The sequence below is a fragment of the Sminthopsis crassicaudata genome, chromosome 2, assembly GCF_048593235.1.
Source record: "Sminthopsis crassicaudata isolate SCR6 chromosome 2, ASM4859323v1, whole genome shotgun sequence".
Taxonomy (NCBI): domain Eukaryota; kingdom Metazoa; phylum Chordata; class Mammalia; order Dasyuromorphia; family Dasyuridae; genus Sminthopsis; species Sminthopsis crassicaudata.
In genome coordinates, this window is record NC_133618.1 from 210650368 (window position 1) to 210938725 (window position 288358).

Below are 288358 nucleotides of genomic sequence, written 5' to 3' on the forward strand. Positions count from 1 at the left end.
CTAAGCTTTCCTTCATTATCATTGATAAGATTTTATGTTTATGTTTAAATGGACTGAGCAAGTGAGACAGAAAATATGTGATATCAAACACTTTTAAAGGAAAAAGCTAATACATTTTCATACCTATGATATAAAGTAATCTCATCCTTTTTGTCATTAATATAGATTAATATATATATATATAACAATTAACATATAATATATATAACAATAGAAAATAGTAAACAATAAATGCAAAAGTTAAATAGATAACAGGAAAGGATGGAAGAAAACCGAAAATTCATTTGCTCTTTTCAATCAAATAAACCAGATTTATGGATTATTTTATTGAATAACTTGGTTCTGTAAGATGTCTTTCCAATTCAATCAATGAAAACAATATACATATGGCATGCATATTAACATGTGATTTAATATGCTGTATCATATGTGAACAGCAGCATGGAATAAGGCATATAAAAGGAACATTGAAGTCAGAAAGACATGAGGGCAAGCCTTGACACTGACACACATTACCTTTTAGTATTCCAAAGACATCTCTGAGACTTTTATGCTGCCAAAGAGTTGCAATCAGTGAAGGGAATTTCCATTCCAGGAATTTCCCTGACTGTATGAAATCCCAAATCCATAACACCTTTCACCTTCATGGAATCACTAACAATTCTTAATAAGAATCATTGTTTTTAGAAATGCACCATGGTGGGATGGGAAAAATGTTGGAGATAGGGTCAGCAGAGACTTGGACTTGAATTTGCTCTAATATTTTCCTAGATATTTGATAATGGAGTAATCATAATCTCTCTGAGTCTCAATTTCCTCATCTACAAATTGGGGACAATAGTATTTGTAATACCCAAAAGAATGTGATGAGGATCACATAAAGTCCTCTTTATTTGTACTTATTTTTTTCAAACTATAGAATTGTGTCCATTTTTTTGAGTATCAATGCTACTATATAGTTCAATTTTGTTCTTTCCCTTGACCTTCACTAAACACTTTAATCAATCAATCACAAAACCTTTCTTAATGGCTTACTGCAGGGGCTCAGAATCAAAAGACAAAAATGAGATTGTCTTTGTCCCCAGGTATTTTATATAACATAAGGTTCTTAAACTCATTTTCATGCATGTTTTAATTTCAGAATTGTTTTTGGATTATATTCAGTCTCCTTAGTTCTTTTTCTGGATGCTGATGATAATTTGATAATTGTTATTGCCATATGAATGATTTCATTTGTAATCACATGTATTTTACTTAATACATTTGAAAACTTCATTCTGAAAAGGGGTATTAATATCTGGCAAGGGGGGCCCATAAGAAAAGACCTCTTAAAGGAATTCCACATAAACATGCACAGGAATATGGATATATGTTATATTTAGTTTTTGGCAAATTAATCATTGGGAGCAGGTTACATCTGTCTTCAGTGGAATGTTAACTCAGGTACTAAGTTTACTGAATAAATTACTAATTAGTACTCCAGGGGCAGGTAGGTGGCACAGTGAATAGTATTATCTTGGAATCAGGAAGACTCAACTCCCTCAGTTCAAATCTGCTCTCATACACTTCCCAGCTGTGTCAGCCCGGGTATGTCATTTAACCTTGTTTGTCTCAATTTCCTCATCTATAAAATGACCTGTGGAAAGAAATGGCAAACCACTGCAGTATCTTTGACCAGAAAATTCCAAACGAGTCAGACTGAACAGCAAAAACCTCAGTGATCTCAAAGAAGTGAGTTAATGTACCTCCGTTTCTATTGAAGCAATTCCCCCCACCCCAGGCTGGGGTTAAGTGACTTGCCCAGGGTCACACAGCTAGGAAGTGTTAAGTGTCTGAGACCAGATTTGAACTCGGATCCTCCTGAATTCAAGGCTGGTGCTCTATCCACTGCACCACCTAGCTGCCCCTTTGAAGCAATATTTAATTTGGCTTCTTGAGTGAATGTATAAAACAGGGATTCATTATCACTATTTCTGCCTTTATATATCCAGCTAATCAATCAATACTTAAGAGCTTTTCTATGTATCAAGAAAAAACAAGAAGATCCTCTAAGATGAAAGACAACAGAGATCCAGTTCTTGTCCTGGGAAAGCCTGAAACTATACATAGGAGCACATACATAAAATATATACACGCCACGTTATTATTATAGTTATCACTGCTAATTGTTATTCAGGAGAAGATGGGAGATATACAAAACATTCCTTTCTTGTTGCACTAATTGTGGGTTAGTCTCATGCATAATGCTCTTGGGTATGTAGCAGAGCTGCTGGTAATTTGGCTCTGGCTACATTCAAGGACAATAAAAAGTGTCAGGTACTTGAACAGTGCAGTGTGCAAGGGAGCTTGCAGACCTCCTGCTTTCTTTGGCCCTACAACTCAGTAGGGCCTAGTGATGTCAGAGCAGACTAGGGGTCATGCTACAAGTCTATCTTTCTGGGCTCACTGCACATTACTCCCTTTCCCACACTTTAATTGCAGCCAAATCACTCTGCTTGCTGGTCCTTGTGGTTGACATTCTACTTTCCGTAGCTCTTACCTCCTGGAATCCTTAGCTTCCTTCAAAGCACAGATTGAGAGCTTAGATGATGCTGTCCTTATCTCCTCGCTTCTCCATTTCCATGAAGAGGGCTGTTCCTCCCCCATATCTCTGGACTTACTTTAAAATTTTATTTCATATTTACTTATTGATGTACATATTCTTTTCTTCAGCAGAATGCAATCTTTTTGAAAGCAGGAAATGTTTTTGTTTTTACCTTTATGTTCCCAGTGTCTAATGTACTATAGGTGCTAAATAAGTAGTTGTTGAATGAAAGAATGAAATATACATGTTGTAATTTTATAGATTGTGGAGCCAACTGTCACAAGCAATGCAAAGACCTTCTTGTGCTGGCATGCAGGAAATTTGCAAGGGGAACCTCCGTGGGAAGTGGTCATGGCTCTCTTCCAGGCAGCCCATCATTGCCACCAGGTAGTATTCTTCTATTTCTATTGGTCTCTAAATCTAAGCCTATTCAATCACTCAGGTCCCAGTAGTATGAAAAAAAATACCATACTGGTCCATATATAGGCTATACTTATCTTTTCCCCAAATTAGCTCATACAGAGAATAATTTAGTGATAATTTTTTCAGTATATACCAATACATGACTTTATATTGTGTGTGTGTGTGTGTGTGTGTGTGTGTGTGTATCCTTTCAAAGAGACATACTTTTAGAAGAAGCTTGTATTCAGACCAATGTTCTACAACAGGAGCTCTTAAGCTTTTTGTGTGTGTTTTGGACACTTTTGGCAATCTGGTAAGATTTCAAGCACCTTCTAAGAATAATATTTAATGTTTAAAATAAAATACATAGAATTACAAAAATAGAGTTTTCAAAATATTTTTTAAAAAACATGTGTCCAATGTTATGAATTCCTATAGTCTAGAATAACAATAGTATACTGTAACCTTTTAGTAACTGACAGCCTGATACTGGTTTGTGGTCCACTGCTGTGGAGAGAGAGGGACTTTGAAGTATGACTTTTAATGCCTTCACTGCTGGGATGCGAGATATAAACTAGAAAGCATCTAAAGGAAGGCTGCAGGATTGTAAAGGGTTTTGAGTCAGCATGTATTATGAGGAGCAATCAAAGGAATTGCAGATTTCTAGCTCAAGAAAGAGGCGAGAAAGGGGCAGATATCTGTGGAATTAGAAGTAGAGATCAGATGGGCTTTGTTTATCTTTAGAGGGTGAAAGTAGGAGCAATGTGTAAAAGTTGCAAGGAGGCAAAGTGAGGCTTGATGTGAAGAAACAGACTAACTCAATTCAGAAAATAGAAGAGGCAAATTTCATAGATGATAGGTTCCTTCTCATTGGAGGACTACCAGAAAAGGCTGGAGAACCATTTGCCAAAGAGGATGTAGTAGGGATTCTTTATTCTGGTATGGGTTGGCCTAGATGGCCTCCGTGGTCCCTTCCAACTTTATAATTCTATAATTCTGTGATTCTGTTTTTAAATAACATCAGACCCCTTTCCCCTTACAGTTCAGGATGAGGTGTTTGAGTTCCCTGGGGTTGCTGCTGGACATCAGGATCTGGATAGCCGAGCCATCACCTTGGTGACAGGCTCTTCTCGAAAGATCTCCGTGCGCCTTCAGAGAGCCACCACCAGTCAGGCCACTCAAACGGAGCCCATGTGGCCTGAGTCTGGATGGAGCGACTCAGGATCTCACACATTTCCCAAAATGAAATCCAAGTTCCATGGTAAAGCTGGAAAGGACAAAGGCTTTGCCCAATGGGAGAATGAGAAGCCTGGGGGGCAGGTCACCAAGAACATGGTGAGCCAAAGCACAGAGTATGAACTGGACCAGAATGGAGCAGACACCAATGAAGCCAACCAAGAATGTGAGGTTGGTGCTGATGAGGTATAAAAGTGGTATTAAAATTGTAGGATTATAAATCTTAAAGCCAGAGGAGACCTCAGTGGCCATCTACTGCAACTCCCTTATTTTATTTTGTCCTTAAAAATGAAAAATAATTAAGATTGGCTCTTTTTATGTCATCCAGACTGGAAGTACAGGGAAAGCTTAGGGGCTGGTCCCACTATTGCTTGGATTGGAGCCTTAATTGGCCTTCTTCATTTCCAACCTGGGCCAAGTATTCCTTCTTAGGTACCCTGATGGCCCATTCCCTCTCACCTCTTACTAATTGGGACTCATCTTAATGCACTGCAGCTAAGCACTCCTAGACTCAACAGATCTACAAGCTTCAGGCTTGTAGCAGGGATTATAATCAGGCACCCCCATGTCCAACCAAGCCCTTTAGAGTCGGGATGAGGAAATGAAGACCCAGAGAGATTAAGTGACTTGCTAAAGTTAATAAACAAATGCAAATGCAGAATGTAAACCAAGTTGCTCTGATACTAAGTCAGGTGCTAGTTAAATTTTTCATATCAGGTGGCAGCTTGGAGTAATGAGATTATAAGGATACTCTTTGCCCACTTATTGTCTATCCTTGAATAAGTTATTCTTTGAGCCTCAGTTTCTTTCCCTGAATTCTGAAAGTATTGGACTAGAAGATTTTTAATCAAGCAGATTTCTAGGAAGAGCCTTGTTGGTTTTATGTAGTAACCTTATTCTCAACTGATAATGTTGAATTTCAAATGAGGAGGACTCAAGTTTGAATCTTGCCTCAGACTTTTACAAGCTGTGTGTAACCATAGCAAGTTAACTTCTCTCAGGTTTGCAAAGTGGGAAAGATAAAACTATCTAACTCCTGGAGTCATTCTGAAGATTTGATAATATGACATACTCAAAGCCCCTTGCAAACTTTATGGTCCTGTGTAAATAATGCTTACTAAATGCATTTTAATATTTTCTCCAAACCAGTATCTGTAAACATATTGTTAATCAGGTGAGAAGCAGGTCAACAATATCTGGAGGTGGCAATGGTCCAGGACAAAGGGCTCATAAAGGGCACTTATTGAGGGCAGCGACACTCATTTTTATCTTTGTCTCTTTAGTTTCTAATATATAGTAAATGTTTATGTAGACAGATGGGTGGTGGTGGGCAGAAACAGGGGCAGTTGGGAAATTTACCCTCCTGAAGAGGATTTTTGCTGACACAGCAGGGTTTAACATCCTGTAGAAATAGGAGATAGCTTTCGGAGAATCTAACAGGAAGGAAAGACTTTGAAATGTCTAGGTCAGCTCACTGCAATGTGGGATTGCTCCTAAATCATCCACAAAAGATGAAGCATATAAAAATCATTCTTCCACGAGGAAATTTAAATTGAACAATAAATACAAGAAGAACATAGAGAAGGTAGTCAATAAAAAAATCACAAAGGATAAAGAAAAAAGAGGGAAATTAATGTTATTATTCCTAAAGTATGATGTTTGTTGCATAAAGAATAGTAAGGCAGGACCATTAGCTTTACCATCCAACAAAATCCATCTATCAAAATATGGTCCTAGAGGGACCACAGATTTAAAATTGAAAGGAAGTTGTGAGGCCATTTAGTTTAATTCCATTGCATGGATGAATAAACTGAGAACCAGAGCTTAAGTCACATGGTTATGAGAGGTTAAGAGAGATTGTATGGCAAGGTCACACAAGTAGTAAGTGGCAAAGCTAGGGAGAAAAGAGATATTATTTGCAAAACTTAAAACACTAGATAAGAACTTGCTATTATTTTTAACCCAATCTCCTACTTAAGTAAGGATGCTCTCAAAAACCCATGCCTGGCTAAAGATAAGGTAATGTTTCCTTGAACAATATTTATGATAAAATGCTTCTTTTCTTTTTCGTAAAGAAAGAAATTAAATGAATTCATGAAATGGTTTCAATTGTTATCAAGTACTTTCTTATTTTATGACAAAATTTGCTTTTCTATAACTTCTGTCATCAATGAGTTTTAATTTTCCTTTCTGGAAAAAATAAGAGAACAAAACAACTTTTCATATGATAATCCTTGAAATATTTGAAGAAAGGTGTCCCCTCTGATTGTCTTCTCTTTAGGCTAAACACTGCCAGTCTCTTCAACCTGTTCTCATGTGATATGAGCAGCTTTTATGAAAAAAAATGTATAAGTTTCCAAAAATGAATGTAATCTTAAGTTTCCTTCTTTGTTGCTCAGTTGTTTCAGACTCTCTATGACCTCCTTTGTAGTTTCCTTGGCAAAAATACTGGAATGGTTTGCCATTTCCTTTAGCAGCTCATTTTACAAATGAGGAAACTGAGATAAATAGCATTAAGTGACTTGCCCAGGTTATACAACTATTAAATGCCTGGGGTCAAATTTGAATTCAGGTCTTTCTGACTCCAGGCCCAATACTTTATCCTTTGTACCACTCAGCTGCTCTCATAACCATTGCAGTTAATTTAAAAAAATAATGTTGAGGGCTCCTTTTCAATAAAATTTAGATAGCTAATCCTTAAATACATTGTAGAAGGAATTCTTATTCACTTATGTACTGGATTAGGTGACTCCTGGAATCCTCTCAAATTTTGAGATATTCTAAAAAACAATAAAAAAAATTTTTTGGAGATATTGTTATTTTCTGATTTCTAGATCCTTTCTCATCCTTATTCCTCTCTTTAGGACACAGTCCAATTAATCAAATGTCCTTAAACTATGGCTACCAGAATTAAACCAAGTATTCTGGAGATGGCCTAGTCAATAGACCATGCTAAGAATATTGCCTTCCTTAATTTGTATATGAAATTTCTATTACTTCAGCTTGTTTACCTAAAGCTTTTAAGCAATCATGCTGCAATCAACTCTTTTTCACATTAGCTGCAGTTAAGCCATGTCTTCCTCCATCTTGTACTTAACATTTTAGATTTTTTTTTTTAAATGTAAATACAGGTCATTAAACCTGGTGTACCTGTTAACTTTTATCTTATTCATTTCTGATTATCAATAAAGCTTGTTAAGGTCTTTAAAAATCTTGTTTCTGGATTCAAATGGCTAGTTGTCTCTTTCAGCTTCATGTCAAGTTTGATACAGATTTCCTTTGGCTTCATTTGAGACCCTGATAAAAATGAGGATCAGATCTATATGGCCCAGCATGAGACCTCCTTCCAAATTTCACTGAATAATAGTTATGAGCATTTCTAGAGTGCTTTAATATTTGTTAAGTACTTTTGTTTTTTTTATACATCATCTTGTTGGAATTTCACATAGAAGCTTTGTAAGGTAGCCATTAGGGGTATTATGAGTCCCATTTTATAGATGAGAAAACTGAGACTCAGAAAAACCAAACACTCATAAATGGGATTATTTTCTTCTTCATACTTCTATCTCCAGCACTTTATGCAGTGCTTGACACATACTAAATATCTGTTGATTATTCTAGCTAATATCAGAGACAGATATTCTGATATCTGTGGAATAGGTAATCTAAGACTTCCTGACTCTAAGCCCATAACTCTAACCATTATTCAATATTGCCTCTCATTATTCAATATTCTTTGAGGATAACTTTAGAACTTCCATACCACCCATGGACTTACCATTAAGTGAGAACATATCATTGTTAGAAGCCAGAATGGTAAAGTATTAAGTCAACAAACTGGGTTCTGAGACTTGTATTCTAATTCCAACTCTTGAACATCTTTGATCATTAGTTTCCCTGTCTGAAAATTAAGGAGTTCTCTTACACTATGATATTTTTAGTTGGGAAAAGTTACTTTCAACTAGAGAAGGGACTATTTCATTTTTGTCTTTTGTCTTTGTCTCCTCAGAGCTAACATAGTGCCTGGCACCCAAGCTCAGTATTTGTTAAATAGGCTTGACCATCCTATGATGTGAAATAATCAATGTGTAAAATACTTGACGTCCCCAAAACGTCATCAGTCTTCACCAGCAGGAACAAACAAGCTAGTCTTGGATGTGAAGTCTCCTTTGTCTGATCATACAAACAGCTCTGTTGTCTGCTCTTTCCTTTGTCCCCACCCTTCTCTTTGCTGGCTTTCTTTGTGTTTGCCTCCCTGATCTAAGTTGAGCTTTAGCCTGTTTATTTTAAAATGTCTGAGAATCTGTCTTGCTTTTTCTCTCAGCCAGACAGATGTCCTTTTATTTATCAGGCTGGTGTGAGATTTATTGATTTTGCCTTCAACACAGTTTGGGAAGAGATCTTTGGTTTGTTTTTGTTCTTCTCAAAATATTTAAAATAAAAAGAAACATATTATTCAGTGACTTTGCCCTGCTAGTCAATGAGCTCAACATCCTCTAATGTAGCTTTGTTGAAAAGGGTACTTTCTACTAAAGCCTTGGGGTGTACAAATCAGAAGTGGGTCTTTCAATGGTGAGGAGTAATCTGGTTTGCAAATACTTGTTCCATTGTGGGGATCTGGACATCTCACCTCGTGGTAGACTGTTGCTTGCTTTCTGGGAGGCTGTGAATCTTTCAGCTGGCCATCAAGTATTTGGAGGTCATTCAGTCACCTGATAGTTTCCCAGATGTATTAGATTGGAGTAGAGGGTAGTAATGATGTGGAAAGTGTGAAAGTTTTACTTTTTTCTCTTAAAAATGTTTATAACTATGCATTATTACTGTATATAATTACAATTATTTGTTGTATGTTAAATAATGATCTTCCACTAATTATTTCCATGCATATACTTCTCACTCAACAAGCCCTCCCTTGTAATTAAAAAAAAAAATTAGTTAAATAAAATCAGCTTTCCTAGTGATCCATTCTGACAAAGTATGTGGCATTCTGTTCCCTAAGCCTATTACTTCTATATTGAGAGTAAGGGAGGTACATTTAAGTACATAGCATTTTCAAAGCAAGAAACTATAATTGTTTCCTAGGAATTTGTCTAATTATAAGATCGGACTGTTTGGTGGCTAGAAAATTTGCTTCAAAAAGTCAGGAATGCTGGGGTGAAAGTCCTGCCTCTGACACATACTGGCTGTGTGATCCTGGGCAAGTCACTTAGACTCTTCTTACATTCTAGGTAGTTCTCTTAAGACTATAAAGTAGGTGCAGGTGGCACATTGGATAGAGTGCTGGGCCTGACATTAGGAAGATGCATCTTCATTAGTTCAATTCAGTCTCAGCCACTTACTAGCTAGGCAAATCACTTAACTCTGCTTCATTTTCCTCATCTGCAAAAGGAAATGGCAAACAACTCTAGTATCTTTGCCAAGAAAACTCCAGATGGGGTTGTGTAGAGTCAGACAAGCCTGAAAAAATTGAACAACAGGTAGCTGGGGGGGAGTTTTCTCAATTATATCAATGAGATCATTGATTTTTTCCCTAATCCCTAATTATCAAGGAAGTAACTGAAAAAAACTGATCAAAATCAAGCATCTATGTTTGAGACCAGTATTGTCCTGGGCACTCGAGTATATCTTTCTTCAAAACTCATTATTTTTACAAATTTTCAGGAAAAAAAATCTATTCCATTAAATTTCACTGATATAATCAGTATTTCATTTGATTTGCAGGATGGCTGACCCCTGGATGGGGAAAATGAATGTCTAATGAACTTGGCAGTTGTAAAAAGCAAGATGAAGAATCATAAAGACCATGTTCTAGTCTGGGAAAATGATCAAAAATATTCCTGCCTTGTGAACTTCTCAGGTCATCCTGTCCCAAGAGTGTGATGGAAGGTCCCTATCTGTGCAGCATAAAAATCAATGTACTATTTATTTCTCCCCCTTCCCCCAGTGACTGATGTTAGGCATTTCAGAAACAATGAAGACTGCTATATACCAACTCCTAACACTCTTGTTTTTTCTTTGTCTGTGGGTGAAAAGAATGCTTTTTGTGCATGTTTTACCCATTCTCTAAACTGAATGTATTTGTTTTTTTCTTTTCTGTGAAAATATCTTATCATTTTTATAAACAATGTGGGTAGAGATCAAACAAGTGTCAAATCTCTGAGTTGAAGAAGACGTCTAACTGGTATCTGATGCCTGGGGTAAGTGACAAATCAAATTCTGGTGGGCTTGAGGGGGGTGAGGAAGAGACCTTGAATAGCAAGGCCTCCAGTAGTAGAAGAGATTACTATTGGAAAGGCCACCGTCAAAAGAGGGAGAGGGACAGGAAAGCATCAAGGAAGAGTTCATGAGAGGGACAGCTGTCTGGATTAGGAAGTCAACCCATGATCTGGTAGCCTCCTATTCCCCCAATTTGTTTTGCTAAATAAGTGTTAAATTTAATTATTGCTGCCTGCAGAAGGAACACAAGTGTCAAGACACTCTAAGTTTTGGTTCTGTACATAACACCCTTCCACTCCACTCTTGTTGTAACTCTGGGTGGAATACTTCACCTCATAATATTCATTTTGTCAAGCACCAGAACTTTCTTCTTCTTCTTTAGATAATCCCAGAACAGACCCAGCAAAAGATAGAATTCACCATTTCCTCTATGTACTCATTGTCACAGGTAACAAGTTTATTTTGTCCTTTTTTATATTTATATCACTTTAAGTTGTAACATCTGAAGCCTCTGGGAAAATCAAAGATATGGTCTGGAAGAACTTAAACATACTTAGTCCCTTATAAAAATAACGATTATTTTGGTAGAAAATTAACTGTTTGATCCATTAGACTTGGTTTAGAAATGTTCCTTCTTATTTTGAAACTACTGAAATGTTCCAGTCTTAGACAATGAATTTTGAGGAAAAAAAAATTCTAGCTACAGACAAAACAACAACAATGAAAGCAAACTTTTTTCTTCTTCCAGGAATCTTGTTGCTAAAAAAAGAGAACTCTTGGTCACAAAGACGATTCTCAGTGTTCTTTTTTTGTAACTGATTATGTAACACCTATAAATAAAAACTAGTCTTGGGAGAGTTGATCCTCATTAATCATCACCATCATGAATCTTTGAGTAATTATGGGCATTGAGACATGTGAAACACTGTATATCAATTACTATAATTGTCAATGATTTAAAAGAACTAAAGGTTAATTTATTTTTGAGACTGAATTTGGGGAAAGTGGGTTCCAGGTGCTCAGGAGGAGAACCACATGATTGGCTCTGAAAATTAGAGAATACACTGTTTACCAAGAAGACAGTGAGGAAACAATCACATGATCGTACATCTAGAAGAGAACTGAGATATGCTGAGTAATTTGCTTAAGGTTGCATATAGTAGCAGATTTGAAAACAGATTCAAACCAATGTCTTCTGATACCAAATACATTGTTTTATTGAATCATCTTGGCAAAGATGTAATCTTAGAGATAACCTGCTTAATGACTTTTCTTTATCTCAAGAAAAACAAACTAGGGAGAAATGACTTTGAGCTAATAGTATTTGCTACTATTATGGAAAATATCCATCTGGAAGAGTAGTTTTATATAACTGTTGAGTCCTTCCAATGCTGTTTTTGGACAACATTGTACTAATTGCATCAAGTTTTAGAACATTGCAAAGTCTACTAAATGGAACTATAATCAAAATTTGGTCTATCCAATGGATAGAATCAAATGGATGAAAAGTAATTATTGTCCAGACAATGATCTCATTCAGGCTACTCTGGGAGTTTAGGTTCATGATTGGATGAAGAGACATATGTGGAACATTTAGCAGTTAAAGTTTTTTCTACTCATAGAAGGAGAAGGATATTTAACAACGATATTCAATGAGAATGTCATATTAATTCACTTGAGCATTTCTCCTCAGGGTTATTCATGCTGTTGATCCATGATCAAAGACAAAAAGAGATAGAGCTCCTTGTGGCCTACTGTTCTCAGATTTTCAGGAAGACATCAATATGGCAGGTCTTAGCCCCTGAGCCAGTCAAGTCTCAAGGACAGTTTCAATGCCTTTTAAGAAAAAGAACTACAGCTGATTAATTTAATATACATGCTGGAGAAACTACACCTGTGATTTCAATGGTCTGTACTCAGTGCAACTCAGTGAGGAAACTTCTTCAATCCATATAAATTACCATCTGCTATACAACTTAAAAAGTACAGAGTGACTTACCCAGTCACACTGTATGTTTCAGAGGTAAATCTTGAAGCCAAGTTTTCCTGACTCACAAGCTGTTTCTCTATTTACTATGCCATATTTCTTCTCACACACTAAGCAACATTAATGTTTAATGCCTACAATGTAAAAAAAAAAACAAACTCCATTTCTGTTTATTACTTTAGCAAGGCAATATTTTGCTGTTGTATTCTTGCCAATAACAATATGGATTTAATAGTTTCAATCATTTATAAATTTTTTTTTACAATGTATATAATAGATTTAATTAAAAACATTTGAAGATAGATAATTGAAGAAAATTGTTTCTTTGGATAAAAATAAAAACAAATATATGTATATATATGTATATATTTGGCAGAGGCAATTGGGGTTAAGTGACTTGCTCAGGGTCACACAGCTAGGAAGTGTTAAGCATCTGAAGCCAGATTTGAACTCAGGTCCTCCTGACTTCAGGGCTGGTACTCTATTCACTGTGCCACCTACCTGGTCCCCAAAACAAGTTTTCTTATGGGTCTATAAGCACCTAAATTTACAAACACTTAAGGAAAGCAGCAGTTTGCATGTTTTAGTACAGGGATTCTTAAACTTTTTCTACTTATAATCCCCTTTTTCACATGAGAAATTTGTACATGATTCCAAATATAGAGGTATATAGAATAGGTATACAAATCAAACATTTACTAATAAATTAATTTCACAACTCCCATATTCAGTTATGAAACCCCATAAAAAATTGTGACCCTATGTTTAAGAAGTTTAGCTTCTTGGAAACTTTTATTTTTTTTACTTTGTTTCTTAACTAGAATGAAATTCATATTAATGAGTAGGAATAAACATGTGAAAAGGGTTCATTAAAAAAATTACAGAAAACTAAAAAAGCTAATAAAAAGAAATGTCATTTAAATAGAAAATTTATATTTTCCTTCTAATAAAAAGAAAAGCTAAATATAACGTTATTATGAGTTGTTTTGCCCAAAGTATAACTATTTATTGGGATAAACAAGTTATTGCAATGAAACATGACAATAGCCATGGCCCTTTGTCTGTTAGGATTAAATATTACTTTCTTCCATCCATTGTCAATGTCATACTCAAGAATTGTGAATTTAGTCTATTGATTTGTACCTATAGGACACAGTCATATGTTGCAGCTTTCTACATTAAGGTTCCTCATTTCCTCAACTTCACTGGGATCATTCTCTTTCTGGTCTCTGCACATCATTTGAACCCAACTATTGTCGTTGCTAGTTGTTTTTTTAAATCTCTCATGAGATGTGCCCTAGTATTATGCCTTCTGCATGCCTTGCTGAATGAAAGCCTGATCTGTTCACCAGCGAAATCTGTGTTAAACTAAGACTAGTTATAATTATGTAAAAGATAACTTCTTATATAACTGGATTTGCATTACTCAATTATGGACATTTCATCAGGAATATCTGGTAGTCTACTTCATTTAAAATACTTTCACAATTCTCTTCCCCACTCTCCTACCCCTATCATACTTGTTTTTGGCTTCAGATAAATTTACTTGAAAGCCTGCTATCATTTCTTTTGAAATATGGGCCTATCTTTTAAGAGCTCACTTTCTGTAGAGGACATATATAACAGCTAAACAAGTCTTGTGCTTTTCTGCCTCCAGCTCCTTAGTATTTGAATTTATGACTATTTTCAATATTTTTTCTTTTTAACTTGAAGCTTTGGATTTGTGTTGTGATGTTCTTGGGAGTTTTCACCTTGGAGTTTCTGTAAGGGGATAACCATTGGAATCTATTTTCACTTAGGTACATGGTTCTAATAGCCATTGGCAGTTTTTATTTATGACTTCTTGAAATAAGAGTACTTGGGGAAAAAAAGAGTACTTGAGGTTTTTTTTGGTAATGATTTTTAAGTAGTCTGATGATTCTTTGATTATCCTTAATCTGTTTTCTAAGTCAACTTTTTTTTTTTAATAATACATAATTTACATTTAAAACTTTATAATCTTTTGATGTTTTAATATTTGTTTTCTAGTGGAGTCCTCGTTTTCTGTTTGATCCATTCCAATTTTTAGGGGGTTCAGTTCTTGGCTATCACCATCTTTTCAAAAGTGTTAATTCATGTCATTTCCCCTTCCTTGCTATTTCATTTTATATCTCATTTCACATCTTCTAGGCATTCTTATTTTCTTGTTGCCAGGTTATTATTTTCCAGGAGCTCTTACATTTGCTGTGGAGTTACCTCTTTTTCTAGGTTTTACCCTTTGGGCCCTTCTAAGTCTAAGGCTTTTATTGTGTGTATTTGGTTTTTTCTTGTTTATTCATATTTTCAGTATCAATTTCTGAATTAAGGGCTTGTGCTTGGGCTAAATGTTGCTGCAATAGACTTAAATGCCTTGGGTAGGCCCTGCTTGATCCCAGGTTGGATGGTTAAACATAAGTTCTACCTTCTGCAGAAGCTGTTTATCTTTGTGTTAAAGGCTCAGCACACATAGATTAGTCCTATTTCTTGCTGCATAAGGGAGAGATCCCCTTGATTGTTCAGGGCTAGAAACTGATTTGGCTTTTTCTCCTGCCACAGAAGGGGACCAATGATTTTACTATAAATGCTGCTGGTCTAACTCTATTACCTGCTGTAACTAAGCTACTTTGTATATTGCCTTCCATCTCTTGGATTATCTCTAAAACTGTACTTTTGTAGGTTTCCAAAAAATCTGTTTAGTCTTGGAGTAGATGAAACTCATAGCTAATTCTTCTTGTTTTTTCATTACTCCTTTTGGTGTATCCTTCCTATTTCTTTCTTTTCTTTTCTTTTCTTTTCTTTTTTTTAGAGGCAATTGGGGGTAAGTAACTTGCTTAGGCTCCCACAGCTAGTAAGTGTTAAGGGTCTGAGGTTGGATTTGAACTGATGTCCTCCTGACTCCAGGGTCGGTGCTCTATGCAGTGTGTTATCTAGCTGCCCCGATTTTTATTTGAAAGCTTGACTGGGATGTTTGCAAAGGAATTGGGCTTCTACAGGTTACTAAAATTCAAATTTTCCAATATTTTTAGCAATATATTTTGCCATTTACTGATACTCATAGAATGGTTACTGAAAATATGATCCTATACTGAGTACCATAAAGAAGTAAAAATTATTAAAAATTTGAAGCTATAGTAATTTTTAAATGATTACTGATAGAGGGAGAATGGAACCAAAGAATCTTACAGTTGATAAAAACATTAAAGATAACCATTACTCTCTTTTTCTCAGAAAATAACACTAATTTATACAAATTTTTATAAGCTCTCTCAAAAGTCTGAGATTTTATTTTGAACTGCTCCTTTGTTTTTATCATTTTCACACACTTTCCCAAACTGATGGCTTTTATTAAGATACTTTTTTTTTCTTCTAACATATCTAATCCAACCAACATGCAAGATTAAAGCTAACAAGTAGGGCATTCAGGAAATATTCCCCCATTGAAGATAGTACATAAGCTCCTCCTTTAACAACAAACTTAATAGATTAAACTGAGGAGGTAATAGATGTTAGACATGGGAGATAGCCAATCTATTTTTTAACAATGAATTTCCAAACATATGCTAATTATATTCAAAGAAGAAAAACAGAAGCTCTGTTATGCAGAATTCTTGTGCCAACAACTTGTAAAACTGCATGCCCATGTGAAATGTGTTCTTTTCTGTGACATTTGAAAACAATTCATTCAAATGCTATAGAAAGTTCTGCCTGTGAATGTTACATCTAAGAGATTTATGGTGCATGACAAAATACTTCAAAAGTCTTTCACTTTATTGTCTATTTTACTTGTATTGAGAGATACAGTTTAATTACTTGTAATATCTGCCGAAAACCAAATTAATTGTCTGATTAAAAAGCAATGATGCTAAAATCAAAAGCACAAAATGACAAGAAAAACTGGTTTTACAATCTAAATATAATAAAGTTGAAAATAAAACACAATCTCAGATGCTTTACTTGTACACTTCAGGGTATAAAAATCCCCAAATTTTACTTTTTTGAAAAACTTTGTTTTTAAATACAGATTAGACAATATAAGGTTCCAACTCTGATTCTATAGTAGTTTTTCTCCTTCTCCAAGAGTGGGGACTTGCTATCAAAATATGTTAACAGATGATATAATAAATCATCAGAAACATTCACATTTCTCAGAGATATGTTAGATGCTCTAAACATTTAGATTCATATTTGTTTAGGAAAGGGTAACTTATGAATACTCTATCCCAATGTGTGAACACATTAATTATCAAAATGTTTAAGTGAATTTTTCCACATGTGGATGAAATTATGCTTAAAGATACTTCCTGAAATTGCCTGAACTTTATTATCTTAGAATTAACTTACATTAATCACTCAATAAATTTTTACTGAGTGTTTATTACTATATGCATGGCATTATGCTGAAGTGCTGTCAACATTTCAGACTGGTTATAAGAAATGAGAAAGCAAGCAGACTTAACTCTTAAATAATTTACATATAAAATGTTAGCATCCTGTTTTAATCATTGGTATTAGTAGGAAAAAAAGAACCAACAAAAAGGTTCAGCTTGTCCTGGTTTTATGTTTGTTCAAGAGAAAAAAATTTAAGGCTTCACATTTCAAAGACTTCCTACTAGGAAATACGTACTTTTTGTTTCCTCATGAGTAATTTTTAATGGAAATGTTATTCACCACAATGTAAATCTCTTCAGATTTACCTAATACTAATATGTGTACTCTACAACATTAAAATAATTTGACAAAAAAATAGGTCCTTGAGATGGTTGAATAGACTATTTTTAGAGAACTAGAACTATATTAAAAAAAAACAGAAAATAATAGGAACATAATTCATTTTCTGTTGAGAAGGTGCTATAGACATGAATATTTTCAACCTGTTAAAATAAAAATCGACCTTTTTTCTCCTTAAATGTCATCCACATTTGTAATACATAGTTTGTCATGTTAGTTTCTCATTCATAAAATTAGATAAGATAAATCATCCTTTAAAAATGTTAATGGTTAGAAAAATTCTGTTTAGTGGGAAGATTGTGCTATCTGAAAGGAGAAAACTGTAAACTCAGTTGGGTGTTGCATTTAATATAAGTGCACCTGAAAGAAATAAAGTTGAGTTTTATATCTAATGCAAAACCTTTAACTATAAATACAATATTAAGTATTTAGTGAAAAAAAATTTTTGGGAGGTTCAATGTAGGGCTTAATGTTATGCTATCTTCTCACAAGTCATACAACTTCATATTTTTCAATTTGTAACCACTCAAGAAAAATGTAGTGTATTGTATTTTAAGTCTTGAGAGAAAACACAACTACTTAAAATAATCATAATTACAGTTGCTTGACATATGTACCAACAGCTACACCCAGTGGCCACAAAGCAGTTATTAGATTATCCTATTTTGAAAATCTTATCAATCAAAATAGATATTGGATCAAAAAATGAATCACTTATATCATGTACATGGACCAAGTAAACTACACAGGTAACAGGTCATCACTAAAAGACTGGAAATGAAGTGACACATGCTTTTGATTATATCTCGTGAAGACTAAATGCACTAAAAGTAAAAAGGGGTTAGAATTCTTACTGGTGTTTTTAAACAATGGTGGCAAACATGGTTCAGTCAATCAAATGGAACTATATTAATATTAAAAGCTAAACTCAATATTTTAAGTACTTTCATTTGAATCTTCAGATAATTATCTTTAAGTGCACCACTTTATAATCATTTATAATGAAGATCATTAAGATGAAGAGTTTGGAAAAAAGGTTTGAGTGAGAGAGGTAGAGAGTGGAATGCAAATCCCCCTCTCTGCCACCTGCTAGCTAGTGAGCTTGGGAAAGCTACTTAACTTCTGAACTGAGACTTGGTTTTCTCCTCGATCTTCTGGGATTGTGGGGAGATTCAAATAATCTATGTAAACTGCTTTGCAAACTTCTGGGAGCTATATAAATTTCAACTAAAGGAAATACATAAGATAGTTTAATATACTTATGCAAAGTCTTAAGATCTCTAATTTTTTTTTTTTAGCAACTGTTTTAAAATACTTCATTAATTATAACTAATCATTCAAATAAAGCTCACACAAAACAGAGAACACACGGATACTTTATTGCTCACCTTTCATACAAAGCACACCTTCAGCCATTTTCTTTCACAGCTTGACAATGTTTATGTACACAAAAACCCAGCAAGAAGCATCATGTGGATTTCAGTAAAGAATAATGTAAAACATCAACTCAGCCAGGCTTTTGTTTCTGCAGCAATAATAAAGGGCCTCCTCCACTAGGCAACATCCATCATCTTCCTACTTGGTAGTGCATTTCTTCAATTACAAAAAAACAAAACAAAACAAAAACAAAACAAAAAGGCACCTGCCCAAAACAAACTATCTTGTATTTGCTGAGCCAGTGGTATTAACTCGTGCATAAGACAAATTTCAGTTTGCTGATCCTTCTAGTCAACTTCAAGTAAAAATAAGGTTGTAGGAGGAAATTGTTTTGGATGGATGCAAGTCAGTTTGAATTGCTATATTTAACTATATGCCTACATACTAGAAGTTCACAACTTAGCTTGATTTAATGATCTTTGCAGATTTTGGCCATGTTCAAGGTCTTTAGAGTTGAGCAAATGATAGTTTTTAATTAACAGAAGTTAAGGCTACTGAATGTGCTATATGCAGAAGAGCTCATATAATAGAAACATACTTGTTACTTTCATAGGGAAGTAAATGTGTATAATCTCATTGAATATAAAAGGCCAATTATAAAGAGCAGAACTGTACTTAGAAAATATGTACCAGAAGCAAAATAAAGAAAAAGAAATTATTAATATAAAGAAATTGGGTTTCCTAATGAAAAATCTATAAAGAATCTAGAAGAATGCTTATTCTAAGAACTGCATACTAAAGCCATTGCTGGTATTTTCCAATTAATTTCTTCAAAACATTATGCATGTTCTGATTGTGATATTAGTCTAATCATTAAACATACTTGGCTATTTATGTGTTGTTGTTTTGTTTTGTTTTTTATAAATTTTGGTGAAAAGTATGCATTTCTCAAATAAAGAGCATTAGCTAAATAAATCCATTGTTTAAAAACCAGAATTGCATATCAATCTATAATTTCATGTTTAAAGCAGGAGTTTCTGGCCATATATGGTCTCATATTAGTTCAACTAGATATTTACCAGGCCTTTAAAATGAAGTTTCTATTACTTGAGCTCTGCTGAAATGTAATCTTTAGTAGCCTCAACTAGAATACTGTCTTCCTTGTCCAAATCCAGAATGATTATATTGATAACCTCCATGCTGGAAATGTTGCTCAAATTGACCCCCTTGATTATAATTCTGGCCCCCTCTTGCTCCCCAGCCTCCACCTTGACCTCCACGACCTCTACCTCCTCGACCACCCCTCCCTCCTCGACCACCACCACCTCGTTCATGATGCCCACCACCGTCTTGGTATCTATTGTCCTGTTGGTAGCCACCACCCTGATATCCACTTCCTGTATATGAAGATGATTGAAAGCCACCATAACCACCTCCTTGGTAGCCACCACTGCCACCATGGTAGCCACCTGTTTGGAAACCTGAATCTCGATAACCACCATCTTGATAGCCACCTCCTCCTCCACTCCCTCCATCTGTCCAGCCTCCTTGATGTTTATTTCCTCTTCCACCCCCTCGACCTCCATGGTCATAACTACCACGTCCACCTCTTCCTCCTCCTTGTTCGTGACCTCCTCGTCCTCCATATGACTGTTCGTGACCTCCTCGTCCTCCATATGACTGTTCATGACCTCCTCGTCCTCCATATGACTGTTCGTGACCCCCTCGTCCTCCGTATGAATGTTCATGACCCCCTCGTCCTCCACCATATGATTGATCATAACCCCCTCGTCCTCCTCCTCTGCCTGTTTGCTGTTGAGGTCCATCCTGTCTTTTCTGCCATGGTGGCATCTCTGGGGGAGGAGGTTCGATTTCATTGGGTCTGCCACCTCTGTCAGGTACCCTGCCCATTAACACCTAAAAAATAAAACATTATTGTAAAACTATTCTCACAAGTTATTTCACAAACAGAAGGCAGCTATAAGAAAAATGATTAATATACTAACCATACTATCTCTTAAAATCTTGATACTGAAATTCAACACAATAATATCTTACACATAGTGCTTTAAAGCTAGCAAAGTGTTTAAATATATATTTTCTTTGATCCTTGCAATAACACTATCCAATAAGTGGTATTATGATCACAATTTTATAGATAAGAAAACCTAAATTGAGAAAGGGTAGGTAATATGTGTTGAGGTGAGTTTTCAACTCAAAACTCAAGGTTTTCCTTAACACCTAGCTCAATGTTTTCCCATTCATCACCATGATGGACCTCTTATCTCATGAGCAGAATGAATAACTGAATTCTCAAGTGATAGTATCAGAACTCATGTGAAATAAGGTACAGGGTATTAGGGAAGGAGTTTGATTAAGTTTATCATCATGATGGGAAACTAGTTTGTTAACTGGTATGGGATGAAGTAGAGTGGTCCACAGCCTCTTGGTAAGTATTTCCAAGGAAAAAAAATTCTTTTACACAAGGCTAAACCAGTATTTTTCTGAAAATATAAATGCTAATAATTTTTTTTTCTGATAAGATTTTTATAAACTTTCCTATATGCAAAGAAAATGATTGGTTCAGCAATCCATATAGGAGAAACTATACGGAAAAAGTTTTTTGTTTTTAAGGAGAACCAGACTTTAATTACTGTTTCTGATATATATGATGCTGAACATATCACTTTAACCAATCTGTGCCTCAGTTTCGCTATTTGTAAAATGGGGATAATACAAGGTTACAGAAAATCTCAGAGAGTTGTTTTTGAAGAGTTCTTTGTAAACCTCAAAACTACCAAGAAAATGTCAACTTTTAAATTGCCCAGACTAAGATACATAGCATTGGATAGGCCAATTATTGAGTTAGTGTGTAAGTATATATATCTTGGGCAAATGTGGTCCAGAATTAAATAGAAAGAATAGAATAAAGTAGATTGCAAATAAGAAACTGTGCATCACTTCCAATGAATCTAAGATGTTCCCTGAAAGAAAAAGCTCTCTTTTAAAAAGCAATGTTCCCCCAGTTATATTGTTAAAAATCATGGATCATCATAATTTCTAGAGAATTTATATTCTAAGTGACTCAGAGAGAAAGATGAAAAGATGTATGTTAGGAAAAATTAGAAGACAGATTTACAAATTTGGAGTTAGAAGATACCTTGGAGGCCATTCTAGTATCCTTATCCCCATTTTATATATAAGGAAACTGAAGTTTAAGAATCAAACAATTTGCTTAAAGCCATATATGATATTAAGTGGTGGAATTGTGATTATAACCCACAATAGCTTATTTTAAATCCAATGCTTCTTCTCATCTACTATTTCAGACTACATGCAGTGCAATCACCAATGATCAATTATATGTAAGTCATAGCAAATACAGATATCACCCAAAAAATATATAATTGGACAAGGAGGAGGGCCAATCCTATAGTCAGTGTTAGGGATATAGATGTTTGAGGTGTCCACTGGTATCTACATCATGTTAAAACAATAGAGGAAAGCCTCCATTACACTCATAAATTCTTCTTTAAGGATTTAGGAAGGACATTTATAAGATTCATATAGGATGAGAATATGAGAAAGAGTTGTGATACATATCATTGGTCCTCATATAGATGAAATCATAGATATAAAGAAGTATAAGACAATTTTTAAAAGGAAATTACTTGTAATGGAAATGCTAAAATGACTTATGATAACATCTTCTTTTTGACAGGGATTCTAGACATCAATCGATCCTTCATGATAAAATTTTCACAACAGCAAGGCCATAAAAAGCAATAAAATTGTAAAGTTTTTTCAAAATAAAAAAAATTATTGATTTTCACATTTTATAAACTGTCAATTAAAAACAGGAATCACTTAATTTTTAAAATCCTTATAACACATTTTAGGGAAAAGACTAATGACCAAAAAAGATGATTTACATTAATAATTTATTTTAAGGCAAAAATCAAATCTAAAACAAATACCTTACCTTATTGATGGCACAGGCAGTTTTTTCTCTAATAGATCCACTGCTTGTTCTTAAAATCTTTGAAAGATCCTGCCGAGCAGCCAAGAGATGAGCAACAGAAATAGTACTTTTAGCAGATAAGAGCGTACGTTTTGGTTGGTAGACCTTTGCCAATTTTTCTGTTTGACTCTGTTGAAAGAAAAGAAAGACAAACATTTTCAAAATAAAAGACATAAAAGAACCCCATTATTAAAAAAAAAAAAAAAGTTACACATGTCCAAAAAAGCATAAGAATTAAACTATGAAACTTTTTCAGGGTAAGGTTGGTAGCAATTGAAGGAATAGCACAGAATCACAGAATGATTTTCAGATCTCATCTAGCTAGTCTAAATCTCTCATTTAATGATTGAGAAAAGCAGGTATAAACAGGTTTAAGGAAAGCATAAAGGTAAAGCGACTTTCCCAAAATTATATTGGGAAAATAGGGAAGGGAATGCCTTTCTTGGGATTGAGTGGCTGCAGTCTGAGTTAGGAGAACAAATATAAACCGAAATCTAGGCAGGGTGTCAGAAGACCAAAATATATGAGCTAAGATAAGAAGACAAGTTCTACATTGATGATACAAGTATGGTGAAGCCTAACAATAAATGATAATGTTTTAATGTTTGCAAAGAACTTCATATATTTTTTTCATTAATGCTTAAAAAACAAAACAAAACCATGAGGTAAATACAACAATTATTATAATCCTTACTTTGCAGAAGAGGATACAAAATCACAAAGGGCTAAGTGATATGCTCTTGGTCATACAGACAATAAATTAATCCTAAGGCAGGATTTCTAACTAGGTCTAGTTTCATGTCCAATATTCTACTACACCACCAGTTCCTCTCATATGATATTAGGAAGCCAAAATGCAAGGAGTAGCAAGGCATTAAATGCCTGATTCAACCTGATTCCCTTAAATTTTGGCCTATTTCCACTCCTTACATTTCTGAATGCTTATGATAATGTCCAACTCACCTAATCCTTATTCATTCACATCTCCTGGGTTACCCTTAGTAGCATTTCTGTCCCCATAATGGTTCCCTAGATGTCAAAGATTAGTGGAATGGTATTGGTGGAAAGCCTCTGTCAATTCCAGGTCACTGCCTGCTTTTAGCTCCCATGACTTTTTTTGGGGAAGCAGGAGGGGAAGGAGGGATTTTTAGATCTGCCTTTCTGCTAGGTACTAGAGGGTAACGCTATTCACTCTGTGACTTATACATAATCAAATAGCATATTATTTCTGCTTATCCATTCGGAGAAGGGTAGTGGTAGACAACTTAAAGAGTTCAAAACTGATATGAACCCATATAACAAAAAATAGAGGAATTCCAAATAAAGAGAAAAAAAATTCTCTTCAGTTGGGAGGCCATAAACAAATTACTTCCGCATTAGGGAAATGACATTCTGCCTTTTTTTTCAGTTTCCTAACAAGGCTGATGATAATACAGAATTTGTTATGAGAGTCTGGTTCCTTAGGACTATAAAAGCAATGTAACTAGACTCATGTGTAATGAGGTTTTCGCTGCTTATATAATGTGCTGCCATTCAGTTTAGGTGGTCTAAACTCTTCTAGATAGTAAGTCTGAAGGCACTACAACATATATAAATGAAGAGAAACCATGGTATGGAGAACTCTATATCTTTCTAAGGCAGCTTCTTCACTTTGATGTTAGGTAGTAGGTCAAAACATCAGAAATAACATTGTACATTTGATTTGGATAGTGTCTATCTAGGAGTAATATCCTGCAGAAATATGAATAGTTACTTGAAAGGCAGTGAATGGAGTAGTTCAGAAATGAAATAATTTGGAGGTGTCATCTTTAGAGACTATGAGAAAGGTTATGGAACTAGAAAATTTCCCTTTAAAAAGAGGAGAGCAGTCAGCTGCTGGGAGGGACATCAACATGAAGCTAGCATCACTGCCTCAGGAATAGGGAAGATGTAACAAAATCTAATAATTCTACCTGTAGGTCAGAAGAGAATTGAGAGAAATTGTGATTTTTGTCTGAGTACAACCTAATACAAGTGGCCATACTGACAGACATGAAATTGTAATCAAAGCTACAAAAAAGATAAACAACTATGTATAATGTTTTGTTTTTGAACAGGACCCTGTGGTTACAGACAAAATCTGTAGTGCAAAAGATGGAATATTACCCATCAAGACTTTTTTTTTTTTAATGTTGGCCATTTAAAAACAAATTATTTTCCAGTTACATGTAAAACAATTATTATACTTGCTTTTAAAACTCTGAGTTCCAGATTCTCTCCCTTCCTCCTCACCCCCAACTCCCATGAAGAAGGCACATGACTTCATGCAAAACACTTCCATAAAAGTCATGTTGTAAAAGAAAACAACCCTCATGCTTTCCCAAAAAACTCTCAAGAAAAATAAAGTTTAAAAAATATATACTTCAGTCTGTTTTCAGACACAAGCAGAATTTCTGATATCTCTAGGTATGGACAGCGATTTTTATCCTAAGTTCTTCAGAGTAGTCCTGGGTAACTGTATTGCTGAAAAAAGCAAAATCATTTACAACTGTACACAGCACATCTCACTTTGCTTGAGTCCATGAAAAACTTTCTAGGTTTTTCTGATATCATCCTGCTCATTATTTTTTATAGAACATCATAATCACATACGATTTATTTAGTCATTCCTCAATTGATGGGCTTCTCCATAATTTCCAATTCTTTTTCCAGAAAAGAGAGCTGTTATAAATATTTTAGCATATATAGGTCTTTTTCCTTTTTGTTTTGTTTTTTTTTATTTCTTGGGATTCATGCCTAGTGATGTTGTTGTTAGTCAAAGTATATGCATGATTTTATATTTGTTTGGGCATAGCTCATATCTTTTGATCATTAATCAATTGGGGAATGGCTTTTTAAAAAATTTTAATAGTTTTTATTTACCAGATATATGCATGGGTAATTTTACAACATTGACAATTGCCAAACGTTTTGTTCTAATTTTTACGCTTCTCCCCCCACCCCCCATGGCAGGTTGACCAATACATGTTAAATATTTTAAAGTATAAATTGAATACAATATATGTATACATGTCCAAACAGTTGTTTTGCTGTACAAAAAGAATCAAACTTTGAAATAGTGTACAATTATGGCTTTTTAAAAAAAATAAATAAAATTTGACTCAGTTCCCTTTTAGTCCTTCATTAGAGAAACTTGCTTCAAAATTATTTTCCCAATTACAATTGCTGACTGTATTTTCCCCCTATTTATTCTATTCCTTCTAATTTTACCCTGATTCTCCTCAAAAGTGTTTTGTGACTAATCACCCTCCCTCATCCAATATGCTCTCTCTTCTATCACCCTACTCTTTTCTCATATCCTCTTCCTCTTCTACTTTCCTGAAGATAAGATAGATTTTTATACCTATATTGAGTGTTTTATGTTATTTCCTCTTTGAACCACTTCTGATGAGTTAAGGTTCACTCACTTCCGTTCTCCCTCTTCCGCTCCAGTGTAAAAGCTTTCTTTTGCCCCTTTTATGGCAGATAACTTACATCATTCCACTCTCTTTCCCATTCTAGTACATTCCTCTTACCCCTTACTTTTATCTTTTTTAGATATTACCCCTTCAAATTCAATTCACATGTGTGTCCTCTTCTTTTATACATACTCCATCTAAATGCCATAAAAATGAGACAGTTATTATGAGTTACAAGTATCATCCTCCCAAGTAGGAATATAAACAGATAAACCTTAATTCCCTGATGATATCCCTTTCCTGATTTATCTCCTTATGCTTCTCCCAAATCCGATATTTGAAAATCAAGTTTTCTATTTAGCTCTAGACTTTTCATCACAAATACTTGAAAATCCTTCATTTCATTGAACGTCTATCTTTTCCCCTGAAGGATAATACTCAATTTTGCTGGGTAGATGATTCTTAATTGTAATCCTAGCTCCATTGCTTTCTAGAATATCATGTTACTAGTCCTCCAGATCACTTAATATAGAAACTGCTAAATCTTGTTTTATCCTGACTATAGCTCCACAATACTTAAATTGTTTTTTTTTTTCTAGATGCTTGCAATATTTTCTCCTTGACCTGAAATTCCAGAATTAGGTTATAATATTCCTGGAAGTTTTCATTTTTGGATTTTGTTTAAGAATTGATCAGTGGATTTTTTCAATTTCTATTGGTTCTACAATATCAGGACAGTTTTACTTGATAATTTCTTGAAAGATGGTGTCGGCTCTTTTTTTGATTATGGTTTTCAAGTTGATCAATAATTTTTATATTATTTCTCCTGGATCTATTCTTATGTCAGTTGTTTTTCCAATGAAACATTTCACATTACCATTTTAAAAAAAAATTTTTTAAATTCTTTTGGTTTTGTTTTATTGTATCTTGACTTCTTATAAAATCATTAGTTTCATTTGCTCAATTTTAATTTTCAAGGAATTATTTTCCTCAGTGTGCTTTTGTACTTCTTTTTCCATTTGGCAATTTTATTAAAGCATTCTTTTCATTAATTTTTCCCTTTTGCATCATTCTCAATTCTTACTCATTTTTCCTTTATCTCTCTTACTTAATTTTCAAAACCCCTAGAGCTCTTCCATAGTCTGAGACCAAGTTTTAATTCTTTTTTGATAGAGAAGCTTTGAATTTGCTATCTTCTTCTGAATGTCTGTTTTGATCTTCCTTTTCACTGTCATAACTTTTTATGGTCAAAACCTTTTTCTGTTGTTTGCTCATTTTTCCAGCTCACTATTCAACTTTTAAAATCTTTTTTGTGCAGTTGTTTTCAGTGATCCTTCCAGGACCTGACTACAAGCACTTTTTTCTGTCCTGGAACTTGAAAACTGTCTCCTGCCCCTCTCTAAGATATAGTGTTTTAAAGCAACAGAGTCCTTTCTTATTAATAGTATAGTCAAAGGCCTCTGGAAGCTTGAAGCTGTTGCTGCCATCCACATCTACCTCGTTTTGGAAGTTTCTGAAGGCTGTCTCATCCTATTGACCAATCTGTTTTGCTGACCTTCCAAGTCATCTTTGGTGTCTGGACTGAGAGGTCTAGAAACCACAAGTACTGCCAGTGATTCAGAGGTCCCTTGGCCTGTGGGAGCTGGAGCCAGGGCCAGGGCTGTGCTTGCACAGATTGTGCACTAGATTCTCACATTGGTGCCACAGACCTTTCCTGCTGACCTTCTAAGTTGTCTTCTGCTGGAAAATTTTCCATTCCAACTTTGTGTATTCTTACACTCTAAAATTTGTTTAGAGTCATGACTTAAAAGGAATTTGGAAGGGTTTGGGGGAGAGACCGGAAAATCCCTGCCTTTACTCTGCCATCTTGGTTCTACTTTTATCTATCAAATCTTGCCTGGAAGGGGCATAAGAAAGTAGTCTGTCTAGGACAAAATCTATTTGGTATATGTGTTAGGAACTAACTGGAAGATGCTTGGGCCTGATAATATGAATCCATCAGCAGGGTTGGGGGTGAGGGAAGATGGAAGGAGGGACAGGGGAAGGGAAGAATTCTAATAGCCTGATTAAGAATTAGTGACCTCAAAATTTATAGCCTATAGATCACTTGTCAAGGTGACTAATCTATCAGATGTCCCAATTTTAGTTTTCACTCCAGTATATCTTCCCACAGACTGTACTATATGGGAACATAGATGATAACAAAATTGAACTGAATATTTAGTGGATCTGACATTTATTAAGTTGCTTGATGGTTCCAAGGTTTGGTGGTGCAATGGATGGATGGAGTACCAGGCCTAAAGATAAGAAGATCGAATTCAAACTTTACCTCAGACACACAGATGGCTGTGTGACCTGGACAAATCATTTAACCATTGTTTGCTTTATCTTGAGAATTTCGATGAAAATAACAGTAACTACCTTCCAGGTTTATGAGAATCAAATGAGACCATAATTGTAAGGTGCTTATTAACATGCCTTGGTACATAATTCTTATTGCTGATGTTACTATATAAATATTAGATATTATTATTATGGTCTCTATGGACAATAGAAACACTGTGTCTCTTTGTCATAACCTTCCATAGCTAAAATACCTAAAGTTTATTATACATAGCTCCTTCCATAAACTACATAATTCTTTAACCCACTCATGGGACTCTACTGTGGGATTTAGTGACCTTGATTGGTCAGTGAATGAATGAAAAATCACCTTATGTACTATATATATATATGGCTAGCTCTGAACCATGCTTCATATCCCATCCATCTAACTACTGGACACAAGGAACTACCCACAGTGGAATCTTTGCACTTCTGTCTTGCCATCATATACACACATCCCAATTGCCTTACTCCCATTTTCCACCTCTTACTTTGATAACAGTAATTAAAATGTTTTATCATTTCCACCAAAAAGGGCATGAAAATATGAAAATATACTATTCTACGGTTCTATTCATAATTCATATGACTACTTAGATCAAAACTTTCTTCTCTAGCCACCATATCTTTATATGAGTTATATCTTTCTATCAGACTACAAACTTCTTAGGAGCAATGACTTTTATTTTTCTTTTTTGTATATTTAAGGCCTAATATAATTTAATAAATTAATGTTCACTTGTTAACGAGCTGGGCAACAGAAATGAGTGTTCAGTTCTGAGTCATATAGAACAATATGGCAATAGACCCAATATCCACATTGAGCTATTATTATTGGATATCTGGATAGTTAAAGATTAGGACCAAGGTGAACCAATTTTTCAAAACGCTAAATGTGTCTGCCAAATCTAGTGTTCAAAGAAAAGCTTTGGGGGGCATTTCAGGCAATAAGTGAAAGGAATTAATTATCAAGAGAAAACCTTGTAAAACAAAGAAAAACCTGGAGGTCTTTTGGAGGTCTTGTGTGTGTTGGCAGGGGTGTAGGAGTGATGGGGTAATGGTTATGATCTATTCTGTGTTGCAAAATTTTACCTGCTCCTCAATTAGAATTTCTCCAATTTGCCAAAAAATTGGCCCTAATGTAGGTAACAGAATATGACTTGGACTAATCTAACATGGAATGCAGAAGTTCCAGAAGCAGAAAAGGATAATATAGAGACAAATCACCAACTAATTCACCTAGTAATTCTTGAAATACTGAATCCGTTAACCTTTGAAAAACTTCCAGATGCTCAAATCACAATATCTAATATTCATACAGATGTCATTGGATCTAGAAAGCAAACTTCCACTGAGCATTTAGTTTTAAGTAGTTGGACTGAAAGAAAATGGAAAGGATTGCTATCCCATCCCATCACTAAAATTAAATAAATACACATTGAAAAGTAACTGCAGTCTGGTGGCCATATATACTTGGGCTAATTAATTGCAGACAGTCACAGACAAGATCTTCAAAACCTGACCCTTTAATACAGGGCAAATTCTGACATAGTGTACAGAAAGGGATCATATGATTTTTGATATGAGGATCCATAATCTCTCTGAGAAAGAAAGAAAATCCATTGGTTATTTGCAAAAAAAAAAAAAAAAAAAAAAAAAAGGAAGATTCAAATGCCTCTCTAAGCTCTTATAGGAACCCCTTTTCCCAAGTTGTCGTAAGGCCAGCCTGACCTGTTTGACAGGAAGCCATAAAATAAAATCTTAATCAACTCTGTGGGAAATCTCTGCTAAACACAGAGATCCATGAATTAACTGTAATGGAAAAGAATTCTGCAAAGTTCTTAGTTCGCCTGACACAGCAATATGAGAAATTCTAGGTGCTATCCAGGGCTAAGGCCACTTCTAAGACTTGCTTAAAGTAAGAGTTTGTAGTACCTAGAGTCTCACAAATATCTTGCCAAGTTGCTAGTATTTTAGAGATATGTGACAACAAATAACATAACTCTAATCTCTGAAGCTCACTACTGGAACTTGAAGTTTGGAAAGCAGATTTGCCACTGCAATTGTAAACAGCATGTCCTGGAGTCAGATAATTCTTAATGTTAGCTAATGTTTGAAATCCCTAATATGAGATAGCAATAAGACATCTCCTTGGCAGAAGTAAATGCAATCTTCACTTAGGGTTGAGAAGGCAGGTACAACTTGGGAGGGAAGCAATTGAAAAACAAAAAAGTAAGGCCAGATTGTAAACATGCATTCGTGGAGATGCAAAGGCTGAAATGAGATGGCAGACCAGCAATTAGGCTGGGTGTCCATATCATATTAACAAGCCAAAGTTTAAGGAGTCAAATAGAAGTGAGTTTTTGTATGATTTATCCTGTTTTCCCAGTGCTTTGGTCATTTTATTGCAACTGCTTGTATTTTCTGCCCCCTGCTGGCATTAATATACTGGCATGGTCATGAGCAGGGCTTGCTAAGCCTCTTTTCTAGAATAGCTGTTCCTATTAAGCCTTGATAATGTACACATACATATATAACGTCTTATATTCTCTCACCTTAAAATAATAAGGATAACAATGAAGAGTCCATTTTACCAATATTTTTGGTCCAATTTTAAAATGTAAGCAATATTTCCTTTCCAAATTAATACATTAAACTTAAACTATCAGGTAGCACTTCAATGATTGCTTATCTTCAAGTCCTAGATCTAACCATTTTCTCTTTTGATTTAACAACAAATCACACTATAATCCAATTATGCAATTACATTCATCTGTATAAAATAACAAATTAGAAATGTTAAACTTTAGTATAAGGGAGAATAGTTCCAAATGGGTAAGTAGTCTTCAAATTTTCAGATCATAGAAAGAATAACCAAAGTAAAAAATAATCTAAAATTCTATCACAAATAATTAGGGTTCTCACTACTCCACCAACATTTTGATGACCATCAACAAACATTTACTAATTGCCAGGCACTATGCTAAATACTAGGAATTAAAAAAAGTATGTGTGTGTGTGTGGGGCAATCTTTGCTCAATCCTTGCCAATGGGAGAGACAAAGAATAAATACTGAAAAACCAACTATATGCAGGATTAATAGGAAATAATTAAAAGAAGTAAAGCACAAGAAATAAACGGGATTAGGAAATATTTACTATAGAAAGTGGGATTCTAGTCAAATTTATCCCAGAGAAAGAGTTCAAATGGTAAGGTAAAACCTTTCCCCATCCCAAGGCTAAATTTTACAATTTCTTATTTCACAATTTGTTCAACATGATACATTCATATGAAACCTGAAAGATTTTTTGTACATTGTTTTTTTTAAATTCCTTCTCTGACAGATTTTTCAGAAGATATTTCAAAGCACCAAAACATCATGAACACAGAATATATAAAAGTGCAAATATATTTGAAACTACTCATTCATTTTGTCATGAATTCTTAAGCAAATGGCTTGTTAAGAAATTAACTAATCATGTTCTGATATAACACACAAATAGACTCTTTAGAGTTATTTTCCTTCTTCCATGTTAAGTTTTTTCCATTCCAAAGCCCTACCCTGACTCATTGTGCTAAGAAGAAGGACCTGGATTCTTGAAGCATATACCAGATGCACAAGCTTTAGAATATGTAAATCTCCTTTAAAAGCTTCATTTTATATAACCCATATGTGTCTTTGGATGAAAGTTTAGACAAGCTCAACACCAAAACTTGCACAAACATAATTTTTTCACCTATAGAAACTCATAAAGATTACCTCTTAAGGCATAAAAGGACTGAAAGAAGTATACATATCAGTGACATCACATTTACTGGAAGGGCAAGTTTTGATTTCTACTGCTTCAGGATGTATACACATTAATGACATCATATTTATTGAAAGGGAAACTTTTTATACAATGATAGCACATAGTGGAAGAATTAAACAGAAAGAATTATTTATCACCAGCTATGAGCTTAGTTTTATGCAGAGTATTTTAGAATATGAGAGAAATTTAAAGTTTGACCCATGAGAAGGCTATATTTAATTACATACGATAATTCCCAACATAAAACTTCACTTATCTATCATTATTGTAGAAAGAATTCATACCTGTTAATTTTCCAGATAACAAAGATCTAATCCTTCCAGTAGTAAAATTAGTATATTTAATTTTTTTGCAGAGTTTTTCCCCCAAAATATTTATTGTGTTTTTCATTTTTAAAAAAAGATTTAGTATAATTTAATCTTTTATTAATGATTCAGGGTTATCACAATGAATATTCACTATTTTACTGCAAGACAATATCATGTTTTTGTCTGTCTTTATGTTTTCAGTTTCCTCTCATTACTGTCATTTGGGCCTTCTACAAAGGCATATATATAAAACACTTCTAATGTGCTTCTTTTAATCATCTATGGGCTAGGATACCAAATAACTAATCATGATAAAAAATTCATGTCTGATAATGATAATAGTAACTAATATTTGAATAATGCTTTAAGGTTGGCAAAGCACTCAGAGGCACAAAATACTGAGTAAAAGAAAGGAATAATAGGAATAAAGATTTTCATTACGAATGAGAAGCTAAGGGGTGTTATAATTGTGATCTTAAATGTGATATTACTCTAGTTAATGAAGAGCATATATCTTTATGAAAGTGTTTTAAGATTTTAATATGCCTACTACCATATTTCTCAATAGATGGAACTGGCCTCTTAGGCTATGATCTTATGTTTTCTTGAAACTTCCTTTAGCATAGCCTAATGATAGTTCAGATTAAGTATTTTTGTTCAGTTGTGTATGACACTTAGTGACCCCATTCAGTATTTTCTTTGCAAAGATACTGGTACAGTCTGCTATTTCCTTCTTTAGTCCTTTTTTTTTTTTTTTTTTTTTGGGGGGGGGGAACTTACAGGCAAACAGAGTTAAATGATTTGCCCAGGGTCAAATAGCTCAGAAATGTCTGTCTGGGCTAGATTTGAACTTAGCTGCCCTTTCAGATTAAGTACTCAATAAATATCTGTTAAATGCAACAGAAGAAACTTCCATCCTAGAAAAGACTTTTGATAATTAAAAAAGGTAAAACAAAACGAAACAAAAACAAACACCTAAAAGGATGAAATATAAAACCCTTAATTAACTCCTTAATGTTGGGCAAGTCATTGAACTTTGCTGGATTTTGATTTCTTTTTTGGTAAGACATGAGAACTAGACTAGAGGATCTCCAAATTCTCTTCAAGTTCTAAAATATTATGATCCTACAAATATTCAGTAACAGTTGAACAATTAACCAGATTCAGTTATGTGAAGGCATTACACGTTTAAATAAAAAATAATGTAATAAATAATAATGTAACTATAAGCCTGCTTCTTACTGGGTTGGTACTGTTTCAGAGGGGAAAACTGATTAATATATTAGCAACAGTTAAGAAAGTATAAATTTGGAAAAATTTATGTATGAGTAAATAATGTACTCCTAATTCAAAATTTGGAGGATGAAAACCCTTAATTCCACCAGATTATCTTTTCTGCAAATAAAAGCATACTATTAACATTTTAAATACCAATTACTAAATCAACATTAATATAACAAATAGTTTCAAAGAAACTTCAACTGTTTCATTTTTTTTTTTTCCCTCTCTGAATAGTTCCACTACTGACCTGGAAATTTTTTTTTTGAATAGAAACAATAATAATGTAAAGAAATTGGCTATCATTCTTAGAGATCGTGTCTTCAATACTCTGTTCCTTTATAATGTCATCTGTACCTTAGCTCTGTCTGACCAGCCAAATGACTGTACGGTGACATCCAGACGTTTCACTAAAAGCTTCCTTCGAACTTCATATTCATTGGTTATGGCTTGGTTAACTGCTTCTATTTTCTCCTGGAAGAAAAAAAAAAAAGTCAGTTTCAATTGAAATGCTCAATTTAAATGTTAATTTTTTTTTTTTTTTATAAATTATCTTCTTGAAATAAAATAGATCAACTGAAATTTAATTTAAATACTAATAAATTGCATTATGATTAGACTTCTATTTAATTTGAAGTATAAGGTAATAATAGCTTACATTTTTATGGCAATTTATGAGGAGAGCTAGTTTCCCCAAAACTTGTGAACTTGTAGTTAGCATTGTTAAGTAAGTAACTTATTTCACACATGTTTCTTTTTCTCCTAATGCCTTAGTGCCTCTGACTGTGAGGACAGATTTCACTGAAGAATGAAAACATTAAATTTCAAAACAATAGAAATAAAATTTGATTTTTATGTTTTATATTAATTTATAAGCACTCTGGCTTAAGAAAGAACAGATAATTTATGTCCTCCTATTTTGATTTAAAATATCCTATGTTGAATTGATCCTGATGAAATACTTCCAAATTATGACCTCAAATTTAAAATCCTAATATTAGGAGGCCTAGGCAAATTAAAGTTCACATAAATTTTTAATACACATAAATGAAAAGCTTAGTGGAAAATCCTTATTTTTACAAAAGTACCTTTTAGACAGATTTGGATACAGTACTCATTAAAACAGATATTTTAAGAAAAAAAAAGTTCAAAAAACATGATTTCTAATGTCAAGAACATGAAATGTATCATGGTTTACCAATATACCTCCATATTAACATCTACATACCCAGTGAGCTGGTCCCATTGTTTTCTTCAACAAAGGCTTCCCTACATGATTAGGAGGAACTTTTGCTAATGTTTCCTTTAACTGAAATAAATGAATACAATGAGTTAAAAGATTTTTCCCATTTTTAAAATGCTTCTTCACAAATCTTTACATCAGAAGATACACAGGTAGCCATGATTAAACTAAAGATCAGTGAAGGCTCTAAGGGCAGGAGAAATGGAAAGCTAGTTACTCTGGTTTTTGTCTCCGTGTCTATTTTCCTGTACAATTATCAGAGTATATGCATAACCTGTGATGTAGAAAAATTAGGATTCATTTTTGTACTGTGAACTACTTCTGCATTATTTTGCAGACTACAAGTAGTGCTTTAAGAATAGTGATAATAATCTTTATTTTCTTCTGCTTCATAAATTAATAGTTTGTTTATATATACCAGGCTGCTATTATGAAAAACCTTACTTATAAAGTGCATTAGACACAACAATAATTGAATTGAAAAATTTAAATGTAACATCCAAATTATTTTTAACTGAGAGCAGGATGTAAAGGAAACAAAAGTTTTTTTGTGTTTTTTTCTTTAATGAATTTTTAAATGATAGCATGTAGGGGATTTTCAAAGCCTAATTCTTATTATTTGTAATAATGAAGAGGATCATCAAACCAAAAGACTGCAAATAGGATATTGGTGAATTTTTGGTTTGAAAAAGAAATAATATTGAACTCCAATGTTCACAGTATAAGAGCCACAACAAAAATAACAACTTATTTTTAATATATGAATCTAAAATTCACTAAAAATTTTTAAAAAGACTCAATTTCATTGGAAAAATTCATTGACTCATTTTAGACAAATGAACAACTAGTTTTCCTTTAACACATGGAATTTTGGTACAAAAAGTCTTACTTTTTTTTCTATGCCACTGAAGAACTGGAACATGGTTATATTGGCTGGAGGTTTGGACATTCCTAGAGCAATACATATGCCCTTCAACTCTTGAAAAACCTCACTACCACCTCCTTCTTGTGCTTTTTTGGGGGGAGAATTCACACACAGCATTCTGGCAGCTTCTAGTTCTGAAATGAGGTATGCTGAAAGAAACAAAATCAAACTTCACAATGAGATAGTTATGTCAAATATGATTAAACTTGAGTCAAAACTCTATATAACCTCCCATCTGTATAAGAACCATAACCCCCTACCACTTCTTAATTGTCAATCCCTACCAAATATATAGATGCAAAGGTGGCAAAATTTGCTTTCATGCCTTTCTGCTCCCCTTTGTATGTTAATTCCTATATCCACAAGAATTATAATCTAAAATTATCTTAAGAGTCCCAACGAATCCAAACTTTGTCTTTAGTATGCTGAACTCGACTACATAGTAGAAGAAAGTTTTTAAAATATAAATATATAGTCATGATTAATATAGCCCTCCTTCAATTCCTTTTAAAAGTCCCATTTATTTATCTATTTTTAATACACACTGCTTTATGAATCATGCTGAAAGAGAAAATAAGAAAACAGAAAAGAAGTGAACATAGCATCTGCTGATTTATTTTCAATCCCCATAGTTCTTTTTTGGAATGCAGATGATTTTTGGATCACTGAACCACTAAAAAGAACCAAGTCTTTCATAGTTGATCATCCTACATTCTTGCTGTTATTTTATACAATGTATTCCTGGTTCTGCTTGTTTCACTCACCATCAGTTTAAGTAACTCTCTCCAGGCTTTTCCAGTATCAGCTTGTTCACATTTTTTATATGGAAATCTTATATGAAATTAACCTATTTCCAAACTCACAGAATAGTCAAAAAGAGCAAAACAATATAAGACCAGCAAGGGAGTAAACAGAAAAATCACAAAAAGCTTTTTTCCCGTTTACTCAAGTCACAAACTATGCTAGGCATTGTTGTCAACAGATAATAAAATACCAAGAGTAAAAATAACAAAACAGTAATTGGAAGGTGAGGAATAAAACCCAGGAAATATCAGGAATGCCATTTTGAAGAAGGCCTTCTTTACTTAAATGTGTTATATCACAGTTCTCAGTTTCCATAATTATCCTGATGGAGTCCTGACTTAGTTTCTCTGATTCTCAGGCCTGCAAAACTTCCCCTCCCTCTTTATCAGAAAATTAAAGCTACTGCAACAAGTCCAGGCAAACACTAATTAGGCCTGAACTAAAGTAGTTAAGGTATATCAGTAAAAAAGGGGAGGAGAAGACAATCAGACTTGGCAACTTTGGCAAAATAATTGGAAAAGTATTGAATGCGATATTGATCTAAAAATTGTCTATATGAGGATGACAATTGAATCCATGACAGCTGTTGAATCCACCAAAAAGGGGAAAAAAAGTAAAGGGGGGAGAGGAGAGGAAGAGTAAAAAGAAAAGAGGGAGAGTGGGAGAGAAAGGAGAACCTAGGACAGAGTTCTAAGATAATCTATGTACATAAACCAAGATATAGATTATCATTTTGCAAAAGAGACTGAAAAGGATTGGTCAATCATGTAATAAGAGAATGAAGAAGTAACAAAAATTTTAGTGAAAGGAGAAATTAAAATAGAAACTACATCAAACCCAAGGATATGTAGAATATTTTGCACTGAAAGTGATGCAATGTAAGGGTACTAAGGAATAAATTCTCAAACTCTCACAAAGAGTGAATGCTGTATCTCCACCCTATCCCACCCCCATCAAAAGAAGCTATTATTTACTACTAACCCATATGCCTACTTTCTCATCTGTATAAAATCTTTATAATAATTTACATTCATATCAAGAGCATCCTTGATGAAGGTATCAAATAGGAATAAAATATGGGCTTTATAACAATTAAAGTATCTTTAAGCTATCATATTTTTAACAATCACATAATTGATTAAGAGGGAATAAAAGATATCACTTTGCTTAAAGTTTGGTGAATTAAAAAAAAACAAAAACAAAAAATCCCCTGGGATTTGGTAGACCAATATGCTACCTTAAAGATTTTCCTCATGAATATGTTAACACTACAAAGACCACTACTAATAGCAGTAAGCATTTATTATATAGCACTTCTATGTGCCAGATACTGGTCTAAGCACTTTACAAATATTTCTTTTCATTCTCATAAAAACTATGGGAGATAGATGCTATCAATTATTATTCCCATTTTATAGTAAAAAGCCTGAGACATACAGAAGCTAATACTTGCCCAAAGCCTCAAAGTTAATAAGTCTCCAAGGCTGGGTTTGAATTTAGAAGTCAGGAAGACTCCAAGCACAGCACTCTATTTCCTATATCACTAGGTGCTACAAAAATTATACATGTACAGCTGAAGAACAGGAAGGGACTTTGAGGTAATCTAGCCTAATTCTCATTTTACAAATGAGTATTCAAAAAAAAAAAAAAAAAAAAAAAGTGGCTTGCCCAAAATCACACACTGGTAATTAAACAGTGCAAGTGGGATTCAAACCTATGTTGTCAGACTACAAATCCAAAGGTATTTCTATAGTACTTGTTACAGCTTTAAAAGCAGTTAAGAAATATAACTGTGGGGAAGCTAAATGGCACAGTGGATAATAGTAAGAGCCCTAGAGTTAGGAGGATCCAAATTCAAATAGGGCTTAGATGCTTATACAAATCCAAAGGTATTTCTATAGTACTTGTTACAGCTTTAAAAGCAATTAAGAAATATAACTGTGGGGAAGCTAAATGGCACAGTGGATAATAGTAAGAGCCCTAGAGTTAGGAGGACCCAAATTCAAATAGGGCTTAGATGCTTATTAACTGTATGACCTTGGGAAAGTCACTTAATCCCAAATGCCTTAAAAAGAAAAAAAGAAGGCATAATTGTTCAATAATTCTCTAACTATTAATATCAAACATAAGAAAGAGAAAGGTATGCTTGCCAAAAGTCACTGCAAGTTTTATGGAGGATATCCAGTACAAAATCCAACCAGAAGACATAACTTATAGATCAGGTGTTCTTATTCTATGGTCCATGGAATTAAATTTTCATTTTTGCTAATCTCTAATTAAAATATAGTTTTTCCTTCAATTATTATAAAAAAGCGGAGTCCATGATACATAAAAAACTAGAATCCTTTTTTACAGATGATAAAGATGGTACAGATGGTATCACTGATATTCCTGTTAGTGGATGACAATATATTGATGATATCAGAGTCTAGAAAATTGCATAGCCTTCTGTGGAGATTAAAACTGTCCCACCTAAAATAAAATAGACTGAAGTAGAACTCTGAGCCAATGGAACTTTATCAAAGGGTCCATGGCTTCTCCAATGAAGTCCTCAAGATGTAAGATATTCTCTTATCCCAGAGCCCTATTTTTATAGGTTTAGATATCTAAGCATTCAAGAAAAACTATGCCAAATACAGAATAATCCCATCAATTGACATATGATACACACACTAAAGTAAGGAGATACAAGCTATCTCACAGGTTAGGTGAAGCATGGGGCAACTAAGTGATTATAAGATGGTCACTTACTCCTGCTGGACAAGAGAATGATTTGAAGGAGATTTTTTCATGTAGTTGAGTCATCTCAACCACACTGGGTTTGTCCACTATGACAAAAAAGGCAAGGATAAAGGGGCTCTAGTTAACTTCCTATAATTAGTGAACTTAGAATCTGTAGTTCATAGTTTTGGGACCTAATATATCATTATATCAAACTGATTAATATTGACTGAAATAGCATAGGGGTCCAACTAAATTATTTCTCACATTCTTTCCTTTCAATCCATAGAAAGATGCCAGTCTTTCTTTGGATTGTTACAACCTAAATCATGGAAGGCAATTCTTCATGGAGGAGGAAAACCAAAGAAAGTAGTCCCCTTACTAAGGCAAAAAAGTGACATTAGAGAAGAGGGAAAATGGGCACAATTCATAACATACTCATTATGTTCCATTTGATTAAACAATAACTCATAGTAAATATACAATGAATTTCCGAGTGACTCTCTCATTCATCAAGAATTATGAAGGACAGGTACCTCTTAGTAAAACATGCCTTACAAGATATATAAATTAGAGGACCTCGGGGCATTTGATCAAGCACAGCAATGCAAGCATTGTCTATCTTACATATGGTTTCTGGAAATCTTTCAAGTCCAAGAAAACAATTCAAGCCAATTATGAAAAACAGCCAATCCATTGGGATATGAGGCCTCTGCTGCAGTTCTGTGGAAATCTCTTTGGAGGAATGAGTAGTGCTTCAGAGCAGCTTTTATTGGATTTGCTTTTCCAGTTCAGGCCACTTACAGAGATTTCATTCTCTGTTAGGAATATCTGACAAAATAAATCTAAACACAATTCTAGTTTGCTATTACAATAACTAGTCAGGTAGTGAAAGCCAGGTCAAATCCTAATAGAACTAACATGAACATCCCTAAACTAGAGAATTTATATTTTAGGTTGACAAATTCAAATAACAAATGAAAAAATAAAATTCCAAATTCACATTTTATATTTGGCATATATAACTACCTAATCTTGTTATAACTATTTACTAAAACCAACTAAAAAATTATCATTCTAGCCATTTTCATTTTTACCTGCTCACTCCTACCTTAGGAAATGAGATTTTGCTAGAGAATCCCTAACAGAGCACAAAAAAAAAAAAAAATAAATAAAATTATATATACATATATATATATATATATATATATATATATATATATATATATATATATATATATATATATATATATATATATATATATATATATATATATATATGTATGTATGTATATATGATGGCGACTACTGACACATAACTGAATTTATTTAAAAGTTGTCAAAATAACCTCAATTGTTAGAAAAAAAATTCTGGGATGGGATGTATAATATATATATATTGAGAAGTCAATTTCAAGATAGTATAGGATGATTGTTTTGTATGTTTGCCAAGACATGTTCAACATCTAGATGACAATAAATCAAATAAAAATGTCAGATATTCTATCATTCTTCTTTTTTAAAACAAAACTAAGGCTGTTTCTGGTAAATGAGTAATAAATAGAACAGCAATTTGGTCTCATAAACTGTTCCACTAATATCCAGTTATCCTTATCTTAATTTTAGAAAGAACTAGAATTTTAGGTTAAATAGCTCAAATCTTATATATGTATCTTAGTGCTTCTGTATTATTATGAAACAAACATTTAATATTATATTCATACTGATAACTTGCCATGATTTGACATTTTGCCGTAACAAGAAAATAAGGACATAATATAGTAAGGGGAAAATGCTCCCCTCATTTCATGTCAACTCTAGGATAGATAGCCAATTATATTGAGCCAGGCTTAAAAGGTTACTTTCCATTTAAGAGTAAATGTCACAATGGGCAAATTGAATCATGAGAAGTCTATGTCAGTAGTTTTCCCAGCCTTTCCCATGAGAAATACACCTGTATTCATGGATGTCCACTCCATATGATTACTGGCATCATTGATCATTGGTCTAATAGGATTTTTTGATAATCATATGTGTAATTACATTCAGAATAATATCAATTACAGCCCAATGAGATTTAACAAGCAAATCCAAATAATCATAGCTTCCTAGCTTTAGGTGAATTCAGTTATTAAGAATCACATATCCTTGATGGAGATAAAAAATGTTCAAGGTATGCAGTTTTACACTTCTAAAACAGGGTATATTCTCAGGTTAGTTCTGAAGGGAATTCTTTCTTCTAGATATACTTATTGATACAAACTCAAGATAAAATAAATCTAAAGGAAGAATTAGTATGTTAAAAATATATAATTTATCTGAAATGTCAGACAATTTTAATTGTTGCATCATGAGGGCCTGAAGTAAAAAATGAATCTTTCTTTTAATCTAATTCTTAATCCAATTAAAAAAAACTCATTTTTCACTTTGACATCTCTGGCTAATCATATTATCATAATGAAAAGGTGATCTCATAAATTAAATAACCAACCAATTATAAGGTTTCATGCTCTCTATTATCTGAGATTCAAATGGCAATTCAAAATGATCCTCCTACCATACTATCATATATCATATAATCAAAAAATCCTAATAGGGCTTATCTTCTTTTTCTGCTTTTTAAAAAATACTTGTCCTTATCGATGGAATTTGCTATGTGATGAGAAAGGCAGAGACATAGTAGCATTAATTCTATTATTTTCAGGTAGGAATCATAGATGTATGACAGGTTGTCATGGCCAGTTTCAGAATTAGCCAGTTGGGAAATTTTCTTATTTATCAAGATGAAGATAGGTCAAGGGAATCCCACCTTTACCTTCCCAAGGTTGTTTTCTCAACTTTCTCAGAGACAGACATCCACCTGTGGCAGTCTTCAGACTATAAGGGCATATGGCATTTCCTTTGAATGAATGACCATGCAGGGTCAAAACACTTTTATACCTAGATTCAAGACTTAGAATAGCAGCAAATTTCAGCTTTAAATCAATCCCACATCATTGAAAAGGTTCCTTTTAAAGAATAATTGATGTCATTAAACTATACAGAATTTGTTAATATCCCATGAGCTCATCAAAATACTTTACATATAAAGATATCCAGACAAGAATTTAGAAATGAAAGAAATTTGAATATTTATTTTTCTCCAAATTTGGTTTCCAACCTTTTTTTTTTTGATATGTTAGTTTTCAATTAATTTTTTATTTGTCTTCTATGTTAGTAATTTCCAACATAGCCAGTACTATAAACAGAGAAAAAAGATCTGTTCTCCTTTAAGCCTTTTTTGAAAGTTTTAATATTTTTTATAGGCTGCTTCTTTGGTTGATGACACCAAAAGAAAAGGTAAAGTAAAACATACCTTGAGTTAGCACAAGGCATAGACAAAACAGAAACATATTTCTCATTCTCTTAATGATTTTTTCTGATTGTATAAGATCCTTTTTTTATTTGAAGCAAAGACTCCACTATCATAAACTTGGTTTCATCATTTACTAAAATAGACATACATAGAACATATAACAAGATACAACATTATTAGGTCTGAACTTCTCCTAAGTATTTTCCTAGGAAACTTTCAAGTTAAGATATAGAAACTTATGACCATCTTGTAGCTGGGGTCCAACTGTCAGCCTAGGAAAATTCCTTCCATTTCCTAATTATGTTAACATTTTAAAAATCTTATAAAAAATGCATTTAATGACAAAACAAAATTGCTTTAATCTAATTTGCCAATTGGGTTCAACTACTTAAAGTGCACATGGATATGGATAAACACACAACACACACACACACACAAACACACACACACACACACACACACACACACACACACACACACACACACACACACACCCCATCCCTGTCCTAACTGGGATTCTTTGTAGGATTCATTTTCTCCTCTTATGTGTGAATCCATCTCTCCTCTAAGAGTTCTCCACCAGGAATGGTACTTAGAAGAACTTCCCCTGAAAGAATTAGCTTCCTGCGATATCTGCCTTTTTGCTTTTCTCCATCTGAGAAGTTTTCTAAATGAAGGCAACAGAGATTACTTCTGTTGAGTATAAATCAAGGCGGGAACAGTCTTCTGAGTGAATATGGGTTTATTTCCTAAAGCTAATGCGAATATTCAGTAACTTGTTTTTAGCAAATTCTACAATTTTTCTAATTAACTTTTGGGCTTAACCTCTAGAGTTCTAAGACTGGTCAACTAAGGCCTAAAGGTCCTTTATATAGGAACAGCCAGAAAATGTTATATTTATTTTCCTTTAAAACGTCCTAAAAATTAACTCTGATTACCAACAACGGACTTAATCCCAAGCAAATGTAAGTGAAAACAAACTTTTCCTTTTTTCATCTTTATAAAATTAAAATATGCCAAAATAAGAAAGAATTCCCACTTCCAGAAGCCAAGATAGAGGAGTAAACAGTTAATCACTGAAATCCTCCATGTTCACCATAGTGCCCCAAGATAGGTTTTAGAATGGTGAAACTAACAAGGCAATAAATAAGCTGAAACAATCTTTTAGCCCAGGAAACTTGCGGGATTGGCAGAAAGGGTCCCTCTAACTCCAGTAAGGGACAAGAGGAGTCATTCTAAGACAGGAAGTTCCCAGTGAGCGGGGCCACAAGCCTCACCACAACAAATCAGGAGAAGATCCTAAGTACCCTGAAGCAGACAGAGAGACATAGAGAGGGACAGAGACAGAAAGACAGAAAGACAGAGGGACAGAGAGAGAGACAGAGCCAAAGGTAAAAATGAATCTGGCCATAGAAAATTATGGTTACAGGGAAGATCAAGATACAAACTCAGAAGAGGCTAACAATGTTAAAGCACTTGGGCAAACCCCCAAGATAAACTGGAAGTGGCCTCAAGACCCAAAAGAATCCATTCTAGAAAAGTACAAAGAAGAGTTTAAAAACAGAAAAAAAATTGGGAAAAGAAATGAGAGTGATGTAAGAGAACTATGGGAGAAAAAAGAATCAAAAGCTTGGAAAAAGAAAAGAGCTACTTAAAAATTTGAATTGGCCTAACGGAAAAGAAGATACAAAAAAAAAAAAAAAATCTACTGAAGAAAACAATTTCTTAAAAAGTACAACTGGCCAAATGGAAGAGGAAATACAAAAGTTAACTGAGGAAAACAATGCCTTAAAAACTAGAATTGGGCAAGTAGATACTAATGACTCTGAGACATCAAGATTCAGTCAAACAAATTCAAAAAATGAAAGAAAATGTAAAATAGAAAATAGATCCAAGAGAAACAATATCAGATTAACTGGACTACCTGAAAGCCATAATCAAAAGGAGGATCTGGACAATATCTTCCAAGAAATTATCAAAGAAAACTGCCTGGATGTCGTGGAACCAGAGGGCAAAATAGGCATTGAAAGACTCCACTGTTTCACCTTAGGAAAAAGATCCAAAAAGAAAGATTCCGAGGAACATAAAAGCCAAATTTCAGAACCATCAGATAAAGTAAAAATTCAAGTGCCCAGAGAGAAACAATTCAAATATTGGCAAGTCACAATTAAGATTTACACAGAACCTGGCAGCTGTAATACTAAAGAACTAGAAGACATGGAATATGATATTCTGGCAGGCAAAGGACCTACAACTACAACCAAGGATCACCTACCTGGCTAAATTAAGTGAGGAAAAAAAAGAATTTTATGAAATAGAAAGAGTTCAAACTTTCATAAGGAGAAGAGTAGAGCTAAGTAAAAAATGTGACCTCCAATATCAAGACCCACAAGAAATATAAACAGGTAAAAAGGAAAATAAAAACATGAGATATTCAGCTAAACTGTTTATTTTCCTCCATGGAAAAAATGATACTTATAATCTTTAATAACTGAATTACTAATAGTACAAGTAGAAGGAATATACATTGACAGAGGGGAAAATAAGGTCAATTTGAGGTTATAACATCAAAATTAAGTGATAAGAAAGAGAAGTACATTAGATGCAGAATGGAAAGGTAAAATGGTGTAAATTTTTTTTAACATGGAGGCACAAAAAATCTATTACAATGGAGAGGAAGATGGGAGGATGATCTATTATCACTATTTAAATCTTATTCTCATCTGCATTGATTTAAAGAGGGAATATACTACACACAGTTATATTGTTTGCATCTCTTAAAGATAAAGTTAAATGAATTACAGGGAAAATAGGCTGCACACACATATTCCTCTCAGAATGCTATAAATCCAACCAAAAAATAAATAAGAAAGAAGCTAAGGAGATAAATAGAACATTTAAAAACATTAGATATAACAGACCTTTGGAGGAAACTGAATGGGAACAGAAAAGAATATAACTTTTTCATAGCAGCACCTAGAACTTAAATAAAAAGAAACCCTGCAATAGGGCACAAAAACCTTCAAAATCAAATGTAAAAAGGCAGAAGTATCAAATGTATTTTTTCCAGATCATTATGCAATAAAAATTACATTCAATGAGGGCAGTGGATGGATTAAAAATTAATTGGAAATTAAATAATCTAATCCTAGAGAATAAATGGGTCAAAGAATAAATCACAGAAATAATCAATAATTTCATTAAAGAGAATGACAACAAGGAGATGAGACAATATACCAAAATTTATGGGATACAGCCAAAGCAGTACTTATAAAACTTATTTCTCTAAATTCTTACAGCAACAAAATAGAAAAAAAGAACAGATAAATGAATTAGGCAGGCAACTAAAAAATATTTGAAGAACAAATTAAAAATCCCCAATTGGACACCAAATAGGAAATCCTGAAAGTGAAAGGTAAAATCAGTAAGATTGAAAGTAAAAAAATAAAACAAAAACTGTCAAGCTTATAAATCAAGGAGCTGGTTTTATTAAAAAACAAACAAACAAACAAAAAACTCAATAAAACAGAATTTGACTGGTTAATTTGATTAGGAAAAAAAAGAAAATCAAATATCCAATATCAAAAAATGAAAAGGGTAAAATCACCACCAATGAAGAAATATTTTGCCCAATTATATACCAGTAAATTTGACCATTTGAGCAAAATCAATTGAGTATTTATGAAAATACAAATTACCCAGATTAACAGAGCAGGAAATAGAAAGTCTTAGTAATCCCATTCTAGAAAGAGAAATTGAACAAGCCATTAATAAACACAGTAGGAAAAAATCCCCAGGAACAGATTGCTTCATGAGTGAATTCTACCAAACCATTAATTCTAATACTATATAAACTATCTGGAAAAACAGGCAAAGAAGAAATCCTACCAAATTCCCTTTATGACATAAATATGGAATTGATACCTAAACCAGGAAGAGGTAAAACAGGGAAAAACATTATAGACAGATTTCTCTAATAAATAACAGATGCAAAAAATTTGAACAAAATATTAGCAAGGTGATTATGGCAATATATCACAAGGATTTACATCAAGAAAGAAGAGCTGGTTCAATAACTAGAGAACCCTAAAGCATCAACTAAAAAATTATGTGACATAATTAAAAGCTTTAGCACAGTTGCAGAATGTAATATAAACCCACATAGATCATCAGCATTTCTTTTTATAACTGACAGAGCCCAGCAGCAAGAGATATAAAGAGAAATTCCATTCAGAATAATTGTAAACAATATAAAATACTTAGGAGTCTACCTGCCAAGACAAAACCCAGATACTATATGTGAACACAACTACAAAACACTTTTCATACAAATAACAAATTGAGATATTATAATACACCTTCTCAGACTGGTCAATATGACAAAAAAAGGAAACTGATAAAATACATGTTTGGTGGAGTTGTGAACTGATCTAATCATTCTGGAGAGCAACATGGAACTACCAACCAAAATATGGCCCAGCAATATCACTACTAGATCTGTATCTCAAAGAGAACATTAAAAAAGGGAAAAGGACCTACCAGGTACAAAAACAATCGTAGCAGTCTTTTTTGTGATGGCAAAATAAGGGAGATTGAGGGGATTCCCTATCAATTGGGAAATGATATATAAATATTACTACATAATAATATGAAATGATGAATAGGCAGATTTCAGAAAAAACTGGAAAGATTCATATGAACTGTTACAAAATGAAATGAGCAGAAGCAGAGAAGCAATGTACACAGTATCACCAACATTGTGTGATGATCAACTATTTCTGATTCAACTCTTCTCGGCAACACAGTGATTCAATAAAAGTACAAAGGGCTCAGAAAGGAAACTGCTATCTAAGTCAGATAAAGAACTGATGGACTCTGCATGCAGATGGAAGCATATTTTTTTTTCACAAACTGTATTCTTTCTCATTTTATTCTTCTTAGGTCAGAAGAGGATAGGCTTGTTTCTAGGTTGGTTACATGCTTGACAGCTTACTGTTGAAGTGGGCAAATCTCTCCTGCTAAGACCACTGAATCTAACTCAAATTATTGCTTTCTCAAAGTGATATCAGAGTACTAGAGTAGGGAATCATTCCACAAAACTCTACCCATCAAAGGACTGATCATGACTAGTTTTATCACCCCATTATGGGTCACTGAAAGGTCCTACTCAACCAATTTAAGATATTTCTCTACTGATAAAAAGAGTAATTTAATTACCCCATAATTACTACTTTCTAGAAGATTTAAAGACAAAAAAAAAATCTATTTTAACCTTGCCAATAGCAAGTTTTAAAATTAGCTAGGTGACTAGTTGGCTAAAAATGAGGAGCTAGCAATTCCACTGCTGAATCTCCCTGGTCTTAACACGATGAAAATAAGAAAAATTGTGAGAGAAACACAGTAGTCTGTGTTTAAGAAGTTAAAATTATGGCTATATAATTTTTGTAAAAATCGAATTTGATTGCTCTCATGAATAAATTAGTCACAAATTTAAACATTTAAATAATTGGGGACTCTTCTTAAAGAAAATAAATTTAGGGAAATAAAGGCAGATTCAATCTTGAAGATTCAGACACAGAGAATTTGGGTACAGACAGTGAGGGAAGTCCACCTGCCCAGTACCAGTGTCCACAGGAGAGGCACTGGCAAAAATTTGACCTAGTATACACTTCCTTTCTGTGTCCCTTGCAAAAGCTGGCCAAAAGAGACTGGGACCCACACACAGCTATCCTGGCAGATTTGCTATTAATGGGAGATTAAAACTGTCCCACCTACAATCAGAGCTCTAAGACAATATTACATAAAAGGGTCTATAGTTCCCTCTAATGAAGTAGACCTCAGGTCTTTCTCAAATGTTCCCTTCTCCCAGGGCCTTAACTTTTTAGAGGACTACACATTCAGACATTTAAGAAAAGTCATACCAAATACAGAATAATTCCATCAATTGCACATACTAAAATAAACAAAACCATCAGCAGGGTCATGAATTGGAAGAAACAAGGAATATTTCCATTAACTAAGTGGTCATAAGATAAATGGGTTTCTTCTTAGGCTACACAAGAGGAGATCATATAAGCTATCAAGATTAGGTGACATGGGACATCCAAGTAGTCATAAGATGCTCACCTATTCCTGCTGGACAAGAGAGAACAGTCCGGAGATACAAAAGTATATTAGGGGACCTTCTATGCAGTTGAGTCACCTCAACCACACTGAGCTTAGTCTCCATCACAAGGACAAACAAGGATGGAGGAACTTTAATTAACTTTCTATAATTAAGCAAGTAAATTTAGAATCTGCAGCTCCATTCTGGGGCCTAATATCTGGAATTTTGAGATGATTCTATCAAACTGATTAATACTGACAAGAATAGTGTAAGATTCCAAATGAATTATTTCTCAACTATTAAGAATGAATCAACATCTCTGAAAAACTTGGTTTAACCATCTAAACCACTATAACAAAGTGGACTAAGAATGCCTATTACCCAGGACATGACAAGCAATTGGATGAACAGCCCACAATAGTGCTGGTCCATCAAAAAATCTATCTAGTACTATTTGTATATAGCAAATGACTGATGACCTGGGTTCAGAAAATGAGGAGGCTAGATTGCCTTCGGAAAAGTACTTAGTGCTATAAATAAGCCAAATTCCTGCTTGAGAAGAAGGAAAGAATACTTTTTAAAAAAGAAGAGTGTGACAAGCATTTTTTAAGAAACAACTAACTGCCAGGCATTGTGCTAATTGTTTTTACAAATATCTCATTTTAACATCAATTTCTGGTAGTGCCAGATAGGTGCAAATTTTGGAAGACCAGAATCTCTGAAGAATCACAAGTGCAAATCACCTTAAGGACAATGGAAAAACACATGAGCACAAATGCACTGAATGCATTGCAAAGGAAGAATTATGTTCAAGAAGCAATGTAAAAGAACACTGAAATGAGGTACAAATATAAAGATGTGCCTACATATAAGGAGAAAATTCTGTTTTGCAGGGATTCAAAAGAAGGTCATACTATATTAAAAGCAGCAGCAGTCTGTTTTAAGAATCACATAGAGGTTGAAATAATTTGTGAGTCATCAGTGTTACACTCAAATGGACCTTCAACTTCATTAATTCAGGTGTTCTCTCCAATAGTGCAGAATTATCAATGCCAGTCCTATGCTTCCTTTATCCATTCATGTTTTTCTTAAAGTTTGCTATAGAGTAAAGTATCATGTTTTCCTTATTTTAACCCAATATGAGGAGGGTATCAAAGAAACACCCTAGATGTTCACCTGTTTTCTATTCTTCTGCCATCATCTTGATCTTCTACCAGAACTTTGGACTCTACCGCAGGTACCTCAGCACTTGAGAGGTACCCTATCTGTTGAGGCCCTATTATTTTTAATACTTCCTCAGCTATTTCCTATTACCAAAATAAAACCCCAAATCCAAACCCATATACTTCCCTATTCTCCCTTTCTAGCACCCCTTCATTATGATGAACAACACAGAAACAATTTCTCCCTCCATGACAGGCACACTATATTCATATTTCATTTCAGTGTTATTTCATATTATAATGTAAGCTCTTGAGGGCAGGGACTATTGATGGCTTGTATGAGTAGCATTTAGCATGATAAATGAAACATAGTTAATATTATACTCTAGCTATATATCTACCTGTGCATCCATCTATCCACCCATTCTTGCCATGTGACTAGACCATCTTTTCTTCCTATCTGGAAGTTGTCCTTTATTCCTGTTCCTTTTTGGCCATGTTACACAACCATTCACACTTCCACCAGTATGATCTGGTAAGCAAAAAAGCTAACACAATCTTGGGTTGCATTAAGAGGCATACAGAATTTTTATAATAATACAAAGTTAATTCAAGTTAATATCAAGTTGTAAATTTACTCACTATTTCCTTTAGCTAAGAAAACAAAAATGATATACTCAAAAATTATGAAAGAAAACAGCCTTTCAGAAAACAGAAAATCATCCTTGACTATTTTGGAAAGCATAAGAAAAATTCAAATATCAGTTGCAAAAGTAAATCTTTATACTGTATGTGTCATAATATAAAAACAAAACTCATCAACAAAATAGCATATTTGACAGTATACACTGATTTACCATGTAGTTTTTAAAACCATCTACTTTACTGAGAAAATAAAAGCCATCTATGTGAGTTCCCTCAATTCCCCTTTTTACTCAAAACTTGTTTGTTTCTATTTTGTGCAGAATACTGGGCTAAGTGCTAGATAAGACAATACCATCTAAGGAAACATACTTTAGAGGGGATAAAACAAGTATTTCAAGAAACTAAAGTATTAAATCCATAAGTACATGACAAATGTAAGTAAAGTGCTATAAGAGATTCAAGGAAGTAAAGCCAATTATTGAACTGAGGTGATGGGAGGGTACAACCAAGGAAAGCTTCCTAGGGGTAAGATTTGAGTTGGCCTTTATAAGAAGAATAGGATTTCAATAGGCAGAGAAGAGAGCACTTTACACAAAGACATATAGGAAAGTATAAAAAAATGTATAAAAACTCATCAAAGGTGGTGAGCTTTCCAAACTGACAAGTACAAACTATGTAAAGGGAAATAGAATGAGAGGCTGTAAGCAAAAGAGGTACTAGAGGGATTCATAGCATTTGTAAGATAATTAAATCGGTGTAAGCAAAGTAAATTTGGCAACTGCATGAGTTCATCCATTATTTTTCTTTGCTCCTATTGTTTTACGTAGAGGTGGTTCTTCTGACTAATTCTTCGATACTGTGATTCTTAATCACATCAATGCACTCCCATTTTTCTTTTACAAAAATCTTCAAAATTTATCTCTTCAGTGGCTCTATATACTTAGGCCTTTGCATTTTTTTTTTTTTTTTCTGAAGCAATTGGGGTAAGTGACTTGCCCAGGTCAAACTGCTAGGAAGTATTAAGTGTTTGAGGCCAAATTTGAACTCAGGTCCTCTTGACTTCAGGGCTGGTGCTTTATCCACTGTGCCAACTAGCTGCCCCTAGGTCTTTGCATTCTTAAGAAAAAAAATATCCTCCAGAACCACTATACAAATCTTTATTGCCATTTTCATTAAATCTTATAGTAGATATCTTTAAATAAGTGGTTTTAGGCTGTACTTTCTTTTTCTTCCACTCCTCCAAACTTTTTAACATGGCTTCTCTTCCTATCAAATCACTGAAATTGGGATTCTCAAGTCATCAATAATTCCCTAAATTTCAAATCTATCAGCCTTTTCTTCTCTTTCATTCTCTTTGACTTCTTGATATCTTTGAAACATTATTTATATTCTCTTCTCTCTTGGTGTCTATCCTAGCTCTTGACATTATTCACGTCTCAAAAGTGGCTTTACCTGTTCTCTCTAAATCTAATCCATCTTACATAGAAATAAGAAAGTAGTAATAATTCTAATGCTCAGTTCTAAACACAAAATTCACTTCAGACCTGGAAGGGATCTTGATGGCTATTTATTCCAATTCATCCCAAGAATTCCCACCTGAGGAATGGTCATATTGATTTTGCTTGAAGATCTTCAATGAAAGGAACCCATTACTTTCCAAGATATCTCACTCTACTTTTGGATAGTGTTGTTAGGCAATTTTCACTTCTTAACAATTTTTGAGGTTAAACTCAATGAAGATATTGTTTCATTCTTGTCTTTGTATAACATGGTTTGCTGATTAATTTCATTAAATCAAATATAACTTTTTTCCTCTTTATAATTTTGCTTTATTCCAATTTCTGCTCTTTAAAGACCCACACAACTAATTTAGTTTCTCCTTCACATAATAGCCTCTTAAATATTTGGAAGAAAGTTGTTATTCTCCCTCACCTCCCCTTGCTGCCACCTACTCTCCAACTAATGTCCCTATTTTCTAAGTTTTTCCTAAGGTAAACATCACCAGTTCATAGGGCAAGGATTTGAGATTCTCCATCATTCTCATTTCCTTCTTCTGGCTATTTTCCAGATTAACAATACTATTTCCAAACTGGAGTACATAGAATTTTACATAATATTTCAGGTATGCAGTTTAACCAGAGCAACACACAAAGAGACTATCACCCTATTCCTGAAAAGTATACCTCTTTTAATGCATTAACCTTAATACATTAGCTTTTTTTTGGCAACTATAGAACACTATTGACTCGTACTAAGTTCAATAAACTCAGAGAATTTTTTTCAGAATAAACAATAATCTAACCATAATGTCTTCATGCTATAGCTGTGAAGTCAAATTTACATTAATTCCTGTTAAATTTCCTCTTATTAGACTTGGTGTAAGCTTCTAGCCTGTCAAGATCTTTTTGGATCCTGCCTTCGTCATCTAATGCATTAGTTATCCTTTCCACTTTTGTATCTTCCTTTGTGAGCGCATCATAATACAATAGAAAAGGCAATGGCTTTGGAGTCAAAGAACTTCTGATAAAATATGGCCTGTCACTTAATACTTATGTGATCTTATGCAAGAAATTTTACCTCTCAGGATCTGTTTCCTAATCTAAAAAAGGAATATAAACTAAGATTCCTTTCAGATTTAAATATATGATATTATGACCTAAAATTGCTATAAATATTATATCTGTGTTATCTCCTGTATGCAAAGCAGTGTCATATAACTGATTTTTCCCCTCGCAATTTCTATTAAATAGATTGCATTTATTTCTGCATATGCATTTTCATCCCCAACAGGCTGGAGGTTAATAATTTTTTCTTTGCAATTCTTTCAAATATCCTTAGTAGATATCTAACAGTACAATACACAGAGCAGATGCAGAGTAAATGTTGAATGAAAGAATGAATACTACTCTCATTAACAATAATTATATTGAATGGAGCTTAACAGTTTAAAAAAATTTGTCATATTTTAAGTTGAGAAAAATTATCAGTTACGCAAGAAACTATTATCTATGCACTGATATTAAAATTCTTTCTTAAATTAAGAATTTTTTTCCATGTATAGTAACAGTCAAAGGAAATGTAAAATGCTACAAAAGGTAGCCCTGAACTTACTGAGCAACAGGAGGCAATTCTTCTGGTTGAGAAGGCGCTTTGTCACATCACCAGATGTCAGTGAAATATATGGACAGTTCATTTCCCCAAGTAGCCCACTCACCTCAAGCTGGAATTCATCAGCTTCATTTGGGCCTTTACAAAACAACAAAACAATATTAATTATATTTCTAAGATAAAGATCATATAAATTTATTCCAACTGGGCTCCCTAACTCTAGCTTCCCACTCCTACACCACAAACTCACAAACCCCAATGCATTCTTAAACACCACTTTTATCATATTACTTTCCCTTCAAAAATGTTTACTGGATCCCTATTTTATATCATGTTAGATTTTCTTCTTGGCATTTTTATAATGCATCTCCGATATGCCTATCCAGCTTTATTTTTTTCCAATATGAAACATTTATCCTTTGCTCTAAACCCACCAGTTTTCTCATATCGTCCTTCCTTCACAGAAATCACATTTTTTTTCTCATTTCTGCCTATTCAAATACTTTAAGATCTAGCTCAGTTAAGCATTCCTTGTTTACTCCAACCCTAATTGTGCTAACTTTTGAATATTGATAGCAATTATAATGCATACTACACAATTTAGCATTCAATTACACTTCTTTTTTTTACTTTAGCAAAGAGCCATTTCCTTCAGTGACTTGCATAAGCGCCATATATAACAAATATCTGAATTGAATTATCACTTTATACTACCTTCTGATTTGATTTCCCCAAATACACTTAAATTTTGAAATCAGGCTCATGTTTTAAGCTTCTTCTATGAGGTACATCACAAATGCCAAATGAACTAAATTAAAATGTTGTTTTTCCTTCTACTTCAATAATTCCCTATGAAGTATGTATAGTAGAGAGGAATCTCTGTTAGATATAGCATATCTTTTACAGGTGAACATCCATTTCCTTATGTATAAAATAAGGGGGCAACCAGATCAGGGCTCAATAAACACTAAATGTCAACATACTGGAGAACTGAGAAATTTATGTTTTAATAATATTTAATATACTGTAGCATGAACTTTTAGGTATAAATTTTGATACTGAATTCTATGTATAAGGAAATCTAAGAGAACAGATGATTGTGTTTCTTGCCAAGAATGGAACCAAATATCTGGCAAAAGGAATGGATAGTGTTGCTTAGTTCTCACTTATATTTCTACTTCCTCCTACCCAATGATAGCAGCTAAAACAGCCAAGTTTAAGACAAGAAAAAGGTCTTTGGAGCTGGAGTAAATGAGTATAATGATAGCATTTTGAGTTGGAAAGAACTTTAGAGGTAATCTAATCTTAGGCTCAATATATGTGCTTTAAATCTAAAAGCTGACCCAAGTATTTAGGAACTAAATTAATTTATTAAATAAGTCATATTAAAAGTACTTTCAAATGGTTAAATATATTTTCATGCATACAGTTGAGGTGGGAACAGTGGGAGTCTTCAAGGCTGAACTGCAATCTGACCCAAACTAAGCACAAAATAATGGAATTTTTCTTTTATGGGGAAAGGAATCTTTTTTTCCCCAAAAAAAGCATGAAGGAGACTACGAAGAGTATGCTACAAGAAGGGTTTTACAATTTTCCAATATAATCACATGGTAGTATGAAAAGCAAAATGAAAAAGAGGGCAAAGGGACAGAAATTAAGCTTCTCTATTATGACTTAATTATATTCATGCTCAATCTGTTTCTCATACCTCAACATGTACAGAATCTTCTCTCCCTAAAAAAAAAAAAAAAAATCCTCAACACACCACACAGATCCATAGCATCAGCTACTATTAGCCTAACCTCTAAATTCTCATTTTTCCAATGGCTTTGACCTTCCAATGTTGCTTAATGATTAGATGAAGAGAACCTATTAGAGAACTGTCTGCCTGAATATGAAAAATTTGGAATTCCCTTATAGTCTCTATCCCTTCTTGTATCACAGTCCTCCTAGGCTACTCTTTCAGGTTTGGTTAAGAAAATAGGATTGTCTAAGGGGGAAAATTCAATTATTTTGATATTTGGCTATAGATCGGGTTGCATTTCAGGTCTGAAGCCTCTCATCTCTGATCCTGAACTAATGTATGAATCAAAATAAATTTAACCATCTCAAAATACTTCAAAATCAAAATACTTCGAAATTTAGTAAATTAATGTTTCCTAAGTATTTGGGTTAGCATCTAGATTCAAAGCAAATCTAGTGAATCTAAGAACTAAATTATTTCTGAGGTATCTTCCAATTGAGAATGATATGTTTTCCTTATACCAATGAGAACTAATAAAGAACACAGTTATCCAATTGTTCCCGAGAAATCATTAAGTATTCCAAACGTGGAATAGACTGGAAATCCTTTAAGTATGTTACTCTGTACAATTCATACAGGTAAAAGGTGGGGTACTTTGCCTTAGATTCTGAAGGCTCCTATCTTTGAGGGAAAAAACTGATTGGAAAAGTGTCAGGTTTCAAGGCTTTTGTCTCATTTGCTGAGAAGAAAACATGCTAAAACTACACTAACACCCCCTATGACACTTCTCAAATCTATGGACTTGGTTATAGTGTAGCTCAAATGACATTCAGTTTATATGTATTAATATACAATACTGTAATGAAAGCATTTAAAGAAGATGTTCTCTCCCTAAAACAAAATGAAATTTTATTGGGCTTACTTTAGCTTCTACATAGGTTTTTAGATTCTGTTAGCTGGGCTTTCAAAGGAAGTTTAATTCTATGCACTAAATCATGCTTTTACAAGGCTATAATACAACAAAGAATGATTATTGGATAATGAACTCATGTAATTTTTTAAATGACATAAATCCCCACAAATTCTGTCTTTAAAAGTACATCTTTTATTTTTTTTTAATTATAGCTTTTTATTTACAAAACATAAGCATGAGTAATTTTTCAACACTGAATTTTTCAACATTGACCCTTGGGAAACCTTGTGTTCCAACTTTTCCCCTCCTTCCCCCCACCTATATGGCAGGTAGTCCAATACATGTTAAATATGTTAAATCCAATATACACATTTTACATATTTATACAGTTATCTTTCTGCACAAGAAAAAATCAGATCTAGAAAGAAAGAAAAAACCTGAGAAGGAAAACAAAAATGCAAGCAAACAATAATAGAAAGAGTGGAAATGCTATGTTGTGGTTCACAAAAAGAACATCTTTTAGACTCTAACTTCTGAATTGTTTTTTCTGTAAATACATGTATTTTTAAAATTTATGGCTTTCAAATACAAGGATAGTTTCCTTGTATATGAAAAACCAAAAAAATAACAAACTGACTATTTACAAATGTTTGTTTTTACTAATTGGCTCTACCTCCCAGTTTTAACTTTTACAAAGAAAAAAAGTGGTTTCATAACTCAAAATGTCTGAATTTCATTTCATATTAAGCATTTAAAAATAAATGTTAACTTTTTAAAAAGACACTGGTTACTTACTGTTAGTTGCTTGCACATTTTCTTCTAGTTTACAGAATAATCTTAATTCAGATACCAGCCAAGCACAGAGTTTGGTGAATTCAGGGGAACTGGCTCCACCAGTGACTGCCTGAGACAAAGCTCCATCTTCTAACAAAGGACCTTTGTAACTGGTGAGTAAAAGAAATTATACTTCTTAAAATAAATAACTTTTAAAAAATTACAGAGAGTAAGTTTACTTACAAGTATAATATATTTACCTGGAAAATTTTAACTTTAATATAAGATATAAATATATGTGTGTATGTATATATAACTATGTTGACATTTTAGGAAATTATTCTACCTGAACATTCTTGACTAATGAGGGAATAGTAGAGGCAAAGGAGTCATGGAGCTGGGTGGGTTGGAGGAAAGGATAAGGAAGATGTGGATTACTACAGCAATCTAGTCCTCCAATTAACTTCACTCTGTACCCTCTTCTCTTCAATAGTACCTCAAAAGTCTACATGCATTCATTACCAGTGAGGTAGTTATCAAATTGGGAAGAGGAACGATAGGAACCTAACACCTAGTTAATCAAAAAGATTAACTTTACTCATTCTTCATATAATAGGTTTTTTTGGTGGTTGAAAGCTATTCAATCTAATAAACAATTCATTAAAACATATTCTACATCATTCTATATACAAGCTTTATACTTGGTTCAAGAAGTAAAGAGATAAAAAGCAATATAGGAAAGATTCTAAAGGAGCTCAAGATCTACTGGGGTTATGAGAGGAAAGAGGTGGCAAAGGGGGGAAAAGAAAGAGTTGTACATGCAAATAACTGTTAGGAAACTGATTAATGAGAAGTTAGACAGTGATCTTATAGTTGAGAGCGAAAGGCAGAAATAAGGGAATATTTCATGTAAATTACTTCAGAGCTTGGCACTGAAGGAATGACAGGGGTTGAACAGAGCATCTGACTTCAAATGCTCGCTCTGTTGCTTATTACCTACATGGCCCTGAAAAAGTCACATCGACTCTCTGAGCTTAGTTTCTTTAATTAGAAAATAAGTTTGGCATAAAATAGAGAAAGAAAAGAAAATAAGTTTGGACTAGATGGCCTTTGAGGTCCCTTGTAGCTAAACATCTATGATTCCATGGCAAAATTTGATGATTTTATTTAAAAGTTTAAGGGAAATACACATAACATCTCCCAAAATTTGTGTGATTTTTCATTTTTATAATTTACAAGGCCACCATTATATAATGTTGTTAAATTTTTTATCTCATTTATTGAAACCTGAAGAGGGAGTTAATAAAAATCTAGTTATTTTAGAAGTAAAATCAAGATTGTTTTTCTATTAACTATGGAAACTAAAAAAGCTGGAAGTATAGTTTTTATCAAAAGAGAGTTGTTTTGGATTATGAACATGCAGTTAAACAAAATGCAATCAGGAAAATAAATCCATTAGGCAAGTCATTACTAATTTGAATACATAATGTTAAAAATTCAATCATAGAGGTGATTCTATCTCTAAGACTAACTTATTTCAAAGTCTTCCACTTATAAAAAGAACAGTTTAGTTTCCTCCATTACTCTTGATTCAAAATGTAGTTACCAATATCATGTTTTGTTAAAACAAAACAAAACAACAACAAAAAACAGCTGAGCTTCAATCTTTCACTAGTGGTAATAATGAGGCCTAATTTCCCTCACAGAAAAATGACTTCTGCCCAACTCTTATTCTAGTTTCATTAATAAAATATTTATTATATTCTTAGTCTTGGTTCAGCATTTGTGAGGCCAATTCTTTGCCTACCGAAGACCAACCATTTTTAATTTCTAAAGGCAAGTTTTTCATGATTTTCCTTTTGTTTCTCATGTTAATAAACAAGATAGAGCTTTTATGGGATCCTTTGATGTAAAGAAGGAACTTGGCTTAACTAAATGAAGAAGTCAAATGGTGTGGTATGAAGACATTTTAACTGGCTTTAAAAAGGATATATAATAGAAGAAATTATGACTCTTAAGATAACAGTAAGGATGCATTCCTAATTACATAACTGTTACCCTGACTACTGAATTTTCAGCGATTTGCTATTAACTAGAAACATGTTTGTTATTTAAGATACACTGTTTTTTCTAATGGCATTTGAAAAAACTGCAACAAAATACAACAAACAAGTGTATGAACAAATACAGTTGTAGGACAAAAACTGTTTTTTCATCATTTCAACTGGTAGCCTCAAGACGTAGAAAATTAGTCTTTGCTATTTTACTCAGTCATTTCCAATCCTGTCCCCCAAAGAAAACACTCCTTGACACCAGGTTTTTAATTTCTGGAGGGCTCATAATTCTTCATCTAAGATCTCATTCAATAAATAAAATACTACATAATCATGTTTTTTTTCTAAACCTTTTTTTTCCTTATTACTTTGATTTCCTTTCTTCACAGAAAGAGAATTTTTCTAATTGAAGGAGCTTTCTGGTTCTGGAATCAGAGGATCTTGATTCATATCTTATCTCTGACACTACTAAGGAAATCTTGAATAAGTGACAAACTCCTTAGGTCTCATTTTCTTTACAAAAAATGAAGGATTTGAAGTACATAGCCTCTGAAGATCTTTCAACTGTAGATCTCTGATTCTGTGCAATAAAGATTTGTATGTGTGTGTGTGTGCACGCGCCAGGCATATGCATGTGATTTCACTGCTGTAAGAAAATCAAAAGTATTAACTCCTTTATCAAAGGAATTTCTGCAAATAGTTTGGCACCAGAGTTGCCCGAGGACTCTGAAGTTAACTGATTACTTGTCCAGGGTCATACTGCCAGGGCATGATAAAGGTCTACTTGAAACAAGACATTCCTGGGTGAGGCCAGGATACACTTTTACTGACAAATAATATTTTAGGTTTGTCTAAAAAAAAGGCATCAATGACTTCCATTTGCTTTTACACTTTTAATGAATGGACAGCACAAATAATACAACAGGGTGGTAGAGCTCGTAACAGGCTTATCTTGGTAGACTACTGTGATGTGTAGCATTTTGGATTAGGATTCAAACAAGTTTAGAACCGGTAGTTTTAACAAATGATTATTTTATAGTATTTGATGAAAAAAACTGGAAAGCAACAAGGAGAGTATTTTTTTTTAAAGATCACTAAGTTTAAATAATTACACTGGCATAATACTCAGAAGTCTATAAGTTTTCTAGCGGCTTGAAAATGTCACTATTTGCTTCTTTTAAAAGGGATGCTATTGAAACAATAAAGACTATAGTATAGAATCACTGATGTTTGGCTACAAGATACCTCAAAGGTCATCTAGTTCAAACATTTCCTAATTCAAGAAACTAAATCTCAGAGACAGTGACATGATTTTCTCAAGGTCATGTAATAACCAAAAGAGCAAGTATTTGAAATCAGAACCTCTGTTTAACCCTTGTCATTTCCTCAGGCCTAGAGATGAGATTTCCAAATGTGATGAACAAAGGGAAGTTTCTTTTCTTTCTTTCTTTTCTTTTTTTTTTTATTTTAATAGTTTTTATTTACCAGATATATATGCATGGGTAATTTTACAACATTGATAATTGCCAAACCTTTTGTTCTAATTTTTCCCCTCTTTACTCCCCCCCAGACAACAGGCTGACCAATATAAGTTAAATATGTTATAGTATAAATTAAATACAATATATGTATACATGTCCAAACAGTTGTTTTGCTGTACAAAAAGAATCGGACACAAAGGGAAGTTTCTAATAGTTGTCTTATATTTTGTTTGCTTCTTGTGTGGCATGACATTTAGGACAAAGTATAGATATGGTCTGTGTTTAATATACTTAGAAACCCCCCCCCTCCAATCAATCTTTCTATAGCATATACCACCAAAGTTGTATATTAATGTTGGAACATCATACCCTCCAAAGTTAATAATGAAGGTAGTAAGGAAACAGGATAAAGTCAGAAAAATGTATTTCAAAACACAAGTGCATTAACTCACATCCTGATGAATTGCAATGATTTTCAATATTATAATAAGTAGTCTTATTTATATAGGTGGGCCGATTTTGTAAATAAAAAAAATTATTGAGCAATTCCTCTGCAGATTTGTAGGAGTATTTATATAGAATGAGTCTATTTAGAGAAGGGTAAAATAAGAGAGAGCTAATTGGTCTGATGTGATTTAGTTTGTAATTTCATTAAGAAATGGCTATTTCTCGGGAGTGCTTTTATCTCTATCTTAAAGGAATTGGAGAAAATTCAGAAAGAACACTAAAGGAAAAAAAGTTGATAATACCATATTCCACGCAAAACAAAATAACAAGTAATACTACATGCCCAAAACTCCCAATAGTTAAGCAAGCCACTCCAAAATGGTAAAATCTAACCAAGTAACTGTTTTTTCCCTGAGGGAAATAAGCTCCCTACACCATGTGGTGGTAAAAAATCTGTATAATTTGTTACTTTGTAAATCCAGCTAAGGGATATTTATACACTTATCTAAGAACACGTTACGTTTAAACATAGTTTCTTGAACCATATTTAGTTTGGACAGGTTTTCCATTTTCAAGTTTTAAGGCTGGACGTCCATCTGCATGATCTCATGAGATAATCAGCGCTTATTTATTGTTGAATAAGGGGGCTGAAAAGCTAACAGCAATTGCCAGCATAGGTGGATGTAAAATAAACATGGAGGAAATGTAGGTAAGTGGATAAGGACCGATTTGTGTCAGTGGTCCCGATTAGTGATAGAAAGGAAGTGCAGAAGAAACTTTGCCAGCGGTTTCCACAGCGATGCGGATTATCTGGAACTGGGGCGGGCTAACCACAAAGGGTGACAGAGAGGCGCACCTGCCGAGGCTGGAGAGAGGGAGGGAGGGAGGTGGTCTGGGAAGGAAGTTGTGGCTGCTAAGAGATAGGAAAGAGGCAGGGAGGTTAGGGAGTAGGAGGAGATGGATAAGATGAACACGTTAGAGACTGGGCCAAACCCGGACTCAGTGAATGAGGCAGGCGTTCCCCGGGCGAGGGGGACTGGGGCTCGGGACTGAACAGCACTGAATGGGTGGGAGCAGGAGAGTGCGATCAGGGGTGGTGGTTGGGGAGGAACAGCAGGCCCACGCGGAGACAACGACGAGGATGACTGACAAATCCCAGGTCCGGGTGTGAAGCCCGAGCGACGTGCCGGGACCCCGGAGACATGAGAAGGCTGTTACTGACGGGGAGACCTGGGGCGGGCGCGTCCTCCCCGGACAGCGAGCAGAGGAGCCGCAGGGGCTGGGGCAGGGGGAGCTGGCGGGTAGGGGGGGAGGGAGGAGGAGGCAGCACCGAGGAGCCACGGGGCGCGGCACCGGCAGGGAAGAGGGGCCGAGCCGAGGTAAAGGGCCGGGATAACAGAGACTGCGAGGCTCAGGGGCTAAGCGACTGGGATTCTTACCCCAGATCCTCCAACGACTCCAAGATGTCAGTCTCCATGAGGTCACACTCCATGCTACTGTGGTATTCAAATTTCCTAGTCGTCAGGCTCCCCTCTTCCCCGGCACGGTGCAGATTTGCGCATGCGTCACCTCCCCGAACTTCCAAATCGACAGATTTTTGCCTCCGGTCTGGCACTGCGCATATCCGAGCGTGCGCGTTAGTCCCAGTCCTTTCCTTAACCACTCCCCCACCCAGCGTGGAACCTCCTCGTCTAGCAGATTTGCACATGCGTATTACCAGAAAGCGAAGCCTGCAGCCAGGAGAGGGGCAAATGAGGCATGGTTGCGTGGCGGCTGGGCTGGGAGACTAGACTCGGCACGCCGGGTGGCCCCTGCGCACATGCTCCCCGCCCCCACCCGTCCTCTCCAGCTGTGCATGCGCAGGCTGTTGGGGGCGGGGTAAGGAGCTGCAGCCTCTGTCTGCGAAGGAGTGAAAGGCTGCCCGGAGATCCCTGGTGCTGAAACATCTGGGGTTTGGGTTGGCTGAAACAGGACTCCCGGAGGAGGCCGGAGTCGGAGATGCCAGTGAGATAAGCTGCGCAAGATGCTCCAAATACTCGCAGAACGGCCGGGCCTCTAACACTTGAATGTAGTCCGGGTCCACAGGTAGCCACAACGCTAGATTAGCCACAGGAAGATGCTACATAACCGCAGAATCCCAACCAGAAAGTAACTCCTATGCACACGCAGGGAAGCCGGGCGGGAGTTAGGAGCAGTCACTTTACCGGTCACCGGACTTTATAGTTCCATTTCTGTTATTTTGTATCAAAGCAAAGGCACTTGCAGGAACTAAGAGCCGCACAGTGCCTTCTAGTCCACTTTTATCTGGGCATCTCCACTATCTATTATCTGGGCAGTACTCTAACTCCCACTACCTCCCTTATCTTCCCGCAGATTAGCCTTCAGCGCTTTTCTAATCCACATTCTGCTACCTTCTAGTCCTTACCCTACTAGGCCCTTCCGCCCTCCCAAGCCCAGGGCTAGGAGGCTGCATCAGGAAGGGACCTTAAAGTTATTGAGTTGTCCAGTTCACATTACAAATGATGTGACTTGAGTAAGTGGTCATATTCCACCTTAAATCCTCTTAACTTCCAAGTCCTCCTGATTTTCCAAATATGGAGACTCATGAATCGCTCATTTTTTCTTCTTTTTCTCAGCTTTTCCCTTGGGTTCACTAATTCCCTTTAATCAGTTATTAAGTGACTATGGTATGCTAGACACTATACTAAGCCCAGGGATACAAAGAAAGGCAAAAAACTTTCCCTGCCCGCAAGGAGTATACATTGGAAGGCTCTAGAATTAAGGGTGATCAGGAAAGGATTCCAGTAGTCTGGACTCCAACAATATTTCAGCTGAAACTGCTCTCCCAAATTCACGGTAATTTCGTAATTGACACATTGGATAGCTTTCTCTAACTCCTCAATCTAATTAACCTCTTGGTAGCATGTGACAAAATTGACTACACTTTTCTACTGTATATTTCTTCTCTTGGTTCTCTCCTCCTACCTGACTGACTGCTCCTGCTCAGCCTAATTTGCTCCATCACAGCAAAGTGTATCGCAAAAGTTTTGTTCTGGTCTGTTCTCTTTCTATACTTTATCTGGTTACCTCATTGACACTCATGAGTTTGTCATTTCTATGCAGATGACTCCTAGATCTCTATGGCAAGCTCTAGCCTTATATCACAAGGACCTTTTGGACATCTTGAACTATTGGTTCTAGGTCTACAATATTTCCTATATTCATCCACTCCTCTCTTGCAGTCACGACCTTAGTGCAGGCCTTCATTACCACTTGCATAGATTATTACAATATTTTCTTTATTGATTTGCCCAATTCAAGTCTCTTTTACTCTTCCATCTATACTACACAGAGTGCCAGATTGATTTTTGTAAAGTAGGGATCCTATAATGTTAATCTCTTGCTCAATAAACTCTAGTGGGACTCCATCACCTCTTGGATCAATATAAACTCTGTTTCACACTTAAAGCCTTTCACAATCTGGCTTCAATCTTCCTTTTCAGATTTAATAGGATGATCCAACTATCTGACACTGATCTCCCAATCTAAAAGCACTCCCTCATTTCTGCCATTTAGAATTCCTAATTTCTTTCAAAATTAATCCCATCACCTTCTATATGAAACCTTTACAAAGGCATCTAGCTTCTAAAGTCTCCTCGGGGGAAAAAACAAACAAAACAAAACATTACACACACACACACACACTCACACACACTCACTCACACACACACTCACACACACACACACACACTCACACACACACTCACACATATTACTGTACATTTTGTCTTCCCTAAAAGAATGAAAACTTGAGTTTCATTTTTGTTTTTGTCTCTCCAGCTGCTATCATACAAGTATTTAATACATATTTGATTAATTGATTAAAAAGGCCATCAGAATTATCAATTGGAAAATGATGACTACATTGTATAGTGAAGGGAAGAGAAAGCAAGTCCTTAGAAAGCCAGAAGTCTGGCTGTGAAAGAAAGAAGAAATGAGGAAATGGTAAAGTGAAGTGAGGATTTTTTAATTTGTTTTAAAAGATGGAAGATATCTATTATATTTTAGGCAGTAAAAATAAGCTAATCAAGGAGAGGGGCAGCAAAGTGACACAATGGATAGAGCACTGAGCTTGGATTCAGATTCATTTTTGTGAGTTCAAATCAAACCTTAAATGCTTACTAATGGGCAAGTCAAAACCCAATTTGCCTCAGTTTTCTCACCTACAGAATGAGCAAGAGAAGGAAATGGTGAACTGCTTTAGATCTTTGCTAAGAAAACCCCAAATATGGTCATGAAAAGTTGGACAAGATTGAAAATGACTGAACAACAACAAAAATAGGTATGATTATGTGGCAGTTTGTTAGATGAGGTGAAGTCAATACACAAACAGAAATGTTGGAAAATATTCACTGTAGCACTTTTGTGGTATAAAAGAATGGATGCCCACAGAGGTATGTCTAAACAAACTCAGGTATGTTAACATATTTGGATGTTATTAGTGTGATGTAAGAAACAGTGAAGAATTTCAAGAGGTCTTATGAAGAATACTTATATGAACTTATATAGGATAAAGCAAGCAAAATCCATAAACAGTGAGCATAAATACAACAATGTAAATAGAACAACAAAGAGAAATTGAACATTATGTAATTATAATTGCCTGTTACATAAATACAAGAGACAATATCATCCAATCTATCTCTATGAGAATGTCTCTGAGTGCCTTTCCTTAGGGAGGTAAGAAAAATGTTGGTTTGAAGACAAGTTTTTTTAGGTTTATGGAATAAATTCACTTTATTGTGTAAAAATTAGAACAGTTGAATTGTAAACTTTAGTTGTCTTAGAAACTTTAGCTGTGAAAACTCTCACAAGTTTGTGAAAGTATTTCTATATTCTACATTATGTATAACATTATTAAATGACTTAGATCTCAATTAGTCAGGGGAAGTTACTTCAACAGTTTAAAGCAAAAGTTCTTACCCTGTGTTTGTAAAGTAAAAAAAAATATTTTTTGACAACTGTATTTCAATATGATTGGTTTCCTTTGATTTATATATAATACGTGTGTATACACACAATGTGTATACACACACACACAGAACTAGGGATTATTATTGATTAAAATCAGTGAAATGAAAGCTTGAATGCATTTCATGAAATCAAAATACCTTTTGTTCAACCACTTGTTGAAAAACTAAATTTGAAATACCTAGAAAGTGTATACAAACATTTGTGACTAAAACCCTTCCATCAGTAGAACAGTTATGGACAGTTTTCAAAAGCTTGCAGACTCAGGGACATATAAATCATTAATAATAAGAGAATTCAAAGTTTCACCTCTTAAACATCAAATTGACAAAGATCATACCCTCAGAAACAGTAATTGTCGTTTTTAGGAAGAAAAAATATATATCATATATATTATATGTAATATATTACATATATATCATATAATATTTTATATATATAAAACACACATAGATATAGATTATATATAATGTTCCCTTGGTAGAGCTGTGAAATGCTTTAATTAATTTGGAAAAGTAACTAAACTGTTCATACTATGCTCAACTGGCTGTTCCGCAGACATCATAATAGCATCTTTAAAACAGAATTCATTATATCCTACCTTCCCATGCTGCTTCCAAATATTTCTGTTGAGGCTTATACCATCCTTTGAGGTTCTCAGATTTCCAAACTTAATTATCCTTGCTCTCCCTCACTATCAAATCAATTGCAGAATTTTAAATTTCTCCTATGTCTCTCATTTCTGTCCTCTCTTTATTTCTTACACAGTTGGATATTCATCACCTCTTACCTGTGATGTGGTGGGATAGCAATACCTAGTTCAAAATAAACATTTTACAATTTCACAATGGCCATTCTCTTTGACAAAAGGTATATTTATTTTGGAGAAGAGATTACAGACAAAATGAAGGGATACAATAGACACTAGGAATGATAAGTATGAAATAGAGTTGGGAGAGCATATAGTTAGATTAAGGAAAAAGACAAGTTCCCTCAGGAGAACTCACAATTGACCAGGATAAAGGAAATACTCCATGAAGTGTGAGAAAGCCATTGTCTGGCAATGTTAGACTGATCAAAGTTAGCTAGAGTAAGGAGAAGGGTATCATTATCATTAGAAGGAAAGGACTAGAAGGAGAGAAAGAATTACCTCAGAGTGAGCTTGGTCCTGTAGAGAACTTAGCAGAAGATTTTCATCGTAAGCAAATCTTTTATTGGGGAAATTTACTTTTAGAGGTTTCTAATGGAGACCAGAGAAATAAAGGCAATTCAGAGGAAGGGGGTCAGGAGCTAGATGGAATGTACCTGGATAGAGGTAATGCTATTCAATATCTGAAAAGGTTTTTTGAAGATGCCTAGGTTAGGAGACAGACAATGGGGGTTGCTAAAGAGTTCTTAACTAAATGGTTTAGGAATTTTCTGATAATAGAATTATTTGATAATGTAATGAACAAAAGATTGGCCTCCCCTCCCAGCCTCCACAGTCTTAGGTTAAAGGGCCTCAGGCTCACAGAGAAATGTCTGCTCAGTTAGACTAAGGGAAGTGTTTTGCTCTACAAAGTGCTTGCTCAACAGTGCTCTGAGGAGTATTTATTCCATAAGGATGCTTGCCTACCAATGTTTGATACCTCTGATCTATTCTAACAATCTATGTCAAAGATCTGCCATTGTGTATTCTCCTTACATCCTATAAGCCCCCTATTTTTCCCCCTGTAAGCAGAAAGTTGAGTCACTTTTTTTTTTCAAGGCTGAACAAGAATGCTTATAAACCTGTTTCTACTTCTGTTTGGAAGGGAACTCTACTGAGAAGACCATCCTGGCCAGTAAATAAACGCTCTCTAAATTACAAACACCTTGGCTGTCCTGAATTTTATTGCTATCTCACTTGGAGGTCCCACGGAGTTAAGCCTTTGGCTCAGTCTGATGGCCAGTCCCTCTCCCTGGAGGGAGAAAGAGGTTATGGATCCTAGGGAGTGGCCACTGAAAAACGTTCCTCAGCCCCTGTTTCTAGTAATCTCTGTGGACCAGGTGAGTGAGACCCACATTTTTGAATTCGGTTCAAAATTGGCATAATTATCCTGCAGCCTCCTATCTGGTCTGGTAAGCACTCTTGCGTCTGTAACAAGTGGTTAAGCTGGATGCAGTGCTAAATGCCCTTGCTGGCCTTCACGGAATGCTGTGTGACAGTCCTGGTCTAATCTGGTTCCCTCATAATATGTGTTCTGTCTGTGTGATTAGTCTGTCTGTTCTGTAGTTGTGATTTGTGTTCTGGGTGTTCTGTGTGATTTGTCTGTTCTGTTGGTTGTGGTCCTTGCTCTGTGTGTCCTGTGTGATTGTTTGTCTGATGGTTGAAGAGCTCTGTTAAAATTTTTAAGAACAATATTGCAACTGTGCTTAGTATAAAATTGTTTGGGATTTCTAACTTTTAATCTGTTGCACTAATTCGCAAGCAAAAGCAACAGGACTTTAAAAAAAAAAAAACTGGCTGAAAAGTTTTTTTTTTTTTTTTCCTGAGAAATCAGGGATTTTAGAGAGTTTTCAAAGCCTGCTAAAGTAAAGAGCAATAAAATTCAAGCTATACGTGGACAGATAAGAGAGATGATAATTGCTGTCAGATAACACTTAGGCAGAAAAGAAAAAAAAAAAAAACTTTTGTTAAAAAAACCCTGTATTTAGTTTGGTTCAGTTTGTTTCCTTCTGAAACATATTGAGTTATTTATTAACATAAGTTATACTTTAAATCCAGCTCTGCTGGACATGTGTGGAGTTTGTGGAGTTTTGGGCTATTCACTACATAGTGTGAATCTTACAGGTTTTGAAGGAAAAAGGAAAGAGGAATGTAGATGATTGAGGAAGGATTGATTTGTAGGAGCAATTAAAGGTTTGCATGGTTTTAGGAAGTAAAAGAAAGTATTTTTGGGGGGGGCAGTAGGAAAGAAGAGGTGGGGGAGAGAGAAACGGGAAGAGGATCCTTTGTCTTCAAAGGTAAAGATTCAACTCACTTACCTCCTCCCTCCCCCATTGCTTTCTCCTACTTTAGCAGTGGAGCTTCTAGTTAGGAAAGTTGTTAGAGATTATTTAAGTATATAACATAAGAGAAAGAGAAAGTTGGGAAACTGGTGGACTTGGGAAGAAACTTGATATTGGGAGAAACTAAATAAGCTGATGGGCTAAATCTCAAGAAGGATTAACGGGTAAGAACTTGAGTGGGGAACCTGAGGGAATTTTTGTTCAGGGGTGCAGGAGTGGGGGAAGGGTGACCACATGGAATCCTCTTCTCCATTTACCCCTGTAAGTGTGTTCCAGCCTTTTTTTTTTTTAAATCAAGTTACTGCTAGTGCAGCAAACTGATTTAAAGGGACAGGCTTACTTTTAGGTTAATTGACTGAATATTTGTTTCTTGATACATAATGGTTTTCTTGTTTGAGGAATATGGTCATAAATGTGATCCATACTTTGGTAGGATTATTTCTAAAAGTTTAAAGAATCAGATTCTCTTATGTCATATTTGGATATTTTGTATAAGTTTTAAATTTATTATATTGGGTCATTCTGAGGTTATTTAAAGGGCCTCTGAAAATAAGTTTTTTTTTCTTTGTCCTTTTGAAAATATTTCTGTTATGGACAATATGCAATTTGGGATGTATTGGGTATTTTAAAAGCAAACTAATTTGTATGTATAATGTTCACTTATAAAACATCTACTTGGATATGATAACTGTTTAAGTTGTGAACTTGTTGGAACAAATTAATTACTGTTATCACTGTAAAGTTGTGGCAGATATCTGTTTAGGATTTATCAGAAATTTGATTAATAGAATCTGTTATTGGAGGTAAAATTTCTTGGATTTATAGTTAATTAGTTAATGCTATTTGGGAGTTTTAAAGCTCCACTCTCTGACAGTTAGTGGGACAATTGATTGGAATAAAACTGGGTTAAAGCTATTTTATTCTGCAGGTGCTGAAGGTTGAATTTTGACTGCTTATGTCCTTGCAATTTTTTTTTCTCCTGTAACTGATCTCTATGGTCAGAGCAATGGTCAATAGAATTGTTAAGGCAATTCATTATGTCATACCTTGGTACTTTCAGTCTCATTATATGTAATCATTGAATCCTAAATGCTTAGGCAAATATGCATTTAGCTTGGTCATCTATCTGTTACTAGTATTTGTGTTTTGTTTTTTAAGGTTTCTAAATGATGAGAGAACAATTAACAGTGGTCTGTGAGACCTAATTGCTGTTAAGACTTGAGAGTACAGCTGTTTGCCTGTCCTCTGAAGCAAACTCATATCTTCACATAGGAAGCTGCTGGCTCTTCACATTTTGCAGCAGTCTGGTGGACCAGTCTTTCTATCTCAGGCTGTTCTAACCTTTATTTGTTAAATTTATGGTTTTTTGTTCTAGATTTTGGTCAAATTACAGATACTGACTTCCTTCTGGGACATAGATCAGCTTTGATTGTCAGCACGGCACACCCACCCTCTGCATGGAATGAGAGCCTCTCACCATTTCTCACAGGGCAGCAGTTTTTAAACGAGACCATGGACCCTGCTTCTAGTGTACTTTGAACTGATATGGAGGACTTTGGGAATGTTGATGAATAACTGTTAAACCTTGCCTGTGTGTTTAAGATTTGGGATAGGAGTTAAAACTATGTAACTGTTGCTGTTCTATTTGAGAGATTTTTAGGAAATGTACTAGTCTGTTATGTATAGGGATTTTGATTCACTCTTGGGATTTATATATGGAATGGTCATTTGATAAAAGAGAGGAAGAAATAGAACATTGGGGAAACTGGTATATTTTTCTTAAAATGCCTGAAAGAATAGGAACCCCTAGTTCCTATTCACTTTGCCTTAGGTACTTCTGCCCCACCCCTATCTTATAGTTCAGATTGAATTTGGAAGTCTTTTAAACAGTGTTTTTTTTTTTTTTTTTTTTCCATTTTTATTATGCTTTAGCTTTGGAACCCCTTATTCTGTTGGAATTGCCCTGGCAGACTCAGTTTTGGGGATTTTTTTTTTTTAGAAACAACCAAAAATCAGACATCTGTCTTGGGACTGGCAGTCTCTCTGATCTGTTTTTCCAGTCCTGTAATCCCAGTTCATTAATTAGTATTTCAGCAATCTCAAAGGACCTTGTAGTTGGATATCAGGCATCTAAAAGTTTGGGATTTGCCTGCCTTGATGATCTAACTGTGCATAATCTGCTCTGCAATCTGATCCTTTCTGCAGTCCTGTCTGCTCCTTTGGGCAGGGACAGGTGAAGCTACTCCAAGCCTCATTCTTCTCCCCTAGAGAGAGTTGCCCCTCTGAATGGGCCTTGAGCCCTGCTGCTCTATAAGCAGAGGCTGAGTTAAGTGCATAAATGACTGCAGACCACTCAACTCACAGGGAACTTTCCATCTCAAACTGGATTCTCTGGCTGAAATGGTGCCCCAACTGCAGAGGCCCTGACATGCTTGTGACAAGGGAGCCTTTGTACAGCTGTTAACTCTGGGGTTATCAGGGAGAGTATTGTCCTTGAAGTTTTTTTTCTAGTACTATTTTGGTTTATTCAGAAGAGAGAGAGTGTGGAATGTTGTGCCACAGTCCTCTTTAATTGCCCTGACTCAGTTTCCCTAATGGGTTCTGCCTCAATTTCCCTAAATTGTTCTGACTCAGTTTCTTTAACTGTTCTGCCTCAATCCCTTAGTTGCAACCCCCCCCCCCTGGTTCATTAAAGACTGAGGGCCACTTGCTCTAAGGTTATAAATTGTTAATGTGAGACTCAAGATAAGGGGGAGTCCAGACTTCCTGGCTCCTATCAGAACATGTTATTGAGAACTCACCTTCACCACTGGAAACTTTGAGAATAAAGTCTTGTCGAGTCAATCAAACTCTTCAATTAATAGAATGTTGGGAGCTCTCTGACTATCTTGCCTCAGTTTCTCCAGCCCTACATTTGCCTTCTTAGCTCTCAGGTTGATGCAGACATTAGGACCCTAGAGAGTCTCATCACCCATTTAGAAAAATCAGTGGACTCCCTAGCAGAGGTTGTATTACAGAACTGCTGTGGATTAGATTTGCTGTTCATGAAACAGTGTATGGCGCTGGGAGAATCTTGTTGCTTCTACACAAATCAGTCGGGGGTCATTAGGGAATCACTCGCCTCCTTGCATAAGCAGTTGGATGACCAGGAGGTCAGTCGTAAGGCTTCAATGTCCTGCTATCAGTCAGTCTATAACTGGTCCCCCTGGCTGACTTCCCTCCTTTCAGGACTTGGAGGTCCAGTCCTCTTGTTTCTCTTCTTCCTCCTCCTAGCTTCCTGCATAATTAAGCGCCACATCTCAGGACCTTCAGGACCATATACAGACCCTGAAACTTTTCACCCTCAAGATGACTTATTCCCCGTTGGCCTCAGATGAGTCACAACTATGAACACAAAAAGGGGGCAGTGAAATGGACAAAAGACTGGCCTCCCCTCCCAGCCTTAGGTCAAAGGGCCTCAGGCTCACAGAGAAATATTTGCTCAGCTAGACTAAGGGAAGTGTTTTGCTCTACAAAGTGCTTGCTCAACAGTGCTCCTAGGAGTATTTATTCCATAAGGATGCTTGCCTACCAATGTTCGATACCTCTGATCTATTCTAACAATCTATGTCAAACATCTGCCATTGTGTATTCTCCTTACATCCTATAAGCCCCCTATTTTTCCCCCTGTAAGCGGAAAGTCGAGTCACTTTTTAACGTCAAATGTAACAGGAAGGCTGAACAAGAATGCTTATAAGACTGTCTCTACTTCTGTTTGGGAGGGAACTCTGAGAAGTCCATCCTGGCTGGTAAATAAACGCTCTCTAAATTACAAACACCTTGGCTGTCCTGAGTTTTATTGCCTGGGCTATCTTAATAATAGCTTCTTCCTGACAGGGGAATAAAGTAAGTCATATCACCTGGATATTATAACAGCCTCTTACTTGGTGTTCTGCCTCCTCTCCTAATTCCACCTGGTGCTAAAGTGCCTTAATTCAGGTTTATCATTCTATACTCCATCCTTAGGCTCCTTAAGGCTTCCAAGATAACAAGTCAAGTCAACAAGGGCTTATGCTTACTGTATCAGAAACTATGCTAAGTGCTAGGAATGCAAATACAAAACAAAAAATGTTGGCTTTGTTTTAAAACCTTTCACAACCAATCCTAATCTACTTTTCCAGACTCATTATGCATCATTTCCTTCCTGTACTCTACAATCTAGTCAAAATGGCTTTCTTCCCATTCTTCATAGATAATATTCCATCTCCTGTATCTAGAATCTTTTTATTGGTCATTTCTTATCCCTATAGTATTTTTTTTTCTCTTCTACCTGGTAGACTCTTTTACTTCAAAACTAAGATCTAGCTCTCCATGCAAAGCCTTTACTGAATCCTGAATCTTGTCTTTCAAAACTACATTTTAATTATTTTTTATATAATCTATATGTCTACATACATGTGGTTTCCCCCAATAGAATGTAAATACTTTGAAGGTAGTAACTATTTCATTTGTCTATGATTAGAGTCTAGCACCATATCTAGCACATAAAACCGTAATAACATACTTGTTGATTTTTTTGACCCAGTGATCTTACTATTGAACATATATCCCAAGGTGGTCAAAGATGGATATAGCTAATATGCAACCAAAAAATCCATAGGAACATGTTGTGGTACCAAAGAATCAAACAAAAGGTAGTAAGCAATACTTTGGGGGAGGCCCTGTGAAAGGTACTGAGTATACCAAGACAAAAAGGCCCTCAAACAATTTATATTTATGAAATGGGGAAACAAAAAGGATGTTCATTAAATGGTGTTTGTTCGTTATGGAGTAGCTATACAAGCCATAGCATATGAATGTAAAGTGATATTGTTCAGTGAAAGAAGAGGACTATGGGGAGTTCAAAGAAACATGGGGAAAATTTTATGAATTGATGCAGAATAATGTAAGCAAAATGAGATGAAAAACATGAAATGACTTCAATGAGGTAAATGAAAGGAAAAAAGAAAGAAATAGAACTTTGAGTAATGGTATAGACTGATTTTAGCATTGGTTATCAAATAATGATAGGTATCTTCCCTTCTCAGGCAAAGTTGGAGATATTTCTGACAGAATTTTATATATATTATCAGAAATCAATGTGGTTTTTTCCCCTTGACTATCTGATAGGTTCAATTAGGGGATAGGGTGATTATCCAGAAGAATTATCAAAAGGAAAATAATAGAAAAATAATATACTACAGAGTTAATTCTCTGAAATCAAAAATTTATACAAAAAGATTTCAGTTTGCATACTGAAATATCAACTATTTTGTAACAAGTGTTGGAATGCAGAATTGATTCTAGAAGTATTTCAATACTTCTATTGCATATACCTATGGAGTGTGTAATATTACTGATTAAGTCATTTAACCTTTCAGCCTATTTCTCTATCATAAATGGGGATAATAATAGGCCATTTGTGGAAATCATATGAGTTATGACATATTGAAAGTGCTTTGTAAAGGTTAGATTGTTATATTATGATTATTTTCATGATTATATAGTATTTCTTATCATTTTCCTATCAAGACAGAAAAATTTTGTCTGTCACTTCACCTTTGTAAGGCTGAGATTCCTTAACTTTAAAAAAGGAGAAAACACAACATTATATAGTGACTATGAGGATATAGTGAGGTGAAGTATGTGTAATCACTTTACAAATATTAAATTTATTATCATTTGCTTATTATTATTATCTTTTTGTACTCTCGTGTCATAAAACAATGCCTTCCAAACAAGTCACTTCATCTTTCTGTGCTTTTTGTTTCCTCATCTCTAAAACACAAGTAACAAAAGCACCTGCTATACAAGCTGTTACATGGATCAAATGATAGAAGGCATGTCAAAGTGCTTTGCAAGTCACAAAGCACTTGTTATCTTGTCATTATTATATAGAATTGCTAATTTTCTATTACCATAGAATAATACTTTACAAATCAGTTATATCCCTGCCTGCCACCCCACTTCAGGGCCTGTTTCTTCCTCTTCAAAATGAGGGCATTGAACTAAATGCTCTTAGTTTCTCTCTAAGTTCCAAGTTTTACTCTAGATTTAATTATGAGGAAGAGTCTCAAAGAGAATAAAAGAATGTGCTCTAAATGAGTGCTTTTCCAAGTGGAACATTCTGGAAAGTTGTCTGGAGAGTTCTCCTGTCAGATGGGATGAGTGTGATTGGCTTTCTCATCCACTTTTGGGGTGGGAGGCACAAAGGCAGAGCCTCTCCTTAAACCCTCAGACCTTACCTGCCCTTTTGGGCCCTGCCTCCTCAGGACAGGCTGCCGGGGTTAAGGCTTGCTCCATCTGTCCATTCTGAGGTGATCCCCAGCTGTCAAGCTAGAGAGTTCTGTCAGTCACGTGTGTTCTAACGTGGCTGCTGGAGCCAGAATGGTAAAGTCTCCCAAGAGAGCCAGCCAATGGAAGAACCTGATTCTGGCTGTGCTCTTATATGGAACATTTCCCCACTTCCCACCCTCCTCTAAAAGAGGGGGCCGAGAGCTGTAGATGTTCTCTACAGGAGAGTTAGGAGCACATACCTACTTCAGAAAACTATAATGCATACCTGGCCCCCAATGCTGGTCAGTTATGTGACCTTAAAAAGTTTACTCATCTGTAAAGCATGAATAGTAATACTTGTCATTTTTTGCCATACTCTGTCTCTGCTTCCTGTCTACTCTGCACTATTGCTTCTTTGCATAGAAACATTCTTAAGGTTTTTGCATTCCCAAAACAACAAAACTCTTTCTTATTAAGCTAACTTTTAAACATTGGTGAAATTTCAGAGAATTCTGACACTGTGTCCCCTTGCTACTTTCCCCAGGTTGACTATGACTTGCTTGGCTAATTGGTTTTGCAAATCATAGTTCAAGATACCTTCTGGTAACACAATATTACTAGACCATGTAATAGTCGTCAATCTAAAAGCAAAATCACTTAATGAAGATGCAAAGGTAAATGTAAATAAGAGCAAATCAAATTATAGAATCATTACCTCCATCTACAAATGGATACAATCTCCTAGAATTCCTGAAACATTCAATGGAAATAATCTGGGCAAAGTCTAGAAAGAGAAGAGAAATCCATTGGTCCCCATTTTCTCTTAGTAAGGTTTCAGCTCATTGTTAGCTATTTGTGATCTAGTCTTGTATAAAGGACCACAAGAGGGACCTTCATTTGTGGAGGGGACTGGAATGTGGACAGCAATGTGTACTAAAGCCCCCTGGAACCTATGCACAAGAGTTGATGGTTTAATTTTCAGTGTGAGCATTTATATCTTGGAAATCAACAAATGTCACAAGTCAGAGCTGGATTTGTTGTTTTTGTGGATTGTCTAGACTTAAGAAAGTAATGATAAAAATGTTAATGATGCAAATTGAGTGTCATGTAAATGTATATTTGGATGTATATGTGTTTGTGTGTGTATATATGTGTGTGTGTGTGTGTGTGTGCCACAGCTACACACACACACACACACACACACACACGAACATTTTTTAAAGCATTTCCAAATTACTAATTGTAGTTCACATCATCTAGATCTGTTCAATTTTGCTCTAGCGTGCAGAACTAGCAGCAAGGGATCACCATTTAAAATAAGCAACTTAGGGTGGCTGTAAGGGAAAACTTACCAAAGCAGAATGAGATTTCTAAGAGGGTTTAAGCAAAGATGGAATGATAAGATGATTACCTCTAAGGCAGTGTGGAAAAAATGGGATGAAGAATGTATTAATAGACTCATAGAGGAATCAAGAGTAATTGGTTCAAGGAGGGCTGTATTTCAAACTGCCTGTTGTGTATCTCCACTGAATTGTCTTGCATCACTCAAAGCTAGATTCATCAACTCTCCATTTTATCTATGCTCATATTTGTCTTCTTAAATGCCTAATTTAATAGTATCAGCTTTTACCAGATGTTCCCTGTCACTTCACTCTTACAAGCCCAACAATTGCTAGGTTCTTTCATTTTTCATCACATCTCTTATATCCACCTATATCTTTTCAATTCCCACCTCTACTACTGCTAGGTCAGACCCTTTTAATGTCTGTTGTTCTATTGTAATAACCTCCTAATTGATCTTCCTATCTCTAGCCTTTTCTCTCTCAGACTTACCCTTCATAGTGCTTCTAGAGTAATTTTTTGAAATTACAAATCTCACTGCTTCTCCCTGTCTTAACAAATTTAGGAATATTCCAAAAAATAAAATCTTACCCAAAGAAACATGGAGCTCACAGGACAGTTAAGCAACACAGCTCTATTGATGGGGGAGTAATCACAAAACATGGGAGCAGTACAGGAGAATGGTCATGTCTCTTCCCCTAGTGATTGGGCACTGAGAGGAATGTAGCACCCACTAGTAAAGTCTTGAAGCTTTTTTTTTTTTTTTTTTTTTAGTTCTTCTTTGAATATAGGAGGATTAGGTATTGGGGGAGGGATTGAAGACCCTGGATCTGGGACTGTTAGGATTCAAGTTTTTGAGTGTGGGGGAGGGAAAACTACTGGGATATTGGATTTTAGTTGATATTCAAATGTCCTTTCCGGAAAGGGGCATTGAGGATGTATTGCTGCTTACTCTGACAAGGTGATTTTTTTGAGCTTCTCTGAGACTTATTCTATGAATAGTTGAGGTGGCTATTGTATTCCTTATATACTTCCCTCCTCAAAATTCTCAAGTTGCTTCCCATTCCTTATTGAAAATACTCTTTGGTCTGACATTCAAGGCCTGTCACAATCTGCTTAGTTTATATTTGTTTTCAACCTTATCATATATGATACCTTGAATATACTTTAGGTTAGTCATACTCATTGTTCCCCTTCTTGCACAATTGTTTCCCACCTCATTTCCCTTGCACTTGCAAAAGAGTTGAGATAATTTCCCCTGCTCCTATACCTATTGATATCTTTCCCTCAATTGAAAACTCAGCTCAATCTCCCCCCTCCTTGAAACTTTCCCAGATCTCCCAAGTTATGGGTCTTTTGAATCACTTTTAGTACTGTTTTGATCTCTCCTATATGGTTCTCATATTTGTTGTTAACTTTTTGTGATCCCATTTGGGGTTTTCTTGGCAAAGATAATGGAATATTTTGCCATTTTCTTCTCCAGCTCATTTTACAAATGAGGAAACTATGGCAAACGGGGTTAAGTGATTTGCCCAGAATCACTTAGGAAGATGAATCTTGCTGTCCTCCTTAGCATATTGTATTATACTTAATTATATTTGTCATTTTCATCTCCCCTCCTCCAATTATATTGTAAATTTCTTGAGCATAGGGGACTATATCTTATTTTATCTTTCTATTGCCAGTGCCCAGGGGCACAGTACTGTATGTGTGTTTTGGCTCTGAAACTGCTATTTTATTCATACAAGACAACAGGTGAGAAAAGTATTGATGCAGTTTGCACCTGCTTTTCAATGTATATAGTCCAGGTGTTGCTTGGTATTGAAGAAGTTAAGTCATTAGTAATAAACTAATATGCTTCAGGACTTGAAGCCAACTTATCCAGACTCAGAATCCATAATTGACCAGCTTTGTACAAAATAGTGCTTTACTTAATTTTTGTGGAGTTAGAGTAAAATTAAAGAAAATACTAAGACTTTGCTAGGTTGGCTTATTCAATTAGCCTGGCAGATCACTTCCCACCAATGTATACTCTCATTAATCTCATGCCCCAATTCTCTTCTCAAGAGGCAAACCATACTTAATTACTTCAGACTGATATATTTTGGAGAAATACCTCTTTTTAGTAAGTACTTTAAACACAGTTTTGAAATCCTTTTGTTATACTCTTAAGTAGTTTTGGTTAATTCATCCCTTCTCTTTATAATTTATCATTGTCTCAATATCTCAATATGGAATTGATATAATTATTGTGTAGTTACAATTACAATATCCCTTTCACATTCTTACATATTTATATTAGTATTGTGGTATTTTAACCCAGTAATCCTGTCTTGACTACTGAAGACTTAAAGTGAAGTTTCACCATTAACCGACTGAAGTTAATTGTGTAACAAATGCTTCCAGATACAAAATGAAAATTGCTATTGGGTTATTCCTACTGCATATTTGGGGAAAGGGGAAGGGAGAATAGGAAGAAAATGATCTCTGTCTTTCAAAGCTTAGGTAAACAAAGTTCATTTATTTATTTAGTTCTTTCATATGCTATATGAAAGAAAGTTGAAAAAGCCCAAAGTGGGACAATTATAGACAACTTAAACTTTTAGTGAACCCTCTTTTTTGAGTTACTATTCTCTTTATTCCTTTTGCATATCCAGTAATAACGTTTTTTTGCCTGTCCACAGGTGGTGGATCAAGGACGATCATTCTGTCCTACAATATATAAACTTAGACAGATGTATACATATGACCAATTTCACAGAGTGAATTTTATTTTTATTTATTATTTAAAATTTTTTTTGACATATCCAAATGTTCTCCTCTGTTAAGGAATATGGATTACGGGACCAGATTGTAGCTCTTTTTTCCCTTCTTCCATAATTCTTTCTCAAGGCCTTGACTAGAAACTTATACCAAGTACTAAACAGCTAGGCACTCTAATCTTTGATTGCAAACTAGCTTCCTGGTTTCTCAACCCGTCTGAACAGATGCCAAAGAAGAAATTTGCCCAGCAAAACTAAGTATAATCCTCTAAAGAGGGTGAGAGTGGGAATGGAGATATGGAATGGACCCTTAATGAAATAAATTTCCAGGAAGACCTGAGTTCAAAAGTGACCTCAGACACTAACTAGGAATGGCCAGAACTGAGCAGATATTTTGCAATGGAAATATAAGAAGTCAAAAGAAAAATAGGAAGATAAACACATTTATTTTATTAGAAGAGAATATATGGGGATGAGTTATTTACATGCTAAAGGGGAATATGAAACAAATGTTTTCTCAGAACCCCAATATTTTTATGGATGGTAGAGAAAGGTAAAGATGACAGAGGACTATGGTTATTTTTCATGTTTTGATGGTCACAGAAGAAAACAGAAATAAGAGGGAGAGAGTACATACTGTGAAACAAATAAGGACTAAAACAAGAGAAATCACTGCCATAGAAGTGAAAAGGATAAAGAATATTTAAATATAAAGGAAGGGGTTGAGGTGAACATATCTTATGAAAAATAATTTTTGTCTGAATTAGATAAAGGAAGATTGAGCATAATAGGACACCTAAATATTCCTCTCCCCCTCTCTCCCAACAGAAAGATCTTAACACAGAAGTATATTAAACTCAAAAGAGAAATATGAGGGCACAGGAACAAAAGAGAGTAAGAGAAGTCTTAAAGGAGAAGGGCAGAAAAGTAAGGGAAAAGTCATAATAAAAATAAATTATTATTAGAAAGAGGAATATCAAGGGGTAAATTAGTGAGAGAACTCGAGGCAGAGGGGATAAACAGTATTCTCAGCTTGATTTTAGAGGTCAGAGAGATCTTTGGAGTTTGGCCCAAGAGACAGTTGAAATTCAGAGACTCTGCCTTTCAGAAAAGGGGTTTTGGGTCATTAGTGCTGGTTTTATTTCTAGTCTGGCTTCTTTGTGTTTGCAAGCGGTCAAAGAGATACCATCAGACCCATTTTATTTGTTGTGCTATTTTCCTAAGCTGTCCTCTTCCTGTCTACAAAGAATGAGAAAGAGGGAAGAAAGGGAGGTGAAGGCTGAGGGAAAGTGAGAGGCTGGGGAAGACAGAGACACACAGAGAGAAACAGATGGAGGGAGAGTGGGAAAAGAAAAAGTGAGAGAGGGAGAAAGGAAAAGAGTGGGATAGAGAGGAGATTGTTGCTTACAGCTCTAGGCCTGCAGGGGATCAAAGAGACACACATTCTATCAAGTGCCATTCTTCTAGTGCCTCCTCCTCATATCACCTAGAAGCCTGCCATTTTATCTACCATTATGTCAACCCATGTCACATGAAGAAGGGGGCCTTCTCACACTAATATCAGAACAAATGACCCCATTATGTCCTGTCTTCTCAAGCTGATTGTCCTCTCTATTATCCCACTCTCACTTATGTTCAATCTCTGGCTGATGATCCACTGTTTATAAACATGACCATGTTTCCTTCCCACAATCTTCAAAATATTCCAATTAGATATCTCGTATCTCTTACTTTTTTTGTTGTTTTTGGCTAACCTCATTGAGAAACTTATCTACAACTGATGTTTCCTTTTCAATTAGTCTAGCTGCTCTCTCCATACTCACTAATGATTTCTTAATCGCCAAATCTAACTTTTTCTCAAGTATCTCTCTGTAGCCTTCCACACTTTCATTTGCCTTCTTAATACTGATACTCTCTTCTCTCCAGATTTTCTGGACACCAATCTCTCCTGGTTCTTTGCCTATCTGTCAGACAACTCCTCAGTCTCTTTTGCTAGATTCTCATCCAGATCTATAGAGCTCTCTCCTGCGACTTATTCTCCTCTTCATTTATACTATTTCACTTGTTGATCTTACCAGCTCCCACAGCTTCAGTTATCACTTTATGATGATGACTCTCAAGTTTCTTGATCCAATCTTCACCTCTCCATTGACTTCTAGTCCTGTTTCTTCAAATGCTTCTCTGACATCTCACCTGCATGTTCCGTGTCTGTATCTATATCTATATATCTTAAACTCAACATGCCCAAAACTAAACTCATCCTCCCCTCCCCATCACCATTTTCCTCATCATCAGGCTTGTAACCTAGTAGTCTTCCTCAACACCTCACTTTCTCTGTAAGTTGTTACTATGTTTAGTGATTTTCCTTTGTAATTATCTCCCATATATCCGCTTTTCTTCTCTGACACTGGCACTAGTCTGGTATAGGCCTTCCTCATTTCATACCTGAACTATTAGTTTGGTAATTGTTCTCTCTACCTCAAGTATTTCTTCATTCCAGTTTATCTTCTTTTTAGTTATCAAAATGATCTCCCTGTCTTCCTAAAGCACAGATTTGACCTTGTCACTCCCCTCCATAAATTAAGTTCCAGTGTCATCTTATAACCTCCAAGATCAAATATAAAATTCCCTGTTTAGAGCCCTTTTATAATCTGTCTCCCAACTTGACTCCCCACCTTTTCAATTTTCTTATTCTTTACACCTCCCCCTTGTAATTAACTTTCTTTTATTTTCTCACATAATATTTAGTCTCTCAACTTCAAGTATTTTCACTGCTTGGAATTCTCTCTGTCTTCATTTCTGCTTTCTGGCTTCCTACAAACCCCAGCTAAAATTCTTCCTTTTTCAAGAAGCCTTTCCCAATCCCTCTTTTTAATATTTTATTTTCCACCAATTACATGTTAAAACAATTTTAAAAACATTTTTAAAATTTTGAGTTTTAGATTCTATCCTTCCTTTTCTACCTCTTCTCTCCCCCCACCCCGATACATGGGCATAGTTTATGCATATTCAATCATGTAACAGTTCTGCATTAGTCATTTTGTAAAAGAAGACTTGAAGAAATAAAGAAACAGAAAACTGGCACAGCTCAGTCTGTATTTAGACAGTATCAGTTTTTTTTTTCCTGGAGGCAGATAGCATGCTTTATTACGAGTCCTTTGAGATTGTCTTGAATCATATCGCTGAGTCATTCACAGTAATTCATTGTACAATACTGCTGTTGTGGTGTATTCCTGGTCCTGATGTGCTTTCCCTCTTTTGATTATCTCTTGACTTATCCCGTATTGTTTGCATGTTGTCTTCCCCATTAAACTATGAGCTTACTGAGAGTGATGTCTTTTGCCATTTTTTGTATCCCTCAGCCTTACTAAAGTTTCTAGCACATAGTAAGCACTTAATACATGTTATTTGACTAACAGGGTTACTAAACTTCTTCAGTACTGTTGTTTTCTTTCTAATCTTCCCCTGGTACTTCTTCATTTAGCAGATTGGAGAGGCTACTGTATTACTTATAATCATTTATCTCATTAATGCATCTGCACCCTTGGTTGGTTTAGATTTATTTGAAACACTTTAGCCTATCAAGTAATTTAAAGTTTTGCCGAACAGATTCAATTGCTGCACCAATAAGCAGTGAATTTGCTGCTTTGAAAAAGTATATTGCTGTGATGTTAAAGAAGACTTTCTTCATACTGAGGAATATTCCCATGAGATCTATTCCAAAGAGGGTAAGTAATTCAGTAGATTGGTGATTACACAACATATCATTTTGTTACAAGGTATGGTGAGCAGCTGTTCTTATCATCGCTGGAAACAGAACAAGGGGATAGCATCTTAAGTTACAGGAGTAGAGATTTAGGTTAAGTGAATCTAGGTCCAAAAATCTCTGGCTTGCTAGCAAATATTTTAAACTGGATTTTTGGATGGAAAAAGAAAATGCCTTGACAAAGCTGCAATGCTATGTAACATAGCTAAGCCATGTATCATAAAGAAGCAAGATAGTGGATGGGTATCCTACTTAATAATTCCCAAGTGAAAATGTTTAGGAAGCTGAGTGAGAAGAAGCCTGATCAATCTACAAACACATAAGTGCCTAATATAAAGGTAACATGGCATAACAACTGCTAACAATTTATATAGTGCTCTATGGTTTATAAAGCATTTGCATATGTGTTTTCCTCAACACATACTCTACATACACAAACAAATAAACCATCAAACAAACTTTACTAAGTTTGTTTATCAAGTTTTTAAAAAATAACTCTTTGATCTAGGGATTAGGTGTTGGAGAGCTTTGTGAAAAACTCACAAAGGCATTGCTGTAGCTAAAAGGAGGGTTTCATTTTGTGAAAGGCACATGGACTAACCAAAAGGGAATCTAGTGGGGGCTGAGAGTGAAGAGGCATTATTTAAAAGTAAGAGAGGGAGGGAGAGAGGAAATAAGGGCTTACTCTAGAGGGTTAGGGAGGAGTTGGGAGGGGGGAATCCTAGGGGAGAAGGAACTCACATGCACATTAACTCCAGCTACATCAGCAAAAGCATAATAAGAATCTAGGATTGAGGATTTGCTAAATCATATTAATGGGGCTTCTTTCTTCACAAAGGTTATTTGACAAAGGCATGTTCTAGTGCACCTGCTCAGGAGAAGGGTATGTCCCTCAAATGCAGGGTTCTTGAAACTTAAGAAGTGCTCCTTATTTGGATCCAGCCAGGTGCATCTACTATGTGGTGCAGGCCTTGGGAATGATGTAGTAGAAATCCCAATAATAGTAGAGACCCTCATACTTTTCAAGAAATCCCAAGCCACCTAATCTTTTTTAAAATTTAATTTAATTTTTATTTTTGCAAAAAAAATATGCATAGGTAATTTTCCAGCATTGACAATTGCAAAACCTTTTATTCCCCTCCCCCCTTCCCCCAGATGGCAGGTTGACCAATACATGTTAAATATGTTATAGTATAAGTTAAATACAATATATGTATACAAGTCCAAACAGTTATTTTGCTGTACAAAAAGAATCAGACTTTGAAGTAATATACAATTATTCTGTGAAGGAAATAAAAAATGTAGGCAGACAAAAATATAGGGATTGGGAATTCTATGTAGTGGTTCGTAGTTAACAGCTGGTTCAGTTCATTACTGCTCTTTTGGAACTGATTTGGCTCATCTCATTGTTGGAGAGGGGATTGTCCATCATATAGTATTGTTGTTGAAGTATATAATGATCTCCTGGTCCTTCCAAGCCACCCAGCCTTGAGAATGATGTGGCATCCTAGAATATTGCTATTGGGAGTGATGTGGCATGATTTTGGAGAATATGAGGGAAAGAAAGGAAGTTGGGGCTGATATCTTTATTCACTAAGCTATCCTTCAAGAATGTTTGGTTTGTAATTCGAAAGTCTGGGCTGTTATCTTGCTGTCTTATCTCATACTTGGGTTCAAAAATTCAGCTTCACAAGTAAAAGGTGTGATGGTATAGTTTAGATAGCAATTTTAAAAATATCTGACAGTTTTAGGGAATTAAAAATTCATGTTAACCTATGATTGTCTAAAAATGCTGAAGATAAACTATCTTAAGTTAGGACTACTTTCCTATGAGAAATAAGGTGATAATCCTCCAAGTTGGTCAGACTATCGCTACAGTATTGTTCTGGGCAGCACAGTTTGTGAAAGACTTTTATAATCAACAGAGAGTTCAGAAGAAGGCATTCAGGATGGTAGAAGATCTAGAGTCCATATTATATTAGTATTAGTTGAAAGAATTGGGAATATTTAGCTTGGGGGAAAGAAGTGGGGAATATAATAGTTATCTTCAAGTATTTGATGGATTATCATATGTAGGAGAAATTAGATTTGTTTTATTTGGCCCCAAAGGACAGAACCAAGAGGCACAGAATTAGAAGTTACAAAAAGGCAAATAAATTCAGGCTTACTGTCATGAAAATCTTCTTCAAAATCACAGCTTTTCACAGGTGGAATGGACTTCCTCAAGAAATGGTCAGCAGAACTCAGACTCGAACACAGGAGGGATAAGACTAATTTGGATTCGAGTAGTGGGAACTAGTACCCAGAGAAGGGAATTTCTGCCAAAGTAGTCTACAATATTTAAGACAAGAGATTCTTTGTGATGTTAGGGCAGTAATTATAGCACTTTTCCCAGTAGCAGCACAAATGTTAATCTGATTACCATTGTCCCAAAAAGAGCTATTTGTTGGGAAGATACTCTTCATTGCTTAGGCAATGATAGTCATGACATCAAGATGCCTATTGATAGTGGCCCAATATAAAATATTGACCATAACATCCTGACTAATTTTTAAAAAGAGGAACGGTAAAACATTATATTCATTCAGCCACTCGACAAAGTTTGTTTGATGGTTTATGTGTTTGTGTATATAGAGGACTATGCTAATTTTAGGGAGAAATATGGAGATAAAGCATTGTCCTTGCTTTTTGGAGTCTATGGTCAAGATTTACAAACAGATTACTATAATAAGCAATATGATCCACCTCCAAAGGAAGAACTAATGTAGTCAGCAGATAAAAAGCATGCTTACATTTTTTCTTGGCTTTTAAAAAATCTATTTTCTTTCACAATAAGATTAATATGGAAATATGTTTTGCATGATTGCACATATATAACCTATATCAAATTGCTTGAAAGGAGGTTGGAAGAAAGGGAAGGAGAGAGAAAATTTGGAACTCAATTTTTAAAATGAATGCTAAATTAAAAAAAGTACTTAGAAAAATATTTTAAAAACCATATTTTTCATATCCTTTGGCCATGTATGCATTGGAAAGGAGCAAAGTGCTTAAATACTTAAGTGGATCTGTTATCTTATTGATTGAGAAATTCCTTCCATAGATGTAAATTGGAACCCCTCCATTCTTTCCTATCTTTTGTGACTCTTTTCCATAAGTTCATCAGAAGAAATTAATTTAATACACTGTAAGCCTCTTTGCTCCCCTCTAACATTATAAGGACACAAGTAGACATTTTGGCTATGTATCTTTTATTCTTTGCCCTTGCCACATGACAAGCCCAACTTTTAGCTTTATATCTCTGAAACTCCTTATTAGTTTTATATACAGCCTATTCACATCCATTGTGCAACTCTTCTATCCCCTCTATTTCATATTCATTTTTTGATTCTTTGAAATGTATTGTATTCAAAGAATCTTTCATATAGCACAATCATTAGAATGTTAATAATAAAAAGATGTTTGTGTTTCCATGTGAACTTCATAATCAGTAAAGGGGCTTTTCAACTTTCCAATGAATTCATCCCACATTCCCTGCTTCCTGCTCAATTTCAGGCCTGGCTGTGCTGTCTTTCCCAGATATACAGATAAATAGATAACTTTTTAAAGTTATCCATTCAACGGCACATTTAATTTAAAAAAATCTTAGCAATAAATAGTCTTCACTGATTTTCCTGGTCAAATCAAACTTTTTTGAATGGTTTTATGTTTCTTTGGGGAGCTCTGCATTGTTTTCAGTTTTTAGTTAATAGGCATAATACTATTTGTAAACAGAGTTTTTAGGCAGCTTCGCCATTTACAGAGAATCCTTCTTTCACCTGGACTTTGTACAGGATCTTCTCCAAGCTAACAAATTTCTGAGTATGCATCTCTCCTATTTTATCCTTTATATTTATGGTCAAAAGGTCATTAAGCAGTTATTTGTTACCTCTTTCAAGGAATATTAACAGATTTTGATGCAAGGAGAGGATACACATTGGTGTAAAAGCCCTTAAAGTGGCATCTGGCTTTATTTAACAAGCTGCCTTTTCATCATCAACATTTTATTGGATAGTAATAAGGTCTATTATTATTTCTTACCTTTGGTATCTTTTTTTTTCCTTCAGAAACCTTGCATATGGATTGTCCACCTGTATTCTTACTATCGTTCAATATAGAGCCCCTTTGATATTTGGTCTGATTCAGGTGACTTTTTTTTTTTTTTTTTTCATTTTTGTCCTCTTTAAACCATTTTGCTATAATTCACTTAAAGGCACATCTGGAAATATGATGTTAGGGTCCTCTGTAATGGTTCCAATATTTCTAAGAATGAAAACAATTTGATAGAGTAATGTTTTTAAACTTTTACCATTTTCCCTGTTTTTTTCCTTTTTTCCCATTCTTAAATTCTCTTGGAATGATTTTACAAACTTGACCCTTTGTCAAACTTTCTTTAAACTGATTTTACTTTCTACTGCTTCTTTCTACTTTATGGAATGATACTTTTCATAATAATACACTTTCCTTTTTGGTAAGATTTTATAAAATAAACTTTCTAAACTTTGACTTTAGCCACCAGTTTTCTTGACTGTATAAATAAGCCAAAGGTATGCCAAATACCAAAATACAGACCTATATAGATTCTTCTGTAGCCATGGATCTGCATTGTTCAAACTCCTATATATAATCATGATTGTTAATATCATTTTGCTTGTCTATTTCCCATTTTTATCAAAAATTACTTAAAGTTTGAGTTGTGTTTTTAATCTTTTTCTCATCATTATTCTTCTTGATTTTTAATAAATTTTCTTGGACATGTCAGTAGCTTTTTTAGAAACAATTCTTACATCAGTACATATATTTTTCCTTATGAATTATTTGGTGCTTTTCAATATTTAGTAACTACCACTTGTTTTTCATAAATAAAATAGTTATGATATAAAAATATGAAGTTTCTTTATCTCTTTCATTCTTCTTTCCTAAATCATGGTTTCCTATGTATTTCTTGTTATTCTCAGCTTTTCATGCCTTTCTGTTGAAGTATCATAGTCTATGTTTATTTTATTTGGAGGCTCTATTTCTTTGTAAAATTGCTGGATCTCTTTTTATTCCTTTCACAACAGCTAATGTTTGTATATAAACTGCAATTATTTGGGGGATGTCTTTTTGGCAAATACCTCTCATCGTCACTATAATATGATATGACTCAAAGACTCATGAAGTAACATTTCCTATTCCCTTTGATTATTCAATGAAACTAAGTCTGTCCATTCTCTTTATCTTTCCAAGGAATCCCTATGACCACCCTATGGATACCAAAATTGGATGAACAGTCGTGAAAATGGCTCCATTGTTTGCCATTTCCTTCTTCATTTTAGAGATGAGAAAATAGGTTAAGTGATTTTCTTAGGATCATACAGCTAATAGTTGAGACTGAATTTGAACTCTAGTCCTCCTAACTCCAAGCCCAGCACTCTATCCAGTGAGCCATCTTGCTGCCCCTGAAATAAATTGGGTCATATGGATATTCAAGGACAATTAGCACCTCTGGTGTAAAAGCTTGCTCAACCCTCTTCATAACGGTTCATTCAATTTTGGTGTGCACCTGACACTCAAATCTCATTTGTGACGATAAGAAGCTGTCAACATGTGCAGCAGCCATACTCCAGTAACTGTTCTCAGCAAAGACGCTAAACCAGGTTGAGGGTAACAAACCCACTAGTAAGTATCTACCTCCAAGCATGTAAAGACTTCTCTTCCATGAAATAGACAGATCATGCAGAGGGAGTTAAATTGATTGTTGGCAAACTTGGCTTGAGTTTTCTCATGCTATAATAATTATAAATCTTCTAGTTTTGATGTTTACAGACTGTCATATATATTTTTTTTTCTTGACAACCACCAACAAACAAGAGCATTTCTATATAAAAAGACAAAAAAGATTATGTCTAAAACTATAAATCTCCGTAATTATTATTATGTAAAATATTTCTTATTATGTAAGAAGCTCAGAACACTAGTTCTAAAGCTGTAATATTTAACTCTGTCTTTCTCTGAACTTATTTTAGTTATTTTCTGTTCCTTTAAAAAGGATGCATTGAGCAAAGTAATAAACTGGGAAAACATTTTTACAGTCAAAGGTTCATATAAAGGCCTCATTTCCAAAATATAGAGAGAATTGACTCTAATTTATAAGAAATTAAGCCATTCTCCAATTGATAAATGGTCAAAGGACAATTCTTAGACAAAGAAACTGAAACTATTTCTAGCCATATGAAAAGATGCTCCAAGTCATTATTAATCAGAGAAATGCAAATTAAGACAACTCTGAGATTCCACTACATATCTGTCAGATTGGCTAGAATGACAGGGAAAGATAATGCGGAATGTTGGAGGGGCTGTGGGAAAACTGGGACACTGATACATTGTTGGTGGAGTTGTGAAAGAATCCAGCCATTCTGGAGAGCAATTTGGAACTATGCTCAAAAAGTTATCAAACTGTGCATACCCTTTGATCCAGCAATATTACTACTGGGCTTATATTCCAAAGAGATCTTAAAGAAGGGAAACGGGACCTGTATGTACAAGAATGTTTGTGGCAGCCCTCTTTATAGTGGCCAGAAACTGGAAACTATGTGGATGCCCATCAACTGGAGAATGGCTGAATAAATTGTGGTATATGAATGTTACGGAATATTATTGTTCTGTAAAAAATGACCAACAGGAGGAATACAGAGAGGCTTGGAGAGACTTACATCAACTGATGCTGAGTGAAATGAGCAGGACCAAGAGATCATTATATACTTAAACAATAATATATGATGATCAATTCTGATATTTGTGGTTCTGTTCAATAATGAGATGAACCAAATCAGTTCCAATAGAGCAGTGATGAATAGAACCAGCTACACCCAGCGAAAGAACTCTGGGAAAAGAGTGTGAACCACTACATAGAATTCCCAGTCCCTCTATTTTTGACCTCCTGCATTTTGATTTCCTTCACAGGTTAATTGTACATTATTTCAAAGTCCAATTCTTCCTGTGCAGCAAAACAACTGTATGGACATGTATACATATATTGTATTTAACATATACTTTAACATATTTAACATGTATTGGTCTACCTGCCATCTGGGGAGGAGCTGGGAGGAAGGAGGGGGAAAAATTGGAAGACAAGGTTTTGCAATTAATGCTGAAAAATTACCTGTGCATATATCTTGTAAATAAAAAGCTATAATAAAAAATGATTCATTGATGCTTTTTTCCTTCCCTTCTACCCATTTCTTACCCCTTCTCTTCCTTCCTTCCTTCCTTCCTTCCTCCCTCCTTCCTTCCCTTCCTCCCTTTCTCTCTCCCTCTTTCCCTCCCTCCCTCCCTCCTTTCATTCCTTCCTCCCTCCCTCCTTCCTCCCTCCTTCTCTTCTTTCCTCCCTCCCTCCTTCCTTCCTTTTTTCCTTCCTCCTTCCCTCCCTCTCCTTCTCCCTTCCTTCTTCCCTTCCTCCCTCCCTTCCTTTTTTTCTTCATTCCATTGCTATCACCAGCTTCCATTTCTTTAACTTTCCCTCTTTCCTACCAAAAAGAAACTCTCTGATCAAGCAAAATAAATGGAAACATCTATCATATCTGAAAATTTGTTTCATTCTATACTTCTGTCAGAAGTGAGAAGCATTCTTCATTATCATAAACCTTATTCAAAACTCCATTAGGTCTGCAATTTCACTGATACTCTCCCTTCCTCTCCACCTCCCACGTCCCAATACAAGTTGCCTTCTAGTCATGGCTGTTCATCCTGTGTTACTCTTTATCATATCCTGTAGTAATTTTATTTGGCATCCATCAAAAGTGTTGGGGTCTAACTGATATTTTCTTAACATAAAAATACCAATGAAGTCCGCTTTTGCATTAGCTTTCCCTTACTCTATTGTAATTAACCAGTAGTCTTTGTAGTCACGGATTTCTTTGGTGATAACCTTCATTACCATTTTTCCTTCATGAGTTCTTATTTGTCATATGTTATAGTCTGCTCTTGCCCACCATGCACTTTTTTGTTGCTTTTTGGGTGACTCTAAACTTCTAGTATTCAAAGATTATAATTTTTTATGTCTTGTGAAAGAATGCTGATATTTTAAAAGTGGACTTGTATTTCAGAGAAAAACTTGTAATCCTTTTAAATTTTTCAAGATGTTCATTCTGAAGTATAAAAAACAATGTAATTTATTTTTTTAATTAAAAGTTTATTAATTTTTTAAGCACAATGTTATCATTAATATTTACTTGAAAATTTAAAGCTTTTTGGACTGAGGATGTGGAACAGAATTGTCCAACACTCCTGTCACAAATAACATTCACGAGAATTTCTGAACCAGATTAAGATTGGGAAATATTTATGAAAAGAAATAAAAATATAATAAAACCTAGATAATGTTAATATATTATTTTTCAAGTCAGTATGCACTTGTAGCGATTCTTATGTATGGTTTAGTGGGCTCCATTTGAGTTTGAGTTTGATACCACTGGTATAGACTGTTAAGTTGCTAAAAAGAAGTATGAATTGACTCATAACTTTTTTCTCATTCAACCCATTTTAACTAAACCAACAAACCATTTTTACAATGAGCAGGTCACAAAAGCCCAGAAATTGCTTCAAAGAAACATTTTCCAATTGGAAATGTAGTAGCCAAAGGCTACAAAATAATACCCAGCAGGATATCAATAATGGAAGATTACATACAATGCTATCTCACAAATCAACAAAAAGCTCTCTCTCTCTCTCTCTCTCTCTCTCTCTCTCTCTCTCTCTCTCTCTCTCTCTCTTTCTCTCTGTCTCTGTCTCTGTCTCTCTCTCTCTCTCTTTCTCTGTCTCTCTCTGTCTCTCTGTCTGTCTCTCTCTGTCTCTGTCTCTGTCTCTCTGTCTCTGTCTCTCTGTCTGTCTGTCTGTCTGTCTGTCTCTGTCTCTCTGTCTGTCTCTCTGTCTCTCTCTCTCTCTCTGTCTCTCTCTCTCTGTCTCTCTCTTTCTCTGTCTCTGTCTCTCTCTCTCTCTGTCTCTCTCTCTCTCTCTCTCTCTCTCTCTCTGTCTCTCTCTGTCTCTCTCTCTCTCTGTCTCTCTCTCTCTCTCTCTCTCTCTGTCTCTCTCTCTCTGTCTCTCTCTCTCTCTCTCTCTCTCTCTCTCTCTCTCTCTCTCTCTCTCTGTGTGTGTGTGTATCGAGGGAGGACAGGACATTGGTGGTGGGGAAATGAGTTTATGGAAAATTTAGTGTAAGAACCAACTAAACCAGATCATCTCAAGAGCTTAAATCAAGTAATTAGAATGTGAGTTCCCAGAGAAAGGTATAGATTGTTTTTTCTTTGCTTTGCCTGAAAGTAGTCACTACTTAAGTGCTTATTGATTAATTGAGCTTTTTTATGTTAAATTATTATACTTTTATTCTACAGTTTTATTGTACAATTATTTGTAGATGGTTATCAGTTTTATCCCCCAACATACTCAGTAAGCCTTCCTTTAAAGAAAGTGATATAAAGACCATGGCTAACAAGCTACATGATATTCTGTCCTTACAAGGTCTCTCTGAAAGGAGGGATTTAAAAAAAAATTGGGGGCTCAAGATTGGTCATTGAAATTGCATAGCTTTCATGAGCCTTGTAATGTTATGCTTAATGTATTTTCATGTATGCTGGTTTCCTTCCTCATGTGACTATATACATATATATATATATATATAATATATATATCCACACATACATATATATACATATATGTATATATATGCGTGTGTGTGTTTGTGTGTGTGTGTAAAATGAGTTCATTTTTAACATAAAATGTAGAAATTCTGGTGAAGTGAAAATTGAGTGAAAACCTTGATAAGAGTAGAAAACATCTGTAAGTGTATTGATATTCATGAACACTATTGTCTGTAGGAACAGACTGTATTAATCTCTCTCCCTCCAGCTTTCGTTCTGCAATGACCTTGGGACAGTGAGTTTGTCCTATGTCCCTAAAAGGTCATCTTGCCTGTGGCAGATGGTATTTTATTTTAAATTGGTGTGCAACTTAGTAGACAAGGACCAGTCTTCCCCTTTTTGTCTCCCCCCATGATGATGATTTCAAGAAGCCACTGTCCTCTGTAGAATGTTTATGAAGGCAGATTTGATTTCCCTGACTCTCCTAATTGGAGAGCCTGGGAATAATGACTATAAGCTACCAGCAGATACTCTCCATGTGGGAAATATCCACACAGACCTGTGGCTAATGGTGGCAAGGTCTTCAGCTTCTTCCACAACCAATGATTGTGCCTTCTGTTGATAGAAATGCTTTGAAGACCTATTTTTCCTCTGCTAATAGGAGGCCCTTAAACCTTGTATAACTGCTATTTTATATTCATTGTTCCTTGGTGACTTTCCGCAGCCAAGAACAGCATCTGTTCCTATAATTTGTAGGGCCTTAAAGAGCTCTGGAAACACTGACATTTACTTCTTATCTGACTGAATGTTAAGTGGGTATTGTCTTTTTCATTCATGATTCTATTCCCTGGCATTACACAGTGGCTGCTTTTGCTGTTTATCCTCAGAAATTCATAAGAAAAGTAATTCACCATTAGGAAATAATATCAAAATCTGACTCCCTCCTCAGGTAGTTTTGTTTCTGTCTGCAGGGGAAGGTATACTGCCAGACTACAAAGATTCAAACTGTTTCTTGTATATGTTTGAACGTTTAAGGACAATCCTGCAGCCACTCTATGGTATTTATGTACAAGAAAGAAAAAATATCTACACATTGCAGGAAAGACCACAGTCATTCTAAATAGATACTCTTTGAACCCATAACTTTGTGTATCAAACAGTAATTTATATCACTGATCATATTATAGGAAGTTTATTTTTCTAAATGAGATAGCTCCTGATAGGCTTTCCATGGGCAGGATCGGGCTCCAGGGGTCAAGTGCACAAACCCCTGGGAGATTTTGGATCTTGACAAAATGATCTCATAGGAAGAAGTTTTCCAAGAGGGTGGAGATAAGATGCTACAGAGAAATGGAACAGATATAGGTCATGTGGGTTAGTTTTTAATGCTTGGCTGGGGAGTGGTTTTGGAGAGTCAGAGGCAGGCTAGGAATAGTTTTAGCAGTAATACCAAAGATAACAGAAGCTGAGATGTGCTTTCTCTTCTCAGGTCGAAAAGAAGGAAAAACAAAGGGGGCTTCTAGAAAGGAACAGACTGATTGTTTGGTTTGCCAGTGGCTAAACTCCAGGTCTATTTTGCTCTAACTCTCCTTAATAGTATAATGGGGTCTGGCCCAGGTGCAGGCCTCATAAAATTTTTTCTAAGATGGTAATATGTATGTGAGGGTTAGAAAATCCTATCCAAAAATGACTACTCAGAGATCACTCATAGAAAAGCAGAATTATTTATTAGAATCTCGAGAAGCGGACCCCATCCTGGTCTGTGAGCCAGATTCACAGCAGGAGAGAGACACTCCCTTGAAGATGTTCACAACTTTTATACATTTCAGACAAAGAACCTTCAAAATCCCACCCTTCATAGGTTGTGATTGGTCATATTTGGTCAGTGGAACGCAGTTGGCAATGTGATTTATAGCTTCTTTGGCCACATATAGGTTAATCCCTATTTGGGCAAAGGAATGCAGCCTAAGCCTTCATATGAGTGGGGCCTATAGGCCTGATTTTACATTAGCTAGCAGTCTCTGATCAATATGTGCTTAATCTGTAAGTTCTTCACCAAACCTTACTCCACACATGTATGTTATGGAGAACATTAGGTAGAGCAAGAGTTGAGATTTTGTGTTGTATAAATGCAGGCAGATTGCGACGGATTTTGAGAGAGACTGTAAAATTCCACAAACTGGGTAGTAAGTTATAACCTCTGCACAGCTTTGTTTGGCCACAAAGACTCTGGGAGTTGTAATTTTTTTTGAGCTTAGAAAGAGAGAAGGTCCCTCTCTAATATCTTTCTCATGGACGATATCTTCTTAGCAAACTGATGGGGTCTTCAACACTCTAAACTTCTATTCCATTTGTCTCTCATTAATTTGTTTATAGATTGTATTTTTTTGCTAAGCTATTTCTTTTACTAGGTTTGCTTTCTACATTTATTAACAACACACACACACACACACAAAAAAAAAAAAACCCCAAAAAATATTTGTTCAACCCAGATTCATATTTATTTATGTCCAATGGTTGATATGCAGTGAGGCAGCTAGGGAGTCTAGCTAGCAAACTTGATTTTTTTTCATCCCCAGGTTGGGATTCTAACCCCTAATCTTCTAATAAAGAATCTCTTTCTAATTGGGTGCATAATTTATAAGCCATTTATTTTGTATTATTTATATTTTTGTATTATGTATTATGAGTTAAACCTTTTCCAACAGAAAGACGAAGAAAATCCCAGTTGGTTAGAGACAGAGTTAGAGCTCTCCTCTTTTTCTCTGTTTCTGTCTCTCAGAAAAATGTTAATATAGTACTAATAATATGCTCTGGGATTTAAATTTAACTCTCAGAAAAAATTATTAATTTATTATTATTCCATATATATAAGCCTCAAGCCATTTCTAGCTTGGGAAGAAAGAAGTCTAATTCTGCCCCATAACTATTTCAAATAACAGTAGGAGGAATCTTTGACAAAGAAAATGTTATGATATAATAAAATATTACAACATTCCAGAACAGTCATAATTCTACTTCTTTCAGTGATTAATATATTAATAAATTAAAAAAGGTCCCTTGCCCTTAGGTGAGTTATAGCACCAATAATTTCGGTGAGTTTGAAAGTGATGATCTTATTTAGATAAGAAGAGTTGTTTTGGCCATCACTGTACTCTATACAGATGAAGACCTTAGTTTTTGTTCTTCTGACTTCTCTAAAGGGAATTGAAAAGATTTTAGATTAGAGAAAAAGTAGTTCTTAATACTATTTAGTGAAACTAAGAAAGTTGCTTTTTGTTGTTTTTAAATATACTTCTATCTCTTTGGTCTCTCTACTTGCTTTTTTTTTTTTTTTTTTTTTTTTTTTTTTTTTTTTTTTTTTTTGATTGGATAGAAGAGGTAAGCTAGCATTCCATAATAACATCGAGTATTACAAATGTCATAAATATGTATTTAATTTTAAGGCTAAAGATAAAATGACTTGTATAAGATTATATAGATAGTAAGAAACAGAGCTATACTTCAAATCCTCATTCTTTGTTCTAGATTGGAGAAATTATTTTTAATGCCCCTTGCCCTCTATTGCCTCCTGATTCCTGTTTAGGATAGTATTGTTCCCTTATACTATCGAGTGGTATTTCTTTAGAAATAGATACTTCATAAGGAAACCAATTTTTAGAGGAATTATGATATTTTCCAGTTGTCTGTCCAGTTATTTGAAATAATTATAAAATGTGAAAATAAGCCAGGAATAGATCATCACATATGTAAGGATCATTTTTGAGTCATAGAATAATTTAGAGAGCTCTTCATTTAAATCCTCCCTAGACAAAATGGTGAAATAAGTGACATTTGTCTTTGGAAGCTCCTACTTTGACCTCTAAATATACATTGTGGCAATGTAAAATGAAAGAACAAAAATGACAATAAATAGGAGCATTGGATGGATGTAATGTTCTTTCTAAAAGGTAATGTTCTCTATTGAGGTTTTCTTGGGGTCTCTGGAGGCAACCTTCGTTCAGTTAAGTAATCACCACAAGTACAGCCAGATGTTAAAGCCCAAATCCTTTATTATCTCTTTCAAAGTCTTGTCTCTTTTCCTGGGGCCCGGTTAGTTTTCTTAGAGGCCTATCTCTCTCCTTGGTTCTGAGAGCTCCTGCAGCCAGTCCTTTGCCTCTGCCAGCTTCTGCCTCTAGCTCCCTCTGAATGTCTCTGAATCCAAGGGTTTGTGATTCAGCCTCCAGTCACCACAAAGGTGGAAGATGGAATGAATCTGTCTCAGCCTCTGAGAGCTTCTAGTATGCTTGTCTTCTCTGGCCCTGAGAGCTTCTCTGCATGTGCCCCACACTGAGTACACACCAATCATTATATCACTAGGAAACCATTATTTGTTATAGGATTAAATTAATGCTAAACTAGCTTTAACCACTGTCTCCTCAATTCCATTTAGTACCTTGTTTCAAGTTCTGGCCCAGAACATCTCCTTGTCAGATTAAATCAATCATACTGTACCATGATAAATTAGATAATTATTGTCTCTAGTCAATTCCACTGACCTAGTACCTTGTAAGAATCCTTTGTTTCAAGTTCAGAGTTCTGGCTCATAACAGATAAATGTTGCAAAAGAGATGAATTTATGTTTGATATGATGAGAATAGGAGATTTTTACAAAAGAGAAATGGAGTAGCATTGGAGGCAATGGGTTCCTCAACATTGTAGATTTTCAAGACTTTTTGCCAGGACTACTAATGAGCAATTCTTAGCTTCTAAGGTCCCTTCCAACACTAAGATTCTATGCTTCCCTCACCATAGATTTGAATATATATCCCTCAGAGAATATGTATTTTCAAGACAAGTTTCAAGAACTGGCAATTTTTATTTTTATTTTTGTTTTTGTTTTTTTTGGTAGATTCTTTATAAAAGTTTATTTATTTGACTAATAAAACAAACCTATATCAAAGTGATATGATACTTTCCAAAAGAAATAGCTTTATATCATCTTCTATGAAGCTAGAATAACAGAAATCAGGGAAAAGAAATATTAACTGTCTCTTTCCTATTAATGATGGAACCTGGAGATATCTTCAAATCCTCACATTCAAACAAAAGTCCAATTAGTCTAGTTACCAATAATAATAACTGCTAGCAAGTCACAAACAAAAGGAGTTGCAAAAAGCCACATTGCTGGAAACTATAAAGGACCACATCTAGCTTAGACATGTGGTTTACAATAGAATAACATTCAGGTTACTGTCTTTTGCAGGCTTTTGAGCACAGGAAAGTCTATCAACTTTTTTCTGATGCTCACATATTTACAGGATTTTACATAAAAGGCTCTGTTTTGCCCCCTTCACTCTGATCCCCCAGACTCTAGGAAACAAGGGGGTGCTTTGTACTATAACAGAATGCTGACTGAAGTCAGAGGACCTGATTTCAAACCCATCTCTTTTACTACTTTTATGACCATTCCTGTATCTCAGTTTCTTCAACTATAAAATGAAGGGATTAAATTAGATATACTTTTATTTCCTTTTCATCCCTAGTTCTCTGTTTCAGTGATATATTTCCCTTGCCACCAGTATTGAAGACATTGATTTTTAGGTGGCCATTATCGGATCCTTCCCAGATATTAGTGGAAAAAATAAAGTAGGTCTGTTTGGGTAGGACATGAGGACATGTGTCTAATAGGTTCAATACCATGGCTCCCCTGAAGTTTCTCAGCTGTAATGGCTGGAATTGGACTCTGGTGGATTATTTGTCTCTGCCTTCCTCTTGAGTTTCCCTTTCCCCTATCTCTCTAGGGTATCTCTACTAGTGCTGGGAGAAATTGCAACAACAATAAACCCTGAGGAACAGATTTAAGATCTAAGAGATTTACTAGTTAAAATGTATACTCTAAAGGAGTATTTTGAATTTTGACTAAACTGATATCACTATTTCAGTATTCTTGTCTTTGGCTATTCAGTTAGATTAGAGGTTCTTTTTTCATTTTTAAAGCTTTTTATTTTCAAAACATATGCACGGATAATTTGACATTGACCCTCGCATAACCTTGTGTTTCAGGTTTTCTCTTTCTTCCCTGCACCCTCTCCCCTAGATGACAAGCAATCCAATATATATTAAACATGTTAAAATATATGTTAAATCCAATATATATACACACAATTCTCTTGCTGCACAAGAGAAATCAGATAAAAAAGAAAGTAAATGAATAAGAAAACAAAATGCCAGCAAAACAAAAAGAAAAAGAGGGAGAATGCTATGTTGTCATCCACACTTAGTTCCCACAGTTCTCTCTCTGGATGTAAATGGCTCTCTTCATCACAAGATCATTCAAACTGGCATTAGTTATCTCATTGTTGGAAAGAGTCATGTTCATCAGAATTGATTTCATATATTATTATTGTTGATGTGTACAATGATCTCCTGGTTCTGCTCATTTCATTTAGCATCAGTTCATGTAAGTCTCTCCAGTTCTCTCTAAAATCATTCTCCTGAAAATTTCTTATAAAACAATAATATTCCATAACATTCATATACCAAAACTTATTCAGCCATTCTCCAACTGATGGGCATCTACTCAGTTTCTAGTTTCTTGCCACTATGCAAAGGGCTGCCACAAACATTTTTGCACATGTGGGTCCCTTTCCTTCCTTTAAGACCTTTTTGGAATATAGGCCCAATAGAAATACTGTTGTATCAAAGGGTATGCACAGTTTTGATAATTTTTTGAACATAGTTTCAAATAGCTCTGCAGAATGGCTGGATCCATTCACAATTCCACCAACAAGCATTAGTGTCCTGAACTGGCAATTTTTGAACTGAATTTTATTCTAAATCAAAACAGTATTCCAAGTAACAGAATTAGGGGTTAAAATGGTGGAGGAGGAGGTCAGGTTTTGAAAGATAATTTTATAATTCTCATATCCAAATTCAACAGAATACAATTGTCAGTTATTCTGCATAAGTGTTCCTGTCCTGCAAGAAATTAAAGTTGTCCCTAAAAAAGATAGTTAAGTGCCAAACAATCATGGTTCTATGACTTGTCTATATAGAAAAGAAACACATTTGAGAAGCCAAACTAGAAAAGAAGAGAAACACTAGAAAAACTTCCCTGTAGATCTATAATGGGGAAGCAGAGGGTACCAATGAGATTCATGTGTTCTGTAGTTTCAAGGACAATTTTATGGTTATTTGGAAGGCGAAGTTGTCTCCTGTCTTGGAGAGGAACTCAGAAAGCATGGTCTCTGCCTCTGTCTCTTTATCTTGGAGAGAATTCCAGAAAGTTCTGCCTCTCCAATCTCCTCTGCTATTTGTCTCTTTCTATTTCTCTTTGTGTCTCTGACTTTTCCTAGCCTTCTCTTTTGTTTGAGGTTTGAGAAGCTCAGAGATTCTCTTACTTTTTCTGCCCAAAAAAACCACTTCAATCTACCCTAGCAAAAACGGACAAATGGGACTTTCTTCTTTCCTAACTCCTTTTTTTGACTCTCCAAACTTTGCTACCATGCTTTATCTGTCTTTCTACCTTTAAAGTTCCCTCCATCTTGGCACTCCACTTCTTCCACTGGCGAGTTCCTCCTAAAACCTTCATTTTGAGGAGGGGCCCAAGTCAGCCATCCTTCATTCTTCTATTTTAGAGTTAAAACTTTTTCCTCACCATCTCAATTCCTTTACAATTCCTCATTAGAATGTATGCTCTTTAAGAAGAAAGATTATTGTATTTTTTGCTTATATTTATACCTTTAGCACTTAGTATAATGCCTATCCCATAGTAAGTATTTAATGTTTTTAATTTGATCTCAATATCTCTGCTCCCCCTTCTTAAGGTTCCTGGAACTTTCTGCCTCCACTTCTGCCCCTAAATTTTATCCTTGTGTGTAAAAGGACCTCTTAAAAACCATATCCCTCTTTATTTCCCTTCTGTGTAAATCTCTTCTCTTTCTTGACATGTAATGTAATTTACTGTTAATTGTTATTACAACTCAGTTCTTGATGCAAAGTGTTTATCTGATTGAGCTTATTCCCTTGTTACTGAACAATGATGCACATCATTTTATGAGTTAAAATTAGATTACTGCATTTTAATTTTTAGGCTTAATAAACGGATACTTATTTCCTCTTAAAAATTTAATTACTTTTAAAAAATTAATTAAATGTGTTGTTTCTTCTTCCACTGGAAAAAAAATAGAAAACAAAATCATTGTAAAATATGCATAGTCAAAGAAAAATAATTTCTGGCATTGGATGTGTCCAAAAATATGTATCTCATTCTGTATCTTGAGTCCATAATCTCTATCAGGAAGTGGGTAGCAGGCTTCATCCTTGGTCCTCTGGGACAAAGGACTTTGAGAGACCTGAAAATTCTGAGCAGCACTCCTGTTTTCAAAGAAAGGCTATGAGTTTGAGTTATTGGATGCAATATGATATGGCATACTATTGCCAAAACTAAAATATACTAAGTTCACTGGAATATTAGAATATATGTAAAAAAACATATGTCTATAAGTGGAATCTTGTTGGCTTGAGGTCTTTTCCAGCTCTAATGGATGGGGAAAAACATTTAATAAATACATGCTATATGCCAGAAACTTAGCTAAATGTTTTATAGATATTATCTCATTTGGTCCTCACACCTTGGGAAATAAGTGTTAATATTATCCTCATTGTACAGATAAGGAAATGGAAGCAGATGTCAAGTGTCCAGGTCATGCAATTAAGTATATTGGTTACCTAACTTCCTTTCTAATATTCTATTATTCCATTTTTGAGTTGACACAGACAATGTGTTTGTTTTGCTCCCATTTTATTCTGTGTATTTTTTCCCATTTCACAAATTCTGTTTTTAAGTTTTCTTTTTCCATTTTGCAAATTCTGTTTTTAAGGAAGTTGTTTTCTTTTTCCATTTCACAAATTCTGTTTTTAAGGAAGTTGTTTTCTTTTTCCATTTCACAAATTCTGTTTTTAAGGAAGTTGTTTTCTTTTTCAATTTCACAAATTCTGTTTTTAAGGAAGTTATTTTCTTTTTCCATTTTGTCAAATCTATTTTGTAAAGAGTTATATATGCTTTTTCCATTTCACTCAATCTATTTTGTAAGGAGTTTTCTTTAGAAGATTTCTGGTTTCCTTTTCCAAACCTTCTTGCAAAGTTCTCATTTCCTTTCCCCATTTTTCTTCTAGTGCTCTTTTAAGATCCTTTTTGAATTCTTTCAAATAGTTAGAGCATTACTAACAATTAGAGGAATCAGCAAGGACCGTGTACGGGAGGTGTACTTGAACTGAGACATGAATGGAGATAAGAACTGGAAGAAGTGAAGGATACTATAGGCATGGGGAATTGTCTGCAAAAAATGGTAGGAAGATGAATGCCATGGTTAGCAGGGCAAAGAGAAGGAGCAGAATATCACCTTAGTAGGAATGTAGCATGCATAAAAATAGGCTACTGTAAAGACAAGAATAAAAATATCATTAATCTAAGATTGAAATAAATCAATGAGTATTTTTCTTTCTACTCTACATGTAAAGTTGAGACTGTGGTTGAAAAACTAAAATAAAGAATCTCAGAGCTAGAAAATACTTTTTAGAACTCACCTAATGAAAATAGTTCATTATTATTATTATTATTATTTAAAGCAGATGAAAAATTGTCAGAAGATTGTCAGAAATCTTTCCACCAAGATGATGAATTTTTAGCCACAACAACTGGAAAAATTTGTCTAGTAAGCCAAAGATGAACTATGATCTAGCTATACAAATGGAGAAAAAACCTTTAAAGAATCCTATGCTCTGGAAGTGTTGCAATAATTGCTCAAATGAAGAAACCAAGATAGAAAGAAGTCATATGAATTAAGAGAGAGGTAGGTGGTGGAGTAAATAGACCACCAAATCTCGAGTGAGAAAAACCTGTATTCAAAACCTACCTTAGATACTAGTTGCTTGATTCTAGGTAAGTCATTTAACTTGTCTGCCTCAGTTTCCTCAACTATAAAGTGAGAATAACAATAGTACCTATTTCCTAGTATGGTTGTGAGAATCACATGGGATAATATTTGTAAATCAATTTGCAAACCATAAAATGCTACATAAGTATTAGTTATAGTTTAGCTATATTTGATATAGGTCACATAGCTAGTTAATGCCAAATCTAAAGTTGATATTATTTCTAGGCTCTCAGCAAAAGAAACAAAATTCACAATTGGCAAATAGATTTTTGACTTAGGAAGAAAAAACAATAGGAAATTCTAGTGAAGAATAATTCACAATTTTAAATGTATATTGTTTTGGTGGTGAGCTACAAAACAATAAAACCAAGTCCATCTTGTCTGAGTCAAGAAATTGTGATCATTTGCTTATTTCTCCTTCACTGAACATGCAGAAAACTTCCACTTGTAAAGCTGTGATTTTATCAAATTGTAAGAATGATAAAAATCCATGATATACCATGCATATTTCTAGCTTAAAGATATATCTTTAACAATAATAAATTAAAGATATATCTTTAACAATGATAAACTAAAATTTTCAGTAATATTTTATGGATTAGTACTTTTCTTGAGTAGTACTTTTCATCCTTCTGTTTTGTAGCAGTCAAACTTATGGCAATTTTAGGCATTTGACATGATGCATAAGTTTAAAAGGAAAAAAAGTATATTTTTCAAAGGTGCACTAATTTCTAAGCTTAGAATATGGGGACCTCCTGGTGATCCCACAACTCATGACATGATTCACCTGCAATCCTGTGTTCTCCTGGTTACATGGATACTTGTAGAACCAAGGCTGGCTATCCTAAGAAATAGCAATTTTTAAAAATGACAAGGAATAAATGGATTGCACTAGAATCAAAATTTACCTTTAATGATTTTTGCTCATTCATACTTATCAGGCTGTTTTTCTTAACTGACTCTAGAAGTCTTGCACAGAAAAACAAACTTTATCATAGTTTTCTTTCCCTACCCACACTCATTCTATTTACCATCCCTCTGTGAGATCTGGCTTCACCCCTGGTGACACTGCATCCCTGGCCATCCTCTGCAGTTCTGGCAATAATAGTCTTCCCTCCTCTTCCATTTTTTGACACATTGATCCTGTAAAGTATGTCAGAATATTGCCACTAACTTTATCACCACTACTTAGCAACTTACTTTCTTTGAAGTTCACGCAATTAAATATTTCTATCCAGATTATGATGGTTAATGTGTGCCAGTCATTGTTGCTACTTTCTCAAAGAGTTTAGCATTTGGCTTACCATTCTCCTCTGAAGCTTAGCTCCTCCTCTTATATTAGGAAACTTCAACATGTCAACAAAGTATAGACAAAGGAAGATGTGAGAAGCAGAATAGAACTCAGGAGTTTTCAGAATAGGGCTGTCTTAAATTCAGGGCAACATGCTTTAACTTTTTATGGGATTCCACAGAATGGCTGCCTGTATGTTGTCTATATATCTTGGGGATGGACAGTCACAGGAGCAGGAATATTGATACTTAGTTGTGGCAGATCATGAGGGGAATAAGTTTAGTTAGTTAATAAACATTTATTAAAGCACAAAGCCTTCTTTGTGCTAGTCACATAGGGATACAACATGAAAAAGAAAGTTAGTCAATCAATCCCTTCCCTCAAAGAGTTTATAATCTAATGGGGGAAAATTACACACAAAAAGAAACTGAAAGGGAAAGGGGAGAGAGAGAAGTATGAAGGGCATGTGTGGTGGAGAAGTTGAAAGGAGTGGAATAATGCTGGATAAGAGATGAAGAGATAGCTGGCCTGGGTATCCTCTTTAAATAGAGGGTACCTCTCTGTTCTGCCTTGTAATCAGAGATGGGAAAAATAGTTATTAGAATGGAACAGTCAGAAGGCAGGGGGTTGAGGGTTATGGAAGTAGACAATAATGTCACGAGAGTTATTTCTAGTGCCATGTTCCCATTAGTTTTTAGTTTATCTAAAAATAGTTACTGCCTTTGATGTAATTGAACTGTCATCAAGGTGAACTGTCTAATCTCCAAACTCTGTTTCAAGAAATCTTGGATGAGAGTGGAGTCCAAATGACATAGATCAGATTTTTACTTTTTCCTCATCAGAGCTAATTTTATGTTCTCTCTCCATCTTTTTTAAGAAAATAGTATTAATAGTCAATAAATGGTAGAACTATAATTTATCTAAATTTTAATAAAACATTTGGAAAATATGTTTCTTATTCTTTTGGAAAAGATTTGGAACAAGCTAGATAATGGTATAGTTAAATAGGTTAGATTAAAGTATTTAGGAGGAGGAGATGGTTAACAATGTTATTAAACCTTGTAGTATGAAGAATGAGAAATGGACAGGGCTCTGGAGAAATCCCAGTTGCACCATTTCTAAAGAGGCAGAGCTAGACTAGAAAAGACTTACTAGTTTTATAATTACCATCTTCCCTTGCAGAAACCATACATATATAGCTTATGTGAACATGCTAGAGCAGAATAAATCATGAACTGATTAATATAGATGACCCTAATATTCCCACATCAAAATGATATAAGGAAAGGAGAACAATGGTTCCACAGTGCACCTACAAGCTCTTCTCTGAAGGAACTCCACTGACTTAAATCATATATTCTGTAGTATTTTATCTATATCAAATTATGTCTATGTCTATCAAAAGTGGTCTTAACGGTCTGCTAAGGCAGCCACAGTATATAGTGGCCCCTCTAAGTGATTTCACCAGTTTCAAAATCATTATATAGACATATATATATATACATATATACACACATATACATATATATATATAGTCTCTCTCTCTCTCTCTCTCTCTCTCTCTCTCTCTCTCTCTCTCTCTCTCTCTCTCTCTCTCTCATTTTGTGCAGTTGATGCAGACATGTAGATTAGTCAGCCAGTAAGAGAAGCAGAAACATAGTGAAATAGGTTATTCTTGATGATAGTTCTTGTGAAGCAGTGGGTACTATACACTTCAGGAGTTGCTCAATGAATCAACCAGTATCCCTTGCAGTAAATAGTATTCATGATCTGTAGCTCTTTTCAGAGATGCTTCTCTATCTTTGGTGTCCATCTTTACGGAAATCTCAATGGCTCCAAGAAGTTGTAGCACTCACAGGGCCACATACTGATAAAATCAAGTCAGCAGATGGGTTAAACCAAGGTGAGGTTAATTATCCATTGATGAGTTAGAGGAATGTCTATTCCAATCATATGAAGAATGAATGGATGGATGAGAACAATTTGTTTCAGTGGCTATGAAAGTAGCTAAAGCAGATGCTGTGGAGTGCTAAGGTCACCCATTGCATCAGGGCTATCACCAGCTCTCTTGACTTTTGTCTTGTCACGGAACTTCAATGACTTTGAAAGAAAGAGTAAGGCTGGTACTTTGGGCACCTTTGCCTTAAATCCATATCATGTGCAAGTCAATTGTGATGTCATTGATCCCTCTTTAAAAAGAAGGATGAACAACAACTTACAATTGAAATAGTGGTGAATCAGCAAGATTAAATATCAGAGGCTTGATGTGTTTTGAGGTTCTCCTAGAAAAGCCAGTTGTTTGGAATCAAATTGGTCTGGAAATTGAAGTAGAACACTATGAGATGAAATAGGATTGCATAGTCACAGATTTTTTAGAACCTAGAAGATCAAACCCCTCATTTGACTAATAAGAACACTGGAACCCATAAAGGTTAAGGAAGTTGCCCCAAATCACAGTGGTGGAGGCAGGTCATGAACTTGAATCTCCTGATGCTCATTTCAGCATTCTTATTAGATTATATATTTGAAGATAATTATCCTGTTTCCCCTTTCTTTTCTCTGTGATAAATATACTCAGGTCCTTTGGTTTATTCTATATAAGAATAAACATAGCATAGCTTCTCATCATCCTGATCAGTCTCTTTTAATTGTTAATGACTCCCTTAAAATGTGGACCCAGAAATTGACAGTTCTCTAGACATCAGCTAATCAAGGCAGAAAGCATAGTGGTCTATTTTTCTCCCTCTTGTGGACATTTGTCTTTTTTTTTTTTTTTTTTAAACACAATTCAATATTGAATTAGCTTTTTTTTGCCTGCCAGATAATACTGTTGATTTATCTTGATTTGATGACCACTAAAATCTATTTATCTTTTTCACAAGAAGTGTCATTTAATAATGTCTCTACTATATATCCCTGTGAAGTTCTTTTTGAGACCAAGTAGATACAAATTAATATTTAATCTCTATTAAATTACATTTCACTAGAGGAATCATTCTACAAAATATAGCTGGGTGACACTGTCTGGGCCTAAAGTCAGGAAGACCTGAGTTCAAATATGGCTTCAGACAGGTTTTTTTTCCTCAGATACTAGATCAATTTCTGTTTGCCTTAGCTTAGTAATATGTAAAATGGGGAAAATAATATCATCTACCTCTCAAGATTGTTGAGAGGATCAAATAAGATGATATATATTTACATATATGTATATATAAAAAACACACCATATTTTGCACATAGGAAATATTTATATATGTTATTATTATTCTAGCATGTTAAGATCTTGTTGAATCTTTAGTCAAATACCTGTTATGTTAGTTTTTACTTTTCTATTATATGCAAATTTGATTAGCATGCTATTCATGCTTCTATCCTTGTCATCAATAGAAATGTTGAATTGTACAGAGCTTAGGAGAGATCTCTGGGGAATACTATCCAACAATGTTCAATCACATCAATATCAGTTTAGGCCAGAGATGTCAAATTCACAATTTGTAAAACTCTAGAATGTGTCTAAGATTAAAATGTTATTGGGTAATTTTTAATACAACAAATAAAAATATACCATAAATAGTGCTAATTTATATTTTTATGTCAGTGTTCAGTGCAGAGATCTGTTTCTATTTGTTTGATTTATACCATTCTTTCTTTTTTTCCTCTTTTGAATCACTTGCATTTTCCCCTTGAGTTTCTTTGTTTCTGTATTATACGTTACTTGTCCTTTTCCTGCTTCTTTCAAAATCTATTCTCCCAAAATCTTTGGTGTATTAGTCTGTCCTTATTCCCTTTCCCATCCTCCCCATCCCAAATGACATGACTATTTCTTGGGTCGAACCATTAAAAAAAGATTTGAATTTATCTAATGGGGCTGTGGCTTCCTATCTTGTCTATCAAAATAAATGATAAGAATTTAAATTCTCTTAAATCATCAGAAACTCCTTGGAAACTGTTGGGACAAAAAATGTGAACAAGTTTAGAGCCTTAATGATTTTATCAGAAATTTTAGTAAAAGCCAACTCTCTTTTCTATAGCATTCCTTTGAGCTAACAAACTATCAATAAAAAAAGGAAATGGATTTAGTTTGGTTTGAATTGTTCTTGATGAAGGCCATATTGGCTCTTGATCATCACTATCATCTTTTCTTTAAAAGTGGCTCATTAGTTACATCTGCTACTTTTTAAAATACTATTTGGTTCAATCCTACTGGCTCAAATGCATTGAGGGAACCTAGGGTTTTTTTTTTTACATCTATTTCTTTTAGATTCTTATTAACTCCCCCCTGCTACCTACCCAGTTCAAAGATGATTCTTCTTGTTAGAAAAAGCATAAATTGAGTTATTTTTCTTGACTATTATCATATATTATCATGATCCTCTCCATTCCCCAAGCAGCAGTTCTAGTTCTTCTTTGATCTTTTTGCCTCTTATAAAACATTTTTGTTGTCCTTATCATTTATTAGCATCTCTGCTAATTTTTTTTACAGGATTATAATTCTCTTTTGTGTCTGTTGTGTATTTCCTGTCCTTGTTTCCATCTTCTAAAAATACTTTAAAAAAATCTAAGCTACTTGATGAGCTCCCGGGGCAATCATATGTTCTTCATAGGATCATAGACTTAGAATTGGAAGGGACCCTAGAGGTCATTGATTTCAGCATCTTCATTTTGCAGATAAGAAAACATCCCCAAGGTCACAGAGATAGTAAAATATCTGAAGTAATGTTTGAAACCATTTTTTTTCTGACTGCGAGTTCAGTTCATTTACTATATCTTACTCCTTTCTTCCTCATTTGTATTTGTGTTATCAATTAACTGGTAAGTAACTGCTATGTTCAAGGAACTATTCTAAGCACTGGGGATAAAGCAAAACAAAGGAAAACCCCAACCCACTACCTGCTCTCAGGGAGACTGATCTAATGCAGACTTAATAAGAAAAGATCTAACAAGAAAACAACAATATATACACAAGATACATGCAAGATAAATTGGGAAAACTCTCAGAGAGAAGACAAATTTAAACTATTGGGGAAGGCTTCTTACAGGAGATACTTTGTCTTAGACTTATAGGAAGTCACAAGTGGAGATGAGGAGAGAGAGAATACCAGGCATGGGAAACAGACAGAAAAATGCCTGGAGTCAAGACATGTATGTGAAACATCAAGGAGGCCAGCGTCACTAGACTGAAGGGTACTTGAAAGGGAACAGGTGTGGAAAGACTGGAAAAGTAGGAAGAACTTAGATTATGAAGAATTTTAAAAGCATTTAAGTCTAATGACTACTTGACATCCCTTTTCAGTGAAATTGCATTATTTTAGGTCATGAGGTCTTTCTCTGAATGTTTTGAAATATTCTCTCTTTAAATCCAGGGTATGTCTTTCTTCTTTTCCTTTATCTCTTGTCAGGTAGTTACTTCTTTTAAGGTATACCATAATTTCTACTTCAGCACCAATTCTTCATTTGTGGCTACAATACTTAATTTCATAGGCTTGCTCCCACTACCAATAAGCATGGGAGTTTTATTCTATTGTGTTTTCCACATGGGCTATTTCATCCCTCTTTAGGTAATATAGTGGCCATTCATTCTAAGAGGCTCACTATAGTAATGCCAAATGGAGCAAATGTGGGATTTGGAATAATCCATTGCAGCTCAGATCTCCCTAGATCCAGAGATCCAACTGCTTTAGTTTTTGTGGTAACTGGGATTACAGGAGAGACCTTTATTATTGGACAAGATTAAGAATAGGTATTAGGACTCTCTGACTCCTTGATATGTTTTTAAATCCTCAAATACTCTAACTGCAGTGAGGGAGAGAATTCTAAAACAATGATAAGGTAAAGTTTTAAAGTGCTATGCTGGAAGGTAACCACAATGGTGTGGAACTTCTGTATGTTTTTCTCTTGTGTTTTTATTGTGTGACCATCTGGCTACTGACCCTCTGAGGGAGATATTTGCGTTTCTTATGGATATGTAGGGAACACAACATTAGTTGTTTGTAGTATTTCTGTGTCTATAAACAATGAAAACAGACAAGAGAAACAAACAATGCCTCTTCCCTACTTTCTTCCCCTTTCTTTCCTCACTCCTACTTCCTGCTTTTCTTCTTCCTTCCCTCCCTTTCTCCCTCCTCCATCCCTTTCTACCCCCTTTTCTTTTTTCTTTTCCCTCCCTACCTTATTCCTATCTTCCTTCCTCCTCTCTTTTTCTTTTGGAACTGAATGTTCATGTCTAACCTTCTACTTCTTTTCATCTAAGTTTTTCATGCTTTTTAAAGTATTATTTGCACTATATTTTTGTTGATGTAATCAGGATTTTATGGCAGTGGAAAGAGAGAAGAATTTGGGCCTAGAGGATCTAGATTAGAACCCCAGCATTGCTGCTTAATATCTTTGTGTTTTGCATTGTGCTAAGAGTAAGGTTAACAACAGCAACAACAAAAATGAAGTCTCTAACTTTCTGGAATTTGTAATCTTTGTCTTTTGCAAGTGTATTTTTCATTCATTCATTTTAATTTGTCTATCCATTCATTCACTTAATAAGCACTTGTTAAAAACTAATCACATTGCAAGCATTATGTTAGGCATTAGAGAACAAGGGCAAAACATGAATAGTTTCTACACTCAAGGAATTTACATTCTATTGGGAAGGTAAATAGTATATAGTAGATACATAAATACTAAATACTAGAGAAGGGAGAGGACATTAACATTTAGGGGTTTGGGAAAGGCCTCATGTATATAGTGGTGTTTGAAATGAATCTTGAAGGGAGCCAGGGATTCTAAAGGCTTGAGATAAGAAGTTAATTTTAGGTATGGAGGATTCCCAATTTAAGACATAGAGACAGGGTATCATTATAAGGAGCAATAAGAAGACCATATTTGACTGAACTACAAGTATATGGAAGTAATATATAACATGTAGGAAGATAGATTGGGTTCCAGTTGTGACGAGCACAAAACACTGAATAAAGAAATTTACATAGTACTGCCTTGAAGTACTGGGGAACCATTGAAGCTTATTGATTAGGAACTAATACAGTTAGACCTCCATTTTAGGAATCATTTTAGTAGCTGTGATGGAAAAAAGCAGAGAGAGTTGAGGTAGAGAAACCAATCAAGAAGCAATTGTCCTGTTCTGATGGGTTTATGGAAAGACATAGGCTTGAATTGCCCAGATTGATGATCCACGAAGAGATTTCAATCTGTACTAGAGAGTTTAACCTTAGTGGGCTCATAAATACAGTAAAATACCAAAATAACCTATTCGGAGTCCTTGTGAGAAAGAACTTCTTTGACTTTTCAGACAATTCCTTCTTATGTCTTTTTACCATTAGCATCAGAAAATTCTACCTCATGTTTATTTTAAATCTCATATTCACTATTGTAGTATCAAAAAACTTTAGAAACAAATTAGAAACCCAGAGATTGAGGAGTAGCTGAATAAATTATGATATTTGAATGTAACAGAATATCATAATGACTATACATGATTCAAAGAAGCATAGGAAAGCTTATATTAAGCAATGTAGAGCAAGCAATCATCCAGATAGCATTGCTTGAGCACCTACTATGTGGTAAACACTGTTGTTGTTCGTCCTTTGTTTTCAAAGAGGAACAATGACTTCATGGCGTAATGCCTCTGTTTAATTGAGGCATAATTACACTAAATCATTAGTTGGAAAATCATCAAGCTTATTCTCTATTGCAGAGTAATCAAGAATAATAAAATAAGCAAAACAAAGAATCAATATTTAGTGTGTCCTAAAAGTTTTTGTCCAATTTTAAAATGCTAATAAAATTTGAAACCAAACTAAGACTTTTGGGATACCTTGTGGAAAAACATTAAAGGGAACGCGAATATTATAAAATAATAATGACCACATGATCCTAAAGAAGAGTTAAGAATCTGCATTGCAGACCTAGGACACTATGGATGTGGAATATTGCTCATACTATCAGATACATTTTATATGCTGGTTGTTTTTATTCAGTTATTCCCATTTCTTGTTAATTTGTATTATAACTGATGACTCACTGGGCAGAAAGTGGGAATATATTCATAAGTGGAATGAATGTGATAATAAAAAAACCCCCTATCAATAGTAAAGAAAAAAGTTAAAAATATATCTTCTATGTGGAAATGGTATTCCAATCCTTATTTGTTTTCTTAATAGAAGTGAACAAAAAGTAGCAATCTTTTTTTGTATGTTTTAAGACTTTAAAAATTACTTGTCAGGTGTCAACCCTATCTCCTCAGGTGGAACTATTCTTTTTTTAAAAAAAGTGTAGGATTATGTTATATGAGAAGAGGTCCCTTGAATCCTTTGCAACCATATGTAGAGGGAAAGGGAAGTATTTGTAGAGGTATTTTCAGCTAGGCATGTAATAATACTTTTAGTTTTTTAATTTCCATGTGATAATGATGAAGGTCCACTAGATGGTGATATTCCACAACTCAACATAATTGAGAATGAATTTTGCAATTTTTTTTTTTTTATGAAATAACTGGGAAAATATGTTGTTTTCAGGTAGAAATCTGCCATCCTGGATTAATAATATTGTGTTGAGAGTGAAAAAGTAAATTGTCACTATTAAGATTTATAGCAGGTCACTTGCAAAAATAAATGAGTAAGGTAAACATCTTGCAGTTTGCCTTCTTGTTTGCATATAAGTGGGAGACAGTGCTGGTAGAATGAGAGTGAGTGTGTAGTGTCTCTGTGTGTGTGTGTGTGTGTGTGTGTGTGTGTAAACTGGTGAGGGCATCAGTTGATAGCTAAGTTTCTTTTCCTTTTTATCTGGCAAGTATAATTTGAATCTTTAAAAATAAAAAAAAAATAAAAATTACTTTTTGTTACCCAAATATCTGAGAATTGTTTTTCTGTTGTTTTTGTTCTATTGTTTGTTCTTCCTTTGTAATCATTTCCAGCAAAATGTCATGTTAAGATAGATAGGTCAGACCAGGCAATATTAAGATCACATATAGGTCATACTAAGATCAAAAATATTAAAAAAAAAACTAGTAAAACAGAGACATACTTCATCTAATATAGCAAGTTACACTGAGACTGTATCATAATATGGTCTATGGACTTGGCCATTTCAGTAATTAAGTATCCTGAGGAGTCTGAAGTTGAACCTGTCTTCTACAGAATTCTTCTCTATAGTTAATAGCATTTCAGTGGTTTCCAGAACAAGATGCTTCAAGTTTTCTACTCACGTACTTAATGAATGAAATATGGAGAGTCCAAGAGCTAAATCTAAAGGCAAACTTTGCAGTTCTCTTAAATCCAGCAATACTTTATATCAGTATTAAACACAGCAGTTGGTTCAAGCTTAAAGTGGTGTGACTCTCATAGACCTGCAGATCTTTGCTGGTTGGAATTAGGGAAAACGGACTAAAAAATTTATGTATCATCAATTGGAATATAGTCCTTTCCTTTAAACCATGAAATCCCTCTAACTCATATTTGGTGAGATAATGGTTTGGCCAAGATGTGGATAATTCCTTTACCTGTCAAAGCAAGTGCTACATCCTTGGACAGAAACTTCATATTAGTATGAATGGCATTTTATTCAGAAAAGATACATGGCATAGACTAAATCATATTCATATAATTCTGTATAGAGTAAGATTGGGAGGTCACAATTCCAAGCAAGTCTTTTGTGAGTTCCTGAGAAAAGTTGACAAAGCTTTTTAAATGTAGAGCAGGAGACTCTTTACTGTCTGAAGTAAATAGGATTGAAAGCTTTACAAGATAGGCAGAATACTTTCTCCCAGACTCTACTACCTTGAGAAGAGAACAAATGGAGACTGACAGTGTTCTGGGTATTAACTACTCAATTAATAGGAATGCCCAGGTACCAAAGAGTTATTTCATCATAAATGGAGTGAGTTATCAAAATATTTCTACTAGGTCTTTTTCATTTTGTATTTCCTTAGGCAGCAGAAAAAAGAAACCTAGAAACAAAACAAAACCTGTAATTTATGTTACCCACTAATAAAGAATTATAAATGACTTTAATATGGCAGACATCATTGAACTCAGTATATACAGGAACAGTGCTTATGGGAATAATAACTATAATGTATGGTTACCCACTGCCTGTATCTCATTCTAATTTGACTCTGTAAGTTGGCAGTAGTAAAGGTTTATATGAGTTGTGTTTCCAGTGTGGTCTCCAGCTCATCTCCATTTCTTGATAAAAATGCCAAGGTTGGATAAGTAATTTTTCTTTAAAAGGATTACACTTGAAGCCCTTAGGAGAAAACAGGGAGCAGGGAGGGAAAAGATGTGAAACATCTAGTTAGTAGAAAGGCATTTTTTTTTCTGATTTTATAAGAGACCTTTAAAATTTTAAAGGAATTAAAATTGTGAGTGATAATGTCCATACATAAAAATAAAGGCATGTCAAGGTAATCACCTAGAATTTTGCATAATTTATAGGTGGGAGATTCTCAGCCACCTACCTTTTATTTTCCTAGCCATTGCACTTCATTTAGGAAATCTGTCATGGGAGGAATGCAAGCCCGAGTGCTTTCAGACATGTATATACACCTATTCTGATGTAGGATAGTCTCTTGTGCATCATGGCTAAGCTTTGTGTAGACAATTACCAGCTCTGTCACTCATGTTTTAATTTTCCTTCTTCATTTTAATCCAGAATTTCTTTTTTCTTCATGACTATTGATTCTGCCATTTTATATTCAACATGCAATATCTATTTATCTTTCTTATGAATTCTTTCCTTCTTCCGCTTTCTCTCCCAAGTATTTCCCTTTCCCCATCTCTTGATAATTCCACAATTTCCTTTGTCCCCTTAACATGAAACACTGGCAAATTTTACTCTGTACTCTTACCCATCCTCTGAAATTTTAATGACATTATTTGCTTCTCCTTTTCAGCTTTTTTAATTTGCTGTTAAATTTGATTTCCCAGTTCCCCAGACCTGGTTATCCTTCACCTAGAAAAGTTAACATGGGAAACTGTGGACCTAAAATTAGCAGAAATTTAACTAAAAATTAAATTATCTGGTGCATAATCCATTGGTGAAGGTGATGAAATTAGTACATATACTCATGTGTGATTGGTATTGATTGCATATAGAAATCATTGAAGAGGATTAATGACTGGGAGAATGGAGAAGAAGATTATCAACAAGATACTGATATAATTATCAAATACTAGGGCAGTCAGTACTAGTTCTAGCTCTGATAGGGCACCTGATTTTAAAAGAATTACATTTGAGGAAACTTAGGGGAAAAACAGGCAGTGATATAACTTTTCTGGTTAGTAGAAAAGATGAAGGCAAATTTTTTCTGATCTTATAAAAGATTTTAAAATAAAAAAAATTATGAATCACAATTTCCATACATAAAAACAAAGCACATAACTATAATCACCTGGTGCTCTGCATATTTCACAGATGGATGTATGACTTAAGGAAGTTAGTCCCATGACTTTAAATTCATAATTCAAAATAAAATCATAGCTTTAAAGCTGGAACAGATTTCAGGTTCTATCTAGTCCAACTTTTTCATTTGACAGGTAAAGAAACTGAAGCCAAGAAAAGTTATTATTTGTTTGAGGTTATACAGGTAGTAAGCATCAGAAAGGAATTTGGACATAAATCCTTTTGATTACAAAGCCAGAGCTCTTTCCCTATACCACACTATAGAATTCATTCAGGGATTTTTTTCTTTCCCCTTTCATCAAACGCTAATACCTATCATCACTTTTTAAGACTTCAAAGCTTTGCCTTTCCTCAAATACTCAAATACATGTGGGATCTTATCAATGTGGGTATTCTCTTCAAAGAGGAAGATTCTAATTCATCCATCCCTGCCCATCTTGTAACACTTGTAAATGCCCTCTAACAAGTTCACTATAGGAAGTCCATATCATTTGATCTTGTCATTTTATATTGTGAAGCATATGGATTATATATTGATTATCCCTTGTTCTTGCCACAATGCCAGTCCATCTTCTTTTTTGTAAATTTATTTCTTTGATGAATTAATTAACATATGATTTTATTTCATGGCTTTTTTTTCTTTATCACCATATTAATTAGTAAGCATTTCTTTATTGTCCACTATGTGCCAGACACTGTGTTGGGATACCAAAGATGTAAAAGATGGTCCTTGGCCTAGAGGAATTTAAAATATAATGAGGGAGATAGCATGCAAAAAACGTACATATATATATAAAATCATAACTATACATAAATATATTTAATATAAAATAATATATATAATAAATATTATAAATATATATAAACATACATATACATATAGCTATATATATATGATTAATAGGGGATAATTAATAGAGGGAAAGCATTGAAATTATGAGTAGTTGATGAAAGTTTCTTGTAGAAAGAGGTATTTTGGTAAGGATTTAAAGGAAACTGAGGAGGAGGTCATAAACATTGCTATTGCTCTCCAAATGATAATAATTTTTAATGCATTGAAAACTGTAGTGTTCTTGGATTCATAGCCACTTAATAGGGAACACATTGGTATTAAAATGATCTACCTTTGCTTTTGGAGATACTTTAAAAAATCTTGCAATTTACCAAATCAGTATCTGTAATATCTGACCAAGATTTGCAATTGTTTGACAAGTTTTTTTTTGACTGAACAATAAGTATTTTTCAATCACTTGGTTTCTGCCTTATCTATTTTCTCTTATATCTCAATTCTTATTTTCCCATTTCCTTGACTCCTTTATATCTCAGCTGTGAGCTATAGCTTAACTAGCCTCTTGTATCTAGAATTTTTTCTTACATATTTCAGCTTATAAATGTATTTCTGCACACTTTCCTAATCAGGCAGGAAAAAAAGCAAACCAAGAAAAGTTAATCTAAAGAATTTCCCCATAAACATTTTTTCCTTGACCAGTAATGTACAATATATATGTATATATACATATATATATACATATATATATATATATTCACATACACACACACACACACACACACACACACACACACACATATATATATATATATATATATATATATAAGATATGTGGAGATATTTTCAATTCATTAAAAAAACATTAAGTACTCACTTTGTATAAGTAGTGTACTAGGGACTGAGAAAGCGAAGACAAAAAACAAGAGTTTACATTCTGCTGGAGAGTTAAAATTTATACATAAATAAGTATAGTATAAGGAAAATTGAGGAGGGAAAGAACAAAACCAACTATATGCATATATGTGAATATTTGCATGTATATGTGAATATATGTATGTATGTACAGGTACATGGAATGCTTTGTGGAAGAGATGGTACTCCTGTTGAATACTGAAATAGAACATGGGTTGTATGAGATAGTGATAAGAAAGGAGCATCTTCTAAGTATGGGGAAGAGTTTCTGTGAATATCCAGAAGCAAGAAATAGACTTTCAGAATATTACAGAGAAACATGAAATCATAAAGATATATTTGGTTTTGTCTTTTTTATGGAGCACTTGTTTGTACCCTCTAAGTATTTAATCCCAAATAAAAGCATTGATTTCTTGATTTCTTAGGGGGGAATTATAGACAAAATGTCCTTTTGTAGCTATCAATACCTAATTCTTCAGTTTCATATTCTACATTTTCTAATTCTAGGTAGATAAAAATGAAAAAAAATTAATTAAATTTTATGTCTCTCCTACTTTCCATTGCCTAAAAGAATGCTTTATCTATTTATCCCTATGTCAAGTTCTGTGATTGCAATAGAACGGAAACTCACTTTACCAGCAACCAATCAAGAGCTTGGTAAATGAACCTTAGTGAGTTGTTGGTGGATCAGAGAGATTAAGTAATTTTCCCACAGTCACAGTGCTAGGAAAGTGGCAGGAACAGGATTTGAACAAGGGTATTCTTAGATTTAAAGCTCAATATCTTAAGTCATGCTACACTACCTCTGTCTTACACTTTGTGAATAATTAATAGAAATTTGTTGAATGAGTGAATGAATTAATGAATAGATGAATAAAGTTGGGGGCAAATGGATATTTGGTGAAGAGTAATATTTGTCAAGTATTAAATATATACAATAAAACCAAAACTAACTCTTTGCAGATTGACTAGAAAATAAATGTCTTGGAAATAAACAACATCCCATAAAATAATATTATTAGCTCCCTACAACATTACTAGTTGTGACTGCAATACTTGATATATTTTTCAACTCAGCACTACAGCATTAAGTAAATGTATTCTAGAGATTATCAATCAACAACTATAGATGATGACAATGAATTGAGAGTATCTGACCCATCTTGAAGAGTATCCATTAGTACCTTTTTATATTGACAAAGTTGGTTTGTATTTTTAAAATCTCAAGTGCAGTGCTTATTATTAATATGTTTAAAAGATTTAGGTTTTCCTCCACTTTTTCAAATATTCAGGAAGCAAAATAGACATCTGAGTCCACAAGGAGGAGCTCTGTACTTTTCTAAACATTCAGGTCTCAAGCTTTGAGCTTTGAATCCATAGAGAGAAGACTTGTCTTGAAGTATAATTAGTTCCCTGGTAGAGTTTTATCAGTTGAATCTTTGGGGAGTGGTAGCGTGTAAACACTTATTAAAATGTTATCTTTTTGGGGGGCATAATTCTGTCATGAGTCAAACTAGATGGATGCAAATAAAAACAGAGGCTCTACATCCTCTGGGACTATTGGTACTTCAATGGAAGACATACGTCACAGAAAGGATTTTCATCTAAGTTAAGAGACAGAAAAGCAAAAGAACATTTTTTTTTCAGTCCATAAGTATGTGTTTGTTCTCAGGCAAACAGAAATAGGGCAATCCAGATCTTGGAAAGGATTTTGGGGTGAGAGGAAGTGAATTTTAGACATGACTGACTTGCCTGCTCAGTAAATAGAAAAGAGCCAAAATTAGTAGTAGTCTAGTTTGCTAGAATATGGAATTTCTGAAGACTAGAAAGATTCCAAACAGATTAAATTTGGCCAAATAGGACAGGTCAAATTGGGCCCAGCAATGCTTTTTAAAGATATTTGCATTTTTATCTTGGAGGCAATAGTGAAGTATTGAAAGTGTTTGATCAGGTTAGTGAATCAGCTGATCCTGTCAAGAAAAGCAAATGACAACAAAAAGGTGGGTTTAAATTTTTTTTTTTTAGCCATATTGAAGAAAAGAGAAGGATCAAAGAAAAGAACGTTCTTCTGCTTGGCTGAATGGGATGATTGCAGACAACTGAGAGAAAGCAAAATTGTTGCACTTTTATTTTGCCCCTGCTAAGGAGAATGATATTTGAATTGAAAAAGAACATAGGCATCTTAATGCTAAAGACAAGGGAAATAGTAAGAAAAAAAAGGGAGATAGTGAGAAAGTAACTGCTAGTTGCCCTGAATGAATTCAAAATACTCTAGATAAACCACATGTTCAAGTATCAAAAGAGCTACTGAATGAAATAGTCAAGCAACTGAAAATGATGGGAGAAGTATCTCAGGATTAGAGAAAGGCAAATATCCCCTCCCTTCCTCCTTTCTCTCTCTCTCTCTCTCTCTCTCTCTCTCTCTCTCTCTCTCTCTCTCTCTCTCTCTCTCTCTCTCTCTCTCTCTCTCTCTCTCTCTCTCTCTCTCTCTCTGTCTCTCTCTCTTTCTCTCTCTCTGTCTCTGTCTTGTCTCTCTGTCTCTCTGTCTCTCTTTCTTTCTCTCTCTCTCTCTCTCTCTCTCTCTCTCTGTCTCTCTCTGTCTCTCTCTCCCCCCCTCTCTCCTCTCTCTGTCTGTCTCTGTCTGTCTCTGTCTCTGTCTCTGTCTCTGTCTCTGTCTCTCTCTCTCTCTCTCTCTCTCTCTCTCTCTCTCTCTCTCTCTCTCTCTCTCTCTCTCTGTCTCTCTCTCTCTCTCTTTCCCCCCTCTCTCTGTCTCTGTCTGTCTCTCTCTGTCTGTCTCTCTCTGTCTCTGTCTCTCTTTATGTCTCTCTCTGTCTCTCTCAGTCTCTCTCTCTCTGTCTCTCTGTCTCTCTCTGTCTCTCTGTCTCTCTGTCTCTCTCTCTCTCTGTCTCTCTCTCTCTCTCTCTCTCTCTCTCTGTCTCTGTCTCTCTCTCTGTCTCTCTCTCTCAATGAAGACTACCATTTAGAGACCAGTGAACTTAATTTTAATTTCTTACACATTTCTAGAAAGTTACAAAAGGGATGAATATCTAAAAAAACTAAAAAGATGAACAGCTAAGTATCATAGTGAATTCAGTTCTAGGTTTCGGATTAGGAAGATACCTATCAGCTGTGTAATCCTTGGCAAGTCATTTAACTTTACTGTTTGCCCTAGTTTTCTCATCTGTGAAATGATCTGGAGGAGGAATTGCAAACCACTTCAGTATCTTTTCCAGAAAACCCCAAGTAGAGTCATGAAGAGTTGGATACAACTGAAATGACTGAACAATAATAAAAAGGAAGTGATGATGACAAAGAGAATGTAATTTCATTAAAACTGCTCTCTCTAACTTAATCTCCTTTGATACTAGACTGGTGGATCAGGAATGCGAGATATTATTTATCTTAATTTTTAGAGAATCATTTGACCAAATTTCATTTTAGTGTGATGGAAGATGAAAAGATTTGGGCTAGGTGATAGTAAAATTAGGTGGATTTAATATGGCTTGATAGCCACATTTATAGAGTAGGCATTGATAGTTTAATATAAAATTTAAAGTTAGCTACTAGGAAAATGTCCCAAGGATCTATATTTTGGTCTGATGTTACCTAACGTTTTTATCAGATTTAGATAAAGGCATTGATAAAATGTTTACCAGATTTTCATATGATATAACACAGGGAGACATATAAGCCAACAGTGTAATATGGTTATGAAAAATCCTAATGCAATCTTGGAATGCATGGAGAGACATATATGTCAGGAGTAGAGAAGCAATGTTCTATTGCAATCTGTCCTGATCAGCATACATGTGTATGCTGTATCACTATCTTCAGATGTGGAAGTTACATTTAAGAAAGTATACTGATAAATGATAGAGAAAGTGATTTGTTCTATCTTCTGTTTTGCAAAATGAACAGAAGTCTTATAAAGTGGGAAACAAAGGAAGATTCAAGTGTCAAAAAAAACTTGTATAATAGTATTTGCTTTCTAGATTGCTTTGAAATTTACAAAGCAATTTAGAAGCATTTCTTTTCTGATAACCTTTGAAACTGGAAGAATATTAACTCTACTTTTGACTCAATTTTACTAATATTTAGTAAGTGTGTAGTATTTGCAAGATCCTGTGCTACATGCTGAAAATACAAAAGAAAAAACTGAAAATTACCAAATATCAGAGTTGGAAGGGATCTCAGCAACCAACCAATTGAACACATTCCTGAAGAAGGACATGCTCTACTGCATGGTCAGTAATCCATTATCCAGGTTTGCTTAATTAAGATTTTTCATGTAAAAGAAGCACACTATCTTTTAAATCAATCCACTACACCTTTGGATTTCTGTGATTGCTGGGTAGTTTTTCCCGGCATCATCTAAATTTGCCACTTCCTAATGTTCATGTATTGCTTCTGAATCTTCATTCTCAGGTCAAGAAGAAAAGTTAATCTTTCTCCCACAGTATAGCCTTTCAGATTATTAAATACTTCTAAGTTTCTCCTGTAAATTTTCTTTTCTCTGAACTAACCATTTCTGATTCCTTTAAAAGACCTTAACATACCATGAAATTGAGGTCATTCACCATTCTGGCTCGCTTTCTCTATCATTTATCAGTATACTTTCTTAAATGTAACTTCCAGATCTGAAGATTCAGCTCTTTAACTTGCCTTGTTATTACTTAACCTTCCCTCCCTTGTTTTCTTTCCCCTTTCATTATTTCCCTGTCCTCCCATCCTTCCCCCCTTATTTCTTTATAGATTTTGGAGGATGCTATACCCTTCTTGATATATATGTAATGTTATTTATTGATCTATTGCTGATGTGAATAGGTTTTCAGAAATACAAGCCCTCCTCCCTCCTTTAAATGCCTCTGTCTATTCTTCCTCTGTACCTCATTTGTACAACATAATTACTATTTTTACCTTAACTCTGCCCCAGTCTTTCTTTTGAGCTACCTCATTGCTGATGTCAGTCTTAACGATTTGACATACAATTTCCATGTGAAGAAAACATAAACAATTCGTCCATGTTAAGTTCCTTGAAATTGATCTTTGATATTGGCTCATATATGTTAAATTTTAAATTGAGTTCAGGTTTGGTTGATAGAAGGTCCTGAAAATATGTAAATTCATTGAATGTCCATTTTTTTCTCATTCAATGGTATGGATAATTTTGCTGGATATGATATTTTTGGTTACAGGCCTAGTTCTTTTGATTGTTGGTAGGTATGATTCTAGGACCTATGGTCTTTTATTGTGTCTACTAATACATCCTGTGCAATTCTAATTGTAGCTCCAATATATTTGAAAAGTTTTTTTTCTTGTTTCTTGCAAAATTTTCTCCTTGATCTGGTAGTTTCAAAATTTGTCAATAATATTGCTATGTGCTATGGTGATTGGTAATTCTTTTTTTCTATTTCTATTTTCCCCTCATGTTCTATCACTCCAAGACAATTTTCTTGAAATATTTCTTGCATTATTGTGTCAAGGTCATTTTTTTGGTCACAACTTTCAGGCAAATTTAATCATTGTTATATTTTCTTTTCTTGATATGTTCTCCAGATGTGTTGTTTTTCTTATGTTTCACATTCTGCCTAGTTTTTCATCCTTTATAATCTGTTGGTTATTAGTTCTCTCATAGTTTCCCAGGCTTCTTCTTGTCCAGTTCTAATTTTCAAACTGTTATTTTCATCTTTGAGACTCTATGTCTCCTTTTCTAGTTGGTTACTTTTTTTTTTGGTAATCTTGTTTTTGTTTGGGGGATGTGTGTATGTATGCACAAAAATCAAATAATCATATATATATTTCTTAGAAATATTTAAACAATATGTTTTTTTCCTACATTTGAAGATAAACTGTGGGAGTCAATGTTAAAAATGTAATTTGCATGGTCTTAGACTTGATCTTTCAAATAGCTTCTTCTTTACCTGCTGCTCTAAGAGATGTCCACATTGGGCATCATGGGGCCTCTTTTTCTCTCATTGTCTGTTTCCCAGGTATTATAGAGGCTACTTGGAAAGTAATTATGCTTGACAGAAAGGATCTATGTTTTAATGAATGTCATCTGATACAGCTGCAGATACATGGCCCATAAATTCAGGCAGTTGATTACAATGGTGGTGAGGAGAATGTTAAATATTGGAAATTCCACATGAGCCTTTATTGTTGCCTCATATCCAGATGTTCATAGGAACACAAATTTATCATGATAGGATCTGAGAAGTCATCTGGATCATGGATTCTTAAACATTTTTCTCCTTGTGACCCCTTTTCATCTGAGGAATTTTTACATGATCCTGGGTATATAGGTATATAAAATAGGTTTACAAATAATTTACTGATAATAAATCATAATTTTGTAATCCCCACATTCACTTATGTGACCCCATATAGAGTTGTGACTTACAGCTTTAGAATCTTTGATCTAGATCTTATTTTACAGATGAAGAAATTAGACTCAAAGAAGTTAATGAACTTGTCTCACAGAGGTATCAAGTAGATTTGAGTTTCGAACTTAATTACTGGAAATAAAATTCAGTGCCCTTTCTGCTGTAGTATAGTGCTTTCCTTGAGATCTAGGCCCATAGGTAATTAGTGTCAAGATTTGAACTTGATTCTCTAACTCCAAATCTAGTATCCTATTTATTAGGTAAACGCTATCTGATTTGATTACATTTCTATATTAGTTTATGTGGAAATAGGTTTTCCAAATCATTTCTTTTTCCTATCTTAAATAGTCTTAGAGGCCAGGGACTTTTCTATCTAGTGCTAGTTTTCCAAGCTGTATGCTACATAAATATTTGAATCCTTTGGTTGTTGGTGTATCTTCCATAACACACAGAATAGTGTTGAGGCAGAGTAGGTATTCAATATATAATTGTTGAACATTAAGAAAAAGAAAAACAAAACAAAACAAAAAACAATAAATGATCATTTGCAAATTTAAATTCTGAATAATAAGTAAATAATAAATATAAGTCAGAGAAAAATGAGGAAGCTGGAATACTGCATAGAAAGCTAGCTTCAGGAATAGGGAATACTTGCATTTAAATTCTTTCCTCTGTATGCTATAAGACTATGTGCACTTCTTAAAGTTTTTGGTACTGCTAGACAACTCATTCCACAAAAATTTGAGGTGTTATGTATTGTTTCAGGAGTGGAGGAAGCACTCTCTCCATGATGAAATTACAGGTCTGATCCCTTTTCTATTATTCCCCTCTCCCTCACTCCCTCACCTCACGCAGGATTAATAGACATAATTATTCCTCATGCTTATAATCTATGTGATATGGAGCAAATCACTTAATCTAGCTGATCTCAGTTCCCTCATTTGTTAAATAGGGAAGACTTAAATGAATTGTCCTATCCAACTTTAAATCAATGATTCTATGAGGATAAAAACATCCTAAATTTGATTCAAACATTTAAAACTCTCCCCTCTCAAATGTCTTAGTTTAGTAGGATCAGGTTTAGCTAGAATATCAAACTCTTATTTCCTCTCTAGAGTTAGGTGCAGAACATCTGCTCAGCTAGGAAAAGCCAATGAGAGCCAGTGAGAAAAAAAAGCAGCATCTTTGGGACTCCATTCATCTCCAGGGATGGCCTTGCTATCTTTCCTCAGAAGAAGAAAAACACATTTGCTGTTTTGCCTGGCAGGGAAATACAAACTGAACTCCAGCTGCCTTTGTTGGTTGTGCGGCCTGGGATATTAGTCCATGTAAATAGCTTTGGCATCAGAATCCCAATTGACTCTTTCTGGTCAGGCTGTTGGCAATACTGACATACATAGAAACAGAGTTTTGCATTTTACAAGGGAAAGAGTATACAGTGTGGAACCTAACCTAACGAGAACAAGATTATTCAAGTCTGCAATAAATTAACTAGGATTGACATGGGTATAAGAAGACACAGATAGGCTACATCCAAGTTTTGCTTGCTAAAGTAGGATTTTTTTCCCTTTCTTTTGCTCAGAAATATAATAGAACTTAGTCAATTTGCTTATCATTTGAGACTATACAGAATCGATGCTACTGTCATTTCCCTTCCCTTAGGTCTCTAGGCTTACCTCAATTTCAGCCTTGCTATTTTTTTTAAAACATAATCACACACCCGAAGCATAAGCCATGGGCACTGTTTAAGCTGGTAAGTATTCAGAAGACGCTGTAAGCCTCTCTTTGGGGAAGCTTATCTTTAAAAACAAAAACCAGAAGCTATTGCAAGGCAAAAGCTGGTAAGGACCATCTGATCTCAGATTAGCTTTTCCTCCTGCTCCCTGTGAGGTGGCAAAATCTTTAGCAACTGACAGTAAAAACATAACAGCATTGATCTTCAGCTCTAACCATAGGCCTTATAGTCAGATCAAGCCAGGATGCCTAATGAAGAATAGAGCTTTTTAAGTACTAGTAATTTTGCTGGGATTTATTTTGACAGTTTTAAATGTAAGGAAGTTATACCTTTTTCCTATTTATTCATTTTAAGCTTTAAATTTTCAAAAAATATATATATATAGTTTTCAACATTCACCTCTGTAAAATCTTTTTTTCCAAATTTTTTCTCCCTCCCTCTCACTCCCTCCCTTAGACAGCAAGTAATCCAATATATGTTAAACATCTGCAGTTTGTCTATACCTATTTCCCCATTCATTATGCTGCACAAGAAAATCAGATCAAAAAGGAAAAAAAATGAGAGAGAAAACAAAATGCTAGCAAACAACAACAAAAAGAGGGAAAATGCCATGTTGTGATCCACATTCAGTTCCCACAATCCTCTCTCTGGGTACAAATGTCTTTCTCCATTACAAGACCATTGGAACTGACCTGAATCACCTCACTGTTGCAAAGAGCCATGTCCATCAGAATTGCTCATCATGTAATTTTGCTGTTGCTGTGTATAATGTTTTCTTTGTTCTTCTCACTTCACTTAACATCAATTCATGTAAGTTTCTCTGGGTCTTTCTAAAATCATACTGCTAATTGTTTCTTATAGAACAATAATATTCCATAACATTCATATACTATAACTGATTCAGCTATTCTCCAATTGATAATGCAACTCATTTTCCAGTTCCTTGCTACTGCAAAAAGGGCTTCTAGAAACATTTTTGCACATGTGGGTCCTTTTCCCTTTTTTTATGATTTCTTTGGATTACAGGCCCAATAGAAATACTGCTGGATCAAAGGATATGCACAGTTTGATAGCCCTTTGGGCACAGTTCCATATTGCTCTCTAGAATGGTTGGATTTGTTCACAATTCCACTAACAATGTATTAGTGTCCCAGTTTTCCCACATCCCCTTCAACATTCATCATTATCTTTTCCTATCATCTTAGCGAATTTGGGAGGTGTATGGCGGTACCTCAGAGTTTCTCTGATCAATGGTGATTTACAGAACCTTTATTATGACTAGAAATGATTTCAATTTCTTCATCAGAAAATTGTCTGTTAATATACTTTGACCATTTATCAATTGAAGAATGGCTTGTATCCTTATAAATTTGAATCAATTCTCTCTATATTTTAGAAATGAGGCCTTTATCAGAATCCTTGGAGGTAAAAAAAAATTCTCCCAGTTTATTTCTTCCTTTCCAATCTTGTCTGCATTGGTTTGCTTGTACATGACCTTTTTAATTTAATATAGTCAAAATTATCCATTTTACATTCCATAACATGCAATAGTTCTTTGGTCACAAATTCCTTCCTTCACCACAGATTTGAAAGGAAGACTATTCTTTGTTCTTCTAAATGCTAAATGTTTATGTCTAAATCATGAACCCATTTCAACCTTATCTTGGCATAGGTGTTAGATGTGGGTCAATGCCTAGTTTTCATCATACTGATTTCTGGTTTTCCCAATAATTTTTGTTAAATAGTGAGTTGGATATGTTCCAGAAGCTGGGTTTGTGAATTAACTTCCTACCGTCACTGGGTTTAGCTTAACAGAAACTACTATTTTGTTTTGTTTTATTATTTTTATTTCATTAAATATTTCCTAATTACATGTAAAATTTTTAACAATCATTTAAATTTTTTTAAATTCTAAATTAACTCTCTCTTCCTCCTGCCTCTCTCCTCTCCTGGAAAAGGCAAGCAATTTGATTTTGATTATATACATAGTTTTGTACAAATAGGTCCTTTTCCCTTTTCTTTGATTTCTGGAAATACAGACTTAGTTGTGATATTGCTGGATCAAATGGTATGTCCATTTTTATAGCCCTTTGTGCATTGTTCCAAATTGTTGTCCAGGATGGTTTGGGCTAGTCACAGTGCTGTCATGTTAACCAGTCTGATAGTGTGAAGTATTTTCTCAGTTTTTTTTAAATTTGCTTTTCTTTAATCAGTAGTATTTAGAGCATTTTTATCTTCTTACTATTGATGCTTCGATTAATTTGTCTGAAAACTGCCTGTTCATTTTTTTTGACTATTTGTCAATTGGGGAATGGCTTGTATTTTTATAAATTTGGCTCAGTTCCCTATATATTTGAGAAATGAGATCTTTATCAGAACAACGCTGCAAATTCTCATTCCCCTTCCACCCATTTGCCTGTTTCTTTTAAAAATTTTGGTTATATTAGTTTTATTTGTACAAAAATTTTTTCATTTTGTTTAGTAAAATCAATTTTACTTCCTGTAATCTCCCCTATATTTTGTTTGGCCATAAACCCATAAATCCATAGAAATAACAGATACATTTATTTTCCATGTTCTTTTAATTTACTCCTGATGTTACCTTTTCTACCTAAATCACTTATCCATTTTGACTTTATCTTGGTATACAGTGTGAGATGTTGGTCTATGCCTTTCAAACTACTTTCCAATTTTTCCAGCAGCTTTTGTCATATGTTGAGTTTCTACTCCAAAATCTTGTATCTTTGGTATCATCAAATACGAGGTTACTTTGATCATTTACTAATATAAATTGTGTACATAACCTATTTCTGTCATCCACCACTTTATTTCTTAGTTAATACCTGGTTATTTTGATGACTGCTGGTTTGTGATAGCTTGAAATTCACTGGACTATCTTTCTTATTTTTTTAATTGATTCTCTTGATATTCTTGACATTTTGTTCTTCTAGATGAATTTTGTTACTATTTTCCAAACTTTATGAAATACTTATATCTATATCTACATTTATCCATCTATCTAGGATGGTATATATTGGATAAGTAAATTAACTTAGAATTGTCATTTTTATTATATTGGCCCAACATACTTATGAGCAGTTAATACTTCCTCAAATGTTAAGATTTTTATTTGTGTGAAAAGTATTTCATAATTTTGTTCATAAAATCCCTGTGTTTGTCTTGGCAGGTAGGCTCAAGTATTTTATATTGTCTGCAATTATTTTAAATGGAATTTCTCTTTCTATTTCTTGCTGTTGGACAATATAAAATACTTGAGCCTACCTGCCAAGACAAACACAGGGAATCTATGAACAAAATTATGACTTTTGTAAGGCAATTGGAGGTAAGTAACTTTGCCTAGCTGTCTGAGAATGGATTTGAACTCAGGTCCTCCTGACTCCAAGGCTTATGCTCTATCCACTCATCATCTACCTAAATTTCTTTTTCTTTCTTTCTTTCTTTCTTTTCTTTTTTTTTTTTTTTGAGGCTGGGGTTAAGTGACTTGCCCAGGGTCACACAGCTAGGAAATGTTAAGTGTCTGAGACCAGATTTGAACTTGGGTCCTCCTGAATTAAAGGCTGGTGCTCTATCCACTGAGCAACCTAGCTGCCCCCTAAATTTCTAATATAATAGTGAGTAATATTGATGAATGTTCATGTTCAATTTTTGATCATATTGGAAAGACTCCAAGTTTATACGAATTATAGATACTGCTTCCTCTTAGATACTACTTATCATTTTAAGAAAGTTCCATTGATTCTTGTATTTTAATAGGAATGCTTGTATTTTGTTGTTGTTATATATAATCGTATAATTTCTGTTGGTTTTGTTACTGATATGGTCAATTATTTTGATTGTTTTCTTAATATTAAACCAGTCTTGTATTCCTGGTATAAATCTCACCTGATCATAGTTTACAAAAACTTCGTGATATTGTTGTGATCTTCTTGTTGGTTTTTTTATTTTAAAATGTTGCATCCATATTCATTAAGGAAATTTGTTTATAGTCTTCTTTCTCTATTTTTGCTCTCCCTGGTTTAGGTATCAGCACCATAGTCCTGTCATAAAAGAGATTTGATAGAACTCCTCCACTTATTTTTCCAAAATGTTTATATAATATTAATTGTTCTTTAAATGTTTGGTAGACTTCACTTGTGAATCCATCTGGTCCTGGAGATTTTTTCTTAGGGAGCTTATTGATGGTTGGTTCAATTTCTTTGGCTAAAAGAGAGAGATTTAAATATTCTATTTCCTTTTCTGTTAACCTGGGCAATTTATATTCATCCATTTCACTTAGATTGTCAGTTTTACTGGCATATAATTGGACCAAATAAATCTTAATAGTTATTTTTATTTCATCTTAATTGGTTATTCATTTTTGATACTAACAATTTTGTCTCCTTTTTAAAAAAATCGAATTATATAATTATCTTTTTATCTATTATCAATTATTTTCATAAAACTAGTTCCTAATAATTTTAGTAATTGTTCAATGCATTTTACTTTTAATTGTATTAGTTTCATTTTTTATTTTCAGTAGTTTACTTGGGCATTTTAAATTTGTTCTTTTTCCATTTTTTAGTTGATTAATTGCAGTTAACTGCAGCTGCAATTAATTGATCTATTCTTTTTTTTTTCTTTTTATGATGATCAAAAGATATAAATTTCTTTCAAGTACTGCCTTGACTGTCTCCCATAAATTTTTGAATGTTGTCTTATTGTTTTTATTCTCTTTAGTGAAATTATTGTTTCTATGATTTGTTCTTTGACACTCATTTTTAGAATTAAATTATTTAGTTTCCAATTATTAGCTTTTTAGGCTTCCATGGCCATTTGTTAAGTACAATTTGTATTGTATTTTTGTCTGGAAAGGTTGCATTTAATATTTTAGCTTTTCTGTATTTGGTTGTGAAGTTTTTAATGTGTGTTCAGTCTTTATGAAGATACCATGTATAAGGTATACTCCTTTCTATTCCCAGTTAGTTTTTTTCCAGAGAGGTATCATATAGAATTTTCTAAGATTCCATTCTTCTTTTTGACTGTTTTCTTAATTATTTTATGGTCATATCATCTAGCTCTGAGATGGGACAATTAAGGTTTCCCATCATTATAGTTTTACCTTTTATTTCTTCCTGTAGCTCCCTTAAGGTTTCCTTTAATAATTTTGATACTATATCATTGGGTATGTACACACACATACATATATATGTACACCTATGAATAGCTACATATATTTAGTATTGATATATAATATTATTTGCGCTTTTTGAGATGCTTACTATCTCTACCATTTTTGCTTCAGCTGAAGCATAATATATTCTGTTCTACCCACTTTATTTTAATTCTCCGTGTTTCTCTGTTTCAAGTGTATTTCTTATATATAATATATTATTGGTGTCTGATATCTAATCCATTTTGGTATCTACTTTTGTTTTATGAATGAGTTCATTCTATTCATATCCACAGTTATAATTACTAACTGTGGATTTCCATCTTATTTTCTTCTTTTCCTCCTTTTTTCTTCATTTAATCCTGTCTCTTCTTTAAAATCTGTTTTGTTTCTGACCATTGCCTTATTTTATTTGATCTTCCTTTATCAATGAAGGCAATTGCTTATGGGCTATGCAGCAAATTGCACTTTCCTTGTAGGGTAGGAAAAGATGAAGTGAGGAGTGATCCAACCCTCTAAGGAAAGTGTATATTGATGCCATGAAAATGTGCTTCTAATTTGGCTTCTAAGAGTTATTCTATTCCAATGATCAAAATTCATTCTTTCTGATTCTAAAGCAAATTTATTCCATATAGTTGTTCAGGCTCAGGTACTAAATAGTGTTTTTTAATTGGTTGAGGGAGTTTCATCAAGTACAAAGTTATAAATTATCTTCTTTAGTCCTTCAACTCTGGCCCCCAAAACCTTTTCACGTACATGCTATATTTTATCTCCCTTATTTCTGAACAGAGAAGAACTACTACTCTTATCTTTAGCACCTTAGGCTTTCCCAGGAAAGTCAGTTAGTCTATCTTGCCAGAATGACTGCTATAGAACAAAAGTGTTGAAACACTAGCAATGGATTATAATGTATTAAAAAGGAAAATGAAGCATAATCTAACATATATGATAAATAAGTAATTCTGCATAATAGAATGGAGCATTAACAAAAGGCCAGATGATTAAAGAAAATCTTTGAAATATGTTGTCTGCATATGCAATCCTTATTTTTAGAATTAAAATTAAATATTAAATATGTACTCTGGATATATGATTCAAGAAAAGCAAGAAAACTATGCAAAATTCTCTTCTTGCCCCACTGTTCAGATTTCTTTGCCTTTCATATTATTGCTAAGAGTGAACTACTTCACCTCTCAGATTGTTGCAAAGGCCTAAATGAAAACAAAGTTGATTTGTCTCTTCATATTTGTTGGTTTCCTAGAATAAAGAGATAACTAAATAATCATTTTAGTTTAAAATATCTTCTCTTTTTATTTTTATTGGCCTAGAGTAAACAAAGATCCATTTTTTTCCAGCGAAGAGGTTAATTAAGTAAGAGTATTCAATATTGTCGATCAGCACTTGAAAAACAGATTCACCTTTCTTAGAGCAATGAGATCAACACAATCTTATCTGAATTCAGTGCTTAGATAATAGGCTTGAGCAAAGCAAAAAAAAAAAGGTTTTTGAAAGATGTATAAAAAGAAAAATATTACCTTTTTCTGTTTTTTTGGGGGGGGAGCTCATTACTCTTCTCTCCTTTTCTCCCAGAATCTGACAACATGAACATGAATACAAAGATGGACAGCAAGTTGTGAGGGAAAGATCATCTGACTAAATCTCTGCTGATTTGGTTTGACCACTTAGCAGCAGCTAGTCCTCAAGTGAGTTATCAAAAACATGGATTCATCATGCATGCACACATACGATTACAAGATCTATACAGATCTTTAAAGGAAGAAGAGCTTTTTTTTTTCTTTTTACTTTTTTTCCCCCCCTTTTCTTAGGACTCTTTCATGCTTAACTAAATTAGCTTTTTTTCTTTCTTCTTTTCTTTCAACAGTAAACTATCCATTCAAGGTGGGCCTCTTTTTTACATAAGATTTTTTTTGGCCATATTTTGCCATACTCTTCCCCTCTCTTCCCAATGGTCACTTTTAGTCCCTTCCCACCCCTCCAAGTGGTATTTGTTTCCCCCAAGTAGTATTTATTTCAAGAATCTTTGAGCCAGAAAGACTTGGGTCCAAATATTGTCTTTGATGTATGCACCCCAGACAGTTCTCTAACAATATACATTCCAGATGAGTTACTGATTTTTGCATCAGCAGAAAGAGAATTTTCTGCATAGATAGAATGAATGTCCATATTAGGAGCTTCCTTCATCTCTTCAAGTGTGCTCTATAATGAATTATCTTCTTATACATTTTTTACCTTCTTTTTTATTTCAATAGTTTTTATTTGCCAGATATGTGCATGAGTAATTTTACAACATTGACGATTGCCAAATCTTCTTTTCCAATTTTTCCCCTCCCTCCCCCCCAGATGGCAGGTTGACCAATACATGTTAAATATGTAAAAGTATAAATTAAATACAATATATGTATACATGTCCAAACAGTTATTTTGCTGTACAAAAAGAATCGGACTTTGAAATAGTGTACAATTAACCTGTGAAGGAAATAAAAAAAGCAGGCAGATGAAAATAGAGGAATTGGGAATTCTGTGTAGTGGTTCATAATCATCTGCTAGAGTTCTTTTGCTGGTTGTAGCTGGTTCAGTTCATTATTGATCTATTGGAACTGATTTGGTTCATCTCATTGTTGAAAATGGCCACGTCCATCAGAATTAATTCTTATACATTTTTAAATAATAGAACATAAACTCCTTGAAGGAAGTAATTCTTTCACTTTTGTCTTCAGTGTCTTATTTGTTATCTGGCACAAAGTAGGTGTTTAAAAATGACTACTGAATAAATGAAAGGTCTGGAGCCCTTTTCCACCCCTCCCCCCCAAAATTAGAACTTTTTGAATGGCTTAATGTTGTGAAGATTAACCTGGTAAACTGAGTATCCACAATTCACTTCTTTTTAGATAAAAGTGCACTTATAATAGAACATGCTATGTCAAGCACTTATAATAGAACATCCTCTTGTAACAGATTTGTCCTACTGCTAACCCAGGAGGGAACACTGTGAATGAGATGGCTCAAGTTTGACAGTTAATTTAAAACCAAGGCCTTCACTATCCTGAAATTTATCAAGGAATTGAACAGTCAGTATCTTTTATGACTGGTACCTCCTTTTATTTAAGAGCCAATAAATTATACAAAAATTCAGAAAAGGGTAATGCTATCATCTGCAGCTGTGTAAAATAATATAGACATCATGGCAGGCTTTTAATTAGAATGCCTCCTTCTTAGTTAATTACTGTCAGTCTGAAATTATTGAGCTAATAGCCCAAACTCAATTCTACATCATTTATTTTGGATCATGGTCTGTTATTAAAAGTGTAGTGCATGGTCAAACCTTTATGGACTAAGCCTTCTATTTGAGCCTAAACAATAGTCTTGAGTAATATAATCTGTACCCAGAATATACTTCATCAGATTCAGATTAATAAATTCTTATAAAGATTAGCTTTCTTCATGTTTTCTAGATATAGCTTATCATCTTAGATAGAAAAGAAACAGAATCTTTAGATTATGCTCCATCCAGTTGTAGTATCATATCTGTTCACTGGACTAATTTTGTACTGAGAAAATCTCACAAGTTAAAAAAAATAAATTTAACATTTTAAATCCAGGTTAAGCTAAGTGTCATAGATTTTGTACCAGGGATGAAAAATTTTTGGTTGGGCCAGTTTTTATGTTTCTTTGATTTGAGAAATTTGATATTCTATCTATTTTGAATCCAATTTGCTTTTAAGACACTGGTGTTCAAGTGGTCCAACCAAATGTGATTTCTTTTTTTTTTTTTTTTTTAATTAAAGCTTTTTTATTTACAAAACATATGCATGGGTAATGTTTCAACACTGACTCTTGCAAAACTTTCTGTTCCAAATTTCCCCCTCCTTTCCCACAACCCCTCCCCTAAATGGCAGGTAATCCAATATATTAAATATATGGTAAATCCAATATATGTATACATATTTATACAGTTATCTTGCTGCACAAGAAAAATCAGATCAAGAAAGACGAAAAAAACTGCAAAAGAAAACAAAATACAAGCAAATAACACCAGAGAGAGTGAGAATGCTATGTTGTGGTCCACACTCAGTTCCCACAGTCCTCTCTCTGGGTAGAGATGACTCTCTTCAACACTGAACAATTGGAACTGGTTTGAATCATCTCATTGTTGAAGAGAGCCACGTCCATCAGAACTGATTATCATATAGTCTTGTTGTTGCCGTGTATGATGATCTCCTGGTCCTGCTCATTTCACTCAGCATCAGTTCATGTAAGTCTTTCCAGGCCTCTCTGAAATCATCCTGTTAGCCATTTTTTACAGAACAATAATATTCCAGTATATATAAAATTTCCAATATAATTTATTCAGCTATTCTCCAATTGATGGTCATCCATTCAGTTTCCAGTATCTAGCCACTACAAAAAGGTTATCACAAATGCCAATAAAGATTTACTTTAATCTGAGTTGTAAATAGAAACAAAGATACAGACTTTCAAGGAGTTTGAATTTTATTTTTTAAATGTCCAGCTGCCATTAGAAAATAACTTACAGTAAAAATTATATATAAGCATTTATAATTTATCATTTGATAGCTGGTACTTTTAACATCTAGCTTCAGGAAATATGAAAGTGACATCAAAATGAGAAAAGTTCAAATCATGATGTATTAAACTCAAAGGAATATAGATGGTGTAACATTAATCTACGTACAATCAGAAACATCACAACTAATATTCTATATTTGGATCTCTGAAAGTAAAGAAATTGATAAAAATATGTGATAGTTGTCATTTTTACCTTTTCCAACCATAATTAGTTCAGAAATAAAGATTTTTGGTGTTTCAAATCATTGTAGTCATGTATAGTGACAAACTTTAACTCTGGATACTTAATGGAAACTTAAGATATCCATTGTTTTCTGTTATTAAAAAATACTGAAGCCTTTTGTCTTTACATAAGCTCTGTCCCACCCTTCTAAATAGAAACTTTATTGCAACAAAGAAAAAAATAAGCAAAATATGTGATAAAATAAGTAATACTGGATCTAATAGTCTTAATGGTCTCCTACCTCTGTGCCTTTGAGGGAGGAGGCAGTGTTGCCTAATGGGCAGAATGGATATAATGTTAGACTCTCAGTCTAGAGGACTTTTGTTGAAATACTTCCTTACTAAGCTGTGCTTTACAAGTCTCTTCCAGACTTAAAGTTCTCCTCTGTAAAATGGGTCTATACTTCCCACACTCCCTACAGATCCTTCCAGGTCAGACTCTGTGTTTAATAACTTGTTCTGGATTTTAATTGCTTTTTGCAATTATTCATGCTTCAAATTATTTTTTAGTGATATTTTACTCTATACTATTAGTTACATATATGTTTTTTTTTTGGTTCTGTTACCCATTTGTTAATTGAAAAAATTGAGATTCAAGGACTGCTGGATCAGTATTTCTTCCATAGAGAGAGAAAAATTAGGGTGCTGATAGGAGATGTTATGGCTCTTGCTCTTACTTCTTTGCCTCTACATTATTCCTCATGTAGGATTGATCCATATGAGAAATCAAGATGAATGATTACTATTCTGAGGTAGTCTTAAGTAGTGAGGCAAACACTGATTTTTGAGTTATGAATCAGGTGTTGATCTGACTGGCCACATGACACTAAGTCCTCTAAAAACCTCAAATTCCTTATCATAAAAATGCATTAACAACATTGTTTTGAGTAACTTCAAGTGCTATGAAAATATCAGGAAGTATCCAATTTAATTCAGTCATCATTTATTAAATATTTACTATATTGTGCCAGACAAGAGAATATAAAAATAAATAAAATCCCAACCTCTAGGAATTTGCATTTGTATTATTTCCCTAGTACTTAGTATAGCACCTGTCTCTTAGTAGGCATTTAATAAATACTTATAGTTTGTACTTGGAAGATATAACATAGTCATAGACAGTTAAATATAAAATAATCTGAGGAGGGAGATGGCAATAAAAACAAGGAAAGACTTCATGGAGGAGCCTGAGTTGAATAATGAAGGAAGCTAGGTAAGGAGAGAGGATTCTAATAATTTCCAAACCATGTTTTCTGCTTTCTGGCCCTCTTCATCCTTCTTTCTGTCTTTCCTCTCCTTTTTTAAACCTTATCTTGCCTGGATTGTGGCCATATCTTTTAGGCCATCTAAATCATGTCCCAGTTTATATTATTTATCTCCCTATTTTGGGACTCTCCTTTTTCTAACAACTTCTCTCATTAAAATGAAAAATCCTTAAACTTAGTTACTTATATTTGTATCCTTTTCAGTTAGCAAAGTTCCTGGTACCACTTAATAATTTTTTTTAAAATTCATTAATTTATTCATGCATGCATCTATTTATTTACTCCTGGCATGAAAAAGGCATGCTTATGCAAAGATTTGGTGGCAAGAGATTTAATGTCACATTTTGGTTCAGATAGTTGGCCAGTTTGGATGGAATATAGAATCTGTGAATAGTAGTAATATAAAATAAATCAGAAAAAGTACTCAGAATCCCAGATAATAGAGGGCTCTGAATGCCAGGTTGTGATATTCTTTAGATTGCAATTATCCTAAAGGCAAGAGGAAATCACTAAAAATTTTTGAGCAAGGAAGTAAGAGGCATAGAACTGTTTTTTACGATTACTAATTTGAAGCTGTATTGGAAGATTTATTAGGGTGCATTGAACAAATAGTTAACTCTTAGAAGCTGAGTGTACTTAGACAGAGGTAGTTATGGAAGTGCTGTGAATGTAGCCTTCCAGGTCTCTGATAACTGTAAATATCCCCTTTTGAATTAACCAGCAATGACAATTCTATATTTTTACTTGGATTGTGCTTTGGGGGCATTTTTAGATCCTCTTATACTTTCTAATGTTGAGCTGACACATTCTCATTATTTTCATTGAGATGAGAGTGATAGAAGAATCAGTTCTGCCCTCCATGTAGTACCTGTATGTAAGAAGTGTTTCCAAGTAAGTCAACTTTCTTTTGTTAAATTGAATAAGAGACTCTAGATTCAAAGATATATTCCCTTAAAAATCATTTGGACTTTGACCAAAGGGAGTGACTTAATGGGGATCATATACTTCTTCCAAACTGACTACTTTCTCTAGCAGACCGTTTAAGAAAGAGAGAGCATTGCATCACTCTCTGGTGAATAAAGTAGAGCCGAAACAACTTTTCATCCCAGTAGGAAGGTACATGATAGAGTGAAACAAGTGATGCTTTTGGGATCAGAGAAGCTGGGTTGAAACTTCCCTCTGATTCTGGGTGACTTTCAGCAAATTACTTAACCTCCCTGGGCCTCAATTTCCTAGAGTGCAAAATGAGAAGGTAGGACTAAATGTCTTGTGAAATCCTTTCCAACTCTAGATTTATAGCTAAGCATATGACTAAGTTTGATTGAAAGTAATTATTTAGCTCTTTTTTTTTTTCATGCTCCTTCTCTCCCCCATACCTATAAAGCTGAGTATGTATCTATCTGCATTCCTTCTTTTCTTTGTAAGCTTTCCAGTAAGTCATGTAGTTTGCTGACTCCCTAGGAAGGAATAGACAATAAACTACAATTGCCCCTTGAAAGGAAGAGAGAGGACCAAGCTGTGCTTAGGCTGCCTCTATATTATTGGTTCCTGGTTTTTTCTCTGTCAAAGGATGGCACAGTAGGAAGCAGTTTGGCGGCGTCATCATTTCTTTTTTTTTTTTTTTTTTAATAATAGATTTTTATTTTCAAAATAAATAAAAAATAGTGAAAAAATAGTTTTCAACATTCACCTTTGCAAAACCTTGTGTTCCAAATTTTTCTCCCTACCCACATCCCTTCCAATATATGTTAAACATATTTCCACATTTATCAAGGTATCTCATTTCTATGGCATGTGGCGGTGGTTCTGCTAGTGAGTGGGACAATTATTGGGGATTTCTTTTTTTCCTTTTCTTCCCCTCTGAGAGGAGTTGAAAAGTCTCTATGTTCTTATGCCTATGGAAACTGTAAGGTTTGGTATTCTTAGTAATTTTCTTTACAGGAATAGGAATCCTATTTTCAAGACTATTTTTAAGTATTCTATTTTTCCCTCTAGAGCAAAAGTATGTAGATATTTAATAAATTTCAGGTTAGGATCCCAAAAGATATGGAGTTACAAAAGATTCAAATCTGGTAGAAGTTGAAGTCTTTTATATATATGTATATATATATATATATATATATATTTTTTTTTTTTTTTGGTGAAAAAAGGTAGGCTATTTCTGATTTTAGGCCACCAAGTTTTCCAAAGTTTTTAAAGTAGTAATGACACCTCTTTTAAATATAATGGTGCCTAACATTCCTTAAGTGATTCCAGTCATACCAATTTGCCATATATCCTTTCATAATGAAGACCATATTAAGTCTTAAGTCCTTTCAACTTGGTTGTGATGAGGAAAGCATAATATTTATTGACATTCTGCAATGAGTGCTTTCCCATGACTAAAGTCCCCTACTACTATATAGAATTATGTGCATATTTATGAGTTTTAAAATACATTTATAGATAAAACACATTAATAAAAGAAATTAAACAATAATTAAATATTAATAAACATTACTTTTAAATAATTTAAAATAGATTGTAATATATGTATTTATAAATATTACATATATAATTTGTACAGTATACATATTCATATATGTATATCTATACTTGTGATTTCCTTTTGCTGAGAAAACTCTCTCTCTCCATGCTGATTGTCACCTGTTTGTCTTAGACAGGTGCCTGGGACACCAAGAAGTTAGGATGTTCTACAGTTCACAATACAATGTGTGTCACCAGAGTTGGAACTTGAACCTGGGACTTTCCAGGGTTGCCACTCTATTATGATGTACTGCTTTTTGAGATAGTTATATTTTGGCATAAAGGTATGGATTAAGGAATCCTTGGCTGCCTCAGGAGAACTGAATTTGTGGTCAGAAGATCTGCATTTGAGTTATAACAATGATACTGAGATATATAGATTAGTGAGAGAGCAATAAAATAGAATCAGAAAACCTGTGGTTCAGCTTTGGACTCCTACCTTTGTGATCTTGGAAACATCGCTAAACTGAGTTTCAGTTTGGTTGTCTATAAAATAGGGATCATAATAATTGTTATTTGTAAAGCACATTAAATGTTTCTTTACTTATAATACGGTTTCCTTTGTTCAAAATGCATAGTGCCATCTACTTCAGAATGATTGTAATTTAGATCCTAGATCTGAAAAAGAGATCTCAAATCCTGAGATCCTGATGCAGACCCATCACTTTAGAGAGTTATGTGGTGGTTGTTCTTCTAGTGAGTGGTCACAGAGGTTGTAAAGGTTCAAAGGAAAATTGCTAATTAAATTGAACTTTTATTTTTCATTTTCCACACTTACTTAAAGTTAGAGAGCTTTATATGATAGCCAAAGATAATGAAAGTCACCTGTGGAAAATCTCCAGGGAAATAAACAAACAAATCAGGCTCCTTCTGTTGCTGGTTTAGTTCCCTAAATTACTAAGCTTAAAAAACGGGCATCATGAGAATCAGAACTTTCCCCCATCAAATATCCTACAGAATGATTGCTTTCTGCTTTTGACAGCAGTGAAAATTAGCTTGAGGAAAAAGGGATTGAGTCTCATCACTTTCCTGCATTTTCTCATGGTCACCCACAGAGAACTATTGGGTAGAACTCTAGATCATGCGAATTGGATAGGCTCCTGGCAAGAGCTTAGCTATAGGATCTCACATTTACTATCTTCTTTGCTTCTGGGTTTAAAAGAGAAATCAGCTTTAAGCTAGGGACATAAATTATCCATCATCAGAAAATAAGGAATTTTTGCATTAAAATTATGAAAGTGAAAATTGTATAGACTGTATGAGTTATTCCTCTATAATCACTTAAACACTTTTCCTTCCCTATGAAGCAAATTGAAAATGTTATTTTGGTGCATGTAGGCTATAAGACTTTTCAAATGATTCAAATATCTTCTGGAAATATTTATCCATACTTTGTTCCCACTTGAACCTCAAGGATCTGAATGTATTGGTTTGGAGTATAGGCTCTTTTAAAATTAAAAAAAAATTGCATTAAATATTTTACAATGACATGTAAGCATTTTAAAACTATAAATAAATAAATAAACAAACAAACAAACAAACAAACAAATAAACAAACAAACAAATAAATAAATAAATAAAAGATTTTGAGTTCCAAATTCCCTCTCTTCACATATCTTGAGAAGTCAAACAATTTGATTTTGATTGAATTGAGTGCTGGGCTTTTAAAGGAAGACTTATCTTCATGATTTCAAATCTGGCCTCAGATACTTCTAGCTGTCTGATCCCGGACAAATCACTTAAACCTGTTTGTCTTAGTCCCTTTCTGTTAAAAGGAGCTGGAGAAGGAAATGACAAACTTCTCCAGTACCTTTTCCAAGAAAATTCAATAAAAAGAGTCACAAAGAGTTGGATATGACTAAAATGAATGACAATACATTGAAATCATGCAAAACATATTTCTGTATTAGTCATGTTGCAAAAGAAAACACAATAAAGCAATAAAATAAAGTTTAAAAAGTATGTTTCAATCTGTATTCACAGTTCATCCATTTCCTCTCTGGAGTTGTATAGCATTTTTCATCATGGTCCTTTGGGATTGACTGCAGCTGGGGTTGAGTCTGGGGCTGCACTCTGGACTCCCACATTTTCTGCTGAGCTTCTAAGTTGCCTTTGGCTAGAAAATTTCTACTCTGTCTTTTTGGGTTTTTCTGATGTTCTAAAATTTGTTTAAAGTCATTATTTAAAGAAATTTTGGAGCAGTTTGGGGGAGAAGTTGAGCAAGTTCCTGCCTTTATTCCACCATTTTGACTCTACCTCTGTTTGACCATTTATCAACTGGGGACAAGCTCTTAATTTATCTCAGAGCCCTATATATTTGATAAATGAGGCCTTTATTAGAAACTTGTTAGAATCCTCTCTCCACCACAAGTGTTCTGTTTCTCTTCTAATTTTGGCTGTTAATTTTGTTTGTGTAATAACCTTTTAATTTCCTTATAACTAAAATTATCTATTTCACTTCCTGTAATCTCTTTGATCTTGTTTAGTCATAAACTCTTCCCTTATCTGCAAACATGACAAATACATTTTCTCCTATGCTCCTTTAATTTACTTGTAATGTCACCCTTTATGTCATAATAATTTATTTTGACTTGGTATGAGGTGTTAGTCTGTGCCTAGTTTCTTCCAAGCTACTTACTAGTTTTCCCAGCATTTTCTACAAATCTTGAATTCTTACCCTTAGTGCTTAAGATTTTTGGATTTCATCAAATTAGTTTACTATGGTCAAGTACTAATATCTGTTGTGTAACTAATCTGTTCTGTTTTGAATGGGAGGTTCCAAATCCTTTTTACTGTGTCTCTTGGGCCCCTTTGATAGTCTAGTGAAACTGATTGGATTGCTTCTCAGAATAAGGCATTTAAATTCACAAATTAAAATACAATTGAAATACAATTAAAATACAAATGAAACTAAAAGTTAGTGAAAATAAAGATTTTTTTTCCTGTCCAAGTTCTTGGATACTCTCTGAAATTTGTCCTTTGGGGTAGATTGAGGAAAAATTAAGTTAAAATTGAAGGAGAGAGAAGGAACTGAGACAGAGATGACTGATAAAGGGCCATAGAGAATAAAAGGAAAGGGTGAACTACTGACATATTTATTTTTTTCATCTAGTGAAAATAAGGGATAAAAAGAATGCTGGAGAATTAAATAAGAAAGACTGTAACAGATTCTGGAGGGACACAACACATAGAAATTTGGAGTGAAGCACTTTTCCAGCCTAAAATAACATAGAAGGACTTCAGGAAAGATCTGTTTCACTTGAGTGGATGGGGAGTGCATCCCAGCATGAAAGCACTGCAAGGTGTCTGATGGGAAGCTCTTAGCAATGGCAAAATCAGCAGCAGAGGCCCAGTATCCTGCTTCTGTTAGCCAGTGCCTCAGAAGGCCAGCTGCCAGACCTCCAACCCCAATATAAAAGGCAAATTGTGAGCCCCTGAACCATTCCAAAGTAGTGCAGGCCAATCCAGCACAATGGGAAAGCTGCCAGCACTTATGGCCCCTGCATGGTAAGCTACTGTACTCCATCCTTCAAAAAAAAAAAAAAAAAAAGGGACAATGTCCCCTGTGCCCTAAGAGCAGAGCTTAATTTTTTAAGATGAGAAAAAAAGCAAAAAGAGCCCTGTTCATAGAAAGTTACTATGGTGATAGGGAAGATCAGAATACAAATCCAAAAGAGAACAGTAAAGGCAAAATGTCTACATATGAACCCTCAAATGAGTATATGAATTGGTTTCAAGCTCAAAAAGTTCTCTTGGATTTTAAAAAATAATTTCAGAGAGACAGAAAAACATTGGGAAAAATGAGAGCTGTGAAGGAGAATTTTGGGGGAAAAGCATTAGTTTGGAAAAGGAAGCACAAAATATATTGAAAAAAACTCCTTAAAAATTAGAATTGGCAAAATGAAAAAAAAATCTATTAAACAAAACAACTCCTTTAAAAATAGAACTATCCAAATGGAAAAAGAGGCAAAAAAGCTAAATGAAGAAAATAATTAATTGAAAATTAGAACTGTACAAAAAAAAAAGAATAACTCAATGAGATATCAAGAATCAGTTACACAAAATTTTAAAAAATGAAAAAATAGAAGAAAATAACATCTTTAAGGAAGTCATCAAGGAAAATTTCCTGATATCTTAGAAATAGAGGGTAAAATAGTCGTTGAAAGAACCCACTAATAACCTCCTGCTAAATTCCAGAATTATCAAGTCAAGGAGAAAATGTTGCAAGCAGCCAGAAAAAAAAAATTCAAATATCAAGGATTCCAATTATTCAGGATTTAGCAGCGTCCACATTAAAGGATCAGAAGATCTGAAAAATGATATTCCAGATGGCAAAGGGGCTTGGGCTACATCTACCTAGCAAAATTGAACATAGTCTTTAAGTTAAGTGGTACAAAAATGACTGTACTGGTTGAAGAGGAAAGGGTGGGTTAAATGAGAGTAAATTACATTACATGAAGAGGCACAAAAGACTATTATAGTAGAGATAAAGAAGGGAGAGGGATTGAACATTTTTTAATCTTAATATTATTTGATTCAGCTCAAACAAAGAATAATATACACATAAGGGAGTAGGAGGGGAAAGGGGAAAGAAAAAAGGAAGAAAGAAGGCTGATGAGAAGGGAGGGCAGAAATAGAAGGGAAAAAGGATAAGAAAAGGAAGGGACTGAGAAAAGGGAGGGCAGATTTTTTGCTTAACAGCAAAACATTGGTGAAGAGGGAAAGAGTGAAAGAACAAAGAAAAATAAATGTGGAAGAAAATAGGATGGAGGAAAATGCAGAATTTTAGTAATCATTACTGTGAATAGGAATGAGATTAACTCTCCCATAAATTGGAAGGATGTATAAGAATAGATTAAAAGCCAAAATCTACCATATGCTGTTTACAAGAAACACAGTGGAAGCAGAAAGATACACATAGAATAAAGGTAAAAAGCTGGTGCAGAATATATTGTGGTTCAACTGAAATAAAAAATAAAATCTGATCTCAGATAAAGCAAAAGCAAAAACAGGTCTACTTAAATTAAAAATAGATCTAATTAAAAAGAATTAAGGAAACTCCATCTTACTAAAGGGTACTATAGATAATGAAGTAATATCAATACTAAATATATGTGAACCAAATGATAGAGTATCTAAATTCTTAGAGAAGTAAGTGAGTTGCAAGAAGAAATAGACAGCAAAACCATACCGCTGGAGAATCTCATGTAATAAAGGACCATAAAAATACATTAAAATTAATTGGAAACGAAGTAATCAAACTCTAAAGCATGGGTGGGTCAAACAAAAACCATAAAAATCATCAATAATTTCATCTAAGAGAATGAAAATAATGAGACAGCATACCAAAATTTATGGGATGCGGCCAAAGTAGTTATTTTTGGGAAAGTTTACATCTCTAGATGCTTACGTGAATAAAAGACACAATAGTTAATGACTATAATAATCTATTGTTTGATAAACCCCAAAATTCCAGCTTCTGGGTATAAACTCAATAACAAAAATTTCTGGGAAAACAGAAAATAGGCATAAAGCAACATTATAGACCAAGATAAGGTCAGAATGGGTTCATGATTTAGTTATAAAGGGAAATAATACTATAAGCAAATTAAGAAAGCAAGAGATAATTTACCTGTCAGATCTTTGGAGAAAGGAGGAATTTATGGGAAAAGAACTAGTGAACATAAAATGCATAATGAATAATTTTGATCACATTAAATGAAAAAGATTTTGCACAAAATGCAGCCAAGATTAGAAGGAAAGCAGAAAGCTAGAAAACAGTTTTTTACAGCCAGTGTTTCTAATAAAAGTCTCATTTTTAAAATATATAAAGAATGGAGTCAAATTTACAAGAATACAAGTCATTCCACAATTGATAAATAATCAAAGGATATGAAGACAATTTTCAGATAAAGAAATTCCATTTGTAATCATATTAAAATGCTCTAAATCAGCATATTGATTAGAAAAATGCAAATTAAAATAACTCTGAGGTACTACCTCACAAACTTTTGGGCATAGTTCCAAATTTTGCATGCCCTATCTAGCTGGGTCACTACTGGGTTTATATCCCAAAGAGATTCATAAGTGCAAAACTGTTTTAGCAGCTCTTTTTGTAGTGGCAAGAAATTGGAAAATGAGTGGATGCTCATGATTTGGTGAATGGCTGCTGAATAAGTTATGAATGTAGTGGAATATTATTGTTTTATAAGAAATAATGACCAGGCTGATTTCAGAAAAGCCTGGAAAGACTTACATGAACTGATACTGAGTGAGGTGAGAACCAGAAGAACCTCGCACACAGTACCAGCAAGATTATGGGATGATCAATTGTGATAGTCTTAGCTCTTCTCAATAACACAGTAATGCAAGTCAATGTCAATAAACTTTGAAAGGAAAATGCCTTCTGCTTCCAGAGAGAGAACTATGCAGACTGAATGTGGATTGAAGCATACTATCTTCACCTTTTTTTTCTTGTGTTTTTTTTCTTTGGATCTGATTTTTCTTTTACAAAATGACTAATAGGGAAATTTAAAATGATTAAAAATGCATAATAGAATTGTTTGCTGCCCTGAGGAGGAGAGGTGTAAGGAAGGGAAATAGAAAAAAAATTTGGAACTCATAATCTTATTAAAATGAATGTTGGAAACTACATGAAATCGGAAAATTTTTTACTACTGAACTAAAAAATAGTAGCAGAAGAGTTTTGAGAGTACAGATTAGAGAGTATCTGAAATTCTCTATCAAGGAATTAAATGTTTCATAAATAAATTGTTGTGACAATTTGAATTTTACATATATCCTGATATATTCTCCCATCAGAAAATTAGTTTGAACATTAGATTAGGAAAAAAAAACTTTTAGGCTTATATTTTGGTATAATCTTTGTTCATAAAATTATTTTGCAGTCATTATTAAATTTGATCCTTCTAAAAATACTATGAGACGGGGAAGTTGTAATGTTTCCATTTTACTCACAAAATGGTGGTCAATCAGCACAGTCTCTGAAATTTAGAGATATCAGAAATATTAAGAGAAACCAGAAATATTAAGAGAATTTCTAAAGATATATGGGTGGCAGAACTGGAAATTTAAACCAGGCCCTCCAATTGCAAATCTATTGGCTATTTCCCTAGATCTTAGTGTTAAGGCCAAATTTTAAATGCAGTTTTTTCACTCTAAGGTCAGTGTGATTTCCTTTATACCATATTGCACCTTTGGGGGAAAAAAAAACAGAAAGGGAACAACATGGGAAAACTAATTCATATAGTAGATAGAGAACTGATCTTGGCATCAGGACCTTACTCATCCTTGATTTCCTTAACTATAAAATGGGAATAATACTAGCACCTATCTCATGGAGTTGTTGAAATCAAATAAGTTAAAATATCGTTAGTGCTTTGTAAATATTAAATGACTATTTAAATGCTAGGATTATGATGAATGAAAATTTAATTATACTCTTAGGGAACCAGTATCACTGTGGATTTTTCTTTGTAGGTTAGAGAATAATTATAAATAAATACAATATAAATAAACAGAAAAGGAATTAGCAATTATATACCACATATATTGGGTCAGTCTAAGCACTTTATAAATCTTTTCTCTTTTGATCTTCATAACAATCCTGAAAGATAAGTACTACTGTTATCCACATTTTACAGTTGAGGAAACTGAGACAAATAGAGATTGTGCTTGTCCAGCATCACACAACTAATTAGTGTCTAAGACTAGATTTGAACTGAAACCTCCCTGACTCTAGGCCCAGTACTCTATAATAATAGCTTTTTATTTTCAAAATACATAAAAATATAGTTTTCAACATTCACCCTTGCAAAACCTTATGTTCCAATTTTTTCTCCCTGTTTCTCCATCTTCTCTACTCTATATAGCAGGTAATCATTGCAACCCTCCAATGGACAATTGGAAAAATATTTTAATACTAATAGCTTTTTATTTTTAAAAATACATACAAAGATAGTTTTCATCAATAATCTCACAAAACTTTGTCTCCCTCCCTCTTCTCCCTGCTTCTCTGGATAGCAAGTAATCCAACATAGATTAAACATGTGCAATTCTTCTAAACATATTTCCACATTTATCATGCTGCACAAGAAAATTCAGATTAACAAGGAAAAAATGAGAAAGAAAAAACAGGCAAACAACAATAAAGGTGAAAATACTATATTGTGATCCATCCACATTTAGTCCCATAGTTCTCTTTCTGGATGCAGATGTACGCCCAGTACTCTATCCATTTTATGGCTAGTTGTCTAAAACGCTATTTTAAATCTAAAGATGGTTTCAAAAAGTTTACTTCTCTAGGAGGTACAAAATTTGTGAGTGGACACTTAATGGCTTGAAAGCCTTTAGTTTTTGAAAGATCAGTTTTGTCCCTTGAGAAAATAAAAAAAAGCAAGCAGTACCCATAAGTGTTTTCTGTAGCAGCCAAAAAGAAAGTTAACTATAGAGGAAGAACTTTTCTCTTGAGAGAAAATAGCAATTTTTCCCCTATGCCTCTTCTACAATGCAACTGGTAAAGCAGGAAATTTTTCTCTCCTTCCCTATAGCAATGGCTTCTTTGAGCAGCATAATTTGATGCTTCATTCAGCAGAAGGCAGCCTCACAATGTTGAGTTGTGGAGAAAATCAGATTGAGAGCACACAGTGCAATTATCTGTCCTGCAAATAAACTGTTTTTAAGGGAAGTGGTGTACCACAAGAAGAGATGAAGGAAGCATCAAAACTCTGTAATGTTAGATTTTCTCTACCTATTGAGTAAAAAAATCTACACTCTACTAGTGTTCTTGTTCTGTCTCTGTTTCTGTCTCCCTGTCTCATTCCACTGACCCCATGTCTTTGTAGGATAGATAGTCCCAGTTTTGTGGAGATGTTTCGTGTCTTTAATTCTTAGTATATTTTAGGTATACTACCCCATCAGTAAATACTTCTAAAATATAATTCCACTGTTTCCTCCTTTACTCTCATTTCCAATGAAGAGATAACTCTCTTGTCAAAGCCTGTGTCTGTATTTTATAAACCAATCTGTTCCAATCTTCTCCAGGTGACTGTTCTATTATTATCACCACTCTCCTTCCTTGACAGCTACCATTGTCAGATACTACACTCTGATATCCTGAACAATGACCTAACTTTCCCTTGCTCTATTCACTAGTCCCAACCATTCTCTTGGACTGACAGAAGCTTCAGCAATTCTCCTTGTGATCTTTGAGTCTGCCCATTTTCTGACAGCTAATTGGAATCATGCTATGCCTGTGTGTGATCTTAACCTCCCTCCCTCCCCAATAAAAGGATCCAGGACTCCACCCTGTTTCCTTCTTGGATACCTTAGACCTTCAACATTTCCCATTTTGGCAGGAAGGGCTCCTAATTATGCCACATAGAGCTTATCTATCTACTGATTAAAACCTGGAATTTAACTAGAGCCCTTCAGAGCCCTACCCTACTTTAAATAGATTTTAGGACTTCTTCTAAGCCATTTTGAGCCATTATCATCAGTTCACTCTGGACCTGACACTACACAACAGTCATCAGCAGCACCATCTAGCCTTCTAAGTTGTACAGGCTATTCCATCCACAATTTGGGAATCAGGTACTCAGAATCTTAATTGGGACATCTTGTCAAACTGTTGATACCTGCCAGCCATTGTATAGCTTAGCATCTATCATGCCATTTCTTTTTCTTAGCAGCTTAGAGCACACTTCTCCCTACATATTGATAATCATCAAGGACCTCAAGTGACTAGCTTAGCTTAGTTTACTTTATGATAGTTTACCATAGCAGCTGGAGACTACTAGTCTGGATTTTGGGAGTCCCAATGACCTTGACCTGTTTCCTCACCCTTCTAACCTCCCTTAACTGCCAATCCACAAAAACCCCACCTACAACTTCTGATTTTAGAGTTGGCCATCATCTTTAACCTGGAGTCCAGAATTCATCAGGTATTTGAGAGATCCAGACTCAAGCTATCCTGGGTCTGAGTTTGGACTTTGGGGGATGGGGTCAAGAAGAACCTTAGAAGCCTTTAGAGTTCCCCACATGCTGGATTCTGAGGAATATCATAGAAGTGTGGAGTCAGGAAAGGATTCCTACAGTGGGCTAGTCCTGGATTTAAAAAAGTCTTTGATTTATCTAGTGCTGCTGCTGATGTGTTAGGACCAGAGTTTCACAGTTTCTTTCCTCCCATCCTGAGACATTGGAAAGCTCTTCTTAGAAGACAAAATTGCCTTTAGGGCTGAGGTTTCTGGTTGAGGCCCTTAAGCCTGGTGTGGCTTTCTGGTTACATGGAGCATAAAACATTCCAGCTACGTGAAATCTAGACCTCTCAGACTGGTGGGTACCTACACTGGAGTTGCTAATTATACTTGCTTAGAAGTGTTTCTTTGAGAGGTGAGGAAGAATTCTTCTATACTTTATGCATAATTATGCTTCTTTGCTAGACCTTCATTCATGACTTACCCATTGTTTATAGATATACCATGAGGCTTACTTAAAGGTCTTTTTTATTTTCAAAAAATATTTTCTTACTTGATCTCACCAGTTCCAAGGATAAATTTCAACTCTCCCTGCAAATGACTACTAGATCTCTGTGTCCAGCCCCACTAGCTTTCCTGAATTCCAGTTGCCCATCACAAACTTTTGAATGTTTTGAACTAGATGATCTATAGGAATCTCAAGTTCAAAATAATCAAAACTGAACCCAGTATATACTTCCCTAAATCATCATTACTTACAGATTTCACTATTATTGTCAAGAAAATAACATTCTTCCAATTTTCAGATAATAAATTCTTATTCCTTCTTACCTCACACATCCAATAAGTCATCAAATCTTTTTGTTTCTATCTCCAAACCATCATTTTAATATGGCCTCCTTTTTTCCTCATGTAGCTGACTTCCTAGTTTAGGCTCTCACCACTTCTCAGCTGAAATATAATCACCTCCTAATTGCCCTTAATCCTGTAGTTCTTGCTTCATTCCAGTACTTAATGCATCTGCCAAAGTGATTTTCCTAAAATAAGGTTTGACAACATATCTATCATAGTCAAAAATTCAGTTATTCCACATTATCTCCAGAATCACATATCTTTTCTCCAGAATCACAACTCTTTTTCTTAGCATTTAAAGTACTCTACAGCCTGGTCCCTTTTATGTTTTAAAATTTTACTTATTTTTGCTTATGATTCCTCTTAATGACAGGGTAGCCATATAGTCTATTGACTATTTCATACATTTGAGGCTTCATTTACAATCTCTCTAATTTTTCATTGGCCAAACAAACCATGTCTATCTTATATCTCTGCCTTTCAGGATCCTTGTTTTCCTTCAAGGTTCAGGTAAAGAACCACTTTTTTCAAGAGGCCTTTCACTCCCAGTGCCAAAATGATGGAATGAGGAAGAAACCCTCATAAGCCCTCCCAAATTTTTCTCCAAAATATTAGAAAATTTCCTCAGCGATCTTAAAGGAGGGAAAGGGACCTGTATGTGCAAAAATGTTTGTGGCAGCCCTTTTCATAGTGACAAGAAACTGGAAACTGAATGGATGCCCATCAATTGGGGAATGGCTGAATAAGTTACGGTATATGAATGTTATGGAATATTATTGTTCTGTAAGAAATGATCAGCAGGAAGATTTCAGAGAGGCTGGAGAGACTTATATGAACTGATGCTGAGTGAAATGAGCAGGACCAGGAGATCATTGTATACAGCAATAACAAGTTTATACAATGATCAATTCTGATAAATGTGACTCTTTCCAACAATGAGATGATTGAGGCAAATTTTAATGATCTTGTGATGAAGAGAGCCATTGAGAGAGAGGACTGTGGGAATTGAGTGTGGATCAACATGTAACATACTCACTCTTTTTGTTGTTGTTCATTTGCATTTTATTATTCATTTTCATTTTGATCATTTTTTTATGTAGCAAGATAATTGTATCAATGTTTACATATATTAGATTTAACATCTATTTTAACATGTTTAAAATATATTGGATTACGTGCCATCTAGGGGAGGGGATGGGGGGAAGGAGGGGAAAATTTGCAACACAAGGCTATATAAGGGTCAATGTTGAAAAATTATCCATGCATATGTTTTGAAAATAAAAAGTTAAAAAAAAAAGAAAATCACCTCAGACTTGTTCTTGGAGTAGGGAAGTAACTTATCAGGATGCCAGGAAGGGTGTGTCTCACTGGGGTAGGAGGAGAGAGGGGTTCAAGAGCAGCAGCAATCATCCTAAAATCAATGGGCTTATACCAAGGCTCCAAGCCCAGGGCAAGCCATTTTCCTACAAATCCCTATAAAGTCCCATCCATCTGCAATACAGCAGCTGCAAGTGAGTGGTCTGTGAAAAACAGCAAGATCCCATCCTAGTGATAGTGCAAATCACCGCCAAGGCCTTGAACCAATTGCTGACGAGTACTGAAACTCTACTCCTAAGAGCAAGACTGTGTTCAAAGGGTCTACCAGAAGTGACATCCTGTTTTCATAGCAACTCAACAGCAGAGCCCCACCCATGTGGCCCACCAGGAACAAGATCCCTCTTCCAGGGCTGAGCACTAGAAAGACTCTGTTACCATATCAACCTAAAAAGCAAGGCCCAACCTTGGAGTAGGTCAGCAGCTAAAGCCCCACACTCAGAGGAAGCCAGTAATGAGGACCCACACCCCAATAAAAACCAGCAGTAAGACTCAAACCCCCACAAAAAAACCTGGGACAGTCAAGGACCAGAGTCCAACTCTTATATAAAAAAATAAGTCACCAAAAGAACAAAAAAGGAGTAAAAAAAACCAAACCAAACCAAAAAAGAACTTGGCTATAAGTCACTATGGTGACAAGGATCAAGGCAAAAGAAGTAGAAGAAATATTGGGAAAATGAATGAGGAAGATACATAAAATTTACTGAGGAAAAAATTTCCTAAAGAATCGACCAAAATGGACAAAGGGAGTACAAAAGTTCACCATAGAAAATAATTCCTTAAAAATTAGAATTGAAGAAGTGGAAACTAATGACTTTATGAGACACCAAGTACAATAAAACAAAATCAAAAAAGGTATATATCAGTTTTTCTTTTTTTCTTTTCTTTTCTTTTTGGCTGAGGCAATTGGGGTTAAGTAACTTGCCCAGGGTCACACAGCTAGGAAGTGTTAGAGGACAAATTTGAACTCAGGTCCTCCTGACTTCCATTGTACCACCTAGCTGCCCCAAATCAAAAAAAGTAAATGTGATATTTCTCACTAGAAAAACACCTAGATCCATGAGAGAAAAAATTTTTTATTATAGTTTTTTATTTACAAAACATATGCATGGGTAATTTTTCAACATTGACCCTTGAAAAGCCTTCTGTTCCAACTTTTCCTCTCCTTCCTCCCCCTTCCCTAGATGCCAGGTAGTCCAATACATGTTAAATATGTTAAAGTATATGTTAAATACAATATATGTATACATATTTATACAGTTATCTTGCTATACAAGAAAAAATCAGATGTAGAAATAAGGTAAAAATAACCTGAGAAGGAAAACAAAAATGCAGGCAGAAAATAATAGAAAGAGTGGAAATGCTTTGTTGTGGTCCTCACTCATTTCCCATAGTTCTTTCGCTGGGTGTAGCTGGTTCTCTTCATTACTGAACAATCGGTACTCATTTGGTTCATCTCATTGTTGAAGAGAGCCACAACCATCAGAATTGATTATCATATAATCTTGTTGTTGCCATGTATAATGATCTCCTGGTTCTGCTTATTTCACTTATTATCAGTTTATGTAAGTCTCTCCAGGCCTTTCTGAAATTATCCTGCTGGTCATTTTTTTTATTATAGCTTTTTATTTACAAGATATATGCATGGGTAATTTTTCAGCATTGACAATTGCAAAACCTTTTGGTCCAACTTTTCCCCTCCTTCCCCCGACCCCTTCCCCCAGATGGCAGGTTGACCAATACATGTTACATATGTTAAAGTATAAGTTAAATACAATATATGTATACATGACCAAACAGTTTATTTTGCTGTACAAAAATAATTGGACTTTGAAATAGTGTATAATTAGCCTGTGAAGGAAGTCAAATATGTAGGCAGACAAAAATAGAGGGATTGGGGATTCTATGTAGTGGGTCATAGTCATCTCCCAGAGTTCTTTCGCTGGGTGTAGCTGGTTCAGTTCATTACTGCTCTATTGGAACTGATTTAGTTCATCTCATTTGTTGAAGAGGGCCACATGCATCAGAATTGATCATTGTATAATATTGTTGTTGAAGTGTATAATGATCTCCTGGTCCTGCTCATTTCACTCAGCATCAGTTCATGTAAGTCTCTCTAAGTCTTTCTGAAATCATCCTGTTGGTCATTTCTTATAGAGCAATAATATTCCATAACATTCATATACCACAATTTATTCAGCCATTCTCCAATTGATGGGCATCTATTCAACTTTGAGTTTCTAGCCACTACAAAAATAGCTGCCACAAACATACGGGCCCCTTTCCCTTCTTTAGTATCTCTTTGGGATATAAGCCCAGTAGTAACACTGCTAGATCAAAAGGCATGTACAGTTTGATAATTTTTGAGCATAGTTCCAAATTGCTCTCCAGAATGGCTGGATGTTTTCACAACTCCACCAACAATGTATCAGTGTCCCTATTTTCCCACATACCCTCCAACATTTGTCATTATCTTTTCTTGTCATCTTAGTAAATCTGAGATGTGTGTAGTGGTATCTCAGAGTTGTCTTAATTTGCATTTCTCTTATCAATAATGATTTGGAGCACCTTTTCATATGAGTAGAAATAGTTTCAATTTCTTCCTCTGAAAATTATCTGTTCATATCCTTTGACTATTTATCAATTGGAGAATGGTTTGATTTCTTATAAATTTGAGTCAGTTCTCTATATATTATGGAAATGGGGCCTTTATAAGAAACTTTGATTGTAAAAATGTCTTCCCAGTTTATTGTGTCCCTTCTAATCTTGTCTGCATTAGTTTTGTTTGTACAAAACCTTTTTAACTTGATATAATCAAATTTTTCTATTTTGTGATCAATAATGATCTGTAGTTCTTCTTTGGTCACAAATTCCTTCTTCCTCCACAAGTCTGAGAGGTAAACTATCCTATGTCCTTCTAATTTATAATTCACAAGAGAGAATCTTAAAATTATTGGACTACCTGAAAGCTATGATAAAAAAATCTGAAAAATATCTGCAATTCTTCTAAATATGTTTTCATATTCATCATGCTGCCCAAGAAAAATCAGATCAAAAGGGGGAAACATGAGAAAGAAAACAAACAAATAAGCAAACAAACAAGAGCAACAACAAAAATACTATGCCTTGATATACATTCAGTCTCTATAGTTCTCTTTCTGGATATAAATGGCATTTTTCCATCACAAGGCCATTGGAATTTCTTTGAATCAACTCATTGTTGAAAAGAGCCAACTCCATATGATATTATACTTAGGAAATTTTAGAGAATCAAAATTATTAACAATTTCAGCAAAGTTGCAGGATACAAAATAAACTAATATAAATGATCAGCATTTCTATGAATTACCAGCAATGTCCAGCAGCAAGAGAGAGAAAGAAAAATTCCATTTAAAATAACTGTAGGCAATATAAAATACTTGCCAAGACAAACCCAGGAATTATATGAATGCATACAAAACACTTTTCACATAAAGTCAATTATAACAACTGAAAAAATATAAGCTAATAGTTAATGTTATAATAATAAATGACAGTGATAATATATCTAAATCTATTCAGTGTCATATCAATAAACTATGAAAAATTATTTTATACAACTAGAAAAAAAATGAAAAAATTATTTGGAAGAACAAAATCTTATGATATCAAAGGGATCAATGAAAAAAAATGTGAAAGAAGTTAGTCTACCCTACCAAATCTCAAACTGTATTATAAAGCAATAATTATAAAAAAAAAACTGGTACTGGCTAAAAAATAGGGTGATCAATGGAATAGATTATGTGCAAACTACATTATAGTAAATGATCATAGCAATCTAGTATATGATAAAACCAAAGATTCAAGTTTTTGGACAAAAATTCATTGTGTGACAAAAACTCCTGGGAAAAGAAAAAAAACAGTGTGGCAGATGCTAATATAGATTTAACATTTCATACTTTATTCCAAATAAAGTCAAAATAGGAATGTTGATATAAAGGTTGATTCCATATGAAATTAAAGAGAGCATGGAATAGTCAGATTTATAGATAAGGAAAGAAACTGGGACCAAAGAAGATATAGAGAGCATTATAAAATGTGAAATAGATACTTTTGATTATACAAAATTAAAAAAAATATTTTGCACAAATAAAGCCAATGAAAACAAAATTTTAAGAAAAGCAGAGCTAAAGCAATTTTTTTCCCCAACAAGTATCTCTGATAAAGGCCTCATTTCTCAACTATATAGAGGAATGAGTGAAATTTATTAAAATATAAATTATTTCCTAATTGATAAATAATCAAAGGATACAAAGAGGCAATTTTCAAAGAAATTGAAACTATCTAAAATAATATAGTCATTGCTAATAAGAGAAATGCAAATTAAAAGAACTCTGAAGTACCATCTCACACTAGAATGACTAATATAACAAAAAAGGAAAATGTTGGGTGTTGGAAGGGATGTGTGAAATCTGAAGTTCTAAGGCACTGTTGGTTAAACTGTGAACTGATCTAACCATTCTGGAGAGTAATTTGCAATAATGCCCAAAGAACTATATAATTACCCTTTAAATTAGTAATGCCACTGCTAGTTCGATATCTCAAACACTTTCAACAAAAGGGAAAAGGACTTGTTTGTACAAAAATATAGCATTTCTTTTTCTGGTCTCTAAGAATTGGGAATCAAAAGGATGCCCATAAAACTAGGAAATGGTTTAACAAACTGTGCTCTATAATTGTGCTTTCAAAATGATAAATAGAAAAACTTAGAAAAACTTACATGGACTGATGCATAGTTAAGTGAACAGAATCAGGAGAATGTTTTACACAGTAACAGCAATATTGTTCAATGAAGAATTGTGAATGACTTAAATATTCTCAGCAATACAACAATCTAATATAATCCCAAAGAACTAATAATGATAACTAATAATAGCATACTATCTACATTCAGAGAAAGAATTAATATTGATTGAATACATATGGAAGCATTCTATTTTTCACTTTCATTTTTTTTCTTTTATTCAAGTCTTCTTATATACCATGACTAACATGGAAATGCTTTACATAAATTGCACATGTATAACCTATATCTGTTTATTGACTTAGGGAGGAAGGAGAGTGGAGAAACTTTAAATAAAAATGTTAAAAAAATTGGAAAAAAAATAAAATACATTATTTGTGTAAAAAGTGTTCTTTTCTATTTCAGCCAGTTGCTAATGCTTTCCTCAGCAAGATTTCTTTTTAAATTCATTTTGTACAAATATTGGAATACTATATTTTTATATATAGTTTGCGTCATTAAAATGGCCTCTGTAAAGGCAGAAATAGGGTTTGTTTTTTTTTTTCTATATCAGCACTTAATACAGAACCTATCAATATTAAGTATTAATCAATATTGGCTGATTGATTCATTTGGGACCAGACTTCCTCTGAAGGAGGAAATTCTTCTCCCTCCTTTTATTTTCTTTATTGTCTTTGGATTGGAGCAGACTTTTAAATATATCAAGAGAAATGGTAGCCTATGAGCATTTGTTTGATGACTTAACAATCATGTCTTTGGGAGTTGATGCAATCTCTTTCATCATCTATGAAAAGTCTGAGACATTAGAAAAGACTGTTAATTATAATCTTGTTTAAGAACTGTGCCAGTTGAATTTTTCTGAGACTTGTTGCTATAAAAAACACTATGGTGTGGCAATATAAGGACAATGATTTCAGGCAATATAAGGACAGTGATTTCAATCATCAGAGAGCTATTCCAAATTTTTAGTAAGCAGATTGCCAAAATCTCATTTGAGAACAACAAATATTTAAGTAGGATAGACTGAAAAATGTAAAGAAGGTAAAAAAAGTAATGTTTGTATTTATTAATTCTTTGGGATGTTGAAATTTCTCAGTCAACTTGGAGGAATTTTAAGGCACCTAGCCATTGTCTGGTTGAAGGATTAACTATATTTCTTGGTTCAATGTATAAACAGAAAGCTATGCTAGCTTTGCAGTCAGTAGAAAAATAAGCAAACTAGCAAATATTATCTCTGGTAGTTAAGAAGAGAATTAGCCATGGGACAACAACTAAGTTCTCAAGAGAGAATCAATCTGCTTTATTTTTCTTATGCCGAAGTCGAAGTGCAAAAAGCAGGACAGAGAATCCATTGGAGTAACCTGCCTGTCAGATGTCACTTAAGAGGAAGATAATGGAGATAACAGTAGAAGAAAAAAAAACATGGGGACCCTAGCAGTGTTAGAGAGGTGAGTTGCCTACTGTGTGCTCAGTTTTCTATTCATTTTCTATGTATTTGCAGGAGAGAGAACTCTAGGATATAACGGGGAGGAAATTATGTTTTCTTACAGTAGTAATACTATACCATTTCATTAAATGCTTTTTCTTTGAGCTAATTTTGTCAACTGACTGACTCTTCAACCTATCAGTGAAGTTTGTGAATAATAGTTTTAGAAATGATGATTCACAGAAATAGTCAAACTACCTTGGTCATGGGATAGTTATCCCCTAGGAGCAGAGATGTTTTAAAGCTCAAATAAGATGATGTATATAAATCACTTTGCAAACTTTAAAGTACTATATAAATATTTGTATATTATTTTTTCTCCTCCTCCTTTTCCTCTACATCCTCCTCCTCCCTTCTTCTTTCTTCTCCTTCCTCCTCCTCTTTCCTCCTTCCTTATCCTCTTCCTTCTCTTCCTGTTCCTCCTCCTCTTCCTTCTCCTCCTTCTTTCTTCCTCTTCTTCTCCTATAGTCATTAGGATTCCATTGGGTGAAGACTTCATTCTCTAAGCCCTTTATTGCCTTCTTGATGAATTCAATCATTGTTTATAGAACATTATAGAGATATGCTGGTAAGTATTTTAACAACTATGCTGGAGAAGAATATATATATATATACATATATATATATACATATATATGCATATATGCTTTTAAGTTTAATTTTCATTATGAACATTCTCTTAAGTCTAGATGATCAACAAAACAATAAATCAAGTTATGACTTACAAATACTGCCAATGTCTGAGGTATAAATGCTTGTGTAGAAAATTTAGCAAATTTTTCAAGCTCCTTAGAGCTGGCTCCAGCATATCTCTGCACATGAGACTTACCTGAGTGAGTGTGAGGGCAGAGGCTATTTATTATTAAATAAAAACCACACACAGAAAATCTTTCAGAATCAAATAAGACAATAAATGGGAAAATACTTTAAAAGCATAAGTCTTTATCAAAAGTCTGCTGTTTAATAGGAGGACATAATATTCTTGAGTTTTTCTGACACAAGTATAATGGAAAATATACTAGATTTGGAATCAGAGGATCTGGGTTTATGATAACCTTTATATGGATTCGATTCATTTTCCATGAAGTGAAGAGATTGCACTAGATGCCTTCTAAGGTAGGTGCCAGCTCTGAATTTTTGTTCCTTTTGAAAGTTTTAGACTACATTATCTCTAGTCATCAACTCTCTTTAGAAAATTTGATGATTTTCTTTTTAAAGTAAAGTAATTATTCAATTTGCAATAAAAACTTCCAAAATATTGTTTTCCTAATCTTGAGGAATATATATTGTAGGTTAAATTCAAAACGTAGAAAATAGGAATTACTATGGGCAGCCATTTATACATCATTCTTGTTTCCCCTATACCACATCTGTACTAGCAAGTAAAAAAATTATCAAATATACTGGAGTGATGTATCCTCCTTGAATTCAGTTTTACCTACCAAATGTGAGTTGCAGTTAGTAAAAATTTAGATCCATTTTTATAGACTAAAAAGGCCAAATCATTTGGAATAAAATATATCAAGCAATACTTGGCCCAAATAATTCATCTTATTTTTTCATATATGATGCCAACTGGCCTAGAGCACACAAATCAATTTCAGATCAAAATAAAAGCTTGTTGGTGTAGCACCTGCAAATAATTGGGAGAGATGCTAAAATAGCTTGACAATTTAAAATACAGTAATTCTTATCATATTCAGTACACTTTTCTGGCATGGTGGTCACTAGGAATATTATTTCTCAAACATAGACCAAATGATGACATATGATTTTCTTCCCATTGGAAGCAAAAATATTCTTCCTTTTTTTCTGCCATAGTCCCATGCTAATTCATCTCTATAGACCTATATATTCTTACTATAGGATTTTTGGGGCATTTTTTTAGGTTTGTGGTCAATGAATCTAATCTTAAAACTGAATTTCTTGAAAAGAAACATTGAAAATATCTTATTGAACTGTAATTATGCTTTAGATATTTAAAACTCATCATGTTAAAACAGAACATAAAGCAAATTCATAATCAAAACTATCTGGGACTGGAAAAAATAAATAGAATCATTGTAGCAGAACAAAAATCCTAACTATAAAATCAATTAAACATGAAGCTTAATAATTGGCAAATCTATAGAAAACAGTGAAAAAATACATTACTTAAAATATAATTGAAAAATTGAGGGGCAACATAGTGAAACATATATTTAGATCCATATTTTGAATGACACAATATAATTAATTTCATCTGGATCAAAGACTTAATCACAAAAAAAATGTTGAATGGGAAAAAGAGTAATATATTTAGGTTTTGATGGGGGAGATTGATTGTTATCTCTTCTACAAATAGAATAAATGATTGTGGGGAAGAAAGATGTAGCTCATCTACATAAAATAAAATTAAAAAATTTAAATTTTAAAACAATATAAGTAATATAAAAAGAAAAATACTAGATTGTAAAAATATGTATGGCAAATAAAACAAAATTTAAAATTGAACTTATTTAGAATGGCTTAAATTATTCAAGGGCACACTCAGTTGGATAAATAGATAGTGTATCAAAGAATACAGAAGAGTAAACACACATTTAAAAAATGAAGAGTAAAAATTCAGATTAAAGGAATTTTTTAATACCTTCCCACACCCACAACACTGACAAGTTAATAATTAAATTAAAAATTGATCTTGTGGAAAATCAATCAGCAAGAATTTACTAAGCACCTACCATGTGCTAGATACTATAATAGATGATGGGCATTAAATATATATGCCTGCTCTCAAGTAATTTACAGGATATATTTCTAAGTTGTTGGAATAATTTTTAAAACCACTCTTAGTAGCCTGAAAAAGTTATGCCCATAGTTATACTCCTTGTCATATTAATTTTATTTTGGGGAATAGTTCCTGAGAATATTTTTTCGAACATATTTATGGCAATATTATTTCTAATTAAAAAATGGAAACAAACTGAAAGTCCATTAATTGTAGGATGATTGAATTAATTGTCATTTATTAACATAAATGAATAATTCAATGTAAAAAGGAAGGGAGCTGTTCCAGAAGAGCAATTGCCACAAAGGGACAGAAGTTATTGAAGAATAATAGATGCAAAATAGCTTAAGGTTGATAACTTGGAAGTGCAGAGTGATCTAATCATAAGCCTCAGGTTTAAAGTTATGTAGAGTTTTAGACAAAGAGCTTCTGTGACACTAATTGGAGACTACTCTCTCATCAGTGAGTATGGCAGGCAGTGAGGCAGTCTGGAACACTGAAGTAGGAGTAATACTCTGAATTGTCTAAGAAGGAAAGAATAATGAGGGGAAGTAAACCAGGAATCCTAACTCTGTGACTGTGGTGATTTGTGAGACTTAGAACACCTACTAGCTTGAGGGCACTTAAGTATTCATACATCTGAGGGCATAGGCTGAAACCAGTCAGGTCAAATTCACTGGATTACGAAAAACAAATCACATTCATATAGTACTGTAAGATATGCCAAATACTAAAGACTTAAATTCATTGAATCTCACAACAATTCTTTGGAACAGTTTTAAGGGTGTTATGATCCATATTTTACTAATGAAGGAATTTAGGTTCAGAGAGATTATGACTCACTAATACTTCTCTCTCACACTTACTTCCCAAATGGACAGAGATGAATAGACAAAACAAGCAAGCAAGCAGGTGAATGGAGTGAGTAATAAGGAATTAATTTAAAAAAATCAGAGAATTACAATATCCCAGAGGTGGAAGGGTTGGAAGGGACCCCAGTAGACATATGGTCAACCCATATTTTAACAGGGATGCTGCAGCTGGTTACAACTGATAAGTCGTTATGCAGCCTTCTCCTGAAGATCTCCATTCCAAAGTAGCAAATCCATTTTGGAATAGTAATCTGTTAGGAAGTTTTCCCCTCATAACAAACCTAAATTAGCTGTTCTCCAACTTCCATTTATTATTGCCTCTGGGGACACATGATAGATATCTAAATACTTGAAGACAGTTTCATCTGTCTTTTCTTATCTAGACAAAATATGGCCAGTTCCTTCAACCCGAGATCATAAGGCCAAAATGAATCATCCTGTTAACTGCCTTCCTTTGAATACTCTTTAGCTTATCAATGTACCATCTAAAATGTGGCTCTCAGAACTTAACCTAATATTCTAGATGGTTTCTGACCAGGACAGAATGTAATGGGACTATTTCTCTTAATGTTACCTCTCCAGGACTTTCCCATTTTGTAGTTTTGAAACAGATTTTTTGAATCTTGAAGTATTTTGCCTTTATTTCCACTGAATTTCATCTTATTAGTATTGGATTAGAATTCTATCCAGTCAACATCCTTTTATTTCCAGCTTTTGTTATTCTCTTAGCCTTCTAGCTTTGAAGCATCTGCAATTGTGATAGAGTATCTATAACTCTATTCAAATGACTGATAAACCATAAATATAAAATTCTCTATTCAGCTTTTAAAGACCTTTATAATGTAGCTCCCTCCTATCTTTCCAGTCTTCTTGTACCTTGCTTATTTCAACACTTTATTACCCAGTGACCATTGTCCGCCTTGATGTTTCCCACATAAAACACTCTCTCTTGACTCTATATATTTTCACTTGGTATTCCTGGAGTTGTGTACCTCCTTGTCTCTCCTCTTGGCTTTCTTGGATTCTTTTAAGTCTCAATTAAACATCCATTCCTGGATTTCCTCAATGCTAATGCCTTCCCTTTGTGATTACTTGAAATTGGTGCTGTATATATCTTGTTTGTACAAAATTGTTTAAATGTTGTCTCCCCAGTTGGATTGTAAACTCCTTGAGAGCAGGGACTATTTTTGTTTTGTTTTAACTTTGTTTTCCCAGCACTTATTATAAAATCTGATACATAATAAACATATAATAAATACTTATTGGCTTTATGAAAATATTCATCAGCAACAGGCCAAGCAGAAAACCTTGAGATTCTGAGAGAAGTGATTATTTTTCTATTTGATTAATAACCAATTTTTAGTATCAGAATCTAAGATTTTCAGCAGGAGGAACTTAAAGCTTCAAGCCCACCTTCCTTTTCCACATCCTCATTAATTGTTCACAATCAGGGTTGATTTCTATCTGTCAGGGGCACCCACTTTCCTAAAGGTATTTCAGCTTTTGATGATCTCCATGATCTTTGTCTTTGGTTACTGAAAGAGACTACTGATCAACTTATTGATTATTTGCCATAATAATTTATACATTGAATATTAATTATCCAGAGACTCTATTTCTTGGGCTTTTCATTCTTTTTACACTTCACTTGAAAACTTCTAGGTTGACATCACATCATAAATGTGGTTTGATTCTAGCCAATCAACAGACTCCAAATCACCGACCTACTGTTGTCTAAGGCTCCTATCTCCATATTTTCCATAGGAATAACATGAAGGATTTTTGTCAAATGCTTTTCTAAAATGTAATTTAAACTATCTACAATACTCCTCTACTTTCAGATTAGAAATTTTATAAGAAAATGAAAAAAATATTGTCATATCCTGTTCTTTTCTTAGCATTCATCCTTTTTAACATTTCAGCATCATTTGACAGTGTTACCACTGTTTCCTTAACACTTTCCCTTTTCTTCTCAGGGTGGCACTATTCTTTCTTCTTTTAACTTTTATCTGTATGACCACATTTTCTCAGTCACTATTGTTAAATAGTCATCTGTATTACATCTCCTAATTATGAGTGTATTTTAAGGTTCTGTCTTGGCCTTTTTCTCTGTTCTCTCTACATACTTCAATAGCTTCCATGGGTTTCATTATCATTCCTTTGCAGATGACTCTCAGATTCATTATTTCAATTCGGCTCTTTCTTGAAATCCAGGCTTGCATAATGAATACTTTATTATATATAGCAAACTGGATGTCCCATAGATTTCTGAAATTCAATATGTTTAAACTAGAACTTATTATCTTGCTTCCAAAATCTTTCCCTCTTAGAATTTCTTATTTCTGTCAAAGGCAGTAGCCTTCCAGTCAATCTCTCATCTCACATACAATCAGTTTAAGTATTTTCAATTCTGCCTCCCTAATATCTATTTTTCTTGTCTATCTGTCTCTGTCTCTTTCAGTCTGTCTCTTTCAACTTGATATTCCCAAATCTCAAGTCTATACATGTCACTCTCCAGTTCAGTAAACTTTAATAACTCTCTATTAGAAGATAAAATACAAACTGTTTCAACTTTTAAGGACTTTTCACAACTTGGTTTCAAACTACCTTTCTAGTCATTGTGTTTCATTCCAGTTCCCATTTACTTCATTCTACCCAAACTAGCCTCCTTTCTATTCCTTCTATATAAAATTTAATATATCATCTCCATGTCTTTTCAGATAATTATCACCTTTTCTGGAATTGTATTCTTGCCTTGCCCATGTCTTTTAAAATCCTTAATTTCCTTCTACATTCAGCTTAAAATAAGTCTTTTCTCTTCCACTAGTTACTAAGTGATTCACTAGGCCCTTCAAATTACCTTATATTTTTATTGTATTATATTATGTTTATACATATTCTCTCTCCTTGATGTCAGTTCCTTAAAAAACAAGGAGGTTTTCATTTGTCTTTATTCCTTGAACTTAGTAGACTTATTTATTAACTTGTTTATTCATTGCCTAAAAACATGTTGATTCTTAGTGATGACTTCTTCCTTTTCTAAACATTCACTATCATGTTAATACTGTGCTTTAGAATTTTAAAGAAATTAAAACCAAGAGCTATAATTTACAGACTCTATTATTTTCTTTTTATAGAAAACAGAGGGAAGATCAAAGGAAACAAGCATTTATTAAGCATCTACTATGTACAAGGAATTGTGCTAAACTCTTTATAAACATGTCATTTGATCCATAAAACAACCCTGGGACACAGATGCCTTGATATAATAGGGAAAACATTTGTCCTTTTTTAATCCTGGAATACCTCTCCTGTTTGCTATGATATTTTATAGATTAATGTTAATGACTCAGGACTCATATCCAATAAATAAACAAGCATTTAATAAGAGCTTACTTTATGTCAAACAATGGAAAATACAAAATCATTCTTTATTCTTAAACGAGCTTGCATTCTTGTGGAGGGGACAAAATGTTTGTATGTAGGTACAGAGTCGACAAAGTCCAAGACAAGACAGCTAGTGATGGCTTGGGATTTAAAGTGTAAACTTGGCATCTTTGATGTCTAACCAGACTTTAAGCACTCCACAGTCCCTACTTTAGTCACCATTTTGGTTGCTGGAACAAATCATTCTCATTCTCCCAGTCTATTAGAGAAAGTCTTCATATGCTTGATGTAGATGATGCCATAACTCACTAATGGTCCCTGTGGTTACTCTAACTTTGGTTTAGCCTACCTGATGAAATTATTTACTGATTTGTGGCCACTGTACATGACCACTGCTACTTGGAGCCACAGGTGAGAATTGAGCAGGTCAGGCGGACATCAAAGGTGGAAACATCTTTGAAAGGGGCTTGACAGCCCTCATATCAGATATACCAATCTTCCCTGAACATCCTATACCCTATATTGGTAATTATGATTACATACAAGGTAGTTTGAAAATATACTTAGTTTGAAAAGGCCCCCTTTGAAAGATGTGCTTGATCTGAGTCTTAAAGGACATAAGGCATTATTATAGATAGAGTTTAAGAGGGAGAACATTCCAGACATAAGGGATGCCAAGTGCAGAGACTGAGAGACAGTAAACAGAACTTATGCATGAAAAACTAGAAATAGCCCTTTGTAGCTTTATCCTAGATTACATGGATAATATAAAAGAAGATTGCAGAGATAAGAAGGTACTGTCTCTCAGTCTCTGCACTTGGCCTTTTCAAATCTTATTAACAGTATGTGCTTTACACTAAGTATATTTTCAAACTACCTTGTATGTAATCATAATTAAGGCAATTTCTACTTTTTTACCAAGGTAATTTCTGTATCTTAATAATTTATTCCACATAAATGTGCTAATAAAGCATATTACTTCTGCACTTATGGATATGGTTTATATTGCCTAATAAATGGCATTGTTTCTTATCTCTTTGTAACTATTATTTCTGTGAAGCTAATCTTACTTATGTAGCATCTTAACAGTGTACAGAGATATAGTCTTTCAGTTGGAAAGAACTGGGTTTAAGTTTGGGATCTAGGTATATATAAGATACATATACAAGATACAGAATTGAAGGGAAAAATCCTTTAAAGGGGAAGACATACCATCTGAATGACCATAGTAGAGTACATTAACCTTTCAGTGTCCTAGGCAATTCTATAAACCTATAATTTACAGAGAAGATGGTGACTTATTAGTAGAGATAAGTCCTCACCTGATGCTTCCCAAACAGATGAAATCACAAGTCCAATTTTTAAAAAATGCTTTTATCATGTTATTCCTTTTTTCTGAAGTCTTAAGCTTTTTATATCTCAATTTAGTATAGAAATTGTCTGTTTCTGGAAAGCTAGACCATTGAGGTCCAATCTTTGGATGGTTTTATCAGGGAGGAAAAAATTTAAGTACAGCCCTGATACATCTGTTATTTGAGCATCAATCCTTTTAAATTCAGTGAATTTCATCACTGAATTGGTCACAGGGAAACGTATTTTTTTTAACAGCACCCAATAAGAGTATCTAATATGCCATAGAAGAAACAATGATTTGAAAAAAATTGACAATTTCAGCAAAGTTGTAGAATATAAAATAAACCCACACAAATCACCAGCATGTTTATATATTACCAACAAAACCTAGAAAGGAAATAAAAATATTTCATTTAAAATGAAGAGTCTACTTGGCAAGACACTAAATGGGTAAAACAAGCCAACATAATAAAAATGACAGTATGTAAACTAATTGACCTATTCAGTGCCATATTAATCAAACTACCAAGGAATTAATTTATGGACCCACAAAAGATATTAACAAAATTAAACTGAAGAACAAAAAATTAAGAATGTCAAGGGAATCAATAAGAATAATAAGAAGGAAGGGAGTTTAGCAGTACCTGATCTCAAATTATAACACAAAGCTGTAATCATCAAAACGTTTTGATACCAGATAAGAAATAGAGTGATTTTTCAATGAAACAGAATATGTATATAAAATACAGAAACAAATGAACATAGTAACCTTTGATAAAATAAAAAAAAATCCTAGCTATGGGACTACCCAATATTGAAACCAACTGCTGAGGAAACTGGAAAATAGTCTGGCAGAAACTGGCATAGCTTTACTCTATAATCTCAAAATGGATAAGTGATTTAGTCATAAATTGTGGTATCATAAGGAGAATAAGAAAGAAATTACCGACCTGATCTATGGATAAAGGAAAAGTTCATGAGAGGTAATATGGAAATTTATGATTATATAAAATTAAATCAGTTTTTTTATTACAAATCAATGCAGCTAAAATTATAAGAAAAAGCAGGAAATGGGAGGAAATCTTTGCAAAATGTTTCTTTGATAAAGTTCTGATTTCTCAAATGTGGGGAATTGAATTAAGTTTATAAGAATAAGAGTTATTTCCCAATTAATAAGTGGTCAAGGCATATGATCAGGCAGTTTTCAGAAGGAGAAATCAAAGCTATCAATAATATTAAATTGATGAAAAAAGGCTCTAACTCACTAATAGAGAAAAGCAAATTTAAAAAAATTCTGATGTACCAGCTCAGATTGGCTAATATGACAGAAATAGAAAATAAGAAATGTGAAAGGACCATAAAAAATAGGTACAATAATGCAATGTCATTAGAGTTGTGAAGTAGTCCAACCATTCTGGAAAACAATTTTGTAATAGGACCTCAAAGACTGCATACTCTTTTACTGCCAATACTGCCATAATGTTTATATCTCAAGTAAATAAAAAAAAAAGATGAAAAAAAAGATACATTTATAGCAGCTCTTTATGTGATGACAAAGAATTGGAAATTAAGGGAGGCCCATCAGTTGGGGACTAGTTGAACAAGTTGTGGCAAAAGAAAGTGATCGAATATTATTGTGCTCTAAAAAAATGAAAAGCAGAGTGATTTCAGCAAAACCTGGAAAAATCTGAATGAACTTATTGCAAAGTGGAATGAGCAGAGCAGGACAATAATACAGTAACAACACTATTGTAAAATTAATGAACTATGAAAGACTTAATAACTATGACTAACAAACTGACTCAATACAATTTCAAGGGACAATGAAAGAGACTATCCACTTCTAGAGAACTAATAGACTGAGTGCAAACGCAGGCATTTTTTCTATTTTTCTTTTTCCTTGTTTTTTTAATGTAGCTAATATTTGTTTTGTATAATATCTTCATATTTGTAATGAGTTTTACATTTCTCATTTTTTCTTTAGGTGAGGGTAGAATTGGGAAACAGATATTTTGGAATTGGAAATAAATTGAAAAATTAAAAATTTTAAAATTTAAGAAAATACTGATGAACTTATGAATCTTTGGTCTGATTCAAAATATTCATTTTATCAAAGCAAATATACAAATTCCTAATGTTTTAAGTCTATACTACTCTACCTCCCCTTTAAAGATCATCTGTTATATGATCCAGCCCAGCCTTTCCAGGTTGATTCCTTCCCAATTCCTTACTCATAATAATCAATAAATGCTTATTGATTTAAAACCAATGTATGCATATAAAATTCCTATATATAATGTTACAAACATATATTTACATATTCCTTTGCTGCTTACTTTACTCTGAATTAATTTCTCCACATTGTATTTCTCATATTCATAACTTTTATAGCACAATAATATCATATTATAATTGTCTATAAGCTCTTTGAAGATAGGGTCTGTCTTTCTTTTTGCATTTATTTTTCTGGCATATAGTAAGCACTTAATAAATGTTTTTTGACTTGAGCACTGAACTTCATTGAACTGGTTATGATTTTAATAGACAGAAGAAATAAGGGAGGAACAGGAAAAAATCAATATAAAGGCATTTGAAACAGTGGAAGGAGTAAGACTTATTGCACATAAAGTATTGTCCACAGGCAAATGTAAAGATAAGAACAGGAATTTTATCACATAGAAGAAAAAAATGGGTAGCAAGTACGTGGATTCAGTGGCATTAGGTTGATTAGGTTGTTGGGTATGAAATTAATCAATTCTTACCCAATAAGCACTTAAGATCCTTTTTTTGAAGTAGATATTGGGATAGGGAGAAATAATGTATAAATTTGAAATGATGGAGTTTGGTTATGTCACAGAAGTACTTGAAAGTGAGTCACAGGACTTTAGGAATGAAGGAGCTTAAGACTTTCTGTTGAGAAAGAGAATACTTAGTATAGATTTTGACTGTAATTTTATAATGGTGGGTAATCTCATCACAAATGAAATTAATAGCCTCTCAACAAAATAGTCTTAGTAGGTATTACTGTAAAAATTGAAAACACAAACATGCATCTCCTTGTGGACAACTTTGTGATGAGCTTCTCTCAATTTAGTTAGACTGGTTCTCAAAGTGTCCCACTAGTAGCATTTCTGTGTTGTGAAATATCTAGGAAGATTTCTAGCATGTTCCCTGGACCCTTTTGGGGGGAGGGAATTAAAATTTGGAAGAACTGAAATCAAAGTCACACAGGTTGGACAAGCAGGAATGGGTTATAAGCTACATTGTTGTAAGGTAATCTCAAATAAATGATATCACATATTAATTTGAATATGATTATTCTATGGAGCTCATAGCATTAAACACATTGTAGAGAAAAAAATAATCATTTATGAATTGGAAAAAAATCCTGGATATTTGATTAAACTATGCCTCACTTATTCACACTTGTAGGAAAGAAGTAGAACTTCCTTCTTTCCTTCCTTCCTTCCTTCCTTCCTTCCTTCCTTCCTTCCTTCCTTCCTTCCTTCCTTCCTTCCTTCCTTCCTTCCTTCCTTCCTTCCTTCCTTCCTTCCTTCCTTCCTTCCTTCCTTCCTTCCTTCCTTCCTTCCTTCCTTCCTTCCTTCCTTCCTTCCTTCTTCTCTCTTGTTTCCTTTTTTTTCAATAACTAAAAAATGTTGTGTATACAGTGGCTAATAAGTACTTGCTCTGTAAAATACAAAAAAAGTCTGTCTAAAAACATTATTTAGTATGTTTGTGCATATTTCTGACCTTTTAAGGTCCATTTGTATTCTTCTTTCTTTCCTGTGTAGCTGCATTGACTTTCATTATCTATTTTTGCCTAGAGTATGCAATCCAATTTTCAGTCTGTTTGATAATGTTCATATGGAAGCCAATTTGTAATTTCCCAGAAAACTGTCAGCAGACACCAAGTCAGATGTTTTACAAATGCCAAATACAAAAAGCCACATTATACCTACTTTATTTCTTCCAGTAATTTTGAAACAGTTTGGAAATTGTACTACCAATTTGGTGGTTCTTCCAATGCTATTCTCGTTCATTATTTCATCGTCTTTCAAATGATATTTACATATTTTCCCCCAAAATTTCCAGATCATCTCATCGTGCTCCAAACTGGTAAAGCACAACCTAGTTCAGGAAGGAAGAGATGTGACAGAAAATTAAATATTATTTTTTTCTGTTTTTCCATGTGCTAATACTCAATTAACTTCCAAATATCATTAATCTTGGTACTTTTGGAAAATTGGATTTTACAGTTCTTTTATAACTGTTCACTTGGTTATTGTAATTAAGATGAATTATGAAAGTGAACTGGGGTTGAAAACTAAAGTTAGTGAATAGAAAATTGCTTTGGGGGCCCTGCATTGTTTTAAATGTCATGTGTTGATTAGAAGTTTCTTAGAATTTTCTTGCATAAATTCAAAGGAAAGCATTGGCTCTACTAAAGAAAAAAAATGTTAATTTCAACAAATACCCATATTATCTATATGTTGCTCTCCAATTAAGGATTATCATCAAAAAAGGAAAAGAGAGTTTCTGATAATCAAATCTATTATTTCTAAGATGTAAACACACAACAGAACTGTAAGATTTATTGATAATATTGAAACTATCTATAGGAAACTTTCATAAAATATCAGAAGACATGAAATAACATGGACAATGTTTCTCAAACCTTAATATAAATGCTAGCTATTATTACTATTGTTAGTCTTACCACTACTTGTGTATTACAATCTTAGTACAGCTCTGAGAAGTTGATATATATATATATATATATATATTCTAAATATACATATATACTTATATGCATATACATATATATCTGTCATATATATATCTTATATATATACTTATATGCATATACATACATATATATCTTAACTTCTCAGAGCTGTACTAAGATTGAAAGATTACCACAAGTAGTGGAAAGACTAATAATACTAATAATAGCTAACATTTATATTAGAACTTGAGAAACATTGTCCATGTAATTTCATATCTTCTGATCTTAGTATGTTTATGTATATATATATATATGTACATATATATATATATATATATATATATATATATATATATATATATATATATATATATATAAATTGTTCCCAATAAATAATTTCTATTCAGAATAATAAAGACTTCTACTGTATGGCCCACAAATGTTAAAGGTTACAGTTTTGTCCTGAGACTGGATAAGAAAACCAATGTAGAGTACAGTTTAATGTCAATCACAGGTAGGTCAGAAGAGGATAAACCTAAGGGTTGAAAGAAATTTTTTTCTGTCAGGTGCTATGTTCATTGTTTTATCACTCCTTCTTTCTATTGCTATTTACATGTTTCTCTTCTCTTCTTTGGGTGATGGAGCCCAGTTTATCCAATAGATTATTATCCAATAGGTTATTATTATTAACCAACAGGAAGTTATCATAGTTATCCCCAAACCTAGAACATCCAAAAATTAAAATATCCAGCATTTATGTAGTACTCTGAGATTTTTAAAAACTTTTACATATGTTGCCCATTTAATCCTTATGACATTTCCGTAAGGTAGATGACAACATTATCTCCTTTTCTGATGAGAAAACTGAGATAGAGAAAGGAATGAGAGGCAGCATAGAAGCCCAATTATTTCCAAATTGCTCTGGAAAGGATTAAAAAATGAGAGATGAAATAGTCAAGAAATTCAAGTAAAAACTATAGTAAGTATATTTTGCTAACCTAGGTAAGCTCTAAGAAATAACTTAAAATGTGTGTGTTTTAAAGAGTTGAACATAGAAAAACTGAGGTCTGGGAGTACCATGCACGAAAGCCCTCCAGCATACAATGATGATAATAATAATAATAATACACTCACTTACCTAGACAGCAAATAATCCAATATATGTTAAACATGTACAATTCTTCTATACATGTTTTCACAGTTATCATGCAGCACAAGAAATATCAAATCAAAAAGGGAAAAATGAGAAAGGAAACAAAATGCAGCAAACAAAAATTTGAAAATATTATGTTGTAGTTCACATATAGTCCCCATAGTCCTCTCTCTGGTTGCAAATGGCTCTCTTCATCATAATATCACTGGAACTGGCCTGAATTATTTTATGATTTCAAATCAATCTTTATTAAGTGCTTATTTTGTGGCCAAGGACCATACTAGGACCTGACCATACAAAGGCAAAACCTAAGTAGTGCTTCCCCACAGGAGACTTGTGGCAGGTAATGTTTTCTATATAATGTGTCCAGTATCTGCCTTTCAATCCCTCTTTGAAAGACAAATATTATGTGGAACTATTGGATAAATGAATTGCCTAATCTCTGCTCTATGGCAAGTATTGACTGACTGCTTTTTGCAATACTCTTGTGTCAGAAATTGATCTGTGTTGTTAGAGTTCCTTCCATGTCTGCATGTAATGGTCCTCTAAATATTCTTCTTGGTATACCCCTCCAGCTAAATTAATTGGAATAGTGATATCTTAAGTACCTATAATTTCATCAGTGAGTATGCCCTTCTCCCTCTGTTGATTCACAAACGGAGAATCTCTTAGTGTTCCTGTGTCTAAACAATTAACATCCTGCAATCAAGCAAGCAATGAGCTCTTTCAAAATCAATCTAAGTCATCTAGGTGGCATAATGCTAAGCCTGGAGTCAGCAAGACTTGAGTTCAAATTCAGCTTCAGACATGGACCAACATGAGATCTTGGGCAAGTTACTTAACCTCTGTCTCAGTTTGCTAAGATGTAAAATTGGGATAATTATTGTACTTACCTCCTCGGGTTGTTGTAAGGATCACATGAGACCACAATTGTAAAATACTTAACATAGTACCTGGCACATAGTAAGCAATATAAATACATATATGCATGTTATACATAATAATTATTATTTTCCTGTGTATGTACCAAACCTTGCTGATAAAGGCTCCAAGAATCCAGGATCACCTGCATACCAGAATGAAGCATTAACAGAGGAGAGATACTGTAGGATTAATCCGCTAAATAATAATTATTAATATTATATTGGATATTAACTTAACAAATAATAAGAAGCCATGTAGCAAAACAGATAGAGGGTTGTCTTTGGAGTCAATGGAATGCTTTCAAGTCCAACCACAGACATATTAATGGTACAATATGACTGGTTCTAGCAGCCTTCCTCCCCTACTCCAATTGTAGTTCAAATGCTGTGAGATTACCCTAATCTTCTGGATTCTACCAGTATTCATTCTATAGCTTGTCTGCCAGTCTTTCAAAGGACAGGTTGACTTTTTTTATTCATTTTATTTTATTTCTTTCTAAGTTAGTGCATCCTTTAAACACCTGAATAGGGTTTAAAACTTGCTCATGAGAACTCACATATTGATAGGACTTTGTTTTGAAAAATACTTTCCTCATCATATGCCATGGTTGTTGAGGGCTAAACTGAAAGAAGAGGGTATAGTTTTGCTATTAGTAGTCTAGGACTTGTTATGGAGATTGCCTATTCAGATAATGGTTCAACTCCCAAACTACCAATCTTTCTTAAATTTCTGGCCATGATCTTTACTGATTCACTTTTAACACAAGATGTATATATAAAACTTTTTTTAATTAATAGTTTTTATTTACCAGATATATGCATGGGTAATTTTACAACATTGACAATTGCCAAACCTTTTGTTCTAATTTTTCCCCTCCTTCCCCCCCCCCCCAGATGGCAGGTTGACCAATATATGTTAAATATGTTAAAGAATAAGTTAAATACAATATATGTATACATGTTCAAACAGTTGTTTTGCTGTACAAAAAGAATCGGACTTTGAAATAGTGTACAATTAGCCTGTGAAGGAAATAAAAAATGTAGGTGGACAAAAACAGAGGGATTGGGAATTCTATGTAGTGGTTCATAGTCATCTCCCAGAGTTCTTTTGCTGAGTGTAGCTGGTTCAGTTCATTATTGCTCTATTGGAACTGATTTGGCTCATCTCATTGTGATTGACACAGCCATCAGAATTGATCATCGTATAGTATTGTTGAAGTATACAAGGATCCTGTAAAATAATAATGTCCTGCTCATTTCATTCAGCATCAGATCATGTAAGTCTTTCCAGGCCTTTATGATTTTAATGGGAATCTTAAAAATAAAATATTCTCTTTCAAGGGTGAATATCTACACTATTATAGTGTAGGGGACTACATAGAAATAGGGGACACTACAGAGGAAGTCAGGGTAGGAAAGAGCTGAAAGATCTTCTTAGGCTCTGTCGCCCCAAGAAATGGGCTTCAGGTTTTGGTCTAGTTTATTTTGTCCTTTGCAATTCTAGGTGAAGGAAGTGGAGTCCCCACTTGGGTAGCTAGAGCCATGAAAACTTTGGAGACTAGGATTACAGAGTAGATATAGAAACTAATACGGAAAATCTCTAAAATGCTCAAGGTGGACATTGTACTTGGAACTTCATCAGGCAAATATATATTAACTGAGCCAAATGGTAAACTTAGTCTCCATCCTCTCCTCAAAAGGGAGAAGCAGGGAAGAGATGGATTTTGCCCCAGAAGTTCTATATGTTTGTTCTTGTTATACTATTGAAATAGTCCTTTGTAAAAGAAAAAAAAAAGAATAAATAAGGTCACTACATCAAATAGAATTGTTTTCCTGTCTCCATTTATTAATCCTCTTTAAACTAGATATTATCCGCCTTTATGAAACATCAGAAGTGGAATTTCATCCAGTACCTTCCCAGGAAAGAACAGTTAAATGTATTTATCATGAACATTTTCACTCATGGTAATAGCTGAGGGAGCCCCATGTCTGTTCTACTGATGCAATACAGTAACCCAGGGCATATCCACTTGTCCCATTAGAGTTGGTGCAAGCTCTGTAGGCAAATTGAATTTGACATTAGGGTCTCTTTCAGGTAATCTTTATCTCTACCTCCTAATTCCCAGTGTTTTCAGGTATCCTCATTTAAGCTGTATTTTGTTTCTATCATGTGATCAAGGTATTAGTGATATGTACTTTGAGGGCATGTTTTCTTTCTTTCTTTCTTTCTTTCTTTCTTTCTTTCTTTCTTTCTTTCTTTCTTTCTTTCTTTCTTTCTTTCTTTCTTTCTTTCTTTCTTTCTTTCTTTCTTTCTTTCTTTCTTTCTTTCTTTCTTTCTCTCTCTCTCTCTCTCTCTCTCTCTCTCTCTCTCTCTCTCTCTTTCTTTCTTTCTTTCTTTCTTTCTTTCTTTCTTTCTTTCTTTCTTTCTTTCTTTCTTTCTTCTTCTTTCCTTCCTTCCTTTCTTCCTTCCTTCCTTCCTTCCTTCCTTCCTTCCTTCCTTCCTTCCTTCCTTCCTTCCTTCCTTCCTTCCTTCCTTCCTTCCTTCCTTCCTTCCTTCCTTCCTTCCTTCCTTCCTTCCTTCCTTCCTTCCTTCCTTCCTTCCTTCCTTCCTTCCTTCCTCCTTCCTTCATCTATCATCTTATCTGTTGACTATTGTAAAATGGAATGGTTGATGACTTTATTATTCCCTTTGATTTGCTCAGGTTCCTTTACCATGCAGAAGAGGCCTGACTTGGAAACAGATAAAACTGAGCATTCCTTGTTGGACATATCAGAAATTCCATGCAGTATTTGTGGATTGGAAGTTCCTTGCAGTACTGGTACACTGAAGCCAGAACTTCTCCTGCTATGCCAGATAACCACCTAAAACTAATACATATAAACTGCCAGTTTTGAAAATACAGAGATGACCTGATAAAGACTACTATGTGATTCCACCCTCTCTCCCTAATCTCCTCCTCTGATTTTTGTCTTAATAACCCTGCTGCCTATGCCCCATTTGGAGCTCAGTTCTTTGTTCCCATGTAGGGAATAGGAATTTTTTAGGAGGAATGAAGCCATGGATACAACCTAGCTGTTTTATCTTTCTTATACAAAACTCTGGGAAAAAATAAAGTTTGACATGATTTACCGCTCTCTGTCTGTCTGTCTGTCTGTCTTGAGGTTTTCCTCTGGTAACAAAAAAAAAAAGGAAGAATGCATTGAGTCTCTGAGCTGGATACAATTCTTCCAGCCTTTTTCTTCTATGTTCAGCAGAAGCCCTCTTTTAAACTGTCTGGCTTCAGGACTTTCTGAATGGAGTTTGGCATTAAAAAACAACATACTTTTCCTCTCTCTTCTGTCCCAACCACAACTGTTCTAATTGATAGAGTTTATATGGCCGTGGCTGTGTCTTTTGTTGTTGAATTCACTGCGTGTGTGTGTGTGTGTGTGTGAGCGTGTAGTTTGCATATACAATTTGTTTAAATATAGTGTGTCAAACTGCTGCTACCTGTGTAGCAGAACTACAGAGTTTGGGTTTTTGCAGTTCTGGGCACCAAGATTTAGGAGGGATATTAGAGTAAGAGCAGAGAAGGACTCTAGGGAGAAGAGTCCATATCTTATAAAGATTTGTTGAAGAAATTGAAGATGATTATTCTGGAAAACATAAAGCCCAAGGAAGAAATGACAACTTTCTTCTAATCTTAAAAGAGATTAAATTTCATCTATTTTGTCCAACAGGCCCGAACTAAGTGGAAATTGCAAAGGGGAAAATTTAAGCTGATATCATAGGAAAATTTCCCAAAAAATTATAGATGGACAACAGTGAGATAGATTTTTTTGAAAGGTAATAAATTCTTCCTTCTTGGAAATTTTCAAGCATAAGCTGCATGACTACTTGTTGGGTGATTGATAATAGTGCTTTTATTTTGGCATATTACTTTTTGCATTTGATGGTCCAGAGGTCCCTTCTATTTCTTAAATTCCACATTTCTATTTATGCATATCACTTAGTGAATAGTGATCTGTACATATGTACAATATCTGTACATAAGTTACCATCCCCCTCAATTTGATTATAAATTCACAACTCTTCAGTGCTTGTTGGTAAATAGTTAACTTTAAGAAGGAGCTGAGGTCTCTTGTAGTTGATTGAATGATTCTAAATATCTCCTGCCAATCACGTTTTAACCCTATCTAATTTTGCCAAAGGTTAGGAAAATCAAGACAAAAATCTAAAGAAGTTCGAATCTAAGAGATAATATTTAGAGGCACTGCTGATCTTCTATTTTTCTTGATTCCTCTCTTTTTACAGCACCTGGTTGGCTTACAATAGGCAATAGCAACAGAAAAGGCCAGCTCAGCTATCAAGAACAATCCATTAAATTTCCCAGGAGGAATTCAGGAGATTTTCTTCCAAGTGTAGCGAAGAGACCCTAACTCTGTTCTTTCCAGGTCTCTTATTAGACTGTATTTAACTTTAATTCCAAAATACACTCTTTTCATTTCAATAACAACTCCTTTTATGCTGTGTTTGGTTAGCAAGTTTATTAAAGGAGTATTTTTTGAGACAGATTTTCAGACAAGGCATACTAGAGCAGCTGGATTGAAGGAAGGAAGATTCTCCCAAGGGCATGTTTTCAAGCTGAAGAGGAAAAAAAGGTAAAACCTGAAGTTCACATATCCATTAAAAACTAGGATTATGATTTCAAACCTGCTGTTCAGTATTTTTTAAATTTTCAATTTGAAAAGCCACAATATCTGAAAAACAAAATTCTTTAAGGAATTTGCAAATGACTCACTAGCTGAGCTGTAATGCTCAGTCACACACACTAAGTTCTGCACAATCATGTTGCTCATAAAGAGTTGGAATGCCTCAGCTTGGTTCCAGTGTTGATCACAGCCATGAATGTCAGGAACTTTTTGCTCTAATTGCTGAAGGTTATGTGATTTAGGGCAAACCACTTAACTTCTCAGTGTCTGTTTTCTCACTCGTGAAATGAGCATGACTACTTATCCACAGGAATTTAAGGGAACTAATTAATGTTCATAAAGGACATATGGGGGAAAAGGAAAAAAATGCTAGTGTTACCATTAAAAAATACCCACTATGAATATTTCTAGCGTTTTCAATAATCATAAGAAATACAAAACCAGGGCAAGATCACTGAACTTTTCTATAGGGTACTAAATTTAGAGAATATTTACACTCTACCAATGGGTAAAAATAATTGAGATGAATAATTAATTTGTAAGAATTACTAGTGGTATTTGGTTTGGCCCCATATTTCTTTCTCCCATACTGTCATTTTTCCTCCAGGGTAGACTTTATAATGTTAGAAGAGCTCTGTTTTCTTGCACCAGAGTAGTGTCCTAGATAGCTACCTGAATGGGCCATTATGTTCTGAGATCTGACCTCTTCAGCCTCCTCAAGTGAATTTGTCTCAAAAAGATACTTATGTTACTTTCCTTAAGAATATTTTGGAACGAATTCTCAATCTATAATTCCACTTAGAGCAGTTTATAGGTATAATTCTATATAAACATATCTTTTTTATGAACTTAAAGATTGTATCTGAAATTGAACGATTATGTAGCTTTTTAAAAGGTTTTTAAGTTTTTAAACAAAATTAACAGGATTAATTTTAATTTTAAATTAATTTAAATTTAATTTTAAAATGTAATTAACTCTAAATTTGACAAGATGGTAAAACAAAAAAAATGCTTTGTGTTCTCTTCTGGATTCTTTTTGTTTTTTCCTGCTTAGCTAAAAATCATTGAATTTTTCTCTTGGCTTTTGGTTGTATCACTTTAAATCAACTCATTCCATGTCATATAAAAAGCTTCTTTATTTAATTTTCTATTACTTCTATTCTGTCATGTCTATTTAATTTTCTTTAATCTCATTGGGAGAAGAAAAAATCAGGTACCAATCATTTCTTGGATTTTATATTTAGAGAAACTGAGAATAAGAATTTTATGAAAATATCTGCTTCATTGTAGAAGAAGGAACAATTTAATTGTATGATACTTGGATATATAAAATAAGTACTAAGAATACAAATAATTAGTACAATGTATTTATATTTTCTTACACAAAATACAATTTTTGAAGCAGATATGAATCTTTTCACTTTTCTTCTCTTAATGATAAAATATGATATCACACATTAAGGGTACTTATAATATTTGTCTAAGTGAAGGAAATATTTAGGATCTGAGCAGTGAGAATAAGGTTGCTATCTTAACTATTTGAAGTATCTTCAATGGAAAGGGGATTAAATTATTTCTTCTTCTCCATCACTGATAAAACAGGAGTAAATATTATAGGGAGAATTAAAAATCCTTTTACACAAGAGCTTGGTAAATAATAGAATTGTCTCAATTTTAAATTCTTAGCAATTGGAATATTGAAATGGGCTTCTTTAAAAAGTAGTATCTTTTTTATTTCTGGAGTTATTTAGGGAAAGGGTACATGACTAATAAATCAATCATTTCATAAACATTTATTAATATCCTACTATGTTTTAAACACTATGCTAAGTGCTAGGAAAACAAAAAAAATAGTCCCTCCATTAAATATATTTACAAACTTATGAAATATTGTGGATATTGTAGAAAGGAATTAATTTGTCAGGTAATGTTTCGGCTAGATGACCTTTGAATTCCCTTCCAAATTTGAAATTCTATGCTAACTCTTGTCTCCTCTAGAAAATAACTTTTTAAACTTAAAACTCTAATTTTAATTTTCTGACAATCAAACAACAGTCAGAAAATGAAGGGAATAGATTTCTGTTACACATACATGCATTAGCATACATGTGAATCATCAGGATCAAGACACTAGTTGAATCTTTATATGTTTTATGGAAAATTAATCTCTAAAGGGCAATTGAACTTATTATGAAGAAATATTATTAGAATAGTAAAAAAAAGGTTCATTATAAATTACTCAGCTGGCTTTTATAATCCTGACCTATCCTGTTTTAATATCTATGAAGTTATCTTCTGTTTCTAATTGGACTTTATCCTATTGGTTAGAAAAGAATAAATTGTTCACTTTGGAGAAGTACAATAATTCTTCTGGGCAATTATGGTACCATTTAGTGCATTAGAAGAGGTAATTTTCTAAATGGTAGTCTAGCATTAATGCCCTCTTGAAACAGAATAATTTACTTCTTACCTGGTAAGATCAAGAACATTTTTTTTTAAAGTACAGAATTCAATGACTACACCCAATGAATATATAATTTATTTAATTTCCAGTGTGTGAGTTGTACTTTAACAATACAGAAATGTACCCACATGTTGCATCAGGTGTATAGCGAGGACAGTAGAGTTAATGGGACTTCTGTTGTTGCAAGAATCTAAGTTCTTTTAATTTACCCTGGTTGTAGAAGTTTGCAATGAAATAGATTTAGAAAAAATAAGTCTTCCTTGTTATTTTTTCCCTTAGTGATCTCATTCATTTCTGACGTTCATATTTATATCTCTATCCTCAAATTCTCTCCAGAGCATCAGTTATGTTTCCAATTCACTTTGCAGTATCTGCTTTTGCCACCACAAGTCAACATGCCTTAACTTGAATTAATCACTGGCCCAATGTAATTTGTTCTTTTCCCAACTTTTCTGCTTCTGTTAATGGCCATAACATTTTCTCAGTCATTTAGGCTCATGATCTTGGAGTCATTTTGACTGTCCATTGTCTCTTTTTAAAACAATTTTGTTGACATGTTTAGATTTTACTTTGCAAACATTTATTTCATTCTCTTACCCAATATATTAAATCATAGAATCTTAGAAATTTATGAGTAGAAGGAAAACTTGGAGGACATCTAATTTAATTACCTTATTTTACGGAGGAGTAAAATACAACAGGTAAATGTTTACTAATTATATTTTAAAGCATAAGCAAATTCTACATATGAAAAATTCTAAGTTAAGAAAAATAGACCCGCACTTCACACCATACATGAAGATAAGATCAAAATGGGTTCATGACCTAGGCATAAAGAATGAGATTATAAATAAATTAAAAGGACATAGGATAGTTTACCTCTCATACATATGGAAAAGGAAGGAATTTATGACTAAAGAAGAACTAGAGATCATTATTGATCACAAAATAGAAAAATTTGATTATATCAAATTGAAAAGGTTTTGTACAAACAAAACTAATGCAGACAGGATTAGAAGGAAAGCAATAAACTGGGAAAACATTTTTACAGTCAAAGGTTGTGATAATGGCTTCATTTCCAAAATATATATAGAGAACTGACTCTAATTTATAAGAAATCATGCCATTCTTCAATTGATAAATGGCCAAAGGATATGAACAGACAATTCTCAGAAGAAGAAATTGAAACTATTTCTAGCCATATGAAAAGATGCTCCAAGTCATTATTAATCAGAGAAATGCAAATTAAGACAACTCTGAGGTACCACTATACACCTGTCAGATTGGTTAGAATGACAGAGAAAGATAATGCACAATGTGGGAAAACAGGTACATTGATACATTGTTGGTGGAATTGTGAATACATCCAGCCATTCTGAAGAACGATTTGGAACTGTGCCCAAAAAGTTATCAAACAGTGCGTACCCTTTGACCCAGCAGTGTTACTACTGGGCTTATATCCCAAAGAGATCTTCAAGAAGGGAAAGGGACCCACATGTGCAAGAACGTTTGTGGCAGCCCTCTTTGTGATGGCCAGAAACTGGAAACTATGTGGATGCCCATCAGTTGGAGAATGGCTGAATAAATTGTGGTAAGAAATGACCAGCAGGATGATTTCAGAGAGACTTGGAAAGACATGAACTGATGCTGAGTGAAATGAGCAGGACCAGGAGATCATTATACATGGCAACAACAAGACACTATGATGATCAATTCTGATGGACGTGGCTCTCTCCAACAATGAGACGAACCAAATCAGTTCCAGTAGTCCAAATAATGAACTGAACCAGGTATACCCAGAGAAAGAACTCTGGGAGATGACTATGAACCACTACATAGAATTTCCAATCCCTCTATTTTTGTCCGCCTGCATTTTGGATTTCCTTCCCAGGTTAATTGAATACTATTTCAAAGTCCGATTCTTTTTGTACAGCAAAATAACTGTTTGGACATGTATACATATATTGTATTTAGTTTATACTATAACATATTTAACATGCCATTGTTCAACCTGCCATCTGGGAGAAGGGGTGGGGGGAAGGAGGGAACAAAAGGTTTTGCAATTGTCAATGTTGAAAAATTACCCATGCTTATATCTTGTAAATAAAAAGCTATAAAAAAGTAAAATATTATGTACAATTTAAAAAAAAAAACAAAAAAAATAAAATAGCTGTTTGAATTAGGGATATATGTGTAATATTATTTATCTTATCAAAGAATATTTATAGATGGAATGGCAAGATTTCCTTATTGTGTGTCAAATATGATTTAACTAATAAAATTTTCTATGAAGTAAATTACACTAGCAACTTAAGAAGGAAACTAAAATTTATCAGGTATGTATTTTGTGCAAGTCTCAGTGATAAAAATACATTTTAAAATATTAACTCATTTGGCCTTCATAATAACACTGAAAAATTATGCTATTACCATCTTATTTTATAGTTGAAAATACTGAAACAAGCAGAAGTTAACTGATTTGATCAGGGTCACATAGTGAGTTCAGTATTGAAGGCCAGGTTTTGAATTTAGGCCTTCCCTTCCCTTCCCTTCCCTTCCCTGCCCTGCCCTGCCCTTCCCTGCCCTGCCCGGCCCTGCCCTGCTCTTACCTGCCCTTCCCTGCCCTGCCCTGCCATGCCCTTCCCTGCCCTGCCCTGCCATGCCCTGCCCTGCCATGCCCTGCCCTGCCCTGCCCTGCCATGCCCTTCCCTGCCATTCCCTGCCATGCCCTGTCCTCCCATGCCCTTCCCTGTCATTCCCTGCCCTGCCCTTCCCTGCCCTGCCATTCCCTGCCCTGCCCTTCCCTGCCATTCCCTGCCCTGCCCTGCCCTGCCCTGCCCTTGGATATTTTTCTTTTAAAGTTTCCCATAGTTTCTATCATCCTAATGCTCTCTTCTCCCCAAATTTGGAGTTAATTTCATAGAAATACAGAATGCCAATGTTTCAGAAAGCCATGGATTTCTTCTAGTCTAATCCCCTGCCTAATATGGAAGCTCTTTTTTTACAATCCCTCACAAGTCCAGGTTTTGCTTTAATCACCTCTAGTGACATAATCTAATCAAGAGATTATTCCATTGGTAAGCAGACTATATATATATATGTATATGTATATATATATATATATGTATATGTATATGTATATGTATATGTATATGTTACTTTTTTACAGTTTTTATTATAGCTTTTTATATACAAAACTTATGATGGGTAATTATTCAACACTGACCTTTGCAAAAACCTCTGTTTCAACTTTTCCCCTCCTTCCCTCCATCCCCTTCCCTAGATGTCAGGTAGTCCCATACATGTTAAATATGTTAAAGTATACATTAAACACAATACATGTATACATATTTATACAGTTATTTTGCTGCACAAGAAAAATCGGATTTAGAAAGAAGGTAAAAATAACCTGAGAAGAAAACAAAAATGCAAGCAAACAACAGAAAGAGTACAAATGTTATGTTGTGGTCAGAGTTCTTTCGCTGGGTGTAATTGGTTCTGTTCATTAATGGTCAACTGGAACTGATTTGGTTCATCTCATTGTTGAAGAGAGCCACTTCCATCAGAATACATCCTCATACAGTATCATTGTTGAAGTGTATAATGATCTCCTGGTTCTGCTCATTTCACTCAGCATCAGTTCATGTAAATCTCTCCAAATCTCTCTGTATTCCTCCCGTTGGTCATTTCTTACAGAGCAATAATATTCCATAACATTCATATACCATAATTTACCCAACCATTCTCCAATTGATGGACATCCATTCAACTTCCAGTTTCCAGCCACTACAAAGAGGGCTGCCACAAACATTTTGGCACATACAGGTCCCTTTCCCTTCTTTAGTATTTCTTTGGGACATAAGACCAGTAGTAGCACTGCTGGATCAAAGGGTATGCACAGTTTGATAACTTTTTGAGCATAGTTCCAAATTGCTCTCCAGAATTGCCGGATCCATTCACAACTCCACCAATAATGTATCAGTGTCCAAGTTTTTCCAAATCCCCTCCAACATTTGTCTTTATCTTTTCCTGTCATCTTAGCCAATCTGAAAGGTATGTAGTGATATCTCAAGAGTTCAGACCATTATATTTTAATGCTTTGATGATTGAGATCATCATTAATGTTTAGTTCATTTCTAACAATTCACATTGTTGCTCATTTATAACTTCTTATTCCATGGGATTAAATATTTTATATAGTAAAATCTATAAAACAGAAAATGTTAAAAATTCCAGTTAATAGATCAACACTGAGGCTATTCATAAACTATCACCTGTGCTCTGGGCATACTTCTTTTTCTGGTCTTAGAGGTCCTTAATTATGATTTTGAATGTTATTTCTTGCAATCAGATCACTAATATGCTGTAGCCTATTTATCTTCATACATGTCTTTCTATTGCCTTTTGGATCAACTACAATTTATATCAAAACATCACCAAAATATAGGTATTGAATATATTTGTTTTTATGTCAGGAAGTAGATTGGGATAAATGAAAGGTTCAGCCCATATTTTAAAACATCTATTCAACTCTTGGCCCATTAATTGTCACTTGTAGTGCTCATTCAAGATTTAATTGCATGTTATAATATGAAGAATATGCATTGTTTTTTCCAGTTTGTATTTGCTAGGTAAACACTTTTTTTTTTAATAATCGTGAACCTCATTGAAGAGGAGCCATATAAGACAATCAGGTATTACATATAAACACCTGAAAAGAAGTTTATTTTATAGGATTTATTTTTCTTCTATTTGGACTGTATTGAGGAAATCTTTCTTTTTTTTCTGGTCATCATTACCTTTGCTAGGGATGCAGTTTTCTATTTTATAGGTTTATTGATTTTTAAAAATAATTGTTTTTGTGGTCTCTATAAAGTATTCTTTACCTAAATTTATTTAGATAAATATCTAGAGATAGATATTGGCATAGCATATTGATATGCATATCCTTACACATGAAAGGAGTCACCTCATTAAAGAAATCTTGAAGGATTCATTTTTATCTGCCAAGTCAAAAACTTTTCTGTAGTCAAAAACCTACAAACTCACAGGAATTTCATATTTTCTACATTTCTCAATTGCTTGGGTGACTATGAATATGTGGCAGGCTGCAGAAAGTTATCTGCAAAAGCTTGCCTGTTTTATTCTCTTATTTTCCATTAAGATTATCCTGAATGTATACATAGATTATCCTCATAAAAATTTCATAGAAATGAGAAAATAGCACAGACTATCAATAATTTTTGAAGTCTGCTGGGTCACCTTTAGTTGTGTCACCTCTTTAAGATATTTTGAAAATTGATCACTGAATTCCTTTAAAATTATATTCCTCTCAACATGGGGTGTGTGTGTGTATGAGTATGAGAGAGAGAGAGAGAGAGAGAGAGAGAGAGAGAGAGAGAGAGAGAGAGAGAGAGAGAGAGAGAGAGACAGAGACAGACAGAGAAACAGAGAGACAGACACAGAGAGAGACAGAGACAGAAAGAGAAGATTTGGGGAAATCAGGTTTTGGTGGTTGTTATTGACTTCACTTTATGTGCCATCTCAATCCCATACATAGCATAAGAAATATGGTAGTCCAATAAATGGTACTACTTTCATGAATCATCAAAACAGTTTGTAATATAAATAACACTTATCAATCCATTTCATATTATGTGTATTTTTTATATGTAGGTCCTGTCAGAATGATCTGAATTACTTGCATTTTATTCCAATCTTTCTATAGGCCCATTTCCCCTCTAATGTTTCTCTGAGTTTTGTGAGTTTGTGAGTTGATACTACTAGTAAAGTTCTACAATCCTTCCCTTTAATGGTTGTTTTTATTTTTTGCTTTTTATTATTATTTTTTTTTTGCATTGAACTTAACTCTAAACTGGGTTTGCCATTGATTTCCATGTCTTTTCTCTTGACAATGAGATCTGACATTTTCTAGCCAAAGCAAATTCTTTGTGCTTTTGTTCTCCACTTGTGACAATTGTTTTATGTCAGTTTAACTTCATTAAGAAAGGGCAATAATGAAAGCCTATATTTGTATCGTCTCCCATTTCATGTTTTCAGAGACAAGTTTAAATAGGACACGTTTGAAATATCGTAACAGATAAAATTCCTCTTTGTCTTCATTCTTTCTTCTACTTTAGTAGTTACCTGGACTTTTTAACCTAATTAGTTAATGTTGTGATTTCTCATAGATAGTTGAATTTTATATTTAGTATTAGCACCTTCTCTTCTTCAAGAAAAGGATTTGTGGTACCCAAACATGAAGCTTTTGAGTAACATGAAATCTTTATTCTTCTTCATTTTCTGGCCCTCTGCTTCCTTATTAAAGAGAGAGAGAGAGAGAGAGAGAGAGAGAGAGAGAGAGAGAGAGAGAGAGAGAGAGAGAGAGAGAGAAAGAGAGAGAGAAAGAAAGAGACAGAGACAGAGAGAAAGAGAGACAGAGAAAGAAAGAAAGAGACAGAGACAGAGAAGAGAGAGCGAGAGAAAGAAAGAAAGAGACAGAGACAGAAAGAGAGAACGAGAGACAGAGACAGAGAAAGAGAGACAGAGAGAGAGAGAGAGAAAGAAAGAGACAGAGACAGAGAGAAAGAGAGAAAGAGAGACAGAGACAGAGACAGAAAGAGACAGAGACAGAGACAGAGAGAGACAGAGAGACAGAGACAGAGAGAGAGAAAGAAAGAAAGAGACAGAGACAGAGACAGAGAAGAGAGAGAGAGAGAGAGAGAGAGAGAGAGAGAGAGAGAGAGAGAGAGAGATTACATGTCTCTTAAGGTTTCTTCCAGTTCTAAATATATGATCAATTCTTGAAACAACCCTGTAGGTTCCATTATTATCTTTATTTTATCGATAAAATGAAAGCAAAAAGTTGTGACTTATCTCAGTGTCACACATATTGTAATAAGTATCCAAAGTGGGATTTGAACTCAGATTTTTCTTATCTGTCCAATACTCTATCTACTATAGCATGTTGTTATAGCCTCCTCTCAACAATATTTTTTTGCTCTTTTTCTTCCATTTGCTAGTGTTCCTTTCTGCAGTCACCAAATATCATGGTACATATTGAAATTGGAGGATCAATAAGATCCTTATCAAATTCTCCATTTATTCATCTTTTGCAATAGATTTTGGAATATAAACTGTAATTGTCTGCATGGTGTTCTTTTTGTTTATTCTCATTATGAGTACTTGCAGGCAAGATTACTTCCTAGTGTTTCTTTTTGCCTTTGGGGATAATATGGAGCCATGTCCTTTATTGATTGTAACCTTGCACTGCCTTCTCTCACTGAAATCTAAATCACTAGCATGATATAGCATTGTCTTTCTGATCTTGTGATCATCATTATCTCTCTGAAATAAGCCTGTGAACTGACCCTCAGCTTAATTTTTCATCTCTTCAGTTTTGACCATCATTTAAAGTATCAAGAGTTAAAATGATGATTACAGACAGTGGCTGAACTATATGATCCTGATGCCTCTCTATCCCATTTTCTGCTGTTATCAATGTGAAAATCAAAAGGGGTTGCAGAAAGTTGATGACAATTTTATAGTTTTCTTTGTTTTAGTAGGTACTATGACTAAATAACTCCTCATCCTACGGACAGACACCTGCTGCTAATGAGACTTTAGAAAGTCTAGTCCTAGGATTGGAGATATGCGATGGATAACCAGATGTATAACTGGTAAAAACTTCTAGTTCAGTCCTCCAGATTCTAAAAAGAAAGAAAATTAAAGTCATAGAAGATCAAAGATTTGTTCCAGATGACATAAGCAGTAAAGATCCAGATGAGATTTAAACCTGAGTCCTCTGATGCTGGGACCTGGATATTTTCCTCTTAGCCTCCCATGACTATACAGGCCCATAAATATTAGCATAATTTTGAGCTTTTGTAATTTAAAATTCTAGTTCTAAGCTTTAAGTTTTAATCTTTGATAGTTTAAAGCATAAGACTTTTTACCTCTTAGGAAAATCTGCTAGACTTTTAACTTTTTTTCCTGTTAGCCTCAAAGAGCCCATGGTAATTTCATGTCACAGTGAAACATCAAACTAGTAATTTTTTTTGTGGTGATAGGCAGATCTAATTGTTTGACATAACTTTTTATATTCTTTGAAACAGAGGTTCTTGTTCTATTTTCTGAAGCTATATCAAATAAGTCTAATTCTCCTTCTACACAGCTAGTTATCCTGCCTTTTCTTAATTTTTACTTCAGACTTAAATGCTTGACATATTCCCAGTATAACTTTATTTCTAAATGTCTCTATTTCTGGGTATAGTTTACTTCGCCAATGTCCTTTCTAAATATGTAACCTCAGATTAGGAGATGGCACTTCAGATTGTGTAGAGTGCACTGAGATAATGACTTAATCTTATTATTATGTTTCTAATAATGCATATTTTGATTGTGTTAGTCTTTTATAAAAATAAATTCTTCATGCTGTTGACTTTAATAAAGTTTGATGTCAACTAAAATTCTCAGATTATTTTAGCAAATTGAAACATGGGGCTGATTCCAAAAGGATAAAGCCCAGTCTTGTTGAAGTTAGAAATATATAATGGGGATGTTTTCAACAACAACAATAACAAATATTATCTGCTTCAAGATCTTCATTATGTCATGTACATGTAATTCTGCTTTCCCAAGCCACCAAATCCATAGAATATAGATAAAGCATTTAAGTGTCAGTGTATTAAACAACTATATGTCCAGCTATAGGAGGGTGGTTACACAAATTTTGGTAAATTAATGTAAGAGATTACTAGAAAACAATTAAAATGGATAAGCATGAGGAATATAAGGAGTTGTAAAATAACTTTATGATTCAATACCCAATTAAAAAAGCAAAATAAAAATAATGAAGCAGATAGTAGATATTTCATTTGAAATGAAAAAAGTATTAAGCAAATATAGTTGATTATACCGACAGATTTCTGGTAAAACATTAACTACAGAGGTTTATTAAATAATAGAATTTATATAATTTTTTGAGGTTCACAAAATATTTTATAAATATAACGTAATTTTCCCCTTTACAACAATGCTGAGAGATAGATGCTACTACTGTTTCTGTTTTGTTGTTGTTGAGTCATTCCAAACATTTCTAACTCTTTGTGGTGCTTTTTGGTGTTTCTTGGCAAAGATATTGGAGTGGTTTACCATTTCCTTTACCAGCTCACCTTATAGATGAAAAAACTGAGGCAAACAAGATTAAATGATTTGTGCAGAGTTATATAATTAGTGTCTGAGAATGGATTTGTAAAAAATGTTTTGTTTAAGTGGTATATTATTTTTTTCATGACAAGTAAAGATGATTTTCAGACTTAATTTTTGTAAGACTTTGAGTTTCATTTTTTTCTCCCTCTTTCCTTTATCTCCAAGATAACAAATAAACTGATATAAGTTATACATGTAAAGCAATTTTTAATATTTTCACATAAGTTATTTTGGGTAAAAAAATTAGAAAAGTAGGGAAAAACCACAAGAAAAATATGAAAAAGGTGATAATAGTATGCTTCAATCAACATTCAGTTTCCACATTTCTTTCTCTGAATGTGGAAGGCACTGGAATTGTTTGAATAATTGTATTGTTGAGGAGAGGTAAGCCAAGTTAATCAACACACAATCTTGCTGTTACTGCATACAATGTTTTCCTGGTTCTGCTCACTTCATTCAGCATTAGTTCATGTAAATCTTTCCAGGTTTTCCTGAAATCAGTCTCCTCTTCTTTTCTTACCAGCAATAATATTCCATTATATTTCTATACTGTTACTTATTTATGAACTTCTATACTGTCCCAATTTATGGACTTCTACTCAATTTACAATTCTTTGTCTCCACAAAAAAAGTGGCTACAATTTTTTTTGAACATATGTGTCCTTTTCCCTCTTTTATGACCTCTTTGGGATGCAGGCCCAGTAGTCCAGTGGCATTGTTAGTTTAAAGGATATGGACAGTTTGAAAGCCCTTTGGGGTTTCCAAATTGCTCTTAAGAATGGCTGGGATCATTTCACAACTTTATCAACAATGCATTAGTATTTCAGTTTTCCCACATCCCCTCTAGCATTTATAATTATCTTTTACTGTCATTTTGGCCAATATGAGAGATGTGAGGTGATAACTCAGAGTTGTTTTAATTTACATTTCTTTAATCAATAATAAATGAAAGCATTTTTTTTCAGGTGACTATAGATGGCTTTACTTTTTTCATCTGAACACTATCTCTTCATATCCTTTGACCCATATGTTAATTGGGGAATTAATTTTATTTTTTACAAATTTGATTCAGTTCTTTAACTATTTTAGAAAGGAGGCCTTTATCAGAAACATTGGTTGTAAAAATTGTTTTCCAGCTTTCCACTTTCCTTGTAATCTTGGCTAGATTGGCTTTGTTTATGCAAAACTTTTTTGATTTAATGTAATCAAAATTATCCATTTTGTATTTTATATTGTTTTCTATTTCTTATTTGGTCATAAATTTCTCCTTTCTCCAAACATCTGACAGGTAAACTACCTATTTATCTCCTAATTTATATATAATATCACCCTTTATGTATAATCATGAACCCATTTCAATCTTATCTTGGTATAGGGTGTGAAATGTTGGTCTTGTGTACCTAATCTGTGCCATAGAGCCTCCATTCTATTTCTTAGTCAGTACCAAATGGTTAGATACACATGACATAATAATAGATGTGTTCATCTTGGCACAGGGACTCCCAAATATTTTATATTGTATGTAATTATTTTAAATGAGATTTCTCTTTCTATCTCTTGGTGCTAAGGTTTGTTGGTAATGTATAGTAATGCTGATAATTTATGTTCATTTACTTTATATCTTGCAACTTTGCTAAAGTTGTTAATTGTTTCAAGAAGTTTTTACTTGATTTTCTAGAATTCTCTAAATATATCATCATATAATTTCCTCATTGCCCACTCTAATTCCTTTGATTTCTTTTTCTCCTTTTACTGCTAAAGCTTACATTTCTAGTATAATATTGAACATTAGTGGTGATAATGGGCATCCTTGTTTCACCCCTGATTTTACTGGTGCTTCTAGCCTTTCTAGCTCATAATACTTGCTAATGGTATTAGACAGATGCTACTTATCATTTTAAGGAAAAGTCCATTTATTTCTTTGCTTTCTAGTATTTTTAATAGATAGTAAAATTGTATTTTCTCAAAACCTTTTTCTGTGTCTATTGAGATAATCATGATTTTTATTAGTTTGTTATTGATGTAGTCAATTATACTGATAATTTTCCTGATATTAAACCAGCCCTGTGATCCTGATATAAATTCGACTTGATTATAGTGCATTATTCTGGTGATATACTTAGGTAATTTCTTTGCTAATATTGCATTTAAAATTTTTGCACTGATATTCATTAGAGAGATGGATGTATAATTTTTTTCTCTGTTTTGGCTCTTCCTGGTTTAGTCACCTAGCTGCACTTATTATTTTTTTGCTTTTCTTTAAAAATAACTATTTTAACAAATTTACTATTTTAAGGACTTTTTTCTTTTTAAATTTTGAGTTTCAAATTCTCTCACTCCTTTCTACCACTCTCTCTACCCACCAAGAAGGAAATCAATATGATATTGATTTTACATGTGAAATAATGCAAAACACTACTCTCTCTTAGTCATATTTTTTAAAAGCATAAAAATTACATCTTTGAATTTGCACTCTGAGTTTTTCAGTTGTCTCTCTGGAGGTGGATCACATTTTTTTCCAACATGAATCCTTTGGAATTGTCTTGCATAACTGTGTTGATCAGAGTAATCAAATCTTTCACAGTTAAACATCATTATGATGTTGCTGTTACTTGGCACAAGGACTATCAAGTTTTTCTTCATTTCTTTTGGTTTGTACAGTCTTGAAATTATTTTCTGAAACCACCGTTCCCATCGTTTCTCACAGAACAACAATGCCCCATCACGAATATATGCCACATTCCCTGTATCTCTGTAGTGATGGACATTTCCTATATTTCTAATTCTTTGCCACAAAAATGAGCTGCTATATTTTTTTCGTGTGTGTGTGTGTGTGTGTGTGTGCATATATATGTTATATGTTATATGCACACACACACATATATGTCCTTTTTATTTTGTCTCTTTGGGAATAGTGATATTGATGGATCAAAGGCTATACACACTTTTGTAGTCCTTTGGTTCTAGTTTTAAATTGTCCTCCAGAATAGTTGGCTTAGTATACTATTCAACCAGTTCATTGGTGTACTTTCATTCCCTTGAACATCTATCATTCCTGATGGTTGTGAGATGGTACCTCAGAATTTTTTCAAATTTGCTTTTCTCTAATCAACAGTGATTTAGAATATTTTTTTAATGTGCCTATAAACAATTTTGATTTTTTTCCCTGAAAACTTCTTGTTTATATCATTTGACCATTTATCAATTGGAGAATGGTCTTTATTTTCATAAGTATGACAGTTCTGTAATTAATATTTTAGAGAGATGAGGACTTTAATCAGAGAAAATTGTAAATTTAAAGAATATTAATTTATTTTGGGGTACTTTTTAGCAAAACATAGTTTCTCCAATTATCCCTTTTAATTAGGGCTATTTTTGTTTTTGCTTTGTCTGAGATGATTATTTCTATCCCTGCCATTTTTCTTCAGTTGAAGTCAATTAGTTATTTATTTTAAACTCTTATCTGTTTCTTTTTATTTCAAGTGCGATTCTTATAAACAACATTTAATTAGACTCTGGCTTCTAATCCTATGTTCTTCCATTTTATGGGTGATCCCATCCTATTAACATTCCTAGTTATGTTTATTATATATTTACCTCCATCTAATTTTCTTGTTTCTTCTTCACTCTCTTTTTTAAACTTTTCTTCTTCAAAAGTCTATTTTGCTTCTAAGCAGTGTTCCCTTTTATCATTTCCCCTCAACTTTTTCTTAACTCCTTCCCCTCCCATTTTCCTTTTCTGTACAAAACTGAGTGTGTAGAAATATTCTTCCCTCTTGAATCACTTCTGATGTGAGTGAGGTTCAAATATTTCTCACTAACACTTATTTTTCTCTCTATTATAAAAGTTCTTCCTTGTGTACTGTTTTAGTCCATCGCTCTTTCTTACCTCTTCATTTTTTAGAGGTTATTTCAACAAAATCAGCTTTCAGATATGCCTTCTGTCCATGTAAACTCCTAACTGCCCTCAAAATGTTAAGTTCTTATGAGTTAGATGTATCATTTCCAAACAGGAATAAATGTATATAGTTTAACTGTATTGGGACCCTTCTGATTGTTTTTACATGTTTACCTTATTATGCTTAAGTTTTGTATTTGAATGTCAATTTTTTTTCAACCCTTGACTTTTCATCAGGAATGCTTGAGAATCCTCTATTTCATTAAATTTCCTTTTTTTTTCTGTGAAAGATTATAATAAGTTTTGTGGTTACATTATTCTTCATTGTGTTCCTAGCTTCTTTGCCTTCTGGAATATCATATTCCAAGTCCTCCATTCCTTTAATATGGGAGCCACTAAATCTTGTGTGATCCTAACAGTAGCTCCATAGTTTTTGAATTGTTTCTTTCTGGCTGATTAAAATATTTTCTCTTTGAAAGAGAAGATCAATGAATTGAACATGCAACTAGAAAAAAATAACAACAAAGTCCATCTGGAAGAACAAAAGGTCATGAATTTCAAGGGAATTAAGGTATACTCAGACCTAAAACTATGTTATCAAGCAGTGGTCATCAAAACCATGTAGTATTGGCTAAGAAATAAAGTAGTTGATGGTATAGGTTAGATTCACAAGACATAATAATCAATGCTTATAGTAATCTAGTGTTTGATAAATACAAAGACCCCAACTTTTGGAATAAGAACTTGTTATTTCACAAAATTTGTTGGGAAAATTTGAAAATAGTATGGCAGAAATTAGGCATTGATCCTCATTTAATACCCTATACCAAGATAAGGTTGAAATGGATTCATGATTCAGACATGAAGAGTGATATTGTAAGCAGATTAGAAGATTAAAGGATAATCTACCTCTCAGATCTGTGGAGAAGGAAGAATTTTATGGCTAAAGAAGAAGCAGAGTAGAAGGGCAGCTAGGTGGCACAGTGGATAGAGTACCAACCCTGAAGTCAGGAGTACCTGAGTTCAAATCTGGCCTCAGACATTGAACACTTCCTAGCTGTGTGACCCTGGCAAATAACTTAACCCCAATTGTATCAGCAACAACAACAACAATACAAAGCAGAGTACATTGTATAATGCAAAATGGGTAATTTTGATTACTTTAAGTTAAAAAGGCTTTGTACAAACAAAACCAATGCTGAGAAAATTAGAAGGGAAGTGGTAAACTGGGGGAAATTTTTTTACAACCAATGTTTCTGATAAAGGCCTCATTTCTAAAATATATAGAGAATTAACTCAATTTATAAGAAGTCAAATCATTCTCCAACTGGTAAATAATCAAAATATATGAACAGACAATTTTCAGATGAAGAAATTAAAACCATTTCTAGATATAGAAATGGCAACTCTGAGGTACTACTATACTCTTCTCAGATTGGCTAAGATGACAGGAAAAAATAATGATGAATTTTGGAAGGGATGTGATAAAACTAGGACACCAATAGGTTATTGGTGGAGTTGTGAACTGATCCAACTATTCAGGAGAGCAATTTGAAACTATGCCCAAGAGACTATCAAACTGTACATACCTTTTGATCTAGCAATGTCTCTACTAGGCCTGTATCCCAAAGAGATCATAAAAAGGGAAAAGAACCCACATGTGCAAAAATGTTTATAGCATCCCTTTTTGTAGTGGCAAGATGCCCAATTGGATAATGGCTGAATAAATTGTGGTATATGAATATTATGGAATATTATTGTTCTGTAAGAAATGACCAGCAGGATGATTTCAGAGGAGCCTGGAGAAATTTACATGAACTGATGCTAAGTAAAGTGAGCAGAACCAGGAGATCATTGTATATGGCAGCAGCTAGATTATACAATGATCAATCCTGATGGATATGGCACTTTTCAACAATGAGATGATTGAGCCCAGTTCCATGTGATGATGAGGAGAGCCATCTGCACCCATAGAGAGGACTGTGAGGACTAAGTATGGATCACAACATAGTACTTTCACCTTTTTTTTATTGTTGTTTGCTTGAATTTTGTTTTCTTTCTCATTTATTTCCCTTTTCCTTTTGATCTGAAATTCTGGAATTTGAGTATAATAATCCTGGGAGTTTTGATTTGAAGATCTTAGGAGATGATAAGTATTATATTTTATTTATAAAATGGAAATAAATAGTAGAGTGGATTAAAAAACTGAATCCTATAATATGTTGTTTACAAGAAACACATTTGACAGAGAAACACATACAGAGTAAAGGTAAAAGACTGAAATAGAATTTATTATGATTCAGCTGAAGAAAAAAATTATCTGAAATAAAATAAAAGTAAAAATAGATCTTACTAAAAGAGAAAAGGAGGGAAAGTAAACTTGATAAAGGGTTAAGTAAATAATGAAGTAATAATGATATTAATGTGTATGTACCAAGTAGTAAAATAGCCAAATTCCTAGAGAAGATTTTAAGCCAGTTACATGAAGAAATATATAGCAAAACTATCCCCATCTCAGAATCACAGAAATCTAACCACAAAATAAATAAAAAAGTAACTAGGGAGGTTAATAAGATTATAGAAAACTTAGATATGATGGGAGCAGAATGGAATTAACTTTTTTCTTGGCAGGACATGACATCTACGCAAAAATTTACCATGTATTAGGATATAAAAAAACCTCATAATGAAATGCAAAAGGCAGAAATAGTAAGTGCTTTCTTTCATCTCACATGAAAAAAAGTTTTATTCAATAAAGGGCCAGAGAAAGATAGACTAAAAAACAAGTGGAAATTAAACAATCTAATTCTAAAGAATGAGTGGATCAACCAACAAATCACAGAAATAATCATAATTTCATACAAGAAAATGACAATAATGAGACAACATACCAAAATCTATGGAATGCAGTCAAAGCAGTTCTTAGGGGAAATCTTATTTCTCTTAATAGCTACATAAATAAAATAGAGAAAAAGGAGAACAATGAATTAGATATGCAACTAAAAAAAAAACTAGAAAAAGAACAAATTAAAAACTTATAGTTAAAAACCAAATTAGAAATCTTGAAAGTCAAAGGAGAGATTAATAAAATAGAGACTAAGAAAACTATTGAACTAAAAAATAAAACTAAGAGTTGGTTTTATGAAAAAACTAACAAAATAGATAAACCTTTGATTTAATCAGAAAAAAGGAAGAATGAAAACATAACCAGCATCAAAAATGAAAGTGATGACCTCACCACCAATGAAAAAGAAATTACAGCAATAATTGGGAGCCATTTTGCTCAACTCCATGGCAACAAGTCTGACAATCTAACTGAAATGGATGAATATTTACAAAAATATAAATTTCCAGATTAATAGAAGAGGAAATAAATACTTGTGTATTATCATTTTAGAAAAAGGAATTGAACAAGCCTAATTTTTGTATAGATATTTAATAAGGTTATAATAAACATGAAAAAACTAAAATGGACTTTGTTATATCACTTTTTATTAGTAGAGCAAATTTGATCAAATATTATCAAACCTACTTTGTGTGTTGTGGGGGGGGGAAGTTCAGAGAGAACTTTTATGTGTCTCTTTTACTCATTTTCTAGAGCTGGTGACAACATCATCATATGTTAATTCTTTTAAATGACAGATTCATGTGTCATAGTTGCTTAGCAACTGCTATATCTTTTGAGTCCTTTTCAATAGACTTTCTAAAAATAAATTTGTTGGAATGCAATGCAGATTTCTGCATTTGTTTTATTTGCCCACTTAAAATGAGAATGTCATGCGTGCTCTGAGGATAAAGCAAAGCTCACAGGTTTCCACTGAATATCTACTTAAAATAAGCATGATACAAGGAGAAACTAAGGAATAAAGACTCAGCTACTTTTATGAAATTTCAGAGCTTGACCTAAGCTAAAAAAATAAAACAACTAAAAACATCTGTTTTATCTAATGAAAGAGCATGAAAGAAAATACTTTTGATTTTATTTTAGACAAATTTTAGGTCCCTTCTGCTCTTGAATACAATTCTATCCAGCAAACTTTCCTTAATAGGAATTAAAGAATGTACTAGAGCCAGTACAGACAATGGAACAGTCCCTATCCTCAAGGAACTTATAAGTTTATAAATTCTCTTCAAGACCTTGTGGCTTAAAGTCAAGATAAAGGAGTACATGTATATAGTATCTAGAAAGGAAATTATATAGTTATTTTCACAATCTTAAGTATACTTGACTTGAAAAAAAATCATTAAGAAAGACATAGAAAATACTAAGTAGTTCAAGTACTTCTAAGTGATAGTTTGACTTCCCCCAAACAAATTACCTTGTTCTTTTTATGTTTTACATATACATATATGTGCATGTGGACTCCATTAATAGAATGTAAGCTACTTGAGATTAGGAACTATTTAATTTTTCTTTTATCATTAGTGTTTCACATATTGATAAACACATAGAAGGTACTTGATACACTTGTTTAAAAATCAATGTAGAATGGCTCAGAATTTATACCATCTGGAAGTGGAGCCAAAGTGGCAGAGTAAAGGCAGGAACTTGCTCAACCTTTTCCCCAAACTGCTCCAAATTCTTTTAAATAAGGACTCTAAACAAATTTTAGAGGGTTAATCAGTGGCAGTACTGATGGCTTCCAGACTTTTCAGCCAGAGACACCAAAGAGAACTTGGAAGGTCAGCAGAAAAGGGCTATGGAACCAAGATGGGAGTCCAGCAAAAGCCAAACTAGCATAGCTTGGTTCCAGCCCCAGGCCTAGCCCCAGTCCCAGTGTAGCAAGGTAGGACCTCTGAATCATGGTGATTCTGGTGGTTTCTGAACTTCTAGGCCTGGGGACACCTGGGAAGACTTGAAAGGTCTGCAGAGAGGGTCTGTGGCAACAGGGTGGAGTCTGGTGTGCAGTCCCAGCACAGGCTGAGCTCTGCTCTTGCCCTATTGTCAGTAAAGCAGGACTCTGTTGCTTTAGTTTTACAGCTAGAATGGGGCAAGTATATTCTTAACTCCAAGGCAGGAAAAAAGTGCTTGTGGTCAGATGCCTTAAGAGATTTCTGAAAACAACTGCAGAAAATTTCTGAAATTTGGGACAATGCAACCTTTGCCCTGGAAACAGAGCTCTACTTAATTTATTTTTTCCTTTTTTATTAAAAGTTTTCATTTTTAAAACATATACATGGATAATTTTTCAACATTGACTCTTGCAAAACCTTGTGTTCCAAATATCCCCCCCTTCCCTCATCCCATCTCCTTTATGGCAAGTAATCCAATATTTGTTAAACATCATAAAATATATGTCAAGTCTAATATATGCATATATATTTATACATTTATCTTGCTGCCCAAGAAAAATCATATAGCCATGCCCATCAGAATTGATCATCTTATGCAGACATTGTATAGTCTTCTTGTTGCCATGTACAATGATCTACTAATTATCTACTAATCTACTACATGCTCATTTCACTCAGCATCAGTTCATGTAAGTCTCCCCAGGCCTTTCTGAAATCATCCTGCTGTTAATTTTCATAGAACAATAATATTCCATAATATTCATATACCACAATTTATTCAGAGATTCTCATCTCATCATCTCACACATGGACTACTACAATAGTCTACTGTTTTGTCTATCTTCCTGAAGTCACTTCTCATTCAAATCCATTCTCTATTCATCCATCAAAATGATTTTTCTAAATTAGAGACCCAATCATGTTACCCCCTTACTCAATTATCTCCAGTGGCTCCCTTCAAGGATCAAATGCAAAATCCTGTTTGGCATTCAAAGCCCTTCACCACTTAACTTCTCTTAATTTTTCAGTCTTTAAATTTTGCTCCTTTATATGTTGTCTTATATTCATTTTTAGATAATGTCAATTTAGACACAATATTTTTTTATTTGCATTTATTTTTTCTATTTGTTTGTTTGTTTGTTTGTTTTTTCAACCAGTGGGCAAGTAGGAAAGAAAATACATTATTATTTAAAAAAATTAATTTATAGAGAAAAATGTTCCTACCCTATGAGGACTTTTAGAGTGGGGAAAGCCATTACTTTTTTAGGTAACATTCAATTTTGGGATAGCTACATGTATTAGGAAACTTTTCTTTACATCAGTTAATCAAGCTGAAATTTGCCTCTTTGAAACTTCTATTCATTTTGTTCTCTGAAGCAACTCAGTTTGCTTATCTTTAAAGCGGATTAATAACAATTGTCCCAAAGTTAGTTTAAAGGAAAGATTATTAAACCTGCAGATAGAAAAAAAACTGGGTTCAAATACTACCTCTGATATTTATTAGCTATGTACTCATGAATAGGGCACTCAGATACATAAGTGCTATAAAACTATGAGTTATAGACAGATTGCAAATTATACCTGTGTAGGAAATTACAGCATTCATGGAATCATGGGTCTTTACAACATAGTATAATGGAAAGACTCCAGAGGGTCCCCACCCTTGGGGGGAATCAATTGGACTTGGTTGAGTTCTAGCCTATGTTACTTCCTGTTTATGTAACTTAGGGCCTATATTTCCTCAGAGAAGAAATGATTACACAATCTCTAAGACCCTTTCCAGTATAATGCTGGAGAAACTGAGGCAAGACAGAGATTAGGGTTTTTAATATTTTAATAGTGGATAATTTGGACTAGTGGCCCAACAGGGCCCATGTCTACTCCCCCAGACAGCTGAATAGGATTCTTGTCTTAGAGTATCCAGAAACAAGCAAGTAATTTATAGGGCTCCATCTATCTGGAGGTGACGGGGGAGCGCACTGGGTGAGTGTAAATTCCAGGAAAGATCATAATTCACTTCTGACAGGTTGGGGATAAGGAGGAAAGATCACAAATTCTGATAAGAAGGTGGTTGAGCAGGAGTCAGGAAATCTGGGCCAGAAGATGCCCAGTCATTTGACATAAATCTTTGGGAGTTTTAGGACTCTTTGGAATGCCAGAGTGACTAGAACTCCACAGCTCTAATTATCTCAATCCTAAAGGCCAGGAAGGGGGGTTGCTACCAGGGAAACTGAGGCAGAAAAATTCAGGGAAACTGAGATATTACAATTCAGGGAAACTGAGGAATAACACCAGCTTTAGCTATTGATATATAATGGGAGCAATTTGCCTCTAGTCCAAGACATTTTTTTCTTCCCTCCAGTTGGTATAGTCATTGGAAGGACAGAGAAGATAATGCAGTATTAAACCCAAAAATGTGCCCCCACCTGTTATCCTTTTAGAATATAAGAACACATTTTGCCTTGATTGAATTAGAAGGAGCTGTGCCATTCACTTAGTGGTAGGCAGTCAAATTCTAAGAGGTCCCTTCAAAGACTGAAGCTCTGAAAGAAGACAACAGAGGAGAAAGGGATTATCTCTTTTAGCTCCTTCAACCTCAGAAGGTCCTAATTCTTTCAGTGATACAGATCATATTCCATTTGTCTCTGATTATCCTGGGCTATCTTAGTAGATATTCTCCCATGTAGTTTGCAATAGCTGATCTACCCAGAATTCTGTAAGTCTACCTCATGTTCTCCTGATATGTCAATAATAATGATAGAGCACTTATATTATGCATTATTCTAACTGTCCCCTCTTTTCATTAGTACATTTTAAAAGTAGCATCACTTATGTAACTCTTCTTCCTAGTCACTTCTTTGTTACTTTCTATAGCCTGATCACATTCTCTATAGATTTCTCTTTTGCTCTCTGAATGATACCGGTTTTCAATTCTTTGGAAATAATGGTGTTCCATGACTATAAAACAAGAAATAAATGGAAATTGTTATTATTGTGTGACTCTTCAACTTTTATGATGTTACAACTGAAAGGGTTCTAGAGAATTTCAGCGAATATCAGGGATTGAATATTAAATATAGGAAAAGCTTGCAACCTTTTATAGAAAATAAAGATGTAGCTTTGGAATTAAGAAAGAGCAGAATGAGCAGACTCATGAGAACATATACAATATAGCAGTATTATTTATTTGAGCAAACAAATTATTTTGATTATTAGAAATATCCAAGTTAACTACAAAGGACATATGAAGGAATTTGCTCCATTTGTATAGAAAAATAACTGATAAATAGATGTGTAGAATGATTTTACATACATATGTGTACATATAAATAATATACATATGTGTACATGTACATACATACATATCTGTGTCTAATGGAAGCAATATATGGAGGAGAGAGAAAAAATAAATTTACACGATAACTTTAAGTTTCATGTTCAATCATCTTTCAAAACTTACACTATGTTATGGAAATTCTTGTTTTATTCCATAAATTAAAAATAAATAAAAATAAAAGATATCTCTTGAATTCCTACCTTCGATTCATACTGTCTCTTTGGACCAGGGCAAGAGACAACTTCTCATTACTTTCAGTAAACTCTTTTAATCTGTACGTGTTTTAAAACAGTGGCTGGTATGTGTTTGTAACAGAAATATTTTCAACAGATTTTTCCCATTGGGGAAATTATGGATCTGGGGAAAAACTACATATATTTTTATCTAGGAGCTTAATATTTTTCTTGTGTGTACTCCATGCAGCAATATTCATTTATCTGTTTCTACCCCTAGCTCAACAAGACTGTGTTGTTTTTGTTCAATCATGTCTAACTCTGTCTTTCTTGACAAAGATACTGAAATAGTTTGCCATTTTTTCCCTCCAGTGTATTAAAACAAATGAATTAAAAAGATCACACAAATAAGGATGTTTCTTAGGTGTATTTGAACTCAGGTCTTCCTAAGTCTGAGGATTTAGCCCCACACTTAGCCCCACACTTTATCTACTGTGCCATATAATTGCCTCAAATCAGGCATATAATTACATTATACATTTATCACTTAGGGCTTTGTAAAAAAAAAAAAAAAAAGAATAGCCCTTGAAGATCCCTTCTCTTACAGGAACTCATTCAGAGACCCTGTACAAATCATATAATCTTTTAGTGCTCTAGGGCCTAGGTAACTCTTTATGACTACAAATTGAAGAGAAAAAACTGATCTGTATTGGCAGAGGGGATTTCTTCATCCTAAGAATTCTTTGTTAATGGTTCTTAAAAATGTTTATTCTCAGGATCCCTTTACTCTCTTAACGGTTATTGACATTTCCAAAGGACTTTTTTATGGGTTATTTCTATCAATATGATATTGACACGTTAGGGTATCATGGGGACCACTGGTTCCCTGGAGTACATTTTGAGTAGTATTACTCTCCTATGAAATCACAGGCCTTAATACTATTTCCTTAATACTATGTCAAAATTTCCCATGTCCTCCCAGAGATATTTTCAACATTTTTAAACTTTGAAATAAACACCAAATTTGGTTTTATTATTCCATTAACTTGTAGTTTTACAAAATCTGTCTAGTAATTCTGTATATGAGTTAAAAAATCTTAATAGCTCTGACTTCTGTTTGAATCCATTTTCCCATCTCTAGTAATCATGAAGACTCATGCACTTCATTTAAAATCACATAAAACCCCCAATAGAACTACACTGAGCAATGTGTGAGAGGGCTAGATAAGAAATGGAAGTGTGATAGCTAATATTACATGTCCCTGAGCTTTCATAGATCATCATAGCAGTTTCCTGCTTTTAATGAACATTGACAAAATTCCACACATTCCAATAGCTGTTAACCTAACAAATAATATTTTACATTTAAGATATCATCTTCATTCCAAAGGACATCAACAAGGTTGTAAATATGTGAGGATTATTGAAACTTGGATTAAAATGAGGCTTTTTCTGGATACATAAAGTTGTTTTTCTTAATATTTAAAATTTAACATGTAAGTCATCCAATCTATTATTTCATTGAGTTTCTAGACATGAACCCAGTATTGGTTTCAATAGAACATTGGAAAGGAAGGAAAGGAAAATTACACAGTTGGGAGTAAAATGAAAAGTCATTTTTATCTCTTCTTTTTCCCTCCTTCCAATATTTTCATGTTTCTGCTTTTCTAAATTAATTAATTAATTAAATTAATTTTTACAAAAAAATTATGCATAGGTAATTTTTCAGCATTGACAATTGCAAAACCTTTTGTTCCAACTTTTCCCCTCCTTCCCCCCGACTCCTTCCTCCAGATGGCAGGTTGACCAATACATGTTAAATATGTTAAAGTATAAGTTAAATACAATATATGAATACATGTCCAAACAGTTATTTTGCTGTACAAAAAGAATTGGATTTTGAAACAATGGACAATTAGCCTGTGAAGGAAATCAAGAATGTAGGTGGACAAAAATAGAGGGATTGGGAATTCTATGTCGTGGTTCATAGTCATTTCCCAGAGAGTTCTTTCACTGGGTGTAGCTGGTTCAGTTCATTACTGCTCTATTGAAACTAATTTGGTTCATCTCATTGTTGAAGATGGCCACATCCATCAGAATTGATCATCATATAGTATTGTTGTTGAAGTATATAATCATCTCCTGGTCCTGCTCATTTCACTCAGCATCAGTTCCTGTAAGTCTCTCCAGGCCTTTTTGAAATCATTCTGTTGGTAATTTCTTACAGAACAATAATATTCCATAATATTCATATACCACAATTTATTCAGCCATTCTCCAATTGATGGGCATCCACTCAGTTTCCAGTTTCTGGCCACTATAAAGAGGGCTGCCACAAACAAAAAGGTCCCTTTCCCTTCTTTAAAATCTCTTTGGGATATAAGCCCAGTAGTAATGCTGCTGGATCAAAGGGTATGCACATTTTGATAACTCTTTGAGCATAGTTCCAAATTTCTCTCCAGAATGGCTGGATGTATTGACAATTGCACCAACAATATATCAGTATCCCAATTTTCCCACATCCCGTCCAACATTCTGCATTATCTTTCTCTGTCATTCTAGCCAATCTGACAGATGTGTTGTGGTATCTCAGAGTTGTCTTAATTTGCATTACTCTGATTAATAATGAGTTGGAGCATCTTTTCATATGGCTAGAAGTAGTTTCAATTTCTTCATCTGAGAATTGTCTGTTTATATCTTTTGACTATTTATCAATTAGAGAATGGCTTGATTGCTTATAAATTAGAGTCAATTCTCTATATATTTTGGAAATGAGGCCTTTATCTGAACCTTTGACTGTAAAAATATTTTCCCAGTTTATTACTTCCCTTCTAATCTTGTCTGCATTAGTTTTGTTTGTACACAATTTTTCAATTTGATATAATCAAATTTTTATATTTTGTGATCAATAATGACCGCTAGTTCTTCTTTGGTCATAAATTCCTTCCTTTTCCATAGGTCTGAGAGGTAAACTATCCTATGCTCTTCTAATTTATTTATAATTTCATTCTTTATGCCTAGATTATGAACCCATTTTGACCTGATCTTGGTGTATGGTGTAAAGTGTGGGTCAAGGCCTAGTTTCTGACATACTAATTTCCAATTTTTCCAGCAATTTTTGTTAAAGTGAATTCTTATCTCAAAAACTGGGGTCTTTGGGTTTGTCAAACACTAGATTATTGAAGTTATTGGCTGTTTTTTCCTTTGAACCTAACCTATTCCACTGATCAACTAGTCTATTTCTTAGCCAATACCAAATGGTTTTGGTAACCGATGCTTTATAATATAATTTTAGATCTGTTACAGCTTGGCCACCTTCATTTGATTTCTTTTCATTAATTCCCTTGAAATTCTTGACCTTTTGTTTTTCCATATGTACTTTGTTGTTATTTTTTCTAGGTCATTAAAATAGGGTTTTTGGGAATCTGATTGGTATAGTACTAAATAAATAGATTAGTTTAGGTAGTATTGCCATCTTTATTATATTTGATCACCCAATCCATGAGCATTTAATGTTTTTCCAATTGGCTAGATCTGACTTTGTGTGGAAAGTTTTTTGTAGTTTTGCTCATATAGTTTCTGATTTTCCCTTGGCAGATAGATTCCCAAATATTTTATACTATCAGTAGTTACTTTAAATGGAATTTCTCTTTGTAGCTCTTTTGGATTTTTGTTAGTGATATATAAGAATGCTGATGATTTATGTGGGTTTATTTTGTATCCTGCAACTTTGCTAAAGGTGTGGATTATTTCTAATAGCTTTTTAGTAGAATCTCTGGGGTTCTCTAAGTATACCATCATATCATCAGCAAAGAGTGATAGTTTGGTTTCCTCATTACCTATTCTAATTCCTTTAATTTCTTTCTCAATTCTTATTGCCAAAGCTAGCATTTCTAATACAATATTGAATAATAATAGTGATAGTGGGCAGCCTTGTTTCATCCATGATCTTATTGGGAATGGTTCCCAGTTTATCCCCATTACATATGATGCTTACTGATGGTTTTAAATAGATGCTACTGACTATTTTAAGGAAAAGTCCATTTATTCCTATACTCTCAAATGTTTTCAATAGGAATGGATCTTGGATTTTATCAAATGCTTTTTCTGCATCTTTTGAGATGATCATATGATTTTTGTTAATTTGGTTATGAATATGGTCAATTATACTAATAGTTTTCCTCATATTGAACCAGCCCTGCATTTCTGTTATAAATCCTACTTGATCATGATGTATTATCCTGGGGATGATTTTCTGTAGTCTTTTCACTAATATCTTATTTAAGATTTTAGCATCAATATTCATTAAGGAGATTGTTCTATAGTTTTTTTATTCTCAGTTTTCAACCTACCTGGTTTAGGTATCAGTACCATGTCTGTTTCATAAAAGGAATTTGATACGACTCCTTCATTCCCTATTTTTTCATTTAAAGAACAATTATTACTTCCTCTTCTATTAATCTGGGAAGCCTATATGTTTGGAGATAGTCATCCATTTCACTTAGGTTATCAAATTTATTGGCATAAAGTTGGGCAAAGTAACTCATTATTACTCTAATTTCCTCTTCATTGGTGGAAAGTCCCCCCTTTTCATTTTTAAGACTAACAATTTGATTTTCCTCTTTCCTTTTTCTAATCAGATTTACCAAAGGTTTATCTATTTTATTGGTTTTTTTCACAAAACCAACTCTTAGTTTTATTTATTAATTCAATAGTTTTTTTTTTTTACTTTCCATATTATTAATTTCTCCTTTTAATTTTAGAAATTCAAGTTTAGTATTTGATTGGGGGTTTTTAATTTGGTCTTTTTTTTAGCTTTTTAAGTTGCAAGCCTAATTCATTGATCTTTTCTTTCTCTATTTTATTCAAATATGCCTCTAAGGATATAAATTTTCCCCTTATTACTGCTTTGGCTGCATCCCACAGATTTTGGTATGATGTCTCATTGTTTTTATCTTGATTGAAATTATTGTGTCTATAATTTGCTGTTTCACCCAATCATTCTTTAAGATGAGATTATTTAGTTTCCAATTACTTTTTGGTCTATTTACCCCTAACGTTTTGTTGAATGTAGTTTTTATTGCATCATAATCTGAAAAGAAAACATTTACTATTTCTGCCTTCCTGCATTTAATTTTGAGGTCTTTATTTTCTAATATATGGTCAATTTTTGTATAGGTTCCATGAACTGCTGAGAAGAAAGTATACTTCTTTCTATCACCATTAAGTTTTCTCCAAAGATGTATCATACCTAATTTTTCTAATATTCTATTTACCTCTTTAATTTCTTTCTTATTTGTTTTGTGGTTTGATTTATCTAATTCTGAGAGTGCAAGGTTGAGATCTCCTACTATTATAGTTTTGCTATTTCTTCTTGCAACTCTCTTACTTTAGGAAGTTAGATTCTCTACCATTTGGTGCATATATGTTTACTAATGATATTGCTTCATTGTCTATGCTACCCTTTAGCAGCATATAGTTTTCTTCTTTATCTCTTTTAATTAGATCAATTTTTGCTTTTGCTTGATCTGAGATAAGGATGGCTACCCCTGATTTTTTGACTTCACCTGAAATGTAATAGATTCTGCTCCAGCCTTTTACCTTTACTCTGAATGTATCATTCTGATTTTAACGTGTTTCTTATAAACAAAATATTGTAGGATTCTGGCTTTTGTTTCAGTCTGCTATCTGCTTTGGCTTTATGGGAGAGTTCATCCCATTCATATTTACAGTTAAAATTACTAACTCTGTATTTCCTGCCATCATATTATTCCCAGATTATGCTTTTTTTTCCCCTGCCCCCCCCCACCTCCTTCCCCAGTATTAAACTTGGGCCCCACTTGTGCCATGCAGTTCTCCCTCTTTAGGATCCCTCACTCCTCCCTTTAAATCACTTCTCCTTTCTTGTACCCTTCCCTTATTATTCTTTTCCTTTTCCCTTTTCCTCTCCTACTTTTTAATAAGGTGAGAGAGAATTCTCTGTAAAACAAATATGTCAATTATTTTCTCTTTGAGACAACTCTGATGAGAGTAAGACTCACACAATATTCCTCCCCCTCTCTAACTTCCCTCAGATATGATAGATTTTCTTTGCCTTTTCGTGGGATGTAGTTTCCCTCTTTTTCTCTCCCGTTTTCCCTTTTTCTGACACTATCCTCTTTCCATTTCTACTTCCCTTTCTTATATCAGTAAAATAAAATTATACATGTGGGCTTTATGTATATCCACAACAGAAATATACCTCTCAAGAGTTCCTTTTACCTTTTTCTGCTTCTCTTGAGTCCTATGGTTGGAGATCAATTTTTTTGTTTAGATCTGTTTTTTTCCTTAGAAACAAATGGAATTTATCTGTTTCATTAAATGTCCATCTTCTTCCATGGAAGAAAATGCTCAGCTTAGCTGGGTAGTTTATTCTTGGCTGTATTCCAAGTTATTTTTCCTTTCAGAATATCAGATTCCAGGCCCTTTGATCCTTTAATGTGGATGCAACCAAATCTTGAGTGACCCTTATTGTGGCACCTCAGTATTTGAATTGTTTTTTTTTTTTTTCCTGGCTGCCTTATTCTGATAGTTCTGAAATTTGGCCACAATATTCCATGGCTTTTTTAGGGTCTTTTTCAGAAGGTGTTCAATGAATTCTTTCAATGCCTATTTTCCCTTCTGGTTCTTTTACCTCTTTGCAGTTCTCTTTGATGATTTCCTGGAAAATAGTATCTAGGCTCTTTTTTTTCATCATAATTTTTGGGAAGTGCAATAATCCTCATATTATCTCTCATAGATCTATTTTACATATCATTTGTTTTTCCAAGTAAATATTTAATGTTTTTAATTTTTTTTTTTTTGGTTTTGCCTGACTGATTCTTGGTGTCTCAATGAATCATTCATTTCTCTTTGTTCAGTTTGTGATTTTAATAAGTTATTTTCTTCATTAGTTTTTTTTTTACTTTTTTGCATATGTCCAATTGAATTTTTAAATGAGTTGTTTTACTCTATGAAATTTTTTTCCATTTCACTAATTTTTTTTTAAGTGAATTATTTTCTTTTTCCAATTCACAAATCCTACTTTTCTGGGAGTTATTTTCCTTTTACAATTTACAAATTCTGTTTCCCTGCACTTCCTGGGAGTTTTTTACCTTTTCCAATTCACATTTCAGGAAGCTCTTTACCTTTTCCAATTCACATTTCAGGAACTTCTTACTCTCTTGCATAGATAGCTTCTCTTTCCTTTCCCCATTTTTCTTCTTGCTCTCTTAAGGTTTTTAATAGTCTCTTGTAGGAGAGCCTTTTGGGTTGGGGACCAACAATTGTCTGGAGACTGTCTGCTATTAGTCTCCTCGGGCTTGGAAACCTGCTCTCTTTCTGTATAGTAGCTATCTATTGTCCTTTTGATTTTTTTACTCAGTTTTTAAAGCCTGTAGGGTCTGCCTTCAGGGCCAGGAGGTTACCAGCTTCCTCTGCAGAACAGGGATAGGTGTATGGATGGCCTGCCAGCTGGCTAAAAAGAGTGGCCAGGTCTGTGAGTGCTCTGGGAAATAGTTCCCCAATGCAAGTGACTTAGGCCTGCAAGGCTGAGCTGCAGGAGTGCTGTAGGAAGAACCCTGCTGTGCGGATTAACGACTGCCCTGAGGCAAGAGGCTGAGCAGTGAAAGTGTCACTATCCCAAGCCATAGCCTGCTGTGAGGCTGTGGGTATTAGCAGTTGCCCAGGGAATAGTCCCACAAGGCACTGGAAGTGGCTCTGCCCAGTGAAGCACAGTTGTTCTGGGGAAGTTCTATTTCCCTAGGCCAAGCTCCCCACTGTGCAGATTAGAGGCTGCCTTGGGCTGCACCTCCCTGCTGCATAGATTTGCTGTGCTGCAGAATGAAGCTGCATAGTTACTCTGGTCTATGCTGAGTCACTTCCGGTTTGGGGTGGGTACAGCCAGATCCTGTTAGGTTCTGGTGTTTTTAGTCTCTCTGTTGGTCCACTGCTTTGTAATCAAGGCAAAGCAGTCAGCCTATGGCAGAGTCATCTCCACTAGTTTTCTAGCCACATAGGCTACCCCCGTCCCTGGTTGGCTCAGGACACCAGTCTTTCCTATCTCCCTCCCTGCACTGGTCTGTTCCTGCCCCTCAGGACAAACCTGCTCTGGTGGTCCTCCAGATTATCTTTGTACGGTAAGTCATTGTACCTAAAATCTTTGTGAATCTCACCAGTCAAGCACTATTTTTGAAGCTTTATTCAACAAATGGTCGTGAGGGCATGAGAGGAGTTTAGAAAGTCTCATGTGCCTTCTCTGCCATCTTGGCTCCACCCCCTCCATATTTCTTCTTCCAGATGTTCATTGTTTAACCACTTCTTTGGCATAGTAGCTAAAGGATACTAGACCCAGAGTTAGAATACCTAGGTTCAAACCCCACCTTCGATATCCATTAGCTATGGATACTTTGACAAGAATCCTTCAGTTGAGTCATTTGTAAAATGGTAATGATGATTATAGTGAAGATTGAATAAGATACTTTATGTAAAGCTCTTTGTAAAAATAAAAAATTGATGATTAGGATCTTCTGCACCACCAACATATATATTTTATTCTAAATAGAGGTGATTTGTCAAGTTCCTTCCTAACTTTCTCCGTCTCACTCCCAGAGATTTCTTGCTAATACATTTTCCATTCAGGGAATCTGGATTCAAATCCTGCCTAAATACCCACTTGTTGTGTGACTACAGAAAAATCACTTAATTTATTTGTGCCAGTTGTCTTATGTATAAAATGATGAAATCAAACTCAAAGGCTTCAACAGTTTTTCTGATTTCTTCCCTGTTCTTCTTCTGCATGAAAAATGGACTGCCAGAAAAGAATTTGATAAACTCTTTGGAACCTGGATATAATTAAATGAATAACCCTCAGAGTACTGATTTTTAGAGTAAGAGGAACTGAGGACAAATTTTGGATTTTCTATTTGCTACTTTGATATCTTGGTAAAGTCACGGGTAAGTCCTTGGCATTGGTTTCCTTATTTATAAAATCTCTTCCTTGCATGACTATTTTATATGAGATATCTCCTTGTCTTCATTTCCCTTTCCCATTTCCTAAGTAAATTCTTTTTATCATCATTCTATTTTTTTTAGATCATCCCAATATGAATTTTTGGGGTGGTGAGAACTCCAAGGGCCACTGCTGCTGTTGCTGTCTCCCATCCTTAAACTCTCACAGGTGGTATAGTCTCTGTTCCACACTCCTGAGTAACTCTCACCCCAGTGCTCCAAACCTCTCCTGATGTCCTAAATTGTGTTTGGCTTCCTGACTCTAAGCCTTTAGTCCTTTTGACTGCACTATCTAACTGTCCTAGTGGTTTTACAAATCACTTATAAGACTAGATCTTCATTTACTCTCTGGTTCTTACAGTGCCAATTCAGTTGCCCTTTAGATAGCCTTGGAGATGGTTTTTATGGTCATGAGGGAAATCTGAAAGCAAAATGAAAATTGTCCATGATGGTGGTTGTATGAGTTTGTTGACAGGAGAGTCTTATGTAGTGGTTAGCAGTAATTTTTCAACTCTCTTGCTATGATGTCAGTGAAACTAAGATGATGTGGGTTATAATCTTTGCTTTCTGACAGACATTAGTTGTGATGAAATATGTGTTTTAAGGCAGCTTTCTAATAAATATTAAGTGCTTCTTATATTCAAATAATGAAGTTTTGGAAATAAAGGAGGATATAGAATGTTATACTTTGCCCTCAATGAAGTTCTGGTCTCAATATGTAAGGATAAGACATATCCATCAAGATCATAATATATTTTGAATATTCTGAATTTGCCAAAAAATGAATAGTATTTACCTTTAAAAAATTGGACATTATAGTTTGGGCCAGCATAGATTTTGGTCTAATCTGGCTTTCTCAAGAACCTCACTAAGTTCAGGAGAGATAGGTATCCTCCATCCCCCTCAGATCATTGAGGGACTACCATTAAATTCAGAAGGAGATTTGATTTCATCAAAATGGGAATTCTTTAAGTGGGGACTGTCTCCCCCAAGACAAATGTTACTAGTAACAAATGTAACTAGTAACATTCCAATTTGTATACCTAGAACCTTGCTTTAGGCTCAGAGATGATAAAATCACTTACTCCTGTCTTATTTGCCTAGGTCTTAATGACTTGCTCAATTTTTAATGAATCCAAATCTAACAGTCTATTTACTATGCCACAATACTTCTGATTACACATATTGATAAAAAGAAGTTAATGGAAAAATTGGATTCTGGGTAAGGATTTTACTTCCCAAGATGTATCACTTTATATAAGAATTCTGGTCACTTGTTACCTATTTGGATCACTTAGTGTCCTAAATGATTATTTTCTATAGTTTTTATTTCTTCTTATTTTGGTCAAAACTTTTGTTGAAGATAGAGCTGTATTTTATCGTTTCACATCAAGAAATTCTGCTGTTTTATTTATCCTGACTGAAGTTTGAATTAATGGAAATTGGATGTTTGAAACCGTTTGTCATTCTCAATTGCTTTTTGGTTGGTTTGTTTTATATCACAATGTACCAAAATTGTGCCTCTCATGGCTTTTTATATTTGAAGGAATTTGCTTTTTTTTTTTTATAATAAATAGTTCACATTTATGTAATGTTTTATAGCCTACTAAACACATTCCTTTGAACAACTCTGAAATGAAACTGTTTTATTTTCATCCATATTTAAGAAAAGGAAACTAAGGCTCAGATGAATTCAATGCCTTGTCCAATCACATAGTTAATAAAGAACCATGAATATATGTTTGATTCTGTCATTATAAAAATATAAGAATAAGAAATTGAAAATCTTATTTATTGCTATTAAAAAAACTTAGATTTAGTCAAACCCGTAAAGATCTATAAAACTTCATTCATCTATAATATTAATTTCATTCAAATACAATATATGAACATCTATTATCTATTTTATTAATCATCTACTGTCTATTTTTACTTCAGCTGAAGCAAAATAGATTCTGCACCAGTTTTTTACCTTTAATCTGTATGTACTACTCTACTTCCAATGTGTTTCTTGTAAAGAACATATTATAGGAAATGTGGCTTTTAATTCAATCTGCTATCCACTTGTGTTTTATGGGAGAGTTCATTCCATTCACATTCATAGTTAAAATTACTAACTCTGTATTTTCCTGAAGTTATACTTTTCTCTTTCATTTCCCTCTTTCCCTCCTCCCCAGTGTTTTATTTCTAACCACCATCTCCCTCAATGTGCCCTTCCCCTCTTTCTTATCCCTTTTCCCTTCTACTTTTGTTCTCTTTTCTGTTACCATCCCCTTTTCTTTCCTCTTTGCCCTCCAACTTCCCCATAGGGTGAGACAAGTTCTTTATCACACTAAATATGTCTGATATTCTCTTCTTGAGTCAAATCTGATGAGATTAGGGTTGGCACAATGATCACCCCCACCCTTCTTTTCCTCAATTGTAATAGGTCTTTTTTTTTTTTTCTCTTCATGTGATATAATTTATCCCATTTTTACCTCCCCTTTCCTCTTCTTCCAACATAATCTACACATAGTTCCTTTTAATATCACAGTGAAGTCAAATTATGCCCTCCCCCTCTAAGTATACCCCTAATAAAGTTCTCAAGTGTTAATCATATCATTTTCCCATATAAGAATGCAAACAATTCAACCTTTAGAAAACATGTTCTTTTTTCCTTCTCTTTTAACCTTTTTATGCTTCTCTTGAGTTCTGTATTTGAAGATCAACTTTCTGTTCATCTCTGATCTTTTCATCAAAAATAACGATAATCCCCTATTTCATTGAATGTCCATCTTTTCCCCTTAAAGATAATGTTTAATTTTGCTGAATAGCTGATTCTTGATTGTAGTCCAATCTTCCTTTCCCCTCTGTAAAACCATATTCTAGGCCTTTTGATCCTTTAAAGTGTAAGCTGTTAGGTCCTGGGTAATCCTGATTATGACGCATTAATAGTTGAATTGTTTCTCTCTGGATGTGTGCAATATTTTCTCTTTGATCTGATAATCCTGAAATTTAGCTACATTATTCCTTGGAGTTTTCATTTTTGGGTTTCTTTCAGGAGATATTTGGTGGATTTTTTCAATGGTTATTTTACCCTCTGCTTCCACAATATCAAGGAAGTTTTCCTTGATGATTTCTTGAAAAATGTTGTCTAGGTTTTTTTTTTTTTTTTTTTTTTTTTTTATTGTGGTTTTCAGGTAGTCCAATAATTCTTAGATTGTCTTTTTTGGATGTATTTTCCAGATTAGTTGTTTTTCCAATGAAGTATTTTACATTTTATTCTATTTTTAACTTTTTTTTTTTTTTTTTTTTTTGGTTTTATTTGAGAGATTCTGGATTGACTCATTCACTTCCATTTGTTCAGTTCTAATTTTTAGTGAATTATTTGCTTCAGTTAACTTTTTTTTTTTTTTTTGCATTTTGCCAATTAAACTTTTAAAATAATTTTTTTGTTCATTTGATTATTTTTTCCATTTCACTAATTCTACTTTTTAGGGAGTTGTTTTCAGTTTCAATTCCACCCATTCTGTTTTTTAAGGAGATGTTTTCTTTTTCCATTTCATCAAATCTATTTTTAAATAGTTGTTTCCTTTTACCATTTCATGAAATAGTGATTTTCTTCAGACAATTTCTTTTCCCAAAGATCTCAATTCCTTTCCCCACTTTTCTTCTAATTCTTTTAAAATCCTTTTTGAATTCTTGAAAGAGAGCCTTTTGCATTGGAGAACAACTCATATTATAATTTAAGGCTTCATCTGGAGAAATTTTGCCTTTAGTATCCTCAGGGTTTGAGGTCTGTTCTTTCCTGTTCCATAATAGCTATCTATCTATGGTCACAGGTCTTTTTGCTTTTTTGCTCATTTTTAAAGGTTGAAGTCTGCTCTTAGGGCAAAGAGGAGATTGTTCCAAGCTTCCTGTACAGGTGACAGTGGCTTCATGCTGCCCTGTGCTGGGTGCTGGATGGGTGTGGCCCAGTCCTGCTTGTTATTTTGTGTTTTAGAGCCTCAATATTTACCTTCTACTTGTGTTGGAAATCTCTCACTTAGTCAGCTGATCCACTAGCTTTGAACTAGGACAGCATAACCAATGCTGCTATATATTGGCTAAGAGCCTTCCTCCAGTATGCACAGGCCTCTCCACCCTGAGCTTCCACCCTGCAGTGTGCTGGGCCACTTCCCCTGCCCAACTGAGACAGACACTTTTCATGAAGTTCGTCTAAATTATCTTCTGCTGTAAATTTGTTACATTCCAAATACTTGTGGCTTCTGTTGCTTCAAAATCTATTCAGAGACTTCATCTGGTCTTGATTCTAAAGAAAGCCAGGAAGAACTCAGACAAAATCTGTTACCTATCTTGGCTCATCCCCCCTCAAACTGCTATCTACCTATTTATTCATGTATGTATAGATCTAGTTTTAAGTGTAGGGAAATCTCTATGATTTCATTGGTATAGGGAACTCTCATTGAGGAAACTACCACTATCTTTTAAAATCTACTACTATTCTGCCATTTATATCCTTTTTATTTAATAGTTTTATTTTTCCAATTACATATAAAAACAAATTTTCATATATTCTTAAAATTTTGAGTTCCAAATTTTCTTCCGCACTTCCTTTCTTTGGCTCTTCTGAGGAGGCAAGCAATTTGATATAGATTGCACATGTGCAGTCATATAAAGCATATTTCCATAGCAATCATATGATGAAATAAAACATAAACCAAAAACCAAGAATAGTAAAGTAAAAAGAAAATAGTTCAATTTTTGTTTGCTATTAGTTCTTTTTCTGGAAGTAGATGACGTTTTTTCATCATAAGTCCTTTGGAATTGTCGTGAATCATAGTATTGCTGGTGAATGGGATAAATGAGTAAGAATATTCCTAAGAATATGGCCTAACTCTATACCCTAATTATAACTTATTATTTGTGCTATAGCCAAAAGCTGCAGGGTTTTGCTTTTCTTAGATAAACATACATTTCCCTCTTATTCCTCCTTCTCATTTTGCCACATTAAGTTCCTAATGTGGTAAAAGTGTGTTATTGTCTAGTATTTTTTGTCTTTGGTTAGATTTTTAGTCTCTGGGTAGATTTTTGCATCTAGAATGGGAACCTGGACTCTCACAGCCAATGGAAGAAAAGGTCAGAAGTGGGTGGGGGCTTCCATGTATGGGTCTATATCATTCTCTCTTTGCAGCTTGTGCTTTGTACTCCTCTACTTACAAGACCTTTTCTGTTGGAGTTGCTCTTTCTTGCAAGATTATAATAAATCCTTTTTTTTTATCTTGAGAGTCCCTGGTTTTAATTTGGATAAGCTGGGCCACTTTCCCACACACTGGGAATAGCTAAGTCATTCATAGTTGCTCATTATAAAGTATTGTTTTTAGTGGGTACAATGTTCTCTTAGTTCCATTAATTTCATTTTGCCGCAGTTCATTTACGTCTTTCCAGTTTTTTTTTTTTCTGAGAGCATCCTATTTATAATTTCTTATAGACCAATAATATTTCTTTTTAACTGTATACCATAACTTGTTCATTCTCCAATCTTGGATTACCCTGATTGTGACTTCATGATACTTAAATTGTTTCTTTCTCACTGCTTGCAATGTTTTATTTTTGATCTAGAAGCTATGAAATATGACTATAATATTCCTGGAAGTTTTAATTTTGGGATCTCTTTCAGTAGGTGATCAATATATTCTTTGAATTTATATTTTGCTCTCTGCAAATAAGATATCAAGATAGTTTTCCTTTGATAATTGTTTAAAAGATGATGTCTAGGATATTTTTTTGATCCTGCTTTTCAAGTGGTTCAGTAATTCTTGCATTATTTTTTTCTCAATCTATTTTCCAGTTCGTTTGTTTTCAGATGAGATATTTTATATATATTTTTTTATTTTTTCATTCTTTCAACTTTGTTTTATTGTATCTTTATGGAACCATAAGATTATACTTGACTTATTCTAATGTTTAAGGAATTATTTTCTTCAGTGAGAATTTGTATCTCCTTTTCCATTTGACCAATTTTACTTTTTAGGAGTTTTTTATTTCAATGAATTTGTATATACTTTTTTTCTTTTACTTTTTTTTAATAGCTTTTTATTTACAAGATATATATGCATGGGTAATTTTTCAGCATTGACAATTGCAAAACCTTTTGTTCCAATTTTTGCCCTCCTCCCTATCCCCTCCCCTAGAGGGGGGTTAAGTATCTTAAAGTATAAGTTAAATACAATATATGTTGTAAACACCTTTTTCATAGCCAATTCTACTTTTTAAGGATTTCTTTTCTTCAATAAGCTTATATGCAATTTTTTTTCATAACCAGGTCTTCTTTTAAGAATTTTTAGACTCCTCTTAAGTGGATTTTTGGGCCTCTTTTTCTATTTGGTCACTTTTTTATTTAAAGTGTTATTTTCTTCATTATTCATTTGTGCATCCTTTACCAAACTATTGCTTTTTTCATGATTTTTCTTGCATCACTCATTTCTTTTCCCAATTTTTCCTGTACCTCTCTTCTTTGACTTTTATAAGTCTTTTTAATCTCTTAATAATTCTTTCTCATCCTGAGACCAATTTATACATTTCTTTGAATCTTTAAATGTAGTAGTAATTTAGACTTTGTTGGCTTCTTCGGAGGTTATGCTTTCATCTTTCCCATCACCACAATAAATTTTATGATCATATTCTTTTTATTGTTGTTTTCTTATTTTTCCTAGTCTATTTCTTGACTTTTAACTTTATACTAAAGTTGTATTCTGTTACTGGAGTTGAGGGAGCTGTGTTCTAAGCTTCAGATTTTTTGTGCAGCAGTTTTTGAGAGGTAGTTCTGGGGGTTTGTAAATTTTCAGGTCTTTTCACATTGAGAGGTGTATTTGCTATTTTCTTGGCCTGTGCTCTGGTTTATAAGTGATTACAAGCACTATTTTTCACTCTGAAATTGTGACCAGAGTCTATTCTCTCCTCTGATTATGAGCTCTTGTGCACTAGTGCTCCTCCATACCCTGTGACTAATACTTAGGTCTGTGACCCAGCTCTATTTATAAGCAATGCAATGGATTCCTCTTCCTCGTGCCAGCAAAATAATGCCTGTAAGCTCCCTGTGACCAGTTGTCTGAACCCCTTACCATTTGTGGAAAAAGAACTTTGGAAGCTAGTGCTACTTATTCAATTGCCCCAAATTCTACTGCTGGTTTGTTGAAGCTGCCTGTACTAGACTTTGTGCTACTCTCACCCCTATGTAACAGATCTTTCCTGTTGACTTTATAAGAGGTCTTGGGCTGGAAAATTTGTTTTACTTATTCTTTTGTGGGTTTTGCCACTCCAGAAATTGTTTTTAAGACATTAAATTGTCTGGAGAGGATTTGGAATAGTTCAGGTGAGACCCTGCTATTTCTCTGCTATCTTGGCTCTACCCCTGCTATTTATATTTTTAGGCAGCTATCAGAAGAGTCAACGGGAAGGACTGAGATGTTTAGCCGCTTGCTCAGAGTGCAGCCAGTAGTTGTGACAAATTACACTTGATCTCAGCTAGTCCTGACTTAGAGGCAAGCTCTTTTTCCACTATATCATGTTGCCTTACAGACACCGAAGCCTTGGAGATGCAAAGGCAACAGCTCTCCCCCACATACATATCTTCCTTTAAACAGGCTTAAATTCTATTCTCAATAAATTTCTATTTAAATGCAGGGCTCTTTCTTCAGTCCCCATTCTTTTCAAACTTTCCAATACACATAGTATAGCTATGGAATTCTGAGAACTGAGAGGAAATTTATAGATAATTCCAGTTCTTTGTCAGTGTTCAACCATTAAGAAGCTTAAGGAAGCCATGAGAAGTGTAGTGATTTACCCTGTACATCAAGCCAATTAATGGCATATCTGGTCATAGAATGAATTTTTTCTAACTATGTACACTGCTACACTAAAAAGACTATTTTTTTTGGAAAATGCTATTTTATTTCATTTTTAGTTCCAAATTCTCTCCCTCCCATATATCTCCCTCATACTCAGTAAGAAAAGCAATAAAAATAGAACCTGTTATGAAATGTGCAATCAAGTAAAACAAATTCCTACATTAGTTGTGTTCCAATTTCTATATATACCCATACTACATGTGTGTGTCTGTGTGTATTTGGAGGTAGCTTCATGGCTTAATGAAAAGAGCAATGGGTCTAGAGTCAGGAATACCTAAGTTCAAATCTTGCTTTAGATATTCACTAGCTGTAATCCTGGATGGGTCATTTACCTTCTCTTTGCATGAATTCACCTTAGACAGAAGTAACAAACCATTCCAGTATCTTTGCCAAGAAAACTTCATCCAGAGTCACAAAGAGTTAGGCAAGACTGAATCACTAAACAAAGACAACAGCAATGTGTATGTTTTTCCCTCTCCTTTCCCTTCTTCCCCTCCTTCTTTCTGTCTGTCTCTGTTTCTGTCTTTCTCTCTCTTTCTTTCTCTGTTTCTGTTTTTCTCTGTCTCTCTGACTCTTTTTTTCTTTCTGTCTATGCATATATATGTGTATGTTTCACTTATGAATATGTATATATATATATATATATATATATATATATATATATATATATATATACACATCTTTCTCTAAGTCAATTCTTGTCTGCCCCTCTCTCTCCTTTAATCTCTACTTTAAATCCATCATCTCTCTATCCAGAGATAGATAGCATGCTTTATCATGAGTCTGAACATACTGGCTCTAAATTAATTTTATCCTGTTTTCCAAACTTGGAGTTTTCTTCATTTTTGTTCTGAGATATTGTAATTTCTTCTGCTCTCATCATGTCTGCTCTCCTATGCTTTCCTCTAGCTGACAAATTGATATTCTCAAAGCATCATTCCAGCCTTGTCACTTCCTCACTCAAGAAGTTCCAATAGCCCTCCTTCAACATGGCTTTTAACTTTTCTCAGTTTAGATTCAACTTATCTTTTCCAAATGACTTTACACTACTCCCTCTTATGCACTCAACGAGACTGACCAACTTGATGCTCCTGTTTCCTGGACACAGCACTCCTCTCCTGTGCCTGTATCTTTGCATAGGCTATTTCAAATGTCTGGTATGCACTCCCTCTTGATCTTTGTCTTGGGATCCCTAGCTTTCTTTCAGGATCAGCTGAAAAGGGCTCTCCTAGAAGAGACTTTTCCTGATTATTTCTTTAATTCTCCTGCCCCAACTACTTTGTAGTTTATCTGTTCTTTGCATTTGCTTTTCTGTGTACATATTCTTTCCCCTCAATAGAATATAAACTTCTTGAAAGCAGACTGCTTTATCTTTTTTTAATATCCCACATAGTAGATCTTTATGTATGCTTATTATAAAATAGTCTCCTTATTATAAACTCATCTTTCTGGGATTCAAATCTGGTTCTTCCACTTATGATTTTCCAAGGACACTTGATTGTGATATCTACTTTGTCTTCATTATATTCTACATTTTATATTTTGATTTGAGTGTACCATATTCCCCCAATCACAGTATAAACCCTTTAAGCAGAAAGACTTATTTTTAATCTTCCTATCAGCATTTACAAATTTAGTATAACTGCTCAGATAAATAGTTGTTAAACTGAATTGGAAGTCAAGGTCTTGTCAGTTAGCTATGCTTTATCCCTGCATATCTCAATCATATATTTGGGGAATTGGTAATATTCCTTCAAATGGCTCTTCTGCTCTAGCCTCATTACCTTTGGGATACTCTATAGAACATTATCTATAGAACTATAACTAGAGAAGAATGTCAGGGCTATGCTTCAGGGCATCTGCTTCAGGGCATCTATAGACAGGAGTGTAAACTTCCTTTTGGCAGTATAGAAACAAACATCTCTGTGACTCTTGTTCTTTCTTTTGTTTTCACTAAATGGCATGGTCCTATTCTCTCAGACTGCCAATTCAAAGATTTCATGGCACTTCTCCTTAAGGGCTACTTTCTTTCCCAAAACACATGGAAAGACTTTAATGAGATTCTTTGGGGATCATGAGGTAGAATGGGACACTCTTATTGTCATTATATTCATATTTTAGTTTGCACTCTGATCAAGTGCTGACTCCTTTTCTAGTTCTCATTTCCTCTTGCTAAATTGTTTTTATCCAGGTGAAAAATTCCTAGTTATTGTACTATCTATTTATTCTCATTCCCCCTTCTATAACTTTTTCTCACTTAAATTCTGCTTTCTCCACTTCGAATATCATTCTGTTTCCTTTCCACCAATTCAAATTCCTTCAGTCCTGCTTGAGACTTATCTCTATTTATATAGAGACTTTCCTGGCTAACGGCCAAACCAGTATTTGCTGACCTGAAATAAAACACCTATTAAATGTGATCAGTCAACTAATTAGATGATTTTGGGTTTCTTCCAACTTTAAATCCTACGATCCTGTGAACTCAAAATTATCCTAATTATTCAAATTTCTGAAGGGGAGCCTACAATTTTGGCTTTTCAAAGATTATAATATTCTGTGAATTGCAGTCATACAGTATTATTTGGATGGCTCTAAAATGAGATCTCTGCTCTCATCAACGCAGCTATTTCCTACAACAATTCAGATCTCTGCCCATTATATGCATTTGCTTTCCTATAAATTGTCAGAGGGTTGGTATTCAGAGTACTGGCTCTAGGCCTGCTTTATATTATCTTAAATTTGTTAGTATATCAATAAAGTATGAAGATCATCATTATCATCATATTCTTGCTCTCTGAATATATCTAGATCTAGGTAATACATATGTCTCTGGTTTTTTTTTTTGTTTGTTTGTTTTTTTTACTTTTTCTCAGTTTCTATCTCATTTTTAACTTTGTCATTTATGCAGTCGATTATTTCTTTTATGCTCTTTCTACTATGTAATTGATTTTCATAATCCACTAACATCCTCAAGCATTAACTCCATGACCCTTTGGGTGATCCTCAAATTTAATTCTTTGTAAACTCCAACTCTTAGCCATTTAATAGCAGAAGAACATTGGAGTTAAAGAGTTAAGCTTTATTTTGGAAGAAACTTGAGAGTAATCAAAAACAAAGCAGTTTCATTTAGGCAATTCAGCTTGCTCTTCTCCTATTTAATAGTGGCCTAACTTACTGTTCATTTTCTGTGCCTATAAAAAATAACATGTATATGTTGTTCCTCTATGGAAGTGACCAACTATTCTTAGTTTCTGGACTGATTATTCACTTCATACTGTAATCACACTAGCAAGTCTGAGACTCTCAGATATATACTACCATGTAACTCAAATTCTTTCTGGGTCCTAAAGGTAAACCATTGACATTGTTGTAGATGTGTGTTTCTGTGTGTGTGTGTGTGTGTGTGTGTGTGTGTGTGTGTGTGTGTGTGTTTTGTGTTGAAAAAAAATAGGAAGGCAAGGATGGAATAAATATTTATACAGAACCCATATATGCCAGGCACTATGCTAAGACTGCAAAAAAATTGATCCTTATAAACAACGCTGTAAATTATATATTATACTTATTCCCATCTTATAATTAGGAAACTAAGGCAAACAGAAGTTAAATGACTTTCTTAGAGTCATATAGTTATTTGTTATTAAGTCTCTAAAGCTGCATTTGAATTCAGATTTTTCTAAGTCTAAGGCCCAGTAACACTGTCACCAGCACACTCCTTGCCACTGGAGTTCATGAGCCCCTCTAGGTGTTTAATATAAAATCAGTCACAATGGTATCATTAGTTGATATATGTATTTAATGATATAACTGGTATTTATTTAATGATAAAACAAAACCAAGAATAATCAAAATATCATCATTACTCAATATAAGTCAAAATAACAATAATAAAAATGTCAAAGTTTATACAGAAACTTAAATGATATTCCCCCACCAGTACACTCAGTGTCTGTGGAGAATAATGGGCATGCACTAGAAACCTAGCAAGGAGGCACTTGAGTGAGGAAACCTATGAGTTGAGTGGACAACTCATAAATTTGAACTTTAGGACTGCATATTATTAGCTTCTTTAGGAATAATCTTTACCTCACAAAGCTACTTCTCTGCTAACTTCTCCCATTTTGGTTCTTATCACTTTTTTGAAGGACAAATCCATCCATCTCTGGTATCAAAATGATGAGAAATTTTGATGCAAACATTTTAACTCATAAATACTCTTAAAAAGCATTAAGAATGTATCTTCCTCCTCCTCCATTATTATTATTGAATATTAATCAGTATTATTAACCTAGAAAACTGCGAAACTCCTTAGGTTGGCTGACTGAGAAATGCAGACCAATGTAACATCAATTTTTTCTCCTATTTTAATTTTTATCAAATATAAACAAGAGAAACTATTAAATCAATAGTATTCCCTGCCAATCAATTAGTACTTTATTCCAGAAAATTGAAGCTCACTGTAAACTTCCTCCAGTTAGTTATTTGACCGATGAAAACAAAATCAGTCAGCTTTTCAATCAATAGGATTCTGTATTGTCTTATATGATTTAAGATAATTTTTACTGCAATAGTAATACAAAGCTGTCTGTTTCTCATTCTCAAATCAGAGAGGATAGTGAAGATTAGTAAATCAATCTGTAGCAGAATTTTTAGCCATCAGCCTCCCAGTCTTTTCTTCACCTAATTGCTAAAGCCATGCATCTTTTCCTAAAAGTAGGATAAAAGAGCAGTTGAAAATTTCGTGGGCTCTTATTTAGTTATTCCCTGACTTTCCTGCTTGTTTTTTAATTTACATTATAATTAGCTTTTCTGCAACTCCTAAATGCCCCAAATCAGAATCTCCTGATGTTCAGTGACTCATCTTTTCATTATGAAGTAAAACTCATGGAATCTACTTTTCTGTCAATTAAAAGCAACAATTCTTATTTTATCTTCTTAAAGTCTGTAAACAATTATTCAATTTGTTATATTATGATTTTTATTCATTCACATTCAAAAAAGCATCACATGCAAATGAGCAAGAAACCACAATGCCCTTCAGATGTACTCACTTTTCTTCCCTCAAATAAGTCCTCTATGGCTAATCATTTAAGGGAAAAATCTTTATCCAGCACTCCTAACAATTTATTTCTTTCCTCCCATTTTAATTTTTTTACAAGTCAAATTTATTCACTTATTCTTGCTTAAAAGTACTTTTTCTGACTTTCAGCAACTGAACTGCTCAGATATAAAAGGGCTAGTACCTTACAATATGTAATTACATAAGCATATAAATATAATAGTATTTATGTGTCTATTTAGTTATCTAGTTCTTATTAATGACCTAATTCAATGGATTGTCAATTTAACTGGATGTCATAGTTTAGCATGGTTCATTTTATTTTTCCTCCCTCTTTCTACATAGGCTATCATACCCTTACCTACAGATGCTTTCAAAAGCATTATTTTTTGTCTTTTGCATTTACCCTCCCAAGATACCTTGAGGTTATACTGGCTAGATTTCCTTAATGAGGATCAGGCCTTAAATCAAAACCAATCTGATTCTAATTGGCCACTTATAGGTCCTAGACCAAATCTCATTTGGTCATGATTTGGGTCCCGATGATTAACTCAGATTGAATGTAAATAGCAGTCTTTTCTGTTTTGGCCAGAAACCCTGAGAGTCTTCCCCACCAAGATTCATTTATCTATTTAGATTATTTTGGTGAAAGGTGAAAAGTAGATTCTTTGCCTTAATTGCTCTCTAGACTTAATCACTGAATGGATATGGCATCAGTCAAACTAAGACCTATTGAATTTTTAGTTTAAAAACCCCAAAGTTTCCCATTGCATCCAAGGCCATCTCCAGTCATCTTGAACTATTTCTAGCCTCTGGATCTAGATGGCTCTGGAAGGGAAAATGAGGCAGGTGACTTTGCCCAGTCCTCTTTCACTCAAATCCAAGTCATTTGCATGTCATGACATCAACTCCCTAATGTCACGGTCCTTTTCAAGAACAAAGGACAAAGAACAACAGCAACAACTGTGAAGGCAATTTCTTTTAAGTGGCCCTCAAATTCATTGGAGAAGCCCTGTAGTTTCCTGGGACTTGATGTAGGATGTCCTCCTTAACCAGAAATATAGCTGCAGAATTTAAATTATGGATGAACTCAATGGTCATTGAGAGATGTTATATGCATTAAAAAGTCTGCAAAATATTCTACTAGCTGTGACTTTCATGTAAGAAATTACCTAAAGGATATCTTCCAGGAATAGAGGATGGCAGATCATTCAGTGAAACTGATAGCCCAGTAAGTACTATAATAATGTAGCTGGAGTGTGAAATGACAGAGAATTAGAAGAAATCTCCTAACATTCTGATTCAATAGTCCATGGAAGATTTATAGGAGAATATGTAGGGGACTCTCACAGGATGACATGTAGGGAAATACAGCTTATTTTTTCTCCTTTACACCTGGCAGCCAAAGAAGAGACTTCCCCACTTGAAAGCCATCAGGGAAGAGAGTAAAGACAAATTGGTAAAACCCTGTGTTTACACACTGAGTTTTGGCTTGAATATTACTGAATTATCACTGTCTGGCTCTTCATCCAGACAGAGTTTTCAACATTATATTGTACTAATCCTGAGTTATCATAGCTAAAAACAGCTTTTGAAGTTCTAGGTTTGGGATTGGTTCCAGGCAGGAAATTTAATATCATGTATAACCCATCATGAAGGGAAGGGGAATGGAACAATATTTAGTAAGTGGCTATTCTGTTTCAGCAGCTATGATGGGCACTTTAAGAATATTTTTATCTCCTTTGAGGTTTAAAACAATCGTTTGAGGTAGGTACTATTATTATCCCCTTTTTACAACTGAGGATAATGAGGAAGATAGAGGGGATTTGAAGTTATCTCTTCTTGGGCAGCTAGGTGGCTCAGTTGATAGAACACTCACATTGGAGTCAGGGGGCCCTGAAGTGAAAAACACTAACTGTGAGACCCTGAGAAAGTCACTTAGCCCAGTTTGCCTCAGTTTCCTTATCTGTAAAATGAGGTAGAGAAAGAAATAGCAAATTACCCCAGTATCTTTGCTGAGGAAACTCCAAAGGGTATCATAGAGAGTTTGACATGAGTAAAAAAGATTCAGGCCCAGTGCTCTATCCACTGAAGCATCCTGCTGAATCATGTTCCAAAGACTGGACCCTCAATGTCCAGTAACATCATTATAGACTCTTACATCTAGTACTGAAAGTAACTTCAGAGTCAGTCAGCATCAATTTCTTTATTTTATAATTGAGAAAACTTAGATATAGAGGTTAAATGACTTGTCTGAGTTCACATAGGAAGTTCTCCCCAGTGTTAGGCTTTGAACCTCAGACTATATAATTATAATTATGTATGTGTAAATATACTCCCTTACGTACATATATACAATTATATTGAACCAGAGAGTCCTTTTTGCACTGTATCTTGGAGTCTTAAAACAATGAAAAGATTAGAAACATGAACAATCCCAAATAATAGCTACTCCTCATTTATTTTTGTTTTCATTGTGTTTTTATCTTATTAAGTATTGTATTTTACATAGAATAATTTTGCCATTTTCTCAGCACAATTAAACTCATGATAGAGTTTTAGAAAAGGGGGATCAGGCCCAGACTAGATAAGAAGCAAGAAAATACTAATCTATCTGTAACTGATAACAATCATCTGAAAACTCTGTATATTTTTCAAACCAAAGCACCATCAGAATACAAAGCACAGGGAAGAGCTCTTAATATTTCCCCCTAGTACCTGGTGTTTGCAAATTCTGCTGGTGCTACAGGTACTGTAAGGATGTTTCTTTGTCTGAAAAAGAACATATCAGTTCTTTTTGGCTCTAGGGAAAATTCATCTCCTCTAAAACACTTTGTCACCATGAGCATCCTTGGTATATTGACAGAAAAAGAATTAGAGGCAAAATTTACCTGCCAGGGATTGTGTAGAAGAGGTTTCTGCATTAGGTGGGAAGGTGGATGAGGTGATCTTTAAGATACTTTTCAGCTCTATTATGCTATGATTCCATTATTTACGGAAGGCAGAATTTTTGTACACAATTGTGTTTTTCACATTTTCAATAAAATTGAGAACTGCTGTCTTCAGTTATTCCTGACGTTAACATCTAGAAGAGGATAAATAACACTCGAAGTGGAAGAGCCACTATGTCTGCTGCCATAATTCTCCCCTTGAGGTAGTAGTTATTCCATAGAAATGGTGCAATGATTTGAGAAAAAAAAAAGTGAAAAATACTGGTTTTAGCTGAAACTTCAGGGAGAACTCAGGAAGATTGAATGTAATTACTGTGATAGCTAGGTTAATGAAGCCTTTGGGAATGATGCTCTCCTATGTGCAGTCACCATGTTGTTGTTGTTTTTAAACTTCATAAATCACAAGAGCAGAGCCTTGAGCAGTTATAGCTTTGGGTTAAAAAAATATCTTTCAGTACATAGCTTCTTGGAATCTCAACTCAATGGGTAGATAAACCAATTGTAAGCAAAATGATAAAATCTTCCCAATTTCTTTTGTGTCTCCAAACCTTGGTGTACTTTGTATGCACCCTTCCCCTAATTAATATTCCCTTTTATTAATGCTACTTCATTAACATGTTTCTTCTTTATTAAAATGCCTCTTTTTCAAATATTGGCAGACATGTCATGGATGTTGTAACTTTCCTGTTAATTAAATTCTTTTTATCTCAATTCAACAATTACATGCAACAAGCTTATCTCTTCTTGGGGCACAAACACAAAGACAAAATCATTCCCTGCTTCTTTCCTATTATGTTCCTACACTTGATATACAAATGAGCACTGTATTTGGAGTTCAGTGTGATGGTTTGGGTGGGCAAATCTTGATTCTGCTACTTACTACCCATGTAAACTAGTTAAATCACTTAACCTCTGGTTTTCTCAGGTTTCTCATCTGAAGAATGGAGTTGAGTGCTTGGCAAGTATGTTATAATGGGGAATTTTGGGGAGAATGATTTGGACTCAAGGGTTTCTAAATTCCAATTTTCTAAATTATGTAATGCTAGAAGTGAATAACTAATTTTACATTTTTATCATTAATTTTATTATGTTCATCACATTTGCTGAAATGAATACAAATCCTTAAGTTAGTGGGTAATTAACAATCAATTTATTAATTAAGCTAACTATCAATTAATAAATTGATCAATTGTTTCTCTCAGAAACCAAAGGTGCCCTGTGGAAATCCTTTAAACTTTAAATAACCTTGAAAGAGAATTACCTTGACAACTGAAAATCAACTTTGATTGGTGTATACTTAATGAGGTGGATATTTAACATCACCTTCTCCTGCTGAGAACATAGATTGATTATGAGGCTCAGGCATTTCTAACAATCTAGAGAGGGAATACATCTTCATCCAGACTACTCTAGTTGTTTTTCTCCTTGCTGAGCTATGTCACCTTAAACTCTTAAAAACTGTTAAAAACCCTGGCTCCTTTCCCCCAGGTAATTCCCTAGTCTTGCCCAGATTGGTTTTTTTATACTCTATATAGTAGTTAGATCTTCTAGTTTGGTGGGAGTACTGAATAAGATTGAAGAGCATGAACCTTGAGGACTAGGAGTAATCTCTTCAATTAGTCATATCCTTCAGAGACTGACTTTTAATAAGAGCTGGGCTTTAATGAGAAAATTGAGGAGAAAAACCTGGATTCCATCTTAATAATTGGTTATTAAAATAATAGTAAAATAATAATTTCTCTCATTGTATATGCCTCAGAATTAGGAGGGATAGCTAATGCTTGATCACAAAATCACGATCCAGAAAGATATGCTCAGGTTAGATGATAAGGTCAAATCGAAAAGAGGAAATTATCAAATTGTAAAGTTTTGCTCTTGAATTAAAAAAAAAACAACAACAACTTTACAAGTACTGGATGGGAGAGGCATGGCTATATAGTAGTTTGTTTGAGAAAGATTTGCTGGTTTTAGGGGAATGTAAGCTGGATCTGAGTTGGCATTGTCATATGGGCAATAAAAAAATGCATCCATATGCTACATTGAGAGGTACCGATTTCAGGAATATGGAGGTGATAGACCGTCTGTACTCTGCCCTGACCAAATAAGATTTAGGCATGGTTCTGTAGTTTTTTGTGGTTTACTGTGTGTAGTTTTGGACTCCACAGTTTAAGCAAGCTGGGGAGTAAATTAATTGAAGGAAATAGAGATGTTTATCATAAAGAGTAGGATTGGGGTGACAAGGTAGCTGTCTTCTAGTATTTGAAAGCCAATTTTATGGAGGCATAGCGAAATTTATGTATGTATGTATGTATGTATGTATGTATGTATGTATTTATTTATTTATTTTTGGCTCCTGAGTGCAGGAGTAGGAGTGATGGGAGGTATCTAGGAAAAGGCCAATTTAGATTTCATGTTAGGGTAAAAACAAAACACTTTCTAATAATGAAATCTATATAAGAGAGGAGAGAGAGAGAGAGAGAGAGAGAGAGAGAGAGAGAGAGAGAGAGAGAGAGAGAGAGAGAGAGAGAGAGAGAGAGAGAGAGAGAGAGAGAGATTGCTTTAATAGGTAATGGGCTTCCCTCCTTCAAGGACTCTAAAACAGAGAAGGGATAAAAACTTGTCATCTGTGTTCTAATTGGAATTCCAAGGTCCCTTACAACCCTTAGGTCTGTGATCTTTAGGTTTTTCTCATTTCTAAATTTGGGATCCTATTATCTTTTTCCCATTTCCCTCTCATTTGCTCCTCAGGAATGAGTTATTTTTATTGTTCTTAATTTACTTATATATTGTTCTACCATGAATCTATAAATAAATGACCTATTTAACATAATAAACTTATGTAGCTGATTATTTATTGACTCTCTCACACGTAGGTAGTTATCACTATTGTAACAGGATTGTTTTCTTACTTTCTGGGACATACTGGCCATCCCAGTCATATGAGTTTGCATTTTTCTTGCTGAAATTTGTTCAGGTATATTTTATTTATGTTTCCAATTCACTGTAAAGCTTGGTGTTTTTTCCACTGGTGCTTGCAACTCCTCCAAAGTGAGTGATGTTTTAAGAACAATTCAAATAAGTGATCTTTCTCAGAATTTGATCAAGATGGAAAGCTCACTTGAAAGATATATTCTCTGACCTCCACACCACCAGCTTTCCATCAACATTTGCTTCAAATCCAAAGAGTAATTTTGAAAAGTGAATTTTTGTTGTCTTTATAGTTCTGGTTGTCTATCATCTCTGCCTTTTGCTTGAAATGTCTTGAAGTTTTTATTTTTTTTTTTTTTATTTTTTATTTTTCCATCAGTGTTGGAAGGTACGATTAATTTTTTGGGATCATAGATTTAAACCTCAAAGAGACTGTAGAAGTTGTCTGGTGCAATTGCCTCATTTTACAATTGAAGAAACAGAAATTTAGAAAGGTTAATTTATTTGTATAAATTACATAGGTAGTGAATGGCGGAATTAGGATTTTTCAAATCCTAATCCAGTCAGTGCCTTTGATTCCTAAATAAAGGTTTCTTTTCTTTCATTGCACCAATATCTTCCTGCATTTACTCTTGTTGATTTCACTTTAAAATTAAATTTTCCAAGACCAGATGATCTTAACTAGTTGTTTTGGTTAAGGATTCCCACTGTAATATGGGTAGGGTTCTCTGACTTCATTAGTGATACTGCTCTCTGAGCTCCACTCTTTGTCTGGATTGGATTAGACCCTGATTAAGATGGCCTATGTTTACTGGAAAGAAGGGATCATAATTCAGTTGCAGATAAAACCTAGGAAGTTGGATATCATAGACCATCCTTTCATTTAGGTTCACTTCTGAAACCTGGAACTAATGCTAAAAGGGATAAAAAAGCTACCCTGGCCAAGATTTAAGTACTTTTTACTTTTAGACTTTTTTAAAAGCATAAGTGAGAATTAGATTTTGTGAAAAAGCTTTTTGTGTCTCTATTGAACTATAGTGGGAGGAATTGAATATTAAACCTTTGACCAGTAGGTTTTCCTCAGTCTATCTAATCAAATTACAGATATAAGAAGGCAGATAATAGACACAATGAAGTATTAAGGTCTTAAATGAAGCAGAAAGAAGTATGTGCACTTTGTTACTTCTTTATGAAAGGTGAAAAATTCTTCAATCAAGCTTGAAAGATTTAGAGAGCTGCTAGCCATTGGTTGGACAAAAGATAGGTCATGTGCATGTTGCCATTTAAAGAGCAAGACATTCTCTAGAGAGTGTTAGGCAGGCACAGTTCTTGGTAGTGTGAATTCTGACAGTCAAGAAAAGAGTCAGATATAGAACAATTCAGTTGGGAGGGTATTATGCTAGTGGGAAATACTGTATGCTGCAGGCAACACATTTACTCATTTGAAACACTAGATAGGTTTGTGAATTAAGACAGAATTAACTATGACTGTTGGAAATCAAACTCTGGAGAGAAACAATACTAGAAAACCCAACCAAGTGATCTTTCTAGCAGGGATGCACTCAGGAGACTAGCATGAGGACACCAAGAAAAGAAAGAACATCGAGGCCCTATATCATCAAAAGCATGATTTGTCAGCTGTGTAGACTTTCTCTGGGTATGGCTCAACTAATATATTCCATACATATACTTCTTTTTTCCAGTGATGTCACATGTAAAAAGTGTTCCAGTCTCAGGCTTAGGGAGAAATGTTTTATTGTTGGTCTCATGATGATGCCATATTAGTCTTTACTACTTTTTTGCATTACTAATACTAATTTGTTTTGCATTAATTGGTCAATTGGTTGTCTCCTAATGCTAAACACACTAATGGAGACTTGTAAGCTTTAGGAGTGGTGGTACATAGAGTCAATCAGGTTTTCTATTTCTGTTCTACTCATGAAACCATCTCTCCTTCCTTGACATTTATTCTTATCTTCTACCAATCCTTACTATTTATAGTTGAAGAGAGGGCAAAGGAGGATAAGAAGTGTAAGTGGACAAAAAAGCCAAAGGAGTAGCTTTGGTCATCCTTCTTCACTATTCTAGTGATTCACACATGTTCAGGGCCCTCTAGGTCAGATAAATTAATAATAATTAATCAATTAATAATCATTTATTAAACTCCTACTCAGACTTAGGTCCTGTGCTAACCTCTGGGGGCAAACGACAAAAAGAACAATATGTCCCATCTAGAAGGTTACATTCTAAAGGAAAGAGATTGTATGTGTGGGCATTATTTGGTATTAAAACAAAAGAAGAGGCTTTAAGGAGCCGCAGAATGGGGATTGGAGCCAGGGAACAGGGAAGGGAATAGAATGACTGAGCAATTATAACTCAGGAAGGGTAGGAATCATTTCCTCAGGGCTTTTAGTATTTAGGGACATTATTATCTTGATCAATACTTCCAAAGAATAGATTTGATATTTTTAAAGACATTACACTGTGCACAATATAACAGTAATAATAAATATGCATCTGTCTGTAGTACTTTAAAATGTTTGCTAAGTGCTTTTCTCAAAATAGTTCTCTGAAGGAAGTATTGCACGAACAACTCTTTTCCTTTGAAAATGAGGAAAATGAACCTCAGAGAGTTTGTGATTTTTAAGTCACACTGCTTATAAATAGTTCATAACCTTCTTTTCTCTCCTCTTTTTCCCTCCCTTCCTTTCCCTTCTCTTCATTCTCTGATGAATGGCTGAACATCTATCTATCTATCTATCTATCTATCTATCTATCTATCTATCTATCTATGTATCTCTCTATCTATACATAGATGTTTATATATTTACATATATACATCTATATATAATCTTATTATATACAAAGCACCATGCTAATTACTGAGAATACAAATAGAAAAGTAAAATGCTTCTACTCAAGGAACTCAGATTACAACAGGAGACCCAGAAAAGAAAGTTATTGTTATAATTATCATTCTGTGAGGGTTTTTTGGATGAACTTGTTTGCGTGTATGTGTGTGTGTGTGTGTGTGTGTGTGTGTGTGTGTGTTTGCGTATGTATGTATGTATGTAAGAGAAAATTTGTAGAAGGCAGAAAAGAAGATATAAGCTTTTGAAATTTAGAAATGTCAACTTATTTTATGAAGAAGTGCTATAAAGAAAATTCTATGAGAACATATATGGAGAAATATTAAGAATGAAGGCTTAAGAAAAATCAAAGAAAATAGAGAATAGAGAAGACACAGAGAAAAAGACTCATGTACCTTCTTTATGAAGCTATTTTTGCCATTTTGAGAAAAGGATGAAGGTGATTGTGGGGAAGACTATTTATCCTGGGTAACTAAATGACATAGTAGTGTGTACTCAGAAATGCAGAGAAGTCATTTGTTGTTACAGTGAAAAGATAAGAGATTATGCTGCAATTTTTCTACATTTAAACTATTATAAATATATATGTTCATATTTTATTGTGAATTTTGTGGTTAAAATGCATTTTATCTAACTTAACTATTTAATTTATGAGATTAAGGGATTTAATATATGAAGAGATAAGTAAATATTATTGGGAAAAGAAGTTTTTCCAGTTTATCTGATAAACTGGGGATGGGGATTCAAAGCTTGGTTGATTTATTGAAAACTATTTTGAAAATTTACAAATTAGAATAGAAATATTCACACATATTCCTGGCTAGATCTGGAATTATGGATAAAGAGATTAAATATGAAATAAGTCAAGGAATCGGCTAAAGTTTGATCTACAAGTGATCTGTTACAGCTTTCTTTGTTGTTTTTTCTTTTTTTCGTCCTCATCAAAATTTTTATCATCAAAATTACTGTTACCATGACAAGAATTTTACATTTATTATTTATATAAAACTTTTAAACTTTATAAACATATTTAAACTTATATAAAACTTTATAAACATATTTATATAAAACTTTTGTTGTTGTAAATTAGTTTATATGTATTATTTTATCCTCACAACCACCAGAAAAGATAGGAAAAAAATAATATTATTTCATTTTTACAGATGGTACAAGTAGTGTTCAATGAAATTATATGATTTGCTTAAGGCTTCATGGCTATTAGTTTCTAAAGCTCATACTGCAATACAGATATATTGACTTATGTCTTGAGCTCTTTCCTTGACAAACTGATGACAAGTAGACTAATATCAGGTTCTATTTGTTCATAGGTAATATGTTCATTACATTTAAACCAAATTCAACTTGAGCACCTCCATATTTTGGTGAATGTGTAAGTATGTGTGTGATGTGTTTATTGAAATCAACAAATCAAGAACTATTTATTGGTACCATCCCATATCTTGGTTTGCCAGATTTTAACGTGTGAGGTTTAAACTACACAGTAGTTTTACACCAGGACATAAATGACATAAATAAATAATAAATAAATGACAAAAATGACAAAAATAAAGGACATAAATGAGTTGTAAAGTGACCACAGACCTTTAGAATATAGGATCAACACAACACAAATGAAACAGAATTGTAAAATCATAAGAAAGATAACATTTTTTGATACCACAAAAGTGAAGAAATTGCTGAGTCACATTCTCCAAGCAGAATAATGTTGAAAGCAATTAGAGCTGGTTATTAATTAGAGAAGAAAATAGGATAATGAGATGGGAGGTTTGGGAGACTAATAATATTTAACAATAATTATAGCTGACATTTATATAAAGCTTTAAGGTTTACAAAGCATTTTATATTTATTATCTCACCTGATCTTCATAATAGTCTTGGGAGATAGGCACTTTCTTTAAGGTTCTAGAATTGCACAATCATGGGCGCTTTTTCCATTAATAATTTCTACATTCCCTTAACTTAGTATATGAACAGCTGTGATAGGAATTGCCATAGGCAAAAATTTCAGCACTCAGCTATTTAACTGGTAATGAGTCCTTCTTAACTGATGTAGACTGATCCACAGGAGAGCCCCCACTGTGATTGACTATAAAATTCATAACTAATGCTTTTGTAGGTCACTCTGACCATACTCTATTGGCATGGCTTCTTAGAGACATGGTTACCTCTGTACCACAACGAACATTTGAGTAGAACTTTATTCTCTTTTACTTGTTTGTGATGAAGAAGCATCTTTTCTACTTGGGTAAAGACAACCTCTCTATTTGTATATGTCTCTTCCTTTCCAATATTTTTATTAGGTTAATTATCTTTTACAATGAACATATATTTTCTCTTTCTAGCCTCACTGACAAAAGGGAGGGAAATTGTTATAAAATAACATAGTCAAGGAATACAATATTTCATATTGACCATGTCCAAAATGTCATTCTGCTTGTAGTGCATCACTTCTCTGTATGGAAGTAGGCATATGTCTTTCAAAATGGATCATTTTTTATAATGTTGTGCTATAAATTGTTCTCTCAGTCCTATTTACATTATATAAATATTTGTGCCTTTCTCTAAATGTATTTTTAAAAAAATTCTTACAGCATAATAGTATCCCTCCCAACTCTGTAAATTCCCATTTCTTCTGTGGGATTTTTCTCATAATCTTCTCCATCCTCCTTTAATCTTAATTTTTTTTTGTGGCAGCAAAGCAAGGATTAAGTGACTTGCCCAGAATCATGCTTCACTACTTATTCTGTCACTGCCTCTTACAAAATATAACAAGTCTCTCCATTAAAAAATTGTCACAACTCTACTTTCTCTTCAAATTGCTTTACTATTTTTTATTCCTTCCACAATTGAATTCCTAGGAAAAAAAACTTATTTCATTCATTTTCTCTACTGTCATTCTCTTCTCAAACCTTAATGCTAGAAGGGCTAGACTTGAAATTTGTCTTTTGATGTTATCACATTAGCTAAAATGGCTGTCTTCAAAGTCTCTTGATTGCCAAATCTGATGGCCTTTTCTCAACCCTCTTCCTTTTTGAATTCTCCAAAGCATCTGACTCTATATTTATTTTGTTTACAATCCTTTCACCCTACTTTTCTACTCTCTAGGTTTTCATGATATTCTCTAATGGTTCGCTTACCTATCTTACTGCTACTACTTAGATTCATTTTTGGATCAATTTCCATAACACACTCCCTGAATACTTGAGTCATCCAAGTCTCCATCATGGGCACAATGACTTCATTAACATTTATTTAAATATTTTCTATGCAGAGAACTTCAAGATACATGTATATACCCCTAGATTCTCTTCTGCTTATTCCATTCCATCACCTTCTGCTTAGTCCACATTTTGAACCCAATTTCTCAAAGGTATTTCAAACTCAACACCATTTCAAAACTTCCTTATATCTTTTTCCCCCCTGAGGCAATTGGAGTTAAGTGACTTGCCCAAGGTCATATAGCTAGGAAGAGTTAAGTATCTGGATTAGATTTGAACTCAGGTCTTCCTGATTTCAGGGCTGGTGCTCTATCCACTGCACCACCTAGCTGCCCCTAAACTTCCTTATTTCCTAATTTTGCATTCTCTCTGCTTTACAACCTCAAAGTTACCTTTGATTTTTCTACTTCTATCATCCCTCATAACTAATCAGCTGCTTAATCTTATCAATTCTACTTCCATATCTTTAACAGTCATTCCCTTCAATCCTCCATATGGAGGAGTTCATATTTTAGTTCAGATTCTTACCTCTTCTTTTTCCTTGCCTAAACCACTGTAGTAGTATCTTAATAGATTTTCCTTCCAAAGAGCAATGTATTTAGTGACAGTAGACCTGAGTTCATATTTTAGCTCTACCAGTTATTATTTAATTTTGGGAATTTCATTCAACCTCACTAGGCTTTGGCTTCTTTATTCACAAAATGAAAGGGATTGTCCTTAATCAGCCTAAAGGCCTTTTTCAACTATGTAGCTTATCTATCCTTCACCTATTTGAAAAAATGATATTCCTAAAATACCAATTTAACTATCTCATTCTTTTGCTCTAGTGGTTCTTTTTACTTCTAGGATGAAACACAAAAGTAAGTATTAGACATTAAAAACCTTTAAAAATCTCACTTCAGGCTGTTTCTGGATTATATTACATACTATTAACCTTTGCACACTTTATATTTCCATCAAAATGACCCACTTGATGACCTTCACATATCATTCCTTTTTATCTTTTGGCCTTTTTTTTTTTTAAATAGCCTTTCCATCATATTTGGAAGACCCTCTCTCCCTACTCTGCCTCTTAGAACTTCCCATTATTTTGCAATTTTTGTATATATTTTGCATCTAGTTATATGTATACATGTCATTTCCCTTAATAGCATGAAAATACTTGAGGATAAAAGTTATTTTAGTTTTGTCTTTGTATCCTCAGTGCTTAGCAAAGTGCTTGGAACATAATGGGTACTTCATAAATGGTCATTAATTGATGGACTCTGGTGGGATGTACCATAATTTTTATTATCTTTATTTTATAGGTGAGGAAATTGAATCTCAGTGTGCTTAAGTGAATTGTCAATGGCCATAAATGTCAGAGGCAATATTTGAATACAGATCTTTCTGACTTCAAGTCTAGACCTCTTTTTATTCAGTAAGGCAGTATACTAAATACTATAGAAACATCAGAGAAATATAAGAAATGGTCATAATTTTTAGTTTTTATATTTATTCCTCCCTCTCTCCCCTCTTTGGAAGACTTGGACAAATAATAATGGAAAGTAATCTTTGAGTGGGAAGTATCTGTAATTTTGTCTTTTATTAGAATGGCTGTGAGTTTGAGGAAGATTTAAATTTCCCTTCCTAATTTCTATCACCTCTTTTCACTCCAATGATAAAAAGCTTTTATGGATTATATTTACTTGCCTGTAAAATTTCCTTTCCCTATATAAAGGAGTGACCCCAAACAATTGATTTGTCTAGGGACACATATCTATTTCTAAAAAAAGTAGTTGATGAGATTGTGTGCTCAAACAGTTTACTTATGTTGGTATATATTTGTGATTGAGTTTTTAAACAATCAGTTAATGAATTAAGTCTGACTCATAGTTTTGATACAGCAGTTGTATATTTTCATATGACAAACTGTCAAACATCAGAATGAATGGAAAATGATTTACACTAATGAATTTTTGAAGAAGTTTTCCACTTCTAGGTAAATAACTAGGAATAAATGGATACTAGAACTATTCTATTATTATGGAACAAATATAGTTCATCTGATTATGGTCAGAAGATAAGGATTTGCTTATTAATGATCAGGTGAAGTCTTTTGTGGACTAAACTCAGTTACTGAACTAAGAAAGTTATTAGAGGTTAAGGGACAAATTTCACAACTGCATGGAAGATACTATATAATCATCTTTGTACTGTCATTTGTTGCCATGTATGTTGCTCGGGAAGTAATAATTTAGAAGGGTCTCCTTTCATATCTACTGTTTAGAAGAAAGAATAGAGAGAATATTTTCTGCTTGCCACTGAGAAAAAGAAGAAATAAAGAAAATATATTCTCCTTGCTATTATGATTTGTTACTGAAAAGAGAAAAGAGAAGAAAACTCAGAATATATTTCTCTGCTCTGTTATTTCTCAAAAGCAAAGGAGAAGAATAATGCTGAACAGATAGAAAGTTGGAAAAACTTGCTAACTTTAGGATAAAGAACACTGTCTTTTCCTAAAAGAGTATAACACTACTTTATCTAAAGATATCAACTAAATCTGTAATTAGAAATTATGAATACTACTGCAGCTATTAAAGAGTAATGCCAGCTAAGTTAAGGAACAACTTGGAAACAGAGCATCAAAAAAGTATCCCAGTGGATTCCACTGATCCAGCTGAGACATCATGCCTTCCAAGGTGCCAAGTGAGTAGAATGCAAATATGCCCAACATAGTAATGGAGGTATCTGTTCAACATGGAATCTGTGTTCATCAAGAAACTTTTTATAGCTAATTTCTAAGCCAGAAAGAAGATACAAAGCTCTATAATTACAGAGTTATGAGTAATCTCTGACCACATACATTTCCTGTGAATGTGCTTTACTACCCTAAGAGTTTAGATATATACTCATTTTCCATGTGGGAATTATAAGAGTACATTGATGAGATGTAATCAAGATTTATATGCAAAATGTCATTCAAATAAGATTTGTTTGCTTTGAGTTTTCAGTAAATGTTTTGGATGGGATTAGTTGAGTAACTGTTTTATCAATGGGAAACATGCTAATTGGAGCTCATGAACTATAGTACTGATAGGAATAGTCTTTCAAAGAATGTTCCAGGATCTTGAAAATTAGAGTAGTAGTTACTTGGTCATTTCTCTGGGAAATGATTAAATAAGTGTAGAAGGAGCAAACAAGTTAGTTCTAGTCTGTGAAGAAAACATGGGGAGAATTATTCTGACTTTAAAATTGATAGACCTGAATTTAGAACATGGGAAAGGATTTGATACTTTCCTTCTTGGTTTTAAGTCACCAAATATGAATATACATCATAGTTTGTGAAAAAGAATAATAGTCTGTTATTGAAATTTGACTAGACTATTTGTAGTTTTCATTTGCATTTTAATCATTTATGAAAGAAATTATTTGAAGTCATTTCAGACCTGTATGAATATAATGTAGAAAAATTTTGTCCAGGAAAAACTAGAAGCCAACTTTTAGCTTCATATATGTATACATACATTAACACAAACACATATTAAGTATGTAGTTCTTACATAAAAAAAATCAGTTTGCACCTGAATCTTAGAGAAGGGCAATATTAAAGAATATTCCAATTACTGAACAATTGTACTCATTTCACATTCCAGCAATGTTATGCTTAAGATCCTCTAAAATAAGCTTCAGCAATGTATCAGAAATGTAGGTTATTTTTCAGAGAGGCAGATGAATGAGAGACCAAATTGCCAGCATCTTCTGAATTTTATGGAGAAAGCAAGGGAGTTTCAGGAAAAAAAACAAAAAACAAAAACAAAAACCAAAAAATCCACCCATTTCTGCTTTGTTGACTACACTAAGGCCTTTGGTTGTATGATTCACAACAGAATGTAACAATTCTGAGGAGTACCTGATCAATTCTTAACACTTTTAGAGCTAAATTTTTGTATCTCTCTCCTCCCCCATTTTCTTGTAGGATTTGATAAATATTGAATGAAGGAATTAGCAAATGATTGCAGTTGCTAAATATGTTGCCTGCCAAGATTGCTCTCTGTTAATTACCACATTAATATCTTGGTTATCTTGAAGTGGGTGTCTTTTAATAATAAGAATGCTTAATTCTAAAGATGATTCAAATACCCAATAGAAAATGATATCCATTTCTTTGCTTTTTGGCGTTCATTCTTGCTTGTATTAAGACCTTTGTATAACATAGAAGATTTACATGCTAAACATAATATTTCAAAGATAGTAAATGTGAGTCATTTTTGGATGTGATTCTGAGTTATATTTTTCTAGTAGGATAAGCTTCCTTTCATATTTAAATCAGTTCATAAATGACAATTTGACCAAATGTATGATCTCTGGTCACTTCAAGTTCCTGGCACTTTCTGGAAAATCTCAATATATAAATCCTAACCCCACATTCATTATGATTATGAATATTCAATTTAATTCCATATATATTCACACAGTACTTCCTATATATAAGAATACTTAAAATATATATCTTCAAAGATGATTTCATTCTTTGTGTTCCTAGTCCTAGCATCTGGTACATAGTAGACAATTCATAAATGCTTCTTAATTGATTAATAGAACATAATATTCCAGACGTGGCCTGATTAAGAAATAGCCAAAGATAACAGCTTTCTTGGCTGTCACATCATTCAACTGAATCCATATTTGGGTAAGTTTGGTAGAATTTTTATTATTTAGCAGATATTAGTTTTTTCATTTTATAAATAAGGAGTATAAATAGATAAGGAGTGTAAATAGTTAACCTAAAGGCATATAATCCAAGAACTTGTTTGAGAATGAAATAAGATGATGGTGAAGAATTATGACGTCTGTTTTCCTAGGCTGTACTCTTTATTTTTTCACCCCTGGATGCCACTATAGCTATCACAAATATTAGAACATTATACTTGGATGTATCATCTTTAAAATGAAGGGTTAGACTCGATCTTTAAAGTCCTCTCCATCTCTAAATTACACCACTGCTACCTTCCAGAGTAACTTTCTCTGTTGCTAATGAATTCTTGATTTGCATCATTTCACAGGAATTGACTTATCTTGAATCTTTTAAATTGATGAGCCTTTTATATCTTTGTAAACACTTACATCTAACATCTTAATTAGAACTTGCCCAATTTTGAGTCAAAGTCCTTACTTCCAATGCTAATGATTAGTTTGCAAATCTATCAACTATAACATGGTATATCATTAAATTCCAATCTGTCATCACAAATCCAATTACAATCATTTGAAATAAATTTTATAGGATCACAGATGTCACGCTAGAAGGGAATTGAAAGACTCTCCCGTCTTTTTCACTTTAATGGAAACTACAAAAGGTGGTTCTATTTTTGTTTTCTTTTTCAATATTCTATCAGAAAGAGGTATTAGAAAACTTTATAGGTTCTAACAACAAAAGCTAACAATGCTAAAAAATAGGAATCATTAAACTAAAAGGGAGAGAGAGCTATGGGTCAGCAAAGTCAGTGTATATGTTCTCTTTTTAATGCAGAGGGATTATTCTAAAACAGGCATTAGAAAACTCTACAGTGACTTGAGAAAAATAAGGCCTCTTCTGATTAAAAAAATAAACCCAACTGAGCTCTTATAGTTCAGTACTTCCTCCATGTAGTACTAATGAATTTAACATCATGTAAGCTTTTGGAAGTGTCACATAAAATAGATGAGGACAGAGAAACCAGGGAAAGGATATAATCAATCTCTAGAAATAACAGTTTTCTTTTTCCTTTTAATCATCTTCTCCAAATGATGGGAGGGAAATGACTGAGGTTGAAAAAGGAGATTGTATGAAATGAAAACAAATCCACTTCTACCTTTGGAAGCTGGGATCAATTATATGAGACTATAGGATTGATAGCTATAAGAAATCTTGGGGATCATCTTGTCCAATCTTCTGTCTTCATTTTCTTTTGTAGAATGGAAAAGACTTATACAAGTTCACACAGGAAGTAAATAGTGACATGAAGATGGAAACCTAAGCCCAATACTGAGGATTTTGCATTCCATTATTTCCTTCCTTGCTACTAACTCAAGCCATTGCTTCTGAAGCTTGAATGATAAACAGTCTTTGGCACAAATGCACCAACCATGCCCACACACAAAGACTTCATAGGTCCTAGAATCACATCATGAAAGAATCCTGCAGTTAGATGGGACATCTGAGATTATCTAGTCCAACTTGCATTTGTACCATTATTTCAATGTAGGCTGAGATTCCATTAACTTTTTAGGCTACCATACTACTACACTAGCAGTAGATAGAGTGATAGGACTGGAATTAGGAAGATCTGAGGTCAAATTTGACCTCAGACACTTATTAGTTGTATGAATTTGGGAAAGTCATTTAATTTCTATCTACCTCACTTTCTTCCCCTGTAAAATGGGGATAATAATATTATCTATATCTCAGGGTTGTTATGAAGTTAAAATATTTGTTAAAAAAATACTTGGCACAGTCACTGGTACATAGTAAAATAAATGCTAATTTTCTTCCTTTTTCCTTCCCTAACACCCTCAGAATGTTTTCCAGGTTACCTGAAGTAACATTTTCCTGATTTTGCTCTTGTGAATTTGATTTTCTTTTAAAAAATATTAGCTTTTTATTTTTCAAAATACATTCAAAGTTGATTTTCAATATTCATCTTTGTAAAACCTTGTATTCCAAATTTTCTCCCTCTTTTCCCCCTCCCCTAGATAGCAAGCAATCCAATATAGATTCAACATGTGCAATTCTTCTAAACATATTTCCACATATATTATTCTATGTAAGAAAAATCAGATGAAAGGGGGAAAATGAGAAAGAAAAAGAAATAAGCAAACAACAACAAAAAATGAAAATAATATGATTTAGCCCACATTCAGTCCCCATAATCTTCTCTCTCTGGATGTGGATGATTCTTCCCATTGCAAGTCTGTTGGAATTGAGTCATTTCATTGTTGAAAAAAGCCAAGTTTATCACTGTTGATCATCACATAATCTTGTTGTTACTGTATACAATGTTTTCTTGGTTCTTCTCACTTCACTTAGCATAAGTTCCTCTAAGTCTTTCCAGGTTTTCTGAATCAGCCTGCTCATTATTTCTTATACAACAATAATATTCTATTACATTCAGAGACTATAACTTATGAATACGATTTTCTTGAATCTGTTTGGAAGGCTTTACATTTCTCCCTGCTAATTATTTTTGTTCTTCATTTGAGACTTTGTTGGAAAAGATTGTAGAATGGTTTGCTACTTTCCCTCCTTCAGTTCATTTTACAGATGAGGAAACTGAGGCAAACAAAATTAAATGACTTAGCCAGTATCATACAATTAGTATATATTTGAGGCTAGATTTAAACTATGATTCTTACTTGCTGACTCCAGGCTTTTTTCAACTCTCTATTTATTGTGTCACCTAGCTGCATCTTTATTAGAAATAGATTAATGTTCTGATGTTGGGTGTCTTCCTGAATTCTTTCTGAGTACTTACTAGCTGTATGGCCCTGGGCAAGTCACTTACCTCTACTTCCCTCAGTTTCTCATCTGTAAAGTGAACTGGAGAAGGAAATGGAAAACCATTCCAATATATATTGGGTCATAAAGAACTGGACATGACTGAAACAACTGAACAACAGCAATAGTGATGACATTGATGATAATGACAATGACAAGATGTTCTAGCCTATGATTCCTGATAATGCCGATTAATATGTAAGTTATAATTTCTAGCTATTCAAATTTAAATAGTATGTTATGATCTATGTCTTTATTCATGTTATTGACAGAAATGTTAAATAACAGAAAAATATCCTTGGATATTTCATTACCACTGAGGCTTCTTTCTTAAATATCAGTAAATCATTAGTACTATTCTTTGATTCAAGCAATTTAACCACTTATGAACAGACCTTATTGTATTATTGTCTAGCTCCCAACTTCTTAAACTGCTGCTTGTGACCCCCTGTGGGGTCTCATAACTGAATGTGGGCTTCATGAAATTATGATTTATTATCAGTAAATGTTTGAGTAAACATTTTATCTACCTATATATCTGGAGTCATGTAAAAAATTTTCTGGCAAAAAGGCAAAAAAAAAAAAAAAAAAGTTTAAAAAGTCCTGGCCTAGCCTACACCTTTTTATCTCCTAACTTAGTAAATTCCATTAATTCAGGAGGGTCTCTTTGAAATTTAAAACTCTTAATCATTTGGCCCCCTCCCGGACACATATTATTTCTCACACACAACCCATCTTCCATTTCCATTTCCATATATTTATAACAGTTGTTCCCCAGACCCAGTTGTCCCTCCTCATCCTTGACTCTTGGCTTCCTTAAAAACTTGGGTCAAATCCTATCATCTATAGGATATCTTTACCAGCCCTCCAGCTGCTAATGCATTCCGCTCTCAGATTATTTCCATTTGCTCTGTCTCTATCTCATCTGTAATTATTTACTGATTTTCTTCCCCCATCAGAATGTTACTCTCTTGAGGACAGTGATTGTTCTTCCCTTTCTTTTTGTCCTTAGCTTAACATGATGAGGTCAAGGTGGCAATACCTAATTTGAAATAAATGTGACAAATTCACAATGTCCATTCTCTTTGCCAAAAAGAGAAGCACTTACAGAGAAAATTAGAGAAAAAAAATAGGCACCAGGAGTGGCAAATATGAAATAGAATTGGGAGCAAGAAAAAATACAAGCTTCCCTGAGAAACTCACAATTAACCAGAAGAAAGGAAATACTCCATGAAGTATGAGAAAGCCCTTGTCTGGCAAGTTATACTAACCACAGTTAGCTAAAGTAAGGAGAAAGGTTTCGTTAAAGGAAGAAAAAGAGAGTATTCATAGTGGGCTTAGTCCTGAAGACAGCTTAGCAAAGATCTTCATCATAAGCAAATCTTTTATGGGGGAAATATAACTTTGAGGGTTTCTCTGGGAGACCACAGAAGTAAAGCCAGAGCTCAGAAGACAGAGGAAATGCCAGGGAGGTCAAAGGTGGAGAATTAAGGAGCTAGATGAAATGTACCTGGCAGACCAGGTCCCAGACCTATCGAAAGATGTGCTAATCAATATTCCAAAGGTTGTTTAAGTATGCACAGAGGTTTGAGGGATAAACAAAAGAGTTCCATCCTTACAATTACTTTATACCCAGAGGATACTATTATTGCAATTGGTTATATCTCATAATTGCCAGACGGGCTTCTTCCTGACAGGGGAAGATAGTCAGTTCACATCACCTGACACACAACATGGGTTTAATAAATGCTTTTTTTATTAACTGCATCTTTCCAGTGAGAATAGTATGAGGTCAGCCCACATTCCTGACTTAATGAATTGTCTATATAAAGGACAAGGAATCAACACTAGATAGAAATAGAAATTAAACTATTAGTATCATTTATAAAGAAAGAGAATATGTTTAATGAGAGGTAAATGGATTCCAAGATTTGTGTTGCTGCATATTCATCAGTATGGTGTAAAGAAGAAACTGCCACTTTCTGAGAAGAGATAGCATACTAAGTTTGAAGTCAAGAAGATCTAGACTCAAATCTTTTCTCAGACACTTTACTAGCAGTATGATCTAGACAAGTCATTTAACATCTTTTCCCTAGCAGTATTTAAAAACCAGAATGTTAATGAAATGCAAAATTGTATCATATTCTCACTTATGATAAAGTTTTGAATTCCAGATGAATGGGCCTGTTTAAATGAAGTATTTCTCAGTATTGAGTCACATGATCCCTGTTGCCAGAGGTGGGAGATGAGGCCTTGGACTTTAGGTCCAGGAGGGATGGGGGGGAGGGCGGGGGGGGGTTACTTAATCTCTGGAGGGTCAGGACTTGAACCCTGGAATGTAGGAAGTTGCAGGAAATGATATGACCTGTGGAAGATGGACAACCTTGGTGATCATCGGTCACCTTTTGGTCTATATAACGAAAAGACTTGGGTCTTTTCCTATTTAAATAGCTGTTCTACTTCCTGCTGGTCAGGTTCAAGAGCACATAGCAGGGAGTTGGGATGTTTCCCAGGGCCTGTCCCTGCAGGGACTAAATAAATGCTTTCTCTTTGTACCTGAAGATGTCTCTGATTAGTTAATTTGGGAAAGGGGAGGCGGTCCAGCACCCACCCCAGCACACAGAAAAACTCTAAAGAAACAGAGATGGTAAAATGTGCTTTTGTTCATTTATAAAATGACAGTTGGCATCATTGGACTCATTTCCTTTTTTTTGCTCCAAATGTATGATCCAAAGATCTCTCCAGAAATTGGGAAAGATTTGCTGATGAAGTACTTCAACATATTTCCATATGATTGACAAGTAAGAGCTTGATAAGGGGTTAAAAGAAGCCTAAGATGGATGATCTAAAATTACAGGAGGCAGGAGAGGGATGCTGCTGATAAATGTGAGTCTCAGTTTGCAGATGAAAACTAAGCCACAAAGCCATTGTGAGGGGAGGATGCTTCTCTTTATTTGAAACACATTGAAATTGATATTGTGATTCTAGTTTACTCAAATGACTTAGATATATGCAGAGATACAAAATGTATCTTAACTAATAATCCTAAATAAGACTAGTTACAATGCATTTCTATAAAACCATTTATCCCTGGGCTCAAAATATCTTCCAGACAAATTCAGTAAAACTCCTTCAAGGTCACACATTTTGCTGTTTCTGTTTCTTCAGAGTGAGTATGTGGTACAATTTTGCATTTTATTTCCTTTCTGGCCTTTAAGGAAAAAGATTAAGTGGGGGGGGGAGTGTACAAATGTGACACTTGGAAGTGAATAAGTTTTATAGTTTGGAAATGCATTCTATAACTCACAACTACATAGTATCCTCATAAAGCAATCCAGGAAACAAAGAAAAATCCATCTGGGATAATTGATGTAAAACTAATTGTGATCTAAAAAGTTCACTTGATACAATTTTCTTCTAAGTTATGAAATTTCAGAGGATTTTATTGTGTAGTAGATGGTACAATATTTCTGTCTTCATAAGAAAAATGAAATGCATTGGCAGAGAATAAACTAGGGTCATAATATCTCAGCGATGTGGTTACTATATGCTATATCAGAAAAGCTGGACAGAGGTCATTTAGTCCAGTTAATTCATTTTTTAGATAAAGGAAAGAAAAGGGAAGTATTATCTAGTAGTAGAGACAGGACCTGGATACAGGTTGACTAGGTTGATATTTTCCAACTATATCATGAAATCTCTCAGATAGAAATATGCTCACCAATATCTGCAGGATTCTATTAGCTTTTCTGAGCCCTACTGGGGCTCAGTGGTCATTCAAGAGAACATTAATTGCCAGAATTATAGACATAAGTTCTCAGAAATAAATAACTAGTTGGGGGTGGTGGTGGAGTAGTGTGCCTTACAGAATCAATTTAAATGATGGACAGCCTGTTTATTCCTGGTGAGAAAAGTAATCGAATTGTGTAGTTTTATAAATGGTTTATCTGGAAAGGTGCAATTATTATAAACATAATATTGCATTGCTGATGAATATGACTGAATTTTTTGTTCAAAATCCAATTTAGTAGTGAAGAGAAGTATTTATGAAACTGCCTTTTAAAAACTCCCTATCTGTGATTTTCTATCTTCCTGGAGTGAGAATAGATGCTAAAGAGAAGTCAAGATGTGGTTAACACTTTATTAATGATGATAATGATAACAAATATTGTATAGAGTATACCTTAATAAATGTTTATAGATTGTTAAAATGCTTTTTGTCTATAAACTAAATTGGAGGTGACTCATAGTTTCAACTCTTAAAGCCACTTAACATATAATAAAATCTAGAAATACAGTGATAAAATGGTAATACATTGTTATCTTTCACCTATGACTTCTATTCATGCAGCTATCACTTTGATTCAGGCTCTTATTTATTACCTCTAAACCAACATTATTGTGAAGTCCTTCTAGTTGATCTCCCTGTTTCAGCTTTCACTAAAATAGTCCAAACTACATCCTAATACCAAAGTGATTCTCCTTAATTGTTGATACAGTTTTGCTACTACCCTATTCAATTAAATCTAGGGGCTTCCTCTTATCTCTAGGTTCAAATATGAATCACTCTGTTTAAAAATATAAATATATAAATATACATAAAAAGATATAAATATGGAATATAAATATAAAAAGATAAATAAATAAAAATAAAGAGATACTTTGCTAGCTGTCCTTTATAACCTGGCACTTTAGATCTATTATATATTAATGCCATTCCAGCTCTCTGAGCCTGTTTGTTTACATGTAATATTTTGAAGTTGAACTATTGATGACCACTAATATTCATTCAGTTCTATCCTTTCCTATTCTATCCTGTCTTATCCTTCCCTTCTCTATTTTATTACCATCTAGATCTCCTTAAGTCTTATATGGGGTTTTTCATTTTCTTCTTTTTTCCTCTTAAAACTTCTGAACATAATAGATTTAAAAATTTACACATTCATTTTCCAATACAGGTGATATGTGCAATTGTCCTTATTTAAAACTTCTCTCAGGAATTATTTCTAACATGAGGTCAGGTAAACTCCATTGTTGAGTCCTTTTCAGTCATGTCTGATTTCTCCTATTTGAGATTTTCTTGACAAAGATATTTGAGTGGTTTGCTGTTTCCTTTTCCAGATCATTTTGCAGATGAGGAAAATGAGTTAAATAGGCTTAAGTAACTTGCCCAGTATCATCCTGCTAGTAAACATCTGAGGCCACATTTGAACTTGGCAAGATGAATCTTCCTGACTCTAGGCCTGGAGCACTATCTGTTATGCTACCTAACTGTCCCCAAAACACTGTGTAGGGTTGGCTAATTTAAATAGCCTGAAGTCAATCACTGATCATAGTATTCCATTTGGAAAATTTCTGTTTGAACCAATAGGAATAGGGATATGGAATGGATCCATAATTCTGTTGGAATTTGGAACTCCTGGATGAGGTAAATTCTTTTACCAATTTAGTTAAGCTTCTTATCTGCAGTTTGTAATCTGGGCAATTTAAGCTGCTTAGTTTAAAGGTGCCAAATGTTCTGGATGGCCTGACCTGGGCCCCAAAATACTAGAGGGTACTAGAATTGGACTAATATGTAATTTGGAAATGTCTGACAAATGCATACATATGCAGTATAACATAAATAAATTAATTTGTAGTTTTTTACATCAAAATATGGCCTAGTAGGGTTTGTTTCTAGTACCAACTCTACTGGCCTAGAATAACAGAGAAGTTAAATCACTTACCTAGAGTCATCGAGCTAGTATGTGTCATGGGCATAATTTGAATCCAGCTTTCTTTTCTCTCCGCTCCATACTGTTCTCCATTTGAACAAATTAAATGCTATTTTAAAATTCTCTATTTTATTTATTTTATTCCTTTCTCTAGCACCAGGTCATACAAATGTCAGCTAATTTAAAATATTTGTTTATATTCAAAATGTATTGGTTTGGTTACTAAATCTGAAAACCCATTTAGGTATGTAACATTCTACCTGATGTTACTTTCTGAGGTCTGATGACTGAACACATTGCTGGCAATTCTGTCTATATGTGCTGTCACTTGCTATCTATTCAATTTTGTAAGGATCTTCATCTTCTATAATGATCTGAGTTTCTATTGCCCTTCACTGATCTGAGAAATAAGCAGTTTTAGAGGACCATCAACAATACAGGAAAAAAGCTTTTGCACAACCTAACATTGTGGATTAAAAATTGCTTAAAATACAATAAAAATAAAAAATAAATCTTTCCCTGGATCTAAAGTTCTATTATAGTACAATTACAATTCTGGAATACATTTTAAATCATTTTAAAGAACCTCTATTTGCCATATTTGACCTTGGAAATAATAGATTTACTTAAAAATATATTACAAACACAATAGCAATATAATCAGTCAGGTTAGATTGATATATACTTATAGTTTATTTTATTTATTGTTTTGCATCTAAGAAAGTATTATTTAAACCAGAAGTTGGCTATCTTTTATTTTTGACAGGACTGAGTTTAATTTAATTTGCTTGTCTGAATCTTGACCTGTGATAGCAAGACTGTGGGCTCTTGGGAAGGTATGGTATATGTACTATAAAATGGTGAATAATGCTTTTGTCAGGCAACTGGACAACCTGTTCAAGATGTTGAAATTGAAATCTGGCAGGGATTAGTATATATGTGTGTGTGGTGGAGGGGGAGAATGGGACAAGAATACAACATAGAAAGAGATGACATAGTGGAAGTCATAATTGATAACTCTTAATTTAGAATAACCAGAGAATATGTTGGGGGAAATACTTATGTCCTGAAATATTTATTTGCAAAAGACAAAGTTTAGGTAACAAGCAAAATGAACTTAAAAACTGCAAATAAGATCTTGTGTGCAGCTGAGAATTGGTAGTATGAAACTCATGAATAAAACATGAAAACAGAATTATGGAAGACATTTGAGTCATCTTTACCTCTTCCCTGTTCCTTATCTCACACATGCAATTATTTGCCAAATCTTCTTGTTTCCATCCTCTAAGTGTCTCTCACATACTTCCCCTACTTTCTATTTCCATAGCAACCTCCCAAGTTTAGGCATTCATTTAGATTATGTTCTTATTCAGACTATTGTACAAGACTTTTTCCTTTTTTCCTTTCTAATCTTTTTCTTCTCTCACCCATCTTTTTCTGCCTGAAGGGTTCCTCAATGATTCCTATTACATTACTATAATCATGTTACTCGCACACCCATCAACTTTCAATGGCTCCCTATTACCTAGAGGTGGTTTATGGAATGTTCAAGGAACGCTAGCATCTCTGTTGCGAATGCTTGCTAAGTCTTTTTCAGGGCTGATCATCTACCTTTGATGTCCACCTTCACCCAATTCTCAGCAGTGGCTCCAAGAAACTATACTACTATTAGCAGCTGTCCCTTGATAAACCATTTCAGCAGATGGATTAAACTAAATTGAAACTTTCAAGTCGATGAGCAAGACTTAAGCAGCAGAATGGGAAGATGAGAACAATTTATTCCAATGGCCATTAAGGCAGCAGAAGCAGGTTTAGGTAAGTGCTGAGAGCTTGGTTAGATATAGAAGACCCACAGGGTTATCCTACTTTAGCAAGATCACCAATCATCTTGACTTTTGTTTTGCCATGAGAATTTGATGATTTTGGAAGGAAAAGTGAGGCTGATGACTTTGCACAGCTCTCTCTTCCTTAAATCCAATTCATTCACAAGTCAAGACACCATCTCATGATGATATTGCCTTTGAAAATGAAGACCCACTAGCACCAGCCACAATTACATAATGAATAAAGTATAAAATAGTGACTTTTAGCATATAAGATCATGAATAATGTGTCTCCAACATACATATTAAGCGTTACTTCGTATTGCTATCTTTTCTATATTCTATGAGATGGCAAAAGGGCATAGTCACTAGAGTCCTGAATTAAAATCTTTTATCAAACACTTAGTAGATATGTGAACCTGAGCTGGTCATTTAATCTCTATGAACCTTAATGACCTCATCTGTAAAGTGGGGATAATCATATTACCTACTTCATAATTTAATACTCCAAAAGAGTAAGGTGATTTTTTTCATGAGAAATTCCAATTAGCTAGCTATTCTACAACTCTGATTTCTGCTACCAATAATGCCGAGGCTGGGCAATACTTAAAATTTAGGATTTCAGAGCCGCAGTGGCATAAGCTAATTGAATGACTGCATTAAGTTCAACATCAATATAGTGAATCCCCAGGAGCCAGGCGGCCAAGGTTGCCTAAGGTGAAGCAATCAGGCTCAGGTCTGCAGCAGAGCAGGTTGCAATTCCTGGAACTGACAGATGAATAAACAGTTCCTGAATTTTCAGGTAATTTCTGGAGTAAGACAGGAGAGGTAGAAAGGAAGGAAGGAATAAAGAAGGCATAGAAAGAAGAACAGGTAAGAAGGAGCTAGAAATAGAAAGGAAGAAGAAGAAAGAAAAAAGGAAAGAAACAAAGAAGTTCTAATGAACATAATAGCTACCTTTGTCCATCAAATAAGAAAACATCCAAACATAGGCTATCATACTCTTATTTTTAGGAAGTCTGAAGTGATCTTTTGAACCTAGGGCTATAAAATTTTGAAAGGAAAGAAAAATTATACACACTTAGCCTTCTAGACACATTGGTCAGGCTGACCTATATTTTAAGAATTTTTATAGGAAGTTAAATAGAGCTCTTCTGTGTATTTTTTTTCCGTGTTACCCTCATGAATTTAGATTATGGTTAGAGATTCCTGAGAGATGTCACTTCAAAAACCTTTGCCTTTATTCAACTTATAATTATATTTCTTTTATCAAATTGAAAAATGTTCTGGGCTTACTACTTATATACTGAATCTTTATTGCAGTGGGTGCTTAATACCAGGTCAAGGAAACTGGGCTGCTAAGTCTTGGTCAGGATGCAAACAATGAGAATTTTTTTTAAGATAATTGTTCTGGACTTCTGGGTTTTGTGACCAACAAGATGGAGGGCTAGACATTTTCTCAGCTCCACATGTCCTCTCAAACCTCTTCCAAAATAGGATTCAATTGTCTTCATGGTCTAAGATACAAATCTAATGAGGTTAAAAAAATGGATGAACTAATAACGGAAAATGCTAATCCCTAATCCCAATTTCTCACTTGGCACTCCCTCCACTAGCCATCCTGCTCTGATAGGAATATAACAGATGATCCAAAATCCTGTAACAGAATTTATCTCTGCTCTTGAACTCTAATCTGTGTCATAGAAAACCAAAAGGCAGAACTTTCTTTCTGGCTAGAACTGCAGTGTTTTGTTCTGCAGTTGAATTCAGTGAGAGAACTAAGAGACAGAGAGATCTGAGACAGAATGTCAGCATGTGTGAATTTGTGAACTTCTCCTAAGCTAAAAAGAAAAGAAAAAAAAAACTGGTTAGAATTCTGAACACAAAAAACCCAAAATACCAATTGACAAAATTCACAAATTGCTTTCAGAAAAAAATACATTATTGCAAACTCCAAGATTCATAATGTTTATAAATGATAAACAGCGAATTCTGCAAGGAACTAGGAGAAAAAAACATTTAAATATAATGGAAAAGAAATTGGGAATAATATATTTTTTCTGTGTATGAGAAGCCATAGATGGGAATGGAATACTATGCTCCCAAAAGGAAAGTTACTCAAACAAGGTGACATATTCTGCAAACTTGAGTGTAACCATTATTATAAAAAAGGATATTCAATAAAAAAGACGCTTACAATGCATTCCTTTTAATAAAACCAGACCTGAACAAAATTGCTTGCTTTGTAGATCTTCCAGATAACAGAAATGCAGAACAATAAACAAATATAGCAACTGTGGAAGGCATAATTAAGAAAACAAATTGCTCCAAAAAATTCTACCAAAAGAATTAAATCATGGAGTTATCAATGATGATAATTCCCCCCCCCAAATTAGAATAAGAACAGAGAGATTTTAAAGAAATTTCTTTTCAAAACACATAAAAAGATGGGAGTTGCCTTAAATAAAATTGACTGTGGAGAAAAAGACCTAAAATACCATGGTTTAAACTTCAAGAGACCTGACCTATGGTTGAATACATTTTTTTGGCTGGTCTAAATTGCAGCAAGGGAGAGTGTATAAGAGAGGAGAGTGGCAGAAGTAACATAGAAAAGAATATGTGATATACCACAATTAAGTCAAAGATTAACAAGAAAGGGAAAATAGTTCCTAGAGTAAAAGGGAGGCACTAATACAGGCAAAGGGCAAATTTTATCTCACTAATGGAAGAAGGCACTCCTGTATAATACTCCTTTGGGGAAGAGATATTCTGTAAATGAATATGGGGACTTTGAAATGGACATAAACTCCAGGGTTTTGATGCTTTAGAGAGAGAGAGAGAGAGAGAGAGAGAGAGAGAGAGAGAGAGAGAGAGAGAGAGAGAGAGAGAGACCATTCATTCCTATTCATGAAAGCAAATGATACTCAGAAGTGTGGTAAAACATGGAACCAGAGAGGACATTTTATGCTAAGTGAGAAAGAAAAGAATAGTAATGAATTACAAAATCAGAAACATATGAAAATTCTTACCTTGGGACTATACTTCTATTGTCTCTGTCTTTTTTTTTTTTAGGAATTATTGTTATTTCTTAGTGAGACACAACATAAAGAAAGTGGTCTAGAGGCAAAAAAATACAATCTATAATACCAGCCTGCTTAGAAAGGAGAATTCAGAATGATTACTTTAGAAACTATAAATACATGAGGATCACAGTGTCTAAAGAAGAAATAAGAACAGTGAATCAAAAATTTAAAGTTCAGAAAGACAGAAAGGGAAAAGAAACAAAATAATTAGATACAGAAAATGAAAATTTAAAATTAGCAAAAATAACAAGTTGAAGGCTTGAAGATGAATGGGGAATTTACCTGACTACTTTACTGAGGGGAAAATAGATTAAATTTAGTTAAAATATTAAATATTCAGATACTTAAAACTATGTAGAAGAAAGGAAAATAGAGTCAGACACTGAACAATAACTATAACACTGAAGGCTTACAAATACTAAGAATTTGTCCAAAGCCACCAAAAGTCTAGGTATTACACTGAAAGAGAAAACTCTAAATATTATTTGAAATCTATAGTTATCTTTCCATTTTTCTTGGGCGGGGTATGTGATTCTATCCCCCAATAACACTAGTTCTATGCTAAGGTGCTTAAATGGTATTGCTCTACCCTGGGCTATTGGTCAAGAGAGAGCCCACACATTTGAAATTATAGGTCCTTGAAGAAATACTAGTGTTATTGTTGTCTCAATAATAATGAATTGTTATATGAAGAATGGAAAATGGATGAAAGACTAGACGTAGAGATAGATTATAACAATTTCTATGATAATTATAAAAAAGGTATATCAATCCTCATGATGAGATAACAATGTTCTAAAATTTACTTCAGCCAATAATTCCAAACCAAGTATTTACTAAGAGCTAATAGTAGTTAGCATTTTTGTAATGTTTTGAGATTTACAAAATGTTTTGCATTTGTTAATTGATTTAATTTTCACAGACATCTCTTTAATCTGGTATTATTAATTTCTCCATTTTACAAATGAGGAGACTGAATTACAAGTTAAATGATTTGCCCAGGCTCACCTAACTATTAAGGGTCTGAGGTAAGATTCAAACTTAGGTCTTGTAGAATTCAAATCTTGTAATGAGTAATTCCTATAAACTAGAAAAATATTGTATTAAGTTCTGGAGATATGAAGAATGAAAAACTTCCTATCTGCAAGGACCTCATCTTCTAATTGAGGAAACAAATATGCAGAATAAATGTTGGTGGATAATGACAAATATATGGAAAGCCAGTTAAATGCAAGGTACTTTGGAAAGTAGGACATTAGCAGATAGAATCCTTTGCAATACTGATGTTTATTTTTTTTTGAACTAGACTTCTGCTTAGAACTCCTGGTGAAGAAATTCCCTCTGCCAATACAGATCACTATATTTTGTCCAGTTTAGTCTTGTAAAGGTTAAATGACAAGTTGTTTTGGGTCTGGTTGAAATTGAACCCAGATATTCCTAACTCTTAAGAACTTTCTCCACTATGACATCGCTTCCTCTTGTCTGATATTTATACAAAGTCTGCAAACTATTTGGAACATTATTAGAAATAAAATTTGAGCTTCATGGCAATGCTGTGAACAAACTCCAGGTATTTTGGTCTCTATTTCACAGAGGAAGAAACCTAAAATCAAATAGATGAAGTGACTTGGCTCAGGTCACACAATTACCAAGTGTCAGATCTTATTGAATCTATGATGTATGTCCTATGATGGCAAAGGTATCCTGAGAAGTCTTGTCAGGGAATGTGAGTTGGTGCCATCCTGCACTCCTTTGGTTTTTCTTTGGGGGGTAGTTCAATATTATAAATTGTGGGGGCAAAGTAGAAGTCAGAGAAATGTGTCAATAGCAATAGATGGTCTGCCTAGAGAGAGCAGTTCTAGGATTATTCCCCCAACCTCTTAGAGTGAACACCACAAGCCCAAGTTAGAATGTGAGCTATTTGACACACATTTTGTGCCACTTTCAACCATGTTTAACTGAAAGTGTCATTTTTGATGAATAGTGCCAATTGTACACTTGGAAACATAGTCATACTTGGGGAAATAGAAATTGGTGAGCATAAGAAAGGGGTGGGGGGAAGGATATTGAAAAGAAACTTTAATTACATCCAAACTGTATTGGGATGAGGAATACCTGCATTATCAGATGCTCTGCCATCCATCATTGCCATTCAGACTTTGTTCCTGGAAAACTTTGCTCCTATAAAAGTGAAATGCATGACCAAGGTGCCAGAAATAGAAAATTACATATCCCTGTGGTGGATTTGGGGAGATGAAAAAGAACTGGGCAGTCTCTAATTTATTGTTTCCCCCATTAGAACTAGCTTGAGGATATTGATATGGGATCTTTTTATTTGGCTTTTATAAATGTTTCTTTTACATGTGTGACTGGGATGTGGGAAGAAGGAAAAGGGTCTTTTAAAAATATACTATTGTTGATGATGTTTGAACATTGCTCTATGAGAACCTAAAGGTCTTCATGGGGAAGTGATCAGATTAAGAAGCAAAGTGTATAGTGAATAGGCATTGGATCAGGAGGACCTGAGTTCCAATCTACCACTGGCATATATTACCTAAGTCATTTTGGAAATTACTTACACTCCTACAGTATCTATAAAATAAAGGAATTGTATTATGATAAATGGTTTTTGAAGTCTGTTCTATATCTATCATCAACTTGTTCTGTTGTTTGTCAAGTCTGATTGTTTGGGACATATATGAGGTTTTCTTTAAAAAGATACTGAAGCAGATTTGCCATTTCCTTCACCAGCTCATTTTACAAATGAGTAACTGAGGCAAACAGGATTAAGTGTTTTGCTTAAATAAAGAATGAGATCATAAATAAATTAGAGGAACATAGGATAGTTTAACTCTCAAACTTGTGGAGGAGGAAGGAGTTTGTGACCAAAGAAGTACTAGAGATCATTATTGATCACAAAATAGAAAATTGTACAAGCCTTTGTACAAACAAAACTAATGAAAACAAGATTAGAAGTGAAGTAACAGACTGGGGAAACATTTTTACAATTAAAGGTTCTGATAAAGGCCTCATTTCCAAAATCTATAGAGAACTGACCCTACTTTACAAGGTCAAGCCATTCTCCAATTGATAAATTGTCCAAGGATATGAACAGACAATTTTCAGATGATGAAATTGAAACTATTTCCACTCATATGAGTGTTCCAAATCACTATTGATCAGAGAAATGCAAATTAAGACAACTCTGAGATACCACTACACACCTGTCAGATTGGCTAAGATGACAGGAACAAATAATGATGAATGTTGGAGGGGCTGTGGGAAAACTGGGACACTGATGCATTGTTGGTGGAGTTGTGAAAGAATCCAACCATTCTGGAGAGCAATCTGGAATTATGCCCAAAAAGTTATCAAACTGTGCATACCCTTTGATCCAGCAGTCTACTACTGAGCTTATATCCCAAAGAAATACTAAAGAAGGGAAAGGGACCTGTATGTGCCAAAATGTTTGTGGCAGCCCTCTTTGTAGTGGCTAGAAACTGAAAAATGAATGGATGCCCATCAATTGGAGAATGGTTGGGTAAATTATGGTATATGAATGTTATGGAATATTATTGCTCCGTAAGAATTGACCAGGAGGAGGAATACAGAGAGGCTTGGAGAGACTTAAATCAACTGATGCTGAGTGAAACGAGCAGAACTAGGACATCATTATACACTTCAACAACAATACTATATGAGGATGTATTCTGATAGAAGTGGATATCTTCAACATAGAGAAGAGCTAATCCAATTCCAATTGATCAATGATGAACAGAATCAGCTACACCCAGAAAAAGAACACTGGGAAATGAGTGTAAACTGTTAGCATTTTTTGTTTTTCTCCCCAGGTTATTTTTACCTTTTGAATCCAATTCTTCCTTTGCAATAAGAAATTCAGTTCTGCACATATATATTGTATCTAGGATATACTGTAACATATCTAACATGTATAAGACTGCCTGCCATCTAGGGGAAGGGGTGAAGGGAAGGAGGGGAAAATTCGGAACAGTAGTGAGTTGTAAAAATTACCCATGAATATGTACTGTTAAAAAAGTGTTTTGCCTAGGATCATACAGCTAGTGTCTGAGGCAGGATTTGAATTCAAAAAGATAAGTCTTTTTGATTCCAAGCCCAGTGCTCTACCCACTGCACTACTGTATGGTCCATTTATTAGTTGTGAATTATGTCCCAGGTACTATACTAGGGATAACAATATAACAATTAGATCATCCTTGCTCTAAATATTCTAACATAGAAATGAGAGACATAGTGAGTTCATTAATACATATATGTGAGATATATATTCCAAAGAAATAGTGAATTTGAGAAAGGCACTGATAAGGGAAAATCAGAAAAATCCTTTTGAAGTTAATCTCACAGAGAAGAATTTAAATTCTTGCTGTGGGATAACACCACAAGGTCATCCTATGGACAGTGACTGGCAGTGACATATCTTGACACAACTATTCTCAATTTTAATGAGAACATTTTCTGGTAAAGCTGCTGGGAAGAGGAGGCTATTTTCTTCAGGTCTGGGTGAAGAGGGGTCTTGGATAAATGAACTATTTTTAGTAAGGCATTAGGGTGGGGGAGTTTGGTTCAGGTTAAATAGAATTTGGTAGTTAAGAATAACTTTCAGTCTCCTCTTTGGAATCCAGTCATGGGGAATCTTGCTTATCTCTGGGGATAACTTGCCTTGGAAATAAAATCTCTTTTGGTGGCTTCAGATGCTTTAAAAGTTCTCTGATCTAAACTTTGAATTTAGAGATACTGCAGATTTATGAAGAACTCTGAGTCATGAAGATGAAATACACAGGTTAGGGTGCATATCCAATCTAAGTCATGCCTCTTTATTTCTTAACATCCTGGACTAAATTTTTCAGCCAGAAAATAACACATAGTAGTATGTCTTCTGAGAGTGGACACCAGATTGTTATAGTTACAGCTGTATCCAAATGTATATTGGAATATTAGCTCTCTGCAATGACCTGTACACACCTAGCTCGGTGTGACTTATGCTTGGTGGCCAGACTCCGACATACAATGAGTTCTTCTAAATTATTCATTTTGGGGGGGAAGTCAAAACAGTGGAGAGGGCTGAGTGTTTTTGAGTGTGATAATGCTTTTCAGGGATTCAGGCCAAGCCAATTTCAGAATCCCCCAGGCCAGATTCTAAGAGACATTAAGACTCAAATTTCAGCCACCTTGCACTGATGAACACAAGGAACATCTGTAGCTAGTTTCTGACATTCTAACCATAGAATACTGATTACTGGAGGGATAGTTTGGTCTATCATGCTAATGGGATTAAGGGAAAAAAAACGATTTCTCTCTCAAAAGTACAGAGTGCTCCAAAAGTCTTAGTGCAGTGTTAAGCTATTTAAATTTATTTAGCAAGGAAATTTTCTAGAGGCATCAAAGCCTTTTGACTTCTTCTTGATACTAAGATTATGGAAAAGGCAACATAGTGTGCTGGAAGGAGTGTTCAACTTAGTCAAGAAAATCTGTATTCAAATCCCATCTTTGATATTTACTTGCTCTGTGTTCCTGGATAAGTAAGTCATTTAAGCCCTCTGAGCCTCAAAGTTATTTCTAACTTTGTAAATTGCTGGTGGAATTTAGACTCCCTAAAGTTACTTCCAACTCTAATTCTGTGTTTCTAACTGATAGTGGATTGATAATTTTAAATAAAATATTATAATTTCTAGAAAAAATAATTCCATATATCAAACTATTTCTCTAAAGCTTCTTATTTATTAAATTTTGCAGCTATTTCAGACTGGGATGGGTTGCATGTGTTATTGTTCATCATTTTCTGGTTTTGATAGTTGAGGATGAACAACTACTTGGCAGGTTTATTGCTAAATTATAAAACCAATAATAATGCTGACAATAGGTCACTTTTAGATAGTGCTTAATAGTTTATACATTTATTTTTTTCTCCATAGCTCTGTAAGATATGTAACTGTAACATGCTTTCTTTATTTTTTATATCAAATTTCACATTTTGTTTGCCCTTGTCCATAGGCAAAATAAAATAAGTAATGTACCCCCTCTTAACCAATGTCATTTTGCATCAAGGGAAAATTGTGTGCCCACATAGACTTTGTGGACTTTGTGGAGGCATTTGTTATTCCTTTTCCAAGGAATATAACAAAAACAAAATTAAAAAGAGTAACCCAATTATGTATAGATCATTCTTCAAATCTAAGAAAGACAAATCTTGCTTTTATCTTAAAGGATCCTAGCATTTTTAATAGGAAGAACAAGAATCTTTAGAAAGAAGTTTCCTTGTCTATCAAGGACATCCATGTGTTTAAGTCTAGCTAACTCACATTTATGAAGAGGAGGAATAGATATTCATCCATTTCCATTAAAATGGTTCTCTGATAGCTCATGAAAGCATAGAAGTAACCCTGGAATGTTAAAAACTTTGTCAAGAGCATACTATCTAGCAAGTCATACAAGCTCAAAAGTCATTAAAGATGGGCCTGGAGATTATGTTTAAACAGAGAGAATCATTTCTAGATTTGCTATAAAGTGAAAACCTTTTTGGTCATAGCACTTATTAATGACTTTCTACTGAATTGTAAAGGAGCTATGATCTGCATTGGTAGAAAGTTTTACCACAATGATAAAGTCACACATGTTCTGAATATTTTGTACATATACAATTCAAGGTCCTGCATCAAGCAATCAATTAAAAATCATTTATTAAGTGTCCATCACATGTTGGTCACTGCTTCTTCCTCTTCCAGCTTTACTCCTAATTCTAGACTATCCCCCCAAGCTATAGCATTAGGGGAAGATCACTCTATCTCTGTAATCCTTTTTTCTAATTGGCTATTTCCTTCCAGAACTTCCATTTTAAGAAAAATGTCCAAGATACTTTGTCTTCATCTTTCTCCAGATTCTACTTCAAACTCTCCATCCCCCTCCTGACTTTAGTTTCTTTATCTATGTTTGTCTTCCTCTATTAATTTCTTGAAGATAGAGACAGTCTTTCTGCTTCTCTTTGTATTCCCAGTGCTTAATGAAGTTTCTGGCACATAGTTAATAAATTCTTTCTGACTGTTGACTAGATAGCAATCATAATGATATTAAGTCTAAAAATACTTCAAAATAATACATTACTTAAGATATTTGTTCCCAATTAGTTCATAACTTTGTGAACTATCATATCCTAATAATAGCTAATAATTATATATTACCTATTGCTAGGTACTGTAGCTAAACACTTTACAAATATTATCCCAGTGGATTTCTGGATAATGGAGCCAAATTATCAGATTAGAGAAAACACTCAGTTCTTATAATATTCTCCTCCAAATAACTTTGAAATAAAACCTTAAATACAATCAAATTCTGGAGTTGTAGAGCCAACAAAAAGTCAGGCATTCTTTCAGCCTAAGAAAAGAAGACGACAGAGAGGTCTGTCACAAGGGGAGGAGGCTGGCCTGAAACCCATGAGCATGAAATCCCAATGGTGGGACTAGAAGAAAGCTACAGAAGCAGTAGCAACTTTGAGTTTTCTTTTCTTTTTTTTTAATTAATAGTTTTTATTTACCAGATATATGCATGGGTAATATTACAACATTGACAATTGCCAAACCTTTTTTTTTTCTAATTTTTCTCCTCCTTCCCCCCCCACCCCAGATGGCAGGTTGACCAATACATGTTAAATATATTAAAGTATAAATTAAATACAATATGTGTATACATGTCCAAACAGTTGTTTTGCTGTACAAAAAGAATGGGACTTTGAAATAGTGTACAATTAGCCTGTGAAGGAAATAAAAAATGCAGCGGGACAAAAATAGAGGGATTGGAGATTCTATGTAGTGGTTCATAGTCATCTCCCAGAGTTCTTTCACTGGGTGTAGCTGGCTCAGTTCATTACTGCTCTTTTGGAACTGATTTGGTTCATCTCATTGTTGAAGAGGGCCACGTCCATCAGAATTGATCATCATATAGTATTGTTGTTGAAGTATACAACAATCTCCTGGTCCTTCCCATTTCACTCAGCTTCAGTTTATATAAGTCTCTCCAGGCCTTTTTGAAATCATCCTGTTGATTATTTCTTACAGAGCAATAATATTCCATAATATTCATATAGCACAATTTATTCAGCCATTCTCCAATTGATGGGCATCCATTCATTTTCCAGCTTCTAGCCACTACAAAAAGGGCTGCCATAAACATTTTGGCACATACAGGTCCCTTTCCCTTCTTTAAGATCTCTTTGGGATATAAGCCCAGTAGTAACACTGCTGGGTCAAAGGGTATGCACAGTTTGATAACTTTTTGAGCATAGTTCCAAATTGCAACTTTGAGTTTTCTTAATCCAGGACCTGGAAAGTATTCCTAAAGATATGACAAAGAGCCCCTATATGAGAGCTGAATTTAGAACCAGAAGTAGTTGTACAATTCCATTGTTTATGCCCACTTTTGGGTCATAGTTCAAGGATGGAAAGAAAATAATTCCTTAAACATTAGAATTGGGACAAGTATAAACTAATTACTTCACGAGACATCAAAAAACAGCAAACAAAGTCAATGAGAGAATGAAAAAAATAGAAAAAAATGTGAAATAGTTCATTTGGTGTTATGGACCAGAACTCTTGTACTTGAAACAAGGATTCTTACAAGGTGCTCAGTGGAATTAATAAAACAATGGTTATCTAGTTTAGCATGGTGATTAATAGTTCTCTAGTTCAGTACATGTACTTAGTACTTAATATAGTTCTACAAGATTCACACCTACAATAATGTAATAATTACAATAGAATATATAATAGCCAGCAGGGACTGACAGATTCATTCCATCATCCACCTTTGTGGTGTCTGGAGGCTGAAGCACAAGCCCTCAGACTCAGAGCCAGATTCATTCACTTCATCTCACAGCACTGTGGTGGCTGACCTCCTGCACTTCCTCCACTGAGACCAAGGCCTGTCTGAAGGGCTCTCAAGAAAGCTAGCTGGGCCCCAGGCAACAAAACTATACTGTGAAGAAGATAATAAAAGATTTGGACTTTACACCTGGTTATTCTCTGGTGATTACTTTGCTGAAACAAAGACTACTCCAAACACCTCCAGAAATCCAAACAAGAACACTACAATTTGGAAAACAACTGAACTAGAAACTAGATGGAGGGAAGATAATTAAAAATGATTATCTGAAAGTCATGACTAAATAAAAAATCTAGACATCAAGAAATTATCAAGGAAAAGTGACCTGCTATTCCTAGAACCAAGGAAGATTTAAAGAATGTTCTGATCATTTTCTATAGGAGATCCTAAAATGGAAACTTCCAGCCAAATTCCATAGTTTCCAGCTCAAACAGAAAATACTGCCAGCAGCTAGAAAGAAGATCACACAGGATTTAGCAGTTTTCATGAAAAAGGAGTGTAGGTCTTGGGATAAGATATTCTAAAAAGCAAATAGCTAAGATTATAAACAAAAGTAAACTGAGTGTAATACTTCCAAGGAAAATAATGGGTAGGCAATGAAATAGAGAACTTTCAAAAATTCCTTATGAAAAGACCAGAGCTTAATTGAAAATCTGACATTTAAATACAAGACTCGAAAGAAGCATAAAAAGCATAAAGAAAGAAAATGTAATAAATTCATTAATGTGAAACCTTTTACATTTCTAAATAGGAAGATGGTACATTATTTTCTAACAATTTATTTGTTAGATGTTAAGATCTTACCCCCAAAATTAGGATCTTTAAGTTTATCAAACATTGGAATATGGTCATTCATTACTATCATATTTTTATAACATATCCCACTGTCTACACTCTATTTTTTAGTCAGTACCAGATTTTTTCCCCTGAGGCAATTGTGGTTAGGTGACTTGCTCAGGGTCATACAGCTACTCAGAGTTAAGTGTCTGAAACTAGATTTGAACTCAGTCCTTCCTGACTTGGGGGCTCATGCTCTTTCCACTGAGTCACCTACTGGACATAGAACCAGATTTTTTAAATGATTACTACATTGAAATATAATTCGAAACTTGGAACTTCTTTAGCAACTTCCTTAATAAGTTTTTCATTAATTTCCTTAATGTTCTTTATTTTTATTTCTTTGGGTTTATTTTGTTTTTATTTTTCCTAGCTTTATAAATTTGTTGGTAATTTGTTATTGTGCTGAATAAGTAAATTAATTTTGGTAGGATTGTCATGACCTCTGGACGTTGGGGAAACAAATAGCAACTTCCTATTGACAAATACATTAAGCATAAGATGGGGTAGAAACTGCTTTTTTGTATTTGAATGGAGTTCCTGAGAGAGGTAAACTTTCTTGGGTATTTTCCTTAAAACTTGAAAAGTTTGGGAGTAGAAAGAAAATTTTTAGAGCTATTTTATAGTTAGAAACAGAAATGGCTGTTATTTTTATTTATTTTGGAATTATAGGATGAAATTGAAGACCAAAATAATGAAATAATTTGCCTGAAGTCCCACAAGTCGTAAATAGCAGTGTTAGAATTTGAACCTAGGTCCTCTAGCTCTAAATCAAATGCTCTTATTAATCATTGGGTCAAAATGACTTTTGACAAATACAGAATTTAGAATGACCTCTAACATTTGGGAATGTAATACTAGAACTGTTTTCTCGTTAACAATCGATTAATAATTAAGTACCTACTACTAGAATTGTTTTCTCATTAACAATCAATAATTATTAAGTACCTACTCTATACAACTTCTCAAGACAGACTCTGAGGATACAAATGCAGAAAGGACAATCACTCCTTTCTAGTTTGGGGTCAGAATTGTTGTAGGGGAAAAGGAAGTGTTGAGCCTAGTGATTTTGTAACAGTTAGTTATACTTGTCCAAATTCTAATGTTTAAGGAACTATTTTCTTCAGTGAATTTTTTTACCTTTTTTTTCGATTTGGACAATTATGTTTTTAAAGTTTTATTTTATTCAAGATATTTTATGCCTTCTTTTATTAAAGTAAAAAAAAAAGTGTTTGCTATGCATTTCTGGCCTAAATTCAACCCAAAACCAAGTTAGAGAAAAACCTAAGAAACAGCCCATAGTCTAAATCACTCTGAGAACTTATCTTCTGGCATGAAGTAAGCATTAATGTTTATCACCTACCTATTTGTCTGCTCTCCATAAAGGATAAAAACATTTTCCCACTCTCCTCAACCTTTAAGGGAAGATATGATTTGAGAGGGGGAAAGGAAAAAGGAGATAGGAAAGGAAGAAATGAAGGAAGGAAGGAAAGAAGGAAGGAAGAAAAAAAGGAAAGAAAGAGGTGAAAAGGAAGGAAGAAGGAAAAAAAGGCCTCAATTTTTTTTAACCTAAAGGAAATTTCAGAATGGATCTATTTTCCCTTGCTGAATCAAAAGAAAATGTTGAGTGAAAGGTAAGCATAGAAAAATATTTGAATGGGCACTTTCTGATTATTTTTTATTTTCTCTTTTACAATCTTACCTACTATTTGATAAAGATACCTGTCTTATGACAGACACTTTTGCTCCTCTCCTCTCCCTTCATGAAATCTGTATACTACTTACTGTTCATACAAAGCTTTGCCAGTAGTTAGCCATTAGTCTGTCCTTTCTATTGATATTCTCCTGTTTGTTGTTGATCCCTTTGAAAAACTGGGCCAGCACTTTTTCACTAATAAAAACTCTGTGTGAATAAAAATAATGTAACTTTTCTGTCTTTTTTTTTTGTGAGAGTAATACCAGAATCTGTCAAAAACACCTTTTATGGCCTAATTGATTTTCTGTTTGAAAAATTGTGGTCCTGAGTTGAGTAGAAACAAAGGAGTATAATGTTGAAAATAAAGAGTCATTAGGCCTTCAGAAAAAATTCCTTCAGTATTTGTATAATGACAACCACTTAAAAACCTGAATTCTGTCCTTTTATTTTTTTCTAATTTGCTGTCATTTGGTAGTTCTCAAATTTACAGCAATTCTAAATTCTTTCACCTGTGATCATTCACACTGTTACTTATTGCCTTACTTGAATTGTGAGGAAATTTGGAAATTTAATTTAATTCTTTTATATTTTAAGTGTTGCTTTTATGGATTTTATTACAATGTGATCCCAAGTTGTGAACCTTTAACTTGCTAGTAACATTCTTTATCATTACCCAGAAGGTTTCAACTATTGACAATTAGTATCAGACTTGATAATGTCAATACCAAGTACAATTCTGGACTGTTGCTAAGAGTGAAAACCAAATAGTTTCTAAACAGAACACAGAACTAAATAGAACAGTTTCTAACTAGAACACGATCACAAATGTCTTCTTTTAAAAAATAATAAAGTACAGTGCAGAGCAGTGAATTTAGGAAAGAAAAGTGAGAATAAATAAAACTAAGATAAGTAAAACTTACGGATAATATCTGCAGGGGTCCTTCTAATTGGAACTTAATCTTTTAGCACACTTCTTTCTCCTGTACACCCCCCCCCCCCAGCCATAAGAGGCAGTTATTCCATTTAGAATGATTTTGGTGTATAGCTTATTTCTGATTGGCAAGCATTCTTCTCAAGGGACAAACCTTCCAAAATTAGCTTGGGAATGTCTTAGGAAACTTAAATTTCAATGATTTTCCTTGGTTCTAGTCTTTATCAACACCATGTAAGACTATTTGAATGATATATATATATATATATATATATATATATATATATATATATATATATATATATATATATAAATGCCATCATCTGGGTAGTTTTTCTACATAAGTTTCTGATAGTTGTCACTTTATTGATAAAACATTAAAGTGACTTCCATTTATTTTTCCGTGCCAGATTGTCCTCTTCATTGTTACAGATATTTTCCTCTTTGACCAGCCAAAACAGATAATATCCTGGATATTCAAGGCATAGATAAATAAGCCAGAATAATAATGTTTTGTGCACAATTTTCAAGAAAAAAAACCAAGATAATTACTCTGTCATTGTTCCATTAGAATACCTTTAATGGAAGTTGTATTTGTTTTGAAGGGACACCAGACAACATATTGTATAAGCATACAGCAGTCACAAAGAGAGTAGCCATCTAACGTAACGTCCACTTAGCGGTCCTTGTTTATTGTCTCCAGCCCCTTCGCTTCATAATAACGATCGAATCCAGAGAGCCTCCGGTCCCTTTCCAATAGCTGCCACTGGTATCGATTACGGGCAATTCTCTTTTCCTTGCCCCCATTGGTGTACTTGTGGATGAGAGTGGTGCTAATTCCCGGGACTGACAGAAACACGCTCATAACGGTAATTGCCGGCAGAATTTCAAACCACATCTTGGCAAAAAGCTCACAGCGATGAACTGAGGGTAACTGCAGATACAAAGATCGTTGAGGGGTTTAGGTGACTCGGCTTGTTTTTTTTTTTTTTTTTTTTCTTAAAGAAAAATTACCTAATTTGTATATTTCTTTCACTGTTACAGGAATGAAGGTATGAGGTATGTATGTTCACCCAGGGTGTATAAATGTCATTCACACAAATGATTGAGGAAGAATTTTTTTTTTAAACCAAATATCAAGGGTAGTCCAAATTTTGTTCATGCAAATGAATGACAAAAAATTTATTAAGCTCTCACCTATGTGCAAAGCGCTGGACTAAGCCCTGGAGATATAAATAGAAAAGCAGAAACAATCTCTGCTTTCAAGGAGCTCAATTTTAAGGGGACCAATGACACATGTATTAGAGGCTGCAGCTGTAAGACATGCAGAAAAGACCTACAATCCTTGAGCCAAGTAGATGGAAATGCTTCTTATTTAATGTCATTTCCACTGATAAAATCCTATCTGCTTCTAATATTGAACCACTTCTCTTTTTTGATTCAGATGCTCCGCTGCTTTAGGGGTAATAATAATACTAGTTCTATTTAGTTGTTTTAAGGAAAATGTTTTTGAAATATTATACTATTTAAATGTAATTTTTTATTAATGGTGACATTATTTAATTTTGTCACTTGTTAAAGGAATTTCATAAACCAGTGAGTAGGGAAGGTTCTAAAAGCATTTTATATCTATAGCTGGTCCTGAACACAAATCTGACTTTTCTTCAGTTCATTCCACATTTTCTATTTTCTCCAACTTTTTGATAGTTCTTGAACCAATGATAAGAGGCAGGGATATTTGATTGATTAGTACCATCGCTATAACAGCTAGCATCTATATACATTTTCCTGGCTTAATAATATGCTTTAATATATGGATGATGGGAGATATAGAATACAAGGAAGAGGTTAAGGCAGTCACACATGAGAATGTTAGAGGAAAGCCATTTACAGTGAAAGAGAGAGAATACTAGCTATGCATTTAAGATATCTTAGAGTCTCAGAGTCTGCACTCTGGGTGAGTAACAGTTAATCTACATTCGGAAGTCATTCAATTCATATTCAATTTGCAATGTGACCTAATAACAATTATTTCCTCACATCTGCTAAATGTATGCAGATATCCATGGATTAGCCACAGGGGAGTGGGATAAAGGATAGAGATAAATAATTATAACAGCAGTTTGCATTATTACATTATAATCAGTGTGCATCATTAGCAGGACCCTTTCTATCCTTAGATTATCCAGTTAATGGAAGATTTATGATTAATTTAGCCCTCTCAGATCCAGAAGAGTTTCATTCCATATTTAAAGGCAAAAGTTCCCCTGTGGTATAATGCAAGATCTCTTAAACTTTTCTCACTAGCGACTATTGCTCAAGACATTTTTACATGGTCCCAGGTATGTAGGTATATTACATAGGTATACAAATCAAGCATTCATTGATAAACATAATTTTATAAGCCTCACATTCAGTTATAAGACTCCATATAACGTAGTGACCCACAGTTTAAGAAGCTGGCATATAGTGTATAGACTACTAGATATGAAGTCAGGAAGACATGGGTTAATCTGGCTCAATTCAATTTAGTTCAAGCATTCATTAATCATCTACTATGATCAGGCAGTTACAAAATTAATTAAATAGTTTTTCTCCTTAAAGTGCTAGAAGAAGGGAAAGGGCAAAGAGAGAGATAGAAGAAATTTTGAAACTATAATAATTGGGGGAGGGGAATGAGAAGTCTCTTGGAGAACATTTGAGATAAGGGCTGAATGGATCTGAGAGTCACAAGAGGCAAAAGTAAAGACAGGTTTTGGAGATTAGCGACAACCTGTGCAAAAGCAAGGAAATAGGAAACAGATTTTTGTATATTTAAACAACTAGGCAGCTAGTTGTGTGACTATGGGCAAACCATTGAATGTCTCTGAGTCTCTGGAACTGTCTCGAGACTTATCTTTGAAGACATAGACTGTTGGATTCATGTTAGTGGAAGAAACTTTCATACTAATGGCATTGCAGGTCATTTATACTGACATGAATGCCTGACAAAAATGCTCATGTATTTTTCCAAATCTACCACTATTGCTCTCTCTGCTTACTAATATCATCGATGAGTTCAATTATCGGCAATCTGTAACTACATTATCTATTTGAGTTAAGATGCAATGAAATAAAGCACTATATCTATCAACTACAATAAGAATCATTGTGATAATTGTATGATCTGAGAGAGACATTCCACTATGCAAAGATTGTTGGGTTTGAAGGAATTTATTTATTTTTGGACAAAGTGAGCTTTACATTAACTTCAAAATGTTAGGAATAGACAAATATGTAAATGCTTTCTTTTTGAGACATTTAAGACAGGTATCAACCCTACAAAAGGAAAATATGCAATTTAATTCAAAAGAAATTAAGATTTTCCAACAATTTGTAGCTGTTATGCAAAAATCTTCATTAAAAATAAAGTGTCAGTTAAAAAACAGTGGGTGCCTATATTACATCCTCATTTTTGATTCTCTGGGGATTATGACATTGAAATATATTTCCTCTTATTTAGCTTTCTGGACATCTACTTTATTTTATTAAAGGAGAGATGCCTTTTTATTTTGGTGATAGACTGTAATCTCCTTAAGGGTATGAATTACTTTATTTTTGTGTTTATAACCTCTTGGAATAATGCTGTTGGCATATAATATGCACTTAAGAAATATTTATTGACTCACCAGTTTTCATTTTAAACTTTAGAAAATCAAAGGACAAAACTTTAGTGTACTCTCAAAAACACTGGAAGTATGAAGAAGCTGATGTTTATAGCAAATGTTAGCAGGTTAATGGGAAATATTTGGTTGGTATTTGGGAATGAATGAAATGCTGTCCTATTTGTTAACACTGAAGACCACTGAGGAAAATTCACTGAAGCCTGAGATCCTTTTTTGCAAAAGAATAAGATTTATCTATTAGTGAGAATGTTGTCTTCCATTGGGAGTTCTACAGTCATTAATGTCTTATGCAAATGAGCTTTGTAAAATGCTATGGTTTTTGAGAAAAAGACACATTCTGAGCTTTTCCTAATAGTCTGACTAGACATTATGGAATACTTTCACCATTTAAAGTGTCCCTTGTGAATATGAAATAACAATACTAGTGTACATAAACACCCCTAAAATCTGGGGCAGAAACAAGCTTACAAGCAAGGAAAACCTTGCACTAAGAAAACAGAAACAGTGTTGAGATGTCATTTCTTCCTCTACTCCCTTTTAAGAAAATATTATAAGATGAGAAATATTATAGTCATATGAAGCAATTTGAATGATCAGTGAAGTATAATTATTGCTAGCATTTTTATATCATTTTATGGTTATATAGCCAGTTGAATGTAGAGGGCTGAAACTCTGAAAAGGTGTGCTTGAATCAGACAGCCGAGCACTTAAGGATAATCGCTCTCTCTATATATAAATTTAGATGAGATGGTGATGTGATGGCTCTCCTCACCATTGGTGCTTGCTGAATGTTTCAGAGTGAGGTAATCGTAGGCAAGGATTGGAGGGCTGAGAGAGAGAGGCTTGGCTGCAGGATGAGGAGGAGAGAGGCTGGAGACTCTGGACTCCGGAATCCAGAATACATCTTTGGCAATCCATCTGAAGACCAAGCTCTTTGATTGATCCTGACTCTGACTGATCCTAAGACCCTCCAGGGAGCTAGCCTGGACATTATAATTGAACTTTTAAATGAATCAGTTTGCGTCTTGTATTTTTTTTCATTTCACCAATTCTATTTTTTAGGGAGTTCTCTTTTTTCATTTCACCAATTATGTTTTTCAAGTAATTGTTTTCTTTGGTATATATATATTTTTCCATTTCATCAATTGTATTTTTAAGGAATTGTTTTCTTCAGACAATTTCTGTGTTCCCTTTTCCAAGCTCTCCTGCAAAGTTCTCATTCACATCATCCTTTGAGACTTCATTTGAATATGTTTTGCCATTACATCCTCTAGATTTGGGACAGGTTCTTCTTAATAGCTCTCTGTGTTCTGGGCTCTTTTTGTTGTTTATTTTTAAAGGTTGAGGTCTGCTCTTAGGGTAAAGGGGAGATTGTCCCAAGCTTCCTCTACAGGACAGCAGGGATTTTAGGCTTCCCTGGGCCTGGTGCTACCTGTTTCCTTCCTGTGCTGGATAGCCCTGGCCAAGTCCCACTTGTTATGCTGGGGTTCAGAGGTTCACTATTTGCTTTCTGTACTTATGTTGGAGGTCTCACAGTTAGTCTGCTAAACCACTAGCTTCTAAACCAGGACAGAGTAAGCAATGCTACTCTATTTTGGCTAAGAGTCTCCCACTAGATTCCCTACCTGAGACACCTCTCTGCTGTGGGCCTCCCTATACTATTTCTGTGCTGGGTCACATCCCCCTCTGCCTAATTGAGACACATCTTTTTTGAAGTCCTTCCAACATATATTCTGTTGAAAATTGGTTACACTCCACATATTTGTGGGTTCAGTCACTCCAAAATCTGTTCAGAGACTTAATCTGGTGTTAATTCTGAGGGAAGCCTGGAAGAACTAAAACAAAGACCTGTGTACTCTCTGCCATCTTGACTCTACACTTTCCCCCATTTTATTGTTATAACACTCTTACAGGAACATCTTTCCAACAATCCTGTGATATAAATGGAAAAGAATTATCATCCCCAGTTGACAGATGGGAAAGTTAAGGTGCAGAGAAATATATATGACCTGTCCAAACTCATCTAGTTTGCAAAGACAAGAACTTTAGCCAGGGGGTCTGACTCCAAGGCAAATTTTCATTTTGTGCCAAAGAGACCATCATTTACTTCACTGTATCAGTAGTTTTGTTGTTGAATAAAATAATTTTTCTGTTGTTGAATGCTAAAGAGTTTGCTCTCATCATTCTCTCCAAAGCTACCAATGATCTCTTAATTGCTAAATCTAATGGCTCTTTCTCAATCTTCATTCTTCTTGACCTTTTTATGGCCATTTGCCACTCTTTCCCTGGACACTCTTTTCTCTCTAAATTCTTTTGACACTACCCTTTCATGGTTCTCCTGCTGCCTCTCTGACCAGTCTTTCTCTATATCCTTTGATAGGTCTCATCTAGGATACCATTGCTAATTCTGTGATGGTTGTGGCAGTGAGAGTCCTTATATGCTCTATTCTGGACCCTTTTCTCTTCTTTCTCTATACTATTCCACTTGGTGATCTCCTCAATTCCCAGGAATTCAATTATCATTTTTATGCAGATGACTCTCAGTTCTTTGTTTAGTATCAGGCTCTTTCCTGACCTCTATCTAGTATTCATTTCAACTATTAATTGGATATATGAATTAAAAGTTCTATAGGCATTTTTAATTCAACATGTCCAAAATGGATCTCATTATCATTCTCCTCAAACACTCCTCTCTTCCCTATTCTTGTCTAGAATTTTACCATCCTCCCAGTCACCTAGGCTTGCAACTCCTGACTTTCTCTTGACTCTCTCATCATCTAGATCCGATCAGTTGATACATTTTGCCAATTGTAGCTTCACAGAATCTTTCTTTTATGTATTGTCCTTTCTTCTGGGACTGTCACCATCACCTTTTATCTGGATTATTGCAATAGCTTCATGGTTAGCCTTCCTGACTTAGGTATCTTCCTACTCCCCTTACTCTATTCTCTGCCTTATATTATTATAACTCTGCCAGTTATATTAGAGGACCTAATACAAAACCCTCTATTTGGCTTTTAATTCCCTCCATAACCTGGCCATTTTATTCATTTTCAGCCTCTTTATAGCTTTCTCCTCTGTGATCCAATGGCACTATCCTCTTTGCTTTTTCTTGCACAAGAAATTGCCCTTTTTATTGTATATTTTTTATTGACTGTCTGCCATGCCTGGAATATTATCCCTCCTTATGCCAGTTACCTTACTTCTTTGGTTTCCTTCAAATCCCACTTGCTGAAAGAAGTCTTTATTAATCCTCTTTAATCTTAGTGCCATCCCCTCTAAGATTATCTCAGATTTATCCCATCTGTATCTTGTTTGTACATAATTATTTGCATGTTATATTCCTCCCCCCTTAGACTGCACATTCCTTGAGATAATGTTTTTTTTTTTTTTTTGCCTTTATTTTGCTAGTGCTTAGTCCAGAGTTTCACACATAATAGGCTCTTAAAAATACTTAATAGCTTGACTTCATTCTGTAATTAATTACTTCCTCTCAAGGAAAAATTATAGTAAAAGCCTTATTATATATCAAAACCCTCTTCTTTCAATTTTTTTTAAACTTAAAAAAATCCCAAGGTGATGGCAAACATGTAAATGTCCATTCAATCACAAACAACAATAATGTCCATTCAAAGTGTTAGAAGATACCAGTTCATTAGAATCCTTTTTGCCTGAGAAGGTGACCTAAACACCCCTTTTAAACACCTAATCTATTAGCATAGAACAGCATTTCTTAACGTCTTTGTGTGTGGTGAAACCAACAGACTCTTCTTAGAAGAATATTTTTAAATGCATAAAATAATATAGAGGATTACAAAAATCCAAATGTATTAAAATACAGTTTTCAAAATAGACAAAATAAGTTCATGGACACAAAGTTTAAAAAATGCTTGCTATAGAAGAATTTAGATATCACAAAGAATTTCTCTTAATTGTTTATACAAAATTTTAGCAACTATTTTGTAGATAAGAGCATGGGGAAACTAGAGGGTGGTGAGATTGTGTTGGAGGAATTGGATTCAATCAATGTTCCAAATAGAAACATGTTTTATGCCAGTTTGATATTATATTTAAGCTTTTCTTTGGTTTCCTGTGAAGCAAAAGGACACAAATAACCACATTTCCATGCTTCCATCAGTATGTTCCTTTTGATGTTTCTTTTTAAAGTTAGAATCTGAATGCTACTTGTTTACAGAGATCGCTGTGAAAGTAGAAATGGAAAATTTCCTGTGGTCCTGATGAGGTGAGATCAGTTTTGCTCTGAAGTTAATGTAAGGAACTTGATCTTGATGCAATGCACAAATAAAAGCTTTATTATATCTGGGCCTGAAAAATTTTTATCCAGTCTACTTCTGATTTGGTGGGATGATCTGGCCAAAACTTTTCCATCTTTTAAAGTGGTCTCACCTACTTGTCCTTAAGTTTTAAAATTGAGTCTGAAAAATAGCCCTGGCTGTGGTTGACTAACCTTGCTTTGAATATTTATGGAGAAATAAATGTTACATGACTTTGCAAGACTGCCTTTAGAGATTAGTGTGGCAGACTTTTTTTTTTTTTTCTTCACTTTGATCAAGGCCTGTAGTTTTTTGAAACATACTTGGGATTGGCCTTCTTTTGTGTCATTCTAGTTCATTCTTTAGCTCTCTTATCATTACTCTAGGGTTTTGAGAAGAAATAAAACAAATAAAATCATAACCATTTTTATCTTTTGAATGGAACAACCCAGAATGTATTTTTCTCTGATTCTGGTTTGATGAATAGCCATGTGCTTTTTTGTCCCTTTTGTGATTTCAGAAAGGCATAATTGATTACAGAGAAAATTTCACTAAAATTGGGTCAACAACCCTTCCCTAAACTCTAATTTCTTCCTGACTTCCCTATTACTTTCAATTGTACCAGCTTCTTTCAAGTCACTCTCCCTTGCAATTTGAGTGTTACCCTTGACACTTTGATCTCTTTTTCCTCTTCCCATATCCAATAACTTACCTGTGACAGCACCTTTTATATGTGCCCCCTTCTCTCCTCTAACATGCTCATTGTCCTCTCTTCTCATTTTTACCATTTGGATTTCTTTGATTCTTTCACTTCACAGATAAAAACCCCATCTTCTGAGATTATCTGTTATTGTTCTTTTTTTAATTTTGTTTTTTATTAATTTTTATAATTAAACATTTTCTTTGACAGTACATATGCATAGGTAATTTTTTTTACAACATTATCCCTTGTACTCCCTTCTGTTCCCAGTTTTTCCCCTCCTTCCCTCCACCCCCTCCTCTAGATGGCAGGCATTCTCATACATATTAAATATCTTATAGTATATCCTAGGTACAATATATATGTACAGAACCTAATTTTGTTGTTGTTGTTGCAAAGAAAGGATTGTATTTGAAAGGTGAAAATTATCTGGGAAGAGAAACAAAACAAAACAAAACAAACAAACAAAAAACAATGCTCATAGACTACACTCATTTCCCAGTGTGCCTTTTCTGGGAGTAGCTTATGCTGTCCATCATTGATCAATTGGAATTGGATTAGCTCTTCCCTATGTTGGAGATATCCACTTCCATCAGAATACATCCTCATACAATATCATTGTTGAAGTGTATAATGATACCCTAGTTCTACTCGTTTCACTCAGCATCAGTTGATGTAAGTCTCTCCAAGCCTCTCTGTTTTCCTCCTGTTGGTCATTTCTTACAGAGCAATAATATTCCATAACATTCATATACTATAATTTACCCAACCATTCTCCAATTGATGGGCATCCATTCATTTTCCAGTTTCTGGCCACTATAAAAAGGGCTGCCACAAACATTTTGGCACATACGGGTCCCTTTCCCTTCTTTAGTATTTCCTTGGGATATAAGCCCAGTAGTAGCACTGCTGGGTAAAGGGTATGCACATTTTGATAACTTTTTGGGCATAATTCCACATTGCTCTCCAGAATGGTTGGATTCATTCACAACTCCACCAACAATGCATCAGTGACCCAGTTTTCCCACAGCCCCTCCAACATTCATCATTATTTGTTCCTGTCATCTTAGCCAATCTGACAGGTGTGTAGTGGTATCTCAGAGTTGTCTTAATTTGCATTTCTCTGATCAGTAGTGATTTGGAACACTCTTTCATATGAGTGGAAATAGTTTTAATTTCATCATCTGAAAATTGTCTATTCATAACCTTTGACCATTTATCAATTGGAGAATGGCTTGATTTCTTATAAATTAAAGTCAATTCTTTGTATATTTTGGAGATGAGGCCTTTATCAGAACCTTTAACTGTAAAAATGTTTTCCTAATTTGTTACTTCCCTTCTAATCTTGTTTGCATTAGTTTTGTTTGTGCAGAAACTTTTTAATTTGGTGTAATCAAAATTTTCTATTTTGTGATCAATAATGGTGTCTAGTTTTCCCTTGGACACAAACTCCTTCCTCCTCCACAAGTCCTAGAGGTAAACCATCCCATGTTCCTCCAATTTATTTATGATTTCGTTCTTTATGCCTAAATCTTGGACCCATTTTGATCTTATCTTAGTATGTGGTGTTAGATGTGGGTCCATGCCTAGTTTCTGACATACTAATTTCCAGTTTTCCCAGCAGTTTTTGTCAAATAATGAATTCTTATCCCAAAATTTGGGATCTTTGGGTTTGTCAAACACTATATCTGTTATTGTTCAATCACTTCAGTCATGTCTAACTCTTTGTAGGTTTTCCATGTTGAAAGTTTCTTAGCAAAGGTATGGGAGTAGTTTTTCATTTCCCTCTACCCTAATTTTGTGGATAAGTAACTGAGGCAGAGATAAGTGATTTGCCCAGGATCATTTATCTGGTAAGTGTTAGAAGCCAGATTTGACCTCATAAAGATAAGACTTCCTGATTCCAAACCCAATGCTCTATCCACTGTGTCACCTAGACGAAATTATCTTAAATATATCTTTGGACAGAGTTATATGTATATTGTTTTCCCTATTAGACTGTTGAGCTTCCTAAGAAAAGGAACTGTTTTATTTTTATTTTGAATTTTGCTTATCTTTACATCCTGAGCACTTAGCATAATGCTTGGTACATAGCAAACACTTAGTAATTATTTGTTGACTTGGCTTCCCACCACACCTTTTTCATTGTAATAATATTTTCTTTATTGATTTAATCATTGTCTCACTTTCTTTATAATAGCCTTTCCTTCTCAAAATTATTGTGATGATCAGGTGACATGATATTTAGAAAATACTTAGAAAAGCATTAGAAAAGAAAAAACTTTGAAAATGCCTAACACATAGTTTGTACTTAATAAATAAATATGGATTATTATCATCAAAATCAATGCATATATTTTTCAATAGTCTAATTAGAAATTGGAAGTAGACTGGGCTTATATCCCAAAGAAATACAAAAGAAGGGAAAGAGATCTATATGTGCCAAAATGTTTGTGGCAGCCCTTTTTGAAGTGGCTAGAAACTGGAAAATGAATGGATGTCCATCAATTGGAGAAATTGGGTAAATTATGGTACATGAATGTTATGGAATATTATTTCTCTGTAAGAAATGACCAGCAGGATGAATACAGAAGAGGATTGGAGAGATTTACATGAACTGATGCTAAGTGAAATGAGCAGTACCAGGAGATCATTATACACTTCAACAATGATACTGTATGAAGATGTATTAAAGTGGATATCTTCAACATAGAGAAGAGCTAATTGAATTCCAGTTGATCAATGATGGACGGAAGCAGTTACACCCAGAGAAGGAACATTGGGAATTGAATGTAAACTGTTTGCACAATTGTCTTTCTACCCAGGTTACTTATACCTTCGGAATCCAATTCTTACCGTGAAGCAAGAAATTCAGTTTTACACACATATATTGTATTTAAGATATACTGTAACACATTTAACATGTATGGGATTGCCTGTCACCTAGGGGAGGGGGTAGAGGGAGGGAGGGGAAAATTCAGAAAAGAAGTGAGTACAAGGGATAATGCTGTAAAAAAATTACCCATGCATATGTAATGTCAAAAATTATAATTATAAAATTAATTTATAAAAAGAAATTAGAAGTAGAAGATGGAGATCAACCTAACTTTAACATATACAAGCTCTTATTCTTTGGGACAAGTCATTTAATCTTTCAGTGCCTCAGACATCTTTCTGAGACATGAAATTGTAGACCAAATATGGGTTTGCATTAACACAAGGGAGCTTTTTTCTTTTGGAACTCCTATACTGGTGAAATTATAGGTCTAAACCAAAAAGATTACTTTTTTCAAGATGATAGGGCATTTTTCTCCTCTTTTATCAGAAATTAGCCATTATTGAACCTTCTAGTAGAATTAATGTAAGCTCTTTCAATAGAAAGAAAACTCTTTGAGGGGACAGAGATGTTTAATTTTAAAGTCTTGTATTCCACATTCTTCCTTTCTTTCTCCCCAGTTATGAGCGCTATGCCTCATGCTTAGGAAATGTTCATTAAATAGAACTGAAATTATTCAGAGAAAATTGTCTCCAAACTACAGATGCTTTATTTGTTTTTTAGAGGTTTCCTGAGCTACCAAGTGCTTTGGTTTTTAATTAATGTCACTAATGACTTTAAAATTGAAAAAGAAAATTAAGTGAACAATAAAAGGTAACATGAATGTGTTTGTAAAGCACTCTCCAGTACAGCTATATGCCAGTGGTGTTTTGATCAATGTTCACATGAAGTAAAATGTGAATGCTTTGCAACACATATCAGAAGACAAGGGAATTATTTTTGACATTTTAATAGTGCATTAATTAATGAGGAAGTAGAAAAACATTTTATTTGGTTGCCAAATAGGCTTTGTGACAAGCTGATTAGTTCTCAACAAGTCTATAATCATTACTGATTACAGCTCTCTACCCTTACATGGTGAAACAGTCTTAGAACATGGTATAATTGGGGCTGAGAGAGGCTTGTGGATCAATTTCTTACTATATTGATATAAAGAGTAACAAAGGATATAGCATAGCTAGGGCAAGATGGTTTGCTTTATCCCATCATGAATATGAGCACTGTACTTTGAATAGTATATAAACACACTATTTTGGGTACTACATGTAGGGTTCAGGGTAGCTGGGGCAAGTTTTAATTCACTGTTCTCAAATGAAGAGGTGATCTGGAAAAGTGAGACCTCTAGAAGAGAGCTAGGATTCTCCTGTTTTGTATTCCAGTTGCTGTCCTTTGGAAAAGATGCATTTGGGTTCACAATCACTCTTGCTTGTCTTGCAGAAGCACTTTCATTGAGATGAAGGAAAAAAATCTGAAGGGAAACATATATGGTGCTGTCTGAATAAGCTCTACTTCCAACTGGGTATGAACCAAGCATCCTGCAGATAAAGAGGAGTAAAAGTATTAGCATTACAAATATTATGTTGATTTCTTTATGTTCTGCACATAAAAAGAAAATGTATTAGAAAATTTCATTCTTTTTCCATTGGCAACTTTAGCTAGTGCTATTTGATATAATGGAATCATTATAAAGAGAGGAAATAACTAATAAATCCTCAATTGATTCCCTGATTTCTTACTTTAAAAGAAACTTTTTATTGTTTAGCTCGCTGTAAAAATAGGTCATAAAGTCAGTCATTCACAATGCTCTCAAACAACTGTATTGTACCTACTAGATATCATACCTAGATATCATGCTAGACATTGGGAAGAAAAATACAGAAAAGCAATAGACCTTTTACTCAAAGGAAGTTGCAGTTTTAGAAGGGACAATATTTACACATATAAATTAAGGTTTTTTTCAGTTGTTTTTCAGTTATGCCTGACTCTTCATGACCCCAATTTGTATTTTCTTGGCAAAGATACTAGAATGGCTCACCATTTCCTTCTCCAACTCATTTTACGGATGAGGAACTGCCCAGGGTCACACAGATAGTAAGTTTTTGAGGCCCTTTTTGTACTCAGGAAAATGAGTCTTCTTGACTACAGACCTGATATTCTATATATGGTTCCACTTAACTGCCACATATAAAAATAAATAAACACCTAAGTACTAGATAGTTTTAGTGGGAAAGACCCTGGAATTTAGGAGCAACACAAAAGACTTCAAATAGAAGTTAAATGCTGAAGTAGAATGTAGTAGTATTTGGAATTGTATCCTTTTAAAAATAATTTTTCTCTTTTTAAAATATCCCCTATATTTCCCTTTGTATTTCTCTCTCTCACTCCCTTGAGTAATCTCTTATAATGAATATGTTTTTTTTAACTAGAGAAAAAAGAAAAAAATCAGAAAAATTGACATATAGAAAAAAATCTAATTTCACATGTCATTTTTCATACCCATGGGTGAGGTATCTTCTCATATCTCTTCTTTAGAGCCAAATTTTGTAAAGTTCTTTTTTTTTTAATTATGTTGTGGTCATTCTTTTTTATATACGTACATTGTTTCTTGACTATTTCACTTCTCATCAATTCTTACACCATGGTAATATTCTATTACATTCAGGTAGTATAATTTATTTAGTCATTCCCCAATAAGCATTTTTTGGTATATATATCTTTGCAAACACCCCCCTACTTCACACACATGTGTACAAACTCACACACACAAACATACATACATACACATGCTGCTATAAATATTTTGGTGACTATGGAAACTTTTATTTTGTCAGTGATCTCTGGGCTATAGTCCTAACAATGGAGTTTCTAGGTCAATAGTATGGGTGTTTTAGTCACTCTGATTGCATAATTTCAAATTGATTTCTAGAATGGTTGCACTAAATCACCCCATATGCAACAATTTATTACTGTGCCTGTGTTTCCAGATTCCTTCCAATATTGACTTGAAAATTGTATCCTTTTAAATCAATGTTAGTAATAGAATCACGCAATATCCACTTTAACAGTTATTTCTATCTAATGAAATTTGAGAATGATAATCCTATTCTCTTCTTTCTTGCTTTTTTATTTATTTAATATTATTACATTTTTACTCCTTCATGCAAAGTTTGTTAATATTTTATATACTATCTCCATCCAGTTGACTCCCAGATTTACATATGTAGCCCTCCTCTTTTTCTTTGGCTCCAGCTTCTCATTTCCAATAGTCATCCTGATATGTAAATATTCTAGAGACATCTAGAACTCAGATCCAAAATTGAACTCATATTACATCTTGAACCTACTATTCCTTCTCATTTCTTTACTTCTGTCAAGGGAAGATAACATTCTTCTAGTTAACCAGATTTTCAACTTCAGAGCCATCTTTAATTCTTAAGGCTCCCTCATCCTCCCCCTCCCCACCTTTCTTCTTTAAAGCTTTCTCTTACCTTTCTAGACTTCTTACACATTACTCTCTACCACTTTATCTTTGGTTCAGTGACACTGGTCTTGATGTTCATTTCTTACTTCAAACATTTTCTCTGGCTGTCTCCTGTACCTGCAATACTTTCCTGCTGCATTTTAGTTTCTTCCCTAGCTTCCTTCAAGTTCCAGCTGAAATCCCATCTTCTAGAAGAGGGCTTTCTTTCTTAATTTTAGTGACTTCCTTTTATATTTATCATGTGTGTAGCTTATTTGTTCATTTTTTGTGCTTGTTATTTTCCTCATCAAATTGTGATGTCCTTGAGGGCAGGAACTCTAAATTAGCACCAGTGCTGACACAGTAGCCACTTAAATGTTCATTGACTGACTGAACCCCTAGCCAAACAATTGACATCTGGAGTGCTTTTCAAACTTAAAAATGTTATATAAATGCTATTTTATTATACTATTTAAACATATTTCACAAATGGTCCTTTTTTTCCCCCACTCATATGGACATGACTCTAGTTCAGGCCCTTCTCATCTTGTCTAGAGTATTTTAATAGCCTTTTAACTGATCTTCTTTTGTACAGTTTCTTACTTCCACACAGTAGCAAGACAGTATTCCTAAACCATACATCACATCATTTCTCAGTCTCTAAGATAAAATATCTGCATTTGAAATCCTTTACAATATGGTTTCAATAATGTCTTTCTAGGCTGATTACATATTTCTTGACCTTACACCACCCTTTTAGACTCCTTATTCTCTCTATATGACATCCCTTCTCCTATTTCCCTGCTTCTTTATTTATATATCATCTATTTACACACACACATACATACATATATATATATGCATATATATTATAATATCATATGTATTATGTTCTCCCTGTATGGAATGCTCTCTTTTCTCATCTATGTTACCTGGAACCCATTACTACATTCAAGGCTCAATTCAAATGTCTTCTACTTCAAAAGGTCTTTCATTATTTCAGTTATTGGTGACTCTAATTAAAATTATACTTTTTTGAAAGTATATATCTTTTTTTTTTCTTACTCAGATATATTTTATATCCCTGCATTAGAATATAAAGATCTTAAAGACAGTATCACTTTAGTATTATGATTATGATAGCTTTGAGTCTGTTGAAAAATTTGGGTAACAATTTAATCTTTCTTGCATTAACACAGACAAGTTTGCCAACTTTGAAAACTTCCTTTTTAGTCTTGTACTCAGATGCAGTACGACATAAGTTAAAATTTTCCTTAGAGGACAAGTCCCTCTCTGAACCTCAATTTTTTTCATCAGTAAAATGGATACAATAATAGCAACTATATTGTAGGATTGTTATGAAGATTAAATGAGATAATATGTGTAAAGTACTTTACAAACTTTGAAGTACTAAGTAAATGTATTTTTGTCAACATCTGTTATTGCTGGTTTTTTAAAAACTTTTTTTTTATTTATATCAATCATGCATATATCTTGGCAGGTTAACAACTAGACAGTTGATGAATCTTGTTATTTTAAATTGAATTTTCCCTATCTTTTTAAAAAAGGGTTAGTTACATACAAAATGCTGATGATTTTTCTGTAAGTACCTCTTGATTATTTTTGTTAGTTTTTATGTTTTCTAAATAAGACATTGCATTATTCACAAATAGAAATTTGACTCAGTTTCCCACAGTTTGATTTCTTGATTTTCTTTTTTTTGTTTGTTTTTATTTATGTAGTTAACAGTTTTAGCACCAAATGAAGAAACAATAATAACATTTGATGTTCTTGATCCATCCTTGCTCTTATTGGAAAAGCTTCTGGTGATTCTCAGCTCAATTTAATGCTGGTTTTTGATTTTAAAAATCATATTAAAATATAAGATTATTTCAGGTCTTTGCTTTTGAGTTTTAACATTGATTGAATAAGTCTTTGTATCTATTGACATATTTTAAATATGCAGATAACTAATATAACAACTATTTTTTAATGTTGAACTATGATTACATTAATTAAATTCTATTTTAGTCATAATTTAAAACATTTTGTTGAAGTATCTTTGCTTGTATTGTTTTTAAAACTTTTACATCAATATTATTCAATGAAATTAGTCTATAGTTTTCATTCTTTTTGATCCTTTTCTTGTTTGAATATCAGAATCATATTTTTCTTACCAAATGAGTTTGTTAGAATACATTCTTTCTCTGTTTTTGAGATTTTTTTATATAACATGTTAATTATTTGTTACTTAAATATTTGGCAGTACTCATTTGTAAATCTAAAAATCAAACAACTTGTATTTATTAAGTATCTAATATAGGCCAGTCAATATCCTGAGCTCTGGAGATATAAGAACAAAAATGAAACATTTAAAGATCTCACATTATTTTGGGAGAAACGTTTTATACTTATTCATAAATATAAAATACATACAATGGAAGTGCAAATTAATTTATGTGACATTATCATTAGAGAGGTAAGGTTAAGTACCCCATGAAGGAAACAGAACTTGAACTGAGCTTTGAAGGAGGTTGGGGCTAGGGTGAAGAGATTTTTGTTGTGGAATTTCACCTTATGATTTGTTGAATTTGAATGATTTGTTGAATCTTTTTAAGACTTGGTGGTTTAAATCATTTCTTGTTTTTTGATTTCTTAGCATTTAATTGGATGTTATAGTTTCTGACAAATTTGTTTCTACTCTGTTATAACATTCCTTCCCCTTTTCCTTTTTGATTTTGATGATTCCCTTTTCCTCTTTTGAAAAAAATGATCAATAACAATGGCCAATTTTACTGCATTGATAAAAAAGAAAGAAAAATGAAATTATCGATATAAAAATAAGGAAGAATTCATAAAAAGAGAATGAAAGAAAGAAAACTGTAAATTAGTTTGTTTTTTATTTTCCATTATATTTCATCATCTTTAGTTATTAAAATTTGTCTTTGTTTTGAGATTACTGAGATTATTAATCAGTTACTTTTCTAAGTTTAAAAAATGAATGCTCAATTCTTTAGTGCTCTATCTTTATTTTCTTAACATTTTCAGGTAAATATTTTTGCTATTTTCTTTACATTTTGATATTTCATATGTATGTAATACATATCAATGCTACTACATAATTTCTGTAATTTGTTCTTTTATTTAGAAGACTGAAAACAACTTCTATTTAGATTTGTTTTTGTTCTTCTTTCTTTGATTGATGACCATGTTATTCTGTTATTTGTTATAAGAAATTGCCTTTCTGAATGGACAAGACTTTGACAGAATGGGAAAGTATGAGTGATTTGGAGTCTGAACGAGAAGAGAAAATGCAAATACTTACTGTAGCATCACTAAGGACTGATTTCAAATTCTCTCTCTATGTGACTTCAGAAATATCACTTCAGTTCTCTCAACAATAAAATAGGCTTATTTATACGTTAGTATTTTACTCATGTAATTGATGTGGGGCTCAAGTGAATAATACATATAAAGCAACCAGCAAATTTCATACTATTATGCAAAAGTTAATTATCTAAATGCTCAAAAATGTTTGAATAACTGACATTTATACACTCAGTAGATCTATAACTATTCTGTATATATGGTTTTCTTCAATAATGCAAATCCCATTCCATTGGTGCCTGTTCATTCTGTATGATTCTAGTAACTTATCTTCACATAAATTCCCCAAAGGTAATTATCTGAGGCATCTTCACCACTTTTTTTCTTTCTTAAAGTATTTTTTTAAATTTCTATGTCTTACTACATTGCAAATATTAACAGATGTTTTCTGCATCATGAGAGGTCTCTTACAACAAAGTTAAATGATAAAACAAATAACAGTGGCTTTATTTGACAGGGCATGCAATATTTTGTAAATGTGGCATCACCCTATTTTTTAAAAAGAGAGAAATCTATTTTCTCTCTCTCATTAGAAAGAAAAGGAAAGGGGCAGCTTGGTGACACAGTGGATGAGCACCAGCTCTGAAGTCAGGAGGACCTGAGTTCAAATCTGGCCTCAGACACTGAACACTTCCTAGCTGACTGACCTTTGGCAAGTCACAACCCCAATTGCCCCAAAAAACAAAAAAAACAACAAAAAAGAAAGGAAAAACAAATTTCTTAAAACAAATATTGTGTGACAGTTTTTGAAAATGTCTGTGGGACATACAGGCTAGCCACCATTTATGCTTTACTCGCTTATTGTAAATAATCTTCTTCTTTGAATACTACTACTACTATAACTACTACTTCTAATTTGTTTAATGGTATCCTTTGATTCACATTTATTGTTTCTTATTTGTTATGTGATTAATGAAACAAAGGTCTGACTTTATTGTTGTTGATATTATGCTAATTAAATATTAGCTCACTGATTAATCAAAGTATGAGATAAAGTACAAAAGCCTTGTCCCCAACAGAAAACTTTCCTGCTCATTTGGAATGAGACTGAAATGATAGGATTAATGAGTTCAAACCAGAGCAGCCAAATGGAAGAATTAGAAATAACCGAGTATGTATTCTCTTGGGAAATATCACTAAGGAATCCTCTGAGCTGAATTGAACTCAAGAACTTGAGCTAAACAGTCCCTAGAGAACAAAAAATTTAGGTACTATCCTGTCCATAGTTTACTTTTATATCTACTCTCAATTATTTTCAACATCATTCTTGACATTTCTTTATGGTTTATTTTTCCTGTGCCATATAGCTAATCACCAGAAAGTGTACTCTTATACCCTGTAGTTTGTAGTATCAAGGATAGGAAGGCAAACAGAAAATTAGTGCTAAATCCAGGCACTAATATTTAAATTATTTTATTATAGCTTTTTATTGACAGAATATATGCATGGGTAATTTTTCAACATTGACCCTTGCAAACACTTCTGTTCTAACTTTTCCCTTTCTTCCCTCCACTCCCTGCCCTAGATGGCAGACAGTCCAATACATGTTAAACATGTTAAAGTATATGTGAAATACAATATATGTGTGCATATTTATATAGTTTTCTTGTTGCATAAGAAAAATTGGATTTAGAAAGGTAAAAATAACCTGGGAAGAAAAACAAAAATGCAAGCAAACAACAACAGAAAGATATAAAGGTATGTTGTGCTCATTTCCCAGTGTTCTTTTGCTAGGTGTAGCTGGTTTTGTTCATTACTGATCAATTAGAATTGAATTGGATCCTCTCATTGCTGAAAAGAGCCACTTCCATCAGAATTGATCCTCAAATAGTATTGTGTTGAAATGTATAATGATCTCCTGGTTCTGCTCATTTCACTTAGCATCAGTTGATGTAAGTCTCTCAAAGCCTCTCTGCATTCCTCCTGTTGGCCATTTCTTACAGAACAATAGTATTCCATAACATTCATATGCCATAATTTACTCAGGCATTTGATGGGCATCCATTCAATTTCCAGTTTCTAGCCACTACAAAAAGAGCTGCCACAAACAATTTTGCATACATAGATCCCTTCTTCAGTATCTCTTTGGGATATAAGTCCAATAATAACACTTCTGGAACAAAGTATATGCATAGTTTGATGGCTTTTTGAGTATAGTTCCAATTTCTCTCCAGAATGGTTGTATCTGTTCACAGTTTTCCCACATCCCCTCCAACATTCATCATGATCTTTTCTTGTCATCTAAGCCAATCTGAGAGGTGTGTAGTGGTATCTCAGAGTTGTCTTAATTTGCATTTCTCTGATCAGTAATGATTTGAAACACCTTTTCATAGTTTCAATTTCTTTTTTTTTTCTATTTTTATTTTTTTATTTTTATAATTATAACATTTTCTTTGACAGTACATATGCATAGGTAATTTTTTTTTACAACATTATCCCTTGTACTCGCTTCTGTTCTGAATTTTTCCCCTCCTTCCCTCCACCCCCTCCCCTAGATGGCAGGCATTCCCATACATATTAAATATCTTATAATATATCCTAGGTACAATATACATGTGCAGAACCAAATTTTGTTGTCGTTGTTGTTGCAAAGGAAGGATTGTATTCAGAAGGTAAAAATAATCTGGAAGAAAAACAAAACAAAACAAAACAAAACAAAACAAAACAATGCTCACAGTTTATACTCATTTCCCAGTGTTCCTTTTCTGGATGTAGCTGATTCTGTCCATCATTGATCAATTGGAAATGGATTAGCTCTTCTCTATGTTGAAGATATCCACTTCCATCAGAATACATCCTCATACAGTATCATTGTTGAAGTGTATAATGATCCCCTAGTTCTGCTCTTTTCACTCAGCATCAGTTAATGCAAGTCTCTCCAAGTCTCTCTGTATTCATCCTGTTGGTCATTTCTTACAGAACAATAATATTCCATAACATTCATATACTATAATTTACCCAACCATTCTCCAATTGATGGTCATCCATTCATTTTCCAGTTTCTGGTCACTACAAAAAGGACTGCCACAAACATTTTGGCACACACAGGTCCCTTTCCCTTCTTTAGTATTTCCTTGGGATATAAGCCCAGGAGTAGTACTGCTGGGTCCAAGAGTATGCACATTTTGATAACATTTTGGGCATAATTCCAGATTGCTCTCCAGAATGGTTGGATTCTTTCACAACTCCACCAACAATGCATCAGTGTCCCAGTTTTCCCACAGCCCCTCCAACATTTATCATTATTTGTTCCTGTCATCTTAGCCAATCTGACAGGTATGTAATGATATCTCAGAGTTGTCTTAATTTGCATTTCTCTGATCAATAGTGATTTGGAACACTCTTTCATATGAGTGGAAATAGTTTTAATTTCATCATCTCAAAATTGTCTGTTCATATCCTTTGACCATTTATCAATTGGAGAATGGCTTGATTTCTTATAAATTAAAGTCAATTCTCTGTATATTTTGGAGATGAGGCCTTTATCAGAACCTTTAACTGTAAAAATGTTTTCCCGATTTGTTACTTCCCTTCTAATCTTGTTTGCATTAGTTTTGTTTGTGCAGAAACTTTTTAATTTGGTGTAATCAAAATTTTCTATTTTGTGATCAATAATGGTCTCTAGTTCTCCCTTGGACACAAACTCCTTCCTCCTCCACAAGTCCGAGAGGTAAACCATCCCATGTTCCTCCAATTTATTTATGATTTCATTCTTTATGCCTAAATCTTGGACCCATTTTGATCTTATCTTAGTATGTGGTATTAAATGTGGGTCCATGCCTAGTTTCTGCCATTCAATTTCTTTATCTGAATATTGTCTGTTCATATCCTTTGACCATTTCTCAATGGAGAATGGCTTGATTTATTTCTAAAGTAGAGTCAATTCTCTATATATTTTGGAAATGAGGCCTTCATCAGAACCTTTACCTGTAAAAATATTTTCC

The 288358-nt window shown here is 34.0% G+C and overlaps 2 protein-coding genes, 1 long non-coding RNA gene and 1 pseudogene across 8 annotated transcripts in view; 2 read left to right on the plus strand and 2 right to left on the minus strand.

Moving 5' to 3' along the window:
• Window positions 1-11295, plus strand: part of RASGRP3 (RAS guanyl releasing protein 3) — a 136666-nt gene extending 125371 nt beyond the window's left edge. For 3 of the 6 annotated variants that reach the window (XM_074288164.1, XM_074288163.1, XM_074288165.1), the window contains exons 17-19: window positions 2846-2971; window positions 4029-4393; window positions 9944-11295. In XM_074288164.1, coding sequence (XP_074144265.1) covers window positions 2846-2971; window positions 4029-4393; window positions 9944-9952 — 500 coding nt within the window. In that variant the 3' untranslated portion in view covers window positions 9953-11295. Of the gene's footprint in view, window positions 1-2845; window positions 2972-4028; window positions 4409-9943 lie in introns of all 6 variants that reach the window. The other 3 variants (XM_074288161.1, XM_074288160.1, XM_074288162.1) reach the window with 1 other exon arrangement.
• A 7234-nt stretch (window positions 11296-18529) lies between these two features.
• Window positions 18530-63036, minus strand: FAM98A (family with sequence similarity 98 member A). The gene is made up of 8 exons (XM_074288166.1): window positions 62712-63036; window positions 57312-57460; window positions 53863-53997; window positions 35922-36106; window positions 35018-35098; window positions 34147-34263; window positions 22531-22698; window positions 18530-20465 (listed from the first exon to the last, which is right to left on the minus strand). Exons 1-8 carry the CDS (start codon window positions 62978-62980, stop codon window positions 19689-19691), a joined length of 1881 nt encoding a protein of 626 aa, XP_074144267.1. The 5' UTR covers window positions 62981-63036; the 3' UTR covers window positions 18530-19688.
• Window positions 63037-63159: 123 nt separating this feature from the next.
• On the plus strand, window positions 63160-178135 carry LOC141555362 (uncharacterized). Its single transcript, XR_012486170.1, has 4 exons — window positions 63160-63357; window positions 132347-132492; window positions 157639-157829; window positions 177343-178135. It is a non-coding gene; the product is annotated as an uncharacterized LOC141555362 (long non-coding RNA).
• An 88516-nt stretch (window positions 178136-266651) lies between these two features.
• On the minus strand, window positions 266652-267056 carry LOC141553353 (NADH dehydrogenase [ubiquinone] 1 alpha subcomplex subunit 1 pseudogene; annotated as a pseudogene).
• Window positions 267057-288358: the final 21302 nt, after the last annotated feature.

Coding starts and splice junctions, on each gene's coding strand:
- FAM98A (XM_074288166.1), bottom strand. CDS start 62,980: ATGTGCAAATCTGCTAGACGAGGAGGTTCCACGCTGGGTGGGGGAGTG. Junction 34,264..35,017: donor CAATGGGACCAGCTCACTGG/GTATGTAGATGT, acceptor TTTTTCTTCCAG/GAGAAAATAGAAGCAGTTAA. Junction 20,466..22,530: donor CTGCCTGTGCCATCAATAAG/GTAAGGTATTTG, acceptor TTTATTTTTTAG/GTGTTAATGGGCAGGGTACC.